Consider the following 269,553-nt stretch of genomic DNA (forward strand, 5'->3'; position numbering starts at 1 on the left):
GCAGAGGGCCCACCTTCGTGGCCTCCCAGGGATGCCCTCTGAGCCCGCCTGATCGAGGCCAGCCAGCCGATGAGCCTGGGCCCCTGGGGAGCAGACACCTGGTAACACAGGCGCCAGATCAGGGCCATGTCTGGCAGACGAAGTCGAGCTCGCAAACCCCGGGCCAGGAGGACGGGCAGGGCACAGAAGACCACGGGCCAGCAGGGCCCTGAGGCCAAGCCACCGCCCCCTGCCCCAAGGGGCCCTCGGGACGAGGCAGGGGTGGCCCCTGAGGGGCACGTGACCGGCAGCAAGCTGGCTCCCCAGGGACACACCAGAGTGGCCAGACCAGAGCGGCCACAGGTAGCCAAGAGGCCGGAGAAGGCCACCGCTCTGGGGTCCGAGCTGGTGCCGGTCCCCGCTGCGGACGTGGAAGGCTGCGGGGCGGGCGGCCTCATGCCGGGCTGGGGCCCCGAGCCGCTGAGGCTCCGCGAGGTCCAGCTGTGCCTGGCCCAGGAGCAGCTGCTGCTGGAGGACCGGCGGCGGCGGGTCCAGCTGCAGATGCAGCTGTGGCCGCAGCAGCTCCGGGAGGAGCAGGCCTGGGTGCAAGTGGAGGGGCTGGAGCTGGCCATGGCCTTGGAGCAACTGCGGAGCGAGGGCCTTGAGGCGCTTCGGACCCAGGACCGGGTAAGGCCTGGAGGGGGTGTGAAGGTGCGGGAGGCTCCGGACAAGCCCCAGGGGCGTGGTGACCCTGCGAGCCACCTACAGGTCCTGCAGGGCTCCAGGAGGCCGCAGCCCGGTGGATGTGTACCGCGGCACACCTGTGGGCCCGCTTTCACGTCTGCGCAGTGAGGCTGGTGCCCACCACACAGGGCATGGCAAAGACCGCTGCACAGGAAGCCCTCTCGGGCTGGCCCGATGCTTGACAGGTAGAGGGAGCCCAAGGAGGGAGCTTGTTTAGGGAAACTGAGGCAGAGGTGTCTCTGCAGAGAACCCAGGCACCCTGGCCAGGTGGGCCGGGGCGGGAGCTACCCAGCACAGTGCTCGGAATGTGTGGGGTGAGGGCTGGGTCCAGGGCCCAGGTGGACAGTCAGCAGGTAGCAGAACTGAGGTCCGTCATCCCCCCTCCCTCCCCGACACAGTTTCCTGGCCCACCGGCCGGGCCTCCTGTCTACTGCAGAGCCTGTTCCTAGGGCTTGAGATGGCGGAAGCCGCACGTGGCGCCTGAGCCTGTCATCCTCGTTCCTGGACAGCTGCCGCCTCAGATGCGGCTGGGGCTATTTTGGGGAGCTAGGGGCTAATCTGGCTTGGTGTGAAGAGCAGTCGCCACCCTCCCTCCAGATCTTGGGATCTGGGAGGCCTCTGGGGTCCAGGCCCACTCCAAGCAGAGGGGCTGCAGCAGAGCAACAGGGTGTGGGGCTCTCTTAGCAAGCACAGACCCCAGTACAGGCCTGGGCGCTGGGAGGACCTGGAGCCGCAGCCTGGAAGGTGCTGGCAGCTTAGCAAAGAACTCAGATGAGTGTCGTGACGGAGAAGAAATGGGACTCAGAGAAGAAGAGTAACAATAGGTAGGAGTGGACATGGGACGAGATGCCCTTCCTGGCCCATAGCAGGACCAGGAGGCCAAGGACAAGCTGTCACGTTTCAGCCTGGAAGTGGCTAAAGAAAGGATGGCCTGAGGGAGCGGCAGCAGACAAGAAAAAGCACAGGATAGCCTAGGTGGAGCAGAGGGTCAGAGTGGACCACATGCTTAGTCTGAGAATTCCCAACATGAACTCAAGCCCTGCCCTGTTTCAGAACCTATATTCAGTCCACACGGGCCTGCTTCCCATCTCCATGTGTCCTAAAGCCACGTTCCTCTGAACACTGTCCCCGGGACCCCAACCCCAGTCCCAGCCCCAGGGGTACAAGACTCAGGGTCAGGGTCTGGAATGGACATCTGAGCTCTGAATTCTCAGTCTACCACACTCAAGCCTGACTCAGAGATCCCCTGAAGGCCATTCTCAGAGAGAAAGGTCTTCCCGGAAGGACTGTCCCTGGGTGGCTGCATAGCGTGTGTCACAAGTCAGAGTGTGAGCAGATCGGGCGTCAGAGGGCTCACACTCACCAGCAGCGGCTCTTGGCTTGGCTCTGTGGAGGGACGTCTGCCACTTCCCTGACGCAGCTTTGGGTCCCCGCTTCTTACTGCTCCTTCTCCTGGGGGTGAGTAGGAAAGGTCAGGGAGGGTGTGGTCAGAGTGGCAGCGGCTGTAGGGCCAGCATCACACACTGGCTTGGACCTGTGTGGACGGACAGCAGGTGCCGAACTGGGGAACACAGGATCACCCCGACAACACAGCTTCCTGCCGGCTTCCTGGCCCACCCGCCTGCCCCTGGTTCTTGGGGTGTGTGTGCCCAGCGGCCTGAGTGGGAATGCCTGGCAAGAACATCTGGCCACAGCTTGTCCCCCTTGCCCTCATTCCCCTGGCCCCTCCACCCTGGCTCACCCATCCTCACCCCAGGGTCGATGTCGGGTACCCATCTCCCTGCTCCAAACTACTGGGCTGCCAGCTGGACCAGCTTCATCCTAAGCACAAGCCTGAGCCAACCCTGCCTTGCTGAAGCCTCCATGCCCCCACTGTCCCCAGCACCGCCGCCAGACACTGACAAACACCCCCCCCCCGCCCCCCGCCCACACCGGGCATGCCCAACCCTCTCTCGTCTTGGCCTCAGCAGGTGGTGTTGTCAGGGCCTGGAAGCAACACCCCTCTCCCTAGTCCACTCAGTTGACCCCAGAATTCATTTCCTCGGGAGGCCAGCCCCAGGCGGTGGGTTCTGAGTAGGGATCTGAAGTGTTTGTGGGGGACGCTGGGGGGACCGAGGCACCTAGGGGCAGCTGAGGGCTTCCGTGTGTCTCTGTGCATGTGTGTGCACACATGCACACGGAAGGAGCATGTGGGGCTCAGAGTGCTTGCAGGGTCCCACGTCTGTGTGGGGGTCGGTAATGCAGGGTCCCCGGTTCGTGAAGGACTCTCAGTGCTCATGTAGTGTCCTGTATGTTGCAGGGTTCTGTGGGGGTCAGTGCATGAGGGAACCCCGTGCATGCAGAGCGTCCTGTGTGTGTGGAAACGGGCATGTGCCCGAGGATGGCAGGCGCAGGACTTGGTGTGCTTGTAGGGTCCTGTATGGATGCAGGGTTCTATGTGCACGGGGGGGTCCTATGTATGTGGGCGCTCAGTGTGCGTGTGGCATCCCTTGTGTGTGCAGGTCACTGTGTGCCTGTGGAGTCCCCTGCCCACAGGTGTGTGCAGAGGACCCCTGCAGTCAGTGTCTGTTACGCATGAGCGTGGGCGTGCCAGTGGGGTCCAATTATGTGGAGGGGGCTCGGTGCCGGGATTGGTCTGGGAGGGGACTGGTGTGGGGTGGTGTCCACACGTGTGGGAAGGAAGGTCCCTTGGGTGCAGTGCTTTTCCTATACGTGTGTGAGGTCGGGGATCTGCGGTCAGGGTCCCTGTGTGCCCGGGGCGGGTCCCAGGTACTTATGGGCATCCGAGTATGGGGGCGTGTCTGCGCGGGCGTCGGGGTGGGGGACGTCCGGGTATGGTGCGGGGCCCCTGTGCTCACAGGTCCCCAGGCCCTGCCCTGCCCGGGGCTCGGCGCCGCCTCCACCGTCTCACCTGCTTCACCTGCCTTCCGCAGCCAGTAGGCGAGGCCAGAAGCACCGCCCCCCGCGTGGGGCTGGCCCGTTTCCTAGCGACTGAGCCGGAACTTCCGAGTCACCCTGACTTCCGGGGCGAGGGTTCAGGGGTCGGGCTCAGGGACCTTAAGCCTTCGGCGAACAGATGGGCGCCTGGGGGCGCGGGGCCCTGGAAGTCGGGGCCTTAGCGGTCTCCGGGGGTAGCGGGCCGGGGTGCCGGGGTGCGCCGCCGGGGGGCACGGCCAGGTCCGGGGCGCGGGCGGGGGTCCGGGGGAGCCGGGGCGCGGGCGGGGGTCCCGGGGGCGGCGGCGGGCGGGCGGCCGGCGGAGGAATGCGGGCGCGCCGCGGGTGGGGCCGCTCCGCCCCCAGGTGCTGCCCGGGCAGGCAGACAGCAGGGACGGCGGGCGGGGCGGGGGCGGGAGCGTGAATCAGGCCGCGCGGCGGGCGGACCGCGGCAGGGAGTGGCTGCCGGACCGACCGGACCGCGAGGCCGCTGGGCGGCGGTCGGCTCCTGCTGCCCTTGTCCCGAGACCCCGCGCACCTGGCCAGGTAGGGCCCCCTCCCCGGGCTCCAGCCGGGCGGGGCGCGCGGGAGGGGGAGGCCGCGGCCGGGCCGGCAGGGTGGGGCGGGGTCGGCGCCACCGGCGCCCCCCCGCGCGGCCTCACCTGGGCGGCCCGCCGGCCCGCACCTGGGTCGGGTCCTCGCAACCCAGAGCGGGGCGGTGGGAGCGCAAGCGCTGCCGCGTGCACGGGGGTCGGGCGGGGTCTGCCCGAGCTGGGGACGAGGGGGCGCCGCGGCCGCGTGTGCCGGTGTGGACGCGGGCGCCCTCGCTCGACGCCGGCCCAGGAGGAGCCGAGCGGGGAAGAGGCGCCGGGCCCGGGTCGAGCCAGCCCCGGCTGGCCCGACTTGCTCCCGCCCTCGCGGCCTAGCTGGAGTCTGGAGAGGCTGCCGGGCCTGGTCTGGACCCTTCCCTGGGGCGCCCCTTCTAGGCCGCCATGGCCTGTGGGTGGCCCGAGTGGCCAGGGCTCAGTCTGGTTCACACCGTAGGGTGCAGGGGAGAGCGGAAGGCCCCGATTCCCTGGCGCCCAAGTCCCTGGACTGGGGTGGGTGGATGGGACACCCGGCCCAGTCAGCCTAACTCCCTGGGGTTCAGTAACCCCCTTTGGCCCTGCAGTGTGCACCGGAAAACTGCCGCTCACCCACTTCCAGACCATGAGCCTCCCCTGCCGGGATCTCACCCCCATCCTCCTCCCCTCAGCCTAATGCCTCTGTCTCCGTGGCGCAGGGTCCGTTCACCTTGTGCGCTCGCCCCAGATCCTTCCCTCCGGATGAAACCCCAGGCCTGCCCTGTGGGAAAGACTTCCGGTGGAGGCCCCTGGTAAGGGAGCCCACTAGAGCCCTGAGGGCCGTGCCTGGAGGCTTTGACGCTGTGTCAGAGGTCAGAGGTCAGCTGCCAAAGCGCGGGATTCCTGCTGAGTCATCGGCCTGGGTGGGATAAGCGCCCCTCCCTCCCTTAGGGCAGGCATTTGGTAGGCAAATGTGAGGGGAGGCACGCTGCTGGCTTCTCCACAGCTGGCTGGGAGTGGCCACTGCCCGGTCCACAGTTCAGGTGTGTGCAGACCCATGAAAGGAAACAGGCAAAGGAATAAAGTCTTCGGGATCATGGGTATAGCTGTGTGGGCCAGGGCAGGGCCACCTGGCGGGCTCACTCACGACGGGCGCCCCTTCCTGACCAGTCCTGTCGGATGAGAAGGTTCCTTGCCCACCCTGGGATCCCCTGTCCCCCCCACTGCATGCAGCCTGGGCAGTTCGTATTGATTCCCTTCCCCAGTGAAGTAGGAGGGGATGACCTCCCTTCTAGCAGGTCTCCCCGGCTTGGGAAGCGGCACCCTCAAAGGCTGTCAGCGGGATAGCGCCTCCCCCGCTAGTCACATACAGTTGGAGATCACACACACACCCTGCTGTCAGATATGGGGGTCCCCCGCAGTGTGGGGGGTGGGTGGGAGGAACTGGGAGTTTGGGATTGACACATATATACTACTGATGCTATGTATAAAATAGAAAACTGATGGGAACATATCTATAGCGCAGGGAGCACTGCCTAACGCACTGTAGTGTCCTAAATGGAGTGGATGTACGTATACGTGTGGCTGGTTCATTTTGCTGTGCAGTAGAAGCTAACACAACATAGTAAAGCAACTATACTCCAATAAAAATTAAATTTTAAAAAAAGACAGTGTGAGACACCCCCCCCCCCGAAAAAGTGTCATCAGGTACAGGGTGAAAACCTAGTACAAACAGGCCCACACCTGATACCTGCGTGTGCGCAGCCGCAGTCTGGTCCTGGTACAGTGAGGCCGTATGTAACCAGATACAGTCAGGGGACGGTGCCCCCTCTAAGGCATGGCAGAGCAGCTTTTCCTCAGTCAGACCAAGTAGCATCTCCGCCAGGTGTGACTGAATGACACACGGGTACGCCCCATCCCCACCTCCATGTCACATTCAGTAGCCTGTCACCTCCCAGGGAAGGCAGGCAGGAGAGGTTCCCCAGGTCATCCTGACCCCCCAACTTTATCAGGCAACAGTTTCCGGCGGGCTATGGACCCCATCCAGTCAGCTTTGTCCAGCGGCACCTGCAGGGCGCGGGGGGGCGGGGGGCACTCTGGGTTGTCTGGCAGAACCGCCTCCCCAGCCAGGACCGACGTTCAGGGAGCCACAGGCTAGGCAGGATCGGCTTCCCGCGGACCCTCCTTCCGGGCCAGGGGGAGGAGCATCCGGGTAGTTCAGGGATCCTGGGGAGATGGGCCCTGGGAGCCAAATAAAGACGCGCACCTGGCCTTCCAGGACCAATGACCGCTTTTACCCAGGCCAGGCCCCCATGCAGGCCCTTTGGAGGCAGGTGGGCTGGAGTGGAGCCAGTGGGGCGTGGCTGATGTGAAGTTGAGGTGAGCGGTGAAGGTGGAAAGGCACCTTTGGAGCCCAGGACGAGCCCAGTGGCCACAGCAAAGGGCTCTGACTTCCTCGGGGTGCGGCAGGGAGCCCGGCAGTGACCAGAAACTTGGAAAGGTTGCTGCTGCCACACAGGGCCGGGCTTGGCAGGGACAGGCCTCTAAGCTCCTGCCAGGATTACAGGCCTCGGGGAGGGCTGGTGCCTGGGGTGTGGCCCAGGGAGGTGTCTGAGATGGGATGGTGGACAGGGGCAGAGAGCAGGGGTCAGGGTTCGGAGGGCTGAGAGGTCAGCAAGTGGATTGTGGGGCTCAGAGTGTGTGACCCTGTAGGGCAGGTGCAGGAGTGGCCAGGGTCTGTGGATGGGGCTTAACGCTGCGTCCCAGGACAAGCTCTGTGTCCTGGGCCAGGTGTGCTATCAGGTCAACCCTGACAGCTGCATTGAAAAAAAAATGTTTTAATACAATTTTTAAAGGTTACACTCCATTTACAGTTACTACAAAATATTGGCTCTATTCCCCCTGTTGTACGAGGCATCCTTGGGCCCATCTTACACCCAATACTTTGTACCTCCCCCTCCCCCACATCTGAGTCTGCTTCTTTTTTATTATATTCACTAGTTTGTTGTATTTCTTTCAGGTTCTACATACAAGTGATATCATACAGTATTTGTTTCTCTCTGACTTGCATTGTACAGTGGAGGTAGCAGGCCTGGGAGGCACAGGGCGCAGCCCAGGTTCCCCCGGCACGGGGGGCAGAGACACACAGGCAGCGGCCCAGCTTGTCCAGCACTCACAGTGCCAGGGGCCACGAAAATGCATTCAGGTCATAAAATCAGAAGAAAAAAGTAAATTTAACAGTAAAGGCTGGATTATATTTTCTTTATTCCAACTATCATAAAATATCATTACTGGTTTCTTGTTTTTAATGGAGGAAGGGGTCCACAGAGGCCATAAAGTGACCTGAGTGGGGTTTGTGTGGAGCCAGAGCCCCTGGCAGGAAGCTGGGGCACCAGATGCTCCCTGGCTCCTGGTAAAAGCAGGGGCGTGGCCAGTACAGCCAGAGCGACGAGAGACAGCTGGGATGCCTGTGTCGGGGCGTTCTTCTGATGTTCCCCCAGCTAGGGGGCATGCTAGGTTCTGGGGGTGCCCTGGAAGACCTCCAGGCACGGGCTGAACTCCACAGCCCACGCAAGGTCACTGACAGCCCCTTCTATGATGCGTATCCACGTGTGTGTGTGGGGGGGGGCCCAGAGCCCCTGCCCCTGTAACGCGTCTCCCTGCTCTTCCCCCAGCTCCCTGGCCCCGACATGGCCCGTCGCTCCCAGAGCTCCTCGCAGGGGGATAACCCCCTGGCACCCGGGTACCTGCCACCCCACTACAAAGAATATTACCGCCTGGCAGTGGACGCACTGGCTGAGGGCGGGCCAGAGGCCTATAGCCGCTTCCTAGCGTCCGAGGGAGCACCTGCCTTCCTGTGCCCTGAGGAGCTGGAGCACGTGAGCCGCCACCTGCGGGCCCCGCAGCACGTTGCCCTCGAGCCCCCCGAAGGCAGCCCTCCCAACATGGACTTCGATGGCTCCTCGGGCACCTACTGGCCTGTGAACTCAGACCAGGCAGTGCCTGAACTCGACCTGGGCTGGCCCCTGACCTTCGGCTTCCAGGGCACTGAGGTTACCACACTGGTGCAGCCGCCGCCACCTGACAGCCCCTGCATCAAGGATGAGGCTCGAAGGATGATCCGCTCTGCCCAGCAGGTGTGCTGTCAGGCTCAGCGGGCAGTGGGGAAGGGCAGCCTGAGCTGGACCTTGAAGCATGAGTAGGAGTGTGAGGGTGAAGGAGAAATAGCATGCCCAGCTTAGGGGGCAAGGGTGGGGCCAGGGCTGGCTGGCCAGGCCTCTCCAGGCTTCACGCTGCAATGAGGGCTCCCTGGCAGACTTGCCGGCTCATCAGGGGTTTGATTATCGCAAGCTGCAGACTGCACAGGTTTGCTTGCCCAGGGTCATGGCCAGTGCCCAGAAACTCAGGGGCTCTGGGGTGGTTGGGGTTCCTCCTTGCCTGGCTTTACTGTTCAGAGAATTCTCTCTAGTTCTGCCCTTGACTTAGCTGATGGCTTCTTACCCCTGTGCCCTCAGCACCCCAAACAGTTGGCAAATAGCAATGGGAGCCTGTTAAACCATGGACCCTAAGGCAGCAGGTTCAGACGCTAAAGACCCCTGCCTCTGCCCACTGCCCCCCCGTCCCCCCCGTGGGAACCCTCTCCCAGGGGCAGAAATGGAGCCTGGGGCTCAGCCCCGATACCTGCCCTGGGATCCTGGGAGCTCAGCCGTCTGTAAGGCAGGGGGGTTTTGGGGGCCTCATCTGCCTTGCCCCCTGCGCCATCAGGGCTCTCTGCCCTGGGCTGAACACGCACCCCTAGCTGAAGGACAGCCCGCCCCTAATAAGCTGCAGGCCCTGTGCCTGCCTCAGGCTCCATCATGGGCCACCTAGCAGACCAGCAGCCCCATATCCCCTCTGACAGCCCCCTTCTTTCTGACCCCCATTCCATGACAGGACCCCACTCTCCCCTGGGATGGGCTAGTGGCCATTGTTGACATCCAGAGACAACCTGCCCTGGGGGCGGAGGCGTGGAGGTATGGCTAGAGAATGGTGGGGACCGCGGAGGGGTCTGTCCTCCGTCCCTGATTCAACCCCGCGCAGGTGGTGGCCGTGGTGATGGACATGTTCACCGACGTGGACCTTCTCAGTGAAGTGCTGGAGGCCGCTGCGCGCCGCGTCCCGGTCTACATCCTCCTAGATGAGATGAACGCACAGCACTTCCTGGACATGGCCGACAAGTGCCACATCAACCTGCACCACGTGGACGTGAGTGACCGGAGGGCGGGGAGGGGATGGCTGGGAGGGAAGGGTAAAATCCCTCTTCAGAGACGTAACGCCTCTCCTGCCCCAGTTCCTACGCGTGCGCACTGTGGCGGGCCCCACCTACTACTGCCGTACTGGGAAGTCCTTCAAGGGCCACGTGAAGGAGAAGTTCCTCCTAGTGGATTGTGCCGTGGTGATGAGTGGGAGCTACAGGTGCGCCCAGCCCCGTTGCCCCCCCCCCCCCACCCAGCCCCAGCACCTCCCCATTAAAGGGCCTCCTCTCCAGAAGTCCTCCTCCTGGAGCCCCTGACACAGCTCCACCCGGTCCTGCCGGGCCTGGGTCATTACTCGGCCCCGCCCCTTCCTTCCCCCTAACCCTGGCCCCGCCCTTTCCCCTGACTGGTCACGCCCCCTCCCTCTGACTGGCCCCACCCTACTCCCAGCTTTATGTGGTCCTTCGAGAAGATCCACCGGAGCCTGGCACACGTGTTCCAGGGCGAGCTGGTCTCCAGCTTCGATGAGGAATTCCGCATCCTCTTCGCACAGTCCGAGCCGCTGGTACCCTCCGCCGGGGCGCTAGCCCGCATGGACGCCTACGCCCTGGCTCCATACGCGGGGGCTGGGCCCCTCATGGGTGGCCACGTGACCGGGGCGTCGACCCCTTTCTCCTTACCCAAACGAGCCCACCTCCTGTTCCCACCGCCTCGGGAAGAAGGCCTGGGCTTCCCCTCATTCCTCGACCCCGACCGCCACTTCCTGTCGGCCCTCCGTCGAGAGGAGTCACCGCGGATGCCAGGGGGCGCCCTGGAGCCGCACGCGGGGCTGTGGCCACTGTCGCGGCATCTGGACGCCGAGGCCGGACCAGGCGGGGAGCTCTTGGGCCCGCGGGGCTTCTTTCAGGCGCGGCACCCAGAGATGGAGGCCTTCAAAAGGCACAGCTACGCGGCTGCCGACGGCGCGGGAGCCGTGGAGAATTTCGCCGCTGCGCGACAGGTGTCGCGGCAGACGTTCCTCAGCCACGGCGATGACTTCCGCTTGCAGACCAGCCACTTCCACCGCGACCAGCTCTACCAGCAGCGCTACCAGTGGGATCCGCAGCTTGCACCGGCGCGCCCACAGGGCCTGTTCGAGAAGCTGCGCGCCGGACGCCCTGGCTTCGCGGACCATGACGACTTCGCGCCGGGCGCCGGGCAGCGCTTTCCGGAGCTCGGCCCGGACGGACACCAGCGGCTGGACTACGTGCCATCCAGTGCCTCACGGGAGGTGCGCCATGGCTCGGACCCTGCCCTCGGGCCCGGGCCCCGCGCTCTGGAACCGGCCGGGGCCCCACGCCCCAACCTGGGCCAGCGCTTCCCTTGCCAAGCGGTGACGAGGCTAGGCCCAGAGACTGTGCCCAAGCCAGAGCCCGAGCGCAGAGGCCGGCCCGAGGGGCGGGCGGGACTGCGGCACTGGCGCCTCGCCTCCTACCTGAGCGGCTGTCACGGTGAGGACGCTGGCGACGAGGGCCTGCCCGCACCCATGGAGGCCGAGGCCTATGAAGACGACGTGTTGGTTTCTGGGGGCCGGGTGGCCGCCGGGGACCTGCTGACCTCGAGCTTCCGTGCGCCCGCGTCTTTCCCGAGCTCCGGCAGCGGTGGTGGCGACGGCCCCGAGCCCGAGGGCCTGGAGGCAGGCCTGGCCAAGCAGGACTCTTTCCGCTTGCGCCCGAACCCGTTGATCCAGCGCAGCTCGCGGCTGCGCTCCTCGCTCATCTTCAGCGCGTCCCAGGCGGAGGGCACGGGCGGAGCCGCTGCGGCCACCACGGAGAAGGGGCAGCTGCCGCCCAAGGATCAGGTGGCGAGCGAGATGCCGGCGTCCGGTGGCGAGGCCGTGCGCTCTGCTGTCTCCACCAAGGTGGCCGAGCTCCTGGAGAAATACAAGGGCCCGACTCGAGACGCCGGCGGCGTGGGGGCAGCAGTCACGGTCGCCAGCCACAGCAAGGCTGTCCTGTCCCAGGCGTGGCGGGAGGAGGTGTCGGCCCCTGGGGGCGGTGGCAGCGAGCGCCGCAGCCTCGAAAGCTGCCTGCTAGACCTGCGCGACTCCTTCGCGCAGCAGCTGCACCAGGAGGCGGAGCGGCAGCCGGGAGCCGCCGCTCTCTCCGCCACGCAGCTGCTGGACACACTGGGCGGGAGCAGCGGCGGCGCTGAGCCGCTGCCCTCCCGCCTCCCCTCCGCCCGGGGCCGCTCCGCCTCCCCGCGAGGGCGGGACAGCCCCCCACCCGAGCGGCCCGGGGCGCACCAGACGCCCCACTCTGAGCCAAAAGGGAACCCCACCTCAGCTTACCCCGAGCGGAAGGGAAGTCCCACGGCAGGGCTTCCCGGCCGCAGAGACAGGCCCACCACGGGATTCACCGAGCAGAAGGGAAGTCCCGCTTCCGCCTGCCCTGAGCGCAGGGGGAGCCCGGGGCCCCCGGGGCCCCCTGTGCCGGAGCGCATGGGCAGCCTCACCCTCCCCTTCTCCGGGGAGTCTCCAAAGACCGGGCCCACGGAGGAGGCGCCTGGTGGTCCCATGGAGATCCTACGCAAGGGCTCTGCGCGGCTGCGGCAGCTGCTAAGCCCCAAGGGTGAGCGGCGCGCAGAGGATGAGGGCAGCTTCCCGGTGCCACAGGAGAACGGGCAACCTGAGAGCCCCCGGCGGCCATCGCCAAGCCGGGCTGACAGCACCGAGGCTGCCACAGGAGATGAGCGGGGCCCGCAGGCGCGCGTGGCCTCGGCCACGGCCAATGCCTTGTACAGCAGCAACCTGCGGGATGATACGAAAGCCATTCTGGAGCAGATCAGCGCCCACTGCCAGAAGCATCGCGGAGTCCCCGCGCCGACCCTGACCCAGAGCAGCCCTGAGCTGGGCCACCCACCAGCTGCCGGCGGCCTGGCCCCTGACATGTCCGAGAAGAACAAATGTTCTGCCATCATCCTCTCAGACAGCCTGGAGACCCAAGGCCGGCTGAACCGCGCGCTGCCAGCCAGCGCGGAGGAGCGCGACCGACTGCTGCGCCGCATGGAGAGCATGCGCAAAGAGAAGCGCGTCTACAGCCGCTTCGAGGTCTTCTGCAAAAAGGAGGAGCCCGGGGGCCCGGGGGCCGGGGAGGGCCCGGCAGAGGACACCAGGGACAGCAAGGTGGGCAAGTTCATGCCCAAGCTCCTGGGTACGTTCAAAAGCAAGAAGTGAGTCTCCTGGCCCACCAGCCCGGGTCGGGGTGCCGGCATCACGGTCAGGCAGAACACCTGGTCCTCAGCCAAAGCCTTCGGAACCTGGCTGAGCACAGCCAGAGCTTGGCTCCACTTGAGGCTCACCTGGTGGTCCTCCCTGCCTCTTGCCCCTTGGTCTCTCCTGCCTAGGGGCTCCAGCCCCTAGCTGCCCCCTGCCCTACTTCCCCAGTTCCCGCTCTTCTCACACCTCAGTCTCTGGACCCTCAGCGCCACCCGCCCTTCTTCTGCATCTGACTCCACCATTTCTTTGGGCTTCAGGTCCCCTTTGGATCACCTCAGGGACCCATCTCTCTGTGCCTCAGTCCCCCATCTTTCAGGGGGCCCTCCTCTGTGCCTCAGTCCCCCGTTCTCTGGGGTCCTTGTGTCTCAGGGTGTCTGTGTCTCAGGGGTCCCCTCTGCTCATAGCCTTCTGGCTGTGCTGCGGCCTCTCCTCTGTGCCTGGCAGCCCCATCCTCTCTCAAGGCCTCCCACCTTCTCAGGACCTGTCCTCCCCACCTGCATCCTAGGTCGCCGGGTTCACTTCCTGCCCTGCCCCTCTCCACCCTCCCGGCACCTTTCCTGGCGGCCCATCCCTTCAGCGTGGGGAGGGGGCCCCTGAGGGGCTGCCCTGTCGAGGACCGTGGTGCTGCTCCCACAGGGCGCTGGCGAGGAGCGAGCGCGCCAGGCTTTGCGGCACAGTAGTCAGGTGGGTGCTACCCTCACAAAGGTCCCTGGCAGACGCGTGTTCACAGGTGCCATCCCCAGCCGCGCCGCAGAAAGGGGCTGGATGTGGAGCTCTTGTTCTGTGAGGGCAGAGGACAAGGCGCAGTGGCACCTGAGCCCCAGCCCACCGCTCCGAGGGGTCTCCGTGCCCCGTGAGGTGGGAGTGGTCCTTGCCCTGCAGGTGCCCAGCAGACCCCAACTCCACCTTGTTCTGCATTCTTTCCACCTTTGTCACCAACCCCCCAAAAATCTGTCCAAGGTTCCCCACTTAGCTTTCTTGTATCTTTTTTTTACCTCCGGACAGTAGATCTGGAATGACACGTTTGGGCACCAAATGCTTAGAAAGCCTCCCACAGTAGGTGCTAGTACTGTTAAATTAGTGTTTGCGCTATTTCTTTTTAAATAGTTTTTTTTTTTTTTTTTTAAGTATAAGGAACCCCAATTGCTCTGGCTGGGAAAGGATTTAAGGAACAAGACTGCTGAATGAGGCAGCAGTTCTGACTGAGCAGCTGGAAAAGGGAGGGGAGGTGGGGTAGGGGGACACCTACTCCCTGGCGGCTCACAGTCCAGTTACCAAAGCCACCACCCAGGAACCACAGCAGAGACTTTGGTTCGAATGGGAAAGGTCACTGGGGAGCCGGACAAGCTGGAGCATTTCTGGGCCTTGACATGCTTGTTGACGAGTTTGGTTTTACCTGGCCTGGTGCACAGCTGTTCTCAGCAGACCTGGCCGGGCCTATCGCTGAGGGAGGCCCTCGCAGGAAGTGGAGGTTCTGCCCAGGGAGAGGCCAGAGGCCTTCAGAGCCTCCCGTCTGCATCCTCCACATCGTGCTCAATAAGACATCTCCTTAAATGTGATTCTGCACATTTTGGTGTTAATAATAAAACAATGCACAAAATATTCCAGCATGTTCCCAAATATGTGTGTGTGTGTGTGTGTGTGTGTGTGTGTGTATGTATATAATTATATGTGTACAATCACCCAGTTATATATTGCCAACTTTAGCCTTATGAACTTCTCAGATTCCCTCTGGACACCACCACCCCTCCCTGTGGAGTGTACTAAAGACCCCTCCCCCTCTATACTGCCATACCTCTACCCGCATCTTCTAACCAACACAGACCCCTTCCACCTCTCAGCCCCTTCCTGTGCAGGCCTCACTTCACTGCCACACTTAGCTGCCTACTGCCCATCCTCGCCGCCACCTGGCCCTCTGTGTAGGCACAGCCCCTGGTTGCCTAGCCCAGCAGACACTTCCCAGCCTCGTCTCGAAGCTCCCGTTGACCTGGGGCTTCCGCTGGCCTGGGTGCCAAGCAGCCACTTGCCCAGTTGTTTGGGCCTCCCTAGCGCTCCAGTCCCAGCAGCACTGCCTCTGCACTCAGGGCTGGACTTCTTGGGCCCCCTGCCCCTTTCTGGGCAGTGGCACTCATCCTACAGTCTCATTTGTCCCCCTTGTTTATCACTTGGGGCTATGCCTCAGGCTCTAGAAATGCAGACAACTGCCCCTTGGGCAGTCCCCATCTCGTGAATAGCTCACCTCCAAGCCACAACTGTGGTGGCCCCATCCTTGGCCTTCCCCCAAGCCCTGTTCTCTCTGCCTTTGAATCTCTCTTGTAGCTGCCAGGTCTGGGTCCACCCTCTGCCCAGCTCTCCTTGCCCAAGCCTCGCCCTTCCTCCTCAGCAGCCCGTGTCTTTTACAGTAGGGCAGAGCTTCCTGCTCCTGGCTTCCCCGCACAGGCTGAAACCCTGAGGCTGTGGGCTCCTCCTGCCAGGCAGCCGAGAAGCGGCCTCCCTGTGTCCTGACCGCTGCCCAGGGTCAGATGCGGTGTGAGGCATGCATGGGACCAGGAGACACCTCAGCGCCCGCTGGGCCCCTCCCACCTCCTTGCCGCGCACCGCCCCCCCCCCACACCCCCCCCCCCCCCCCCCCCCCCGGCCTGGGCTCACACCAGGCCCTTTGCCTGGTGATGACCAGAGGAGGGAGCCTTGAGCCCCGCAAGACATTTCCAGCTGTTCTCCCCCTCCCCCAACCAAGGCCTGGAGACAAACTGGGTGCCAGTCACTGTATTGCTGGGGCACGGGCTGGGCTCGCTGACAACTACAGTCAGGGCCGCTGCCCCATCTTGTCCCTTTTCCCGCTCTGGCTCAAGGCCACAAATGTGGTCACACGGTAGCTTGCACCCAGGCAACAGATGCACTGCACAAGACCCTCTCCTGCCAGGACCACCCTGGGCACAGCCTGCAGCAGCCCCAGCTGGGATCTGACGTGCTCAAGCACCAGGCAGGCCTGCTGGGGACAAAGGTGACCAGACAGGAGCCCAGGGTGACAGCATACGGTGCCCACAAGGCTTCTCAAGGGCTCTGTCCTCGGAAAGGGGTGGGCTGCAGGAAGCCGAGGAGGAGAGTTGGGTAGGCAGGCTGGCACAGACCATACTTTATCGGAGAAGGTGATTGAGGCTGGAGTGCGAGCCTCATCTACTCCCCTGGAGGCCTGGACAAGCTCCAGAACCCAAACGTGGCCAGGAGAGGGCGGGTTGGGGAAAAGGTGGGTGGAGAGCACTGGGGTCTCGGGCGGGGTGGGGGGGAGGGCGGCCTGGAGGAGGGGCAATCCAGGGACTGGGGGAGGGGCACGAGGCTGGGCTCCGGGGATGGCCGGTTGAAGACCCGTAGGGCGGCTCAGGCGCAGGGTCCGGGGAGCAGAGGCAGGCAGCCCAGCGCCGAGTGGCAGACGGTCCCGTAGGCTTGGGAGTAGCCCCCGAGCGCGGCCCGCGCGGCCCCCTGGCCCCCTGCGAGGCCGAGGCGCTGAACATCCTCCGGCCGGGCCGGGCCTCCCGGGGAGGCCGGGTAGGAACCTGCAAGCAGACGAGGATCGTCGTAGGAGGCGTGGAGGGAGCGCCCTGAGGCGAGGGAAGCGGACGGGGGAGGGGGAAGGAAGGTGGAAGGGAGGGGAGGGCGGGAGGGGCGCGGGCTCACCGGTCGCGTGCCGGCCGCGTTGCCACCACGGCCCGGGTTCCGGTCACTCCGGATCAAGGCCTGGACGGCCACCTGGGCGGCGGCCTGCGAGGTCAAGGAGGGCGCCGCCCCCCTCCCGCTGGGCTTCACCTGGGAAGGGGCGTGTCGCAGGATCACTGGCACCGTCGCGAAGGATCTGCGGGAGGGGTCCTCCCGTGCCCCCCTTCCCACGACCTACCCAGCAGGATGCCGAGGGGAGCCCTGCCGTCGCCCAGCGGGGCCCTTTCCCTCTCGCAAGACCTCCTGGGGGCGGAGGCTGGTGCAGGGGGGCCGAGCTCTGCCTGGGAGGGTCCTTGGCTCCGCCGGGGACATCTGTGGGGTCGGAAGATCAAGTCCCGGAGTTACGGGTCCCGCGCTGCTGACGGTTGGTGGTCCCACACAGCAGGGACCCCAGCAGCTCCACGCGGGCGGCCGCCAGACCACACACCGTGCGCGGGGCCGTGACCGGGGTTACTTCGAGGCCGGCGTCCGGGCTTCCGCGCAGGCGAGCCCGAGGGCAGCTTGGCCGCGGCTCTGGGTTTCAGCGGGGCCGCCGGGGGCGGGGGGACGCCGCCCAGGCCCGTCTCCCTCGGGACGCGGCCGTTACCCCTGCGCTCCAGGATCATCTGGGAGAGGCGAGGGGGCGCTCGGAGGTGCGCGGGGTGGGCGTCAGGGGGATGGGGGTCGCTGGGGCAGGGGAGGCTTCGAGGGTGCGTGCACGGGGGATGATGGGGGTCGCGGGCCGGAGCACCTGATAGAGGCGGCTGCGATACTCGGTGGCCGAGACCTGGGCTCCTTCGTGCACCGGGGGCCGCACGTCCGCCTCCAGGGCGCACTCCCGGGCCGGGCAGTGGAAACTGCGGGGGGCCGGCGAGGCGGGTGCTGGGGCGGTGAGACCTGGGCTGCCGGCGGGCGAGCCCCTGCGACCTCTCCGGCCCACGGCAACCCCTGCCCGGCCGCCGGGCCTCCCCTACCTCTGCACGTAGGGGTGCTGCCGGGCCTGGGCCGCGCTGAGCCGCTTGTCGGGGGGGGCAAACACCAGGAGTCGCTTGCGGAGGTCCAGGGCCTCTGCGGGGGTGTCGGGCGGCAGGAGGGCGTCCAGTGTCTGCCCCGGCCTGTGGGCAGCCGGCCTATCCGCCGCTCCAGGGTCCCCCCCCCCCTTCCTGCTCCGTGCTCCCTCCCAAGCACCACCCTCAGGCAGCGGGCAGGTTCGCCAGACCCCTGCTTCCCTTCAGGTCCCCTCCTCTCCAAGGCCCGGTGCAGCTCCTGCCGCCGGCCCAGGGCGAGCTGCGCCCACACTGGGGCCTCCTCGTTTTTAGCCTGACCAACAGTTTCTGGGCTGGGGAGCCTGAAGGTTGCGGGAAGGGCGCTGGGGCCGGTTCCGAAGCCCCCGCACTCACCGGGACCCCAGGCGCTGCACAGCCGAGGCGCCGGAGCCGGAGCCGAGAGCCAGGAGGTCTGGGAGTGGGCGCAGAAGGCAGGGCAGCTCAGGGGGGTCGCCGGCCACCGCTTCTGACCCGTTGAGCCACCTCCTCTCTGCAAGGCCTCGGCTCTCTGGCAGGGCTCAAACCCCGAATACCGGGTCGTGCGCCGCCACTCGTGCATAAGCACACCCACACGTGCGCCAGTCCTTACACACTCCTGCACCCTCCGTAGGCTGCACGCTCACACGTGCACACGCGTCCCCCATACCCTGTGCTCCCACCTCCACAGGGGAGCCCCTTGCCTTCTCCATCAGCGCAGAAACCCGGGGAGAGGACAGGGCTCCTCCAACGCTGTCCTTCGTCCCCCTCCCCCAGGGAGAAGGAAGGACCCCTGCGGCGCGCCCCCCCCCCCAGCCGCCTCCCTCCACCTCTTTGCCAACATCCCTGTCTGGCTTCCAGCACAGTGTGGGTCGCCCCTGTCACCCCTCCGCAGAGCTAGTGCCCTTGTCCTGACCCGGATGGACCCTTCATGAGCACCCTTTGACCCTCGTGGACCCTGTGGCCCTGGTGGACTCTGTCCAGTTGCTCCCCGAAGCCCCCAGCAGCTCCCCTCTGGGCCCACCCTCGGCAGGGCCTGCCCTTTCCGTTCTTCCCAAGGCTTCCGGACGCTCCCCGTCCCTCCACCTTCACGTTCCCACCCCCATCCCCTCCCGGCTGTCCTGCATTCTCAGTCCTGGTCTGGCAGGTGCTGTCCCTCCCACAGCTGTGTGCTCTGACCCTCAGTGTCCCTGGTGCCCGGCGGACCCCCGCACACATGCTCACCCTCCTTGGAGGGTGGTGGGATGGCCTCCAGAATCAGCTCCAGCTGGTGGAGCGTGGAGGCGCCGGGGAACAAGGGCCGCCCCGCTAGCATCTCCCCCAGGATGCAGCCCAGACTCCACATGTCCACCCCGGGGGTGTACCTGGGGCAGGGGGGGGGGGTGGAGCTGTGGGGGGAGCCCCAGAGGCAGAGGTGGGGGTGGGAGGAGGTGCTTCTGGGGGGTCTCGGACACTGGGGGCATAAGAAGGCCCAAGGGCCCTGGCGGGGCAGGAGAGCACAGGGGGACTTGCAGGGGGAGGTGGCGGCGGGGTGGGGGTAGGTCACCGTTACCAGCTCGAGGACAGCAACACCTCCAGAGCCCGGTACCATCGCGTGGCCACGTACTCCATCAGGGCATGGCCCTCGGGCCCCTCAGGGAGGCCGCTGAGGGAGTGGGCGAGGCCAAAGTCACAGAGCTTCACCAAACAGCTGGCGTCCAGGAGAACGTTGGATGGCTGGGGAAAAGAGGTGGGCTGAGGGCTGACATGGGTGGCGGCTTGAGGACCCTGGAGTAGGGGTGCGGGCCGTGGAGCTCAGTGGACAGGGCTTGGGCGGCACCTTCTGGTCCCGGTGGATAACTCGTCCTGAATGAATGAACTTGGTGGCCCGCAGGAGCTGGTAGAAGATGTAGCACTTGTGGGTGTCCTTTAGCAATGTGCCCTTGCAGATGACGGCATTCAGGTCGGTGTCTGGGGGTGTGTGCAGGTCAGTCTGGTGGGCCTGGGTAGAGCGGGCCAGTCTGGCCCACTTTGAGCCCTCATGGGGGCGCCTCAGCCTGCCCAATGCCCACAGACCCCAGGTCCCACTGGCCAACCTCAGAGCCGTGTCCTGGATGCGTGCACTGCCCAGGAGCCCCCGATGGCTTCTCAAGCTTGCCCACTGTCTTTGTTGGCACAGCAATAAAAGTTTGTGGAATTATTTTTATACTTTATTTCATGTTGCCTTTGCTTTACCAAATGAGTAGAAAAAAGAAAATGCAGGGCTTCCCTGGTGGTGCAGTGGTTAAGAATCCACCTGCCAATGCAGGGGACACGGGTTCGAGCCCTGGTCCGGGAGGATCCCACATGCCGCGGAGCAACTAAGCCCGTGCGCCACAACTACTGAGCCAGCGCTCTAGAGCCCACGAGCCACAACTACTGAGCCTGTGTGCCACAACTACTGAAGCCCGCACGCCTAGAGCCCGTGCTCTGCAACAAGAGAAGCCACCGCGATGAGAAGCCTGCGCACCGCAACAAAGGGTAGCCCCCGCTTGCCGCAACTAGAGAAAGCCCGCATGCAGCAGCAAAGACCCGATGCGGCCAGAAGTTAAATAAATGAATAAAAATTTTTTAAATTAAAAAAAGAAAAGAAAATGTAGCTGCAAACAGTGGACAAAGCAGAAGACTCATAGACAGGGTTCAAGATACTTGCCACCAGGCCTTGGGGGCTGACACTCTCCAGCTCCACAGGGACATTGCCCAAGCTGAGTGCACTGGCTACTGCAGGGACCCAAGCAGCAAAGGAACGTACAGAGGGAGCCAGGCCACTGGGATGTGGGTGGCAGGATCCTGGGCCAGGACAAAGGTGGGGCTGGGGTCTGAGGGAGGCCTCACTCACCCATAGACTCAAACAGCAGGTAAATGTCCCTGTCATTCTCTGCCCAGATCACATCCAGGAGGTGGACGATGTTGGGATGGTCCCCAAATTCCTGGGGAGAGAGCGGGGGCTGTGCCCTGGGGGTCAAGGGGCCAGACTTCCCCTTATTTGGAGAGACTACACCTGGAGAAGCAGGCAGACGGCCTTGGTCACTCACCTGGAGCAGCATGATTTCCCGGAACGTCCTCTGGAAGGAGACAGAAACGTGAGTGTGGGTGCAGAGCAAGAAGGAAGCCCGTGTCTGGAGAGGATGTGAAGGGACTGATGCTCGCCACCTGCACACCCGCTGGACCATGAGGTCTCAGGGGGCGGTGCTCTGAGAAATGCCAGAAACCTGCTGTGATTGGGCTTCAAGTTGTGCCTTCCAGACATAAGGCAGCAGGGGGCCCACCCCACAACCCTGCCTCATCCTTTCCCACACCGCTTTCCTACTCACTTACTTGGGCATCCGTCTTATCCTTGAAGGCATCAAAGATTTTCTTGATGGCCACGACCTCGCCAGTCCTCTGACCCACCGCCTTCCACACGATGCCGTAGGCCTGGGGAGGAGGGCGGTCAGCCTGCTGGGCACAGGGCCATCCCCTGCCCGCCAGACCGCCCCCTGCAGGCATGAGCCTCCTCCTTCCTGCTCTGGTTCCGGGGTGAGGGGCGAGGCCCCCGAAGCTGCAGGCCTCCAGAGGAGGCTGATAGGAACAAAGGGGGGTTGGAGGCCAGAGAGCATCTGGGGAGGCCCCAGGAGGATATGAGGTCACAGATGGGAGGGAGCTCCTGGGCAGGATCTGAAGCCTGTCCCTTCTCCGACAGCCTTTCATCCTTTCAGTCACCCTGAGCCCTCTCTCGTATACCCCATCCAGCCTGTCAGCAAATCCTGTTGGTTCCACCTTCAGGATTCATCAGAATCCGAAGACTTTCTACCATCTCTGCTGCCCCCGCCCTGGTCTGAGCCTCTCGCACCTCCAGCCTGTATCACTACACTGACCTCTTAACTACTCTCTCTCACCCACTCCCACTGTTCATCCTCAACAGAGTGGGCAGGGTGAGCCTTGTAAAGTGGTACCAATGGCTGCTACCCTCCCCGTGTCACTCACAGTAAGAGCCAAAGTCCTTGCAGTTCCCCAAAGCCCCACCTGATAAGACTGTCCCCCCAGAACTCCTATCCAGTTACCTCAACTCTGCTGTTTCCCAACAGCCCAGCAGGTCCTTGCCTCAGGGCCTTTGCACGGCTGCTTGCACTGTCTGCAACTTTCTTTTCTCCCCTCCCTCATCACACACTTGCACACACCCAGTGACACACCTTCACGCATACACTCTCACACAGTCCCACATGCTCACACAACCACAATCACAAATGCACATGGGCTCACACAAGGTTCTGGCCTCCACTCTGCCCACTCCATTTACTGGGATAGTAAATGGAGTGGGCAGAGCCCTTCTTGGGCAGAGCCTGGGATCTGCCCTTCCCCCTCAGCGACTGGATGACGTGTGCCCGGTCTCCCTAGAGCATTCTGTGGGCACGGGAGAGGCAGCCCGGGAGCCGGGGGTGGTGGGTGGGGACGGTGGGTGGATGGGGCACCAGGGTCCGAACTGAAGCCTTAGGGGTCCTGGCTGTCACCTGTCTCCCAGAGCCAGGTGACAAGTTCCCTGGGAACAGGCCACACCTCCAGCTCCTGGGGGAGGCAGGACCCAAGCCCAGGAGTCCCTGGCAGAGTGGAAGGCCTCAGTCCTCCGACTGGCCCTGTCCACTCCCTGCAGGTGGCCTGGTCCGGCGGACGCCCGGGCGCCTCCCCGAGCTCACCCCGTTCCCGAGCCGCCGCTTGAGCAGGTATCGCTGAGCAACGTGACGGTCCATCTCGGCGGCGCACATGCCGGCTGGTGGGCGGGCGCCAGGAGGCCTCCAGACACGCGCTGGGCTCGAACTGTCGAAACCAGTTGCCTTGGGAACCGACGGCGAAGCCCTCCCTGCGCCTGCGCCGGGGCGGGGCAGAGCGGGGTCTGCAGCCCAAGCCCCGCCCAATCCGGGGCTGCCGTGGAGCCCCACCCCGCAGTCCCGCCCCCTCGGCACCGCCCCCGGACCCTCGCCGCCTTGGCGACTGCACTTCCGCGTGGCGCAGGCCAGAGCCCAGAAGGTGTCCCTCTCCTCCCTCCGCCCTCCGCCCCCCGCCCCACCTGCGCCCAAGGAGCCTGCTGCAGCCTCCAGAACCTCTCCACCTATCCGTGCAGTGCCCACCGCCCGGGACGCTCTTTCCTCCCTCCGCCTTGCTTCTCCGCTCTCTGCTAAGGGGGTGCCGACGGTTAGGGTGTCATTCGCAGACAGCCCCTCCACTCCTTGGGTATTTGGCGGCAGGGGCCGGGCCATCCCCAGCGGGTGCGGGCGCTTGAACTGGGCAGGTGCTGAGGCACCGCCAGGAAACTGAGGGTCAGTTCCAGGGCGGGGGTCCCGGCAAGCGGCTGGGAGAGCAAAGCTGGAGGGGGTGAGAGTCTATGAGACTGGCTGAGAGGGGGCTGCAGTGCGCAGAGGTCAAGCGCCAGACGGTGACCAGAGCCTTGCAGAAAAAGGAAGCCAGGTAAGGGGGCTGACGGGCGGGGGTAGCCAGGGAAGGAAGTGGGAGCACAGCCCCTTGGACGCTGGAAGAAGAGCATCGAGGGGACAGCTAGGCAAAGGCCCCGAGTGGGAGTGTGCCTGGCGCGTTGGAACCACAAGGAGGCCCCGTGTGGCTGGAGCCCTGGGATGGAGACCAAGGTATCAGCAGAGGGCGGTGGGCAAAGCTGGAGGGGAGGGCCGTGATTGTGAATGAGACCCGGGCTGTGGCAGGGTCTGATCACGCCGGGGCGGGGAGGAAAAAGGGGAGAGGAGGACACAGTGGAGGTGAGAAAGAGCGGTTCTGGCTGCAGTGGAGCCCCTGGATTTGCTGTGGTGGGGGGCTGTGGGTGTGAGAGAAAGAGGAATCGCAGATGACGGCCAAGTTCATGGTGGGGGGGGTTGTCTGCAAGAACAGGGCTGAGATAGGAAGGCAGCTGATAGACCAGGTTTAGAGAGACGAGGAATTGGAACACTTTAAGAGGCTGATAGGACATCCAAGTGAAAAATCATAGAAAGACCTGACTGTGGAGTTGAGGGATGAAGTGACATGCACTGGGGGTGTGGATGCAGGAGGTGCTGGTGATTTAAAGCGGTGGTGAGGCAAGACCGCGGGGCCGAGCCCTGGGCCCTCCAGCACTCAGGGTGAGCTCCCAAACTGTCTGGGGACCAGAAGTTTTAAAATCTTTCAATCTGTTGTGGACCCATAATTTTGTAAAATACAATAAAAATGAATTACTAGAAAAAATTTTAACCATAGATATACATAAAAGTCCAACATTTTTATTAGGTTCAACAGTCATAAAATTACTCTGTCCTATAGCTAGCTATGTTTCTCAACTCTTCCTTGTTATTTCTGAGTTACTTCATTGTAGACCTGTCACAGTTTGTGAGATGACGCTATAGACCGAGGAGGCATCTGGGCGGTGGGATGAAGGCCAGGGACACATGTGCTGTCGAGTGGCCACGTGAGGACATAATGTCTGAAATGGAAAGAGAATGCAGATTAGGACTTGAGATACACTACATCCTAATGGAATGGCTGCCCTTAAGAAGACTGGCCCCACCAAATGTTGGTGAGGGTGTGTAGAGACCGGAACACTCATACTCTGTCGATGGGCGTATAAAATGCTACAGCCACTTTGGGAAACCATTTGGTAGTTTCTTAAAATGTTTAACAGAAATTTACTGTGACCCAGGCATTCTACCCCGAAGTAGCGCAGGCTCAGTAGTTGTGGCGCACGGGCTTAGTTGCTCCTTGGCATATGGGATCTTCCCGGACCAGGGCTCGAACCCGTGTCCCCTGCATTGGCAGGTGGATTCTTGACCGCTGTGCCACCAGGGAAGCCCAATAAGCATTTGTTAAGTTAATGAATATTATGTGCAGAACTAAATTCGCAAGTTCTTTGAAGGAAAAAACTACTTTCTGTATCTTTCAGCATCTCCTATAGCATTCATAGAGTGCCCTATTCTTAGGTCCCAATAAATATTTTTGATAGATATAGGGAAGAAGATGCTTCGTCATATGATTTTATATAGCATGCTGAATGATCTTTCTAGAGGATATAATTTTTTACAAGAATAATTTCCCAGGGATATGTAATAGAGCACTGAGTCAACAACTAGTAGTCAAGAAATGGAGCCTCTAATCCCAATTCTGGAACGGTGTCACTGTGTGACAATGGACAAGTGACATAACTTTGCAACTCGGCAGCATCCTCATCTGTAAACAGGAATACGAAAAAAATCAGAGCTAGAAGGACCTGAAAGTTTTTAGTCACATAGAAATACTAGAACATTGTCCAAAATATACAAGAAAGTTCATGGCAGTATTGCTTGCAATAGTGAAAAACTGGAAACAACCTATGAGTACATCAAGAGGAGACTACATAAATGAGGTCATGAAAAACAAAGGAAGACAGAAATTGTCACAGACCAGAGAACACTAAGGAGATACGATAACTAAAGGCACCGTGGATTGGATTCTGGAACTGAAAAAGGACAGCAGTGGGAAAACTGGTGAAATTTGAATGAAGTCTGGAGTTTAGTTTGTACACAGGCTATACAATGTCCCGAGAGGACTAATGATGAGAAAAATGTCAATCACAGCTTTAAGCCCTTGGTTTGGAAGGAGCCAGTGAGAAAGCGGACTGGAAGGGGATGTATGTACAATTTCATTCACAGGAAATAGGTAAAGGATGATACTTTCCTTGCACTATCCACCCCAACAATAACTTTGTGCTCCTGGTGCTTGAAGAGTCTCCATATCCTGGTGAAGAGAATTCCCATGCTTGGGCAGCTGGCCCCCTTTCCAGCCACCTGGGTGACCTGGACACCCCCAGCTCAGGCTGAAGCGGGGGAGGAAGACGTGCTGGAGCCGACACCCCTGCTCTGCTGCTCCTGCGCTGGCTGCTGGCCAGCCTCCTAGGAACCAGAGGGAGGCGAAAGGCCAGGCCTCCCTGCCACACAGCGTGGCCCCGACGCTGCCTCTGGGGCACCCTTCTGGCTTGCGGACGTTGCCTCCATGTTATCTGCAATGAGCCTCATGGACCACTGTCCTCCTCTAGCTCAAGTGACTTGGCTTGAAATTCAGTAATTCATTTTTCTGATTGATCAAGTCTGCTGTTGATGTTCTCCACTGGGTTTTTAATTCTTCATTTCTATTGTATTCTTCAGCACCACAATTTCTGTTTGGTTCTTTTTTATGATTTCTGTCTCATTGTTGAAATTCTTGTTTTGTTCATGTGTTGTTTTCTTGGTATTGTTATCTATCTTTGTTCTCTTGTAGCTCACGAACAATTTGGCAATCTCTATAAAAAATGTATAATGTATGTATCGTTTGATTCAAAAGGAATTTGTCATACAAAAATCTCACAAGCAGGCAAAAATAGTTTTCAGTAGCATTGTCTTAGTAGGGAAAAGTTGGTGACAAGGTAAGTGTTCATCAGTATCAGACTGGTTAAATTAATCATACTTCAATTATGCTATACAGCTATTATTATATATAGAATACCACATAGCTAGTAATGTGTTTTATAATATTATATCTATATATACTGCCCTGAAAAAGTTACTGAAGATACATTGTTAAGCAAATAAAACATTTACAACAAAAAATAAGTAAATAAAAATAAATAAAATTATGGACAAAGGATTTGAATAGACATATCTCCAAAGAAGATACACAAATGGTCAGCACCACAGGAAAAGATGCTCAACGTCATTAGCAATCGGGGAAATGCAATCAAGACACATGAGGTCACACTCAGTCACTAGGATGACTTTAAAAAAAAAGTCTTGGCAAGGATGGAGAGAAATCAGAACTCTCATACAGTGCTGGTGGGATGTAAAATGGTGCAGCTGCTGTGGAAAACTGGCAATTCCTCGAAAAGTTAAAGATAGAATTACCATATGATCCGGCAATTCCACTTCTGGGCATAGATCCAAAATAACTGAAAACAGATATTCAAACAAATACTTGTACACAAGTGTTCACAACAGCCTATTCACAAAAGCCAAAAGGTGAAAACAACCCAAATGTCCATCAACTGATGAATGGATAAAGAAAATATTATCTATACAGACAATGGAATATAATTCAGCCATAAAAAGGAATGAAGTACTGATATGTGCTACAATGTGGATGAGCCTTGGAAACATGCTAAGTGAAATAAGTCAGATACAAGAAGTCGCATATTATATGAGTCCACTTAAATGAAATATTCAGAATAAGTACCTCCATAGACACAGAAAGCAGGTTGGTGGTTCCCAGGGGTTGGGGGGAGGGGAGATGGGTAGTGACTGCTTAATGGGTACAGGGTTCCTTTTTGGGCTGATGAAAATGTTTTGTAACTACATAGAAGTGATGGTTACACAACATTGTGAAAGTACCAAATGCCACTAATGTGTATACTTCAATATGGTTAATTTTATGTTATGTGATTTCACCTAAAAAAAAAAAAAAGTTACAAGGCTTGGGAGGAAGCAGGAGAATGGAAGCCGTATCCAGGAGAAAAATAAGCTGATAGAACCAGACCCATAAATGACAGAGATGATGGAATTGGCAATGACTTTAAAAACAGCTACTATAAATATGCTCATGGATATAAAGAAAGCATGAATATAGTGAAATAAGAAAGGCAAATTATTTAAAAGAACCAAATGGAATTTCTAGAGCTGAAAAATAAAATGTCTGAAATGAAAAACTCATTGGATGGACACAGCATAAAAAATGATCAGTGAACTCAAATACACAGCAATAAAAACTATCCAAATTGAAACCCACAGGAAAAAAAACACCTCACTGACCTGTGGGACAGTGTCAACAAAAGGGGGGTGCAGAAAGTATGTTTGAGAAAGTAATGGCTGAAATTTTTGCAAATTTAAAGAAAAAATGATATATTCACAGATACAGGAATTTAAATGAAGCCCAAGTAGGAAAAACACAAAGGAACTCATAACTAAATTGCTGAAAAACAGTGATAAAGAAAAAATACTAAAAGTAACCAAAGAAATTTACATGCAGAGGAACAAAAATAAGCATAACTGCAGAGTTTTTATCAGAAAAAAAATTAAAGCCAGAAGAAAAAGCAATGACATCATTAATGTACTCAAAGGGAAAAAAATGTGAATCTAGAGTTCTTGAACCAGTCCCTAAAAATGTAGTGTATAGAAAGCATACAGAACAGATTACAAATGAGAAGCTGGGTACGGTTAAAGTGGAACCCAGTGTTAAAAAATTAGAAGAGTGGCCAAACAGAAGAGGCGATTCTTCAGGCTGGAAATGAACTAAATCTGGTGAGAAACATGGTACCGTGGAAACCACTGGAGCCTTTAGTGGAAAAGCCTCCTGCCAATGGAAATGGCTGATATAATCATCATTAAATGACTCGTGCATTGATGGGAAGAGGATGTAATTAAACGTTCTGTTATATTAAAAATGTTTTCATATTATTGACATCTTGTAATCAAGAAGACTGATACAGAACATAAAAAATAAACATAAAATTAGAAAACTAACACAGGAATTACTAGTGTCAGGAATGAAAGACTACATTCCTACCAAATCCTTCAAACATTGAAAATAAGGGTTTATTGTCAACAACCTCCCACCAATACATTTGATAACTTAGATGAGATGGCAAGTCCATTGAATGAGTGGGAGTATTCCCCAAATATAATCAATAATAAACATGAAGATAAACTGAAAAGCTCTATGCCCACAAGGACGGAGAGAACAGAAGGCCCACCGATGGAAATGGAGGAAGGACTGATAACCACTTGGGCCGAAAGGGATGACAGCTGGACTCACTACGGAGGGTCCGAGGTGAGGAGCGGGGCTGAGAGGCCAGGAAGGTCGGCACACTTGACTCGGAAGGCACAGCTGGGCGTTCCCCCAGCTGCAGGCAGCAGCAACGGCAAGTGGGAGCCTTAGTAAACTCAGTCGACAAGAGCGGGGCCTGGAGAGGGGGGCGCGGAGCAGTCCAACGCAGCGGCTGAGGGCAGCGGGACCTCTGGCCTGTGGAGCAGCAGGGACGAGTGACAGCTAGCAGGCCAGCCCCTCTTCTCCCTGCCTTCCCCCAGGAATCCGCAGCCAAAGGAGGTCTCAACCCTGCCGTTCTGCCACCAAGAACGTGGCCCTAAGCAGAATTATCCCCAAATCAGTGAATTTCAGCAAAAATGGAATTCTGCAGCATGAACTTCATTACATTTACTTAATTATTAAATCAAATTTTCAGTGGACATTTGATTCATCCATTAGTTATTTTAAAATCTGCTATTATGTGTTTTCTCTTGGGGCCGTTATTTCTACCCAGTCCAACTTTCCCTTGTCCAAATATCCTTGCAGATATAAATTTTGTCAAGAGGTTTTTATTGTCTCATCAGTTGTCCGTTGACAGTCAGTTTTATTGCGTGCAGCTGTAACCTTCACCTTAGTTTTGAGTGCATTATTGACTCGGGGTACTTATTATGCATTGAGAAGAAGTGGACTGTGCCTTTAATTTTTAGCTGACCCGTGGGGAGATCATGTGCAGTTTGGGGGGCCTCATCCAGGAGGCCCAGAGTTAGGGGGAGCGGGCGTGTGGCAGGTCAAACCCCCCAGGTTGAACGATTTGGCCTAAACCTCCTGCTTCATCCATCACCAGCCTCCTTATGACCAGGAAGACCAACTCACAGGGATCCCACCTCCCAGACTGCAGAGTGTCACAGTCTGAGTGTGGGCCCTGCCCCTCCCTGTGTGTCACAGTCTGAGTGTGGGCCCTGCCCCTCCCTGTGTGTCACAGTCTGAGTGTGGGCCCTGCCCCTCCCTGTGTGTCACAGTCTGAGTGTGGGTCCTGCCCCTCCCTGTGTGTCACAGTCTGAGTGTGGGCCCCACCCCTCCCTTCCCCTCAGTGTCTAAGTCTGAGTAGATATCAGCTGTGTCCCCATGTGTGTCACAGTGTAGCCCATCGCCCACCCTGTTTCCGGTGCAGCCCCCGACCCTGTGGGGTGGACCTGCTGTGCTCCCCCGCACCTGGGCCGCCGAAGTTGGGCTCTCCTCTCTCCTGCTCCCAGCGTGGGCTATGGGCCCAGGTACCCCAGGTCACTCCGGGCACCTGCCTGCGCCCCTCCCAGGAGAGCACGTTGGGGCTGTAGCTGTGGTTGTCTCTAGATCATGTGCCCAGACTTGGAAACAGGGGGGCCCCCGAGGAGGCGCGCCCCCCCAGCTGGGCGCCTCGTCGTGGCTGTCTCTCAGGGGCATCTCTGAGCCAGCCCGTGGAGGGGGGCGCTGGCATCGCCACCGGGGCCTGCGCAGGGCTCTGGACTCTGGGCGTCCTTCTGTTTGTCATCCTCGTCCTCACGAACAGAGGTAGGTGAGCACCCCTGGGAGGGGGGGGCATGCAGACCAACCTGGACCACACCCCGAGGCCCAGCTGCCCCAGTCTGGCCACTCAGGGAGGACCAGGGAGCCGAACCCACAGGCCCCGAGCTCCAACGAAGCCTCTCCGGAAGCTGCGGCCCCGCTGACCCTGAGCAGGCCAGGGCCCGGGTCACCACGGCAGCATCACCGCAGAGCCCCAGCCGGCCCTCACGTGCTCCGCACATAACACGCACCCCGGGGCTCCCACCGGCTCCCACCTGCCTTGGCTCATGGGACTCGGGTGGTGGTGCCGCCGTGTCCCTCGCTGCACCGCGTGTCTGGAGAGGGCACTTCCTCCAGGGGCAGCCATGGCTGTGGGAACTGACGCACATCGTGGTCTGGATCTGGTCCTTCCACCTGGGGCTGACCGTGAGCCTGGTGTGGGTCTGGCACCGATTCCAAGGTACTTGGCTGTGGAGGGGCCGCCACTTGAGGAAGGGTCCTCTCTGAATGCCCAGCCCAGGGCCAGCTTAGGTTGGGGTGAGGGGAGGGGGTGGGGCAGGTCTGCAGGCAGCACGCAAGCTGGGATATAGGGGAGGGGACAGACTTGGGTCCTGCCCAGGGCACAGAGAACAGCCAGGTCTGGGCTTTCCAGGGCTTGACCTCAGCCAGAGGACGCACTGGATAGACAGGCTTTCCTGGACCTCACTCACATTCCTGCCCATCCTCCCCTTTGCCATGGTGATCGCCATCAGCGCTGCGCTTCTGATCAAGGGACAAGGTACTGGGGTGGGGCTGAGGCAGCCCTACTGCCAGGCCCCCAGGGTACCTTTGTCTAACCTCTGTTCAGCATCTGGCCGCCTCTGTGGGTCTCAGGCTCCCACCAGGGCTGAGCTCCAAGGACAGGGTCTCTGGCATCACCTGAACCCACCCCCACCTCCACAGGTCCACTTGGCCTTGGCAGGTGGAAGGGTCATAGGCACTGGCCATGTGGCCTCAGGCTGCCGTGGAGTGGGATCCAATAAACGCAGCTGGCTCCTCCCTTTGCCCCAGGGCACAGGGCAGGGACAGGAGAGGACTCAGCCAGAGAGGCAGCGGACACGGTGGGAAGAGCCCACCAAGGTCCAAGTCACAGACCCAGTGATTTCAGGAGTCCTTGGGCAACTCACTCTGTGCCTGTTTCTCTGTCTGTGAAATGGGAGCAGAGGCCGCTGAAGTGCTCACCCCCCGGGGTCAGACACACAGCCCAACCCCACTGGGACTCCTGAGAAGGGGCGCAAACCCCGAGTCTCCGGAGCTCAGCAGGGAGGGCTCCGAGGCAGAAGGAACCGCAAGCGAGGGCGGCAAGGTGTGCCCTCCGGCGGCCTGCCCAGGGCTGGGGGCAGGGCTGAGTAGCATCCCAGGAACAAGCCGGCGCGACATTCTGCCGCAGCCTTCAAGGTCCTCGCAGGCCCCTAGCGGAGCCCGCTGCGGGGAAGGGGCCGGGGTGGGAGGAGAAGGGGGACGGGAGGGGGGCAGCCTTGCCAGAAGCTGAGCAGACTGCTGGCCCTCTCCCTGCCGGTGTCTTTCCAGCTCGGTGTCCCTGCCAAGAGATGAGTGACCCTCCAGACGCCTCCCTGCCGGAGTCTGAGGGAAATGTAGCCTTGGCCCCGGGAGGGACAAAGACCCCCACGCCATTCACGAAGGGAGGGGGGAAGGACCCCAAGGGTGGGGAGAAGCATCAAGAGTAACACTTGGCTTTGAATCTGGGCCCTTGGAGGTGAGTTCCGTCTCCCGTGGGCGGCGGTGGGACCTGGTGGACACCAGGCACCGCTTTCCCAACAGAGAAAGCCACCAGACGTCCGGAGTGGCGGGCATCTCAGCCCGCTTGCAGGCCGGGCGCCCCCCTCTTCCCTGGGAGAGGGGCTGCCCTCGGAGACACCCACGCGCCCCGTGGCTGTCGGCGGGGAGCGAGCCCGAGGAAACGGAGGGGACAAGGTCCCGTTCCGCCCCTAATCGCCGCGGGGCAGAGGCAAAGTGCAGCGTCTGCGGCCGGGCTGGGCTGGGAGCGCAGAGGCGGACGCTTGCGGCTGGTGGCGGGGGTGGGGGGGGAGGTGGGGGTGCGGACCGGGCCGGGGGCGAGGGGCCGGGAGGGAGCCGAGCCCGGGTTGGGCGTGGTTTGGAGGTCTTCCGGGCAGGACCGGGGCTGGGGGCGGGGCGGGGGCGCGGCTTCCCTCAGGGCTCCACCTTCGATTCCATCCGGATTGCGTAATCGGGAATTGCAGCGCCGGGAAGAACCCGGTCTCGAGGAATCCGGAGACAGAGGAGAACGAAACGCTCGCCACACCTCTTCTGGGAGGAGGCGTTTATGAGCTTTAACGCGGGGACACATCGCCGGGGAATCGGGAGGCCCGGACGACTTAAAATTTAAAAACCTCTGCCCATCGGTTGCCTTGCTTCGAAACAGAAATTAAAAGACCCAGGTCGACCTAGACACTCCCGCGACAGATGTGTGCGGCGCAGAAGCCCGGGAGGGGCAGGGGCGGCCCACGGTGCGGTGTGGTCTGGGAAGGAACAGGGTCCGAGACTGCGGAGGACCGGCCGGGCCTTGAGAGCAGGCCCCGACCTCTCGCAGTCTGTTTCGCAATCTGTCAGATAGGGACAGTGGCCCCAGGAGGGCCTGAGGGTGGCGAGGTGGAGAGCGTTGGTGGCTGCCCCGGCAGACAGAGAGACCCTGTCTGGAATGCCAGGCCAGGAGAAGGAGCGGTACCAAATGGTCCCAAATGGGACTACGGGATCATGGCTGATTCTTCCCCTGCTTCTACTTGGGCTTTGCCCTATTTTCTGTAAGAAGCCCACGTCATTTAAGGCCAACACTCAGATGCTGTTTTAGGAGTTTATGATTCAGCGTTTCTTTAAAATTGTTTAATGTGAAAACAAATGGAAATTCTGCATTGTCCTGAAGTTTATGTCATTTTATTTTTATTTACAAGATACATTTTTATAAGGAGGAAAATGCCTCAAATGTGTTCCTAATTTTAAGAGGCTCTGCCACATCTTCGGTGCAGGTGTAGCTAGCTAGACCAAGTCCAGCCAGACCTCCTAAGATAGTTTTCAACACAAGCCTTCCCACACATGTGGTTTCCTAAACCGTGCTCCTCACAAAGTTACAAGTCAACAATTCTTGAATCTGTCCATATTGCAGCAAATGTGGACAGACCTGGATAGAAACCCAACTATATGATGACAGGACCGAAATAGGTATAGATTTAAGTTACTTGTCAAAGGCATCAGACAGGATGGGAGGCTGGACCAGCCATACTGGCCGGCTGGGAAGCGAAGCCGATCAAGCCCAGGTCGCTGGGGTGAACTGAACAGGTGCCTCACGGGCAGGCTTAGAAGCCTCAGAGAGGAAATCCCAGAGAGAAACTCGCTGGACTAGGGGATGGCATCCGAATGGGCTTGACCTTCCCAGTCACCCTAACTCCCATGAGGGCTCCAGAAGGAGAAAAAGGAATCACAAAGTGCTTCGAGGAAAACTAGGGTTCCCGGAGCGATGAAAAGCTGTGGGGAAGCGCTCTGTCCTGACAAGATATACGGGGATTTCACACGTGTGTGTGTGTGTGTGTGTGTGTGTGTGTTTGCGCGTGTGGTGGAGGAGGCCAGGAACTTGGCGAAGCCTCTCCCCATATGGGGACACCTGGGGGAAAAGCCCGCCGGTGGAGAGGCTTCAAAGGGCCCAAGTCTGGCACGTGGAGAGTGGGGGCTACTCCGGCTGCTGCTGGGTGTGTTAGATTCGGAAGCCAGCCCAGCATCGTCCTCCGGGGAAAGCCGAAGTGCTGCCCGTCTGGGGTCCGACCTCTGCCGGACGCGCACACAGGCCGTCACACACAGACTTCGAGTGAGGGAGTTGTGGGGAACGGAGGAAGGGGAGTCGGGCCGTTGCGCAAGCAATGGGGCGGGAGTTGCGGAGGGCGACTAAGTTCTGTTTCCAGGGAGACCGTTCGGGCTGACCGCCAACACAGCTAAAGGTGGACAAACCCCGACGCACGGCCAAGGTCTGAAAGGAGCCCCCTAGTAAAGGTTGGCGACGATGCCCTGACCCTTGATTGACCCCAAACTCCTGATTCTGCCTCTCCCAACCTCGTGACCCTGAGACGCGTCGAACCCCGCCAGAATCTTCGGGCTGGTCGACGGAAAGGGCTGAGCTGGAGGAGCGGGCTGGAGGCCTCGACCCATGGTGCCCAAGAGGAAGCGCGGGCCGAGCGCCGGGCGCCGGTCTGGCGCGGCGGGAGAGGGCACTGAGCCGCCGCTGTCGGAGAGCGCTCAGTCCTTGCAGCGAAAATACAAACTGCTCTCGGAGCAGCTGGACGCCTGCGAGGAGCGCGTCGACCAGGCGCTGCAGGAGAACGCCTTCCTGGAGTGCGAGGCGCAGCGCCTGCGCGAGGAGAGCCGGCTCTACGCCAGCTACGTGAGCACGCGCGCGCAGCGCTGCGCCAACGCCATCGTCCGGCTGGAGGAGCAGAACCGCGCGGACCTGACGCAGATCCACCTGCAGCGCGCAGAGCTGGCGTCGCTCTACCGCGGGCGTGAGGAGGGGGTGCGCGCGCAGTTGCTGGAGATGGAGGCGCGCGCGGCGCAGGTGGCGCGACAGGTGCAGGAGCTGCAGCCCTACAAGGCCAGTGCGCGCCCCCGCGGGAGGGCCGGGCGCGGGCAGGGCGAGGTGGGTGCACGCCGCGGCCCGGCGCTAACCCGCGGCCCCGCCGCAGGAGCTGCAGCTGGAGCAGCTGGCCCGGATTCGGGCGCTGGAGCGCGAGCTGCTGCGTATGCGCGTGGAGCACATGCAGCTGCTCCACCGCGAGAAGCGGCGTTTCCTGGAGGACAAAGCAGCCTTCGAGCGCGAGGCGCGCCAGCGCGTGCAGTCCCTGGCGCGGCGCGCGGAGCGGGAGGCGGCGCGCGTGCTCATCGCGCACACACAGGCCATCAGAGGGGACAATGGGCGCCTGCGGCAGGAGCTGCTGCGGCTGCTCCGCCGGGCCCAGGTGCTGCACGAAACGCGGCGCCAGTTGCTGGAGCAGCGTGAGCAGCTGCGGCGCGAGCACGAGGACATGCGGGACCTGGCGCGCGTGCACAGCTGGCTAGGCCGGGGCCCCGAGGGCCCGCCGCTTTGGCAACCGCCGCTGGCCTCCTCGCACCCCGAGTCCTTCGCCTCCACCACGATCCAGTCGCGCGCGACCTCCCGGGTCGCATCAGTCTCGGCCTCCCGGAACCCGTCTCAGGTCTCGTGGCGTGCGGCCTCTTGGGCCCCATCGTTGCTGTCGAAGCTCGCGGTTCCCTGGGTCCCGTCATTGGTCCCATCGCGTGTTGGCTCCAGGGTCCTGTCGCTGGCCCCTTCGAAGGCGGGATCACGGGTCCCATGCCAGGACCCATCGCGCGGGAGCTCCAGGGTCCCGTCCTTGACCCTCTCGCGCCCAGGCTCCCGAGTCCCGTCCCTGACCCCGTCACGCCTGGATTCCTGGGCCCCTTCTCGGTCCTCATTGTGTGCCGCCTCACAGAACACCGCCCTCTCTGGGAAGTCCGTCCCCGGGTCGGGCTCTTCCCGTCTCCCAGTCGAAGGAGACCGTGAATGTGACGCTGCAGGCGAAGGCGCCTTGGGGAGATCCTGAACCTACCTGGAGGAAGGCCAATGAGGCCAGACGGTGCGGGGGAGACGGGGGTGCGCAGGACGCGGATTTGGTGAGTGGATTATCAATAAAGGTGTGACCCCCTCCACCCCTCTCCGCTCTGGCGCCGCCTGCTTCGCTGTCTAGCATTTCCGGCCGGCACAGGGACCACTCATTATGGCTCCCAGTTTCCAAGCTGCAAGGTAGCTTGATCGTCCTGTGCCCCGTGTGTCTGCCAGGGTTGAGCATCCCTCAACCCCACAGCTGACCTCTGGCTCCTCTGGCAGGGGCAGAGGGAGTCGGCCACGTCATCGTTCTGCCCATGAGGGCTGACAGTCTGGTGGCAGAGATGGACATCACGGGCATAGACAGGTAGTATGAGAGCAGGAAGGGAGTCTGGCGGGCCAGGGAGGAGGTGGTCCACTGCGTGTGGCGGCCAGGAAGGCCAGCGTGGTTTGAGCTGCTCAAGAGAGCCATTGGGGGGGGGGGGGCGTGGGCTTTGTTCTGGCGCCATGGGGAGCCACGGGCGTTTTTATGTTTAACCTATTGGCTTTTTGTGTTTTTGTTTGTTTGTTTTTGCCACGCCCTGCGGCTTGTGGGATCCTAGTTCCCCGACCAGGGATTGAACCCGGGCCCTGGCAGTGAAAGGCCTAACCACTGGACCTCCAGGGAGTTCCGGGGGGGAGGGTAATTTTAAATTTTGATTTAGCTGTCAGTCCAAGCACACGGAGGCCGGTTAGTACGCTCTCCCTCACCTGTGGTTTGCATTCATCAACGGCTGCACTGGGGAGGTGGAGCGTGGAGGAGACCAGGGTGGACGCGCCACCGTGGCCCATGGACCTGGGCCCTGTGGAGTGAGGAGTTCAGACCACAGCTTTCAAACAGAGCCCCCCCAGCCCCCACCAACCTTGCCGTGGAAATTTAGTTAAATGTTCTGGTTCTGGGTTGGAAGTGCTGGTGGGCGGCTGGCAGCATCAAACACAAATTCTCTGAGAAGAGTTCACTTGAGGGACTTCCCTGGTGGCGCAGTGGTTAAGAATCCGCCTGCCAATGGAGGGGACACCGGTCAGAGCCCTGGTCCGGGAAGATCCCACATGCCGCGGAGCAACTAAGCCTGTGCGCCACAACTACTGAGCCCGTGTGCCACAACTACTGAAGTCTGCGCGCCTAGAGCCTGTGCTCCGCAACAAGGGAAGCCACCGTAACAAGAAGCCCGTGCACTGCAACGAAGAGTAGCCCCACTCGCCCCAACTAGAGAAAGCCCATGTGCAGCAACGAAGACCTAACGCAGCCAAAAAATAAATAAATAAATCTATTAAAAAAATATGAAATCTTGTTACCAATAGGTTCTTTTTTTTTTTTTTTTTTTTTTTTACTCTATTGCGGTGTGTGGGCTTCTCATTGCAGTGGCTTCTCTTGTTGCGGAGCACAGGCTGTAGGCGCTCAGGCTTCAGTAGTTGTGGCACGTGGGCTCAGTAGTTGTGGCTCGCGGGCTCTAGAGCGCACGCTCAGTAGTTGTGGCGCACAGGCTTAGTTGCTCCGCGGCATGTGGGATCTTCCCAGACCAGGGCTCAAACGCGTGTCCCCTGCATTGACAGGTGGATTCTTAACCACTGCACCACCAGGGAAGGCTTATAACAACATTTTAGTTTTGCCTGGACTTTTGTTAAGCCACAAATTAGACATTGTTACTCTTTGTGAAAATTCATCCACTTGCATACTTACCATTTGGGACATATCTGTATGTACATTATGCTTTGGTAAAAAGTTCACTTTAAGAATCCTGTTGGGCTAGTTGTGGTAGTTCCTTCTTCCTTGCACAGCTTTCCAGCATCTCCCTCTTAACAAGCTGCTCAAACTCAGCCCTGGTCTGCCCGGCAGGCTGCCACCTGACGGTGCCTGTGGGGATGGAGGAGAGCGCCACCCCCTAGGCCCCGAGGAGGTGGAGCGACAGGAACTCCCCATTCATTGCTGGAGGGAATGCAGACTGGTGCAGCCACTCTAAGAGACAGTTTGGTGGTTTCTCACAAAATTAACACACTTGTATAAGATGATCCAGCAATGACACTCCAACCCAAAGGAACTGAGAACTTATGTCCACACAAAAACCTGCACACGGATGTTTATAGCAGCTTTGTTCATAATTGCCAAAACTTGGGAGCAACCCAGATGTCCTTCAGTAGGTGAGTAGATAAATACATGGTGGTCCATCCAGAAAATGAAATATTAATCAGCACTAAAAAGAAATGAGCTATCAGCCATGGAAAGACATGGAGGAACCTTAAATGCAAATCACTAAATGAAAGAAGCCAACCTAAAGAGGTTGCACATTGCATGATTCCGACTCTGTGACATTCTGGGAAAGGCAGAACCACGGCGACAGTTAAAAGATCAGTGGTTGGGCTTCCCTAGTGGCGCAGTGGTTAAGAATCTGCCTGCCAATGCAGGGGACACGGGTTCCAGCCTTGGTCTGGGAAGATCCCACATGCCGTGGAGCAACTAACCCCGTGCGCTGCAACTACTGAGCCTGCGAGCCACAACTACTGAAGCCCACGGGCCTAGAGCCCATGCTCCACAACAAGACAAGCCACTGCAATGAGAAGCCCACACACCGCAACGAGGAGTAGCCCCCACTCGCCACAACTAGAGAAAGCCCGCACGCAGCAACGGAGACCCAATGCAGCCCAAAATAAATTTATTTTTTAAAAAAATTATTAAAAAAAAAAAAGAAAGACGACAGAGACACAGAGGACCACACCTGTGTCAGCGGAGCCGAGGCTGGAGCCCTGTGGCCACGAGCCAAGGGGGCGCCAAGGATGGCCGGTGCCACGGGAAGCTGGAGAGAGGGAGGCTTCAGAGGCAGCAAGGCCCGGCTGGTGCCTTGACCTCACACTCTGGCCTGTAGAGCTGAGACAGTAAGTTGTGTTGTCTTCAGCCACCCAGGTTGTGGCGCGTTGTTACGGCCGTCCCAGGAGACCGATAGAGCCCATGCGTGCACAGACATCAGGGCAGGAGGTGGCCTCCCGTGGGACACGTGTCACGACGCTGTTAGAAGAATAGGGACGCGGAAGGGCCACAAGAGATGGACAAAAGCACCCGTAGAAGGACGTGGAGAGTACGAGTCCATTATTTTGAGGACAAGAAACCAAAACCATGTGCTTATTTTCACAGCACAGGACAGGCGCTTGAGGACACACTCTGCCATCAGCAGACTATCCCTCAGGCCAGGTGAGGGGATCTTTCGCTCTTTGCTGTTTCCCAAACGGATATACTTCATTTAGTGTGAGGCTCATGTTGACCCCTAACTTGGACTAAATCTCACTAAAACAATACGACTTGCTCCCTTTTCTAGACAAAAGTTGCCTGATTCATCGGTCAAGGGAGCCAGGACCTCACCCCTCTCCCCAGGGTGAACGTCCACAGGAACTCCTGGGGAGGGGGTCCAGCGGGTCATGAAGGACAGGGACGAAGCAGCAACGGCCCACCAGCTTGGGTTTTCTGGGCCCAAATGGGAGGTGTGGGGTGCTCTGCTCTGCGGGCCAGGTCCCGCGGCAGCTGCTCAGGGACAGATCGCACGTGGTGGGCGCATCCGGGGAGAAGGTGTGCGGAGAGGGTGGACGCCTCGGGCACCAGGGGCACATCCGTCCCTTTCCACCAGCCATGGGACAGCCCGCTGCTGAGAAGGCTGGTGCTTCCTAAGGACACCTGCCCCTGGGGACGTGGGGACAGGGAGCTGAGGTGCAGACCTTACTGTGCCTTCACGTTACTTCACCACCACGCTTCTCCCCCCAGGGTGCCGCATCCAGCAAAGGGTTCTCAGGGAGCCGCGCACAAGGACACAAGGAGGCAGCTGTGTCCCTGCTGTCTGCCCGCTGCCACTCCCTCGAAGGGTTCGCCGCCAGGGCCTGCCCAGCCGGGCACAGAGGGAACTGCAGGCTGGGACAAACCAGCCAGCAAGGGGAGCCGGATGTGCCACTGTTCAGCAGCCACTAAGCGCAGAGTGACCCACTGGTATCACTCGATAATCATCATCAGATGGAATGTAGTTAATTGCACAGTTCTGTGTCGTTCACACTTAATTCCACACAATGGCATCACGAGGTGAAAGCATCACAAAGGAGTAAAAACCAGAAACAGGTGACCCGGACGCATGGCCAGCTGGCCCGCAGGACAAGGCTCGAGTCTTTGTAGCGCTTATTGCCCAAAGACCCAAGACAGGCCATCCCAACTTGCACTCAGAGGCCATCTGAAGGCCTCCACAACTCCACACGTGGGGTGGGAACAAACCAGGCACTTCCCTGCTCACAGCTCTGAGCTGGAAGAAAAATATAAGCACGGGCACAAAAGTTTGGATTTTATAAATAAGAAAAGCCACTTGGATGTTCCAAAGGGCACATTTCTATTTATTCCAGAGGGCCGTGGGCCCCGCGCCCTTAAGGCCTCACTGGCCATGATGGGGCCACCCTGAAGGAGCAAGGCCCTTCCCCAGCTGCTCTGTGGGCAGGACTGACCCAGAGAAGCTTCTGCTATAAACTGAATTTTATCCCCCCTCCCGAATCCTGTGTTGAAACCCTAACCCCAGTGTGGTGCTGTTTGGAGGTGGGGCCTCTGGGAGGTGATGAGGTGAGATGAGGTTGTCGGGTGGGGCCGTGTCGTGGGATTAGAGCCCTTATAAAAGGAAGAGACACCAGCGCGCTCTCTCCCTTCCCCACGTGAGCGCACAGTGCGAGGGCGCCATCTGCAAGCTGGGAGGTGGGTCCTTGTCAGAACCGGCCACCTGATCTCCGACTTCCAGCCTCCACAACTGTGAGAAATAAACTTCCACCGTTTCAGCCTGCTGGTCTGTGGTGTGTTGCTATGGCAGCCCGAGCAGACTGACACAGCTTCGTACCTTGATAACTTAATGGCTGTTTTCACCCATCTTCAGTATGTATTGATGAACTTAGAATATAAATATCCTGTAAAATAAGAAAAACAATGTGGGAAAGTTCCAAACATACTCATCGCTTAGCTTCAACAACTCATTTTGCCGATACTGTTTTGTCTTTCTTCTTTTTATTCGAATTTTAAAGCAAATCCCATACATGATGCCATTTCACCCATAAATTTGTCAGAATGCATCCTTCTTAAGGACTTTTAAAAACAGAACCGCCCTGTCATTATCACAGCAAACTCCTAATACCACCTAATACCCTGTCCATGTTCAAATTTCCATGATTGTCTCAAAAAAGCCTTTTTACAACTGGCTTGCTCAAATCGGGGTCAGGTGGTCCCTCAGTGCAATGCCTCTGGGGCTCTGCTAGCTCCTCACAGCCCCCCACGTTTTCCTCTCTGGAATTCAGACAAAAATTAAAATCCTTCACCAAGCCTTTGGATAACCTGAAATAGCGTTCCCACGAGCAAGGGGGACTGGTGTTCTGACCAGTGACCAAGTCTCCAAGTGCGAGCCGGTGCCCTAGAGAAGCCCACTCCGCAGGTTTTTACTTCGGGGCTGGGCAATCAAAGGCGCCTGGAGTCTGGAACAAAGAGGTCGCCTCTCCCCCCAAGTCTCCCTGATGTGAACATGGCCAGAGGAACCCCACGCACGCCTCCACTTCCCCTCTCCTGTGGGTCCCCCGATGCCTCGTCAGGAAGCCCAGGTGGCGGACGCCCTTCCCGCAGCGGCTCCGGCGGGTGCTGAGGCCCTCGGGCCCGCAGAGCCTTGCCGCACAGGGTGCACGTGGGCGGGAGGCCTTCCCGCCGCCGTCGCCACGCGGGTGAGGCTTGCGCTCCGAGCAGACCTGGCGATGCGGGCCCAGGCGGCCTCTCAGGCTGAAGGCCTGTCCGCACACCTCGCAGCCGAAGGGCTGCTCGCTTCTGTAGTTCCTCTGGTGTCGCAGAAGGTCCGGGACCCGCCTGAAGGTCCGGCCGCATTGGAAACGCTCGAAGGCCTTGGTTCCCGTGTGACCGTCTGGGGAGCAGCGAGCAGCTGTGACAGCTCAGGACTGTCCCACACGTGTCGTAGATGCCGGCGGCCCCTGCGCCCCACACGCCCTGCACCCGGCTCCCGGCCCAGAGCAAAGCCCTTCGGAAGCCAGCTCCCACCACTCCCCACCCCACCCCTGGCTCGAGGGCTGCCAGAAGCGATTACAGTGTCTCCCCCGGTAAAGGGCCTCCCTTGCCTGGTGGAGGAAACAGGCACTTATACAGGCTGGCGGTGAGACAGGAGAAAAGCCACACAACATGTCTTATCAGCTCACTCCCATCTAATTAGGGATTCACTCCGAGAAAGTGGCCCAGCAGTGAGAAAGCAGCACACAGATGAGCTAAAACTATAAATGGTGGAAAGCTGAAAATGAACTCAAATGCTCACCCCGATGAGGTCACGGCTAGGTCAACGCTGGTGTTAGCCACAGGAGGGAAGGCTGTAACACTGGGCGTTGACCTAAACAGCCGGCTAGTACCTTACATACTCGTGTCTACACAAGAACAAAGACACCAGTCAGGATAGAGACTGTGCTCTCTGTTCCCCTAACCAGGCCCGGCTCCTGGGTTGGGGGAGGGTGCCGGGGACAGAGACCCACGTCCTTCAGAACCACTCACCCTCGGCTTCCCTCCAACCTGGCACCCGCGACCCTCTCTGTCTTGGGGCTCCACACAACCCAGTGTCTGCCCAGCTGGTCTCATTTCCACACGTCTGCGTGATCTCACTTCTGAGGGAATCTGAAATGAAAAACGAAAGACCACCACCACAGTCACCACCTCACGTAAGGGAGGGAGGCGCCCTCATCATCCCTGGGACGAGCACAAGGAATAAGGCACCTGCCCACGGCCACACACGAAGCCCCTCAGAGCAGGGCTCAGGCCCTGTGACCTCATCCCGGGCGTGCGCCTGCCGGGGCGGCCGCGAGGTTGGAGCACCCACACCCTCTCAGGCCCCCCGCCGCGCACACCCACGGCGCCCGCCGGCTCGGCACTCAGCAGAGCAGCGCCCCGTGCAGGGGCGGGGCGCCAGCACGGGTTTCCAGGGTCCGATCACACAGCAGCTCCTGCCCACGGTCCCAATGGGAGAGGAGAACGCCATTGGTGGGTGCTGGGCGCTGAGCTCACCTGGGAGCTGAGGGAGGCCCTGGGGGCCCCTCCGCACTTCCTGAAATGCGGGTCTCTCCCGCCCCGCAACCCGCGGCTCACCCCACTGTTCCAGGCGAGAGACGCGGCCAGGTATGTGGCCACAAAATCCTCCAAGGAGAGAAAAGGTGCCGTTTTCTGTACAGAAGACAAAGCGAGGGTGCAGGCCAGCCCTTGGGGCAACGTCCAGGAAACCACCCCAAAGCAGAGAAGACAGACAGGGAGGAGGGAGCCAGGGCCAAACCGTGACAGGCTCTCCCCACCCTCCTTGCTGGCGGGGCCAGGTCTAACAGCGGACGGGTCTGAGGAAGGAAGAGTGGGCTGCCTCCAGGGCAGCACGAAGAATGCCCTTGGCCAGACTTGGTGCAGGACGGCCCCTCCACAGCCACAGGACAAGAGCTCCAGCTCCCACACCCGCTTAGCCTGAACTCAAGGCCCTGGCGCCGTCGAGGGACTGGACGGGCTCTGCAGGCTGAATTCAGCCGAGCTCCTGAAACGGCCAGCATCACATCCCAGCCCAGCACCCTCTGGCCGGGGTCCGCACACCGCCACTCTCCCCTTGAGAAGTGTATGGCCACCTGCAACACAAACAGCTCCCCGCCAGGAGCAGGACGTCAGACCTGGCTGCTCCTGAGGCTGCAGGACAGTGGGAAATGGAGAGAAGCTGAAACACACGTGTCTGGAAGAAAAGGCGGGGGGCCAGGGGGTCTCAAAGGAGGAAAAACCTCAAAAGGCCTGAAGCTGAGGCTCAAGGGAAGGCTCCTGTCATGGACTGAATGTCTGTGTTCCTCAGATTCATCTGCAGGAGCCCTAACTCCCAGTATGGCTGCAGTTGAAGGTGGGGCCTCTAGGGAAGTATTTAAGGTTAAAATAGGTCATAGAGTGGGGCCCTGATCCGATAGGATTAGTGTCCTCGTAAGAAGAGACACCAGAGCGCTCTTGCACCCTCTTCCTCTCTCTCTCCTTCTACAAGCCAGGAAGTGGGCCCTCACCAGAACCAACCATGCCAGCACCCTGATCTGGGACTTCCAGCCTCCAGACTGTGAGAAATCAACCAATAAATGCGTGTGTGCTGAGTTATGGCAGCTTTAGCAGACTAAGTACCTAGAGAAGCAAGTGTATTTTCATGTTTTCTATAACATCCACTATGGTCTTAATGTAAATGAATCACATTCCCCCCACTCCATAAGACAGACCTGGCAGGCAGGCAGGCAGTCACAGACCTCTGAAGCCACCATAGTGGACCAGTCTCATGGGTGGGCTGGGGGCTGGGGCCCTGGTCAGCCTGCAGGGCACAGGGAGGTGGTGCTCACCTGGGACACATCCGCGGGAACAGCAGAGGCCTCTGGGGAGGCGTGTGGGCCCCTCCGGGGAAAGGCAGGTGCTGAGGGCTGATCTGTGAGACAAAGAAAGTGAGTGAGAGCTGCAGCCCAGAAGCCCCCACCTGACCCCAAGAGCCCTGAACCTTCTCAGTGGACCAAGGGGGATTCAGGAAAAACCAGTGACACAAGCCCATGCACGCTCCATAATGGAAGGGGAATTTGGGGGTCAGGTGGGGGCCAGCATCACTGTAAGGAAACCACTGGGTGCCCTGCGTCCCCCACCCCCAGACACATGGACCCTGACATTCCAGAGAGCAAGCCACAGGCTGTCACCAAATGGTGGCGAGACCATCATTTATGGCTGAAAACCAGCAGCTTAGCCGCAGACAAGTGACTGGACAGTTGGGGGCTAAACCCCACCCTAGGTGCTTCCCCAGGAGACAGGACCAGGATGGCCCATGCCTGCAGCAGTGCACACATGAACGTTCTCGGGCACTTTCCCCTGAATCAAATTCTTCCACCAGAGCTTCATTATTCTTCACCAAGTTTTGGGAATAAGCCGCAAGCTCCCCTAAACTGTGCAGACATGGTCTGCTCAGATCCTACTTCTGCCCCCAGGTTTGTTCACAACCACCCTCCTCAGGATCCCAAAGTCTCCGGCCACAGTGAGTGCCTGTGTCTTTCCTGGGTGAAGTGCGGAGCCCCGAGATGCAGAAGAGGACAGTTCCCAAGACACCCAGAGAAAGGGGCCTGCTGGACAAAGATGCCTAGTTCCCCACATCAGAGATGAAAGAACTAGGTCACACTATAGATCCTACAGATGTGAAAAGTAGCATTACTTCCACTATGACCAACTCTATGCCAACAAGTTCTGCAACTGAGATGAAATTGACAAATTCCCTTATAAACACAACGTTATGAAACTTACAAAAACCAGGAAAAAACCCTGTCACAGAGAAAACACCAGACCCAGCTGATTCACTGGTCAACTCTACCAAATCCTTAAGGAAGCCTATACCAGTCTCAGAAGCCTGTAGGAGAATGACGAAGAGCAAACCTTTTCCAGCCTGTGTCAAGAAGCCAGCAAAGCCTCGACACAAAAACCTGATAAAGACATCATAAGATAAGAAGCTTACAGGCCAGTATCTCTCATAAGCAGACACAGAAATGCTTAACAAAACATTAGGATGCCCAGTACAGCAATTTACTGAAAGAGCTCTGTGTCATGACCAAGTTTATGCCCAGAACACAAGGTTGGTTTGCTCTCCATTCCTGGGAGTGAGGGACTCCAGGGCTGGAAAGATTCAGAGAGCTTCCAGGTTGGTGAACACGTGGAGATTTGAGAAGAGTGCAGTGTTTAGAGAGACCTTGGAAGCTCCGGGCCCTTTCCCCATACTTTTCCTATGCAACTTCCCCCTGCTGTTCCTAAGCCTTATCCTTTTATCATGAACCAGTGATCCAGTAAGTAAAATGTTTCTCTGAGTCTGTGAACTGCTCTAGCAAACCAATCAAACCCAAGGCAGAGGCTGTGGGAACCTGCAGATCTATAGCCAGTCAGTCAGAATCACTGGTGGCAACCTGGACTTGAGATTGGTGTCTGAAGTGTGGGGAGAGGGGCAGTCTTGTGGGACTGAGCCCTTAACCTGTGGGATCTGATATTATCTCCAGGTAGAGACGGTCATAATTCAGTTAGCTGCTTGGTGGTGTGGGAACAAACCACACATCCGACCTAGGAATATATTTAACAAAGGATGTACAAGTCTTCTACTCTCAGAATTAAAAAACAATGCTGAGCAAACTAAGTTGGAAATAAATTGAGCGATATCCCCTGTTTATGGGTATTAAGTTTTCAATTCTCCCTAAACTGATCTAGAAATTCAACACCACTCCAAGCAAAATCACAGCAGTTGTTTTGGGGTTTTGTTTGTTTGTTTGTAGAAACAGACAGGGTGATAATAAAATTTATATGGAAAAGCAAATGACCTCAAATAACCCACCTTGAAGAACAAAGTTGGAAGACTTACACTCCTTGATTCTAAGACTAACTACAGTAAGGCAGTGTAGTACTGGCACAAGCATAGATATATAGATCAATGGAACAGCAGAGATTGCAGAAACAGACCCACACATACAGTTCAGTGTTTCATGACAAGGGCATCAATGTAATTCAAAGGGTAAAAGTTGTTATTTTTTTTCAATTAATGGTGCCAGAACAATAAGGGGAAAAATTAACCTTAACATGCCCTACCTAACACCATACCCAAAACTAATTCAAGGTCGATCTTGGGCCTAAATGTGAACGCTGAAACTATAAAGCTTCTAGAAGAAAAAAATTGAAGAATATTTTCATAATCTTGGGGTAAGCAGAGATTTCATTGGTGGGACCCCAAAAGCACTCACCTTAAAATTTTTAAATTCATAAATTGGACTTTATCAAAATTAAAAGTTTCTGCTTGTCAAAAGACAGTTAAGAAATAAAAAGGCAAGCCACGGACTGGGAGAAAATATTCCCAATATATATATCTGACACAAGACTCATATCCAGAACTAGAACTCTCACAAACCAATAAGAAAAAGAAAAATGAAGCTCAAAATGGGAAGAATATTTGGACTCTTCCACTAATAGATATACATGGTCTACAAACACATGAACAGGTGCACTGGGCACAGGTGTCATGGGCAGCGCTTAGCATGAGAGCCTGAGCTCCTCCACCCACTAATAATGATCACAGCGATAAATAAGAAGAGCTCCCTGCACTGGGCATCCACTATGGACTATAAATGGGCTGGAGTTGGCCAGCTGGAAAGCAGAGAGTAAGGGGGAGAACTGTATGAGATATTGCTACCGAACCAGACTTGGGTCTGTTCGCCTGTGCGCAGTAAAGCCCATCTACTGACACTGGGTTGCGGGGAAGGAAAGTACAGCATTTATTGCAGGCACCAAGCAATGAGAACGGACAGCTCATGCTCAAAAGACCTGAACTCTCTGACGGCTTTCAGGGAAGGGGTCTTAAAAGCAGTGTGAGAGAGGGGGGCTGCAGGGTGTGTGATCAGCTCGTGCATAATTCTTGGATTGGTCGGCATCCAGGTGAAGTTTCAAGCATCATCAACCTTCTGGTTTCAAGCAGTCTAGGGTCTATGTTCTTGCAATCAGCAGTTTTCATCTGGTGGGTTGGCTTCCTGTAAATACAACTTAGGAATGCGTGTCAGGCCTTTATCGCTTTCAGGGAACTGGGAGTTCGGTGATTCTGCTATGTGGCAGATTTATAGTCTAAATTGTTACCAGCGCCCCAGCCCAACAGCTATTCTTTGTTTCTACATCTTCACATTTCCCAATCATTAACTCTTGAGCCAGCCTTTTACTTCAAAAGACAAGGACACAGGGGCTTGTATACCGTTTCAATACGGCCAGAGAAGCGGGCAAGGGCTGGAGTACCCAAGGCATCCTGGGCCATGGCTATACATGAAAGGCAGGGACGGTCTAATACCTCACCTCTGTGATCCGGTACACTTCTGAAAGACCCCCCCACTGCGGTGAGCCAATCAGAAGGCGGCAGGACAAGACCGGGTCGGGGAGACAGGGAGACGACCACCGACCACTGAGGTGGTCGAGGGGAGAGATGAAGGGGGCCGGGACGTACACGTGGAGGGTGGGAACGGAGAGGAGGGAATGACTCAAGGCCACCACGGAGCTAGAACGCCAAACAATTTGCGTGATGGTCTGGGGCAGGAGGACGCGGCTCCCACCTGCGGAGGAGCCCCGAGCGGGATGTTTTTGATACTAAGCCGGCAGCTGGGCACAGTGTCTGGCTCCCACCGGAGCGGTCCAGGCTGGACTCGCAGACGTGGAGGGCGCCCACGACCACGGACGGGGCCGCGCGGGGAGGGCGCAGCCGGAAGAGGAAACGGGCCCGAGGCGGAGGACGCGCTGGGAGGGGCCTGAGGCGGGCGGGCGCGCCCACGCTGACCGGCAGGTGGGCCCCTGCAGGTAAGCCTAACCGGACCTCCGCGAGCACGGGATCGGGAACAGCCGCGGCGGGAGAGCGAGAAGAAAACTCCCCAGCGGAAGTGCTTCTCCTGCCGCCGGAAGCTGCGCTTCCGCCCCTCTAGGAGTTCGTCTCGGTGGCGGAGGGCCCTGGGGCCGCCCGGCCCGACCCCGCCCACACTCCCGGGCCGCAGGAATAATAATAAAAACACAATACGTCAGTCTGTGGAATGCAGCTAAAGCAGTGTTTAGAGGAAAATTACTGGCTTTAAATGTTTACATCAGAAAAGAAGTAAGGTCTAAAACTAATAACCTAAGCTTCCACTTTAATAAACCAGAAAAGGGAAGGGAATCTAGCTCAAAGTAGAAGGAAAGGAATAAAATGGTTCTATTTCAGTGAAATAAGAAACAAACAATAGAGAAAATCAAGGAAAACGAAAGCTGCTTCTTTGAAAGGACTAATAACCTTGGTAAATCTGTAGCTAGACTGATCAGAAAAGCAGAAGGAAGACACAAATCACCAATACCAGGAAGAAAAGAGGAGACATCATTTTAAATATAACTCATTAAGATAGAATGTAAAATACAATGCACAAAAGCAATGAAATGTTTCAACAACCTTATGCCAACTCCTCAGTTATATTAGATGAAATAAGTAATTCCTTGAAAGATACAAGTTACCAAATTGGCACAGGAAGAAATAGAAAAATCTGAGTAGTGCTATATCTATTACAGAAATTGAATTTGTAATTTTCCCACAAAGAACTCCCCAGGGTTTCACTGGTGAAATGTATCAAAGGTCTAAGGAAGAAATAATGTCGTTATACAAACAACTTCAGAAAATAGATGTGGGGAGACTAATTCACAACTCTTTGAGAGCAATGCTACCATGATAGCAAAACAAGACGAGACGTCCTCTCACTTCTAATGAAAATTGTATAAGATGCCCAGCAATAAAGCAAGAAAAAGGAGCAAAGTCTATACAAACTAGAAAGGCAGAAGTAAAATTCTTTGATTATCTACATAGAAAATGCTGAAGAATCTAGGAAAAAGCTACTGGAACCAATAAGTGAATTCATCTAGGTTGCTAGATACAAGGTCAATTAACAAAAATCAAATGTATTTCTACACACTGGCAATGACAATTGGAAAAGACTTTAAAAAAACCAAGACAGAAATCAAAAAGCGTAAAATATAAAAATTTTTGGTAAATTAGACTTAATCAAAAAAATTTTTAATCTGATCTTCAAAAGACATCATTAAGAAAATTAAAAGGTAAGCCAGGAACTTGCTGTCGGCCTTTGGCTGCTTCATCACCGCCGCCTTCAAAGACCGCAGCGAGTCTCGTGCATCACGCTGAAAAACGTAGAAGACGTCACGTTTTTGAAAGATATGAAAAAAATATTTTTTCTTTGACAATGGAAATGGTCTCAAGGGAAACAGGAATGTCACTTTAACCCTATCTTGGAAAGTTGTACCAAATGCTGGCTGGAACTCTACCTCGTTTGACAGGATCAGGACATGTATCTGTCCCATTTCCAGATACATATGAAATAACAAAGTTATTAAATTCTTCTGAATTTGAAACAACATATTTTTACACCTAAGGAATTGTATCTCATTTATCTCTTCCCTTGCAGCATCTTCATCTGTTTTTTGGTTGTTAATTTCTTTCTTTTCTTTTTGGTGTAATAATGAACATCAAAAGGCATATTTGAGGGGAAAGGTTAATGTGCTACTTAAACTTAATTTTACAAGCAAAAACAAAGGCCACCAGAGTGGAGTATTACAAGAATAAGACAACCACATAGTAAGGATTTATAAAATATTTATATTTCAAGTATTCCCCATATTTCCATTATTCTTTATGTAATATGAAGTGAGCACAAAGGGTAGTTAAAACTTTCAGGTGCCTGTGGAGTTATAAGAACTCTATTTATGCTTTGCATTTATGCAAGTTCACATTGGATGTGATTTAGAAGCAGACATTCTCTTTTATCTTTTAGGGTATGTCTGAATACTGGAAAAATTAATACAGTTATTGGTGAGAAGCCTGGTTATAGCCAAAAGTGATGAGATTTTATTCCATTTGTCTTAGGAATGCCCACAATGCTTGTTTTTCTTACAGGTGACTAGCAACTTTCTCCACTAAAGACTAAATACCACATTATATGCTGTAAACCACTCCAAATCATTTTAAAGTCTCTTAAGTCCAAAAAAAAAAAAAAAGTTAAGCCCAAGACTAAAAGGAAGTATTCATAATAAGTATATGTTTTGGGGAATTCCCTGGCGGTCCAGTGGTTAGGACTCAGCGCTTTCACTGCCGAGGGCCCGGGTTCAATCCCTGGTCGGGGAACTAAGATCCCACAGCCATGTGGTGCGACCATAAATAAATAAATAAATACATGTTTGGGAAGGGACTTTGACCTAGAATATAAAAAAGACTCTCATAAGTAAATAAGACAAACCACCCAATTTTAAAATGGGCAAAAGATGTGAACAGACACATCACAAAAAATGATACAGATGCTCAGCAGCATCATCCAGCAGGAAAATATAAATTAGAAGCATAAAGAGACATCGCTATATGCCACTGGAGCGGATTAGGGTTTGGGGCCGTGACAATACCACATGTTGGTAAGGATGTGGACCAATGGAACCCTGCCAGTGCAGGAGTGTAAAAGTCTACAATCACGATGAAGAACTTTTTGGCAATTTCTCATAAAGTTAAAATTCACGTATCTTATAATCCAGCAATTAAATTCCTAGGCATTTACCCAAGTGAAATAAAGAGGCACGTCCAAATAAACACTTTTACGGAAATGCTCATAGCAGTTTTATTCATAACAGCCAAAGCTGGAAACCCAAATTTCCATCAACAGATGAATGAATAAATGATGCTTACCCATACAATGGAACACTACTCACAAAGAAAAAGAGCTATGGAAACACAGACCTACTCAGCTGAGTCTTTAAAACATGCCAAAGTGAAAGAAGTTTGGATTACACAGGATTACATGCCATATGAATCCATTTATATGAAGTCCTGGAACAGGCAAAATGAATCCACACTAACAGAAAGTTGTTACTTGGGCCTGAGGTGGGACTAACTGGGTAAGGACAAAAGGGAACATTTTTGGGTGACAGAAATGTTATTCTTGGTTATGATGATGGTTACACAGGCGTATGGATTTGTCAAAATTCTGTACACTTAAAATAGGTGTTTTACTGTATGGCAACTGGACCTCAACTAAACAAAGTTGGTTAAAATGGTCTGGTAATATCTGCTTCTATACCATTTGAAACATCTCCAGTAATGGTGAGTTTTCCAAAAGATGGAGTACTGTATGCTCTTTTTGAATTATTTACCCCCTCAAGGCTTCTAGGGTTGCTGGAGTTTAAGAACTCAAGATATGCCCTCATGGGCAATCCATTACCACAGCATTTCAAAACTGGTTGTTTTGTTAATGTTCAGATAAAAGAAATTCAGAGGGAACAACTAACAGTTCTGCTGTGTAATGAAACTGGCCTGCTTTTGAACAGCCCTACCCAGAGAGGGATCTGCCAGTCCTCCCGTTTCTCCAGATTCCCTCCCAGATCATCCTCTGCTCTAGCTGACAAATGTCTACTTATCTCTGTAAACCAGTTTGCTGTCACCTCCTCTGTGAAGCCGTCCCAGATGCCCCATGCCAAATTAATCACCTCCTTACCTATGCTCCTGCACAACTGGGAACACACTTCTCTTTCAACACTTAACTCAGCGTACCGTGACCTTCCTGCCTCCCCCATCAGACTCTGGACGACTTCAGGACAGATGGTGTCTCATTCATCTCGGTTTCCCAGTATTTAGCACTCGTCCTTTTAGATAATTACATTTTCAAATCAATGACAAAGTGAGCCAGAGAGCAGGGAAAGGGGAAGAAGTTGGGCTCAATCATGGAATGGCTGAGACAGGAAAAGTCATGTAGCATACCAGGACTGTGTGCCCTTTGAATGAATTCGAAAGATACACAGATGACTGAGGACAAGCCTCCCCCAGAGCAAGTGGACAGTCATGGACAAGCTGTGAAGGCAAAAACACAAGGGGCGCCATCTTACTCTGGCTACTGCCTGCAAGTGCTGAACGCAGTATGACCCGAAGACGCCAGCAGGGCCGAGAAGAGGTATTTCTGACAGACCAGCAGATTAGACAAAACAGCAACGACAAAAAGAGCATCCAAAAACATATTTTAAACAGCAGTATAGAGAGGACAAACCAAGTACTCAAGGACTGGGGTGTGCTTTTTACCGCCTTGCTCTAGACGCCAGGGACACATAAATCAGTCAGATACGCTCACTGTGCTCTAGGAATTAACACTGTAACAAGGAAAGAGAGAGGATCTGAAACACGATTTTGACATATCAGAGTAAGCGCAGTAACAGAGGTGAAGGACCACCGAGGAACGGAAGCAGAGGGGTAGCGGGCTGAGCCGAGAGTCAGCCGGGTGAGGAGAGGGGGCGTTCCAACCAGGACAGAGGCAAGGAGGCAGGAGCGGCCTGGGTAAGTGGAGACGTCCAGCAGTTAGTGCTGCCGCAGTGCCAACGGTGCGGCAGGGAGTTAAGCGGTGGGAGAAGAGGCCCCAGGAAGCAAAAGGCCTTCGGATGCAGGATGGGGAGATTGGAACTTATCCTAAGGACGACAGGAACCAATTTGTGGTTTTAGATAAGAAAGGATGTTTCTCCAACTTGCCTTTCTGATAGATCAAAATATGCTAAGGAATACTCTTTTAAGGTGATACGATTAGATACATAATTCTACTTTAGAAGGGATTTAACTCTGGGGTGAATTGTAATTGTGCAATTAAACAGAAGAACCTTCTCCCGAGGCCGAGCTCCTCCCCCCAAGCTGGTCCAGCTCCAAGTCAGCTGTCCAGTCACGTGGCTCTCCCGCGGGCACGTGCTCCCAGTGGAGGAGGAAGACGGCTTGCCGGCTGGGCAGCCAAGTGGGAGGTGGCAGCCCACTCCAGAGGCAGCCCTGCCGGTGACTCTGGGAAATGCTGACACGTCCAAAGCCGCATGACTTAGGGCTCACACCACTCGCTTCGAGTATCACTCAGTGAGTTGGAGAATAGTTACAAGTCTGTGTGTTCCCCCTGACCTACATACTTCTCACCCAAATGTATGGGGGTCTGACTCAAGGGAAGTCCCTCTTGGTGAACCTCTTGACTACCTTTAAAGTTTGGAGTTGAGGTGAACTCTGTCCCATACTGACTACATTCATAGAGTTTGTCTTCAGCATGAATTTTCTGGTGCTGAAGGAAGTTTGACCTCTGAATAAAGCCTTTCCCACAGTAACTACATACATAGGGCTTCTCTCCAGTGTGAATAACCTGGTGTAGGAGGAGCTTGGAGCTCTGAATGAAGGCTTTCCCACAGTCCTTACACGCAAAGGGCCTGTCCCCAGTGTGGATCTTCTGATGCTCAGTGAGATGGGCTTTCTGGAGAAAAGCTTTCCCACATTCCTTACACTCATACACCCTCTCTCCAGTGTGGATCTTCTGGTGTCGAATAAGGTATGAACTCAGAAAGAACGCTTTCCCGCACTCGTTACATTCATAGAGCTTCTCTCCAGTGTGGATCCTCTGATGCTGAGTGAAGTTCGACGTCTGGCTGAAACGCTTCCCGCACTCGTTGCACACGTAAGGCCTCTCTCCAGTGTGGATCCTCTGGTGCTGGATGAGCTTCGAGCTCCGGATGAAGGCCTTCCCGCACTCGTTGCACTCGTAGGGCCTCTCCCCGGTGTGGATCCTCTGGTGCTCGATGAGGTCCGAGCGGTGGCGGAAGGCCTTCCTGCACTCCTCACACTCGTACTGCCTCACCTCCGTGTGGACCTGGTAATGTCGGATGAGGCTGGAGCTCCGGATGAAGGCCTTGCCGCACTCGTTACACTCGTAGGGCCTCTCCCCTGTGTGGATCCTCTGGTGCCGGATGAGCAGCGAGCTCTGACTGAAGCCTTTCCCGCATTCCTTGCACTCGAAAGGTCGCTCCCGGGTGTGGACGCGCTGGTGGCGGATGAGGTCTGAGCTGTGACAGAACGCCTTCCCACACTGAGCGCACTTGAAGGGCCTTTCTCCCGCGTGCGCTTTCTGATGCGCCACAAGATCCGCGTAGAGAACGAAGTCTTTCCCACACGCGTTACATACGTAGAGTCTGTCTCCGCCGTGAGCGCGCGGATGCTCCCCGAGGTGGGAGCTCTGGCCGAAGCCCTTCCCACACTCGTCACGTCTGTGAGATTTCTCCCCAGACTGAGAAACCTGATGTCTGACCAGGTCCGAATTAAACGGGAAGCTTCCGCAAGCCTCGCGCTGGTGGGCCTCCCCTTCGATCAGCTCTCTCTGAAGCAGGAGGTTTGAGCTCAGGACGGGGCTTCCTCCTGACCTCCTGCCCACCTGCGCTGCCTCTCCTGTTTGGATCTTCCAGTGGGTAACTGTCACCTGCTTGAAACCTCCCTCCTGGGAGGGGCAGCTCCGCACGCTCTGCCCGTCCAGGTTTCCCAACAGCCCCCCTAATCTGGGTTCAGGGCCCCCGCCAGGCGCAGGGGCGGCGAGCTCCATCACTGTGAGGGCCTCGGACACTGTCTTCTGCAGATTTCCATGCTCAGAAATTCAGGCTCCGGAGTCACCTTCTAGTCACCAGTCTGCAATCAAAGAGAGTACGGTTATCTTTCCCCTTCCTTAACAGACGGGAATCTGCTGGAGCGGGCGGGTGGGCGGGCAGCAAAACGCATATCCAAGGAGTGGGAGAGAGGAAAACGTTCCCTCTGCCCTCCCTCCCGGCCCAGCACCGTGCTCGGCTCACCCCGCCGGCCTCGCCGCTGGCGAAGGCCCCTTCGGGCTCCACCGCTAACACCAACTCCAGGGGACAGACTGGCCGATGGCAGATGGGCGGGATGTGGCTTGGACTCCACTCAAAAATCAAGACATATTCCAAAGAAACACAGATGGATTGCTCTTACCACCTCTGCGCTGCCCCTCCTTCCCCAGTTTAGATGGTCGATGGGATTATACCCGTTTGGGGTATGTATCACACTCATTCTCTTGCATATTAACCCTAACTCCCCTGCCCTTCCCCTCCTCTGCCATACTTGTGTGGGAAAACCCCAACTCGAGTAAAATTCAGCTTGCTTCCTGATCGGTGTCTGCACCGCTGCCGACTCAGTTCTCTCTACATTTATAACCACTTGCCTAACGGACCCTGAGGGCTGCCGGCAATTTCTACACTTGGCTAACTCCCCTGTAAGATCACCTCCTGGTTTCTCCTCTCCTCTCAAATGTCCAACACCCTGTCCTTCCTCTCAGGGACGAGGACCTTGCGTCTTCCTTCAGTGAGAAAATAGAAGCAATGAGACGAGAATGCCCACTTTCTCTCACATTTACCAACCTACCTGTGTTTGCGCCCACACCACACCCTCCCTCTTTATGGGGTTAAATGTCCTTGATCGAATCCAAGGTAAAGACGTCCTCCTGTGCACCCCCGGCCCCGCCCTGCAGAAGTCTGGGGTTGGAATGTTCACCACAGCCCTGTTCATAATCACCAAAATATCCATCAACAGAAGAAAGGGTAAACTGAGGAGTCCTCCAACAAGGGAGGAATGCATAGCAGTGAAAAGACCTGCCCCACACAAAAGCACAGGTGAACCTCACAGATGTAACGCTGAGCCAGAGTTCATAGCGTATGATCCTACTTACACAAAGTTCAGAAACAGACAAAACCAACCATGGCGGGAGACTCGAGTCAATGATGGTCTCTAGGGAGATCATGGTTGGCAGGGGGTGCAGGGAGCCCTCGGGGTTCTGGTGACCTGCACGTGGGCCTCGCTCCACAGGTGCGTTTGCTTTGGAAAAGCCTGTGCTTATTTAACCTCCCACGGTCTCTGGGACGCTGTGCCCAGCTCCCTTCTCCAGCTCTGGAATTCTCGCACCCGGAGCTCCGTTGCAGTCACGCCCTCTCCATTGCGAGCCATCCATCACTATGTAACAGTTCACCTCAGACTTCCAGCAGAAAAGGGACCCAGCTCCCATCTCACAGGGCCGTAGGTCGGAAGCCCAGCCTGGTACGACTGGGGCCCCTGAGAAGGGTCACACAAGGTGTCAGCCAGGCTGAGGTCTCCTCTGGAAGCTCTGGAAAAACGTATTTCCACACGCTCAGGTTGTTGGCAGAATGTGGTCCCCTGCGCTTGTGGAACTGTCCCCGATCACCGGCTGGTGGCCCCTCGGGAGCACCGCACCTTCCAGGCAGGAGCAGCTCAGACGCCCTCTCTGATTCTCTTCCGTGACCAGCTGCAGAAACCCTGCTTTCCGTGGGCTCCCCGACTAGCCCTACCTTATGTCAACTGACCGCCAGAGCCCTCCCTGGCAGCCGGGAGGGGTGCACAGTCGGGGTCATCTCAGGACCCTGCCTGCCACACCCCAGCTGGGGCCCAGCCCACGACGGAGCCCAGAGCACCCCCGTCTCCACCTGGGGCAACTCCGAAGGGCCACCCAGCCCCAAAGCTCCACTGCGATGTGCCTGGGCCTGTTTCAGACCCACTGCCCAATCCCTCCTTCCTCACAGGTGCATCCGCGAGCGCGCCCCCCAGCTGCGCCCACTTCCCAGGAGCTCCGTCCAAGACGACCCCGCATGATCGCCTCTCACCCCAAATCTGCACCAGTGGGAAGCAGACCAGTTGCTATGCAGCCCCACAACGCGATGCCCTCCAAAACCCCTTTCCAACGTGGCTGCCAAGGACAAGGATGTGCTCCCGAGGACAGAGCCAGGCGGCGGGGAGCAGCCCGGGGGCAGGAAAGCGGTGTAACCAGGTAACGCGAGCTCTACGGCCGCAGGGCTTCCTCCCAACAGGCTGCTCTTTTTTCTTGGCGAGGCACATGCACACATCTCGATGAACTCCTGGCAAACACCGGCCTAACCACCGCCACTTCCATAGCCCAGAGGCTCCCCCTCCAAGGGGAACCATCTCTATTATTATAGGTGAATTCTGCAGGTTTTCAATTTCAATTAAATGGAATCATACAGGTATGTTTTGTGTCTTTTTATTCAACACGTACCCACTTTTTATGGAGATAGAATTCACACACCATAAAATTCACCATTTTAAAGTGCACAATTCAGTGCTTTTTAGAACACCCCTGAGGTTGTAGAACGTTCCACACTATCTAATTAACTCCCGAGCAGGGTCATGACCCCACCACGTGTCTGCTGACGCTGAGCGCCGCGCTGGGGAGGCCGCCTGTGTGGCACAGACCTCACGGTGTGCGGCCTCCACCGCGTGAACACACCGCCGCGCGCCCTCCTCTCTCCTACCCACCAACACCGAGGGGATGGCAGCTCGGGCTTGGGGACAGAGCTGCCATAACCGGTCCTGTGCTTGTCTTCTGGTCGACAGAGGTCCTCATTTCCGCTGGGTCCTGGGACTCCTTCACTTCAGTGGCCACCAGTTCAGGCCGCGCTCGCAGACTCCACTGGGAACCGCAGCCGCTGTGGACCAGTGACTGCTGTGGGTTTGGGGTTCTTCCCCTTCCTGAGTGGGGGCATCTATGTGGTGGGTGAGGAGACAGCATTTGGGGAGGCCGGGACTTGTCTGAGTTTAGACTGTGACCACGTGAAGAGGCCCTGGTGCCGGGAGAAGGCCACACACAGAGATCTGGGCTCTGGGCGGGAAGCAGTAACTGAGCATGACCTGGTGTGGGACCCAGGGTGGCCCACGGGGTAAACTGTGGCAGAGACACATTGCCCGGCGTCCCTGCTTCCTCTGAGTGATAGAAACCCCTCCAGAAATTTTAGTGGACACACAGCAGCGAATGACTTCATTTCCTGAAGTCCCCTGAAGTGAGGTGTGACCCTGTGACTGATTCCAGCTGTGAGACAGGAACGGAAGGGATGTGCGTGTGCTACCCGCCTCCCACCCTCTCGCCCACCTGCGGTGACGTGCACGAGACAGCACGGCAGGCTCCAGGGTGCTGGAGGGGCAGAGCCGCCCACCTGCCTGTGAGATGGAACACGAGAAACCAAGTTTCCTGTTGGAAACACTATTTTTGAATCTCTGTTACAGCAAAATGAACCCATGCTTAAATACTGCTATTAGACAACCTGACTATTCAGATGCAACGCTCCCTGTGATGACGAAGAAACTGAACCCGCACACCGAGAGCTGACAAGAAGGGTGAGAAGCTGGGCACCAGTCTACGTGAGGCATTCCTCTCCGTGTGAGATGTGCAACACAGCTTCCTGGAGCAGAAGCCCTCTTGGGGTGCCTGTGACACAGCATTTGCGACCACTGCCTGGTGACGTTCGCTGAGAATGTTCTTCTGAGTTAAAGGCCCACTAACTTGGTTTAAAATCTTTTCTGCTTATAAAAATTACTTTTAACTAGTTATTTTTTCAAGGTATAAAGGCAGATGATTATGCTATTTAAGAAAAACTTAAAAAATAACAATAAAATTACCCTTAACCCCACCACTCAGATTACACATGGACATTTTTCCTCTAGTGCTTTTCTGCACCAATGTATTATGAAATCAGGACCACACTCCTCAGTCTCATATCCTGTTTTACTTTACTTTTATATCTTGTTAATTCTTAGCGATTAAAAACATAAGATACACCTTGTAAAAATATTTCAAGTGGTAAACATAAAATATAGACTATGATAACCCCCAGCAATCCAACAGAGAACCAGTTAGCTGTTCAGTTTATACACTTTCATCCAGACCTCTGATTAAACAAAAACAATGATACATTTACTTAGGTACACATGATTTTCAGATATAAACAAGGGCTCACACTATACCCATCCGTCTGCAACACTTTCTGGCGTTCTTCAAGCTCATTCGCACAGAGGCACCCGGTGTTCTGAGCACCAACACCCTCGCGGGCGCCCCGAGGCCCCACGACACATCAGGCGCTGGGGGGAGCAGCCAGCCCTGTGCCTGCGGCGCCAAGAGGAAGGATGCTCCCTGACGCGTTCCGCCCGCTTCTCTTCCCCAGACAGGTGGAAGGAGTCCACCAAGTGAAAGGTTTGAGAGAATAAGTGGCATGCAGCACCCAACCTCTTCGACAGGGTGTCCAGCAGGCAGGACAGTGTCTAACCAGCACTCGCCTGAGGAGTCCAATGTCACTCCAACCTAGGCTTTGACCAGTACTGAGGTGACCTTTCGCTCATGGGCCTCACTGGTGCAGACCTGGGAGGGCAGGAGGGGTGTTACTGATGAGGGCCCCTCAAACCCCAACCAGGCGGTGCTGAACCGGCCTGCATGGTCTCAGGGACACCGCCAAACCCTGTGAGACAGCTATGACCTCTATTATTTACTCTATTTCAGGAGGCTGAGAAAGTCAACCACCCAGGGCTGCTAAGTGGCAGAGCTCAGGTTCAGAGCCAGGCCTGTCTACCTCCACTGCCCATTTCCCGCTGTCGAAGATTTTTTCCCTTCCCAACTATGATGTCACTTTTACAGGATATTTTGCTTAGATCAGCTGGGATTAGTATTACAAAAGTAAGCTTATATTTTAAATCTTGTTATTTTTCTTAATTCAAAAAAAGGTGGGGAAGACTTGGTTTTTTGTTTTGGAGGTGATATTTTCTGATTTTTTTGTTTAAAATGACTGTTCTACCACCTGAAAACAGGCTTGCATATATTTACAAGAATATAGCTTCAAAAATGTATGCCTTTTCATGATTTTCATAACTTTTTTTTAACTTTAGAGGAAGTTTTAAAAATTAAATATACCTTGCTTTGAATAAACATTTATCTTAAATTCAGCAATCTTTCAGTTTCTGCTTAGTTCCTTTTTCTTCTGTGAATTCAAGCAAAATTAAATTGATACTCTTTCATTTAAAGAAACCTGAATGGAACGAACAAAGGAAGTAAAAATACGCCAGACTTCTGGTTCCATAACATCCGAGGCTAATGTGGCCCACTCTTCTGTTATAACATACAGAATTTGCTGGACAAAATATAACATGAAACTGTCTAAATACACAGTTGATGCTGAGAGATGGGGCAAGCCTCAGTGCTGGGAATGAAGTGGAAGCTCAGCCTGGCAGTGCAGCCTGCGAGCAGCCCAGAGGGGCTCAGAGATGGTGAGGCGGCAGTGCCCGCTGCAGGCACTAGAAGCTGTCTGCACTGGTGAAAGGGTGTTACAGCCTTGGGCTCACAAGTTAGCCAAGGTCGCTGTCTGCTGCTTACAGCCTAAAGAAAGGAAGCGGGAAGGTTTGCAAAGCTTCACCCTTGGGAATAATGGGAAAAGGAGAGTAAAAAGACACACGAGGAAGACACGGACTAGAGCTCCAGGAGAAGCTGCACCTCTGCGCTGCCTCGCGGCCGCCACTGTCATCAACCTGAGCTTCTGCCACTGCAGCCGTGTTGGGGGTGGAGTGCCTGGCGGGTGCTCTTCTTCTTTCCTCACAACCATCCACGAGGCTCGGGGAGGTGACTCGCTTAAGGCTGAGCCAGCTGCTAGCTGCTATCTCCTCCTCCCACCCCACCGCACAGCCATTTGGTTTTTGCTCCCAGGACTCTGCCCGATGATGCCAACGGTCTTCTCCTTTCCTGACAAGTTCAGTGTCCTTTCAACAGTCATCTCCCACAAACCGAAGCAGCACTGGACATGCCTGACAGCTCCCTGAACTGGTTCAAGGCCTCGCCCTGTTCTGGGTCGGCTGCTTCCCTGAGCACCCCTTCCATCACCGGCTTGTGAATGCGGTCTGGGCCTTCTCAGCTCAGCCTTGCAAGCCCCATCGTCCCCAGGACCTTTCCGGGAGAGTCAGGAATCCATCACCATCACTCCAGGAAGGGCTGGAGCCACCAAGTTAGGCTTGTGAAAATACAGAGTCCGCCCCCCTCATTTCTCTCTGTATTCTCCGTAAGAGGGATGCTGCAGTTATCACCATTATTAAGATACCGTTACAATGTTACATCTACAAAAAGTCCCACCTCTGTGGACAGGAGCAAGGTATCGCCTGAAGACTCGGTTAGATTGGCATCTCTCAGACCCTAGGTGGGCAAAAGACATTTCTGTCATTCATTGGGGCTGGAGCTCGGGGAAAGGACGCGCTGCACAAGGCTGCAGCGTGATGAGCTCTACAGACAAACCGCCTGAGTTCAAACTGGCCTCCAGCTAACCCTCCTGGGAACCCACAGGCATGCTACTCAGGCCCTGAAGATCCCAGGACCACCATGCAGCCACTGCATGAGGGGGTAAGACGTCCAGGACATCGGCAGAGACGGCCACCGGGTTCAGATACGACTCTAGAATGGAGCCTTCAGGGAAGAGCTGGGACAGCGCAGCCCGTCACCTCTCCCCACCTGGGAGTTCTCCTTCGGGACCAGGGCTGGAGGGGATCCTGTTCATCACCTCTACCCGCGCCAGGGCAGCGGTGCCGCCTCTGCATCTCCTCCAGCACAAAGAGGCTCGAGGCCCCGGCCACTTTCCCAGCATCATTTGGAGAGCTCCCTTGGGCTCCTGGGAGAGGAGGCAGGCTTAGAGCAAAACAGTAGTACTAGCCGTACCTGTGCCCCCCACCCCCCGCCAGGCCACCTCGGAAGGGTTGGTGGGCTTGAGAACTGCGACACAGACGCTGAAGCTGGAGGCTCTACGGCTTGGGTGTGTGACCCCTGGAGCCAGGGAAAGGAACCAAGAGAGTGGAACCGGGTATTTACCCACACGACGTTCCTTAGGGAGAGAAGCTGCGGGCCCCGGGCAGGACTGCAGCCCAGCGGGGGCGGCCGTGACGGCTGCCAGGAGCCGGGCTCACCGTGGCCCAGGCTCCGGGACCCCCGTGCGGGGCCGACCGCGCTCAGCCCGCCCGTCCGCCCGACCGGAGGACCCTGCCGCCCCCACCCGCGGCTCGGAACGCGCCACTCACCCGGCGCCCAGCGGCGAGAGGACGGCGCGCGCCCCGCACGCGGACCGCCGGCCGCCCTCCCCGCTGGCCTGCTGACAAAGCCCGCACGACCGCCCGCACGCCGCGGCCGGAAATCGGCCCGAGGCCCCGCCCGGGAAGCTTCCGGTGCCGCTCTAGGCGCGCAGAGAGCAGCCGGCCTCTCGGTGGTGCGGCCCTCCGGCCGGCCGCGGGCGGCAGGGAGTCGGGCAGCGGGCAGAGCTGGACGGCAGCACCCCCGCCCCCGCAGCCTTGAGCGCCGCCTGCCCGCCAAGTGTGAATGGCTGCCAGGGGTTGTGTCTCTCGGGAGCTGTAAATGCTGGCGTTGAGAACCAGGCGGAGCTCCCGGCGCCCAGCGGTCCCGGGCCCCAGGGCGTGCGACCCCCCCTCCGCCTTCGGGCACGGGCCGAGGGCCGCTCCTCAGAGAGGCGAGGCCTGGTGTGGCGCGGGCCGCCGAGGGCTTCCGCCTCCTTCCCGCGGCGGGCAGCGCTTCCCGAGCCTTCCCGCAGAGGCTCGCTCCAAGCCCACGAGGAATGTCCTCCAACATCTTCCTTCTACGGACCAGGGACTGAAGCTGGAGAAGCCAGATCACTTCCTCGAGGTCACACAGCTAGTGAGTGGCCAGGCCGACCGCCTCGAGGGCCACGCTCCTGCCCTGGCTGTGCGTTTGGTCCTGCGGGAGCAGGAATGCCCGCTGGGGACAGTCGCGGGAAATCCCGCTGATTCCCGCCCCCCCACGTCCGGGTGGAAGAGCATGCATCCAATTTCTAAACCCAAAGCCGAGCAAAACATAATCCAGCTGGACCTGGGGAAGGGCAGTATTCACAAGCACCAGCTCTGTCAGGGGGTGAGATGCAAGGAGCAAGCAAGGGGGTCATTACAATAAGCAGTGCCAAAGAGGGGCCCTGGGCCCTGAGGAAGTGCTCCTGACCGCCACCAGAGCACACACACACACCCCTGTGCACAGCAGGGAAAGCTTCGTGGAGGAGGAGGCCTGAGAGGAGAGAGGGATGTCTCTTAACAAAACATGGACAAGATCTGTATGCTGCAAATTAAAAGATGCTGATGAAAGAGATCAAAGAAGAACTAAATAAATGGAGACACATTATCATGTTCATGGATTGGAAGACTCAACATAGTAAAAATGTTAATTTCCCCCGAATTAATCTAAAGGTTTAATGCAATTCCTATCGAAATTCCAGAAAGAATTTTAGTAGACACAGATAAGCTTATTCTAAAATGTATATGGACAGGACAGGCCCTAGAATAGCTTAAAAATTCTTGAAAAAGAAGAATAAAATGGGAGGACCACCACCTGATATTAAGACCTACAATATTGCTGCTGTAATCAGGACAGTGTGGCATTGGTGGGGGGATAGACACCTAGGGCTATGGATCAGAATAAAGAACCAGGCACAGATCCCAAACAAATATACCCAGCGGACTTTTGACAAAGGTACAAAAGCAATTCAATGGAGACTTCAGTTAATAATAACGTATCAATGTCGGCTCATCAATTGTTAAAAAAAAAAAAAAGCCAAACTTGGATTTTTTTGTTGTTAAATTTTCATCAACATTATTAATAAGCAACAGTCCCTCTCAAATACCTGTGGGTGGCACAAAGTCAAGAGAAATTTCATTTTCTACTCAAGACCAAGATTTGCTCTTTATTTGAGAAACTTACGTTGTTTTGCTTAACTTTTTAGGTTCTTCTAGAATCTAAATTAAATCTACTTTCTTTAAAGCACTTAGCATTCCCATCACATATCCAAGGGCAGTTACAAGGTCATATGTGTTGTGTTTTTCCAAGATGTTTCATCTTTGGGCAGATCCAGAAAATCTTGCATATAATCTTTTGATTGTTCCAGAGAATGTCATCATGATCAGCACAATTGAGGTCAGGTCTCCCAGTGACATGACACATAACACAAAAAAATGCTTCTAGATTTTTGGCCAAAATTCTGACTTCTACACAGCTTTACCTTCTCTAACCATGTGAGTGCCAGTAGCACCTACTTGCCCTTGGTAATTTTTTAAATCAATGCCTAAAATGGTAAGTTTCTTTTTTTCAGTCCTTTCCTTAAGTCAAATGAGTGTTTCATCTAGACCTACCTATATACAAATTCAAGAGAAGTGTGAATTAATATTACAAAATGTTTCTCAGCCACTATTGCAAGTACTGCATTAATTCCTGAGTACTGCTGGAATCATAGATTGGAACGGGAAGAAAAGCAAGAAAGATCTGACCCATTAGTTAATTTATCGTTTTTCGTACCTAAGTGCCTCCACTGCTCAACTTCCCCTGCACAACCCACAGATCTTTGTGGTCTTCAAAAAATTCTCTTAAGAGGGGACTTCCTTGGTGGTCCAGTGGGTAAGACTCCATGCTCCTAACACAGGGGGCCCAGGTTCAGTCCTGCATGCCACAACTGAGAAGTCCACATGCCGCAACTAAAGGTCACGCATGCCGCAGCTAAGACCCGGCACAGCCAAAATAAATAAATAAATAAATATATTTAAAAAAATTCTCTTAAGGGGATGAAAAGGCAAGCTGCAGACTGGGAGAAAATATTTGCAAATCACATATCTGACAAAGTATTTGTATCTGGAATATATGAAGAATTCTCTAAACTTAACAGTAAGAAAACAAATAATTCAATTAGAAAATGGATAAAAGATTTGAACACACACTTCACCAAAATATATATATACAGATGGCAAATAAGCACATTAAAAGATATTCAACATCATTAGCCATAAAGCAAAATGCACGTTAAACCCATAATGAAGTATCTATCAGAATGGCTAAAATTAAATAAAAATAGTGACAACACTAAATGCTGGTAAGGGAGTGGATCACTCCTACGTTGCTGGTGGGAACATAAAAAAGAACTCTGGAAAAGAGTTCAGCAGTTTCTTGTAAAGTTAATCATATACTTGCCACATGACCCAGCAATTGCATTAATTGGGTATTTATCCTACAAAAATAAAAAAGGTATGTTCACTCAAAAGCCTGCACCTGAATGTTCACAGCAGCTTTATTCACAACTGCCAACTGTCCTTCAACAGGTGAATGAACAAACAAACCCAGGTCCATCCACAGCGTGGGAAACAACTCTGCAACCAAAAGCAACAAACTTTTGATGCAACGTGGGCGGATTACAGGGCATTATACTGAGTGGAAAAGCCAGTCTCAAAACGCTGCATACTGTATGGTTCCAGTTATACGACACTCTTGCGTTGACGACATCATAGTGATGGAGACTCAGGGTGGTTCCCAGGAGTTAGAGTTGTGGGGAGGTGTGACTATACAGAAGTACCATAAGGGTGTTTCTTTGTGGTGATGGAGCAGGGCTGTGTCCTGATTGTGGTGGTGGTTACAAGAATCCATACATGTGACAAAATTTCAAAAAACTATACACCCCCTCCCAAAATAAAGAGTGCGTGCAAAACTGATGAAATCGGTTAAGGTCTGTACATGAGTTAATACCATCCTCAATTTCCTGGTTTTGACAATGTAAGATGTTTTTATTGGGAAAAGCTGAATGAAAAGAACATGGGACTTCTCTGTAGTATTTTGCAAATTCTTGTGAGTCTAAAATTATTTCAAAATAAAAAGTTGAAGTTAAAAAAACAAAACATAAGTTATAGTTAATGAGTATAAAGACGTACAACAAAAAATTATATAGGACTTCCCTGGTGGCGCAGTGGTTAAGTATCCACCTGCCAGTTCAGGGGACACGGGTTCAATCCCTGGTCCGGGAAGATCCCACATGCCACGGAGCAACTAAGCCCATGCGCCACAACTACTGAGCCTGTGCGCCACAACCTCTGAAGCCCGCGTGCCTACTAGAGCCCATGCTCTGCAACAAGAGAAGCCACTGCAATGAGAAGCCCACACACCGGAACAAAGAGCAGCCCCCGCTCACCACAACTAGAGAAAGCCTGCACGCAGCAACAAAGACCCACTCAGCCAAAAATAAAATAAAATAAATAAAATTTTAAAAATTATATAAATGAAAAATGTCAATATTTAATTATGACTATTTTTAAAAATACATTTGAAAAAATTGTACAGTGACCACTCACGTACCCAGTATCCCGTTTCTGCTGTTACTGTCTTGCTATATTTCTTTATCATGCATTTATTCATCTGCCTATCTATTCTGTCTACCCATTCATCTTATTTTTTGGTGCATTTCAAAGTAAGTTGCAGACATTAGTACAATTCACTCCTAAATAGTTCAGCACGCAAATCACTAACTAGAGTTCAATATAATTAGAGGAGACATTTTTAGGTAAAATTTATACAGTGAAATGCCCATGTCTTACGTGTACCCTTGCGTGAACTTTGACATACGCAGACCCTTGTGTTACTCAAACCCCGATGTACATAAGGAGCATCGCCATCACCCCAGAAAATTCCCTCAAGGCTCTGCCCAGCCGATGCCCCACGAATCCGAAAGACACAAACACTGCTCTCATTATCTTCACCATAGATTGGTTTTCCCTGCTCTTGAGATTTAAAGCTGAAATGTTGAAATTTAATTTTTTGAAAATTTAATTTTCATTAAATATGTTTATAAAAATAAAACATTTGCAATTCGAGGATTCAGTGTCCATCTAGTTGCCAAGGTAAAAAATCAGTATCAGGCTGAGTGCATGCAATGTCTAAACCTACAAATGTACATGCTTATGAGGAACATGAATTCCTTGATAATGCAAAATGTACAAATATTGTGAATACTACAGGAATTTGTGAGGATCTCTGAAGCCACGAATTGCAGCATGAAGATGTAACAGTCTGCATTCTTAGACCTTTGAGTGCTGGCAGCTTTTAAGCCTCACCTCCCCTCTTCCCTTTGCCCCACATCTGGGCAAGCGGATGGGAACGCCTGGGTGCCCCCTCCAAGTCCCTGCCTGCAAGTGGGAACCCTCAACCTGGCCCACCCCCTAACCATGATCAAACCCCAATCTAGTCTTCTTTGCCTGCTTTCTCAAGCCATTTTCAGAGGGCTGCCCTGCTGTCCCCAGAAAAGCCTCCTTATGTAAGTAGTAAATCTTTTCATACCTTCTTGGTGTGTGTGTGGCATCATAAGTCCACATCACAAATTTTTTGTGGGGTCTATTCTGTCCCTGCAGCGTGATTGCTACAGAAGAGAAGCAAGAGTAGGGATGGTCCTCACTACTACCAACTGCCGCTTCCTTATGCTGGATCAGTTGCGTGCCAAGGATTTAACTAACTCATCTGTATTTCCTCTCACCTAAGCAGCACCTCCGCTGCTCCAATCCTCCTTGTACCTGGAAGCAGTACTTTTCCAACACCAGCTGGTCACAACAATAAACCTTCCTGGTATCTGGACCAATCGCTTTTTTTTTAAAAGACAGAGCTGTGGGACTTCCCTGGTGGCGCAGTGGTTAAGAATCCGCCTACCAATGCAGGGGACACGGGTTCACATGCCGCAGAACGACTAAACCCGTGCGCCACAACTTACTGAGCCTGTGCTCTATAGTCCTCAAGCCACGACTACTGAGCCCGTGAGCCACAATGACTGAAGCCCGCGCACCTAGAGCCCATGCTGGGCAACAAGGAGAAGCCACCGCAATGAGAAGTCCCCGCACCGAAACGAAGAGTAGCCCCTGCTCTCCGCAACTAGAGAAAGCCCGTGTGCAGCAACGAAGACCCAATGCAGCCAAAAATAAATAGATTAATTTATTAAAAAAAAAAAAAGACAGAGCTGTGTCAGCGCCAAGCCCAGATCCTGGGAGACACAGGTGCCCGTGCGTGTGACTATCAGGCCTTCCGAAGTCGCAGCCCAGGGCGGCACCCGCCAGGCGGTGGAGGGGATGCGGACTGTCCTAGGAACAGGAGGGTCCGGAACAGGTTCCTAAGTCTGCCTTAGAGTCTCAAGTTGATTCCCAAGTTCATTCAGATCCACGGAACCAGAACTCCCTCGGCAAAGGCCCGAAACCTGTGCCTTCCGCAAGCGTCCCAGGTGACCCAGCGCAAGTAACCGAAGGAGGCGGGCCCTGGGCGCGCACGCGCGGAGGGGCTGCAGGGGGCGGTGCCTGTGGAGCAAACCGGGAGGAGGAAAGGGGCCTGAAGGAGGCGGGGCCTGAGAACCTGTCCGGGGGCGGGGCGGGGCGGGCCTGCAGAGACAAAGAGGGGGAGGAGCCAGGCGGGGGCCGCCCCGCCCACCGTGCGCGGGCTGGGGCGGCCCGGTTCGGGGTTTGGGCTTCGGCGGTGAGTCCGGCGCCGCGCCGCTCCGACCCCGCTGAACCGCGGAGCCCGGGAGCTGTAGCCTCGCCCCAGGCAGGCCGGGCGGAGTGGTGGGTGGGCTTTTTCCGCTTGCCCGCGCGGCGCCCACCCAGCTCCCCTGCTTTATTATGGATTGACCCGCGCGCCCGGGTCCTCAAGTCAAAGCAGAGCGTCGGCGTCCTCGGGAGGCCCCCGTCCCGGCCAGCCTCGTAGCTGACGCCGCTGAAGGGCCGGGGCTGGGTCCGGACCCCCCGGGCCCGCCGCCCTCCCCTGCCGGCTCTCCTCTCCGCAGCCCTCTGCCCTCGCCTCGGAGGGACCGGGAGCCGGCATGGCGGGCAGCTCCCCGGCCGCCGGGCCCCAGGTGAGCGCGCCTGCCCCCCGGACCTGGGCTCCTTGCCCCCCGGAAGATCTTTCCGCGGAGCCCGCCGCACCCGGGACCCTGAGTCCCAGGTCCTCTCCAGGACGAGGGGACTCACTGGGGCGTCCCTCGCCCCTCCCCTTTTTTCCCCCGGGGCCTCCCTGAGGCTGGGGAAGGGACACTCAGCAAGGAAGACGATAGGGAGCAGGTTGGGGGATGGAGGGTGGAGAGAAATAGGGCCAGCTGGACAGGTGGGGTTGAGGGTTGTCATTAGGGGTCCCCTGGCAGGCAGGGTACCTGGGACGGGGTCCAGGGGTCCCACACGCCTGCTAGTGAGCCATCTGCCTCCCCCACCTTGAATTCCCCCACCCCGTCCTGAGGTGGTGACCCCACGGGCAGCACCAGTGTTGTTTCAGGGCCTGCTGACCTTTGGGGACGTGGCTGTGCACTTCACCCAGGAAGAAGGGGCACGTCTGGACCCGGGGCAGAGGGCCCTGTATAGAGACGTGATGCTGGAGACATACAGGAACCTGGCCTCCCTGGGTGAGGGGTCTCAGCCCCACGCCTTCCCTCCTCCCCACCCCCAGCCCCCACTCAGAGCCCAGGTGGGATCCCAGAGGGGCCAGGCTGGCTGTGACCCCAGGACCAGAGCCAGGAGCTTCTGCTCCCAGGCCCAGGGGGCAGGTGGGCTTTCTGGACCGATCCCCGGGTCAGGGCCTTTCCCAGCACTTTGCTGCTGGGTGACGGGAGTGTCCACTTCTCTCACAGCTGTGGACCTCGGCTGAGCCCACGTCCCTGCCCTGCTCCCTGTGCCCCTCGACCTCCTGGGGAGACCCCCCCGTTTCCAGGCCTGCATCCTGGGTCCAGCTAAACCCCAGTCCCAGGCTACCCCTGGGGCGGGAAGCCAAGGGTGCCGCAGCGCTTCAGTTCACCCGTTTCCTCTCGGGCAGGAGTTCCAGGATCCAAACCAGATCTGATCTCCCAGCTGGAGCAAGGAAAGGAGCCCTGGGGCTCGGACCTGCTGGGGGCCCAGGAAGGAGAGACCGCGGGAGACCCCAGCACAGGTGAATGAGGGATGCCGCGGGCCTCAGGTTGTTCAGTATATACGCTCAGTACACACAGCCAGTGTCGTGAACGGTCAGACAGAAGGACAGTCACATGGTCGTCCCCGTGGGATGAGCTATCAGTCAGAACCCTCAATTGCAAGGAACCGAAAACCCAACCCAACTGGCCAAAGTTGCGGGGAGGCTCTTGGCTCAAGTCCTGAAAGTTGGGGGTGGGGTTGGTTCTCTGCGCTGTGGGTCTCAGGCTCCAAATGATGCCATTGGCACAGGGGTGAAAGCCAGAATATTTAACGTTGGTTGGGTCAGACATCCAGCCTCCAAGAACGGCTGCTGGCCACGTGTGGTAGTGGCCCGCTGGTGACCATCGCACCATCAGGACATGTCTGTCCACCTGCCGTTAAACAGAAACTTCTGTTTTCTATTTCTCACAGCAACGCTTCCGACACCAAATGTAGGGGGTTCCTCACACCAACCTGTCTCCACCTCTCTGCACATCGACTGGGTGTCCTACAATTTAGTTCTGACACTGACCACGCGGAGTTAGCGCAGACCCTGTCCGTGAAGGGCTCAGTCCCACAAGACCGCCCCCACTTCAGGTGCCAATCACAAGGCCAGGCTGGCACCTGTGCTTCTGATCGACCAGCTGTAGATTGGAGGTTCCCACGACCCCATCCTTGGGCTTGATTAATACGCTAGAACAGCTCAGAACTCAAGAAAACACTGTACTTAACAGTTACTGGTGAGTTACCGGTTTATTATAAAGGACACAACTCAGGAACAGCCCAGTGGAAGAGAGGCACAGGGCAAGGTCTGGGGAAGGGGTGCAGAGCTCCCACACCCTCTCTAGGCGTGCTCACTCCCCAGCACCTCCACGTGGTCACCAACCCAGAAGCTCTCCGAACCCCTTTGCGTAGGGTTGTTCTGGAGGCTCCACTGCATGCGTGCGATTGATCAAATCACTGGCCACTGGGGATTGAACTCAGTCACTAGCCCTTCTCCCCTCCTGGGAGGTCGGGGGGTAGGACAGAAAGTGTTTCAGGTTTTGCAGGCCACGCAGCCTCTGTCGCACAGCCAAAGGTTCTAGTAAGCGGAAGCAAAAATGCTGCATGTGGGTCCCGGGACAGATGGCCCTGGTTCCTTGTGCACCTGCCGTTGGTTGAGTGCCTGTGCACCCCAGGCAGGGCCACAGCTGGTTCCTCAGCAGAACCTTGCCGTGTTGCATCAGGCTGCTGCCTCTAGTGGTGCATATATGGGAGGACCAGTGCTTTTGGAGGCCCTGTACCTCCTGTTTTATCTCCTTTGCCACAAAATGGATACCTTGATCTAAAGCTATGAGCTGTGGCTCCGACGTCCAGAAATCCGGGGTGGGCCCTAGAAGCAGGGTGCTGGCAAAGGTGCTTCAGGCAGACCTGTGTCTGGAGTAGGTATCAGTGTTGGTTGGGACCAGCCACTGTCTCCTCCAGGATGGAAGGTCCTGTGTGATTAACTTGCCCACAAGCACTGGTCAGTCTCCTGCAGGTTTCACATTGAGGATTCGGCCTTTGCTGCTGACAGGTCACCCGTTTAGTGGGGACAGCAGCTAGAGGGGCCTCCACAAGAGGGAACTATGTATGTCCCTCCCTGCAGTGGGGTTCTTCTTCCCATGGGCTCACCTGTTCAAGCTCCGGTGACCAAGGACAGAGGCTAGCTGATACCCACAGGACAGGCCGTCCTGTCCGCTGGTCCCTCAGTGCCTTCCCCACAGTGGATCTGTGCACCGTCCATCGCACGCCTCTCCCCAGGTGTGACCTTGCCCTGGGATTCACCTGCATCCTCACCTCGGAGCTGGTGAGCAGGCACCCAGCCCTGAGCTCTGCCCCTGGGAGATTGCCCCACCCCTGGCCAGGTTTGGAGCCCGCCCAGGCAGGTAGTGGGACCTGGACCACCTGGTTGTTGGGGTCCCAGGGAGGCCCCGGGGACAAGCTGAGACAGCTGCTGGTGTCAAAGAGATGAGTGACGTGAGGACCCGGGCCCTCACTCCGATGACTAATTGTGTCTTCTGGACCTGCCAGGCCTGTTTAGATGCATCTGCCTGTAACCTGTCTGCTGGTGGCCTCTCTGACCACATGGTCATTTTCTGTCCCTTGTCCGGTCTCTGCAGAGCCCAGCGGCACATCACACACCACTTTTGAAATGGCAAGTGTGTCCTTGCCTGGAATCTAAGGGCTCTGCGTGGCACAGCTGGCCAGGGACTCCACGCAGGGCCCCGTGGCTCCCGTCCCCGCGCAGCCGGGACCTGAGGCAGAGCCCTGGCTTTTTTCCAGGCCCTGCTCGACACTGGCAGCCTCTGGGTCACTCAGCGACAGGTAGGGGCAGTCTCCCCCGTGTGGCGTGTGCTGCTCTCCCGGAGGGAGGAGGGCGAGGTCACCGGGGCCTCTCGCCGTAGACTCGACGTGGCCCTGGCCCTTTGTAGGTTCTGCCGCGCCCTCTGCCGTGCAGGCGTCGTCCTAGGGTGTCCGGAGCACGTACACTTCAGTGCGCTCACTGCATCCAGTTGGCGTGAGGTCATCAACACAGTGACCGCCGGCCCGCTGTGCATGAACACATTTGCCAAATTGAGAGCCCCTTCCCGAGTGCAAGGGGCTGCTGCTCTGGCCACCACAGGCACCGCGTCTGGCCCAGCAGCTGAAGCCAAGCCTACACTTGGGCAAGCTCCCGGTGGTTCCCAGCAGCAGGCATGAGCCGTCGGGTGGTTCATGGGCCACACGGGTGGACCGAATGGGGCTGTGGTGGAGCCTCCGTCCCTGCATCCCTCCGCTCTGAGGTGGCCATGTGCGCACAGCCCAGCTGCTGGTTGAGGACCTTGGCCGGGGCTGGGGGCAGTTTCTGGGGCTTCCACTTGGCCCTTCCCAACGTAATGGCTCTTACTCCTCAGGTCAGGAGACTATGAGAGGGTTCTCCCCGCTGCTAAGTGCGTCCATCCCGATGAGGCCCTGCAAGTGGGTCCGTGACTTGGTTCCCCACCCCTTTTGTCACCCAGCTTCCATATGCCCAACTCTCACGGCATTTTGGGGCCCTGTTTTCAGTGTCGGCTCAAATCCTGCATCCAGCAGCCTTCCGGGTGTGGGCATCCCTCTTTTCCCAGCGTTCAGCTCTTTGGGGAGGAGAGTATCTATTGTGCTAACTTGCAGGAGGTTTGTCTCAAGGGCACCCAGCCTCCCCTTCGTCAGCGGGCCCCAGGTCTGAGCACTGCCCAGATCTGGGTGAGGGATTGGGCTCTCCAGCATGGCGGCTGATCTTAGCCTTCCCCTCCCCACCTCTTGGCCTTTTCTGGTTCTACAAGTCAAGCAGCAGCCCGGCCAGCTGCTCACTGTCTGGCACACCGTGATCGATTACCCATCGGCGAGTATCCCCCACCCCGGGCCCTGGGGTGCTGCTCCTCCCCTCTCCGGGCCTTAATCTCCACCAAGGCGACGGGCCAGCCTGTGTCTTCAGAGGCCTCGGTGTTTGGCCTTACGGCTAAGCGTGTGCCCCGCGCTCAGCACAGCCACCGCGGGGACCTGAGGCTCCACGACGGCTACGGGGGCCTCTGGCTCTTGGCGTCCCCTGGGGGTGGCTGCCCTGAGCCTGCCATTCTCCTCAGTGCCGTCCAGGACGTTTACAAAGGACAGGCGACCCCATGGGCCTCCCGAAGACCACTGCCCCACACGGCTAGAGGGCAAGAACGACCACGTAACGCTGTGCTCCCCTCCTGCGGCCCTGTCTCCAGCTCCCGCCGCGAAGGCCCTGGCCTCCTGATGCTGCGCCGGCTTTCTCAGCCCAGCCCTGCACTAGAGGCGTGTGGGCCTCCGAGCAGCGGGGCCTGGTCGCAGTGCCCCCCCCCCCCCCAGTACCAGTCACTGTAGTTTGGGTCGCCCTGAGCACAGAGCCTGAGAGTTTGGGGTATAGGTGGTGTATTTGGAAGGCAGCAATTTTGGAAGCAGGCGAGAGGGAGCAGGAAGAGAGACAGGAGAGCGAAGTCAGTATAGAGTCGCCACTGCAAGTGTGTGGAGCTCGATAGCTCCAGGACCGTGACCGCTGAGAGGCTGCAGGAGGCGTCTGGGATTGTCCATCAGAGTGAGGGAGATGGGACACTTGTCCTCTGTTCCCACCCCCGGGGCGGTACCTGTCACGCAGCGTGGGCTGGCAGCACAGAGCTCTGGAGAAGGACTGAGGTGCGCCTGTGCCCCAGAGGGTGCTGGCAGCCAGAGTTCTGCAGAGCTGTCTGCTGCAGCGAGGCCGACATCCGAGCGAGGCAGGGGGCCTGGCGTAGTGTGCTGGCAGCATCAGCTACAAGCTTCCACTAAAAAAAGGTGGGGAGGAAACGGGACATAGGAGGGGAAGGTCCGTGGAGGAGGTGAGCACATGAGCACAGCCAGTGAACCTGGGGTCACCTGTGAGACACCCCACGGAGAGGGCGGGCGCGTGGAGCCTGTGCTCCCAGGCACGGAGGGGGCCCCAGGTGGACCTTCTCAAACAGAGTAACACATAGGCCCTTTCTCTTCGTTTCAGATTCCAGCTGGGGGTCTTTGCGTAAGCAGGTGACTGCGAGGGCGAAAATGACTCAAGCCTCAGAGCCTCCAGAAGCATCTGGAAGCTTCTCAGTGGTTGGGCCTCCAACACTGGTCTGCAGAGAAGCCGCCGGGCGCGAGGGCAGGCTAGGGAGCCTTGAGAACTTCCTTTTCCAGGAGAGACAACCACACAGAACCTACTGGACCATCTCCAAAGCAGAAGGTGCCCAGAAAGGAGGTAAGTGGGGACCCGAACTTTTCCGCAGCCCGCGCCCCAGGACCCGTGAGAGAAACACGAAACGAGCCCACACGTGCGAAACATGCGCCAAGAGCTTCCGGTACCTCTCGCGCCTGGTGAGACACCGGGCCACGCACAGCGGCGAGAAGCCGCACGCGTGCGGGGAGTGCGGCCGCGCGTTCAGCCAGCGCTCGCACCTGGCGCAGCACCACAGCGCGCACGCGGGCCAGAAGCCACACACCTGCGGACAGTGCGGCCGCGCGTTCACGCGGCTCTCCACGCTGCACCGCCACCAGCGCGTCCACAGCGGCGAGAAGCCCTTCGGGTGCCAGTGGTGCGGGAAGCCCTTCAGTTACAGCACCCTCCTCGCCCAGCACCAGCGGATCCACACCCGAGAGAGGCCGTTCCGGTGCGCGAGGTGCGGGAAGAGCTTCATCTGGAAGTCCAGCTTTCGGAACCACCAGAAATCACACCTGTGCAGCGAGGCAGCGTGGACCTCTGTAAGCTAAGCTCTGGAAGCAGCCGCTGGAGGGGAGAGCTTGGGACTCGCTGCTACTCCAAGGAGCGCCTCGGAAGGATGTCCCCGGGCACATGGAGCAAGCAGTGCCAGAGCGAGACCAGCACGAGGGACCGGATTGTTTCTCCACCCGCGATCAACTTGTGCATTTCGGGTCCTTCCCACGACCGGGGGCTGGCCCAGGCCTGCCTGCACTGGCGGGCACCACCCGGTAGCCTGCTGGATTCCGCGTGGCTGTGGTACTTCTTGAACAAATTGATGGTTTGAAAGTCACTATTTTCAAGTGCATCCAGATTTTATTTTTAAAACTTAAAACGTAGGTCTTTGTCTCTATTTGCATCATAGGTGGGTTCTAAATGCCTTTGAAATCCAGATGGGCTACAGAGCTTTTGGATAATCTTTCATCACACAGCAGCCCTGAGCACCTGGCGAAGGGCATGGGTAGGTCACATAACTCTAGTCATCATTTGGTTCTGGCTTGTTGTTTTCGGATGCTGATTTGTTGCAGGAGGATGTGATCCACCTAGGGCAGCTCAGCCCTTGCGCTGTTGGCACTGTAGCTTTCCTCACTCAGCTTCACTTTCCTGTATGCTCACTCTTCGCTTGTGTCAGGCCATATGAAACACTGAGTGTGCATGTCATTTGAACTGTTCTTTTTTTCCAGCCAGTTCTTCCATACAGAATAGGTTTGCATAGTATGAATGTTTTCTATACAATAATAACATTAAAAACTATTAAAACACATGGTGGAAATATGAGACAACAGGTATAGAAGAAGCCACTGGTCATGAAACACAGAGATCCATAGGAAAGTTATTTTGCAAATGCTGCCCAAGCATCAGGGGGCAGGGGGGAGGCTGTGCCTCTGTGTCCTGTGACCACCCACTGAATTCTTGTCATTCCCGGATACATCATACCACCACTTACAGGCTGAGCGTCACCATGTCTAATGAAACTCCAGCCATTTTTCTACAGACATATTCAATAACTTAATTACAGAAGCAATACATGATCATTTGAGGAACTATACAAATATATAGATATAAAATAAAGTAAAATACGGGACTTCCCTGGCGGTCCAGTGGTTAAGACTCCGTGCTTCCACTGTAGAGGAATCTCCAATCCCTGGTTGGGGAACCAAGATCCCACATGCCATGCAGTGTGGCCTAAATTAATTAATTAATTAATTTAATTAAGTAAAATATGACAGGAAGTTTTATTTTGACTCATATTGGTGCTGTAGGAACCCAGTAAACTGACAATGAAAAGGGGGGATTTGGGTGTTGCCCACAGTGTTTCACCCGAACTATGTAGATTCAAAGCTGTAACAGAAGAAAACTTTCCTGAACTAAAGGAATATCTGATTTCAATACTGAAAGACCTGATTGTGCACTAAGAAAAAAATAGAGAACACAAAGTCTAATGAAATTACTGAACCACAAGGATAAAATACTATACAAACATCCAGGAAAAAGAAGTAGATCACCAACAGAGGAAAAAAATCAGTTTGCCCCAGACTTTAATTAACAAAGACTGTAGCTCTTTCCATATTTATTTCCTTAATGTGTTGTAGTCATATTTTATTTAATTAATTAATTTATTTATTTATTTTGGCCGCGTGTGGGGCATGCAGGATCTTAGTTCCTGGTGCCCCCTGTAGTGGAAACTTTGAGTCTTAACCACCGGACCACCAGAGAAGTCCTACAGTCATATTTTAAAGCTTATTTCCTTTCTCTTCCCTTTACCTCTTTCCTACTATTGTGTGATAGCAATAGTTAAATTCAAATTAAGTTCATAAGATGCAAAAAATATGATGGAATCTTGCCAGAAATACAGGAGATGACATGGCTCCGAAACACTAGGTGAAACAGGATGCAGTTAATGAACCAGACACTGGATTATCTTCCTTTGGGGAGAGGGAGGGAGTAGTTTCAGAGCTATGTAATAATTGCATTATGTTGGAATGGTTTGAGAGGAAGTTTTGAAATTGCTTTTTGAGAAAATGTGCTTATGTGGATATCAGGTTTTCAAGGGGTGGATTGTAATGAACATCTCTTGTTTCAGCCCATGCCACATCCATCCCCTCCTCCTTTCTTTTTGTAAGAGCACCTCACCTTTGGTTTGCAACACTTCCTAGGATCTGTTGTAGGAAGTCACAGTGGTGGTCTCAGTCTGGGTGCACCCCCTCCCGTGGCCACTGGTCAACCCGGGAGGAAGCTAAGGCAATCAGACCCTCCCCTCCAGTCCATCACTGAAGGAGAAGGTGTGTATATATCTCATGTCATCTGTGAATAGTGATAGATTTACTTCTTTCCAATTTGGATGCCTTTTCTTTTTCTTGCCCAGTTACTCTGGCTAGAAATTCCAGTATAATGTTGAACAGAAGAGGCAAAAATGGATATTCTTGTCTAATTTCTTACCTTAGGGGGAAAGCTTTCAGTCTTTCATTCATTGAGTATGATGTTAGCTGTGGGTTTTTCATAAATGCCCTTTATTAAGTTCAGGAAGTTCTCTTCTATTCCTAGTTTGTTGAGTGTTCTTATCATGAAAGGGTGTTAGATTTTGTCAAATGCTTTATCTGCATCAGCTGCGATGATCATGTATTTTTTTCTTTGTCCTTTTTTTTTTAAACAATTACAAGGCGTTGTTTTATTTTTTTATTATTATTTATTTTAAAATTTTTTGGCTGCGTTGGGTCTTCGTTGCTGCACGCGGGCTTTGCTCTGGTTGCGGCGAGCGGGGGCTACTCTTCGTTGTGGTGCGTGGGCTTCTCATTGCGGTGGCTTCTCCTGTTGCAGAGCAAGGGCTCTAGGCACACGGGCTTCAGTAGTTGTGGCACGCGGGCTCAGTAGTTGTGGCTCACGGGATTAGTTGCTCCGTGACATGTGGGATCTTCCCGGACCAGGGCTCGAACCCGTGTCCCCTGCATTGGCAGGCGGATTCTTCACCACTGCGCCACCAGGGAAGCCCTCTTTGTCCTTTTAATGTGGTATATTACGTTTATTTTTTAATTTGAATATGGAACCATCCCTTGCATTGCAGAAATAAATCCCACTTAGTCATGGTGTATAATCCTTGTACTATGCTGCTGGATTCAGTTTACAATTGTTTTTATTCCAGCTCTTTACCTCCCTTGGTGAAAACTCCACTCACCGTACTTACAGTGACCTAGTTAGAAACCCAGGCATATAGATATAGATATAGATATAGATATAGATATAGATATAGATATAGATTTATCTCAAGGAATTGATTTACGTGACTGTGGGGCTGGCAGGTCTGAAGTCTGTAGGACAGGCTGGCAGGCTAGTGCTCACAGGCAGCTCATGCTCCAGTCAGTCTTGAGGCAGAATTTCCTCTCCTTCAGTGAAACCTCAGTTTTGCCCTTAAGGCTTTTCAGCTGAATGGATGACACCCTCATTAAGGAGAAAGTCTCGTTTTCTTAAAGTCACCTGATTGAAGATGTTACCATCTACAAAATCTCTTCACTGGCAACACCTAGATTTGTGTTTGATTGAATCACTGGGTGCTACAGCCTGGCCAAGTTGACACCTAACACCAACCATCACACCAGGAGTCATTCCTAACTTCCTCCCCATAACTTGCATAGCCAGTGAAGCATGAGTCCCGTTAATTCTACCACCTCGATGTTGCTTAAGTCAGTAAACTTCTTTTGAGTTCTCGTTACCTGAACTACAGCAGTGGCCCCTAAGTGGTCTCCTGCTTTTAATAATCTCCTGAAACGTGTTTGTCCTTTTAATGTATTTATTAAAGTATATTTTATATACTGCCCCCTCAGTGTCCCGAATATAGTAACAGAGTTGCAGTTGTTTCTCACAAATGTACAGTGTTTGCCCTAGGAAAGCACTGAGGAGTTGCAGCTCCTCCATTTTTCGAATGGTGTTTGGTTCCTGCCGCCTCTCCTCGGTGCACAGATTGCGGGCTTTCGGAGACGCGCCGCCCCTCCTCCTCTCCCACGCCCCCACGCTCCCCAGCAGGGGCCTGCGCCCAGCGCCAGCCTGGGTTAAGGGCGGGTCGGGGTCTGCCCAGGGGAGGCGGAGCCGGAAGGAACTACACTTCCCAGGCTGCTGCGCGGTGCCGGACTCCACTTCCCAGCAACGCCCGGGGCGCCCCTCCAGGACTCCATTTCCCAGAGTTCCGCGGGAGGGCCCGACCTGGTCCCGCTCCCTCCACCTAGCCCCAGCGCGTGGCAGGACTCAGCCGGCGCCTGAAGCCGCTCCCCGGGGAGGTCGGGTAAGGCGCAGGTGAGACAGCGCGAGGCACGAGGGGACCCTGGTGGGGGGCGTGGTGTGGCGAGCCGGGGCCTGGGCCTTGGGTGCCCAGCCAGAGGGACCTGAGGGGTGCCAGGAACTGGGGACGTAGGAGGGGCCTGGAAGCGTGGGAGGGGGCCCAGCTGCAAGACGCGGTGGGTTCGGAGGTGGGGCCAGGAAGGGGACCCGGGGGCGTGGGAAGCGCCTGGGGGACGCGGAGGGGCCCGGCCGTGGTGGAGTCTACCCCAAGGCCTGCTGCCGCGCTGCGCGCGCTCTCGAGAGCAGCGGGATTTCTGGGCAGCGTCCCCTCCGGTCGGGGCTGCCCGTGGGGCCTTGCAGCGGGGTCAGGGCCGTCCTGTAGCGGCCCGAGCAGATTTCCAGCCCCCAGGAAGGGTCCTCAGAGGTGGTGGCGCCCCGAGGCCTGTCCATTTCTTAGCCAGAAGCGCAACCTGCCCAGAAGGAACCAGGCTCTCGAAGGCTAGCTGGGACCAGCTGGCCGCTGGTGGGCACCGGGCTGCATACACAGGCGCCGCCCCTTCCCCCTCTGTAGCATATGGACTTTGGCTGGGAGCAGCCCAAACGACCTGGGCCAGGAGCCCCCAGCCCCAAGGTTGGCTGCCTCCCCTCTTGTCAGCCAGAAGGGAGCCGAATGTTCCTTTTCTTGGCCCAGTGGGGGTCAGGGTTGGGCCTGCAGGGCAGAGCCCGGCTCTCCCAGCTGGGTGGTAGCCCTGGGGCCCCTGTGCAACTCTAGACAGAGGGCTCCCTGGGGAACAGGGCTGAGAGGAGGGGTTGACTCAGGCTAGATGGGTGTGTCTGGTCCCCAGTGGGCAGTCTCCCTGCCCTGTTGACCTTATACTGTGCCAGTTGCCCCAGGCCAGCTCTTGGAAGTCACAGTGGGGCCCAGTGCTAAGGGCAGTGACCCTAGGCTGGGGCATCTCAGGGGAGTGGGGTTCTGTTTCGTGGGAGCGGGATGGCCTCAGCCTCACACCATTTGGCCCTGCAGGTGCAGCCAACATGGATGAGCCCCAGGGGTCCATGCGGATCCTAGTGACTGGGGGCTCTGGGCTGGTGGGCAGAGCCATCCAGAAGGTGGTAGCAGATGGGGCCAGGCTGCCCGGAGAGGACTGGGTGTTTGTTTCTTCCAAGGATGCTGATCTTACGTGAGTGGGCTCATACCTGGAGCAACCCCACCATGCCCTCTCCAGACTGAGAGCTCTGGGCCAGGCCTGTTCCTGGGTCTGGTAGCCTCATGTGTGGGCCGTCCCTGCCAGGTGGCTGGCCTGGCCTGGGTGTGTGCAGTTTTGCTCCTGGGCAAACTTCCTCCCATCTCTTCCTGTAAGCCCACACCCTCATACCAGCCAAGGCCTGACCCGGCACACTTTCCCTTTTGGCAGCCCCTCCCACCTTCGGCCCTGCCTGGCTCCTGCCCCCAGTGCTTTGAGCCAGGGTGCTAGTTCCCTCGGGCCTCCAAGCAGCCCCTGATGGCCCGGCTCCCCCTCAGGGACGCTGCACAGACCCGAGCGCTGTTTGAAAAAGTCCGGCCCACACGTGTCATCCATCTTGCTGCAATGGTGGGGGGCCTGTTCCGGAATATCAAATACAATTTGGACTTCTGGGTAAGTGAGGGGGCCCCAGTGAGCACTGGGCGCCAGGACCCCGGATTCTGGGAACTTCCTGGCCAACTTCCCAAGCTCACGTTCCGGCCCCAGGAAGTCCCTGAGGGGCCCCCAGTGACCCACACTTGATTTGTAGGTAGAGGGGCACACAGGTGGACCTGGGGGCATTTGGCCCAATAGGAAAAGCCTCAGAGCTAACCTGGGGGTTGGAGGAGCTGAGACAAGCCAGTGTTTGCCGTGTGACCCCCGGCTGGTTCCTGCCCCCTGGGCCTTCAGACCCTCCTGGTCCCAGGAGGTCCAGCTGCACTGAGCCAGGCCCACGGTGCACTCAGGGGTGCAGAGGTGTGTGAGCTGGGCTCTGGGTCTGCAGCATGTGCCTTGAGGGGTTGCACGTGTGGGGTAGGGGCAGGAGGAGAGCTGGGCCTCTGAGGGCTGGCCCCATCATCTCTAAAATTGGCCTTGGCCTGGTTTGGCCCTGCATCGGGCCTGGGATGGCAGAAGCTCAAACCACATTTTCCCTGGGGGCCCCTGTCTCAGTGACAGCCTTCCCAGCAGGCTGCCTGGCCACCACCTCTCCCCAGACCACCCAAGTGCCCTGGCCAGCTCAAGTCCCCGGAAGGGGCCGGAGGAGGGGTGTGGCCAGCCAAGGCTTCACTGCTGCTGAGCAGTAGAGCAGGGTGAGCTCCTGGGGGTGCGGGAGTGGAGGGGCCGCTTCGTCCTGCCCCGCCGCGGGGCCAGGTTGGGCCCCCTGGGCTCCTGGCTCGTACTTCACCTGCCTAGCCCTCAGCAGCCCCTGTGGGCAGGCGCGGCCCTGAGCTTAGGGGTGTGGCCCCCTCCTCAGGGCCCTCCCCCAGCCTCCGGGGAGGCAGGCCTGGACCCTCCTACAGCCCTGGGGGTGGGACTAACAGGCTGGGAGGGGGCCGTGGTTTCTGGACAGTGGGTCCTGGGAGCAGGTAGAACAGCTGGCGCAGGTACTGCCTGCAAGGGTGTGTCTGAACTTCTGTCCCTGGAAGGGCAGGTAAGGGCTGGGATCCTGCCTGGGGCCTGAACCTGCCCTGCCCCTGCCCCTCCCTCCTCAGAGGAAAAACATACACATCAACGACAACGTGCTGCACTCGGCCTTCGAGGTGGGGGCGCGAAAGGTGGTCTCCTGCTTGTCTACCTGCATCTTCCCCGACAAGACCAGCTACCCTATAGATGAGACCATGGTGAGGGGCGGGGCCGGGGCGGGGCCTGGCCTGGGGGCAGGGCTGAGAAGCAGCGGCTCCTCTGCTCCCCCAGATTCACAACGGACCCCCGCACAGCAGCAATTTTGGCTACTCTTACGCCAAGAGGATGATCGACGTGCAGAACAGGTCCTCTTCCTGCGCGTGCCAGGCTGAAGCCAGCCAAGAATGGGGAAGGGGGCCCCAGATGCCCTGTGGTGGGTGGGCCCAGGGGGCAGCCCTGGCAGGGCTCCCAGACCTCGGCTCCCCTCCTCGCTAGCCTCGGCCGGTGTGGGGGCTCGCCCGTGATCCGAGGATGAGGGCCAGAGGAGATGCTGTGCCCCCGCAGGGCCTACTTTCAGCAGCACGGCTGCACCTTCACCGCTGTCATCCCCACCAACGTCTTTGGGCCCCATGACAACTTCAGCATCGAGGACGGCCATGTGCTGCCTGGCCTCATCCACAAGGTGCACCTGGCCAAGAGTGAGTGACCGCCACCCATTGCCCAGCTGGTTGCCTGCCTGATGGGGCCCCTGGAGCACAGCGGGGAGGAGGGGCGGTGCTGGCACATCCCCTCTGACACCTGCCCTCCCCAACCCGCAGGTCGCGGCTCAGCCTTGACAGTGTGGGGCACAGGGAGGCCTCGGAGGCAGTTCATCTACTCACTGGTTGGTGCCGCGAGGGGCACAGCTGTTCCCCAGAACGTCTCCTGGAGCTGCCGTGCTGGCTGTGGGGAGGCATGAGGGAGCCTAGGAAGGGCCGGGTGTCCAGGCTGAGCCCCCAGGGGAGCAGTCACTGGTCCTCGCTGGGCCCGTGTAGGTTCCTGTTCCCAGGGAAGTTGCTGGGTACAGCTCTGAGCTCATCAGGAGAAAGGACTTGGGGCGGAGCTGGCCAAGCACTGCCCAGAGGGGGGTAACCCAGGCCCCAGCCAAGCCTGGGCTGCACCCCGCCGAGCAGGAGCACTTGGGAGAGGTGACCTGGGCCCATTTGGCCGTAATTTGTGGCCTTTGACCCTGGCTGTCTGACCTCCAGGACCTGGCCCGGCTCTTTATCTGGGTCCTGCGGGAGTACGATGAGGTGGAGCCCATCATCCTGTCAGGTGGGTGCCCTGCAGCCCCACCCCCATTGCATGGGGCAGGACACCCGTCTGTCCTGAGAGCCGCTGAGCAGGGCAGCGGGAACATCCGTGGGGCTGGGCGGCAGCGGGTCCAGGCAGAGGAGGCCTGACCTGGCCGTTGGCCCCTCGGTCCCCACAGTGGGCGAGGAGGATGAGCTGTCCATCCAGGAGGTGGCCGAGGCCGTGGTGGAGGCCATGGACTTCCATGGGGAGGTCACCGTATCCTTTGGTTCTAGGCAGGACACCGTGGGCCTCCCTGCAGGAGGCTGTGGGTCTGACGCACCCATGGCACTCACCCTGGCAGCCGGGGGTGAGGGGGTCTGCTGCTCTCTCCTGGAGGCTCCCCCTGGGAAGGCTAGACAAGGTTCAAGGGCAGGCTGGTGGGGGGGTGGGCTGCCCCTTCTGCTGTGTCCTTGACCAGGTGCCTAGTTTGATACAACCAAGTCGGACGGGCAGTTTAAGAAGACGGCCAGTAATGGCAAGCTGCGGGCCTACCTGCCCGACTTCCGGTTCACGCCCTTCAAGCAGGGTGAGCCCTCCCACCCCATCCCTCAGGACCGCCCGGCCCCTCCCCGGGCCTCAGCTTCCCTGCTGCCCGTTGGGGGTGGACGCCCTGCAGCTTTGGCCTCCACACCCTCACCGCGGAGGCAGGACACGGGGGTGACTGCCCTACGTCCCTGGGCCTCACCCGCCCGCCTCTGCAGCCGTGCAGGAGACCTGTGCCTGGTTCACTGACAACTACGAGCAGGCCCGGAAGTGAAGTGCGCCGCGGGAGCGGGTGCCGCCTTCTCCCCGGCGCTCAGCCGGCAGAGCCCAGCGGCGGCCACTCAGAACCTGCCGGGGCTGAGGGCGCTGCCCTCGTGGCGGCGGGCCCCTGCTCCACGCCCTCTGCCTGGGCAGGCCTGGCTAACTGTCCGGTGAGGCCCACCGTTCACACCGTCCTCAGGGAAGCCGAGGCCTGGCCAGGCCCGGCACCCTGCTGCCCAACGCCAGCCGCAGAGCGTGTACACTTCTGATCCCTGGGAGCCAATAAAGTGCATTTCCACAGGCCTGGCCCCGGCAGCTCTGTATCAGCCCCCCATCTCCCCCGCCCCCAGCACTGCCTCCTGAGCCTGGCCCGCCCCCAGGAGCTGCTGGGCCACGGTGGCCAACTGTCCCTGCGGTGGAAGGGTAGCAGTGGCCTGAGACACGGAGAGGTGGGTGTGTGGGCAGGTGGCAGGAGAGGCTGGACCGTCACTGGTGGGGACAGAGGGCAGGCGCCTGCGGCAGTCCCCACGGGCTGCGGCCATAGCCGAGCCTCTCCACGCACAGCCAGGTGCAGGCCTGGGTAACCTGCACTCCCCGGGCTTACCCCCACTCATCCCCAGGACTTTGGGGAAAGAGGCTGGGTCTGGATTTGGGCAGGCTGAGCGGGCACGCAGATGGATCTGAGGAGAGCAGTGGCGACTGGCCAGTTCAGACCTGGCCCCTCATCTCCCTAGCCCTCAGGTGGCAGCTTGGGTGCTGGGGCCTGGCCTGCCCTTCTCCCGTGGGCAGCAACAGGTGTCACGCAAGAGTGGGCCTGGCAGGCATGGAGGTGAGCGGCGTCCCATCCGCAGCAGGAACGTCTGGGCCCGTTGACCAACCGGCCCCCGCCTAGCCAGTCAGTGCTGGGTGTGCTTCCCCCAGGACCCTGGCACCTTCCCTGGCTCCGGGGCCCACCGCTTCTCGGGTCCCCTCTCCCCCGGGGTACGCTTTGCTATCTTCACACCAGTGACTCCCAGCTTTCTTCTGGCCCCAGGTGCGCCTGCCACGTTCCTTACTTCCTTTGTTCTTTCAGGCGCCATGGGCTGTCTTCCCTGTGCCAGGCACACAAGTCCCGACCTCTGTCCCTGTGTCCAGCTGATCCCTCACTGCATGTGTTACCACCACCCCCGCCCACGGGCCTCTCCAGGGGCCAGTCCTGCCCCTCTCACGTCAGTGCCTCCCCACCTTTTAGGTCTCTGCTGACGGGGTTCTTCCTCTCTGAGGCCCACCCCACCTGCTTGCTCCTCTGGAAACACCTCCCCTCCCCCACCCCCCAGGGCTTGGAGCTCCAGGACCGGGTCCGCCCTTCACGCTGTATCCGCTGGGTGCCAGCCCCTTGTGAATGTGAAGGGTCTGCCCCTGTGGGCGTTCAGGGAGAGGGGGAGCTGGTGGTCCCTGAGTTGGAGCTTGGATCAGCCAAGTGAGAACGGGGGGAAGGAGGCCCAGGGCAGGGCAGAGAGGCCTGGACATGCCTGGCCGGACACAAATAGTGGTTGTGTGTCCTGACTTGTCCCTTGGGTTATGGGGTGTGTGTGTTTATCGTAGAGGGGCTGTCTCTCCAGCCAGAATGCAGGTCTGCAGGGTAGGGGTTTCTGCATCCCACTGCTGTGTGGCCTTCGTTCCCAGCCCAGAGCAGGGCCCCCACGCTGAAGGGGCAGCGTTGAAGGAATGAAGGGATCTCATTGTTGAAGAGCTTAAAACATGTCAAAGTAGAGTTTAAAGAAAATAAAACATCTTTAAAATTAAGTCTTAAAACTGCAATCTTAGTTCTTCAACCTTATTTTTCCCATGTCAATCAAAAATTACAAGCACAGCCCACACCCACACCCACCCTCCCCCTCTCAGTCTCTAAGGTGGTCCCTGGCCCTGGCCAAGCACTCCGTCTCCCACAGGACCAGCAAGAGGGGCCAGGTCTCTGCTGGGGACCTAGGCCTCACGAAGGTCTCCCCTGCAGCTCCCTGAGAGGCCCTCAGAAACCAGAATCCAGGCTGGCCTGAGGACCTCCTTTAACAGAAAAGCAGACCCCTGCTCCCACATTTCACTGGCTGTGCCAATTTTATGCTGTCACCCGGACCCACTGCGGCTTGGGGAAGAGCTGACCACAAGCTCTGACCAGGCAACCCTGTCCTCCACACCCAAGTCCACTTGCAGGCTCCAAAGGCACTCTGTTCCCACCCAGAGAAACAGGCCTGAGGCACCCACCTCTGGGACAAGACCAGAGGAGCCCCCACCCTTTCTTGCCCTTCGCCTTTAAATGACCAGCTCAAGTTGCGCTTTGGGAAATCTCACACTTCAGGACAGAACCCAATACAGTATTCTGGCCCCCCGCCGCGTCCCGCCGCGTCCCGCCCCGCCCCGCCGCGCCGCGCCCCGCCCCGCGCCGCGCCGCGTCCCGCCCTGCCCCGCGCCGCGTCCCATCCCGCCCCGCGCCGCGTCCCGCCCCTCCTCGCCCTAGATCTCTCCTGCCAATGAGCTGCGAAGGGGCGAGACCAATTGGTAGCGATCGATAGAGCGTGGAGCCCGCGGGAGGGGGCGGAGCGTGAGGTCTCGGCAGCCAATGGACGAGGGCAGGTACAGGGTGGTGTAGCCCATTGGCGGCGCTGAGGGCGCAGGGGAGGGGGGCGGGGCGCGGTGGCGAGATGGCGGCGTCGGTGGCGGCGGAGTCCGGCCCGAGGCGCGTGGGCTTCGTGGGCGCGGGCCGCATGGCGGAGGCCATCGCGCAGGGCCTCATCCAAGCAGGTGGGGCGCGTGGGGTCCCGGGCCGGCGGGCTAGCGGGCGTCCGACACCGGCCTGTGTGGGAGGGACGGGCTTACCTCTCCATAGCTCACCTGCCCCGCGGAGCCCCGGGCAGCACGGGGCCCTCCGCGCAGGGGCCCCAGGGTGGAGCTGGCCGGCGGGTGTGGGCCAGGGTGGCACGCGGACCCTGTCCCTCCGGTCTCTGCTTTCTCTGGGAGCGCGGCTGGAGGGGATGTGGTGGAGAGGCTCAGCGCCGGCCGTCCCCACGTCCGAGTTGAGATGTGCCGTGAGCGCACAGAATAAAATATACGCCGAATTTGGAAGATTTAGCATCCCAACAAAAAATAACGTATCTTAGTAACTTTTAATATTGATTAGGTGTTGGAAGGGTAACATTTTGGCTACAGAGTTAAATAGAATGTACTACAATTCACTCGTTTTTTCCTACTTGTTTAATAAGACTACTAGAAAATGTAAAGTAACGTGTGTGGCTCGAGCGATACTTCTCTTGGACAGCCCTAGCTTAGAGCGCGGGATCTCCTGCCGACTTCCTAACCTCGTACCTCGGTCGAGCTGCCTGACCGCTCTGAGCTTCCGACTCTTCTTTCTGTTTGTTTGCCGGCTGCACCCCTGGTGTCCGGCATTGTGCACATTTGGGGCCACATTCTCCATTCTTCACGTTGTAGGCTGTTTAGCCCCTTGCCTGGCTTCTCCCTACTAGATGTCAGTGACACCCCAGTTGTGACAGCCAAAATGTTTCCAGACACTGTCAATGTCCCCGGGGCGGGGGGCAAAATCATCCTCGGTTGAGCACCACTTACAGCAGGGATGGAGATGCTGTCCTAATCATACTCCACAGTATTTAGAAACCTTTATATGTAGATATGGACTGGTTTTCTGCCTTCAGCCATATGTCAAGGTCTAGGAAGGTCAAAATCATCAGAAAACAGTTTACTGCAAGTCTCAGGTGTTTTACCTGTAAAACCTGGAGTTATCACCTGCCTCCCCGGCTGCACGGAGTCTCACAGTGCTGCCACCGTCTCTTCAGGCCGTGGGGTGCACTTCTGCCTTCCTGTTAGACCTTACAGAAATCTGATCTGTAGAGGATTTCTACCAAACGGGCACTGAGCTTCTGCTTGGATGTCCCCGTACAGATGCACCGCCCCCTCCGGAGGAAGCTCATCCCCCACCCCAGCCTCCCTACCCACCATGCCCCCTCCCCAGCCTTCCCGTTCCCAGAGACAGGGATCCCTGGGATCTGTGTCGTCACGAGACAAGGCAAGCTCCCGGCCCCTGTGTCCAGCAGGGCGTCTGGACTCAGCAGCAGCAGCAGGTGGGCAGCGATGACTGCTGAGTAGAATCAAGTGAAGCTGGTTGCCTGGTCCCAGCCGAGTGGAGCGGCCCCGCCAAGCACCTGGCTTCTTGGAGAGGCTCAGCATGGCCCAGGTGTGGCTGAGCCTCAGAGACGTGCCGTAAGGGGCCCACCAGGCTGGCTTCTCCCCGCGCCACATCCTCACTGATACCCCCTACCCGCCTTTGCCTTTCCTTCCAGGAAAAGTGGAAGCTCAGCACGTGCTGGCCAGCGCGCCGACGGACAGGAACCTCTGCCGATTCCGGGTGAGCCGGGCAGCTCCTCTGAGTGGAGGCTTCCCAGGGCTCAGGTGGCTCTTGGCTCCTTGGGGCCAGGGAAGTGCTGCTTACTTAGCTAAAGTTTTGAGACGGGCTGGGCTGGGGAAGGGGAGGTCAAAGGCCAGAAGGAAAGTCAAGGTTGTGAAGGGCCAGGGTGGGGTAAAGGGGTGTGTGTGCGCGTGTGCGTGTGCATGCTGGACGGGCAGGAATGTCACGGGCACTCACTGGGATCAGAGGGGTCGAGGAGGTGCTGACATCAGGGCCATCTGAGGTTGGATCCTGAGCGAGAACGGGTGGTCTGGGCGCATGATGGGCTTTAGGTTTAGGGCCGTTTGCAATGGGGGGCCCATGGGGTTGCAGGGTGGGCTCTGGCAGGGAGGGCTGTGGTCTGGGAGGATGCCCGCTGACGTGGGCCTGGTCCTGGCAACCCTGCTGCAGGCCCTGGGCTGCCAGACGACCCACTCCAACCGGGAGGTGCTGCAGAGCTGCTCCCTCGTCTTCTTTGCCACCAAGCCCCACATCTTGCCGGCTGTCCTGGTGGAGGTGGCTCCTGTGATCACCGCTGAGCACATCGTGGTGTCCGTGGCTGCCGGGGTCTCCCTGAGCACCCTGGAGGAGGTGGGTGGCCTGTCGGGGTGCAGTAGGGGCTGAGGCTCTGGCCCCAGGGTGGGCTCTGCTGGCCTCCCACCCCTGCCATCCCAGACCGGCTGCAGCCTGGGTCCAGCCCTTCCAGAAACCAGGATGGGTGGGTTGGGGGGCAGACAGCCTCTCAGCCGGCCTGCACAGGCAGCTAGGGGGCTGGGGTTAGGGCTCCTCCCACCTGGGGTTAGGGCGCCACGCCCGGGAAGTAGCGGAGAGCCTGCGCTGGCCCGGCGTGTACCTGCCCGGCAGCCAGATCCCACGGCCGCCCTGATCGCAGCCTCTCTCCCGCCAGCTGCTGCCCCCGATGGCGCGAGTGCTGCGGGTCTCGCCCAACCTGCCCTGCGTGGTCCAGGAGGGTGCCATGGTGATGGCGCGGGGCCGCCATGTCGGGAGCAGCGAGGCCAGGCTCCTGCGGACCCTGCTGGAGGCCTGCGGGCAGTGCGAGGAGGTGCCCGAGGCCCAGGTGGACGTCCACACTGGCCTCAGTGGCAGCGGTGTGGCCTTTGTGAGTGTGGTCTGGTCCCCGCACCCCAACCCCTGTCCTCACAGGCCGGCCCTCCCTCGGCCAAGTGGGGCCTTGTGGAGCCCCCCTGACAGCCCCTGACCCCACGGCTCCCGGGCTGGGTCCCCAGCTCCCCGTGTGCGCCGCCCACCCCATATCCGTGCCTTCCCGGGCCTTTGAGGCCAGCCCCTTGGCAGACCCCTCAGCTCTGGCCTCGGCTCTGGTGGCTGGTGTGCCGGACCTTGTTCCTGAGGGTCCCCAGCCTTTTGCAGGCTGGGTTCTGTGTCCAGGGGAGTGCTGGCTTTGTCCCCGCCCCCCACTGCTACAGGTGTGCGCCTTCTCGGAGGCCTTGGCCGAAGGAGCCATCAAGATGGGCATGCCCAGTGGCCTGGCGCACCGCATTGCCGCCCAGACCCTGCTGGTGAGACCCTGCTGCCCGGTCCTGGGGGAGTGTGTGGAAGGGGAGGGGGCAGCACGCCTCCTGGGAGCTGTGGGAAGGGAGACAGCAGGACTGAGCAGCCTGGGCTGAGATGGGGCGGCGGGGGTGCGGGTGGGGCTGAGCTGAGAGGGGCTGCTGGGCTCCCCCGAGTCACCCCAATGCCACTCTCCCCAGGGAACGGCCAAGATGCTTCTGCAGAAGGGGCAGCACCCGGCTCAGCTGCGGACTGACGTGTGCACGCCGGGCGGCACCACTATCTATGGGCTCCACGCGCTGGAGCAGGGCGGGCTACGGGCAGCGGCCATGAGCTCCGTGGAGGCTGCCACGTGCCGGGCCCGGGAACTCAGCAGGAAGTAGGGCGCAGGCACTGGGTGCAGGCCATGACCACCCCCCCAGCCCCTTCCCGAGGACTCGGGTTCTCTCCAGCCTGCAGGCCAGTGGAGGAGCTGCTTGAGGTCTGGGAGGATGGGTGGAGGACAGGTCCTGGGCAGTGGGGAACACAGCGAGGTGTGGGCCCCTCTCCAGACCCTGAGCTCGTGGCAAGTGGCAGGTGGAGCTGGTTCTGATGACCCTTCCCTGGGTCAAGAGTCCTGGAGGGTCCCATGGCCTGGCCTCTGACTGCAGGATTTGGTTCTTAGCATGTCCGCGAAAGGACCAACAGGCCAGGAAAGCCAGCAACTTGGGGCCCTAAGCAAGGACGAGGGGCCTCCGGGTGTGGGACAGGCTACCTGCAGCCCAGGGCTCACAGGGGCCTCCCCACCCCACACGGGCCGCAGCGCTGGAGCCCCTTCCTTCCACCCGCCAGCGGTGAGGCTTGCGGCAAAGTGATGCCCGTCTGTAAACGGCTTACGCGGCAGGCTGCCCCTCGCTGCCCGCACAGCCCTGAGCCCCCCACCGCTCCAGCCTTCATCGGCGGCTGGCCCTCAGCCAGCAACTGCTCATCTGACCCTGGCCCTTCCACCTGCTAGAAGGCTCAGCCCAAGTCCCTTTCGGCACCTTTTTTTTCACTTTTGAATCGGGAATAAATACGTTGTCCTATAGCATGGAGCAACCAATATTTAATTGGAGGCTGGTAAAACCAAATTCCAAGCGCCTGGAAGCACGTCTCAGCCAAGGCCCAGGATACTGGGCTCAGACTCGGAGCTGTGGGTGCAGGTGGTCTGGGGACAGGGTTTCCTATCACCCGAGAGCTCTGCAAGGGTGGGCTCCCCCTCCCCCCACCCAGCACTCCAGCCTCACCCTCAGCTGTACGTCCATGGGTCCCCGCCATGTATCTTCCAACAGAATCCCTGAGGACCAGGCTGGGCTCGGCTTGGGGAGCAGAAGATGCAACTCTGCCCAGCCCTGCCCTTAGGCGGTCACCTCCTGAATGAGAGGTGCCCGGTGAGCCCAGCTGGTGATGGCCCGTGACAGGAAATGCCAGGTGAAGAGGGCCTGACCCAAGAACGGCAGCTTGGGGCTGGGGGCAGGGTTGCAGCCCATTCGCTGGCCGGCCAAGTCTCTTCACCTTATGCTGCGAGGCTGAAATTACTTTTCTCAGAAGCTGGTGGATGTGAGCTTTTTCCATCTATGTCCCTTTTCCGTACCCTCCCCAGTTTTTCAAATCAGGTGTTCTGGATCCAAGCACTAAACAGAGTTACAAAAATAAGAGTAGAACAGGGATCATGTGACATTGGCACATCCAGACTTTATTATAAAGCGCGCTGGGCCCATCTGGCCGGTGACCTCTGCTGTCAGTGAGGTTGGCTGTGAAAGGGCCCCTCGACAGGGCAAGCACCCACAGCCCACTTCACCACCCTTGCCCCCGGGGCTCCCCTGGTGATCCTGACCCGCTCGCTCTTGGGCCAGCAGGCTGGGGGTCCCAGGAGGCCCGCGCCCCCGCTGGAGGGCACCCCCTTCCTCTTGCCCCGCGCTCCAGTGCTCCATCTTCGGTCCCGCTGTCACCTGGGGGCTCGTTCCCAAGCGTGAGGCCCCTCGGGCAAGTCTGGCCTCATACAGTTTCCCTCTGATGCTGCAGCCTGGTCTTGCCCTCCCAACCCCCCAGGTGGGCTGGTTTCAGCAGAAGCCTCAAGCTCACCTTTCCACCTGCAGTGCTTTCCTGCTGTGCCTACCACCAAGCCCACGGGGCCAGCCCTGACAGTGACTGACCAGGGGCTGCTTTTTGGAATCAGTGACCTTCACCGCCTTGAGGATTTGTCAGAGGGCTGTGAACAGGATGGGGAGAGCATGGTGGCTGTGTCCCTGAGCACCTCCCAGGCCACAGGGGTCCCACACCCTCAGAAGAGACGTGTAATCCTCGAGGGCAAGAAACCCAGTCCCCAGCACGGTGCCCAGCTCTCTGCAGGCGGGGCTGTTGAAGGGATTCGAGCAGCAACTAAGACCCCCTCCCTCGGTGCCATCAACAGCCTTACTCTCCTTAGCACAAACCAGGGAGCTGTTTAGACGCCCCGGGCCCAGCAGGTAACGGCAGTGAGGCCACTTCACCCATTCTCCTGCAGAGACATACTGGCGTCTCCCACAGGAAGCCTCTGCCCTGTGGTTCACACTGAGGTGAGCCCAGGGAGGTGGGTGACCTTGTGCCAGAGCTGCGATGGGGCCCAGGGTCACAAGGATCATTGCTGGGGCTCATTTGGGGCCAGAGCTGCCCTCTTCATGTGCAGGGCCCGGTGGCACCGGTGCCCCCATTCTAGAGAGGACACCTTCGGAGGCCCTTGGGTGAGGTAGTCCCCAGCCCAGCAAAGTGAAGCGGCTCCCAGACCCTTGACGGGCCCCCTAACTCTTCAAGGCCCCAGGCCAGCCTGCGCTGTGCCTTGTTCCCGCGCTGCCCATCCAGGGCCGTGGGGACCAGCCAGAGTCACCTCCTGGGGTGCAGCCTTGGTTCCCCAGAAGGGACGAGGCTGGCGCCACATGAGGAGAGGAGGTGGGAGGTCCTGTCCTGATAGCTGGTTCCCAATACCAACTGCAGTCTCCCTGCCCAGGCTCCTGGGTACAAGAGGATTAAAGGCCGAGACAGGAGACTTGGCAAGAGGGGCAGCGCTGATGATGCTACCAGAGGCCACCCTCGCCTGGTGCCCACCTGGGCTCTGAGGTCTGTCTCTCCACAGGCCACTGTATGCAGGCCGGGCAGGGCAGAGGACCAGCAGGCTGGCCATCGTGACCAGGAGCTCCCGGCCTGGGTCCCTGGGTCACCACCAGCTGGAGAGGCAGGTGGTGTAACATGCAAGACATCCTGAAGCCCCGTGCAGCTGCTTGGTTAGACCCAGGGCCAGCGTAGACCGCCAGAGGCTCCTGCAGGTGTGCAGGCTTGACACAGATGGAAGTGGAGGTGCCAGGTGGGCCCCAGCAGGTGCGGCTGGAGGCTGCTGCCCGGGCCTGGCTAGCCAAGACTCCCTTCTCTTGTTCCCAAATCCTACATACTGTCCCTCAGCTTTCAGATTTGACATACACATACATACGTGGTTTGGGGGGGTTTTTTGTTCTTTTTTTTTTACTGGGGGTGGTTCCAAGGAACAGTTTGTGTCCTTGCTCTGGGGGCGCCCAGCCGTCCTACCGCCGTGCACAGCCCTCCCCTCCTGCAAACACAGCACCTGTCTGTGGCCTCTGCAGTCTCAGACCACCAGGAGGATGCGGCAGGTGAGGATGAGGGCAGAGCGCTGAGGCAGGCAGCACCTCAAATCCAGCCCCACTGCCCCTCACAAGGGCTCTGGGTATCTCTGCAGGGCAGCCCCTGGGAGGCCTGGGTGGGTATCTCTCGGCCTCAGGCCACCAGCAGGGTCCTGAATCTAGAGCTGGACGGTTACAGAGCCCTTGCTTTCTCCTTACAAACTGTGCCATCTAGGAGCCTAATTGATGGGGCCATGGGAAGTGCCAGGAGCCGGGGAGAAGCCTGAGGGCAGGCTGGGCAGGGGAGCCTTGGAGGGGAGCTAAGGCACTGAGGGTTGTCCTGGCATGGCCGTCAGTGCCACAGGGCTGCTCCAGGGAAACGGGATGGCTCTGGGCCCTGGGGCTGGACAAAGTGGGCTGTGGCTGGTGGGGGCACAGGGCGCTGGCCCGGCCACTGGTCACCAGGGCCCAGGTCTAGTGCTCGCCAACCCCACGGAACAAGAGAGCTGTTCAGAATGTTTTCTTAAGGAAAGTTAAATCCGAGTGGAACAGAAACCTACAGCCCTCGCTGCATCCAGAACCTTGGGAGGCCCCGAGTGCCGGGCACCATCCTCCCTTCCCAGCCCACGGAGCCCTCCACCCCGGGTCCCTGAAGAGTATCTGTCAAAAACAGACTTAATGCGCTAAAAACAAAACGAGTGGTGTGCTTCCCATTGAGACGACCGACCGCATGGCTGCGGTGGGAAGGGATGGGAGCGCCGGGCCCTCGTCCGGTACAAGTGCTGGGCGGTGCGGACAGGAACATGGCTGGAGGCCTCAGCCCCCCAGGGGCCAGGGTGGGCGCACAGCCACCTGCTCTCTGAGAAGTGCTGCGGTGTGTGTACCAGGCCTGCACGGGACGGCACCTGGCTAAGACCGCAGACCCCACGTGCGCGCCTGCCCAGGGAGGGGGAGCAGGCGCCCGCGGCCTCTGTTCTCTCCCCACATGAAACGCGGGCGCCAGTGGAGGGGACGGCCCTTCACCAACAGAGCTCCTCTGAGCCAGGCTGGGCTGGGATCCCTGCAACCCCGAGCCGGGGGCGGGTAGGCCACCCCAGGGGAGGGGAGGAGAGACGGGGAGGCTGTGTGTATCCCCTCCAAGTGCCGCAGGAGAAAGGCCACTGGGGGCTGCTCGGGCTGGCCTGGTCACACCCCATCATCAGGGACTGCAGGAGAGGGCCCGATGCCCCCCAGCCTCCGGGCCATGCTGATCAGTGAGCGAAGCTGCACCAGCTTCAGCGGCCCTACCTCCCGGGGGTCCCGGCTCTCCAGCCATCGCAGAGCTGTCTCCAGACCCCGCACGGCCTCCCCAGCGGAGGGCACGGCGGCCTCCTCCTCCTCCTCTCCTCCCGCCGCGACAGAGGGCAGGCTGGCTGGGGGCGGAGGGGCCCCAGGGACCAGCACGGGAGGCCGGCTGGGGCCTGGGTCCTCTCTGCAGCCGTCGGGCAGCCCCCCGTCATCGTCCAGGTGCAGCCACTCGGCCACCTCCTCGGGCGCCAGCCGCTTGTAGGCCAGGGCTGCCAGGTGCGTGAGGTCGCTAAGCACCCTGCTGCGCTCCGCGGCCTCCTCGGCCTGGCCAGCTGGCTGTCCAGCGCACTCCTCCGCCGGCCGGGGCTCAAAGGCAGCCCGCAAGCCCAGCAGCCAGCAGCGCTCGATGCTGCCTGCCTGCACCAGGTCCCAGGAGAGGCCGGCCAGGTAGAGCATGTCCTTGAGCATGAAGCTGCGCATGAAGTCCAGCGGGGACCCCCCGGCGCAGGACACGGCCAGCCGCAGCAGCTCCCGCTTGTACAGCTGCTTGAAGGCGGCCACCACCCCCTGCTCCAGTGGGGCGGGGATGTGCGCCCGGCTGCTGCCCTTGGACAGGAACAGCACCCGCACCGCCCCGTCGGGCGTCTGCAGCTCCTCCGGAGGGCCCAGGGGCTCAGGCCGGCACCTCTTGGGGGTCTCCTCGCTCTCCTCCAAGGTGGGCATCCTGGCCGCAGGGCTGGGGCAGGGCGGGTGGGCGACCAGCAGCACAGCCTTCTGCTGCAGGCAGCTGCGGCGCAGATAGCGCCTGACGCCCGGGACGAACTCCTCGAAGAACCAGCCGCGCAGCAGGGGGCGGCTGAGCCAGGCGTCGGGGCTGTAGCGGTAGGAGGCGGGGAACTTGTCCTGGTTGTGGTGGCGCAGGCTGGGTGGGTCCGGCAACTGCCCGATGACCAGCGGCTTCAGTTTGTGGCTGCCGGTCAGGTTGGCGGCCAGCAGCACCGTCACCCGGTCGCCCCGCCAGCGACGGCCGCAGCCCCCCGCGCCCAGGGGCGCGGCCTGCTCCGGAAGCAGCTTCCAGTAGAGGCCGGTGACGTTGGCGTTGTAGATCTGCTCGTCGCCGTAGCCGCCCTCGGCCGGGGCAGGGGAATTCAGGGCGCGGTCGGGCAGGGGGCCGGCGCGGGTGAGCTGCGCGGGCTCCTGCTTGACCGGCGGGCCGGGCGCGGGGCCGGCGGCCGGGGGCTCGGCCTCGCCGTAGATGCGCTGGCTGGAGATGCCGTGGCGCTTCTGCCAGCGCCAGAACCAGCCGTGGCTGGCCTTGAAGGTGCACTCGGGCCCGTAGATCTGGCGCGCGAAGGCCTCGGCCTGCGCTTGGATGAGCGGCCCCGACAGCGGCACGCCATGCTGGCGCAGCGCCAGGAACCACGAGTAGACGGCGCGGTCGATCTCCTCCTCGTTGGCTAGCCGCATCTTCTTGCGCTGCGTGCCCACCTCGCCGCCCAACTGCTCCAGGAACCAGCGCAGCTTGGGCTCGTCCTTGAGCCAGCCGCGCAGCGTGCCGCCGGGCACGCCGAAGTCGCGGCACACGCTGGCCTGCCGCTCGCCGCCCTTGACGCGCTCGATGGCCTGCAGCTTGTCCTTGATGGAGTAGGCCTTGCGGAAGGCCATCTTCACAGCCACGCGGGGCCGCGGCCCGGGCGCGGGGGGCGGCGGCCGCGCGGCGGGGACCGGGGCGGGCGCGGGGGGCCGCGGCGACTGCGCGGGGCGCCCGGGCGGGGGGCGGCGGCCGCGGCGCGGGGCCGGGCCGGCCGGGAGTCCCGCGGGGTACATGGTTGCTGCTGCGGCTGCGGCGGCAGCGGCAGCGGGGGCGCGGGAACCGGGGCCATACGCCCGCCCGGCCGGCCGCGCTGGGCGGGCGCTGGGGGCGGGACCGGCCGGGCCCTCCCCTTTGTCTCGCCCGCTCGGCGCGCGCAGGCGCGCTGGCCCCGCGCGGCCCCACCCCGCGCCGCACGTCACCCGGCACGTGCCGGCCGGTCTGCCCCGCCCGGGCCCGCCGAGTCCACCGGAGCTGCAGCGGAGGGGGGCGGGAGCCGGCGGCGCTGTGCCCGGTGGGTTGCTCCAGCTCCTCCGGGAAAGGGCGAGCCCCGCGGGGGTCTCCCACTGTCTCCTGTCCTCGCACCCCCGGGGAGCGTCGCGCGGAGGGCCCAGGCGGCGCAGCGGGCCGTGAGCGCGGGCCGCGTCCCCCGCGTCCCGGCGCGTGGTAGAGCCCGCTGCTTCATTTCCCGTGCGCGGCCAACGCGGCCCTCCCTTCTTTTTGCCGTCGCGCGCCGCTGAGCCCTCCTCGTTGGTCGCCGCGTCCTTGGCTGGCGTGTGAGTACCGCGGGTTGCGCCGCCAGGCCCCGGGGCCCGGGGGAGGGACGGCCCGCGCTGCGCCGGCGGGTATTTGGTTGGAGAACCGCCGGCAGGCCGGCTCCGGGGCGCGGGGCCGGGTGCGGGCTCGCGGCCGCGCAGAGGGGCGGAGCCCGCGGGCCACGTGCCGGCCGGACCCCTGCGGCTGCCCAGGCGGCAGGGCGGCTGCGGGAATGTCGGGGCCGCGCTGGCCCCCGCCCCGGTGGGTGACAAGGATGTCTGCCCATCTGTGACCCGGGCCTGTAGTCCCCCCTTTTTTTGTCGACGTTTGTGGAGCGCGTACTTCACGTCGGCTCTGGGCTTGGGGGACAGGCACGGGCCCAGTTTTCGTGGAACCTGGAGAGCTCATGAACTTGGAGAAGAATAACGGTGTGATTGCTGGGTGACTCAAATACAGCGTTCTCTGAGAGGGATGGAGAGTCTGGATTTGGATAAGGTGATCCGGGCAGGAGGCGATGTCGAAGCCAGTCTCTGAAGGGGAGGAGGATGCCTTCCTGAAAAGTGGGCACTTTCAGTGGAACGAAGAAGGGAAAGGCTTGTCCTGGAGCCAAGGGGGTGGAATGGGGCGGGGACCAGCACGACAGGGTTTGCAGAGTGAAGGGCCACCCTGGAGCAAGAGAGCTGTTTGTGTGGCTGAACTTTGGGGTGGTCCCTGCTTGTCACGAGAGCAGATTAACCCTGACAAGTAACTGGTGAGGGAGTAGGCCTGGCCTAGGTCGGGGAAGGACCCGGTCTTGCCTCAGAAGCAGCTCCGACACCCCTAGCTCCTAGGGAGCCCTCAACCGTAAGTGGGTTGAGCCCCACGCCCGTGCCCAGCTCCAGCGTAGGTGTTCCCTGAGAAAGCTTGGCGCACAGACTCCAAGGAACTGGTGCTCTGTGCCACCTCTGCGGGGCGGTCAGGCCTGGGCCCCGTGCCAGTGCCGGGGTGCCCTGCAGCTCTCCATCTCCTCACCTTGGAGCGCGGCTGCTGTGCCTTCCCTTAGAGGAGCCTGGGGGGCAAACATGCCTGACCAGTGTTTTTGTGAATGAAGGTTTCTTGAAGGTGATCCTAAATAGGCGGACACAAAGAATGTCTCCAATGCGTCGTGCTCTGGTATCAGCTTTTCCAGGGCAGGCAGGAAATGCTGGCATGAGCCCTGGCCCTGTGTCCCCTTTTTTTTTTTTTTTTTTTTTAAAGCTCAAACCTTGAGTGGTACATCTATTTTTTTATTTTTTTAAACTTTGGGTTTATTTATTTATATATATATATTTACTTATTTATTTATGGCTGTGTTGGGTCTTTGTTTCTGTGCGAGGGCTTTCTCTAGTTGTGGCAAGCGGGGGCCACCCTTCATCGCGGTGCGCGGGCCTCTCACTATCGCGGCCTCTCTTGTTGCGGAGAACAGGCTCCAGACGCGCGGGCTCGGTAATTGTGGCTCACGAGCCTAGTTGCTCCGCGGCATGTGGGATCTTCCCAGACCAGGGCTCGAACCCGTGTCCCCTGCATTGGCAGGCAGATTCTCAACCACTGCGCCACCAGGGAATCCCTATGTCCCTGTTATAAGATGGCACGTGTGAATTCGAAGTGGGGGCAGTGTGACATTTGTGTGAAGTACAGGCATCAGAATGAGACACGGAGTCCCAGATTCTCACCTCACCGACCCGGAGCCTCAGTTTACCCCACTCCCGTCTCCCAGCTGTGTGAGGTGTCAAGTGTACTCAGAATGGTTGAGGAGGCGCGTGCAGTGCTGGAGCCGCCCTAGGGAAGGGGGCACAGGCACCTGGCGGTCAGGGTAGATAGACCAGGGCACCACAAACTGGGATAGAAATAGAACCAACGGCCGTGATATTGTAGCACAGATGTCATGCCGCTGGCTGGGCCTCAGGTGGGGTGACTTGGGCAGCCGCAGTGTGAGGCCTGAGTCTTGGGGTGCAGCGGCCCCCGTCCCTGCCAGCAGGACAGGTTGGCATTTCTGAGTGGGGCTGGACTGTCCAGGAGTCAGAGGTGGGAAAGCTTCTGAGTAGGAATTTGGGGCTGTGGAGTTCGCCTCTAAAGAAAAGCAGAGGGCATCACTCCCATGCAGTTGCCCCACTACTCGGCTTGTTCTCATCAGCTGAAGCATGTTGAGTGCTCGCCCCATCCTCTTGGACACTGCAACGCATAGAAGCTCTGTTGTGCAGCACTGGTCCAGGCCACGCCAGCCAGGGGCCCCATCTCCCCACCCCTCACACCGATTCCCACTTCCTGTGGAAGGGGGGCAGAGAGCTTTGACCCCTGGGTGGATGACCTGGGAGCCCCTGCGTGTGTGTGACTGCGATGGGGTCATGTGGGCACCTGGTTACCTGAGTCTGTCTGGAGGATGAGAACGAGGTGTGGAGGACGGAGCCGGGGGAGGGGGCAACCCTCACCCCTCCCAGAAACCTTCCCCATTCACCCAGCCTCACGGGGACCTCTTGGCAGACTGGTGGGCACGGCTCTGCCAGGCCATGTCCTCACCTTCAGGACCCTCCACCCAGGAGTATCCTGGTCGGGGACTGCTGCCAGATTCCCTGTACTGGCACTGCAAGAGCTGCCCTCCCAGCTGGGCAGAGGCTGAGAAGGACTCCGCAGCCCCCAAAGTCCCTCAGCACAGCCAGGAATGCTGATTCACAGGGCGCAGGGCTGGGGGAGCTGCAGAGGAAGAGCTGCTCGCTGCCTTCACCCCAGGTCCTGGTGGCTGGGTGGGCCGTGATCCCTCCAGGGCCTCCCACACCCCAGTGCCCCCTCTTACGGGAGCGGTCTTGACATGCTTTACGCACCAGGGCTGGTCCTTAGTGGCAGGCAGCTCGCTCTTGGCCCTGCAGGTGCGGAGTACAGGGTGGGACCGCTTCCGCTGGGTCCTAGCTCTGGTGAGCTCTGCGCCCTGTGCTCCACTGTTACTGGGGAGAGAAGGCGTGGGAGAGGGAGACCCGACTGCTCCTGTAGGACGCCCGGGCCCTAGCCGAGAGCTCTGTGCTTCCCTGGTGGCGTCCTTGCGGGAAAGCGTTCAGACTCAGAGTGGTTCTTCTATTGGGAGAGATGGGCCCCGAGGAGCACGGGAGCGTTCAGGGCCGCGTTCAGGGATGGCGGAACGCAAGGAAATAGGTGGGCCCCTGCCTCTGATGTCGGGTGCTGTGCCGGCTGTCCTGGGGGCCTCGTCCTCCAGCAGCCCTGTGGGTGCTCTTGGCCCCATCCTGGCACTGGCTTTACCAGGCGGCCCTCAGCTGTCTGTGGTCGCCTCCCCAGGTGACAGCGCTCCTGTGCGGTGTCTCTGGGGAGCCCTCCTCCCGCCAGAGCCTTGCCACACGCCCCCTCCGGGAACCTCACCTGCTAAGAAGCCCCTCTGGTGGGTGTCTGCGGAGAGCCTGCGCGGAACCTCCGTGCACGCCTGTCTCCTACCTGCTAGCCTCTCTGTTTACCCCGCAGGACACCTCGTGCACCCTGTCCGGGGGGTGACTTGATGCTGGCGCGCTGGCCGCGGTGTGGGGTAGATAGGGGAGGCCAGGGGCCTAGGTGGCAGGGCTGACTGGGTCCTCAGCTCCTGGTTGCCACCTCTTGTGGATTCAGGGCTGGGCACCCCGTCTGTCCTCTTGTGCACCCTTCGGTGCCGGCCTGCGGGGACAGCGTACCCTGCCCACGTGGCCTCTCGCCCCCATAGTGGCCCTGCTGAGGGAGAGGCCCTGTCCGGCGTGGGCACTGGGGCTGGGTGGCCGCCAAGACCTTCAGCCAGGTCCTTGTCGTCTTACACCTGGTCCAGCGGTCCGGACCCAGTGGCAGTGCAGGGGTGGGGGGAGCCCACCACAGCACGGATCCACGTGGAGAGTGGGGCGCTCGAGGTGCTGGCTCACCTCCCCAGGTTGGCTCAGCTCAGTGAGGAGCTCAGATGGGGCCTCCCGGGGCTGCCTGGCTCCGGCTAACAGGAACCCCAGGATCTGCCCATTTCGAGTGACGAAGGAGCAGCGCCGCCCTGAGCGCGGACTCGGCTGCCCCCTGGGATTTGGGTGGTGGGTCTTTGCTCCAGTGCTCGCCTTTGTTCCCCACCAAACTTGCCTCCACGCCGCCTCACCGAGCAGCTTCTGAGAAGGCCCCCCAGCCTGCTCGGGCCACCCTGTCTGACTGCCTCTAACTTTGCTGCTTTCTCTTCATGCTGTCCTAGGAGATCAAAGCGAAAGTAAGTACTTGCCCGTCCCAGGCTCCTGTGTCCCCTTCACCCGAGCCAGGGGACCCCCAGCCCAGCCCTCACCATGCCCGGCGAGTCCTGACACCTCCGGGGCCAGGCTGCCGGCCTCGGTTTCCTTGTCTGGACCTGTTGGGTGTGTCCTCAGTGCCTTCCTGGGCTGAGCCAGTTCCTGCCCGGGCAATAGGGTGGGCACCCCATGAGCAGGTCAGGACTGGCGTGCACCTTCCACACCTGTGGGCAGGGCAGGGTGCCGCCGCCCTGGCCAGCCCCTGGTCTCAGGCCCTGTCCCTTGCTCACGGGCATCTTGAGAAGGGGCCTCCCCTCCCCCGAACTGTGGCCCTTAGAGCTCTGAGCAGAGCCTGGTCTGATGTCAGGAGCCGAGGACAGCGTTTAGGCCGCCAGGTTCACGCAGGGCTTCCGCACTGGGGGGTCAGCCTGGTGGGCAGGGCTGAAGGGGCCAGACCAGCCCTGACCCGCGCTGCGCTGCTTTCGTGAGGGTCCGCCGGAGAGGTCAGAGGGCAGACAAGCCCAGCCTGGTAGGCCTGCAGCCCTCGGGGACAGTGGGTGATGTCACAATGCCCCACCTCCTGGGCATGGGCTCCCGCCCCCCAGCACTGCCTCTGCAGTCAGCCTGGCCTCGGTAAGTGTTGCTGGCCCGGGGAGGGAGGCTCGAGGGGGCGGTCAGGGACCTCTCCGAGCCTGGGCCTCCGCCCCTGCGTCGGGTGCCGTGAGAGAGCCCGGCGAGCCCCTCAGAGCACAAAGGGGAGTCTCCCTGAAGTCCCAGGTCGGTCAGGACTTGGCCCACACGTCCCGGGGTGATTGGAACTGGGTTTTGGTTTTGGTCGGGGGGCTGTGAGGGAAGGGCTGTAGACCCTGCGGTGAGTGGCAGGAAGGGCTTGCTGTCCCGGGGTGAAAGTCTGCCCCCTCTGGGGGCCTCCTCTCCTGGGGTGAGGGCCCAGCGGGTCTGCCCTCGCTTAGGCTGCACCAGGTGACCTCGCAGCAGCAGCAGACGCTGGGGCTGTCCTGAGGGCAAGCTGCTCAGCCCCGGGCCAGTCGGCCTGGTGCTTCTGCTTCTGGGCGGGTGCAGGGTCCAGAGCAGGGTCTGAGGGGAGGAGTCCCTGTGCTACTTAAGGCCATTCTCTAGAACAGGCCAGCCAGGTGTGAGCTCGGGGACCCCTAGGTGCACCCTAAGAGCAGACTGGCCTCCAGGGCTTTCTGGGCTTGAGCTGCTTCTAGCCGGAGGCTGCGGTGGCCCAGGCCCCTTGGTTCTGCTGAATAGGGGCCGCTGTAGAATTCTGGGCTGCCCAGCAAGGGGGCTAGCCTTTATGGAGCACCGTGCCTGGGAACAGAATGGGGGGCCCTGTGCCAGCGGCAGGGCCGAGGCCATCGCCTCGTGGCTGTCCGCGCACGCCCTGTGGCCCAGCAGCCCTCAGTCTTGCACGGGGGCAGCAGGGGACGAGGGCTACTCTGAGCTCAGGCTTCTGGACAGAGGCTTATCCAGTAGCCACAGTGGCAGGTGTGCGGAGCCCCTTACACCAAAAGGCGCTGGAATGTGGGGAGGATCCCGCGTCCTAGGACAGGACGCGGAGGTTCCCACATGGTCCCTTTAGTTTAGGTGCACCCACGGGTGTGAGTTGATTGTCTCCTGGTCAGGAGGCATCGGCCGCTGACCAGGGAACCTGATTCTTAACTGCCAGAGCCACTGGGTTCCTTCCCTTTTAGACACTCGCTCCTTGGCGTCTCCCCTGATGTGGCCTCGCAGGGGTGGGCACTCCACCCTCTGCTCCCAGGTGCCGCTTGGCTAAGACCCTCCAGCTTCCCTTGGAACATGCACTGCTCAGGATGGCGGTGTGGCCGTGCAGGTGGGGGACTCAGATTAGGCAGAGTGTGCCAGGAGCGGGGCCATCCTCTGAGACCACCAAGTGCATTTCTATAAAACAGAAGCCCCAGTGCCTCAGGGAGGTGGCCAGGCTTAGCAAAAACACAGGACGTCCAGTTAAAGTTTCAGATGAACAGCGACTAACTTTTCAGCGTAAGTGAGTCTCTAATGTTTCACGAGACACACTTATCCTAAAACTCATTTGCTGTTGACGTAAAAGTTGAATTAGCTGAGTGCGTCTTGTGTTTATTTGGCAGCTGTTCTCGGGGTTCACCGAAGAGGTTTCTGTAGCCAAAGAGGTTTGGAAAGTGTTCTCTGGGCCCCCTTGGAGAGCCTGGGTACATGTTGGATGAGAAAAGACAAGTTTTACAGTTAGAATACACACACACAAACACACCACGCGCTTTGTGCTCGTGTGTGTTTACTGCTTCCCCAGCTCCCCGTGCATGCTGCCCCGGGGCACCCCATCCGGGCGGCGAGCAGGGGGGGACGGGGGCGCCGTCTGCCCACGGCCTGCGGTGTTGCAACTGCCCTTTGTGCTTGCTTTTTTAACGCTGCGTGGAAGATGAGGAGCAGGAAGGCCTCCTGTGCCCTGGAGACGGTCTGGGAAGACAAGCAGAAGTATGGGGAAGCCGAGCGGCGCTTCTACGAGCACGAGGCCATGAGAGCCGCCGCCCAGCAGCCCCCGGCCGAGGCACTGGCAGTGAACGGGCCGGGCCGGGAGGAGGAGGCCGAGGAGGCGGACGCCCCCAACGGCAGCGGCAGCGGCAGCGGCAGCAGCGAGCCCGGGAAGAGCCACAACGGGAAGAAGCCGTTGCAGAAGCCGAGGAAGCGCTCCCCGAAGGGCTGGCTCAGCCAGGCGGACCTGGCCCTCGTGGGCCTCTCAGCCGACCACGTCTGGCTGGACAAGCCGCTTTTCGACCAGGCGGAGAGCTCATACCACCAGAGGCTGGCAGATGCGGCCGCCCAGGCGGCCCAGCCCCCCGCCCTGGCCCCTGGGGCCCTCTGCGCCCACGGAAGCCAGGTGGCCTGCCACCACGTGACCTGGGGCGTCTGGGTTAACAAGTCTTCCTTTGACCAGGCTGAGCGGGCGTTCGTGGAGTGGTCTCAGGCCTTGCTGCTGGCCGCGGAGGGGAGTGGCGGGCAGGGGGCTCCCGACACGGGCCAGTGGGCGGCCGCCCCCGACCTGCGCCTCATCCGCCAGCCCAGCCCGCCAGCCAACGGCCAGCCCCCGCTGGGCAGCCTGCAGGCGCTGGTGCGGGAGGTGTGGCTGGAGAAGCCCCGCTACGACGCGGCCGAGAGGGGCTTCTACGAGGCCCTGTTTGACGGCCACCCCCCCGGGAAGGTGCGCCTGCAGGAGCGAGCCGGTCAGGCTGAGGGCGCCCGGCACGGCCGCAGAGACCGGCGGGGCCGCAGCGCCATGGGAAGCCGGCGGCTCGGGCCGCGGCGGGTGGACGGGGAGGCCCCCTCTGCCCTGCCCTACCGGTACTTCCTGCACAAGGACGCTGAGGCCCCCTGGCTCAGCAAGCCGGCCTACGACAGCGCAGAGTGCCGCCACCACGCCGCCGAGGCCCTGCGCATGGCCTGGCGCCTCGAAGCTCCGTCCCTGGTTCACCGACCCAGCGCCCGGTCTGGCCCTTCCATGTCCAGCCTGAGACCCAAGTAGGGAAAACGTGCCGGGCGGGTGCCTGGGCTTCCCCGGGCCGGGCTGGGTGGCCGGCGTGCTCCCCTCCCTGCCCCCACCCAGGCGGGGCTCCAACCAAGACTCCTGGACCGGCTGAGTTGGATGCTGGAGTGGGTCGGGCAGGGATAGCTATCTGCCCCTGGGGCATTGCAGCCTTTGGGGTCACCCCCACCAAGTTGGGGGAGGGAAGGGATCCACGTGGGCCTGAATCTGTCTCGCACAGGGTTTCCCCTTTGGCCAGGCAACTTCCAGAGTCTCCCCCTGACTGTCATGGGACAGGGGAGCGATGAAGGCTCCCGGCCCCCAAGCCCCACTGGGCCGCTTGCCTACCCGTCCCGCTGTCTCCCCCGTCTCCTTGTCCAGAACCACCTGAGGTGAGGTGGGTGTCTCAGGTGCTCTAGCACGTGGCCGGTCCAGCGGCCTGAGTCTGGAAGACACCCACTGGATGAGGCCAACTTGCCTTCAGCCTGTGGACCCAGGGGTCTGGCCCCCAGAGTGGTTTTATGCAGTGCCAGCTGGTCTCTGGAGGCCAGAGCCTGGCCATGGAAGGGATCCCTTAGCCCACTGGGCTGAGGCAGGCAGGCAGAGACGGACTCAGGGCAGACTGGGGGCCCCCCAGTGGGGAGAGACCCTGGGCCGCAGGTGGGGCCAGAGGGGACGTGGAGGGACCTCCCTGGACCCCAGACTCCCGGCTGGAGCCCCTCGGCTCCTCGGTGGGGTTGGATGTGCTGGTTTGACGGGATCCTGGCCTCGGTGCGAGGGGCAGGGTGTGGGGCCCACTGCCGGGGGGGCGTTCCCCATCAGGCAGTACGTGTGCGTGGGGTGGCATGGAACTGAAGCTGTTCAGTGATGCCTCTTCGAGGTGGGGTGGAGGAGAGTCACGGGGCTCAACCTCCCTTGTCCCGGGGGGACACTTGGCGAGGTCCAGTGATGGCCTGGGATCCTCAGCAAAGAGAGTTGGTGAGGTTGGGCCCTTTTCTGTTGCGCTTGGTGAGGGACGGGGCGGTCCTGAGTCAGCAGACTTTGTCGCCTGTGAGAGTTCCGGGCTCTGGGCCCAGGTCCGTGGCAGCTCCCCCGCCTTGCCGAGCGGTGGGAAAGCAGCAGACTGAAGACGTGCCAATACAGCGACTTGCAAAAACGGACAGTGGTGGGATCTGGCTCACAGGCTGGAGTTTGCCAGGCCCTGGTCTAGAGCAGCAGTTCTCAAACTTGCTGGTCTTGTGATGTTAAAGAGCTTTTGTTTTGTCTATTAGTTTTTCCTATATTAGTAATTAAATGCAGAAGCACTTATTTGTTGAAAAATAATAACAAGCTTGTTACACGTTAATGATATTTATGCAAGAAATAACTTTCCTGTAACAAAAAAGTTCAGTGAACTAAGTGGCCTTGTTTTACATTTTTGCAAATCTTGTGTCTGGCTTAATAGGAGGCAGCTGGATTCTTAAACCTGCTTGTGCATTGTCTGTTGGTGTATATTGTGTGATAAATCCAGCCTTGAACAGTTGTGCGATTGGAAAAGGGAGGACCTTGGGGACTCCCAGAGGTTCCTGGCCGTGCTTTGAGAGCCGCTGGTCTTGGGGACTGGCCTGAGGACCACCCGCCTTAGCACTGAAGGAAGCCCGCGTGGGGTGGGGGAGGGGTTCGCAGGCTCGTTGTGGTCCGTGCTGAGAACCTCTGGTGCTCTGCCCTGGGGCCTGGAGCCCTTGTCACCCAAGGACCAGGACGGCCTGCCCTGCACCCTCGGGGGTCCAGGCTGTCGGAAGGGGCACTTGTGCAAGCCAGCCCTGGGGTCTGCGAGGAGGTGCCCCCTCCTCCCGGCCAGGTTGTCTTAGTCTCTCCTCCCCTCTCAACAGAAAAATGGCCACAAACTTTCTAGTGCACGAGAAGATCTGGTTTGACAAGTTCAAATATGATGATGCAGAAAGGAAATTCTACGAGCAGATGAACGGGCCCGTGGCCGGCTCCTCACGCCAGGTAGGGGCAGCTGCGCTTGGGGTCTCGGGGTGTCTGTGCCAGCACAGGGGGACATGGCACGTTGGGCCCAGGTAGCCCTGCTGCAGGTGCTGGGGTTGGCTCTTCAGAGGGCGGCTGGCTGGCTCCCGAGGAGCTGGAGCTACTCTTGTGTCTCATGTGGGCAGGGCGCTCCCAGCATCTCTAGGTGCCCATCAGGACCTGCGACACGTGGCCCGGCTGGCCTTGCAGGCCGCGTGCACCTCAGGCCCTGTCGTCAGGGCCACAGGACTCCATCCTCTTCCGTCCTCAGCCCTGTGAGCTTTTGTTTTGTGCAGGGCTTTCCTGCTCTCTCCACACGAGGCTGGCTTTTTAAATTTTTTTTTTTTTTTTTTTTTTTTTAATGAGTTGTTTTTTCTGCACCATCTGCAGGAGAACGGCGCCAGCGTGATCCTCCGTGACATCGCGAGAGCCAGAGAAAATATCCAGAAGTCCCTGGCCGGAGTGAGTACCGCCCTCACGCCAAACGGCTTGCCTGGCGTTTCCCCCGGTACCGCTGATGATGTTGCCCCTTTGGAGCGAAGTCGGGGTGCGGCGTGCGGGGCTGGGTTCCGGGAGAAGACGTCCTTGCCGAGCTTGCTGGCGCTCACCCGGGACTCCCCACCTTGCCACGGCCGCTCCTGTGGTACCAGGCCTGAGGCCTTTTCCTTCCTGCTCGCTCCCTGCTCCGAGCGTGTGAGGGGCTGGCGCGTGCCGTGCTTCCTCCCTTCCCTCTTAGGCGTGGCCCTCCCCGGAGAGATGGGTTCACAGGGTGTGCTGAGTCCAAGTCATAGAGTCACCACCATCTTGAATTTGAGGCCCAGAGAGGGGCCCTGCAGCGCGGCTCGGGCTCCAGGTCCCACGTGAGATCAGGAGAGGGAAACGGTCACGTCCAGTCTGTCCCCAGCCTGGCGGGGGCGGTGTGTCCCTCGGGGTGGCAGCCCTGCTGCCCCACCTTCCTTCTCAGAGGATTGTCTGGGCTACAGAGTGGTGTCCCAGCCTCGAGGGCCACGTGTCAGCAGAGCTGTGTTCCTTCTGGAGACTCCAGGAGAGAATCCATTTTCTTGCCTTTTCCACCTTTGAGAAAGCTGCCCACATTCCTTGGCCTATGGCTTCTAGCCAGCAGCGTCACGAACTTTGACATCTATTTCTGTCACATTTCTTTCTCCTGCTTCTCTCTTATGTGGACCTTTGTGATGATACTGGGCCCACCTGGATAATCCAGGGTGGCCTCCCCACATCCAGATCCTCCATCTCATCACATCTGCAGAGTCCCTTTTGCCACATGAGGTCATCTTCTTACAGGGTTTGGGGACGTATTTGGGAACTTTCTGCCTGCCACAGCTGGCTCGGATATACTGGTTCCTGGCCATCAGCTGGGCGGCCCTGGGTGGGTGTCCCCCAGGAAGTGGTGCCACCACTGTCTGCCCAGCAGGCCCTGCTTTATACTTGGCCCCCACATGCTGCTGCCCTGCCTTCTGCCCATTAGGCGCAAATCCCACCTGCCACCCTCTGCTTGCCTGAGCAAGTTCAGACCAGGCAGCCACGGGATTTAGGTGGTGCGAGGTCTTTGCACTCAGGCCAGGCATGTTGGGCTCAAGTGCTCAGAAGGCTGCAGCCAGGGGCTCAGCAGCTCTGGGGCTGCGGCCCTGGAGATTCTTAGGCTGTTAGAACTCTTCCCCCACTGGGCCTCAGGGCCCTGGCTGCTGGGGTCAGCTTCGGGGTCCCGGTCTTCAGGGAATGCACCTGGGCAGCTGTTAGGGCTTGGGGACTGGTCTGCATAGGCTGCTGTAATAATGAAGCAGCACAGACCAGGTGACCGAAACAACAGAAATTTATCTTTTGACGATCAGGAGGTTCAAAGTCCAGGATCAGGGTGTGGTGGGGTCGGTTCCTCTTTGGCACGTAGATGGCTGTTTTCTTCCTGTGTTTTCTCTCTGTGTTCAAATTTTTTTACATGAGGACACCGGTCATTGGATTAGGACCCCCCTAATAACGTCATTGTGACTGATTATCACTGTGAAGACCCCATTTTCAAATAATCTCCCACTTTGAGGCCCTGGCAGCAGGGGCTTCCACATGAACTTCAGAGGAACATCATTCAGCTGCCAGCGGACCCGGGAAGGGTGCTACTGGCCCAGGCCCATGCTTGGATTTGGGTAGAGTGGGGCTCAGCAGACACTGGGATTCCAGAGGTTCCTGGGGACTGCGCGTGGTGCCAGGCACAGGGCTGGAGGCCGGGATGGAGGGTTCTGGATTCGGAACCTTGGTGTGGCACTGCCCCCGAGGCCACCAGGTGGCTGCCTGCGGCCTCCCAACAGCCTGGTCTCTCCCCTGCCACTTCCTCTTGGCCTTGCAGCAGGTGGGGCCTCGCCCGCCCAGAGCCTGCATCCTCGGGACCCGTCCACAGTTGGTCCTCACTTGGTGGTGTTGCCGGGGCTGTGTCGGGAGGTCCCTGGGCCCAGGCAGCAGGCACAGGAGGGCAAAGGCTTGAGGCTCCAGCCCGCCTTGAGGCACCGGGACCTGGTTCCTTTGCTTAGCGGGCACAGATCCACCGGGAGAGACGGCCTGGCCTTGGGGAAGCCTGCTGAGAGGGGGTGGGGCCTGAGTGCAGGTTGGCGGGGGCTGGCGGGGCTTCGTGGGGAACAGCTGGTCCTGGATTTCATCCCTGTGCCACGGAAGCCGTTGGACCTTCTTAGTGGGAATGGTCCTGGGAGCTGAGCCGTGGGAAGTAGGCTGGAGAGGAGGTCACGTGCCAGGTGGTGGCGGCTGAGACTCGGCAGGGGTGGTCAGCTGTGGGTGGGCGGGGCTGCCATTTACTAAGCAGAGCAGGAGCTTGGGGGTGGACGCTTGGGTTGATCTGAGGAGGGCGGTGGCGTGAGCAGAGCCCACCCTGGTCCTGGGGGCTGGTCAGTGCTCCTTCCCCAGCCACGCAGCGCCCCTTGGCCAGCTCTGCTGGGAGTTCTGTGTAGTGGGAGCTGGTGGGTCTAGGAGACGGTGTCAGCTTAGCACTGCCCACTGGTCCCAGGGCAGAGAGCCAGGCATACGTCAGCCTGTCCTCTCTGGAGACCTTCACCTTGGAAGTGCCCGGGGGGTGTGCAGACCACGGGAGGAGGCCACCCCTATGGCTTCCCTACGGCTGCTTGGTGGGTGGGCCCCAGGCCCCGGGCCCCAGGTCTTTATCTTGGCTGGACACTGGAGGAGGGCAGCAGCCCTCTGGAAAGGGCCAGGTGCACTGTGCACCATCCTTGGAGTCACTGCATTGGGGTGTAGGGGGTGCTGAATGGCCTGCATGCAGGCCCCTGGGGTGTAACTTGGGCCTGAGCTGTGGCATCCTGTGGGTGAGCTCCCTGGGCAGTGCTGCCTGGGTCAGATGACGGGGGCTCCCGGTCAGGGAGGAGCCAGAGGAGGCTGGTGGCCAGGCCAGGGTCCCTGGGCCACCCAGAGCTTTCAAAGGCAGGCAGGTGTGTGGCCCTGGCTGCTGCGGGGTGGCTGCCCCCTGCTCTGGCATGCTCCTTCCTCCTGCCCCCGGTGGGCTCCTCCACTGCTGTCCCCTCCTGTTTCCAGCTCGAGGCTGTGTTGCTCGGTCTTCCTGAGGCGCTGGGTCTGGCTGCCCCTGGAGCTGTGAGTCCTTTGCTTCCTGCCGCCCACCAGGCAGTGGCAGCCATGGCTCAGCTCTGCGCTGCCTCCACGTTGGGGCCGCCCTGGGCTCCTGCTTCCCGTCCTGTGCTTGGCTGGATGCCACTGTGGCCTCAGGCTCGCAGGGCTTCCTCTCCCCTTGCCTGGGTGGAGCATGGCCGGCGGACCCCGTGGGGCTTGATGGGCTTCTCATCCAGCTTAGGGCTCTGCTTCAGAATGGCTGTGAATGGGGGGGACCCCTAGGAGCAGGCTAGGGTATGAGCCCTTCCTCGCCCCCTGCCTTGCAGAGCTCAGGCCCTGGGGCCTCCAGCGGGCCCGGTGGAGACCCCAGTGAGCTGGTCATCCGGATTGCCAGCCTGGAAGTGGAGAACCAGAGCCTGCGAGGGGGTGAGGCCCTGGGCCTGATGGGCGGGGGGGCCCCACCCCAGCCCCTGCTGCCTGACCAGCATCCCCTTTGCCCCCGCAGTGGTGCAGGATCTGCAGCAGGCTGTCTCCAAGCTGGAGGCCCGGCTGAGTGCGCTAGAGAAGAGCTCGCCCGCCCACCGGGCCACAGCTCCGCAGACCCAGGTGAGGGCCCTTCCCCCGCCAGGGACCCACGCCTGGCACTGAGGAGCAGGAGGCCCTCCCGGCTCCCGGCCCCCACGTGGGCTGGCCCAGGCAGCTGTGGAGGGCTAGAGGCCTGGGGTCCTGACTGCATGGGTCCCAGTCTCCCCTCCCGTGTGGCAGCACGTGTCTCCCATGCGCCAAGTGGAGCCCCCCGCCAGGAAGGTGGCCACCGCCACGGAGGACGACGAGGACGACGACATTGACCTGTTCGGCAGCGACGAGGAGGGGGACAAGGAGGCGGCCCGGCTGCGGGAGGAGAGGCTGCGGCAGTACGCCGAGAGGAAGGCCAAGAAGCCTGCCCCGGTGGCCAAGTCCTCCATCCTCCTGGACGTCAAGCCTGTGAGTGGCTCGCCTCTGACCCTCCCCTCCCGGTGCCCTGTGGTCCTGGAGGGATCAGCGCCGGGCAGGGCAGGAGTAAAGTCAGACTGTGTTCATGGCGGGAGCGGGCTCTGACCCAGCCCTCCTCCCCTCTCCTCCCCAGTGGGATGACGAGACGGACATGGCCCAGCTGGAGGCCTGCGTGCGCTCCGTCCAGCTGGACGGGCTGACCTGGGGGGGCTCCAAGCTGATGCCCGTGGGCTACGGTATCCACAAGCTGCAGATCCAGTGTGTGGTGGAGGACGACAAGGTGGGCACGGACCTGCTGGAAGAGGAGATCACCAAGTTCGAGGAGCACGTGAGTGAGGGGCCCACACAGGGTAGGGGCCTGGGGTGTCCCAAGTGAACCTCTGGCCAGGCACGTGGGCGCTTGGGCCTTTGGGAAACAGGGCTCTGTGTGACCACCAGCCTCCCTCTCCACAGGTGCAGAGCGTTGACATTGCTGCTTTCAACAAGATCTGAGCCCTGGCACTGGCCTGAGCGTGTGAAGCCTTGCAGCCAATAAAGACTGAGATTCCAGCCCTCTGGCTCCTGTGCTGGTTTGGGCCCTGTGGGTGGGCGCGTTCAGTGAGCGCCACTCTGCCAGGCCCCCAGCCTCAGACTCGGCCGGCATCTCATGGTGCTGCCCCTGCACCAGTGGCCACTGCCCTTCTCCCCGTTCTGGGTCTCTTCACAGCCCTCCTGTGGCTGTGTGAGTCCACTCTTCTGCGTGCTCCTCCTGTTCCCCTGACTCTCACCTCTCAGTTGCAAGTGGGACATCCAGGTCTACCTCTAACAGAGTGTACATTGTTTCCGTCACTGTGGGAGGCGTCCCAGTCTTCCACCGTCTCCATTCTGCTTCCTTTCGATGAGCTGTCCCCATGGGTACAAAAGTGCCAGTCTGGAACTATCCAGGGAAGAGGTCCCAGCGGCCGTCCTGGCCCTGCTGTTGCGACTACAGTCACGTGCCCCATCGGGTCTGACCTGTTTAAAACCCTGCCGGGTATCCGACCGTTTCTAGGAAGGAGGCTGGGCTTCTTCCCTTAGCCCTGAGGCCCCTGCTGCCTGCTGGAGACCTGGGCCCTTGACAGATCCCATGACGCACTGCCCTGTGGAATTGTGCCCACTGTGCCGCCTGGGCCCCCACCCCACTCCCCAGTCTGGGCAGGACTTGTGTCACTAGTGGTTCTTCCCCTGGACCCAGCGTGGCTGGTGAGAAAGAGTGGGTTGTGGTTACTCTGGTCAGAGCTGGTGGCCTCCAAGGGCCCTCAGGATTCGTGTGGGGCTTAGCGTGCAGAACCCGAGAGCCTTCGGTGCCAGCTGGTGGCGGATGAGCGGCCCCCTCGTTCTGTCGGCACCACACTGCTACCCGAACAGCGTGGCGTGCGCCTTGCCTAGGTGTGCTGGGCGCGAGCTGCCCTGCCCAGGCCTGGGGTGGCTTCCGGGCGGGCGAGGATGGAGTACGGCTGGACGTGGAGTTCAAATTGCCCTCTTCCACCCTCTCCCCGTGCTGCCCAGACGCGGCCGCGCGGCCGGGGGGCAGGACAGACCATGCTCCAAGGGGCCACGGGGAGCTGGGCTGACCAGCGAGAGCACAAGCCCCCACCTCGAGCCACGGTCCGGCTGCTGAGACCGCTCAGAGAGCGTCCGGAGGCCAGCGGCCCGCCCTGACGGTTCTGGTTGCCAGGAAAGGCGGTGGCTCCACGGTGTCCCAACCCGCTGGCGGGGCGGGCCCTGGCCAGCGCGGCGTCACGCGGGCGGGGCGGCCAGAGTCCAGGGCGCCAGGGCAGCGGCCGGAGTCCGATGGCGGCGGAGCAAGACCCCGAGGGGCGCGCGGCGGCGCGGCCGCTGCTCACCGACCTGTACCAGGCCACCATGGCGCTGGGCTACTGGCGCGCCGGCCGGGCGCAGGAGGCGGCCGAGTTCGAGCTCTTCTTCCGCCGCTGCCCGTTCGGCGGAGCCTTCGCCTTGGCCGCGGGGCTGCGCGACTGCGTGCGTTTCGTGCGCGCCTTCCGCCTGAGGGACGCAGGTAGCCCCGCCCCGGGCAGCCCCCGGGCCCGGCCGCCCCGGCGAGCCCTGGCCCACCACGGCCTCTGTCGCCCCCAGACGTGCAGTTCCTGGCCTCGGTGCTGCCCCCAGACACAGACCCCGCGTTCTTCCAGCATCTTCGTGCCCTCGACTGCTCCGGGGTGACAGTGCGGGCCCTGCCCGAGGGCTCCCTCGCCTTCCCCGGCGTGAGTCCGGGGGGAGCGGGACACGGGGGATGGGCCAGAGCAGGGCCGGGCGGCGCCGAGCTGACAGCCCGCCCCGCAGGTGCCGCTGCTGCAGGTGTCCGGGCCGCTCCTGGTGGTGCAGCTGCTGGAGACGCCGCTCCTCTGCCTGGTCAGCTACGCCAGGTGGGGCCCGGGCCGCCAGGTGGGGCCTGGGCCGGGACACCGACCTCCGCCCGAGGCCGGAAGCCTGGGCTCCCGGAGGAGGAGCGCGGACTTCCGGGCCCGGACCTGTGGGGCGTGGCCCGTGGGGGCGGAGCGCTGGGCCGGGACCCTGGCACGGGCCTCCAGCTCACGCTGTTCGGGTTTTCGGGTTTTCGGGAGAGGCCGCGCTCTGGGCGGCTTCCCGGCCCTCACCGCGGGTCCCCTACCCCCTTGCTCCCGCAGCCTCATCGCCACGAACGCCGCGCGGCTTCGCCTGATCGCAGGGCCGGAGAAGCGGCTGCTGGAGCTGGGGCTTCGGCGGGCTCAGGGCCCCGACGGGGGTCTCACCGCCTCTACCTACAGCTACCTGGGCGGTGAGGGCCAGGAGACGGAGGCCTGGTTTGGGGGAGGAGGAGGCCAGCCCTGAGACTCCCTTCAGTGCCTGAAGTCCCCCAACTTTGCCTGATGCCCTGACCCAGGCTTCGATGGCAGCAGCAACATGCTCGCAGGACAGCTGCGGGGCGTGCCGGTGGCCGGGACCCTGGCGCACTCCTTCATCACTTCCTTTTCAGGCACCGAGGTGCCCCCTGACCCGGTCAGTACCCCTGTCCCCCCAGCTGGACTCCAGAGGGCAGACCCCCAAGCCGAGCCCTTCCCGGGAAGCAGGAGAGGCCAGTCCCTGCTCTGCGCACAGGCAGATACCACGCCTGGCCCACCCTAGCCACCCCGGGCAGGTGGTCTCAGTGCGGCACTGGGAAGCTGGCAGGCAGGTGGCTCAGACTCTCTGCTGGGGTTGAACCAGTCCGCACCCTGCGCTCTGGGTCCTCCATCCTTCACCAACCCTTCTCCATAGATGTTGGCTCCAGCGGCTGGTCAGGGCCCCAGGGTGGACCTGGCCGCCTGCGTGGAGACGTGGCTGGAGCGTGTCTGTGGCCACCTGGGGCTGGGGGTGCAGGAGCCACACCGGGGTGAGCGGGCAGCCTTTGTGGCCTATGCCCTGGCCTTTCCCCGGGCCTTCCAGGGCCTGCTGGACACCTACAGTGTGCGGAGGTGAGGCCCGGGCATCCCCCAGGGTGGGCTCAGCAGAGCAGCAGCAGACCCCCTACCCCCATGTCCCCACCTGCAGGAGTGGTCTCCCCAACTTCCTGGCTGTAGCCCTGGCACTGGAGGAGCTGGGCTACCAGGCAGTGGGAGTGAGGCTGGACAGTGGCGACCTGCTTCAGCAGGCTCAGGAGACCCGCGGCGTCTTCCGAACCGTGGCGGCCCAGTGAGTCCCCCTGGGAGGGGCTTTGCCTTCTGAGAGACCCCCTCCGGTTCAGGAATATTGGGATGGGACAGAGGGAGGGAGGGACCGTGCCACTCCCACCGTGACGCTCTCTGAGGTGCTGCTACCTCAGTAGAGATACTGCAGCCTTGGCAAGGAAGCTGGGGTGGGCTCGCTCAGGGGCCCATAGGCACAAAGGCCAGAGCCAGTGTGGCTGAGGGCAGATTATCAGGTGGCGGGGAGACGGCACGACTGGGTTGGGAGGGGGCCGGGCGAGTCAGGAACGTCTGAGGGGCTGCCCCCGTCACAGGTTCCGGGTGCCCTGGCTGGAGTCCATCCCCATTGCTGTCAGCAACAACATTGATGAGGAGGAGCTGGCCAGGCTGGCCCAGAAGGTAGGCGGGGCAGGGGCAGCCCAGAGGGTGGCTCGGGGGGCCCTGGGCCTGCAGATGCTGGCCGAGCTCAGTGCCCCGCCCCCCCCACCCCCCTCCAGGGCAGTGAGGTGAACGTCATCGGCATCGGTACTAGCGTGGTCACCTGCCCTCGCCAGCCTTCCCTGGGCTGTGTCTACAAGGTGGAGACAGGGTCCGGGGCCCAGTGGGGATGGGCTGGGGATGGACCATGGGTCCGGGGCCCAGTGGGGATGGGCTGGGGATGGACCATGGGTCCGGGGAGAAGGGTCCAGCTAGCTCAGCACCCTGTCCCTGTAGCTGGTGTCCGTGGGTGGCCAGCCGCGGATGAAGCTGACTGAGGACCCCGAGAAGCAGACATTGCCTGGGAGCAAGGCTGCCTTCCGGCTCCTGGGCTCCGATGGTGAGGCCCCTCCCACCCTCCGCAGTTCAGCTCAAGGCCCCAGGCCCTGTGCATGCCTGGCGCCCTCACATGCGCACGCACACAGGGGCTCTGCTGTTAGACGTGCTGCAGTTAGCAGAGGAGCCACCTCCCCAGGCTGGCCAGGAGCTCAGAGTCTGGCCTCGAGGGACCCAGGAGTCCTGTACCGTGAGGCCGGCACACGTGGAGCCGCTGCTGCGACTCTGGGTCCAGCAGGGACAGGTGACTGCCCTTAGCCAGCCCCCCCGTTAGTCTGCACCTTCAACTCAAATCAAGCTGGGACACCTGACCTCGAGCCAGCCCCTTCCTCCCTCTTCCCCCCAGCTGTGTGAGCCCCTCCCATCTCTGGCCGAATCTAGAGCCTTCGCCCAGCGGTCCCTGAGCCGTCTGAGTCCTGCCCACAGGCGGCTTGAGCAGCCTGCACTGTACCAGGTGGGTGTAGGGCCCACATCATCAACCTGCCCTGTACCCTCTCTCCCCCAACGGCCACCCATCGTCCCCCCTTCCTCCCTGCAGGTGGCGCTGTCTGAGAAGCTCCAGGCCCTGGTGGACAGACTGAGTGCCAGAGGTGCCCTCTGAGAATCCCCTGCTGGGAGCTGCCTGAAATTAACATGAGTCACTCACTATCCCCACAGCTTGTCATGTGTCATTTCTTCGCCCAGTCTGCCACTCACTGGACCCCCAGGGCTTCCCAGGGTGGGCTGGAGTCAGGAATCAGCATGAGGGTTCATCCTCCCAGGGAAGACCCTGGCCCGGCCAGGGCAGGTAGGCAGCCCCGTGCTGAGGCCTGAGGTCGGCTAAGGCCGGGGGTGGGCGTCGGTATCTGAGGCTTGGGGAGCTGGACTGTAGGAGCAGATCCGGGGCAGGACAGGGCAGGGCTGTGGGGAAAGGGAGGGCGCTTTGGTGCCCAACTAGGAGCTGGGGGGGTTACTGGAAGACCTCTCCATGCTAGAGGCTCGAGGAGGGGTGGGAATGAAGTGCCAGACGGAGGGGCTCCGGGATTCCCCCCGGGCGGGGCGGGCTCGGTGGGACACCTCAAGCTTCCCCAGCCAAGGAGAGGCCTGGGTGTCCCCTGCCACTGCTGCTGCCAGCTGTGCGGGACCCTGTGCCCCTGGGCTCCACCCATCTGGCTCCCTGTCGGCCCTGGCACCTGTCACGGCATGGACTAGGCCTGGGCCCTGGGGACCCAGCTCCTGCCCCTGCAGTCCTGGGAAAGGAGAGGCGGGCTCGGGTCCTGCCTGCACTAGAGCTGGTGAAGGTGAGGGAGCAGGACTGGCTCAGCTCTGGGCACCTGGCCAGGGTCCTGGGCTGGCCCTGCCTCTGTGTGGCAGGCTCGTCAGGTCTCCACCGGCTTTGGCTCCAGAGGAGCCACTCAGGAGAGAGGTTTGAGGCTCTGCAGGACAGAGGGTGGGGCCGGGGCCTCTCCCGCCTGGGTGGGGGACACAAGCAGGCGAGGGCATGGGGGAATGCTGACTGCCCAGGGTGCGTCCCGGAGCACTTCTGCCTGCCCAGGTATTTGGCCAGACCAGCTCTTCTGGCTCCCCTGACCCAGGCTGGGCAGTGGCCGCTGCGCTGCTGGGTGAGGGTGACAGTGGGGATGTGGGGCAGAGGCCCGGTCAGGCCAGCCCTGGGGAGCAGGAGGCTTGGAGAGAGATACAGACTCCGCTTGCCGCCACACACACACAACAGAACATGCACCAGGCCCCAGGTACCCACAGGTCACCCCTTCTGAGCTGTGCACTTCCTCAGTGCCAGGACCCAGACACTTGCCCCCCACCACCACCGTGATCCATCCAGTGATGTCAGTCACCTGCAAGGGCACCTGGGAGGCACAGGGCAGCTCCTCTTGCTTCCGGCTCCAGCCCAGGGCTGCTCCGAATCATCCGCATGCCCGGGATGTCCGGCTGGGTCAGGATGCAGAGAGGAGAGCCCAGCCCCTGGCCGCAAGCGCAGCCTGGACCTGACGGCTTCTTTAGCGCTGAGTCAGGCGAGGCCTCAGCTCAGGGCTGGGCCCAGACTTCTAAAACCTGCTGGGGCCTCCTCAGAGCTCTCCACACCTGCCCAGGATTCCCTGCCCAGACGGGTCGGAAGTCAGGGTCAGGGACCCTTCCCCACCTCCCCTTGCAGATCCACTGTCTCCCAGGGACCTTGCTTGCCCCTTTCCCAGGGCCTGGTGGGCAGAGCCTAGGCTGGCCACTCACCAACAACGGTCTGGGCGAGAAGACCCTTCAAAAGCCCCTGCAGGCACCACACTTGGGGACACCCCCGTGTGGCTCCCCGACCTCCCTCCCCCACAGAGCATGCACATGCACACGCACGCACACACACCCACACGCCGCCACGCCTGTCCCTGGGCCCGCCTGCCTGGGGCCTGCTTCTAGGTCAGGCCTGGGCACGGCTTCTGGGAGGACCAGTGCCAGGCACTGCAGGCTGGGCCCGGCTGAGCAGCTCAGTGTGTGCGGCGGCCATGGCTGGGGGCGCGTGGGGCTGGGCCCAGGGGGCCCCCGTGGGAGCCCTAACCCTGACGGCTCTGGCTGAAGGGATCCGGGCCAGCCAGGGGCAGCCCCCGGGACCCCCTTCCACCGGCCCTCAGCCCGAACCTGAGCTTGAACGCGGGGTAGAGCCTGGGCAGGCAGCCGCCATTCCCCCAGCTGGCAGTGAGCCCTTCTCCCAACCTCCTGCCCAGGAGCCAGCCCCTGAGGGACCTGGTCGTTGTCTGGTGAGCAGGAGGGATGCCTGGGCGGTAAAGGGGGACAGAGCTGGGAAACAACAGAAAGGCGCGGGGGCTTTGTCGAGAGCTGGGACGGGGTGGGGAGGAAGAGAGTGGGAGAGGCAAGGGGGTCTCATAGGCTCCCCTCGCCCCCCCTCCCAGACTCCCCAGAGTTCTTTGGAAGAGGGGGCCCTCGCAGACCTGGCGTCGTACACGGCTGCCTGTCTGGAAGAGGCTGGCTTTGCGGGAACGCAGGCAACAGCACTCACCCTGTCCTCAGCCCTGGAGGCCCGCAGGGAGCGGCTGGAGGACCAGGTTCGCCCCCGTCCCCTCCCTGCCCTCAGAGTCTCCCGCCTGGTCCCCTCCAGGGTTGGGGGTTGGAGGGAGCAGCCCCCTTCAGGCCGCAGCTGCTTGGTCAGGGTACGGAGGGTAACGTGCAGGGGTCACGGAGACTGGACCACTGACGTCCGCCCCTCCACGCCAGGTGCACGGCCTTGTGCGAGGGCTGCTGGCACAGGTGCCCAGCCTGGCGGAGCGGAGGCCCCAGCGGGTGGCCCTGCGGGTGCTGAGCACACTGGCCCTGGAGCACTCTCGGGACGTGGTGTGCGCGCTGCTGCCGTGCTCACTGCCCCCTGACCGGTAACCCGCCCCGCCCCGCCGCACGCCGCATCCCCCGCAGCCCCGACGCAGCTTCCTTCCCCTTTCCGGCTTGCTGTGGAGACTGGCCCAGGGTGGGGGGGGTCATGGCGGGGCAGGGCCTTCCGCTCCTGCCTCCCGCTCCTGCCTCTCATCCACTGAGGGTCCTCAGTGCTGGGTTCCGGGCTTGGGGCCTGCCTTCTCTCTCCCGGTCTCTGCTGGAGCCCAGCCTGGCGGGGTGTGCTTCTGAGCAAGCCAGGTGGCTGCTGCACCCCAACGCCCCTGGCTCTTTGGTTAGTCTGCCCCAGGAGAAGTTATCTGTGGTTTTATTCTCTACGGTGATTGTTCATAATGCCAGGTTTGCTTCACCATTGCTGGCCGAACAGGGTTCTGAGTGGTCCCTGCCGGGCAGCTGATCTTGCAGACTTGGCTCTGTTGTGGTCTGCACAGATGCCACTTATTTTGTTTCTCTGGGATTGCGGGGTTGATCACCTGCCCCTCCTCCTGCTGGAGTCCTAGTGGCCGCCTCCCCGATCTGGAGACTCCCCTCATCCCAGTGCCAGGCCCTGGCTCACATGCCCCGTGCCCCCAGGGCGGCAGCCGAGCTTTGGCGCAGCCTGAGCCAGAACCAGCGCGTGAATGGGCAGGTGCTGGTGCAGCTGCTGTGGGTGCTAAAGGGCTCAGCCAGATCCCAGCTGGAGGCACTGGCGGTAGGTGGCATTGCCAGGGGACTCCCCGGGCCCTGGCCCAAGGGGACAGGAGAGTCTGGCCTCAGGGGGTTGGGGGCATCAGGCTCTCACCCGAGTCACACCCATCCATAACGTCTCTCAAGCACAGAGGCTTTGTCCTCGCCGGGTCTGCGTGCGCTGTCTGAGCCTGAACGAGCCCCTTGTTCCATAGGCCACTCGCGCCCTTGGGGAGATGCTGGCTGTGTCCGGCTGCGTGGGTGCCACACAGGGCTTCTACCCGCACCTTCTCCTTGTGCTGGTCACACAGCTACATGAGCTGGCCCGGGACCCATGCCCCCCTGACATCCCCAAGGTTTGGGCCCCATCCCACCAAGGGCTACCGTACAGCCATGCCAGGTGAGGGGTGCACACCGGGGGGGAGTGAGGGCTGGGCCAGTGCCCTCCCGGCCCTCACTGCCCATTCGTCTGCTGCCCCCCCCCCCCCAGCTGCACAGTGGAGGCCTTGAAGGCCCTGCTCACCGGGGATGGCTGCCGCACGGTGGTCACGTGCATGGAGCAGGCTGGAGGCTGGAGCAGACTGGCGGAAGCCCACACCCACCTGGAGGGAGTCCTGCTGCTGGCCAGGTGCAGGGCAGGGCTGTGGGATAAGAGGCAGGGGCGTGGGGGCTGTCGGGTAGAGGCTTCTTGAGGGGCGAGGCCGGAAGCGGAGGGAGAGCTCCCATTTCCGCCCCATCACAGTGCCATGGTGGCGCATGCCGACCACCACCTGCGAGGCCTGTTCGCAGACTTGCTGCCCCAGCTGCGCAGCGCGAAAGATGCACAGCGCCTCACGGCTATGGCCTTCTTCACCGGAGTGAGCCCGCTTCCAGGATGGGTGGTGAGGGGTGACCATGGACTTGGGCCCTAAGCGGCCGGGCCGGCACGGGAACGCGAGCGTGCTGACCCTGTGTCCCCCCGCCCAGCTGTTGCAGAGCCGGCCCACCGCACGGCTTCTGCGGGAGGAGGTCATCCTGGAGCGGCTCTGCGCTTGGCAGGGCGACCCCGAGCCCACCGTGCGCTGGCTGGGCCTGCTGGGCCTCGGCCACCTGGCGCTGGACCGCGGGAAGGTGAGGGGCACGACTGGGCGGGGTCTGGGCGGGGTCTGCGAGGGGTCTCCCACGAGTCCCTGTCCCTGCAGGTGCGTCACGTGAGCACGCTGCTGCCCGCGCTCCTGGGCGCGCTAGGCGAGGGTGACGCGCGGCTCGTGGGCGCCGCACTGGGGGCGCTGCGGAGGGTCCTGATGCGGCCGCGGGCGCCGGTGCGGCTCCTGAGCGCGGAGCTGGGACCGCGCCTCCCACCGCTTCTGGACGACGTGAGCCCGGCCCCGCCCCGCCGGCCCCGCCCCGCCCGCCGTCACCACCCCCTCCCCAGGCTCTCCCTGGGTTCCCCAACCAGGCCCCACTCGTGGCCCCCAGATCACGCCCCCAGACGGCAGCCGTCCGGACACCCTCTCCCTGCTGGCTCCGCCCTGACCGCGCCCTCCTATGCAGGCCCGGGACTCGGTCCGCGCCTCGGCGGTCGGGCTCCTCGGGACGCTGGTGCGGCGCGGCCGGGGCGGGCTCCGGGTGGGGCTCCGCGGCCCCCTCAGGAAGCTGGTGCTGCAGAGTCTCGTGCCGCTGCTGTTGCGACTGTACGACCCCAGCCGGGACACCAATGAGGTCAGCCCCCCCAAGACTGTCCCATGGCTGTCTCCATCAGGCTCCACCCACCCCCACGACAGCTGCCTCTCCAAAGATTACAGGTCAGGGACTTCCCCCAGGACCTCAGGTGCAGGTGACATGCGCAACCAGGTTCCTGGTCTTTCCTGGGCCGCCTGCTCCTCCACCCCTCATCCTGGCCACCTCCCCCCTCCCAGGCCATTTCTTGCCACTTTCTGGACTCCTAACCTTGCTCCCTTCCCCTGTTCCAGAGCTCAGAGTGGACCCTGGCCCTCTGTGACCAGGCCCTGCGCTGGGACCTCCTGGAGGAGATGGTCACCGTGGCCCACTGCGACAGCCCTGAGGCCCTAAGCCGCATCTGCCACCGCCTGGTCAGTGGGGGGAGGGCAGGGACAGTGAGGGGGTATGGCCAGCTGCCCACCTGGTCCAACATACACCAGGGCCACTCCCCCCACACTGAGTCTTCCCACCCTTCCAGTCAAGGTGGTGGCAGGTCTAAAGCCTCGGGTCCTGATGCCATGTCCTGGGGGATCCCCAGGGTCCTCAGCCCCTGGGCTCATCTCTGCGGCCTCCTTTCCATGCAGAATTGGCCCTCCGGTCCTGCCATGAGCTCTTCTGTCCCCAGGTTCAGTGGTACCCAAGTCACGTGCCCCGCTTCCTGAGCCAGACCCAGGGCTACCTGCGGAGCCCACAGGACTCCCTGCGCTGGGCAGCTGTTGTGCTCATGGGTAAGGCAGTCCTGGTGTCACACTGTCCCTTGCACCTAGGGCTCTGGGAGCTGGGCCAGCCCCTCCCTGCTGTGGGCATGGGGCCAGCACTCAGGGTTTGCTTTGGTCCAGGCTTCCTGGTCCATCACTCAAGCCCCAGCCACATCAACCAGGACCTGCTAGACAATCTGTTCCAGGGTGAGGACCCGACTCACCGGGGCATGGGGTTCCGGAAAGGTGGTGGGCGCTAGGGCGGAGCGGATGGGAATGGATGGATGGAGGGCTGGGGCCCTGGGGCCCTCCCGCCCCATGAACTGCCCTGTCCCCACAGACCTGGGGCAGCTGCAGGGTGACCCTGAGCCCACTGTGGTGGCAGCGGCACAAGCGTCCACGCAGCAGGTGGTGCTGCTGGCTCAGGTGCAGCACCCTCCCTGCCGTGGGCGCCTCCTGGGCCTCCTGCGCCTTCCCTGCCTGGGCCGGCGCCACGCCCACCCTGCCCGGCCCCCACCAGTCTACAGGCAGCCCGTTCCAGCACCACCGGAGCCCTGCTGGCCCCTGGGGCTGCTCAGGACCAGGCTGAGCCCGACTGGCCCACCCTCCGGGTGGGAGCCAGGGTGCTGAGTCTGGCACCCCACCGCCCTGTGGCCAGTCTTGGCAGGGGCAGATCTGCAGAAGAGGCCCCCCCTTGAGGGGCACCCTGGGCTCGGTGCTGGGCACCAATGCCTGCCCCCCGGAGCCACGCAAGGCCTGTTGCACACAAAGACCCCTCTCCGGGAGCTCACCCCCCAGACAGCCCTGCGACCTAGAGGGGGCACGCACCTTCTGACGGAGCACCATTTCACCCTCAGCCTCTTGCCTCGTATACCCCTGGGTCCATCTGTCCCCCCTCAGCCCCCTGCCTGGATGACACCTGACCTCCCGGGCCGAGGCCTGGTGGGGGACACTGTGAAGCTGGCGCAGCCCTGGGAGCCGGTGCCGTGATAGGCTGCCCTCTGCCTGGGCCCTCCCGGCCACCCCAGCAGCCCATCAGCCCTTGTCACGTGCTCCACTCCTCGCGGCCACGTCCTGGCCTGAGGTTCTGAGGTCCCTGGCCAAGAGCACTGATCTGTCCTCCGGTCCACACCCGCTGCCCCGCAGCCTGGCCCCATTCCTGCCCCTGCCCTCCCACTTACCATGTCAGACCCCACGTGGGCCCTCTCCGGAAGCTGTCCCCTGACCTCCCCACTGGACACCACAGGCCTGAGATGACACCTGCGGGCTCGGGTGTGGGCTGCCAGCATTCGCAGCCCACCAGGCCGAGCTGTCGCGCTGGCACCCCAGCACCCTGCTCAGGCTGAATGGAGGCGTGACTGGACGCGTGGGGAAGAGGCCCCTGGGGACGCCTCCGAGGCCGTGACCCAATCCGTCCAGACCCTGGACGGGCGGCTTCCTCCACCTTGAGGTGTCCTCTTGCCCTTTCAGGGCCCCCAAAGCTGCCTCCTCAGAGGAGGCGGCCTCAACTCACACAGCCTCTTGAAGGCTGGGGTCCTGCCCATCCCTGTGGAAAGCGTTTAAAATAAACACACAGATCCTAGGGGTTCAGCGTCTGTCTGGGGCCTGGGTCCGGGCCAAGGCGGGGTTCTGATGAGCTGGGCCTGGTCCGAGATCGGGCTCGGGCTAAGATTACAAGGAAGACAGCACGTAGCCAGGAGTTTGGGTCAGCTCCGGGATGGGCGGGAGGTCAGGCAGGCTTCACCCTGAGCTGAGAAGCTGTGCTTTGGGCCTGCGCATGCCGCATGCCGAGCCGATGGGGTCGGAGCTCAGCAGGAAGGGGTTGGCGTCTCCTCGTAGGTCATTCCCAGGGCAGGGGAGGCTCAGGCCGAGGGCACTGGTCTGCGTGAAGCCAGGGGCATGGTTTGGGGTACTGGTTCAGCTTCTCCAAAGCAGATGCCAAAACTGGATTAAACTACGAGAAATATATCGGGGTACACGCTGGAGAGGCCAGGAGGCTCTCAGACCCCCGTGAAGGAGAGGAGGAGGGAAGGAAGGGAGGTTGGTGGGAATGTCCTCAGGGGGTTCTTCAGCCTGTCACCCATCAAGGAGGCTCCAGCTCCCAGGTGTGGGGGTCCCTCCTCAGCTTCCACGGCTGCAGGCGGGGTCCACGAGGAGTATCCTCACAGCCGCCTGACTTGGTCTGGGTCTGTGCCTGGGCTCAGCAGGAGCCTGGTGGACCTCAGTGGCAGCCCCCATGGGCAGAAGCAAGCCTGGCCCCCACTGCTTGCAGCCCAGGAGCCAGAAGCTGGGTGGGCATTTGATGCCCATTTCCCCCACCAGGCACACGCTTGTCCCACTGCAGAGCACAGCTGGGCAGGCTAGCGGCAAACCCCACAGTGATGCCCACTGGAAAGGAGAGCCCAGCCTCAGATGAGGGCTCGGGCAGGCAGCACCCCGCCTCTTCTCGCGACGCCTCCGTGATGCCTGGGCTTCTTAGGCCTGGGAGTCCGTACTCCTCCCTGTAGCAGGCCACTTGGAGTGCAGGCTTCTCTTGCATGATGCACCTGCCTGCTCACAGTCTTGCGTGCACCTGCCTTGCCGTGGTCCCCTGCCCCATCGCCGGAAGCCCTGCTAGACTCCCTGCTTGCCAGGTGTTAGGTTCACTTAGAGCCTGTTGCTTTGTCCTGGGAGTGTGACCCTTCTCGGGGATTTCTCTGCTGGGATCCTCAGGGAGGCTCCAGGTGGATCAGTGCTGCCATAGCCCTGCTCCCAGGTGAGCATCGCTGGTCTGTGAGTGTCCAGGCTGACCAGGTCCATCAGATCTGCCTGCAGAGAGCCCATCTCCCACCATGGGGCTAGGATCCGGGTGCGCTCCTTTCCACAGAAGGCCCCCCTGACTTGGTCTTCATGCTCAGATACTCTCAAATGAGCTCTCACTGGAAATCTCAGGGCACTGGTGGTCCTGGAACCTGAGGGCCAATAGTCAGAACCTCCAAAGGGGGCCTGGGAGGGGCTGACCAGGACCTAACTTATCGCCTGGATTTCTAAGGCCTAAGCTGTTCCAGTCCTGTTCCCCTTGGTTTTGCCTTTCAAGTCCCCCTAATGAGGTTCCCAAAGGAGGGGCGTGGGCCCTGGTGAACACAAACAGGCTTGAGAGGCGTCCAGCTTCTCCTCTCCCTGTGTGAGGGGTAGATTTCTAGGGGTTTCTTTTTGTTTTTTTAAACATTTATTTATTTATTTAGGCTGCGCCAGGTCTTAGTTCGGCACACGGGATCTTTGTCACGGCATGTAGGATCTTTTAGCTGAGGCATGAGGGCTCTTGGTTGCAGCATGTGGGCTCTTTAGCTGTGGCATGCATGCAGGATCTGGTTCCCCAACCAGGGATCGAACCCGGGCCCCCTGCATTGGGAGCACAGAGTCTTACCCACTGGACCATCAGGGAGGTCCCTTCTAGCAGTTTCCGTACCGGGATCTGGGATGTTTGGGGAACGCTCTGTGTTTTTTTTTATTATAAATTTATTTATTTATTTATTTATTTTTGGCTGCGTTGGGTCTTCGTTGTGGTGCGCGGGCTTCTCATTGTGGTGGCTTCTCTTTGTTGCGGAGCACGGGCTCTAGGCACGCGGGCTTCAGTAGTTGTGGCACGCGGGCTCAGTAGTTGTGGCTCACGGGCTCTAGAGCTCAGGCTCAGTAGTTGTGGCACACGGGCTTCGTTGCTCTGCGGCACGTGGGATCTTCCCAGACCAGGGCTCGAACCCACGTCGCCTGCATTGGCAGGCGGATTCTTAACCACTGTGCCACCAGGGAAGTCCCGAACCCTCTGTTTTAATATTAATTTTACTGTTGGCCTTGATCCTGAGTATTCTCGGGGGTTAGTGTCCCAGCCACAGCTGGGCCGACCATCCCTTCTCTTTAGCCAGTCCTGAGGCTGCAGGGCAGCGGTGAGCCTGACAGGAGGGGAGCGCGGCTTCCCCCGCCTTCCGCCAAGCGGAGGATGGCAGACTGGCTCCCACGGGGAGAGGCAAATTTCTCCTGGCTGTTCAAGCTCCAAGATGAGAATAACTTCCTGGCTGAATCAGTTACTATCTCTCCTTGCACGTGGGGCCATTCCACCCCCGCCCCCCCCAACCCAGGGAGCTCAGGCTCTCTGGTCCAGGGAGGCTCTGAGCCCTCCGGGGGCCCAGGGACTGCGGCTCAGGGGCCCGGAGGCCTCCTCTCGAGAGACTTACCTTTGAGCGAATTAATTTGGATGAGACACACCCCAAAGGCCAGTTTCTCTGGTTCGGGTCACTTCCCTGGGGCCCCAGTGCAGCCCCAGGAGTGCAGATCTGTCTGCTTGTCAGTACACCTTTTCTCTGTCCTCTCTGCAGCCCCGGAGGGCAAGAACGGGCCCCCGCTACCTGCATCAGTACGTTCTCAAGTTCCCTGAGGCAGACAGAGAACCATCCTGAGGGCTGGAATCGCCCTGTCCCGTTCTTTCCAGGCCAGCCTGCTGGGGGAGGGGGCCAGGAGCCCGGCCACGTGGCTGCTCGCTCCGGAGTGGTCAGGTGCAGCACAGGGAGCGCCCCCTCAGCCCCACGGGAGAGATGCCTGCTCTCAGCCCCCCGGTCCCTCCTCATGCGGAGGCACCATCCCCATCGCTGCCCCGACCCCTGACATAGGGCCCCTCAAAAGCTCAGTGAGCATTTTCCCTTTGTTCATCACATTTATTGGCTTTCCTCAACTCCCAGGCCTTGTGGTGAGCTGCCCACATGGCTGGGTGTGGCTCCAGGCAGCTAGGTGGGCATGAGCTCTGCCCCGACTAGAGAGCTGCCCTGCGGGCGGACTGCAGGCTAGCAGAGCCGGCTCAGCCTGAATAGCAGAGCCAGGCAGGCGTAAAGCGCATACGCACAGCCCTGGGCCTCCGGTTTCCAGCACACCTGGGGGGCGCCCACCTGTGGCTCAAGGCCGCACTCCTCCAGCAGGACCCAGGTGGGTGCCTCTGAGTCCCAGCTGCTCCCCAGGAGCTCGGGCGGCAGGGACACGGCCCTGCGCTCCTGCCATGGGGTGCTCTGCTCCAAAAGGCTCTCCACCTGGCAGAACAGGGTGGGAGGTTGTCAGAGGGGGCCCCCAGGCTTCTGGCACCACCCACACCACCCGATCCCAGATGCACTGGGTCCGCACCTCCGGCACAGCCCCTCCCCTACAAGCTGGGCCCTCTCACCAGTTTGAACGCCCCCGACAGGGCCCCCATCTCCAGCACCTCAGCCAGCAGCACGTGCTGGGTTGCACTCAGCACTGGGGAGAGACCTTGTGTGAGAGGGGGTTCCGGAAGGCCAGCTAGGGAAGCCCACATTCCTGCTCCCTACCTGCCTCACCCCCGGAGCCCCTCACCAGCTAGAGCTTGCAGCAGGTAGAAGACGGGGCCGGCAAGTTCCTCTTCCAGCCTTCTGGAGGAGAACACCAGGCACTGGAGGACAGCACCCACCGGACCATCCCGAGGCTCCAAAAGCCCTCCACGCAGGCCGTGCTCCAGCTGGGGGTAAGGGCATGGGGCGGGCGGGTGAGTGGGGGGGGGCGGGGCGCAGGCACCAGCTCCGCCCACCCCTCCCTCCCCAGCTCGCCCAGCACGCCCCACCCAGCTCGCTCACCGACTCATCCAGGGCTTGCAGGGCAGCCTCGTCCCGCAGCACCTGCCTGAGGGCCCCCAGCAGCTGCCCACAAGGCTCCTTGGACAAGCCCTCCAGGCCCACGGCCCAGGCCCCCACTTCTGCCTGCAGGCCCTGGAAGTCTTCGGTGGTCGCCAACCGGTCCTCCACGGGCCCGTCTGTGGGGACAGGGCTGCCATTGCCCAGGTGCCCACACGGCCCCGGGGAGCCCTGGTTACGGAGGGCAGACCACAGTGGGGCAGAAGGGGAGCCCACCAGGGGGGTGGCCAAGAAGGTACTGACCCGACAGGAACTTTAAGCGGACAGCGAGGAACCTTATGGAGGTGAGGCAGGAGGACCACGGCAGCTGGCCACCTGCAATGTAGGAGGGCCTGTAGCCTGGACGAGGCAGGGCTGGTCAGTGCAGGGGTGGGTCCCCGAACCAGAGAGGGCTGAGGCCTCCCCTCGGCCCTCACAGCCTGTCACCACCGCCCCAGTACTGGCAGCCCAGGACAGGGAGCAAGGTCTAACCAGGCTGGTGTCAGCCTGTCACCGTGTCACCGTGCGTGTGTGTGTGTGTGTGTGTGTGTCTGCGTGCGTGCGTGCGTCCCCTGGCTGTGCTGTGCTGTGCTGGGCAGGACAATGCCTCATCAGCTCGTCCCATTGCCCAGGTCCGCAGGCCTCACCTTGCTGCTGTGGCCTGAAGGTCGTCTGCTTCTTGTCCGGGAAGAAGAGGATGTCTGGCAGCCAGGCGGGAGCAGAGGTGGGCAAGCAGGTTGGCGGAGCGCCTGGCATCTCCCTCCCAAGCTGGGGGCCCCTGCGCAGCACCCCCTTTGTGCCCCAACCTCCCAAATGCCAGAGCAAGGGACCCTCGGCCACCCCAACCCATGAGGTTATGCAACCAGATGCCCCCAGTGACCCCTGGTGGCTCTTCCAGGCCTCTTTGCCTCTCTGCCAAGGAGTCTGGGCCCCAGAAGTCACCCTGATCCTGGCTCACCCCAGTCAGAGCCAATAACCAGCTGGGCCACCCGAAATGCGAGGATGCTGCCCGAGGGGATAGTGACCATCTTCTTCTGGCTCAGGTGGCCCTCGCCTCTGCCCTGAGGGATGGATATGGGCTCAGGACTGGGCTCTGGGTTATGGGGCCAGATGTAACAGGGTGCTGGTGGCAGGGGTCTACCCCACTGCCTGGGGACACTGCCCTCCTGCCTCCCCAGCCCGAGCCCACTGCAGGACCTATGCCGCACACCTGCAGGCACATGGCTCCCGGAAGTGCAAACTGGCCTGAGCCCTCCTGCTTTTGGGTCCGGGTGACTTCCACCTCCTTCTGTGTCTGCAGCACCTCGGTCACGACGAACACGTCATCCCCACGATTCCGCAGCTGTTGCAGGATTTTGTGCTCAGGCTGCCGCAAGCGCCTGTGGTGAGCAGACCAATGGGAAGCTCGCAGGGGTGCAACCTGCCCTCCCCTCCCCCTGCCACGGGACGGGCTTCCCTCCCTTGGACCTCAGCCTTTGTGGCCATGGGGGGTGGGGGCGGTGACACGGCCGAGGAGACCAAGAGCTCTGTGGATGCCCAGGCACGGGGTACCCATCATTCTCTCCCTGGTGCTCCCGACAATGTTTGTGAGTGGCTGGGGTGCAGGAAGAAAAGACAAGTTCCAGCGGGGACAGGCGGACACCTGAAGACCTCTGGAGGGGCCCACCCCTTTGGCCGGTCGCTCACCTGGCTGCTGTCTCCCTCCACTCCCTGCCGCTCCCCGGGTTCAAATCTCATGTCTCCGCTCTGAGCTAATGGTCCTTCTCACCAGGGTCCCTGTGTCGGCTCCACCCCAGCAGCCCAGCCTCCTCGCAGTGGGACTTGGTCTGACCCCTGACCCTAGGGCCCTGCCTGGCCACCCTGGCCCGCAGGACCTCTGCAGCCTCCTTCCCTGCCCACTGGTCCCAGCACGCCCCTGCCTCTGGGACTTCCCTCAGCCTGGCAGAGACCCCCTGTGACTCCTGATGCCCCGAGGTCCTGACCCAGAGGCTGCCCAGTTTCAGCAGGGCCCCGCCACCCCGGGGCTCACCTCTCCCGATGCATGGCTTCCCAGGTGTTGGGGGCCACTCGCAGCATGCACACGTGCATCGAGGTGCTGGAGCTGCCCGACACCGCGGCCCCACCTGACAGCTTCCCCTGTCCTGGGGCCGCCAGCTCCACGCTGCCCTGCAGCTGCCCGTCCACAGCGTCGTGGAAACGGAAGGTGCCGCCATGCTCCACAGCTGCAGCAAGACCAGAGCTGAGGCCCGGCCCACCAGCCGTCGCCTGTCCGCCCGGGCGGAGGGGCCTCTGAAAAGCGCCTGCCCCCGGAAGCAGAGAGCCCAGAGGCCCAGAGCAGGTGGCAGCGGGCCTGCCCACTCCTCCCCCCACCCGACCCGTGGCTCTGACTCAGTGCCAAGCGGGGTACCTGGCTCGGGGGCGTCGGGCTCCAGGATGTCCCTGATGGACAGGTTGACACGTGTGTAGCGGTGTCTCCAGAACCGTGAACTCGAGGACCTCCTGCCCAAAAGGCAGTAGAGCTGGAAGCTGGTGGAGCTCTGCAGGCTGTCCACAGGGGTGAGCTCTCCACTGTGGTCCAGCTCCCGGACCACGCTCTTGACCACCCTCGCAAAGGCCGATGCCATGCTCCTGAGGCGGGCAACTGGGTCAGGCCTTGCACCCGCAGGACTGGAAGAGGGTGGGCGGAAGAGGGGGAAGGTAGGTACTTGGACGTCTCCAGTGATGGGGAGCTCTTTCCCTCCAAAGCAACCCTGCTTGGCTAGTCCTGGGGTGCTCTGACTGGCAGAAAGCGCTTGCTGCTGACTATCACCCAACACGAAAACAAGCAGAAGTGCACCCTGCCATCCACTCATCCGCCTCTCCAAGGGGCCATGAGCACCTCCAGGGTGGGACGTCATTCACAGCCCTCAGTGGGACTCAGGCCATGCACACCATCTGTTCTGTGATCAGAGTGCCCACGTGAAGCCCAAGAAAGCCCTGGGACTCAGCGCTTGGGGCGGGGGTAGGGGGGCAGCCCTGGCCACCCACCAAGGCCTCTTGTCACTTTGTCACTTCAACAAGGCTTAGGGCTGCTCATGAAAAGCAGCCACTGAGGAAGGGCAGGGCAAGGCTGGGACCTTGGAGTGACCCCAGGCCACTGTTCTGTCTGCTGTAGCAGCTGACCCCCTGGCTGAGGTGTTCAGAGGGCAGGGGAGGAAACAGAAGCCATCACTTCCTGGGCAGTTGGTGCAAAGGCCCACAGCCAGGCCCAGCCAAAGTGTCCCCAGCTCCTAGACGTGTCCTCCAGGGCTTTCTCTGCGCCCAAAGCTCCATGAGCCACTAGTCTGTCTTCAGGGGTCAGAAGCCAATGTGGGCCTGACTCAGGACCCAGGACATCTGGGCTCCAGTCACGGGGGCCAGCCCTTAGGAAGCCTCTGAGCTTCAGGGCTGGTCTGAAGTCTGAGAGTGGGCCAAGGAGCACCTAGAGGGCCTACCAGGAGTTAAGCCCAAACTAGCCGGGCTGGGGAGGACACCCCCTTCCCAGAGGCCTGGGGCTTCCCCAAGCCGGCCTGGGATTGCGAGTCCTGGGGGGCTTGGGGAAGCCGCAGAAGGGTGCCCATACCAGGTCTCCACCCAGGGGAGCTGGCCTCCCCCCACCCAGCACTAGGGAGAGCCCCACCCCGGAGCCAGGGCAGGCAGTGGGGTGCGGCGCGCAGGGGCAGGGAGCAGCTCACCGTGACCGTGACTGTTGCGTGCCCGCGCCCACAAAGCTGAAGCCAGGCCGCTCTGCTGGCTGGAATCGGAGGGCTCTGCCCCGGAGCTGCCGAGCGAGCACACAGCCCAAAGGTCCCCAGATCCAAAAGTGAAACCTCAGCCGGCCTGGCGCAGCGACAGTCCGGAAACACCCCATGTGAGCCCGCCCCGCAGCCCGGGGGTGGGTAGGGGAGGGTCAGGGTGCGCCAGCTCGTGCCCCACCCGCTGCTGCCTCGAACTGCTGGGGACCAACTGCTGGGCACTTCTTCAGTCCTTCTCTCTGGAAACTCTGGGCCACGGCAAAGGGTCTGAAGGGACATTTCCTCAAAGAAAATGTATTGCTACAAATGGCCAACAAGCGCACAAAAAGATGCTCACACCATTAGCTGTCAGGGGACTGCAAATCAAACCACAGTAAGATGCAGCTTCACACCCCGTAGATGACTGTATAAATGGGAAGTAACAAGTGTTCGGGAAGATGGGGGGAAACTGGAGCCTCACACACTACTGGGAACGTAAAAGGATGCAGCTGCGGCCGTGCAAAACAGTCTGGCAGTTCCTCAAAAAGTTAAACAGAGAATTACCATTAGATCTCATTCATTCCACTGCTAGGTGTGTATTCAAGAGAAGTGAAAACATATGTTCACGTAAAAACCTGCACATGGATGTTCCCACAACATTATTGTTAACAGCCAAAACGCAGAAGCACCGCAAATGTCGGTCTGTGGAAGCACAGACAGAATGTGGTCAGTGCATACGATGGGAGACACACGATGGTGTGGTGCTCGGTCATACAAGGGAATGAAGTTGTGACTCACGGCACAATGTAGGTGGACCTCAAAACATTATGCCAAGTGAAAGAAGGCAGACATGAAAGACAATATCTCACGTGATTCATGTATGCAAATTGTTTAGAACAGGCAAATCCGTAGGGACAGAAAGCATATTAGTAGTTGCCAGGTGCTGGGGGGAGAGGGATGGGGAGTGACACAGCCTCTTTTGGGGAGATGGAAATGTTCTCAAGTCGATTGTGGTGATGATTGCACAACTCTGAATATGCTAAAAACCCCAGAGTTTTACACTTTTAATGGGTGAATTGTATGGTATGTGAATTATATCTCAATAAAGCTGTTACTTTGAAAACCTGAAGCCAAGTAACAACATCCAGGCCTGTCTCAGGTTCTCAACACCCTTAGTCTCCTGGGCTGCTTGCGGATCATGTCCAGTGCAAGGCAGCCAGGAGCCCCGTGTCCCCTTTTCTCCACCACTCCACCGCCACATCCTGCCTCTGGGCCCTATGACACTCTGGAGCCCGCACCAGGGCCCCTGCCAGTTGGCTGGCCTGAGACTCACCCCGCAGGCTCCGCCGCATGCATTCATTCGAGCCACGAGTGTTTATCAGCACCTGGTGCCATGTGCTCCTGCAGATGAGGGCTCTGGCCGTGAACGGGACAAGGGCCCCTCCAGGTAGAGCCGCTGGCAGCGGCCCCGATGCCAGTGCAGGGAAAGTGACTTCCTGGGGTGTGTGTTTTGGAATGTTGCAGTGACCCGGGGCTGAGTGAAGCGTGGACAGGGCATTGCTGCAGCAACTCCTCGTTCACACGCTCAGTTCTTTGGCAATTACCTAAACAAGAGGCACTGGGCTTGGTGAGTGGTTGTGTCACTAGGCTCCTGAGGGCAGAGTCAGCCTGAGAGGACAGGAAGTGAGTCCACTGGGGAGAAAAAGCAGAAGGAAGGTGGGCGGGGCTGGCCCTGCACCCCCTCCCTCTACCCCGTTTGGAGGGCTGGGGAGCACCCGGACATTTCCAGGGCCAGGAGGTCTGGGGCAACCTCCCATCTTCCTCACAGCCACTCTGTGATATGGGGTGGGGGTGAGGCCTCCCTGGGCAACGTCTGGGCAGACCCTGGGGGTCCAGAGCCAGCTAGGACACCGCGCCCTTGGGGGGAGAACCGTGACCAGGGATGGGAGCCTGGGAGGGGGCTTCTGGCTGTGTGCGGGGAAGGGTCAGCACCTCTGGGAGAGTTCTAAGGAAGAGGAAGCTCACGGCAACCCGATGCCCCCCCCCCCTCCCCGGTGTGGGGCAGGCCCGGCCAGGCACTGCTGGGAACTGGGCAGAGGAGGCCACAGCCTCTGCCCTGGGAGGGCCGAGCCCCTGGGAGGAAGAAAGGTCGTAAGACCCAGGAGATAACCAGGACAGCCCTTTGGAGGCAGCAGTTGGGATACCTCAGAGGACATGGGAGAGTGGGCTTAGGGAGAGGAGGCCTGAGGGCGTCCAGGCAGGGCCTCCAGGAAGGGACAGTGGAGGCCAGGACCGCATGAGACGGGGCTAGGGGGTAGTCGGCCTGAGGAACCCACCCAGCCCCGGCCATCGGGCATCAGGGACGGCCAGGGTCTGGGGAGGGGTAGGGGGAGCTGCGGGCCTCGGGCTCATCTGGGTCCGCGATGTGGGTGGTGCAGCCCGGGGGGCTGGCTCCACCCTGTGCCCGCCTCCCAGTGACACTTTGGGGGTTCCCAGGGTGCCGGAAGTCGGCGCCCAGGATGTCGGCAGCCGCGGCCCGCGGCCCGCGCCGCCGCGCCCCCAGGAGCCCGCGCGGGCAAGAGGCGCCCCGGAGGGCGCCGTGTGCCCGAGAGCCGCTCGGCCGGGAGTGAACGAACGCGGAGCGGGGGCCGAGAGGGTGCCAGACGCACTGAAGTCCCAGGAGTCCTTTCCTTTGAGAGTTGAGTCCCCGCGGGGCCTCCCTCCCGCTCGCCGCCCCCGCCCCCGTTGCTGGCCCGGACCCTCGGCGGCGGCTCGGACCGCCGGTCAGCAGGGCCTGTCCAGCAGGCGCTCAATCAACGCTCGGCGGATCGCTGGGCGACGGCGAGGCCCCAGAGCAGGGCGGTCTCGGATCCAGGGGCGCCCCGGGAGTCAGGAGGGGCGTAGGCCGCAGGAAGGGGCGGCAGAACCTGGGGGGGCAGGCGGGGAAACTGCCCCCCGCAGGTCGGGATCAGCGGAGGCTCACGGTGCGTCCTGGGGGCCGGCGCGGGTGACTAGCGGTTCGCTCTGCCCACGCCCCGCCTCCAGCCGCCCCTCCCCCGCACGGCCCTCCCGTCTTGTTTCCTTTTGGTCCTCTGTCCGGAGGCCTGCGGCATCCTGCCTGGCTCCCGGCACTTTCTGCTGACAGGGGTCGGGGGAGCGGCTCAGAACCCTGCCCCACTCCAACCGGTCCTCTGCAGAGGGAAGCGGCCCTATTGCTCTTGTTTCCGACGCTCCGAGCCTCACTTCACTTTGCCCCAGCTGCAGGAGGCTCTTACTGCTGGGATCCAGGCTTTGCTGGGCTGGGGGTGGTGGTGTCTCGTCCACCTAGGCAGGTTTGCCCAGTACTAGGGCATGTGGGAAATTGTGGTGGTGAGAGTCACACCATCCATCCACCGTAGTCCCTGAGAGCCTCGTGGAAATGCTGCCATCTAGGAAACGGTAGATTAATCAACTTTTCTCCCGAAAGGATCTGGTTCTGAGGCTCATGCTCTGCCGTGAGGGTGGAGGGTCAAGTGGGGGATTGGAGGCTGGGATGAAGGAGGGACCCACAGAGCCCTCAATGGCAGTTCTCGTCTACACTCACTTCCTGCCTCTCTCCCTCTGGGATAAAAGGCGAGGGGGCATCCACGGGGTAGCGGTCCCAGCCGGCCAACCACCTGTTCCCACGTGAGGGCCCGGTGAGTCAGGGTGCCTGACTCCCATCGCACGCAGACCTCCTGGAGGGAAGGAGATGGCAGGAGGGGGACATTCCCCAAGGGAGGTGCAGGCTGGGTTGGTGGAGGGGGGATGCAGACACTTTTGCAGGCCATAGAGCCAGGAGACAGGTAACAAGTTCAGGAAGGATTTGACATTTTGTGCTCGTGCCCTGGTAAAAGTGCATTCGGTACAGCTGCATTGCTTTCCCTTTACTACTCTCCCACGCCCTTCAGAGAGGCTGGTGCCTGGGGTAGTCTTCTGTGCTGGGGCTGGAGAGAAGGGGGGTGTCCAAGGCCAAGGGCAGACGTGGGTGGGGTGGCCAGGGGAACAGCTTGCAGCTCAGGAACGCTGCTTGGGCTAGGGTGGTGAAAAGAGCAGGAAGCTGGGTGTGGGAGAAGGGAGGAGAGCAGAGGGAGGTGAGGGGTGGCGGTGGGAGACAACTCCCCTGTGAGGGGAGAGAGGGAGAAGTCCATGGAAATGACCTTCCAGCAACAGGGATGTCTGTTCCTCAGCACTTGTTTGCTGAATGCCAGTAATGGAGTCCTTTTTATGGCCCCAGACCTGCACCTGGGCAGCCCTACGGGAAGGTCCACTGCGGGGAAGAGAGAAGACTGGCAGAGAAGAGATCACTCGGAGAGTGGGCAGCCAGCAAGAAGAGACCTCTGGAGGAGAGAGATGGCCAGGAAGTAGTTGGCCCAGGATGCGCAGGAGTCTGGGGAGGGTGAGGCTACCGTGATTTGGGATGGGACATTGACCCCCTTTGTGTTGGTCTCCTCATCCTTAAGACGGAAATGACAGGGTTGTTGTGAAGACTCAATGCATTAATATGTGTTAACGCTAGAATGGGGCCTAGGGACTTTCTTGCTGGTCCACTGGTTAAGAATCTGCCTTACCAACGCGGGGGACGCGGGTTCGATCCCTGGTCGGGGAACTAAGATCCCACATGCCGCCACGCAACTAAACCCACGTGCTGCAACTAGAGACAAGCCTGCAACCAAGAGCCTGCACAGCCAAAATAAATAAATAAATAAATAAACAAACACAGACCTGTGCTTTAAAAAAAAAAAAAGGGGGGCCTGGCATGCTGTAATGGGCTATAAACGTGCTCAATATTTTTGTTCCGTGTAAAGAACTCAGCACCTGACTTTAAAATTTTTAATTTTTATTGAAGTATAGTTGATTTACAATATTCTGTTAGTTTTTGGTATACAGAAAAGTGATTCAGTTATACATGTATATGTATTTTCATATTCCTTCCCATTATGGTTTTTTACAGGATATTGAATACAGTTCCCTGTGCTATACAGTAAGACCTTGTTGTTTATCTGTTTTATATATAGTAGTTTGTATCTGCTAATCCCAAACTCCTAATTTATCCCTCTCCATCCCTTTCCCCCCAGCACCTGATATTTTTGTTCATAAGGCCTTCACGTGTTTCATTATCTCTTTTGGGGAGATTCTGAAAAGTGAAATTCCTCAAACGGTATTCAGGGTCTTGGCACGTGTTGCAAATTGCCCTTCAGAAAGGCTGTGCCAACATCCAAAAAGTGAATAGTGAAGTCTCTTCCCTTCACCCCCAAACACTGAAGGCAGACTGTTTAATCTTTGGCAGCTTGATGGACATCAAAGAGTTTTGTTTTTTTTTTAATTTTATTTATTTATTTATTTATTTATTTATTTATGGCTGTGTTGGGTCTTCGTTTCTGTGCGAGGGCTTTCTCTAGTTGCGGCAAGAGGGGGCCACTCTTCATCGCGGTGCGCGGGCCTCTCACTATCGCGGCCTCTCTTGTTGCGGAGCACAGGCTCCAGACGCGAAGGCTCAGTAATTGTGGCTCACGGGCCTAGTTGCTCCGCGGCATGCAGGATCCTCCCAGACCAGGGCTCGAACCCGTGTCCCCTGCATTGGCAGGCAGATTCTCAACCACTGTGCCACCAGGGAAGCCCCCATCAAAGAGTTTTAAGTGTAACTGTCAAGGTCCGTTTTAAGGACTTAATCGTGACAGCACTTACATCCCACTTACAGTTTCACAACTCCAGGAGACAAACCCACAAACCTTGCCTCCTCTCAGCAAGTGGCTGGGCTCTCCCCTCCACCACCCCAGGACTGAAGTCCAGGAGCAGAGAGCTTGTCAGGCACAGAAGACAAGTTCAGTGCTAGACCCATGAATCCGTCAGTTTGTGCTAATAAATCACCCCAAAACCTAGTGACACAAACATCCACTGGTTTGCTCATAATTATGTGAGGTGCCCTAAATTATGACATTTAGGCTCATCTCTGCTCCACGTGGTATCACCTGGGTTCATCGATTTTGTGGCTAGCTGGCAACCACCAGCCTCACGTGTTTGGCAGACGGCTGGCTGCCAAGAGGGTCAGTGGTATTAACTAGGCATGTGCTGTCCATCCTCCATCAGGCCAGCCCTGGCTCACTCATCAGGTGATGGCTGCAGGATTCTCAAGAGAAGCAAGACAGGGCAAGTCCAAAGAAGTGCTTTTCAAGATCCCTGGTGGGAAATTCCCTCATTCTACGAGAACTCCCCTACCCTGCCCTCAGAGTTTTGCCAAGGTCTAAGGGTCTTACACAGTGTTTAGCTGGTGGGGCACGACCTGTGGCTCACCCCGTCTCACAGCCTGAGTGCAGGGGCCATTCTATTGCCTGGTCTTCCTAGCCTGGGGCCACCTCCGCCAAAGAAATCCCAGGGTGCCCACTGCTGTATGTTGAGTGGAGTAACACTGCCTCCCTAAGGTGGGTTCAGGTGCTGACCTAAGAGGCTGTGGGCTGCATCCTCACCTGCAGGAGACACAGTGCACGTGACCCCTTGAATCATTGGTGGCATATGTTTTACCTGTACATATGTTATAAACCCACAATACGTTTTTATTATTTTTGCTGTATCTATTTGTCTTTTAGAGAAAATAAGAAATGAGAATTAAAAAGAAAATTACTAACATATTTCTCGTTTCCTGTCCTCTTTCTTCATGTAGATCTGTCTCCATATTGTATCATTTCCCTTCAGCTCGAAGAACATTTTAACATTTCCTATTTTTCAGGTCTGTGCAGACACATTCTGTCCACTTTCTTTTTATTGTGGTAAATACATACAAGTTGTTATAATCATTTTTAAGTGTCCAATTCAGTGGCATTAAGTACATTCACAATGTTGTGCAACCCTCACCACTGCTTGTTTCCAAAACTTTTTCATCGCTCCAAACATAGACTCTCTACCCAAAAAGCAATAATTCCCCATTCCTCCTCCCCTCGGCCCTTGGTAACCTCTGATCTACTTTCTGTCTCTATAAATTTCCCTATTCTAGCTATGTCATATAAGTGGAATTTTGCCATATTTGTCCTTTTGTGACTGGCTTCCTTCATTCAGCATAATGTTTCTGAGGTTCATTTATGCTGTAGCATGGATCAGTACTTCATTCCTTTTCAAGGCTAAATCCTGTTCCATTGTACGGATATACACTGTTTATCCATTCATCCTCATGGACACTTGGGTTATTTCCACCTTTTGGTTATTGCGAATAATGCTCCATCCAACATTGGCACACATGTTTGAGTCCCTGTTCTCACTTCTTCAGGGTATATACCCGGAAGTGGAAGTGCTGGGTCAACCCGTAATTCTGTTTTTAACTTTCTGAGGAAACACCAGACTGTTTTCCACAGCGGCCATACCATTTTACACGCCCCAGCTCTATAGAGGGATTTACACACCTGGTTTTATACTTGTTTCCACTGATACACCAAAATCTTTCATGTTTTCAGAGGTTTAACACGTCTCTGTAGGGCCTCTTCGATCTTGGACGTTTCTTCTCCTGTCCTGGCCCGCGCAACAATAGAGTCTCTTGGGCCCTCATCCCACCAGGTCGCCCCTGCAGAACCCCCAGAGCCTAATTCTACGCGGAAGGAACTGCGCTGCAGCTGGGGTGGGGTCTGGGGTTCGGCCCCTCGCCCAGTCCCGCAGGGAACGAGAGCTCTTGGCGGAGAACCCGGCCAGAGCTCTACAGGGCGGTGACCACCTGCCGCAGCGCCCCCCTCCACACGGGCGGTGAGTACACTTCCCGGCGCTCCGTAGTGACGTTGCCCCCGCCCCTAGCTCTGCGCATGCGTGACCCCGCCTCTCCAGCCGTTGCCAGGGCGACGGCGCATCTCTCCTGCTCCCGCTCCCCGCGGCCCGGCAGTCGCCCAGGCCTCGCCTCAGTGCGCAGTCTCGGCGCCTCCCCGCGCTCCGCCCAGCCCGCGGGGAAACGGTCGCGCGGCGATGAAGTCGCGGGGGCCTCGTCTGGCGTCGCGGACTCCGGAGATGGAGGAAAAGGAGCAATTACGGCGGCAGATCCGTCTCCTGCAGGGTGGGTCGGGTCGGGCCCGGGTCGCGCGTCCCTTTCTTCCCCTTCACTTCACAGCGGGCCCCTGCCCGCCTCCCCTAAGGGGGTGGCTTTCCGCCCGCGGTCTCGGCGGCTAGGTCCGGTCGGGTGGGGAGGTAGGTGGGGTCGGGCTGCGTCTAGGGGACCCGGAGGGGCGCCCCGACCGGCCTGGGTCACCTCCAGCTCGGGTTTCGACGGAGGGTGCGAGCGTTTCTGGCGCTGCGGCGGGTGGCGGCGGGGCGGTCGCTTAGTAACCGGCGGGCGGGAGGGGGCCCCCCCACCCCCACGCGCGGGCACGTACTCGGCGCCCCTTGGGCGCTCCCTCGCTCCCGGCGCCCGACAGTGGCAAAGCCCGCTCGGGGCCAGGTGTGTGTTTCTTCCCCGGACAGCCCGTTTTGACGCTCCTTCCGTCCGTACAGCCACACTCTCCTTGATATTCCCGGCCTAGACTCCCCAGTCTTCAGTTTCCAAACTTTTCCATTTTTAGATCTAATGTGGTTTGCTGTACTTAAAAAAAAAAAATTCCCCTTGTAAAGTTATTCCCACAAAGAGAAGACTTAAGGACTTGGAAAGTGTGTATAGGGGAGAGTTCAAGTGGGCTGAGCCCACCTTCCAGGCACTTCCTGGCCCTCCATCATATCTGCCCTGAGGTGTCACCAGGTCTGGACCTGGCTCTCTTTGGGCCTGGGGGCGGGACATATGGTGGGGGAGCGTTGTAACTGTGGGGCTTGTTGGCTGAGTTGTAACAGCTTGGGTTGTTCCAGCCGAGGCCTGGGCCCCACCTGCACGGGCACAGCTGTCCAGAGGCTTCCTTGGCAGGGCCCCGTGGCGGTCCACTGCACTGCGATTCCAGACGATTAGGCCTCTCCTCTCCTCAGGGGAGGATGGTGTGACATTCTTGTCAAGTGTGGAGTACCCAGGGGTGTCACTTATCTTACCCTCACTGTCTTGTGTGCCAGGCAGGGAGCTCATTAAGGTGCAGCCCTGCTCTCTTTCTATCTGTGGGCAAGCCAGAGGGCCTCCATGTCTCTTGAGGCATTACAGCATAGGGCCTTGCCGGTCTCTTCATACTGAGTGACACTTCTCCTCAAAGGATTGTGAACCCAGCATAACATTCCTGGCAGATAGGGAATATGCCACAGGGGTGCATTTTAAGGATAAGCAACTAGAAATAGGACTGAAGGAGAACTGACGGGAAAAGACTTACGGAGAAGACTGGCCTAGGGCATTTGGGCTGACTCTCAGTGGTTCTCAGGCACTGGCAGCTGCCCCTCCTGCACTGGGGCCTGGCAGGATCCACTGGGGTCTGCGGGGTGTCTGGTCAGCTGATGCCCCTCCAGGGAATTCTCACTGATTTTACTCACCCTCCGGTTAACGGGGCCTGTGCTCCTGTCTCCTCAGGTCTGATCGATGACTACAAAACCCTCCATGGCAGTGCCTCTGCCCCAGGCACCTCCGCCGCTTCCCAGTGGCAGCCGCCCACTTACAGCAGCGGCAGGGCCTTCAGTGCGCGCTACCCTCGTCTGAGCCGGAGGGGCTTCTCCCCGAACCATGGGCCCGTGTGGCGCAAGAAATACTCCCTTGTGAATCGGCCCTTGGGATCCTCGGACCCACCCGGCGACTGTGCTGCGCAGCCGCCCCCTGGGGCTGGGGGCAGCCAGGGTCCCGACCCCCAGCAGTACATCCCGGAGAGGCAGGTCCAGCTCAGTCCGGATCAGAACATGGTCATCAAGGTCAAACCACCGTCAAAGCCGGGCTCAGCTGGCACTGCAGGGGTCCTGCGGGGCTCCTTGGAAGCATACGGGGATCCCCCCTGGAGCAGCCACAGGCCTCAGGAAGGTGAGGGTGAGCCTGCCGGTGGGCAGCGGCAGCCCTCGAGGCCAGGAAGAGCCAAGGGGAGCTGCAGTGAGGAGGACCCCCTTCTGGTCTGCCGGAAGGAGCCTGGCAAGCCCCGGCTGGTGAAGTCGCTGAGCGCCGTGGGCAGCAGCCCCTCGGAGCCCTGGCGGACGGTCAGTGAGAGCGCAGCTGCGGCCAAGGCCCGCTTCGTGGCCCCCGGCCTGCCCCAGCGGGGCGGCACGGCCCAGGGCCGGAAGGTGGGCTCGCACTCTGCGGCCAGCTGTGGTGCACAGCTCCTTGGGGACGGGAGAGCGAACGCCGGCCATGCAGGTCAGTCAGCTGCCTCCGGCCTGGTGGCCGGCCCAGCTAGACCTGCTGCTGGACCCAGGCAGACCCGGGAGCCCTTGCTGCTGGTGTCCTGTCGAACCAACAAGTTCCGGAAAAACGACTACAAGTGGGTGGCTGCCTCGGCGAAGAGTCCCCGGGCCCCTCGGAGGGCCCTCAGTCCCAGAGCAGTGGCGGAGAATGTGTGCAAGGCCCCCTTTTCTGCAGCGGAACGAACGGAGAAGCCGCAGCTCAGAGCCGACCTGGATGCCAAGCCCAGGAGGTCGGCCACAGCCTCCGTGCCTGGGGCCTCCCCGAGCAAGTACAAGTGGAAGGCCTCCAGCCCCTCGGCCTCCTCGTCCTCCTCCTTCCGTTGGCAGTCGGAGGCCGGCAGCAAGGACCATGCCTCCCAGCTCTCCCCAGTCCCATCTCGGTTCCCCCCAGGGGACAGACCAGCAGTGGGACCCAGCAGCTTGAAGCCCCTCTTCAGTGAGACCCCGCTCTCGGCTTACAAAGTGAAGAGCCGCACCAAGATCATCCGGAGGCGGGGGAGTGCTAGGTGTGTGTCCCCGCCCCGCCCCAGGGTCCCGTCTGGCCCGGCAGACTCTGCCTTGTATGCAGAGCGGGTGGGAGGGCCCACCTGCAGGGGTGTGGGAGGCGGAGGGGAAGCCTCGTCCCGGACAGGGCCTGAGCGGCAGGGGCCTGAGCGCGGGACTTTGCCTGTGGTGGTGTCACCGTAGTCAGTAGGAATGAGGCCAGGGTCACTGCTGTCCCTTACAGTTGAAAGGGCTCAGCCTGGCCGGGGGCTGGCCCGGGGCTCCCAGCCAGGCGGGGCAGGTGGAGGTGGTCGCAGCATCCCACCCTTTCTCCTGTGGGCAAGAGACCAGAGACTGCTGGGGTGGTTCCTGTTCTGGGCCCCCAGGGTTTGTGCCCAGGCCAGGAGCAGGGCAAGCAAACTCAGGGTGCAGTGTCTCTGCGGGAGGGGGTCGTCTTTCCACCGGGGAGGAAGGCTGCCCCTTGACGGCCGGGTGACAGGGTGAGTCACTGCCTCACTGAACCCATGTCACCTTCCCCGCCCTCTGTCCTCTCGGATCTAGAGGGGGCTCGAGGACGGGGTCGTGGCCCAGTGCTCCGTCTGGGGTCAGGGACTTAATTGTGGTGGCTGCCAGTGGCAAGGGCAGAGGGCCTGCCTCTGCCATCGGACGTGGTGACACTCGCTGTCCTCCCAGCAAGTCCCACTCCAGAGGTCCTTCCTGCTGTCTGACCTTGATCTTGGGCCCTGCTCTCCGAAATAGGTGCTGTCTTGGATCCCTCGGGCTCCCTGCCCTCCTCACTTTTTCTGGACAGCGGCCTCTGTTTCAGCCAGTGTGGGGAGGGGGTCACGAGGCTGGGGGCAACTCCTCCTCCGTACAAAGCCTGCCTGCTTTGCTTCTCCCCCAGCTCCAGGCGGGGGCTCATCTGGCCTGGGGAGGTGCAGGAGGTGGTTGTGGAACACTGGGTGGGGGTCGAGGGCTGCTCTCCTGCGCTCTCCGCCTCCCTTGGCTCTGGGATCCTCCAGGGTTGTGGCTGGGAGCCTGGCGGGGAGGAGGAGGGGGGTGGGGTGGGGGGGATGGGCGGGGAGCAGCCTTCTGACGGCTGCTGAGGTTGGTTAGGTGAGAAAGCGAAGTGGGCTGCCTCCAGGGGCTGAGTCCATGTTGCTGGGATCTGGGTGGGCAGGGGTGGGGAGGTGAGCCACTCGCTGGGGGAACCTGTTAGGAGCTGTCTGCTCTTTGTCTCTGCAGCCTTCCTGGGGACAAGAAGAGCAGCCCCCCACCTGCTGCCGCGGCCAAGAGCCAGTTCAGCCTGCGGCGGAGGCAGACCCTCCGGGGGAAGAGCAGCCCCGTGCTGAAGAAGACGCCCAACAAGGGCCTGATGCAGGTCAGCAGGCACCGGCTGTGCTGCCTGCCTCCTAGCCGGGCCCACCTCCCCACCAAGGAAGGTACGACCAGGAGGAGGGGCTCCCTGGGCCTGTGCTGGCTCTGCTCCCTGTTGGGACCCACCTTCGCCGTCCACCTTGCACTGTTGGGCCCTGGCCCGGGAGCGCTCAGCCTGGCGGGCAGTGGGCGGCCTGGGCTAGTGAGTGGAGGAGGAGGAGACCCGGGCACCGTGCCCTGCGCTCTGGGTGGGGAGATGCTGCCAGGCAGGCATGTGGTGGTCTTTGCAGCGCGTCCCTCCGTGTATGTGCAGCTGAGTCCCTCTTGGCAGGAGGAGCGGGAAGGTGGATGAGAGGGTGGCAGCCACGCAGCCCTGAAGGGGGAGGAGACATGGCTTGTGCCGCCCAGGGCCTCTCCCTCCTTTCCTCGCTTCCTGGGCCGCAGGTCTACCCCTCCCCTCCCTGCTGGCTGCTGCCTTTTCTTCGGGAAGCCTGAGCTGGCCTGGGAGGGGTCGGCTTTGCCCGCTTATTGAGTCCCTGGAGTCCAGGAACAGGATGGGGAGCGCCGTGGGCGTGGCCCCCGCAGGAGGCCAGCTCCCCACTGCCACGACGGCGGTGCTCTGGGGAGGCTGCAGAGCCAGGCTTCATCTGGGTGCCTGGTCCTGAGGTGGCCCCTCTGAGCTGCGGGGCGAACGTGCGGCAGCGGCTTCTAGACTGACCCGTGTGAGATCTGGAGGTGACAGGGTCTGGGGCCCGGCAGGCTCGGCGCCGCGCGCTCCGGCCAGGGCCTTGTGCTCTAACAGCTGTGCTACGCTTGGTGCCTGGGGAACCCAGCTGAGGGCGTGGTCCTTGGCCTGGCCAGGAGGCTGTGAAGAAGGCTTCTGGAGGAGCTGGTGCCTGGGCCGTGCTGAGCATCTGCGCGGAGCCGGCCGTGGGAGGGGGGGCCGTGGGGTCCCAGGCAGAGGGTCGAGCGGGGCAGCGAGAGGGCTGTGGGGAAGTGAGGCTGGAGGGTGCCGGCCTCCCACCCATCCTCCTTCGGCCGTATCCCGTGTGCCATGGCAAGTGTGGATGTCATGCCAGGTGACAGAGCTGAGGGAGCCCCGTTAGCGGCCCCTGGTTGCTGCGAGGTGGCTGGACTGGGGGTTGGGCCTTGGCTGCAGGACGGGCTGGGAGTGAAGAGGTTGAAGGTGACCAGCGGTCAGGCTGCCACGGGTTGACTGGAGAGGACGAGTTGAGGGTGCCCCACGCTTCGAGAGACTGGTGGCGGGGGGGCCCCCAGGGAGCTTGAGGGCAGGTGAGGGGTCAGGTGGCCTCTTGGGGCAGCTGGGAGAGAGGCCAGGAGGTGGTGTCTGTGGACATCTGGGCCTTTGTGGGGACTCATGGCCCCTGTTCAGATCCTCTCTGTCACGGTGTTGTCTTAGCCGGCTGAGATGTCAGGTGTGCAGAGAAGTTGCAGACAGATCTGTCCCCACAGATGAGGTGTCACGCGGGATGGCAGCGTGCAGGCCGTGATGGTGCTCAGGGCCGGCTGTGGGAGGTGGGCGGTCCAGGTGCTGGGGGTCCAGGAGACCCAAGGCAGGGGTGGTCCCTCCTGCCCTCTGGTGCCTGCATTCGAGCTGGCCAGCTGCTGAGACGTTCCCATCGTGACTTGCCATTAGCAGGGTGTGTCGGGGCGACGGAGAGGGGGTGGCCAGGTAGGGCCCCTTGTGGAGGTAGTATTTCAGCGAGGCTTGACTGACGGATGTGGTTGGAGGTGGCTTGGGGGAGGAGTGTCCCAGCCGGGGCAGCGTGCTGGGAAGGCCCTAAGGCCCTGTCCTGCCTTCTCGGGCCCTTCCTGACACCAGAGCTCTTGGGGGGTCTGGTGGGCATCTGCTGGGCGTCGGGCCCCCTTGCTGGGCCTGGAAGCAGGTGTGTGTGTGTAGAGCACCTGCTGGGCAGGTGTTGAGTATGGCATGGTTGTGGCAGACAGGGCCCCGGGCCTCTTGGCACCCTTCCTGCCGCCCAGGGGTGCTGAGTCCTGATGCACGTACGTGCACTGGCCTTGACTTTGTCCCTGCCAGGCCTGTGCTGCCCCTGCCCCCAAGGAGCCTGGTCTGGGGGTCGACAGGCCCAAGGCAGGCTGCTGCTGGCCCGTGCCATGGGCAACCCAGGGAAGGAGCGCCACGCGGTCGAGGAGGTCCTCCTGTCTTGTGGGCTGAGGACCCACGGACCGAGGGGCTCTCTGCAGACGGGTGGGCAGCGGTAGCACCGGGAACTCTCCTCGCAGAGCCAAGCTTTCCCACCAGCCGGCCAGGTGGTCCTGGGTGCCCTCTCTCCCGGCTCCAGGTCGGAGAGCTCTGGTGCAGCTTGGGGGCCGGGGTGAGGGCTGCCCCAGGCACGGGAACAGCCTGGCAGCAGCCTTGCTGCAGGAACCACTGGCCAAGGGGCGGCCGGGAAGCTGGAGAGCTGGGTAGGGGCCTGTGGGCAGCGTCCCAGGGCCATGGGCCAGAGATGTTCTGGGATGCTCACCCGGTCGCGGGGTGGACAGAGGGGTGAGGGGCTGGCGGGGGCACAGACGCTGCGCCTGCAGATTCGATAACCAGGCCAGGTGGGAGAGGAGGTGGCTTGTGTCCTCCCTGGAGCTGCACCTGCACTTGTGAATAGCCTGGCCCCTTTGTAGGCCCAGAGCAGAGTTGGGTGCAGGCTGGGGACGGTGGCGGCTGCCGCCTGCTGGCAGGGCAGCCGTGGTACTCGGTGGGAGGGTGAGAAAGGCTGCGGGCACCGCTGGGTCTGGGGCTGTCAGGTGGGGACTGCGGCGCCTGCCAAGAAGGCTGCCACAGTCCCTGCCTTCACGCTCCTCTCCACTAGGAGGCAGATGAATCAGCTCATAGTTATAGGCAGTGTGATAGCCACGCACAGAATGCCCTGCGGGAGAGGTGGAGGCAGAGGAGGGAGAGGGTCCTGTTGGGGGAAGGGCTTGCAGAAGACCTCCCCTCACTCAGCCCCTTGTCCACCCCCCCACGCATCCTCTGTCCCCCACCCCCTACCCCCCTCCCCATCTCCTGCACGTCTGTGCAGGGCAGTGTGCTGTCTCCTGGGGTGTGTGTGTGCTGGGGCCGTGCTGCGTCAGTGGACACAAACCTTCCCTCGGGTGCTTGTAAACAGGCTGAAAAGTTGCTTTCAGGGGGAATTCCTTGTCGGTCAAGTGGTTAGGACTCAGCGCTGGCTTCCACTGCTGGGGGCCCGGCTTCAGTCCCTGGTCGGGGAACTAAGATCCCACAGGCTGCACGGCGCGGCCAAAAAAAAAAAGAAAAGTTGCTTTCAGGTGGCAGAAGCACTCTGAGGAAAAGGAAACAGGCGGCAGTGTTGCAGGGAGCTGCGGGGAGGGTGGGCGGCGGGGGCGTCTCTGAGGAGCGCCATCTGAACCGAGCCCTGCGCGAGCAGAGGGGCGCGTGGACACACCTGTGCAGGCGAAGTCACAGGTAGGCTGAGCTTTGCCGGTTCCAGGAGCAGAGACTGGTCCTGTGTGGCCGGTGTCCTGGAGGGTGGGAGGGGCCGAGGCCAGAGGGCAGGCGGGACCAGGTGATGGGACAGGGTGCTGGGCCACAGCAAGGAAAAGGGGGTTCTGTTGGGAAGCCCCTGAGGGACAGTGGAGGCACCTGGGCCTGCATGGGTGTGCTCAGGGACACACGGCGGCCGCGTCGGGGCCCCAGGAGCGTCCAGCGGTCCCGGAGGGGCAGCAGCCAGGATGAGACTGCGGGTGAGGACTGAACTCCAGGCCGAGGGGTGAGGTCCTCATCCTCGAGACTTGATGGCCGGAAGCTCATGGGAGAGGCTTGCGCTGGCGGAGGCGAGTGTGCTGGGCAGGCATCGTGAGGCCGGGACAGGTGGAGGTCATTTCCCTGGGCCGACAGCTCCCCCAGCCCCCTCCTCTCGGAAGGCCTGCCCGGCTCCCCGCTTCCCAGCTCTGCCTGCCTGCCCTCCCTTGGTGGGCCCGAGCGGGTGTGTGTGTGTGTGTGTGTGTGCGCGCGCGTGCGTGCGCGCGCTCTCCTGTCTCCTGGAAAGTGCAGACCCCACCTAGGGGCCGCTGGCAGGGCCTCCCTGGGAATGGGGGCAGAGGCTGCCTCTGCATCTACTTGCTTTGAGGCTTCTCTGCCCTGTTTCCTACACAGACTTTTAGTGCCAGATGCAGCCCTCCTCTTGGAGCCGTGTCAGACCTGACCCCTTTGGGACTCCCTCGCTGCTGAGGCCAGGAGGGCTGCGGAGTGGGGGAGGGAGAGGTGGGCTTCCCCACCTGGGGTCCCCACTTCATGCCGGCTGTGCAGCCCCGTGGCCAGCAGAGGGCGCACTTGCCCCTCTTATTCCTCATCCACCTTTTTCTGGTAATTGATTGCCTAATTTCCTCTTTATGTGAAAGAAAGCAGATATCAAGTAATTTGCAGCAATAACCTGCTAATGCTGGGCCAGTATCGAAACTCCCCTGTTCATTTCAGGTGGCAGATAAAACACTAATACATAATTATCCTTGCAAATTGGATTGTTTTAAATAACCCAAAGGCTATGGCCAGGAGAAAGCGATCCCATCTCCCTTGAGTTACTACTGCAGTGTAATTGCTGCGTTCAGTCAATTTCCCTGGCATTAGAAATTCCATCACAATCAACATTAAGCTTTATTCATTGTGATGGCTAAGAGCCGGGCCATTTCTCCTCTTTTTCTTAACTGGCAAAATTAATCAGGGAAAAGATTTTAAACATTTGCCCGTGCGAAAGAGGTCAGCTCTGCCACTATATTGCTCAGCAGATAAGGGGGCTAATAAAAAGAAAATTGAATTACTAATGATCACCAGGAACAGAGTATATAAAACCTCTGGCAATCGCCGGTTCAGGAGAAGGGAGAATCAATTTTCTCGGGACAAGGTGTGCTCATTTTTTATTTTGGCTCATATTATCAGCAGTTTAATTTGAGGGCGCGTAAACAGGAGGAAACAGTTAGGGAATAATGAGCCCGAGGTGTACAGTGCCGCCAGATATATGCTGCACACAGTTTATTTGACACAGCAGATAATTGCTTTAATTGAATTCGAAACTGCACGTTCAGCAGGCCTGGGGCCTCGTGCCTTGGGGACCTGGCCTTACGAAGATTCCAGCCTGACTCCTCCTCCCGCTCTGCCCCCCGCCGGCCCTCTCTGGCCGAGCCCTCTGACCCTCCCGCCTAGTTCCCTGGGCCTAGAGTCAGACTTTGGCTGGGGGGTGGGGCAGGTGGTCCCTGGGGGTCCCCACATGACACCCCTACCCCACCCCGTGCTCCCTGGGGGATAACCGCACCTTGGCTGCCAGAGGCCCCACTTGATCCGCCTCAGGGCCGACAGACCCCAGAGAAGGCAGCAGAGAAGAGAACCTTTCGTAAACCTCAAAAATGGTTTCCGATTGGCCACCCGTTCGATTGCGGAAGTTAGTCGTCACAGCCCGCTGTGTGGACGTGCGCTTTCCAGTGCAGACCTGGGGCTTCGGGGCCAGCACCGGGGCTCCTCTCCCCCGGCCACAGTGGGCGCAGCGCCATGACTCAGTCTGCCCTGAGGTGACAGGCTTCGTGTGTGCAGAGAGGGTGCTGCCTGGTCCACACCAACCCAGCACGACGCTTGCGGTGTTGGGGGCTGGCAGCCCACCCAGCACACTCGGCCCTAGGCTAGGGGGCTTCCTGGTAGCAACAGGCCGTGCAATTCCTCTCAGTCACTTGGAGAGGTCTGCCGTCAGGTGCCAAGGAAAAGCCATGGGCGGGTGGGCGGGCAGTGGCGTTCTCGCCTCCCAGGGGTTGCCCAGGACAGTGCATGTGTGGCGACAGCCCACCCACCTCTCCTTCGCCTGCCTCTGCACAGACAAGTGGCCAGCGCGGTGGGTGGGGTGTGGGCCTGGTGGGTCGCTCAGGGCTGTGCCGGCAGGGCTGTGGTTGACAGGAAGGGCCCAGTGTTCACGGTGCCATCAGGTGTGGATCTGAGCGCTGCCGAGGCTTTCACTCAAGCCGGGCCTCACACAGCCGCCTGCCTCTGGCTCAGAGCTTGCCAGCATGTGGCGGGCGCTTCCCACACGTCCCTTAGTCTGCCATGCCAGCCACGCGGTCTGGAGGATCTGCTGTCACCTGTTTATGGATGCAGTGGGCGGCCACTCATCCTGGGTCACCGGCAGAAAAGGTAGGTGTGGTCTTGGACCCTGCCCGGTCTTCACCATGCAGCCCCCCGTCTCTGACCCCTGGCCATGGTGGTCAGTGAGACACTCCTCTGGCTGGGGTCACCCAGCGCTGGGACCACCTTGCCACCCTGGCCTGAGTGTGAGTGTCTGTTGGAAACTGACACCCATTCCCTGTGTCCAAGTTTCTCCAAGGAAGTAGTCAGGGAGTCCCTCCTTGTGTAAGCCCCTCCTTGGACCCCTCCTCTGGCCTCCCCCCCTACCCAGTACCCAGGTTCCTCACCAAGCCCCAGAGCAGGGCCCTGTGGGGGCTGGGTACCCCTCAGATTCACAGTCCCTGGGTGGCCCCTCTGTGGGCTGACCGTGAGGGGACATCCTGGCGCTGCCTCCCCCCACTGCTCGGTCATTCGGGCTTGAAGGGCCCACCTTGGGGCTGTCCCCGTGTCCCCGGGGCGCCTCCTGTGGAGGTCAGAGCAGGCCCTCAGCTGCCTGGGCACCAGAGCCTGTCTGTGGTGCTCAGTTTGTCCAGGGGAGTTTGCAGGGCTCCCCTTGAGCAGCACCGGCCCTGGGACTCGGGGTGTACCTACGGGGAGTCGCCCGCCGCCGGCTTTCTGCTCCCGCAGCGCCTGGGTAGCCAAGGGAGTCTTAAAAGCGGTCCTCACTTAACCTCCTCTGTGGTCCTGTGGTTCCAGGTGCACCGGAAAACCCAGTTCCAGATTCTGCCCCAGTCTGCCCGCCCTGCCCCTCTCACCATGCCCCGCCCCTTGCCACGCCCCGCCCCTCTCACCACACCCTCAGTGTCCCGCCCCATTCAATGCGCTGCCCCGTCTTACCGTGCCCCAAGCCTCTCCCAACAGGCCCCGCCTCCCCTCTGACCAGATGTGCCCACTGGACAGGGGCAGGCGGTGGGCCAGGTACTGGCACGGCAGCATCACACTGCTTGGCGCTGGGCCGCCCTGGGCATGGGCTGTGCTGGCCTCAGGACTGCGGGAGGGTCAGCGGTCAGAGGGAGCAGAGCGAAGCCTTGCCCTGGGTCTCCACGTGCATCAGTAGTGTGTTTTCATCACCAGTGCCCACTGGGAGCACTGTGGGATGATCAGGAGCCAGGGCACGTGGGAGGAAGGAGGCAGGCTTGCTGTGGCCCGGAGGGGTGGACGCAGGGCCGGGGCTAGGTGACTCCTGTGGTGTCCCCGTCCTGTCCAGCGCCCTGGTCCTGGGTCCCGGTCCTGAGGTGTGGGCAAGCCCTGGTTATGAGCCTCCAGGCTGGTGCTGGCATTGCCTTGCTCTGTTCCCACAGCTGTGGAAGGGTCATCTCTTGGGGGTTTCTGGGCGGGTTGAGGGGACGGGGCAGGCTTGGCGGATCCTAGACTGGGAGGCTGCTGGTGTTCTTCTCGCTGCTGGAGTTTCCCGCCCTGGAGCGGTCTGTGACCCACCATCACTCGCTGTTGTGCAGCTGGGTTGTTTAGCTTTACTACGGCAGACGCTGTAAAGGGCGTGAGAGCAGTTCAGTCTGGAGCCCTGCTTTCCTAAGGGAAAATGAAAATGCTGAAGTAGGCCCTGCAAAAGGCAGCCGCAGCGATCCTGAGCCTTGCATAAATTACCAGGCGTGTCGGAGGCCTCCAGTTCTACGTTCGTCATGGCCGTGCTAATTAATTATTCCACACGAGCTGGCGTGGGAGTGCGTGTATGTGCGTGCGCATTGCCTGTGTGGTGCCCGGCAGGCGTGGGGCCTCTAGGGGAGCTGTGACCTCCGCGGAGTCAGGGGCACCTGGTGACTCCGTGAGGCTGAAGCCCTGGGAGCCGCTCCTCACCCGGGAAGGAGGGGTGATGTTCTCACGGTGGCAGAGCTTGCAGCCCTGGGGTCTCGTGGGCCAGGGTCCCCAGGTGTCTGACGAGTGTAGATGGTGTGCTGAGGGTGGCCCGCCCCCGTGTCCTGGCTGACCGAGTTAAGCCCAGCCTCTGTGCCAGCTGGGCCTGGCCTGGCCTGAGGGTCCCTCTCAACCGGGGGCTCTCAGAAGCCCGGCCGTCAGTGGGCGTGGGGTGCAGGGCGGAGTCTTCCTAGGGCTGCTTTGTCTCCCGGCCTCCCCCTCGGCCCTCAGTGCTCTCCCTGTGGCTGCCGCTGGCCCCTCAGGTGGTCTGTCCCACCTGCTCTCCTGGGCTCAGCCCCTTCCTCCCTTGGGGAGTGGGGGCCACCTGGTGACGGGGGTGTGGGAGCTCCTACCTGCTGGAGGTGGGCCATGGCCCTCCAGGTCCTGGATTGTGGCACCTTCTCTCCACGGCTTCAGGATGTTGCTGGGCACCCCATCCAGACCCGGGTCCCACTCCTCCATGCTCCCATGGTCCCAGGCCAGGAGCCCGCCCCGGGCTACGTCACGGAGCACCCCCTCCCCTGCACACCTCGGCCTGGCCCTGTGCCAGTGCGGACAGTGACGCAGTGGCCTCCCTGCGGGACTCAGAGCCGGGCGTCTGGGCTGGAGCCGCTCTTCCTTGTCCCTCTCTTTGAGTGAAGCTGGGGCGCCGAGGTGGGCAGCTGGGCTTGGGCACAGAGAAGCATCTCAGAAAGGAACTCCAAAAACATGTTTCCCCTGTGGAGCTCTCTTTAGCCAGGCTCTCCTTACTGCTTGCGTTTTAAAGGGGGAAGATGCCAGGTGGGGTGGGGGCTTGTGGTCTGCATCTAGCTCAGGTTGCCACCCTCATGCTGTGTGGTCCCCTCGGCTTGGGCAGGCAGGGCAGCAGGGGGAAGGGCTGCAGGGCCGCACTGACCCTGGGGCCGGCCCGGCTGTGTATGTCCTTGACTCTGGGCCGTGAGACAGTGCCCCAAGGGGCAGCACGTGGGGAGGCAGGCAGCCGGGGAGCAGAGGCCGGGGCTGGGGGCTGCTGTCCAGGGTCGGAGCTGCCCACGTGGCCAGTGGGCCTGAGCTTGGACGGAGCGCAACAGGACCAGATGGCTGGACAGTTGACCTTCAGGTTCTCTTTTTTTTTTGAAATATACTTGTAAGCTTGTAAATTCTCCCCTGAGCATAGCCTTAGCTGTCTTCTGCAAGTTAATTATTTTTGTGTTCCTCCGAAACTTTTTCTAATTTTCATTGTAATTTTTTCTTTGATCCAGGGTTATTCAGAAGGGATTGCTTCATTTCCGAACCCCTGGGGCTTCTGAGTTTCTTTGTAATGGCCGCTCCCAGCTTCACTCCCCTGGGCGAGCTGTCTGCGTGATTTCAGTCCTTGAAGTCTGCTCAGACTTGTCTTAAGGACCAGCTTAGGGTCCGTTTTGGTAAAGCTGTTGTGTGCACTTAGGGAGAATGATTCCATTTGGGGAGTTTGGGGCTCTGTAAGGTAAGTTATATTAATTGTGTTGTTCAGATCTTCTGTGTACTTACTGATTTTGCGAGGCAGGGAGGGTGTCTGTTTTTTCCAGTCACAGAGAGAGAGTGTTAAGATCTTCCACTGTTCTCCAGTTGTCACTTTTGCATTAAGCATTTTGAGGTCATTTGACTGAGTGCAAACCACTTAGAATCGTTATATCTCCCCGGTGGACTGAATCTTTTACTGCTACGAAATGTCCTTTTTTATCTCCAGTAAAGCTTCTGGCCTTAAAGTTTACTTTCTCTGAAGCAGGTAGAGCTAGGCCAGTTTCCTTTTAAGTTAGTGTCACAAAATGTGTGTATATACACATGTGTACACACACACACACACACACACACATTCTATGCAAATGTATATATGTGTGACATGTGCAAACATGTTTACTTTCAGCCATTATTATGTTTACATTTTTTTGTATCCAGCAAATAGTTGTTTTTTAAGTGCAATCTGAAATTGTCTTTCTAAAAAAGGGTTTCGTCTGTTCACACTTAATGCAATTACTAGGGTATTTGGGTTTAAATCTACTGTCTTACTGTGTGCTTTTTCTTTGTTGCACCTGTTTTGTTTTTTTCGCTCCTTTTTTTTTTTCTTTTGGATGTACATTTTTTAATTCCATTTTCTCCTCAATTAAGCTTATTATACATTCTTTTATTCTTCTTTGGGTGGTCTCCCCAGAGGTTATATTGTGCGTTCTTGACTCACTGTTATTGGTACTTAGAAATTACTGTCTGATCCCTCCCCAGACAATGTAAGAAGCTTGGAGTACTTAAACCCCATTTTCCTCTCTTCCATCAGCTGTGGAGAACTGCCATGATTTTAATTCTCCATGTATTTTAGACCCTAGAAAACATTGTGTACAGTCAGCATTGACCTAGACTATGTATTTATTCTCCCATTTCTCTTCATCCCTTCCTTGCCTTCTGTTTGAGAAACACCTCTTAACATATCCTGTAATATTGCAGGTGTGCTGGGGACCATTGCTCTCTATAGACGTTTATCTGAAAAGTCTTTGTTCTTGCCTTACTCTCTGGAGAGTGATTTTGCCTGGGAAGCCGTGGGGCTTTCGGTGCTGGGGAGAGACCCTTCCCATCGCTAGCTGGTGTGGGCTTTCGGTGAAGTCAGCTGTCCTTCCCGGGCGGGTAGCATGGCTCTTCCCCCTCTGGCTGTGGGGCTTTCTCTGTCTCTGGTTTTTAGCAGGTGTGCTCTGGTGTGCTTCCTGTACATTTTACCTGTCCTGCTCAGGGTCTGTGGTGTCTCTTGAACCTGTGGCTTGATGGTTTTCATCACTTTTGGAGTCTCAGCCGTTCTGTCTTTAAGCATTGCTTCTGCTCCATTCCCACCTCTCTCCTTCTGGGACTTCAGCTGCATTTGTACTGAACCTTCTCACCATATCGTACATGTTTCCTGTGTTCTTCTCTCTGTCTTCTTTGTCTCCATGCTTAAATCTGGGTAGTTTCTTCTAACCTATTTTCTAGTTTAGTTATTGTTTTTTCAGCTTTGTATAATCTGCTACAAAATGCATCTGTTGAGATCTTAGTTTTAGTGACTTTTAAATTCTAAAATTTCTATTAAAAGATAGTTACTAGGTCTCTGCCAAAATTTGCAATCTTGTCTTTTTTTTATTATTATTAAATTATTTATTTTTGGCTGTGTTGGGTCTTTGTTGCTGCGTGTGGGCTTTCTCTAGTTGTGGCGAGCAGGGGGGCTACTCTTCGTTGTGGTGCATGGGCTTCTCATTGTGGTGGCTTCTCTTGTAGCGGAGCATGGGCTCTAGGTGCGCGGGCTTCAGTAGTTGTGGCACGCAGGCTCAGTAGTTGTGGCTCGCGGGCTCTAGAGCGCAGGCTCAGTAGTTGCGGCACACGGGCTTAGTTGCTCCGCAGCATGTGGGATCTTCCCAGACCAGGGCTCGAACCCTTGTCCCCTGCATTGGCAGGTGGATTCTTAACCACTGTGCCACCAGGGAAGTCCTGCAATCTTGTCTTTAAGTCCTTGAACATATTAATCTTGTTTAAAGTCCGTGTCTGACCACCCAGTTATCTGAATCCCTGTTCATTCCATTGCCTGTTTTTTTCCTTCTTAGTTTTGGGTCAAGTGTGATTTGCTTGTATGTATGGTTATTTTGTATCGAGTGGTGGACGTTGTGTATGGAATTCTGGAGCTAATTCAAGGCCGGATGATGTCATGTTCCCCCAGACAGGGTGCGTGGCCCCTGGGGGAGCAGACCTGCAGAGTCAGGGCAGTGTGGGCAGTGAGAGTGCCCAGGCACTTCCTGCCCAGGGAGGGCCCCTCGCTGGGCGGGCTCACTGCACCGGCAGGCTGGCCCGCAGAACAGGGTCTGTGCGGGAGAAGGGCGAGGGAGGGGCGGTGGGAGCCCGCTCAGCCCAGCCCTGCATCTAGAGGCCCACTTGCTCACCTGTCCCCAGTGTGTGCTTGGTGGGGGAAGAAGGGCGGCCCCCTGCAACCCCCAGCGACCTGTGTGCTGGAGACAGGAGGGCCTCACTGACCCGTGGCCTCTGAGAGGTAGAGGTCTCTGGGTGTGGGGTAGATGGGGCAGCCCGTGGGCCTCCTGCACGGTGGCCTTGCTCCTGTAGGCCTTGCCCCGCCTCCGCTCCAGGCCCTGGGAGGGGCCTCTGGCAGCCCTGCCTGCTTCCCCATGCAGAGCCTGCTGTAGGGGCCGGGCAGGCCTGGGCACAGGCGGTGGAGGCCGGGTGAGGGGCCAGGGGTGCTGCCTGCCCAGGGGTGGGTGAGGAGTTGCAGTGGGGTTGCGTGACAGCTGGGGTGGCGGTGCTTGTGTCAGTAAGGCCTTCGGTGACATCCAGGGAGAGCGTTGGGTTCTGAGGCGGCCACCGGCAGAGGCCCCTGGTGCACAGGCTGCCCGAGGGAGTGGGGCAGCCTGGTCCGGACAAGAGCTGACCGCCTCGGGGCACACCTCTCTGGGCCCGGGCGGGCAGGCCGCCTGAGCTTCGAGAGGCCTCAGCCTGGGAGGGTGGGTGTCTCTCTGCCCCGCAGGGCGTGCAGGCTGGGCCGGTGGGGCTCAGACGTCCCAGCAGCTCCCTCCCTGCTCCTGCAGCTCACGTGGGCTGGAGCTGCTGGCTTTGGGGAAGGAACAGGACCTGGTGACACTTGGCTCCCAGCTCTGTTGTACCTGAGGCTGCGTCTCTCCTCTTGGGGTGGTGGGAAGGGTCGTGGGCAGGAAGGGCTTGCTGCCCCAGATCCGGCAGGCAGCGATGGTGCACTTGCTTGGAGCCCCCTCGGCTGTGTCCCCTTGCTCGCCCCCCGCCACCGTGTCCTCCTGGGAGCGTGTTGACACACAGGGAGCCCAGTCAGGATGGGCACCAAGGATGGGCCTCCCCCAGGCTCTGAGCTGAGACCCTCTGCTTCCCACCCTGCCGGGGCCCCCGCTACTTGCTCTGCCGAGGGAGGCCACGAGGGCGGTGGGCTCAGCTGTCCTGGAAAGGGCGGGGCCGTGTGTCCCTCTGCCGGGGGCTTCTGGACAGGCCGTGTGACCCTGGAAAAGCGCTGGTGTACGTGGGGCCCTCTGCTCTTCGTAGCCCTCCTGCTTTCCTGTCTTCCCTCTCGTATCCATGGGAAGTGAGCAGTGCTTCCCCCAAGACTGAGCCCTTTCCAGGCAGATCCCAGGCTGAGAAGGCACCACAGCCCAGCTGGGCCCTGCTGGCACCACCTAGGCATCACCTGTGTGGCCCGGGGCTCTCAGCAATCACAGGTATCCTTCCAATTTGAAGCTTTGGCCCTAATGCATAGAATTGATGGAATTTGCAAAGAAAATCTATAGCCAAACGCAACGACTGTGAACCTATCAGCTTCTAACCATTAGGCGTGCAGTTATTTGTTGGTTTGCCTGAGTGTCTCCCAGGCCTGGCAAGAGGAGCCCTGGCCCTTCTGGTTGTCTCCGGCCCAGGGGTCCTCGCGGGTCTGCACTGTTCCTGCTCCCACTGCTGGCTGGTCCGGGCAGCACTGGGACAAGGTGTCTGGCTCAGGGAGGTGGCAGGTCCCCTGCCGTGGGGTTGCAAGCGTGGAAGCGAGCCGCTGCCCCCCACCACGCCCTCCTGTGCCCTCCGGGGGCTGAACCCTCAGGTGCTGTGCGTGGAGAGGCCCGGGTGGGTTCCAGGCCCAGTGTTCTCTCCGGGCCGGGCACGGGCCGCTGACTGCCTCTGCCCCGTGCAGGCCTGTCTGCAGTGCCGGGGCCCATCCTGGGATGCTTCGGGGCGTCTGCAGGGTGTGGCGCCGGCCCAGGGGTCTTGTCCCTGGCACGCTCGCCCCCTCCCATCTCGTTAAAGTTTTTGGGTGTGGCAGGGACCTAAGGGACGTGCTGCCGCTTCTGCCTTTCCTGCCCGTCTGCAGATGGGGAGACTCCACCCCCGCTGGCTCCGCCCAGGAGAGCCGTCTGCCGGCCGTTTGTTGTCATTCTTCGGGGTGCTGCGCTTTCTAAAGTAATTCGGAGCTGTTGTGTTTCCTTTTCACGGCGTATCCCAAGCTGTGCCGATCCCTGATGGGCTCTGGCAGCGCCAGCGGCCGCGCTAGTAGGTGGCAGCTGAGAGTGGGCGCAGCGGCACGGCCGCTGGCAGCAGGTGGCGTCCTGTGAGGCAGCGCGTGCTGGGTGCGGGGAGGGGCGCGAGCCTGCTTGGCAGGAGGCGTCTCTAGCGCGAAGGATGGCTCACTGCAGGGGCGCCCTCAGAGCGGCTTGCTCCCACCCCGCACGCCAGGCTGCGGCGGGGCAGCCGCCAGACCCGGCACCGCCACGGGCCGGGGGGAGGCGCGTGGGGCGGCGGGGCGAGGGGACGCACCTCCCTGTGTCTGCAGGAGATGGAAGGCGGGCCTGGCGTTGTGAGAGAAGCTGAACTCCGTGGCCCGGGCCTGCCGCAGGGTCTGGGAAGGCCGAGGAGAGAAGCTTGCTCTGTGCCAGGCCCTGCTCGAGGTGGGAGACCCGGGGTCCGAGCAGGCCCGGCCCACCAACTCCCAGCGTGTCTGGGGTGAGCCCCGCTGGAGCCCACGGTGGTCCAGCAAATCACCAGCGCCATGTGTTCCCGTCACTGCTCGCTCTACACCCGCGTGGGGGTCTGGAATGTTGAACTGGGGGGCGGGCTGGACCCTGGGACCAGCCTGGCTGAGCTCGGGCACCCCGGCTGCCCCTCCAGGCTGTGGTGCCGGTGGGCACCGTGACCTGGGGCCTCGGCACTGGGGGGCGGCCTGCGCCCCGGGCCTTCTCTTGGGAGCCCCTCTGCTTCCCTCTCTTCCTTCTGTTGAGTTTCTCGGGGCTCCCTTCCCCCCCAGATGGCACGTGCATCAGGTGTGGCGCCCTCTGCTTGCTCTGAGTCCACAGACAGAGTGGCCTGCGGGCGCCCACCACTCTGAGTTTGGGAGGCCTCTGCTCTGGGCCTCTGCCTGCCCTGCCCGGGCTAGCCCTGTGCCCCACAGCCCTTCCTCAGACCCTTGCACCTCCTTCCCTCCCCCTCCCCCCTCCCCCCTCCCCCTCCTTCCTCTCACAGAGGGCCGAGGCCCCGTCTTCTGGAGGAGCCCCACAGATGGGTGGGGCTGCTTTGAGCCCCCTTTCTCAGGGGCCCCAGGATGGCCCTTGGTCCTCACCCGTATGGCCCCTGCTGCCCCTAACCTTACATTGGCCCCAGCAGGAACTTTTTGCCGGCTGTGTGCTTGGGAACTGACCCTGAGGCGGGCGCTGCTGCTGGCTCAGGGGCTGCATCCTGTGCAGGGACTGGAGGATCCCAGAGGGGAAGGGAGGGGAGGGGGGAGGGGAGGGGAGGGCAGAGGGGGAGGGCAGGGGAGGGAAGGGGGGGGAGGGGAGGGGAGGGCAGAGGGGGAGGGCAGGGGAGGGGAGGGTTGGGCAGGAGAGGAAGGCAGGGGAGGGCAGAGGGGGACAGGGGAGCGCAGGGCCCACTCTGGAGTCTGCTGGCCCAGCGCAGCTGCAGCCGCAGCCAAGGCCAGGCTCCTCGCTGTGGCCTCCGTGGAGCTGAGGGTGGGGAGGCAGGGACGCGGCCCCGAGCTCCCGTGCTCGCGCGCTGCCCTCCTTCTGCCGCCGCAGCGCCCAGCGCTGGGCAGGCTGGCTGTAGGGCTGAGTGAGGCCGGGGCCCACCCCACACCCAGACTCCCCTCCACGGCCTGCCCGCTGCCCCTGTGCCGCAGCCCTGCCCCTTCGGCCACCAGGAAGGAACGGGTGAGCGGCCGGAGAGCCTGGGCAGCCCGGAGCCTGTGAGGGGATACGTGGTTTTCTCTCCATGGCCGCTGCTTTTTATAGCGGGCTTATTTCCAGGCTCTCTCGGAAGCGTCTCTCTCTGGCCCTGACTCCGAGGAAGCAGGGCAGGGATCCCGAGAGGCTAGGCTGTGGCCAGCAGGAGCGCTGCCCTCACAAGAGCCACAGCTCCGGGCCACGTGGTGGAGCCGGGCTTCCCTGGGGTGGCTGAGGCCCAGTGTCTGTCAGACACCTGCGGGGCTGTGCCGCCCGCCCTGTGTCTGCCGGGGGAAGCCCCCCTCGTGCTCCCGCCCCTGTGGGAGAGGATGGGGGGGTCCCTGGGGGTCAGAAGGGCAGAGGCGGGCTCGTCGGTGCCCGTCCCGTGGCGCCCCGTTAGTGTCACAGCACCTGCCGGGGGGGACGGGGTGTGCTCTGCAGCACCCCCTTCAGGGGCAGGGACCGGTCCCTCTCCGCCTCTCGTGGCTTGGAACGTGGGGTATCTGTCCACCTGGGACTAGCGGGCAATTTCCTGCGCCCCTGAAAGCCCCCAGCAGAAGCTGCCAGGGTGGGATGGGCCTTTACCTCACAGGCTGGGCTTCGTCCCCTCAGCTGGGCTGGCCCGGCTCGTGTGGAGGCCCCGTTGCTGTCGGTGGAGTGTGGACAAGGCCCCTTGATTCTCCCTCGGGGACTTGGGAGCCCCCATTGCTCCCCCGGGCTCTGGCCTTCTAGAGTTTCAGCCCGGTGAGGGAATGGATACCCCTTCCGGCCCTCCTGGCACATCTGGGCCAGGCCCTCAAATGGAGAGACATAGTGATGACGGAGGACTGCCGTTTTGTGAGGGCAGAGACACACGCCAGTAGACCCAGTGCGGGGTAGGTGTTGGCTGGTACCTGGTCCCTCCTGGGCAGTCAGAGGCCTCTGGCCTCTGCATCTGAGCATGTCAGCCCCAGGCACAGCGTAGGTAGAGAGGCCTCGGCGTGAGGTCTTGGCCTGCTCTGGGGCCTCTCCTGCTGGGCTGGCTTCACTTCCTGTCCCCTGGCAGGTGCAGGGAGCTGGGCTGGGCACCGTGCCCGGGGCGGGGGCACTGTGGCCGGCTCCGTGTTTACCTGGATGGGGGTCCCCGCCGGCAGCCAGCAGCTCTGTGCTTCGTCCCACCTGGATCGCAGGGAGCTCGGGGCCACCGGTGCTGGGCCCTGCCAGGCGGGGAGGCCCGCAGCAGGTGGAGAGGGAGCCTTGGCATCGGGTGGGCAGGACCGAGGGGTCCTCTGAGCCCCTGGCACCGGCACGGAGGGGGGCCATCTCGAGAGAAGTTTAGGTGCTTCCGGTGGTGCTGGCCCTCCAGAGCCCCTGAAACCCTGGGCAGGAAGGGCTTGCCCAGTCCATATGCTGGTGCGGACGCTCTTCGTGTTCCGGGCTAACGTATCAAGTGCTGCCTCTGCCTCTTCCAGCGTGCTGTGGAGCGACCTGCCCTTCCCGGGAGGGGCTGAGGGGACTCACCTGCCCTGAGAAGGGGCACTTGCTGTGCTCCCTGCCGCTTCCCCAGAGCCCAGGGGCCAGCATACAGCGGGCTCGCCGAATGTCTGTTGACTGACTGAGCGAGCTCTGTGCAAGGGGCACACTGGTGTTGGTGCTGCCTGGGCGTCCTTTCCTCAGCCCTCTGACCTCTGGGGTGGCTTTTGTCAAGCATGAGGGCCCAGTTCCCTCCCTGGCTTCCTCCATGGTCTGCAGTTGCTTTTAAAACACTTCATTTTCACTGTTTTCTTTCTAAGCTTTTTCATGTCCCGGTCCTGCTCCATGACCCAGGGCCAAGGGGAGGAGGGGAGCAGGGTGGGCCCCCCGGTTGTGAGCTGCGTCTCTGGAGGCTGGAGCTGAGCCTTAGGACCTGCTCCCCGCTGAAGGCAGATTCCTGTCTCTAACATGCATGTGCGTGCCCTCACCTGTGAGGCCCTGGGGGCTCGCGTCGGTACCTCCATGGCCGCCCCACCTGCTCTCCTGGACACTGGCCCCTCTCGTGCCCGCGGGTCCTGGAGCCCTGCTGGGGCTGCTGAGCCAGAGGTGGGTTTGCCTTTTGTCCTGAGTAAGAGGTGGATTTTGCTCATCGGGGTCTGAGTGAAAGCGGACAGGACAGGGTATGTCCTGTCGTAGCTGCTTCTGGCTGAGGTCAGATGGGGCACTGGGGGAGCAGCTGGCCTCACAGTCCGGTGCCTACAGGGTGTGGCCCCAAGCGGGCAGGGGCTGCTTGGTCTGCTGGGGAAGGGGTGAGCACCAGCCGTGCAGCTGGACGAGCCTGCATCACGCGGACGCTGCTCCCAGCACGCTCAGGCCTGGTCCTGTCTCGCGGGGCAGGGGGGGGCGGTCCTGGGAGGGCACGCTGTCTGCCTGGCACGGACCCTGCCTTCCCTGCCTTCGCTTGGGGCTCATGGCCTTGGAGTGCGGCCGCCTCTTGCTCCTGTGGGCCCCGCTCAGCGAGTTTCCCCCTACCTGGATCTCCCAGCCACATGCTGTGCTGTCACCTCCGCCTTCTGGGGCGCGCCTCCCTGGGATGTGCTGGGGCTCCCTTCCCCCTGGGCCCAAGGCCTGCAGGCGGGGTGGGGGCTGGGAGGTGCTCGCTTTCCCCTCTTCCATCCTCTAGAGGGATGGTTAAAAGGGGAGGGAAGACCCACCCCCATAACGTACAGCGACTGTCAGGGAGCAAACTACTCCCATTTCATACAGACGGGTCAGTGTCGTCGCGCGATCGATGGCTCGCGCACAGTAATTATAGGAACGAGCGGCTTGTGTCGCTTGAGTGAGTTTGAGAAGAGTAGGGTCTCAATCTTTCCTCTAATAGGGCCCCGACAGTCTCAGCACCGCGTGTCTCAGGCTGACAGTGTTGTCATTAAACACCAGGTAGTGCGGGACGACAGAGAAGGCGGCCGCAGGGACAGGCAGCTGACAGCGGCGGTTTGTCATCACCCAGCTGCCCACGCTCCTCTTACGGCGGTGCTGACCGCTGCTCCGTGACGTATGGCCCTGTCGGGCTGCCACTGTGACTTAGTAATCAGTAAATGTTGGTTTTTTTTTTAATAAGTTTATTTTATTTTTTATTTTTTGGCTGCTTTGAGTCTTTGTAATCGGTAAATGTGTGTCAGAGGCTGGTCCCCAATTCAGACAGCAGTGCTGCAGGAAGCCCAGCAGGGTGAGGCCCTGGGCCGGGGGTCCCCTCCCCCCACCGTTGCAGACGTGTGCACACCGTGTGTGTGTGTTAGCGAGCACGTACACTCATCCTCCCAGGGCCGCCCGTGTGGATTCTGGCTGGGAACGCAGAGGTGCTGCGACCAGCTGTGTGTCGGAGTCTGGCAGGGCCTCTCCACGGGCCGCCCAACCCATTCCCGAGGGGCCTGCATGAGTGCTGGCCTCCAGTGGCCCCAGGGTGCAGAGCTGGGTTGTCCTGGGTGCCTAGGAGGGGCCTCTGGCTGTCCCGTCACCTCCTCTGTGACTGCCACCGGAGATGAAGGCTGAGCCGCCTGATTGCAGCAGGGCTTTTCCAGTGTTCGAAGTGTCGGGAACCATCAAGCACAGGAAAAGTGGAGTGATTTATTAGACTCATAAAAATTCATACTTTGCGATCCCACTTCAGTCATCCCACGTCTGAAGCTTGTTAGAGCGCGGTCCCTGGCAGCTCCCGCCGTGGCAGGGGCGGGGGCGGGGTGTTTGCTGCCTCCTGCCCGCTGCCATCCCTGCTCATTTGGAGAAATGGACAGGCCTCTGCAAGCACGTGAAGAACCGTTCACAGGGCTGGGGATTTGTCATGTTATTACAGCTGTGTTCTCGTGGGTGGGAGCAGGAGGGCCAAGCCCTGTCACCTGTGTGCTCCCTGCACCTGCAGGGCCTGAGCTGGGACTGGCTGGGGCTGGCTGGGTGCCGGAGCGCTGAGTGCAGTGGGCCCGGGGCTGGCACCAGGTGAGCAGTGCACCCGTGTGAGAATACAGACAGAGGTCTAGGCGTGCAGGGGGAAGTCTGGGGGCACAGGGGGAGGTCTGCAGGTGCAGGGGGAGATCTGGGGTACGGGGAGAGGTCTGGGAGCACAGGTGGAGATCTACAGGCACAGCTGGAGGTCTGGGAGTGCAGGGGAAGGTCTGCAGGTGTGTTTCTAGCTGTCTTTATGGGATGGATGGGTGTGTGTCTTCTAGGCTGATGTCAGTGGGAGTTGAGTCCATCTCTGTCCTTCCCGAGAGACTCCTGAGCAGAGGCCCCTTGGCCCAGTGCCCCCCCCCCCCCCCGGCCCAGCCTGGGCCCCATCCTGCTGGGCATGGTGGACAGGTCATTTTTCTTCTCTAGGCCTTAGTCTTCTGATCTGTTCACCGGGGGGCTGGCATGCCCCATCAGCTCTGCTGTGCGGTGGGCATTGTGGATTCTGTGCGAAGGGGATGAGGCGACAGAGGGTCCTCACTTCTGTTGACAGGGAGGTGCCACCTGAGCTGGCCAGAGCCAGTCCTCCCTGGGTCCTCGCCTGTAAACAGCGGAGGGGCCTGGAGGTCTGGGCAGGAGGAGGGCCCAGCCCCCCGTGGAACCGGCTTCATCTGCTTCTTCGCAGGCAGCGGCAGGGTCCTCCCAGCAGGTGTCTCGCCCGGTTCTGCTCCCGGCCCGGCCCTTCAACGAGACGTGAGGGGTCCGCGTGGGGCCTGCCGTCCCCATCCACCACCCACCTGCTGGACACCTGCTGGGCACCACCACTCTGGCAGTTGCTCCGGCTGCGCGGCCTCCGTAGCGCCTGCCTCGGCCTTCCTCTTGCTGCTTCCTGCTGGTGGTGGAGCCTCTCCTTGTGGCCCCTGGGGTCTGCTCGCCCCTCCTCAGCCCCAGGGCGCTTTTCACCCCCAAATGCTGTTGTGGCCTTGCTGTCTCCAGGACTGTGTCAGTGAGGGGACAGCTCAGACGGGGCTGGCTTTCGGAAATGCCCTGGTAGACGGGCAGTGTCTGGAGAGGGCAGCGCCCCTCGTCGTGTGGTCTGGCAGGGTCTCCCCACCCAGGAGCAGTGCACCCTCATCGGGAGATGCTGCGTCCCGCTGGCGTGGCCTTTGCTCTGGCTCCAGTCGTGGTCAGTGCCATCCCGCCAGGCCCAGGGCTCTGCACACACCTCAGATGTGCAGCAAGCCTGCAGGTGCTGTGGAGGCCTCTCAGAAACGCGTGCCGGCTCTTCTGTGGCCACTTTCCCGAGACGGCGGCTCGGCCACTGTGGGAGAGAGGCTGCCTGACCCCTGCTCGGCCGGGGTCCTGCGCGTCGGGCTCCTGCATACGGCTTCCTGTCCTGTGTGAGGCCCGCCTGCTGCTGCCGAGAGGGCCAGGAGCCTCTGGGCACCCACAGTCGAGCTGCAGGCCCGGCTTTCCTGTCAGATGGGTGGGAAGGTGAAGCCCTGGACGGGCCGTGTGACGTGTTCTGAGCTGGGTACCAGGGCCCTGTCTGGGCTCGGTCCCTCCCACTGGCTCTCTGGGGACCCTTCCCCGGCTCAGGCTCTGTGGGCTCATTGCCTTCCCGCTGTCCAGACCCACCTGCCCCTCTCGGCCCGGCCTGGCCTGGCCTTGTCCCCGTGATGGTGCAGAGTCTGGGAGCAAGGTGTGAGCCTTCCGCCAGCCGCGGGGCAGCGCAGGGCAGGCCCACGCTCCCCCTCCTGCCAGGAGATGCGAGGGCACCGCCTGCCTACGGCTCTCCCCTGCTTCTCACGGTCCTGGGGCCTGTGGCCACGCCACCCCCTCGGCCTGGACCCCACCCCGGCCAGCAGTGTCACTGTGGGGGCCGCCCCTCGTGGGTCCAGCCCGTGGTGCACCCGCTGCACCCCTGAGCGCCTTGCGTTGTGACCCCAGCTCTAAGCAGGCGGTTAGCCTGAGAGGCCTGCTCTCCGGGGGGCCGGGGGTTGGTCCGGGCGAGGGCGCTGGGAAGAGGCCTCGCAGGGGAGCCCCCTTGGGGACCATGGGCGTGCGAGCCCTTTCAGACCACGGAAACCAGGAAGAGCGAGCTCGAGGGTGTGGAAGTTGCTTTGGTTGGCGGCGCCCACGGGCCCCGTCAGGTGGAGGCCCCGTGTGCTGTGCTGGGCCCGGCCGGGGTCGGGGGCCGGGGTTGGCCTGGGGGAGGCGGGCGCAGTGGTGGGTGTGAGGGCACTGACGGCTGACGGTGAGGCGACGGGCCAGCCGGGACCTGAGTTACTGGGACGGGAGGGTGGCTTGCGGGGCGGAAGAGCGGAAGTCAGGGCGGCTCCCGAAGAGGCTGAGCCGCGACGAGGCCTTGCAGGGCTGTCTTCAGCCGCAAAGGCGGGGCTCCTGCAGACGCGGCCAGGCAGCTGTTGATGAAGAGCAGTCGGCGGCACGTGGGGAGTTTGAATGGTAGGACCCGGGCACGGGAAAGGCCGGGCCCGGCAGCCCCGCCAGCCCGGCTCCCGGCGGCCACACTGCGGTGACCTTGCGAGGCCGGGCGCCTGTGCTGGCCCCCACCCGTCCCCTCCGCCCGTGGGGCCTGGGGGCCTGGCCTGGAGCCCCCCTTCGGGAGCGGGGCTTGGACTCCGGGGTGCCTGACAGGCAGGCGGGATTCTTCGTCTGCGCGCTCCACCGGCCCAGCGCCTTGTGTGGCTGGTCTGGTGAGCCCTGCGCTCGGGCAGCGGGCACCGGCCTTTGCTCAGCTGTCTGGGAGGGCTGCAGGTGGCCGTGCTCTCGGGCCGGGCCTTCACCAGCAGCGCCCGAGCTGTCTCCTCACGCCCACTGGTCCTCAGATGCTGGGCGGCGTGGGAGGCCCGGCCGAGAACCGTCTGCCGTCTTGGGCCTCCTCCCCCCGTTGCTCAGTCTGCCTGTTCGGGAGGCCCTGGTGCCCCGCGTGGGTCTGGAGGCTGGTGGATGGCGAGTCGGGGCGGGGGGCCTGCAGGTCCCGGCCCCCCGGGGTCCCAGGTCTGCTTCGCTGCCCCCGCCCCCGCCTTTCCTGATGGAGCCTGACCTGCTTCTGGCGGGACGTCTGGAGCTGGACGGACAGCTGGGCGGCCGTGGGGGCTGCTGGCCACCGGGCTCCTGGGGCTTGTCCCACAGCCACCTCTCTCCTGCCGGCGGCCCCGGGCAGTCTCTGCTCAGAGGAGCTCTGGCTCCGTCTCTTCCTCACTCATTATACAGTGGTGAGATCAGCAGCGCCCCTTCTTCCTAGTTCTCTCCCTTTGAAGTTCCACAAAAACCTGAACTCCCTCTCAACCCCCAGTCGCAGTGAAACAGAGCAAGAGCCGTGACCTCCGTCTGATGGGCTCTGCCGTCTGTGGTGGCTCGTTGAGGCCGGGGCCGGGGTCAGCCGGAGGCCGGGCTGCTGCAGACAGCGCCGCCTGACCGGCCACGCGAGCTGCACAGGCCCCGGGAAGGCTGGCGCTCTCGCCACTTCCGCAGCCCGAGTGCCAGACCGCCTGGGCTCTGCTGCCGTCGTCCAGTCCCCGCCTCTTGGCCGGTGGCCTCCCTCCCCAGCTCGCTCGTGCAGGAGCCGGGCCCTGCTGATAGATGGGCTCACATCCCATTCAAATATGATGCCAGCAGTTTTTTTGTAGTTTGTCTTCCATTGCGGTAGTAAAGTTTTTAATTAGGGAAGCTAATGAGATCGATTAGTCATTAGAAGTGACCTCTGCACGGCAGGGCGGAGAGGGCTGTGTGTGTGTGGGCCTGATAACGCAGCACCCGGGCGTCGTTGGCAATAAAGGCACGAAGGGTTTGATTTGAGTGAAACGTGCCACGGGGAATACATCATGCGGAGAAAAAAATTACAGCCCTGGGAGTCTGTAATGAAGGGAATTAAACCAACATCCTATCTAAATAACATGATTATCTACACAAACCCTCAGCCGGCCAGGAGGAAGGGGAGAGACTGCTGCCTGCCGGGGCAACCCTCCAGCACCACAGGGCGGGGGGAGGCCGGGCACCCTGCCCACGGGGAGCTCGCCCATACCTGCCGCTCTGCCTTTGCACTGGGCTCACGGTTCCGGTCCCTGTGTGCCACGCGTGGTCTGAGGAGCTTTCACTCCTATCAGCCGTAGGATGGGGGGCGATGCCACCCGTCTGTCCGCCCTGCTGAGCTATATGTGCCCTCAGCGTGGGCTCCCTGGACTCTTCTCTTCAGGGCGTTGTCGTGAGTGCTCCCACCCCCAGGGCCAAGTCGCTCATGGGGAAGACCAGGAGGGTCTGCGGGGCCAGGCTGTGAGGGTCACAGCCCCACTCTGGGGGGCGGGGCATGGGCTGGTGTGCCCTCCCCTCTGCCCCTTGGGATCGCGGGGGCTGGGGCCTAACGGGTGCCGAAGTCTGGGAGGTGACACTAAGCCTTTTAAGAGGGGGGCCTACTTTATTACTTTGTATTTTCTTAGAAGTGGTTATCAGGTACTAATACGTAAAATGCAGTAAGTTAGTGAAAAGTTAAATTTCACAGTGGGGCTGCGTTGCAAAGGAATGTTATAAATACTGATGCCCGTTAACGGCAGGAATGAGGGCCAGGCCCAGAGGTGGTATGTCCCAAGAGGAACTTTGCTGAATGCAGAGTCCAGTCCCTTGGGCATTGGGGGCTGGGGGCTTCCTGGAGGAGGTGGCATCTGGTGGAACAGGAAGGGGGATGGGAGAAGCCGATGTTGTGCATCTGGACGAGGGGGGCACGAAGCTGGCCAGGCCTGGGGCTCCCGGTGCTCAGGATGAAAACAGAGTTGGTGAGGAGGGGCCCTGCCCCAGCACAGCCCAGCCCTCCTTCCCACCCTGCACGCCGGTGCCCCCGAGCTGCAGAGCCAGGGCCCTGGGGCTCTAGGGTGTGTGTCGCAGCCCAGACTGGCAGGTGGTGGCTGGTGTGGGAGCCAAAGGGGGCCGAGAGCGGGTGGCCCCCGCGGCAGCGGAGGGGATGGGCAGGTGGGCTGTCCAGGTGCAGGGGCTGTGGGAGCAGGGAGTGGGTTTGGAGGCCATGGGGTCAGCGTGGGGCTTGGCAGTAACTTAGAGGAATTCCCGTGTTCCTGAGCGCTTAGTTGGAACAAGCTATTATTGATTTTCATTGGTCTCTTCTTGCTTGTAAGACCTTGAAAATTCAATTCAACAAACATTTATTTACTGATGCCCCCCGTGTGCTAGGCTCTCCCGTGCATCCCGAACGTGTGGGGGCTGCCGGAGCTGAAGGGTCCGTCGCTTTGGTCGCTCAGCAGGATCAGGCGTCCCGGGTGCTGCCGCTGCTTCTGCCCAGCTGCCCTCTTTCTCCCTCACTGCCCCCTGAGCTGCAGCCCTTGCAAGGAGAGAGAGACGGAGACGGAGATGGAGACTGGGGGGGTGCTGGCCTGGCCTTGCCTGGACCTCTGTGGACCCCTGGTGGGCAGCCGCTGTGGGCCCCTGCCTCCAGTCCCGGGGGCAGAGGCGTCCTCCGCTCTCAGCACTCCCGGGGCCTTGCAACCCCACGTCCACCCCGACCCCAGCTGGGCGCGTGGACCCTGCTCCTCTGGTCTGGGGGCTCGCAGGGGCGCTCTGAGCCTGTGCTGTGTCCTGGCCTTCTCATGTGGGTGCGTGGGAGCCCGGTTAGAGGCTGCAGTGCCCCAGGGATGGGTTTGGGGACACCTGAGGGAGGGGCTCTTCCAGCGTCTGGACAAGGAGACACAGTGCCAGTTCCGATGACCGTGCAGGTGCGGTGGCTCCCGTGGGGCGGGCTTGTCCTGCCTGCTCCCAGGCAGGCCCCGCACCCCACCGCCCATCAGGCTGGGTGAGCCTTGGAGAGAAGGCATCTGGGCCAAGGTGCTGACTGCTGACTGGGGGAGGGCCTGGCTGTGGGCTGGTGGTCTGCTGTGCTTAGGGCTCTGGAAGGTGATTTTTGCCCAGTGTTACTGTCACTGTTCATGGAGCAGTCACCGCTTCTCGTGGAGTTTGCAGGTGCTGGGAGGATGTGTCCTTGGGGCCTAGGGGAGCAGGTTCGGGTCGTGGAGCACCGGTTTGTGCTGTCAGGGAGTGGGGTGGCTGGCCGCTGTCACAGCTGGCCCTGAGCAGCCAGGAGTGTGGGAACCTGTGGGTCTGGCACCACTGTGCCCCTGCCGTGCTCCCTCTCCTGGGCCACCCTGGACCCCGGTGGCCTTCAGCTGAGGGTCAGCTAGTTATTGCCCAGGGGTCATAGGCCTGTCCTTGTGCCGAAGCTCTGGTGGGAGAGCACGTGTGTTTTCCTGGCCTCCTTGTCTCTGCTCCTTCCCATTCACCCTCCCCCCACGCCCCTCACCCCCTGCCTGGCTGTGCTGCCCAGAAGCCGTCTGCTGCTGGGGTGACTGGTAGGGGCCCCCCTTCCAAGCAGAGCCTGGGCTCCGTGCAGGCAGGTTAGGTAGGTGGGGCCACAAGGAGGCGCCTTTGGGAACCTGGGTCCGAGCAGCCTGGCCTGAGGGACTGGGGTGCCGGGTCGGTCACAAGAGGCAGCAGCGCCCGTCCGTGTTCCCGTGCTGCGTTAGCTTTAATTATCTGGGCAGTTAGAGCTGTATATTATGAAAGTCGGGCAATTAGATGCGTTCCTTATAGCTATGGGGAAATTGCTGGCTATCAAGTGGAAGGGAACTGGGGCAAAACAGATCCCTGTTAATTGCATGAAACATTCAGCAAGAAATAAAGCTGTGGTGTACATCACCCTGCAAAATGTTCTGAAAACAGAAGTGATTAAGTACATAAATCTGCGTGGATACCCAGTGAGGGTTCCCAGAGAGGGAGGTGAGCGCTTCACACCCGCAGCCTCCCGGACCCGCCCGTGGGCCCCTCCTCACTGCCCACGGGGAGCACCGGCCTGCCATGCCGGCTGCTGCAGCTGGCCGCACCCACCCCACTTGCTCTCCTGGAGGCCGTGCTGGCCGCCTCCGGCTCCGGCAGCCCTGGGCTGCTGAGCTCTCTGGGAGTGGGCGGGGGGTTGGATCAGGGGGTGATGGGAGGCCCCACCGACCTCCACTGACCACCCGTGTCTGGGTTTCCCTGCAGCCTCCAGCCTGCACGGCCAGCGGAACCCTCCCACCAGCAAAGTGATCAAGACTCGCTACCGCATCGTCAAGAAGACCCAGGCCTCACCTCTCAGCACCGCCCCCGGTCCCCTGGCCCCACCCTCCTGGCGGGCACTGCGGCTCTCCCTGTCCAGGTAGGAGGCCTGTGGCTGGTGGGCTCCAAAGTGCAGGGCGGGGCCCGAGGACCGAGCACGCCCCCGGAAGTGCTTGGTCTACAGTTGTTGGCTGGGGAATGGGCTAATTTTTCTGTCTAGCAATTTCTGCACGAGACGTGTGGCCGGCCTGTGTGTGCTGTGCACTCGTGCAGACACGCACGCTCCCTGTCCGTTAGCAGCAAGCTGCCAGCTTGGGCCGGGGGGTGGGGTGGTGGTCTGGGAGCAGCCGCTGCCGGACCATTGAGGCCACACCACGCCTGGGTGTCCCTCAGGGAGAAACTTCTGGTGAGAGAGGCTGGGCCGTCTCACTGTCGATATATTGATTGTTGCGGGCGGAGGTGAGGCTGTGTCCCTCTCCAGCTGCCCACACCAGGGTCTGGCCTGCACGCTGAGCGCTGTGGCCTCGCTCCAGGCTGCTTCTGCCGGAGGGCATGTGCGGTGCGTTCGGCTCCACCTTCTTTTCTGGGTCCCCTGGGCCCAGAAGCAGGAGGGCTGCCGAGGTTGGGGTGCGGCTCCTTCCTTCAATGAGGCAGGGGGAGGGGTGACAGCCTGGGTGGGTTGGAATCGGGCAGTGGCAGGCCCCCTCCCTCTGTCCTCTGTCCTTCTGGGGAGCGATGTGGGAGCCCCTTGGCCCAGTGTGGGCTTCCAGCTGGCTGCACTGGGCACTCCAGAGCACATGGCCTCGGGCCTTGGGCCAGGGGGCCATTGTGCCCCAAAGGGCTGGGCCATGGGGCAGAGCAGCTATAGTCCTGGGCAGGGGCCATCCTGCCAGCCCCCCACGGACCCCCCGCTCTCTGGACATGGGAGAGGAGGTGCTGGCCTACTGGCCCATGGTAGGTGTGCCAGGAGGTCAGCCTGCCCAGGCGGTCAGCGGTGGCCACTGCCCTCCTCCCTTCCCACCAGGCCGCACGAAACTTGGCCCTGCTGCCGACTTTTCTGGAGGCAGTAGCTGGGAGTATATTTTAAATTAATTTTACTGCACTTTTTGTAGTATTTTTGTTTTAAATAGATTTATAAGCATCTTGGGGGCTATTTCTACAAATTTATGAAGATAATTTTCACTCTCTCGATAAGGTTGAATTTACACCTGCTATTTCCATATTAATTCACAGTGCTAAGTGGGTCTAATTTTCTTCCGTTCTCCTATCTGGTGAGCACGGCCTTTCCTAATGCAATTTCCCCCTCACTAAATCACTGTGATCGGGAGTCATGATCGAGCTAAATTAACTTAAATTAATTTACTTAATAAGAGCCCCAGATCTTCGTGAATGAGGCTCAGATTTATTGATTCTTGCTCCTCTCTCCCCCTCCTGCAGTCGGCCTTCCCGCCCGCATGGGCAGCCCTGGCCCGGCCCCGCCTCTCCCAGGGGGCCTGGCTGGGGGCCGGGGGTGGCCTTCGTCAGGGGGGCACCAGCGGGCCTCTCCTTCCTGGCCTCTGAGTGCCACGGAAGCCCAGGTGTGGGTCCAGCTGGCCCAGTGTTGAGTGTGCCAGGCCCTGATGGGGTCACTGAGCAGAAACAGGTGCCAGGCTTAGGGGCCGAGGGCTCTGGAGGAGGGAGGTGGCTGGGTGCACCCCCGAGGCAGCCGCCGCCTCATACTTTCAGCCGGAGTGTCAAGCGCATCAGGCCGAGGACAGCCCGGTCAGCAGCAGGGCGGGGAGTGTGCCTGCCCCTCAGTTCTGGAGACAGGTGGGGGCTGCCTCATGGGCAGGTGTGTGAGGTCCGCACTTGGGTCAGGTGGATAGGACGGGCCATCGGGACAGGCCCAGCCCAGCTGCCAGCCCCGCCCAGCCACTGCTTGCCTCAAGCTCCCAGCGAAGGTGGTACCGGGCTTTGTGGGGAGGGCGCGCACCTAGATAGCTGTGTGTAGCCCCACCAAGGGCCGTGCCGAGTGCCAGACAGCTCAGGCCCTGCAGCCCTGGCCTGTGCTTGGTGGCTGGGCGCTCTGAGGCAGGTTCCCAGCTGCGCCAGGCCCCAGTGCCCTCCCTGGGTGTGGAGGTGCGGCCACGCCCACCCCAGGATGGCCACATGTGCACTGAGGGCACGTGTGGGCTGTGCTCAGTGAGGCCTCCCTCCGCCCGCCTGCCTCTCTGCAGGCCTGCGTGACCCATCGCCGTGCACCTGGGAGGCTCCTTGAACCCAGAGCCCTGGACCCTGGGGGCCTGGCCTCTGGACGTGGTCTGCAGGGCGGCAGGGCCGAGCGGCTGGGACGCCCTGGGAAGTGTGGGTTGGGCTGCCAGTGGCCCGGGCTTCCTATGCCCAAGGCCACCTGTGCCCTGGCGAGGCTGCCTTCTCAGCAGTTGCCACCCGCCAGCTGTCCAGCCCGCCGTCGGCTGTACACGCCAGGCTCAGCGTGTCGAGGCAGCAGGAAGGGCTTGTCTCCAGGGCCGGAGGCCAGTCTGATGCCCTCCCACCCTCCTCCTTCAGCTCCATCAGAGCTGGGGCTGCCTGTGTGTGGTCAGCAGGTCCCAGAGAGGTTCTGGGGCCAACTGGCTTTGGCCTTGGCCTTGACCTCTGTCCTGTGCAGCTGCAGGTTCCTCAGCTCTCCCTGGCAGAAGTGGGGGTTGGGCTGGTGGCTGGACTGAGGCCAGTGTGGGCTACGGGCTGCTGCAGTGATGAGAAAGCAGGGCGGTCCCACCAGGCAGCGGGGCTGAGCCCAGGAACCAAGGGCTCTTCTTGGGCCTCCCGATCTGTGTCCCCCATGGAGAGAGGGCACCTCCGAGGGGCTGGCAGGCAGGCCCCAGCAGTCCTGGAAATCTCAGTGGGCAGAGTTGGGGGCTGGTGGACACAGGTGGGAGGTGAGGCAGGTGGCCCAGCAGCTGAGTGCCAGTGTTGGCATGAGGTGGCCCTGGACCCCACCCCCCTGCAGACCCTCACTGTGAGTCTCTGCAGAGAGGAAGCTGTGTGTGCGTTGGGGGGGCTGCCAGCCTGGGGGAGCCCAGGGAGCCCCCGGTAGGCGGCACACAGCGTGTGACCCTGGGCTCAGCCGAGACCCGCGCCTAACAGCCATGGCCTTGGCAAGTCCCTGCCCTCCCTGTGCGACAAATGACACGCCCCTTGTAGCGGTGGGGACGCCACGCTCAGTCGTGCACCGCGCGGGGCCTGGCTTTAGAAAGATTTCAGAGGTGGCGGGGCTGCTGCGAGCCCTCTCCCGAGAGGGGTGGGACAGGGCGCTGCCCAGGCTGGAGACAGGCCCCTCCTCCACTCTCAGCACAGCCCTCCCTCGTGTTGGGGCACCTCGCCTTCCACACTCTTGGGGCGGGGCCGGCGGCCTCAGGAGAGGCACGTTGTGACGTTCTCCTCTCCTCCCCACCCTGCTGGCCCTGGGTCAGGGGCGGCGCAGCTCCTCTGCCCGCTCCCTGCTCCGGGGGGGCTCGGGAGGTGGGCATCCCCAGGCCTGGCTCCTGGTGTCTGGGAAGAGGCAGAGGGTTGCAGGGTCCTTGGCCCGTTCCCCTCCCTGGAAGCCCGTGTTCTGCACCGTGACCTGAGCCACGTGGCAGTGTGGCCACCACTGACAGTGCTGTCCTGGGCGCCAGGCTGCACGTCTGCCTCGCAAGGCAGCTTTGCACTTTGTTTCCCGGTTTAGACAGAAACCTACTCTGAGCCCCATGTCAGTTTTGGCCTAATGTGTGGGGAGCTGAGGGGCCACGTGGTAGCCCACGTTCACAGCAGGAGTCCTGGGGTCCCCTTCCCACCACCAGTTGTCTGGTCTGGAGGAGGTTCTGGTGCTTCTGTGCTGAGGACCTGACTCCAGAAACATCTGAGAGGAGAGTCAGCTGGAAGTAGGGCAGCTAGCCCGTCGGTTCTGTCGGCCGCTCAGCCCTCATCCACGTTGGGGCAGACGGAAGGTGGGAAGCCGCCGGGCCGCAGCTCCTGGACCCCGTGGGCACTGCCCCTCCCATCGAGAGCCATGGGCTGGATGAGGTGGCCGCTGCCCTGGCCAGGGGAGCGTGTGGAGGCCGGAGCTCCGGAGGGACACAGGGTGGGGGGTGGCTTCCCCTCCTGGGAAGGACTGTGGCCTGAGTGGGGCGGAATCCTCGGCGCCACGTCTGTACTGCTGCCCCGGCCAGCAGATGCCTGGCTTTGGGGCCGCCTGCGTGCAGGGGGAGTGGCAGCTGGCCCGGGCAGGCCAGGTCCAGGGCCCCAGGAGGCGTGGCTGGGGCTGGAGGACTGCACAGCGCCACGGCCCAGAGCCGGCCCCCGGGGCCTGGGCAGCAGGGGGACCCACGAGCACACCCCGGGGCTGAGGCGCACACTGAGCGAGGATTTAATTTTTTTTGTTCGAAGATTTGTGGATTTGCCTGTGCCCTCGCCGGTTTCCAACAAGTTCATTAATCTGAACTGAAGCTGAAATGTGACCTATATCCCTAAACTGCCTGTCACTTTTTTTCTTTCCAAATTCATTTGACATGGAAGTGCAGAATAAACAGAAGCCCCTGTGCTTAAGCAAATGAGTCTGGCGGCTGCTCCATCCCGACTACAAATGGGGCTGTCACAGGGGCTGCCACTCGCTGGGCTGCCTTATTTTATTTTATTTTTGTGTCTGTGCGGTAAATCTTTAAGTAATCTCCGGGCAGTTTGTCGAGGTTTGGGCTGCGATTTTGAAGGCTCTAAAATGCTTCTCCGAAGTGACGAGTCATTATTGAAGAGGAATCCAGGGCGAGGATGGGCAGTGTCCCTGCGGGGTGGCCTCAGCTCGACGTCCTCCCTTCACACGTACCCTTGCCGGCTCCCTGGTGAGCAGGAGGCCAGCCTTGGCCCTGCCCGGCCTCCTTCTCACCTCCGGTTATCGGGGTGTTGGGCAGCTCGGGCTGCCGTAACGCAACGCCTCACACGGGGCGGCTTACGCCACAGACGTGTGTTCCTCACGGTCTGGAGGCTGCGCGTCTGAGGTCCGGGTGCTGGCCGGGCCCACGTCTCCTCCAGGTTGCAGACGCCACCTGCTCGCCATGTCCTCCCGTGTGGAGGGAGAGCAGAAGCCTCGGGGGTCTTAATGAGGCCACTAACCCCATCACGGGGCCCCACCCCGACGACCTCATCTCACCCTCATCACCGCCCAAAGGCCGCACCTCCAAACAGCATCACACTGGGGTTAGGGCTTCAACATAGGAATTGAAGGGGGGGACACAGCCTTCAGTCAGAGCAGGGAGTGTCCTGCGCATGCCAGCGGAACTGGGGTCCCCACAGCCTCCTGCCCTCCCCCGAAGGGTGTGGCAGTTAGAGGGACCTGGGGAGAACCCTTCTGGGAAAGCAGTGTTCCCTTCCAGTCGCCTCCACCATGGCCACAGCCCGGGGCCCCGCTCTGTCTCTGGCAAGGCCCCAGCCTGGTGGTGTGCAGGGACCCCTCCCAGCTCAGCCCAGGCCGCAACCCTGTGACAGAGCTAGTAGGGTGCCCAGTGCTGGGCAGCGGGGCTCCCCTGCGGATCCCTGCGGGCAGCCGTCCTGTGTGGGCGAGCTCTCTGCCCGCGGCACTCGCCTCCCAGTAGGCAGGGGGTCAGGAAGCAAGCAGAGGATGAAGCAAATACTTGCACGGGGTGGCAAGTGCTGGGAAGCTCTGAGACTCACCCAGGGTGGACGGGCCACCAAGGAGCCCAGAGAAGGCTCCTCTGGGGCTGGGGCCAGTGGGGTCAGTGTGGGCCGCATTGTGAGGGCCTTTCCCGGAGGGCTGGGAAGGAGCCCGGGATGTCTGCTCAGAGGGCAGCAGAGGCTGGCGTGGAAGGTGGGACCTGGGCCCTGCTGCTGGACCCGCAGGGGCCAGGGGGATGTCAGGGTGGGGGCTGCAACCCTTCCTCCCGGCGGCCCCGCTTCCCAGGCTGTGACTGCTGCGTGCAGGCCCTGGGCACACGCCGTGGCCGACCTTGACCTTGACCTGGCTTGCATGGTTCTGGGGGTGCCCGCCTGCCTCTGACGTGGAGCCTGGGGAGCTGCACGCCGCGCCTGGCTCCGTCCAGCCCTGTGCCCCTGGCTGCCCCATGACAGCTCTGCCCGTGGGCGGCTTGTACTGAGAGCCGAGGAGGCCGCTGGGCCGAGCGCCGCTCAGGCTGCCTGCGAAGGGGCTGAGGGGTTGTGGCGAGTGGGTAGCAGAGCTCTGGACTGGTTCTGTTACAGCGGAAAGCGCCCGTTTCAAGCGAGAAGGACGTTCCCCGGGTCTCACCGGGACGCCCCCTGGGCTGAGGGTCCCGGATGCCCGCTTCGGGCCCCGCCTGCTCCGTCGGCAGCGGGCAGTCAGGACTGTCCTGGTTTCGTGTCAGAGGCAGGGTTTCCCCGCCGCCCGCCCCCACCCGGCTTGTGCCCGGGGTTGGGGGCAGTAAGAGTGGAGGGAGAGTGGGACAGGAGGAGGGGTCCCCCAACACGTTCTGCGGGGCCTGCTCTCTGCCCTGACGGGGCTGTCCCCTCCAGGAGAAGGGCCTTCCATCTGGGCTGGAGCTCGGGGGTTGTTCGGGTTGTGGCTTTCAGTTGGGTGGCACCTGAGCATTTTCTTTCCCCGGTCCCTCTGTGTCGCAGCTCAGGCCTGGCGGAGCAGAGCAGGCGGGGTCCCCGGGCGGGGGCTGCAGTGGCTCCTAGCTGCCCCTGGGCTTGCGGAAGAGGAGTCAGTCTACTCACTCCCCAGGTGTCCGTGGAGGGCCTGTCCTGCGTCAGGGCCCGGCCTGCTTGGAAGCTGCGGCCCAGTGGGGGACAGACTGTCCTGGGCCGGAGGGCCTCTCCGCAGCCCTGGGTCTCCCCCAGGCCTGGCTGCGGTGAGTGGGCGTGACCAGGCCCAGGGGCTCTCCCCCGGCAGGGGAAATGACACGCACCGCACGGGGGAGCCGCGAGACGGCCGGGCAGGAGGCAGAGCAGGTTCACGGGCGGAGGTGTGACCAGGCCTGAGGCTTCAGGGGCTAGTCTGGTCAAGTAGCGAGCGGCCCTGGCCCAGGTCCTGCTCGGGGGCGCCTGGCCGCCCAGGGCCCTGCTGACCGCTGACCGCCACTCTCTCTGCCTGGCCCTGCAGATGGTCGCCACTGGGCTGTAGCCCTGCTCTGTGGCTTGTGGCCTGAGCTGGCCGCTTTTATGTCAGCACGTTGGGGGCAGCGCCCTGTTGCTGCTGACCACCCCTCAGCCCCAGGAGGGCTGTGAGCCGGGGCTGTCGTGTGGGAGGGGTGCACGGAGGAGCCAGGGCGGGCCTGGGCCAGTGGGGAGGGCGGGGGTGGGGGCTGTCGCCATGCGCTCCTGGCTCACTCCTGGTCCCTCTCCTAGTCAGTGTCTTGCATTTAATTTTGGGGAGTAACTTTATTTCACATACTTCTGCACTTATAGAAAAGCTGCAAAAGTAGTACACGGAACTGCTGTGTATTCTTCACCTAAATCCACCGGTTATTTGTACCTTGCCCCGTCTGCTGTATTGTTTCCACTCTCTGACCACAGACCACCGTTTGTGAGGGCGTTGCAGCCTCGATGCCCTTGACCGGGGCAGCAGAGGCCTCCTCGTGCGTGGCGGGACTCAGCTTCGCCGTTTGGGCAGGAGCGCTGTGGGTCCCTCTGGGTGTTTGTGGCGTCGAGCCTGTGTGGGCGTCCTGTTCCTCGCTGGGCCTCACCCGCTCCTTCTAGACCCTTAGTGATTTCCAGCCCCTCATTCCTTCCATATCGGTTGGTCGGGGTCCTGTAAGGAACTGCTGTCCCTCATCCCCTGTTGCCTTGTATATTCATTTATTTGTAATGGTATGGACTCCCGATTCTTATTTTTCAGGCTGTAATCTGTTGATGTGATTCATTCGACCCTCCGTTGGCCACGGCGCTGGCCCGCGGAGGCCCCCTCTGGGCTGGCCCTGTCTCCTTTCCACGTGGCACCGTCACTCACCGAGCCTCCCTCACCTGCCCAGTGGAAGCTTCCAGGCTCACCTGGGACTTGCCCTCTTCCAGCCCGGAACCAGCCGCGTCTGCGGACCCCGGCTCCTGACAGCACAGTGGCTCCTGGCCGCTCGCAGCCGCGCTGCCGAGGGGTGACGGGAGCATGTCGCGCGGGTCCGGGCAGCGGGGCGCGTCCTCCTTGCAGGCCTTCCTGGGTCAGATCCGCGCACCTGTGCGCACAGCTGTCTCCGTGCTGCTGCTGCTGCTTCAGGCCGCCTCCCCCTGTGCCCTCGCGACTCCCCTGAGGAGCCCTCTTCTGGCCGCTTTCACTGTGGTCCTTCTGGCTGGTTCCAGACACCGCAGGGGAGGTGCACACTCGGCACGTCCGCCTGCAGCCACCCCCAGCGATTGCTGATTGCCCTGCTCTCGCGGGCGGGCGGCTCCCCGCTCTCACGGGGCTCTTTGTGTAGACGCGGGTCCCCTCCCGGAGCAGCGCCCCCTGTCTGCTCCAGTTCCCATCGCAGCACGTTCTCAAGGTGCCGTGGCATCTCGTCGTGGTTTAATTTGAATTTCCCTGATTGCCAGTCATGTTGAACGCTTAGGCACGGGATTGTTTAAGGCCGTTCTTGTGTTCTTTTGTGTCTTCTTTTGTGCTCACATCTTTTGCCCGTTTTTAATTGCTGGTTTGTCTCCTGTTCTTGAGTTGCGGGAGTGGTCCACTTGTTCAAGGCCCTGTGTCCGCGCCTTTCCTGGCCAAGTCGGCCTCAGCTTGAATGAGCGCCTTGTTTCCTGCCCAGGAGTCTGGTGGTGTGTCCACGGGGGCTCTCGGCCCTCTGGGGGGCTTGTGCCCTGTGGCTGCTGTGCCGCCATCCTCAGCCCCACGTTCAGAGTGTGAGGTCAAGGGCCCTTCCCCCCGGAGGCTCTCACCTGGCTCTGCTCTCTGCCAGCATCGCCTCCCCAGCCCCCGAGGGAGCCCTGCAGGCCTGCGTCTCCTGGGGGACCTGGAGCCCCAGAGGGGAAGCCTGGCCTTTCTCAACCTCTCCGGGCCCACGGGGAGCGCAGGCTGCTGCTCTGTGCTGGACCCCGTCCGTCCTCTGCCCTCACTCACGTGCACCCCTCACCAGCCCCGGGCCTGGGAGTGGTCAGAGAACAGCCTTTCCTGTGCCACGGGAGCCGCCAAGAGCATCCCTCAGGGTGGGTTTGGAAGAAATAGGTAAAGAAATCAAAGCAGGAAGGACTTCCCTGGTGGCGCCGTGCTTAAGAATCCGCCTGCCAATGCAGGGGACACGGGTTCGAGCCCTGGTCCGGGAAGATCCCACATGCTGCGGAGCAACTAAGTCCGTGTGCCACAACTGCTGAGCCCACGTGCCACAACTGCTGAAGCCCGCGTGCCTGGAGCCCGTGCTCCGGAACAAGAGAAGCCACCGCAATGACAAGCCCGTGCACCGCAACGAAGAGTAGCCCCCGCTTGTCACAACTAGAGGAAGCCCACGCGCAGCAACGAAGACCCAACGCAGCAAAAAATAAATAAATTTATTTATTTAAAAAGCAAAAAGAAAAAAGGATTATGAGAAAAGAAATCAGAGCAGGAAGTTTGGCCTGAGGGTGACAGGGAGGTGTGACCCAGCTCTTGGTGCTGAGCTTTGGAGAGATTAGGGTGGGGCCTCTTTAAGGGAATTGGTGGGTGCCAGTAGGGGTCAGGGAGGGACCTGGGGTGACCCTGCCCCCTCCCCTCCTGCCCCCCACCCCCGCCTGCTTCCCCACGTGGTGCTGAAGCAGGTCTCCTCTGGCAGGTTTTTTAGAATTTTATTTTATGAGAACAGGCGGTTACGGCTCCCCAAGTGCTGTAAAAGTTAATGTGATGGCCTCCCTGCGCCTGGGCTCATTTTTATAATTTTTTATTTTATGAAACAGGACAGAGAGCTTAGTGACTTATTACTATTCATTTCGTTTCAATGCAGTAAATATTGATTCAGTTGGGGGTTTTCAATTTAAACCACTCGGCGATTATATAAAATATTACCGGCCTCTGAAATTATGCTTACCGATCCCTTCGGCTGCTCATTAAGGAAGGAGTGCAGTTGTAGGTCCCTTTGCCTTCATCATTCTAATAAATGGGCTGAGGTACGTTTCTTCACGGGAGGTGCCGCGGAAACTGCTGGCGGGGGCCTGACAGCAAGGGTGCAACTCTTAATTTGGAAGTCGGTTCAAAGCGCGTCTTGGTTATTTATTTATCTCTCTGTCTGAGTCTAGCAGGCCTTTCAGCTGTCGGCAGCCCTGAGGCCTGAATGCCTGCCTGCGCTCCCCGGTGGGTTTGGGGAGGGCCTGGGGCTCGGGCGACAATGTGGGGCCTTGACTCCTCACCCCCTTGATGGTTTCGGGGAGGTGAGGGAGGAGACCAGCCTTGCCAGGGCACAGCCGTCCCCTGTCGGCACTGAGGCTGGGACGTTGAGGGCTACCCGCTCTCCCTCCGGAACCTGGTCCAGAAGGGGGGCCTTTCTTGGCCACGTTAGAGCCCAGCCCCTCGCTGGCAGGGCCAGGCCTGGGATGCAGGACCCTGAGGAGAGGGCCCTGGGCGCCAGGGCCCAGCTGGTGCACAGGCCGAGGTGGCCCTGCTGCCCTCCTTCTCTTCTGTGCCCTCTGTCAAGCACCGCCACCGGTGTGGGCTGGCACGTGGAACCCCCCGCCCTCAGGAGCCGAGCACCAGGCCAGCCTGGCCCTCTGGGTCCGGGGTCTGTTCGTTCTCTCAGTCCCCGTCCTGCCCCGTGTGGGCAGCTCTAGGACGGACCCGTGTGATGTCAGGGGACACGGCCAGCGCTGCAGGGAGTCAGCACTAAGGGTCCGGAGCCCTGAGTGAGGGGAGGCTGCGCTCGGCCGGGCCACCCCAGTGCCACGCGGCCCCTGCGCTCCCAGGCAGGGGCGAGGCTGAGCCGTCCTCCTCCTCGGCTCTCTGTGCTGGCACTGCGGGGGCATTGACATGGGGTGCGCGGGTGCCTGGTGTGGGGTGGGGCCGGGTGGGGCTCACGTGCCTCTTCCCCATCCGTCCGAGCCTCCGGCCCGTCCTCCCCAGTGGCCACACAGCCCCCCGTGACAGTTGCCCCCAACGCAGCTCTGTGCCACCACTTCTTCCCTGGCCATGGGGACCGCTGGTGTGGGCCCAGGGTCACAGGCACTATAGCCAGAGTGTTTGTGGTGAGACCACGTGACAGGTGGCACCTGTGTTCCATCTGCAGACGGTGTGGGAGCGGAGGCTGGCGGCCTACACTGGAGCCCCCGTTTGCTCCGTCTCAGGCCAGGGGCTGCCGTTCCGTGGCCATGGTCCCCTCCCTCTCTGGGCCCGTGGTGAGCTGGCCCGGAGCTCGCTGGCCCAGGGTGCATCCCTGGGTCAGTGTCCCTGAGGGCCATGCTGGTAGGCAGGAGCTGCCGCACAGGGCTGGGGCCAAGGCTGGGGTGCAGGGCACAGCGGCCCCCCTGAGAAGGCCAGGGCGCTCTGCCGCAGGTCCCTTCTGGGACGGTCTCTGTCGTCCGGCCAGCCCCAGCCCTGCTGCTCCCTCGTCTGTGTGTGACTTGGGCCCTCTAGCCTTCAGTCCTCTTGCTTCATCCCTTGGCCCTGCTTTCTTGTCGCTGCCTCCGCACATTGGTGTCTTTCTCTCCATGGACGGACGTGCGCGTGCCTCCCTCTGTCCTGCTCCCACTGCCCCGCGCCCTTCCTCTCGCGGTGTGGGGCGCCGCTCCCTGGCGCCTCAGGCGTGCACGGGGTGCCGGGGACAGGGAGGTGAGGAGGGCGGGTGTGCCGAGTGGCCGGGGCCCCGGCGGTGGCAGGCTGTGAGGCGCTCTTACGCTAGAACGCCCGAGCCTGGCACCACCCCGCAGCCCGGCGCCATCCCCCAGCCTCCGTGCCTCGCTGCAGCTGCCCCACGGGGAAGGGCTCTCCCAGGCCACCCTCCATCCCTGCTGCCTGTGGCCGGGCCTGCTTCGCCTGCCATAGTGCACTGCGTCTTGATCATGAGATGTGCAGGGGGCTTCTTCGCCCTACGGGAGCTGGCTTGTGTGGCCAAGGCCTGCCCAGCAGCCTCCAGACCGGCGTGGAAAAGGGTCAGGCAGGCGGGCGCCTCGCCCGGGCCTGGCTCCTTGTGGGCCAACGCTGACGGGACAGCACCCTGCAGGGCCCTGTGCGACGCTGCCACTGCCACGGCCAAAGCACAGGCCACGGTGTGGCCTCCCCGTGCACTTGGTGACAGCACAGCGACTCACAGAGGAAGAGTGGGACAGGCCAGGTTGGGTGTTTCAGGATAAACCTAGAGAGAGCGTCCCTGCCGTTGGCCCCGGGGGGAAGCTTTGTTCCAAAGGCAGCGGGACTGTTGGAAGGAAGCTGGGCAGGTCCCGTGAGGTCCCTCCCCGTGGAGCCCTGTGGGAGATGGCCCTCGGTTGTGCCCAGGCCCTGGCCACACGTTGCACTGTGGGCCCTCGTGCGTCTGTGTCGGTGTCCCGGGGGATGAGCAGGGGAAGCTGAAAAGACTGCCCCCGACAGGAAGAAATAAAACGGCCTTGTCCACCCAGTGGTTCCTGGGTGCCTTACACAATCAAACACCGTTTTAAATACCACTTTTATCCTGGCTTTAGAGGTGGTAGTAAAGCATCGTCCAAATAATCAATACCATATTTAACTCTCTGCGTATGTCCACCCTCCTGCCTGATCTTACCCCACGGCACGATTCCCCTCTCGGGGCCGAGCTGGGGCCTCTGGAGATGGGTGGGGGGGAGGCGTTGTTCTAGGGGTCTGGGTAGCTTAGGATAATGGGCTCCCCACGATGGCTGCGGGGTCCGGGGGGCCCCCCCTGCTGAGGACCGTGCCCAAAGGGCTCCCACAAGCAGGTGCCCGCTCAGGCCCCTGGTGGGCCTCAGGCAGCCTGGCCGCCACCTCCTCCCTGGGCCCCACCCTGTGGCATCAGCCCTGCTCCGCGTCACCCTCAGCTTCTCTGGGCAGGGGGCTCCCAAAGGGCACAGGGGCACCCAAGGAGCTGCTGGGCCCTTGGGGGGCGGGGTGGGCATGTCCTCCCCCTGCCGTGGCTCGGCACGTAACCTCCCCCCGCCAGCATGTCGCCATGCGAGTCCTCAGAGGTGGGCCTTTGGTTCGCCCCTCTTCCACCCCTGGCCATTGAGGGCTCCACACAGGACCGGGGTTGCAGAGCCAGAATGTCGTCCATCCACTGCTGGGGCGTCCCCGTCACATCTTCTCCCACCTGGCACCCTGCTAAGGCTGTCAGAGGGCCTCTTCAGCCGCTTCACGTGCCAGCTGGTGGACAGTGGAGGAATCGTGGGGTGTCTCCTTTCAAACGTTTGTCCCGAGTGGGAGGGGCTGCAGTTGCACAGACCTCTGCCCGGTGACGGCTGCCCTTCCCCGGCCACCCCTGCCGCGGGGCAGTCACCGCGGCCAGGCAGGACCCTGAGCCCAGCTCCAGCTGAGCCGGGCTCTGGGCCCGCACTCCCACCTCCTGGAGCCAGAGCAGCAGGCGGGTGCGCAGCCGGCTTATTTTCCTCGGACTTTCTTCGAAGTCAGCAAGGTTTCTGTGGCTGCCCCACCCACTCCCCAGAGTGAGGGGCCCCGGTTTAATTTGCGGTGAGACGCCTGTTAAGATCGCGTCCGCTTCCCAAGTCAGCACTTAATTGGCAAGGCGCTTGATTTAACAGCGTGGGAGCCTCCACCGGAAAAATGGCTTGAATAAATCACCGTCTGACGCCAGAAAATAGATATAATCTCAGCATTAACTACATTAATAGTAGCAGGAGCCGAATTAAGAAAGCCATAAAGCATAGGCGGGGGAGCATAAATTATGGCCCAGGCTCTGTCCCCTTGGCAAGGCAGATCCTCTGGGGGTGGGGCAGGGCGGAGGGGGTGCGCCAGGCCCCTCCCAGTCCGCCCCACCCTGCCCACTTGCCCGGTAGGGGCCCAGGCGGGTATGCCCAGGTCGGGGCTTGCATGTGGGCGAGGCCAGGCCACCTGCCTGACCCCGCCCTGCTGGGCTCAGGCGTCTGGCCCTGGGAGGGTGGGCTTTGCCGCTCTGCCCTCCGGGGCTCCCCCCACCCCACCCCTAGGACCTCCTTGGGGCCGGGCCCTGGCTGAGCGCTTTCCACCCGGACCATCCTCCACCAGCAGGTGCCAGCAAGGTCTCTGCCGTGTGAGACCCAGCGCCGATGGGACCGCACTGCCGCCACCTCCTCCCTCCCACAGATGGCTCTGCCCAGTGGTGTCTGCAGCCCGGAAGTGTTCCCGAGGCAAGGAAGTGACATTTGGCTTGCCGCGTAGGTGGCTACAGCCTGACCCGGCTGTTGAAGTTGTGCCTCTTTTGTCTACCTCATTGAGGTCGGTTCATCCAGGAGGGGCCGCCCTGGTTCTGGGCTTTAGGGAGAGCCAGGGGGGCACCTCCTGCCATGCTGGTTTGCATCTTCTCGTGTCCTCCTTGGTGTTAGCTGCCACTGCCAGAAGCTTTTTGACAATTTACTGAAGGAGAATGCTATCCAGTTTTTGTTTTTGTTTTTTTCCCCACACCACATGGCTTGTGGGAATCTCAGTTCCCCGACCAGGGATTGAACCCGGGCCACAGCAGCGAAAGCGTGAAATCCTAACCGCTAGACCACCAGGGAACTCTTTTAATTTCAGTTTTATTCATACCCTTTGTCAAGTTCAACATTCTCTATATGTACCATTCATTTGTCTCTGGCCTGTTTCTTACAGGTTTTCAAGACTCTCTAAGTATTCGGGGTGGGGGGCACCCTTTTGGATTTTTAACAGAACTTTTTACTTTTCTGTGTTCTTAAATCTGTCAGTCTGTTAAGACTTAGTATATTGATTTGCTTAGAACAGCCTTCCTCATCCCAAGATTACATGAGTTCAATTATTTTCTTCTAGTGCTATGTTTTCAAGGTTTGCATTTAAAACTGTAACCTACCTGGACTTTATTGGGGACGTGGTGTAAGACTAAAGGTCAAATTTAATTTTGCTTAATGCTTACCTGGTTGTCTCTGGACCACTAGACGTTCAGACTTTTTTTCCACTATTTAAAAATGTCACTTTTGTCATGTACAAATCTTGTTCCTGAACTTGGCCTTCTGGACAAATCTTTCTCTTTGATTTCCCTTTGCAAAACATTTGTGGTGGTTTGTATTTTCAGTGGTCAGTTCTGTGGGTTTTCATCTTGCGTGCCTACCGCACAGGTCAGCGTATGCCCACACCTCCTGCTCCGGAAGCTCCCACATGCTCCCTCCCGTCACATCCCCAGCCAGCCAACCCATAGGTCCCACTCCTCTGGCCTCTAGACTAGCTCTGTCTCAAAACTTTTGAACTTCATACGAGTGGATTCATATAGTAGGTACTGTTTTGTGTGTAACTTCTTTTGCTCACCATTTGTTGTGGACTGAATCATCCAAATTCATAGGCTGAGTCCCTGAAGCCCAGTGTGGCTGTATTTGGAGATGAGGCCTTTACAGAGGTGGTTAAGGTTAAATGTGGTCATTTAGGGTGGGGCCCTAATCTGATAGGTTTGGTGTCTTTATAAGAAGAGGAAGAGACACCGGAGCTGAGCACTCAGACGCCACCTGCAGGCCAGGAAGAAAGGCCTCACCAGGAACCAGCCCTGCTGGTGCTCCAGAACTGCGGCCAATCTAGCCGCCTGTCTGTGGTGCCTTATGGCAGCCTGAGCCAGCTGAGACGGTGCTGGGTGCAGCAGAGGCGCCTTCTTTTTCCTCACCGTGCCGTACTCCTCTCAGGGTGCGCCACACTGGGCTCCTTTTGCTGTCCATGGACGTCTGGGTTATTTCCGGTCTCTGCTGCTCTCTGTCCTGTTGGGCATGTTGCCGAGTGACTGGGAGCCCTCCTCTCTATGGAACTGTGGCCTCAGCGGGTGGATGGATGCTGGGCTGTAGCAGGGAAGGCCGGTCTCCCCCATGGCTGTCCTAGCCTGCACTTGTGCCACAGTGTGAGGGTGCTCCGGTCACGGGGGCTGGGGTGGTATCTCACGTCCCGATGACTCACGGTGCCAGCGTCTTCTCCCACTTCTGCAGTCCTTCGTGAAGCGCCCCGTGGAGTCTTTTGCCCACTTTTTTATTAGTTTGTCTTTTTATTGATTTGCTAGTGTTCTTTATATATTATGGCTACATTTCTCTGTCAGATATCTTCTCACAGTATGGGGCTTGCCTTTCAATGCTGTCTAATTTATCAGTCTCTTATGAGTAGTGCTCTGTGTCGTGTTGAAGAAATAGTTGCCTACCCCAAGGTCACGCTTTCTTCTAGAAGTTTGGCTATTTTAACGTTTATATTCAGCCTACGATCCTTCGTGAGTTAACTTTTACTCGACGTCTGAGGTGGGGGGGTCAAGGTTTCTTTGTCTCCTCGCAGAGACGTTTGCTGAGACGAGCCCCTCCCCCCACCGAAATGCAGAGCCGGAGACTGTGCTCTTGCTGGGCTGTCCGTCCTCACCACCCACCTGTGTGTCTGGCCTCCGTATTCTTCAGGTGAACCGTAGCAACACTGGCTCAGTTTCTCAGCCTTCCCCAGCCAGCCAGCCTCCAAACCCACCCACCTGCACTTAAGCTTCTCATCTGCCCGCTGTGCAGGGCTTGCCTCGTCTCAGTCTTGCAGGAACAGTGTTGCGTGGGTTTTGCCTGTCTCCGGGCACACCTGCTGAGGTGTCGCCTTTAGTGTTTTGTTTTGCCTTTTCTTGTGGCCCCAGCCAGTCCTGCTGGTGTCTTGGAGGCTTTGACGGGCGTGTGTTCACTTTGCAGCTAGCTACCTGCTCGCCCTCTGACTCTCAGGAGCTTTTGCTGTTGAGCTCGTGGGCCTTTCCCTGGAGTTGCGCGGATCCCGCCGTCTGCGCGGCCCCCACCCCCTTCCCCGGGGACCCAGGCTGTGCTCACGTGTGACTCTAGGAGGAGCCGTCCCACTGGGGACTGTGGGGGAGGGGCACCTGCCCCCCCATCTCCTCTCTTCCTGAGTCTCTTTAGGTAGCGGTGACATGCGGGTCCCTGAGGGCTGGGGCTTGTAGCATTTGGGGGTCTGGTCGTGTTCCCACTGTGTCACATGCTCCCGCTTGGGCTGCCCTCCAGTGTCTCTCAGCTTGGCCACGTCCAGGTGCTGGGGCCCCTTCGTGACGTACACGCAAGCGTGAATGTCCTAGGGGGTCACCAGAGGGACACGGGCGGCTGGCGTGAGAGCCAGAGGTGCAGCGGGGGTGCAGGGAAGTGCCTGCCGAGCAGGTGGCAGCCCTGGGCCCTGGGACCAGAGGGGAGCTGGAGAGCCGGGGAGGGGTGTAGGTGGCCAGGGCCCTCTCACCCCGAGCCGTAGGCCACGTGGCGCTCAGCGAGCGAGGGGTTGCGAGCTGCGTCCCGAGCAGGGCCGGCTGCAAGGTGGCGCGTGCCGAGCGCCAGCCGACAGGGCTGCGGGGCAGTGCGAGGGCAGAGGCCCCGAGATGGGCCGCCGGGCAGGTAGGTGATGGGAGGCCTGGCCAAGGAGCGCGAGCCCTCTGCTGCCAGAGGTTAGGTGGCCTGGCTTTTCACTGGGGCCTCGGCCCGTCCCGCCACCAGGGCTCCGCGGGGGCGCTCTCTGGGCTGGTCCCCGCGTCCCTGGTGATGGGGGTCAGAGCCATGGACACCAGGGCACAGAGGAGGGGTTGCTCTGAGGATGGTGTGTGGGCAGCAGGGGCTGACAGGCCGGCCCAGCTTTGAGGAGGGAGCCTGAGGAAGCGCCCTCGGGGCTCGGGGGGGGCAGAGTCTGAGGTCTTGGCTCAGGGTGGGACGTGGAGGGGTGGTGGAGGCTGGGCTGGACCTGAAGCCCGGGCATCGCGGATGGTGCCCGAGGGTGTCCTCGGGTTGCAAGGGCCGGGTACCGGATGAGCCAGACGACTGGCACAGGGCTCCTTCAGGGGTGTCCTCTGGGAGCCAGAGAACCTGGGGCTGGCGCTCTACTGCCTGAGCAGCCTTCCCTCGTCTGTTGCCCACGTGGAGCCCCTCCCCGATGCAGCCCTGCGGGAGAGGGCTGGGATGGGTGGGCTGGACTTCACGGGCACGGTGAGCCGGTGGGGGGCGGTGGGGGGGAGTTGGTGGGCAAGAGAGAGCGACGTGGGAGGGGCCGAGGGAGCAGAGGAAGGGCCCGCCCTTCCTGCTGACTGACCAGCAGTCAGGGGCCAGGGGAGCCCTGGGCGACAGCCCAGCCTGGAGGGCGACCCTTGGGCGCAGAGGACCGGGGTCCCGCCCTGGGCTACACCAGCCATTTGGCTGCCTGATCCTGGGCCCCCCCCAGCCCCTCAGCCCAGCGAGCTGAACTCTGCCCTCTGGAGTGGGGCCATTAAGGCCCAATAATACCTGTTTTTTGCAGCTAACATACAAAACACCAATAGCTTCAGCTGAAATGGATTTTTAAAAGTGTCATTTTATGGAGAGTTTTACTTTCTATCTTGTTGTTTATTAGGCTCTTAAAGGGAAAGCTTGTAATGCATGCATTGATCGAAATACCAATTGAATAGATGTGAGCACATAAAACTACCCAGCCCCGCATCATGCAGCCGTGGCGCTTGTACTGCAGGCAGCACGATTAGTGTTGCCCACCAGATGCCGGCTGGCCAGGGGCGCCCCGAATCATTTCTGTTCGTTACCGGGGAGAGATGGGGCGGGGTCCCTTGGGAAGGAGCAGCGCCCTCAGAGACGACGCCTAGGTGTCCTGCTGGGTCAGGGGGGCCCGTGGGAGCCAGCCCCCTGCCTGCACCCCCCGCCCCCCCAGTTCCACCCTCAAGTGCTCAGCCTGTGCCCTGGGCCGGCCCGCCCTCTCCAGGGCCGTCCTGTCCTTGTCGCGACCCACCAGGGCCCTCAGGCCTCAGCTCCCCCCCCGGACCCGTAGCCCCGCATCCACTGCGAGCAGGTGTGTGTCCTGGGAAGCCGAGCCATCACCTCGCCCCTGCCCCAGGGTGGCCGGGACCACACTCAGGAGGAGCACATCATGTGCCGGGAGGAGGGTCCTAGGAAGCCAGGTGGCCCCAGTCATCCCGAGGCCCGCACCGTCCGTCCGTCCGTCCGTCCATCCGCTGAGTCCCTGGCTCCCGGGAGCCCGCCCTGCCACCCCTCCTGGACCCTAGCCCCCGAGGGCCTCTGTCCCTCGCCCCCAGAACCCAGCACGTTCTGTCAGCACCTGCACGACAGGATGCCCTGCACGACGGCCGGGACCCCGAGTGAGGCCTCGGCTGGGAGGGCACAGCCTGTGGCGGGGGGCCAGGCTGTCCGCGTTGCCCTGGAAAGCCCGCTGAAGCAGTTTGCAGCCGTCACGGTGGCGGCAGCGGCTGAGCCTGACCTACTTGGGATTCGCCGCGCAGCCGCCTCCCCGGGCGCCCCTTCTGCTGACGGCGCACTCCCCGCTTGCCTGGAGCTGCGTGGAAGCCGCTCCATTTCCTGAAAAATGCTTCCCCGCTTGTTTTCTCTGCTCCCGGCCAGCCTGCCCGCCTCCCGGCCCTCCGCCGCCCAGCCCCGGCCTCAGTCCCTCCAGCTGAGCCCAGGGGCCTCTCCTGGTGTAAGTGCCCCGCGTGTCCCGTCTCCCGCCCCCCGAGGTGTCCTGTCTGCGTGTCTCCCCTCACACCTCAGGGCACCCCGGTGTGCGGGACCCGGGTGGCCCCCCAGCCTCCCTCCTGGTGTGCGTTCACCCAGCACCAGTCACTGGAGCCCCCGCTCGCCAGCACGGCCCCCGCCCCGTGGTGCTCGCTCCCAGGTGTGACACGGCCCTATGCGGGGCCTGGGGCCCGTGACAGTGAGCCGTCGGGGTTTGGGGGAGGCTTCCCAAGGACCTGGCGTCTGAGCTTGGTCTCCGGGCAGACCCGTGTGACAGGCAGAGAGACGGCACATGCGCAGGCCCGGCTCGAGGAGGGTCACAGTGCCCTCCAGGAAGCAGTGGCCGGTGAGGGCCCGAGAGACCCGCCTGCAGGGGGGCAGGTGGAGCGCGGGGAGCTTGAGCAGACGTTGCAGCTTTCAAACCAGCTGATGGGACGGGGACCCCACCAGGGAGCCGTGAATGAGGGCAGGACCCCAGACTGCCTCTGGGGCGAGAGGGCAGCTTCCTCGGTGACGGTGACAGAGGTCTGGGCTGCGTCCCCGTCCCGGGGCGGGGCGGGGCGTGCGGAGGAGGGGAGCAGACTGTGGGGACTGGGAAGAAGGTGCCAGCAAAACGCCTCTGTGCCTGGGGGGCCTTCCCGTGGGAACATAGCCGTCGGTTCCGCCAGCAACTTCTCGTCCGGGCGCGGGCTCCCTGGGCCTGGCTCTGTCCCCGGCGGGGTCTCTCCCACCCGCTCTGGGTCCACGTGGCCTGTGCCAGGCTGCCTTAGGACTGGGTGCTGAGAGGCCTGGCCCTCAGCAGTGGATGCGCCGGAGCGGGGCCCCTTCAGCTCCAGTGTGGTCCTGCCATCCCACCTGAGCAGTGACAGCCGAGGAGGAGCCCGGCGGGGCTGTGCTGGCGGCCTGAGGCAGTGTCGGTTTAGAGGCCAGTGGACCTGACGAGGAGGCCCGGGCACCCGGGCGCAGCTCCAGGGTGACGCTCACCCTGCCCAGGGTGTCCTGGAGGCTGGGGCTGCTTCCAGGGTCTCCAGGGCCAGGCCGGCTCCCTGCCCCTCGCCTCCCTGCACCCGACTGTGCCCTCTGTTAGGAGGAGCCACTCTGTGGGCCTTCAGGTGACGTGGCCCGGCAGGCTGCCTGTCCTCGGCCCAAGGTCTTGGGTGCACTGGGGCAGGCGAGGTGCGTGGTGTTCAGGAGCTGGTCTGCCTGTCCACTCCGTGCATGCACACCTGTGCCCCAGGCTGCCAGGCCGCTTAGCCGAGGATGCCCTGGCAGGGCCCATCTCAGCCGTGCAGCCCGAGAAGCAGACCCGCAGCAGGGGCGCCCTGCGCACGGTGTTGGGGGCTACACAGACCTGCTTGGGCAGTGGCCAGGGGGCGTGCAGGGGGCCTGGGTGTCCAGGGCCAGCCTTCGAAACCGCTGGGGGGTGGAGGAGCCCTGGCAGGCTGGGCGCTCGGCCGCTGACGGCAGTGTGACAGCAGTGTGACAGCAGTGTGACGGCAGTGCGCCCGCAGGCCGAGCGGAGGATGCGTCACGCTCATCCTGGCTCCTTGGGGAGAGCTGTCCTGTCTTACCCAGACCCTGACGCCCCGTCTCTCGGGTCCCTTTTCCCTGGGACTTTCTACTCGCTTCCCGGGTACAGCAGGTGAGAGGGGCCTCAGAGGGCAGAGCCCCTTGGAGTTCCTGGATGGCCTTGGGCCTAGAAGTTTCTAGCTGCTCCCCAGACAGCGGGCACGCGGACCGCTTTTCTTTTTAAACCTACTTTTGTGGCGTGTGTGTCTTTCTCCCCATTACTGCCGCTTTTCATTTAGAACATTATCTCCCCCCCACCTGTCCTTCGTGGCCCCCAGGGGGCCGAGGGGAGGCCCAGCCCTCACCCCAGAGTAGTCAAGGTTATGGTGATAAATCCTGGGGCATTGTCACTGCTATTCGGAGTAAATTGGCTGGCCGCTTTCAGGCTGAAGGAAAGATAATTTGCTGTAGTATTTCAAATGGATTAGAAATGGATTTGAAGGGAAAGTTCATGCCTCCCATCACAAAGGCGAGAAGGAGGACTATCGTAAGGCACGGTTCCCTCCCTGGCCTTCATTATCCACGCTTAATACCTTTCCTATTTTCCAGCGTTAATGAAATTTCCTGGCGGCAGGGGCCTGCCGGACGGATGGGAGAAGCTTTAGATCTGAGGCTCCAGTTGTAGAAAAGGAATTACAGGCCCTTGCAGCGAGGGCAGGCGTGTTCTCTGGGTCCTTGGCCCTGCTATTATCTCATTAATTTTATCCCCTCTTCTCAATACAGTTCGTTTCCAAAGGCTGTCCTCTCCATTAGTGTAACAATTTACTGGAGTGCTGTGACACCCACGGCAGTGAAAAGCTACAAGGCGTTTGGGGCGGGGGGGCCCCCCAGCCCACTGTTCCAGCCCCCGCCTGCCCGGCACCTGCCGGGCCACAGGTCCAAAGTCAGCGGGACCAGCGGGAGAGGGAAGGGCAGAGGCGGCTCTGCGAGACCGCAGGCCAGGCCGGTTTCCATGGGCGGGGGGGCCCTCCCCAACCCTCGCCAGCCCTCCCCGAGTTCTTTGGGTGCATCCACCTCCCCCAGGCAGCCCCAGGGCACCATCTGGGAATGCAGCTTCTCCCAGCTTGGCTCCCAGGCTCCTGGGGTGCCCCTGGGAGCTGTGGGTCCAGGGCTGTTGTCGTGCTGCAGCCCTGCGCCCAGGCACGCGGGGTCCTCGGGCCCAGGTGTGAGCACAGACTTTGAGCGCAGAGCCGGGGCCTCGGAGCAGGAGGCCTGCTGCGCCTCCGCTCCTCCCAGAGGCCCGCAGTCGCCCCGTCACTGCACCAGAGCCCAGGGACATGGCTTTTCGGGTCGGAAAGGGGATAGATCGGTCGGTCGTGTTCATCCATAAGAATAATCAACATTGTCGCGAGAAAGAAGCGTCACCTGAGACGGGCGTTTTAGCTGTAAGAGCAAATTGCGGAAGGCAGTGATTAACAGGGCCACTTCTTCTCCTGGGGGCGGGGGGTGGCCAGCAACAGCCCCAGACTGAGGCTTCTCCGTGCACAGAGCTGTGGGGCGCAGGCCCTCGTGGGGGGCCGCCCGAGGGGGCCGGCACACGCTCTGCCCTGAAGCTTCCAGTTCCTTCTGACCCCAGGACCTGCTGGCCTCCACCCCACTGGGCCCTGCCTGGGCGGGCCTCCTCTTCCCTTGGGCTGCCACGTGCTGCTTGAATCCCGCGGCGTCGCCTGCGTGGCTGCCTCTGGGGGCGGTGGTCTGTCCCTGTCCGGCCTCAGCCAGGAGCGCGTGCCCACAGGTGGGGAGCTTTCTTACCCCTCGAAGGGCCTGACTCCCTCCCTCCCCCCGTCTCTCACGTTTGATGGGGGCCAGCTCCGTGGGCGGAGGGAGAGGCAGGTGGGAGAGGGGGTGCCCCTGGTAAGGGGAGGGGCGGCTTAGCGCGTCTTCGTTCCCGGCAAGCGCAGTCCCACGGTCGCGATGCACAGCCTGTGCCGGAGGCTGGGGGCCGGCCCTGAGCGGCCACCCCGTGGTGAGGGCCTGGGTGCCACGAGCCGCCGGCGCTCGGGGGGGCGACCCTGGGTGCACAGGTGGGGGCTGTGGAGTGAGAGGGCCCCGACGCTGCCCCTGGCCCAGGGCTGGCAGATGAAAGGGCTGCTGCTTTGTGGGCGGGGAGACCTCTGAGGACTCGGGACGGTGCGGGGCTGGGCGCCGGGGCTGTCGGGGGCCTCTCGGCCTCGGGCTAAGTGAGCTGTGGCAGCCACTGGCCTGGGCTCTGCTCTCAACCTTGGGGCTCAGGACTCGGGCCAAGCTGTGCATTTCGGGCAGCAGCCACAGCTCCTGCAGAGGGTCCCCGGCTTCCAAGGCTGACAGCGTTGTGCAGTGAGGGGAGGAGACCCCACCCAGGCCTGCCCCTCCTCACACCTCCACCTGGCCTTGGTGCGAGCCCAGGGGACAGGGCAGGTGCCCTGAGGCCACAGCGGGTAGATCTGCGGTCCCAAGGTCCGGGAGAGCCTAGAGGTCTGGCTCCTCCCCCAGAGGATGCCCACGTGCCCCGTGAGAGGGCAGCTGGGGCCTGTCGGCACAGCCAGCGTGGGCCAGGCTGCCGAGGACCCTTGGCAGGAGTCCTTCGCTCCACGTTTGGTGTTTGTGAACTTAAGTTTTAATAAAGGGAAGCTGGGTTGCGTGCTTTCTGGCGGGAAGTCCTCCTCGGCCTCCCGCCTGGCGCTGCCGCTTCGGGCCCCCAGCGCCCGGCTCACTCGGCTGGTTACAACGACCCCCAACTCGCAGATGGAGAGATGGAGGCCAAGGGGTGGGCCAGCTTGCGTGCTAGGGTGCCCGGAGGCCTGCCGCGTCCCGTCTGCGCTTCAGACCCAGGTCTGGGCGCCCCCCCCACTGGCCCTAGGGAGCCAGGAAAGGGTGTACTGCTGCCCAGGTGGAGTTGGGGTTCATATGCTCCCAGGGGAAGGGGCTGCAGGGCGTGGGGGCCTCAACGGGAGCACTTTGGAGAACCCAGAGGGAGGGTGCCATGTGTGCCCCAGGACGGGCCCTGACTTCAGCTGGCTCCTCTGCTGGGCCCCAAGCTGCCGCTGGTGGCACTGCCTGCAGTAGGGCCACCCTCCTCACGCCCCGCCCCTCCTGCTGCTTGGGGGCCATCTTCGGGTAGAGGTGATGCTCACGCGACAGCCGGTGCCCCCTTGCCCAGGTTTGCCAGTGGGGCCCGAATGTACACTGGGCGGTGACAGCGTGATGAGCAGAATCTGAGCTCATAGGGAATTAAGCTCAATTTGCATAAACAGATTCCTGCTGAAATGCACGGGGGGCGGGGGGGGGGGGGCCCAAGGCCAAGTCCTTCTGGAGCCCTGAGGCCCTGGGCAGCGGGAGGGCCTTGGACCCCTCGTGGTGGCTCAGGGAGCAGGTCCACCAGGGCAGCTGCAGGCCCACCATCTGTGGGACCTGGGTCTGGGGCTGTGCGGCCGCTGCCCGCTGTGTGTCTGTCGGGGGACTTCTCCCGACCCGTCTGCCCTTGGGCTGGCCTGGGCGTTCGCTAAATCCCAGGACAGGTGGCTCAGTCCTCTGTCAGCCCTTGACCTCGAGGAGACTTCAGTCTTTCCCCCGACACAGCTTGCCGGCGGGAGCGGGGTCTGTGAGCCTGTCCCCTCCCAGTCTCCGTGCAGGGCCCTCCGTGCAGTGGAAAGAGAGGCGGGGAGGGCGGGCAGTGGAGCTTGCTGACCCCACAGCACGGCCTTCCCAAAGCCGGGGTGGCACCACTGGGGCAGCGTCCAGGAGGTGTTCCCGGGCAGTGGTGACGGCCACAGGCCTTGGAGTAGACCCTCAGGGCCGCCTTAGTGCGAGCACCGAGGGCACAAAGGAGCCCTCTCGAAGCTGTGTCGCAGGGGCGCGCGTGTTGGAGGGGGAGGCTCAGCCCCAGCCTGGTTGGTGGGGTTGAGGGTGCCCCCTCCTGTGCCAGCGGAGGGCGGGGGGCAGAGGTTTCCCGACCGCGGGCCCTGGGGCTGGGCTGACAGGCGTTCCTTGTCCTTGCAGGTCCTTGGTGCTGAACGGCCTGCGTACTGCTGCAGCAGGTGGGAAAGCCCAGCCCGGCTCCCCTCGGTGGCGGAACAAAGGCTACCGCTGCATCGGAGGCGTCCTCTACAAGGTGTCGGCCAACAAGCTCTCCAAGACCTATGGCCGGCCCGGCAGCGACGGGGGCAGCAGGCCCCTCCTGCGCGCAGGTGAGGCTCCTGGCGGGTGAGGGCTGTGCGTGCTCTAGGCTGGCCACCGGTCGGAGGCCCCGGGCCTGGGGCTCTCCCGGAGCCGGCCCGAGCGAGGGCTCCCCAGACAGCGCCCCAGCCCCAGGGCCGTTTCACTCCTGCTCGCAGAGCCTCAGAAATTGCCCCTCACAAGGCTGGCAGCGGCCACGATGGGGAGGCCCCCCAGGGACTGCTCGGGTGCACCTGCCTCTTGCTTGGCTAAGCTGCCTCTGATTTTCTGTGTTTTGCTCCTGGACAAAGGAGATGAGCCAGGTATGGTAAACGCAGGCCTGGGCGAGTGAACACCCGGGGCTGTGGTGCCTAATCGCTTTGGCAACGCCTCCCCGCTGTGCCTGGAGGCCGTCACCACCACATGCGCCCCCAGGCCGCGGAGAAGGAGATGCTTTGGATTTGCTTAGTGTGCACATTAACTAGAAAAGTATTTTGGTTTCAGTCCAATTTTACTCTTTTCCTTTGCTGTCGAAAAGGGAAAAAAACAGGGAGAGGTTGCAGGTGGTACGGGGATTGCACAGGCCCAGCTACCCCCAGCCCCCAGCCCGACCCGCCCAAAGGGGCAGGAGGGAGAAGAGGCCCGGTCCAGGGAGGAGGCGGGGCGTGGGTGACAGCCCGAGGGCCCCTCCCGGAAGCCCTGCCTCTCTTCTCCCAGGGCCTCGGTCTGTTGGCCTGGGGCGCCCGGCTGCTGAATTCCAGGCCAGGTGCCCCGGGCTCCCCAGGACAGGCAGTCTCCGCCCGCCTCGTGCCTGCTTCCCACCTTGCGGGGTTGGGCTGTGTGGCCTCCCAGGGCCTCTGCCCCGACCTCGAGAGCTTGGTGGTGGAGGAGCGGGTGCACAGCCCTGGCCGGGCTCCTCAGGGGCCTCGGTGAGCCTCAGCCCGGGGGGGCCGGGGCCTGGGGTCAGGGGACAGCCCTGCCCCACCCCGATTGCCTCTGACACCAGAGCTCAGCGGGCCTGTAGCACGTGGGCTCGTAGTCTGTGGGGCCCACACGCAGCTGTGGGCATCTCAGAGGGCAGGGACCTCAGACCCCTCCTCTGTCCACGGCCGCTTCCAGCCTGCTGCTTCCCCTGAGCCGGGCGCCTCACGGGGCTGCCGCAGCCAGGCCTGCTGGCGGGCTGGACAGGGCCGTGGGCGCCCGGGCATCCAGACAAGCCCACAGGCACTGCCGGGCCCCACCTTTGAGCCGCTGCCCCGGGGTGCCGTGAGAGCCGGTGGGCGGGGCCGGCGTTAGGGACTGTGGGGCACTTCTCCCCGGGGAGGATGCCACGCTGAGCCCGCTGCCCTCCAAGTGCTGAGCTCCGCAGGGTCCCACCTCCCTGCTCAGACAGAGCGGTGGGGACAGGACGGCTGCAGGGTGGCGCCCTGGCCTTCCCCACCCCTCTTCCCAAAGCCCTCCAGCCTCTGGGCGATTAGGTGAGGTGGGGGGGGGGGTGGAGGCCTCCTCCCTGCCGACCCGCCCCTGCGGGCAGCCCTGGGGCTCAGCCCTCCCACCTCAGGGTCGGGGCTGGGAGGTGGGGTTTGGAGCACAGACCACCGGGCAGCCTCTCCTGGGGGCACGAGGCTGGCCCAACACAGCAGCAGCGGCCTGGACGCCTGGACCCCCATACGGGTGGCCGACTCTTGGCTGTAAGGCAGGTGGATTGCTCCCAGCTGTGGGAATGCCTGTGGACCGGCAGCCCACTTAGGTGAATGATAATTAAGGAAAGAAATTTTCTCCTCCGGAGTCGACAGAGCTTTGACTTCAGCGAGAAAGTGCAGGCCTCCTTGGGAGGGGGCGGGGGCTCCACCCCCTCTCCTCCTGGCTGCCGGCCTCTCTGGGACAGCATCAGCCCCTGGTTGGGGTGCCCGAGCCATCCCAGGCTTCGTTGGGGAGAGCCTTGCCCTGCCCAGCTCCCGAGCCCCAGGGGCAGGGCCTTCTAGCAGGCAAACCCCACTTCCCTGGAACCCCGGGGCCAAGCACTTCCTCCCAGGTCTAAGGTCTGCCCACCCGAAGGGCCCAACCCTGGGACCCCTCCCCACATGCTTCGGCCTGGAACCTGGCGGGGGTCCCCCCAGGCGGTGGCTGTGACGGGGGCTCCACTGGGCCTGGCCTGTGCCTCGGCCCCGAGAGCCAGCAGGTCCCTGCAGTGGACCAGAAGCCCCGCGTCCCCCTGCCAGAACCGCCTCGCTCGGCCTGGGCTGCAGGCCCGGCTCCCAGGCTTCTCCTGAGCCCCAGGCCCCAGACCGAGGCAGAAGTAGGCTGTGGTGGGCAGTCTCCCTGCTGCTGCTGACCTGCCACCACACGCCCTGGGCAGGTAGTGCGGGGGGGGGGGGGGGGCGGTGTCTGAGTCGCTGCCTGGGCGGGGGCCGCCTCGCCGCCTGAGTCTATTTTGGGAAGACCCCTGGGAAGTGCAAGCTCTCCGGAAGGCTCAGTGCCTCCTGCTCCGAGGTCGCCAAGGGTTTTCAGCTGAACTTTTCAGCACCTCCACGCCTCTTTTCAAACAGCTACTTTATGTGCATTTTTTAGCACTGCAAAGTATTTGAAAAGGTGCCTCCTGTTCTTGTAAAAACTCCTACCTGGCGCTGCACTGGCATTTTTTTTAAGAGCAGAAGTGGAAAGAGGAGTAAACCTGCCCGCCCCCTGCCCCGACCAGAGGCCAGGCAGGCCTGCGGGCCGCCCTGACAGGCAGGCACATGGCGACAGCGGCCCCTGGCGGGGGCAGATGGCGCCACAGCGTCGCCGGCAGCCTGGGTGGCTGCCCCGGCAGCCGCGCTCACCGGCAGTGATCAGATTGCACTGTCGCCCTCAGGCTGGCAGGTGGAGGGCCACCGCATGCCATCTGGACTGGCCTCCACTGCCACCCCGAGGATGGGTGTCCCCGGCCTGGAAACCAGACTCTAGTATGGCCTGGAGCCATCCTAAGACCCCCTCCCCGCCAGCCCTCACGCTCTGAGCCCCCTCTCTCCCTTCTGTGTCATCGCGTTCCCTTCCCCCATTCACACAGTAACTCAGCCGCCTGGGCCACCCGTGCAGAGCACTTCCCTCCTGCCGGGGTCTTGCGGCACAGCCCTGGAGCCGCCTTTTTTAACTTGAGGAGACTGAGGGTCAGAGGAGGGCGGACGCTGGCCAGAGGGCAGCTCCAGCAGGGCAGTGAGGGCACTGGCCCAGAACGGGCTCACAGAGCGTCCAGGGAGCGGTCAGGGCTTAGCAGAGGGTGGGATGTGGAGGAGGGCGTCTGAGGGTCCGGCCTGTGGGGCGCAAAGGGGTTTGGGTTTGGACAGGCCGAGTGAAGTGTCAGAACACTGGTGTGACTGGGTGAGGAGCTCCGGAGACCAAGCTGAGCGGGCCCTGGGAAAGGATGCCCTGGGGCGAGCCAGGGAGAGGGCCCTACAGGTGACAGCAGGGCCGCCTGCCCAGGCCTCCCACGTGGCTCCGGCTCCGGTGGGGCGGGGGGCTTGGGGCCAGGCAGCTTGGGGGTGTCCCTTTTTAAACCTGGGATGCTTTGTCATCGCCTCAGGTCCCTAGAATTTCTGAGTGATGTCACTCGTGCCTCCTGCTGCCGGATCCATTTCAGCAGCTGCCTGTGGGAAACCGGATCTGGTCTGGGAAGGGTCATGTGTGTGTTGAGGAACTGTGGCCGTCCTGAGCAGCTCTCACCCTGCCCGGCCCGCCTTGGTCCTGGGGAGTGACCTGGTATCAAAAAGGCAGGCGGGAGCCGTATATTAGCCCAGATGCCCCTTCTGCAGGGTGAGCTCACACCGCAGAAGACAGCGCCACTCGCCTGCCCCGCGTCCCCTGCCCCCAGGGCCCAGCCCCACCCGAACCCCAGCTGCCCTGGCTGAGCGTCCACCTGTTCCCTTCCTGTCGCCACCGACCACTTCGTGAGCAACTCCCCTTCAGGCCACAGTCAGTGACCTCAGAGAGGCCTTGCTTGGTCTGTGCACTTGGGGTTTTGAGGAGTGTCTTACAAGGTGCCTCCGAAACTGTGAGGAGCGGGTACCCGCCAGGGCCTCCAGCCACACGACGCAGGCCGAGGTCGGCACACAGCTTCCTCAGGGCCTGGCAGTGAGGATTTCAGGATTTGTGGCCATACACATCTTTTTTGTTTTTATCTTATGACGCTTTAAATAAGCTATTCTTAGCTACTGCATTACCAGCTGGCATTCCCAGACCCCACTCAGGTCACGCGTCCCTGGGTTCTGCTCCAGACAGAGGAAGGTGGCAGGGAAGCCCCACCACCCACTGTTCCTGGGACCACTTGCCTTGAGACAAGACCACCGGCCAGGGACCTCCCTGGTGGCGCAGTGGTTAAGAACCCGCCTGCCAATGCAGGGGACACGGGTTCGAGCCCTGGTCCGGGAAGATCCCACATGCTGCGGAGCAATTAAGCCCGTGCGCCACAACTGCTGAGCCTGCGCTCTAGAGCCCGCAAGTCACAGCTGCCAAGCCCACGTGCCACAACTACTGAAGCTTGCGCGCCTAGAGCCCGTGCTCCGCAACAAAGAGAAGCCACCACAGTGAGAAGCCCGCGCACCGCAACGAAGAGTAGCCCCCGCTCGCCACAACTAGAGGAAGCCCGTGCATAGCAACGAAGACCCAATGCAGCCAAAAATTAATTAATTAATTAATTAAAAAAAAAAAAAAAAAAAAAAGACCACTGGCCAGCAACCAGGGTGGCCTCAGGGAGCTGTGCCACCAGACCTGGTCCCTGAGCCTTCGTCCCCGTCCGCTTCTGCCTTCTCGCCTCGGCCTCTCCCCTGCACGGGGCTGGGAGGTGGCCTGGCAGGGGTCCAGGAGGGCAAGCGGTTTCCTGGAGGGAAACCAGGAGGGGTTTCCTGAGGGTGGGGCTGAGGGTGGGGCATCCCAGGGGGCCGGTGCCAGGCAGGTGAGCGGGGAGAGGGCAGAGCCCGGGGCGGTGGGCCTGGAGTGACCGGCCTCTCCCCCCCCACAGGCCGCTTGGACCCTGCCAGCAGCTGCAGCCGCTCCCTGGCCAGGTACGTCCCTTGGGGTTGGGGGCGGGGTGCTCACCGTCCTCCCGGGGCTCACGGACGTCTGCCCCCTCCCCAGCCGGGCCGTGCAGCGCAGCCTGGCCATCGTGCGGCAGGCGCGGCAGAGGCGGCGGCGGCGGAAGGAGGAGTACTGCATGTACTACAACCGCTTCGGCAGGTGCAACCGCGGCGAGCACTGCCCCTACATCCACGACCCCGAGAAGGTGGCCGTGTGCACCAGGTGCGCCCACCGCGGCCTCCCTGCAGGTGGGGTGGGGGCTGGCGCGGACTCCCCGCCCCTCAGACCCTCCCTGTTTGCCTAGGTTTGTTCGGGGCACGTGCAAGAAGACGGACGGGACCTGCCCCTTCTCCCACCACGTCTCCAAGGAGAAGGTGAGTTTTCCCCTGTCCCCAGCGCCCGTGGGTGGGGGGGTGGGACCTGGAGGCTCTGCCCCTCCAGCCCGCCACGTGCCCAGTGGCCCCCAGGTGCGCCTGGGCTTGGCGAGGGGCAGCTGCGTGGGGCTGGGCCGTGGCGGAGGGGGGCGCACAGCTGGGCCCCCCACAGTGCGGGGAGCTCTGAGGTCAGGGGTCAGTGCTGGCCGGGGGGCCGCCCGCCGCCCGGAGCGGGGGCTGCAGCGGGTCGGGGGAGGCGGGATCAGGCAGAGGCGTGCTGCTGCTGCAGCTTTTCCCCTTGAGGAACTTGAAAAGAATCAGCATTTTTCTCCCTAGTAGAGCTTCGAAACTCTGCTGTGAGCAATTTGGAAATTCACGTCGAGTTTCGGGTTCATTAGCTCCAGCTCCAAAGCCGGTGCAGGCTCTGAGCTGTCTAACGCGGAAGCCCCGCACCAGCGCCCTGAATTAATGTTATTGTTATTTGTGTGGACGTGCTGAGTGCAAACAAGGTTAATTGAAATGAGAACACAGTTTCCTCTTGATGATGGTGCTGACAGCTAGAGGAGTTCCGTTTGGTGCAAGAGTTGGCTTTATTACCCCTTTTTATTAGCGCTAATTTGGGCCCTGTATCAAAGCGCACATTAAGGGAATTGTCTGCAGCCAAGGCGCTGCCAGCCCCAGGCCGGCCGCTCCTTTCTGCGCTGCAGTTAAAAGACAATTAAAAATAAAGTCTCCTCGCTAAATCACCCTTTGTTTCTCTGCTTTCTCTCCTTCCCTCCTCAGCTGTCGTGGTATTCAGCTCCCCCCACCCCACGCCTCTCCCCAGAAAAGTGGCTTTTCGAAGCCCCTGTGTGTCCTCTGCAGGCAGGCAGGAGTCCAGTGGGGTGTGGTGAGGAGTCCGGCTGGGAGAGGCCAGCAGTGGGGGTGGTGCCCGGGGACCACGTGGGTGGGGCAGGCAGGTCTGACAGCGGAGGGAGGAGGCCCGCCGAGAGGTGTGAGGCCTGTGGAGGGTGTGAGACCTACAGGGTGACAGCTCCTGGCAAGGTTCCATCCCCCCAGGAGGCTGGCCTGCAGGAGGGGCAGGGCTCACCCCAGGGGCCCCAACCCAGGAGTCGTTGCTGCCTGGAAGAGTGGCGGCTTCAGGGGTCAGCATGGGCGACTTCAGAGGCACACACCCTCCCCTCCCGCCGTCCGCTGGCCCTTAGGCCTCAGTCCCCCCACGGGGGAGAAGGGGGGCTGCGCACCCTGTGTCCCCCACCAGGTCTCCCCTGGGCCCACCTGCCGACGGGCCGGGATGCTGGGAGCCTGCCGCCTGCACCAGTGCCCCACAGTGCCCGCCTGCGGTCAGTGCTCGGCAGAGCCCCGCGGCCAGGCTTCACCGGCCAAGTCAGGTCTCCAGTTCACGGACGCTGCCAGCTGTCCACGCATCAGGCAGCTGGAAACTCTGCTGGGTTTCAGGCCCTATGGGCTGACACCCCAGCTAGAGCCCCCCTGCGCCGCCTCCCTCCTACCCCCCAGCCCTGCTCTTCTAGACCAACCTCCTCCTGGCCCATGCCACCCCAGCCCTACACCCTGGAAACCAGACAGGCTCGGGGCAGGTGATGGACTCAGGTGACAGCACATCTGGGCCTGAGCCAGCCTGCTGGGCTGGGTCCCCTGTCTCAGTATCCTCATCTGGACCGTGTGAGGGCAGACGTGCTCTGTCCGGGCGACCTTCTGGGGAGGCTGAGGGTCTGACTTCAGGGTGGGCGGCCCCTCCTGCTGGCCAGCACTGTGTTTATTTCCACAGTCAGTGTGTGGCTCATGCCTGGCGGTGGAGCCCTGGGTGGGGCCCCGGCGTTCCTGCCTGTGAAGTGGGCTGAGGAGGGGGGCTCGGGGGAAGTGGCCTGCCCTCAGCCTCACTGCCTTCCCGCCCCCCCCAGATGCCCGTGTGCTCCTACTTCCTGAAAGGAATCTGCAGCAACAGCAACTGTCCCTACAGCCACGTCTACGTGTCCCGCAGGGCGGAGGTCTGCACCGACTTCCTCAAAGGCTACTGCCCGCTGGGCGCGAAGGTGAGAGGCAGGGCGGCGGGAGGGGCTCGTGGCTGCGTCCTCGCCGGGCACGCTCGCCTGTGGGCTCAGCTCAGCTCCGCTTTGTGGGAGAGCTGCCGGCAGCTGAGAAGCTGAGAAGCGGGTACCCTCCGCGCCACCGCGGCTCCTTCAGGGAGGGCCCGCCCCCGTGGGCCTGCGGGGCAGCGGGGAGGCCGCACGGGCCGTGGGGGCCCCCCGCACAGGCCTCTTCGGTCCCGGTGCCCCGAGAGGGAGCCCCCTCACCAGTCTAGGGGCTGCAGCAAGGCCCGCTGCCACCCCTTCCCCACACGCTTGTGAGTGACCGCCCTGCCTCGGGGACTCGTGGTCTGCCGTGGGGGACCAGGCCTGGGCCCTGCGCAAGGGGAGCGCGTGGCAGTGCGGGGCCGGCTCCCCTCCCGTCCTGCGCCGGCTCTCTCCAGTCGGTCGAGCCCTTCCCCGAATCCTCTTCCTGCTGCCCAAGCCTAAGGGCTGGGCCGGGCTGGGCTCCGCAGACCCAGGGCCCCAAGCGGAGCCGGCGGTGACCCTGAGTGCAGCCCTTTCTGGAGGCGGGGCCCAGCAGGCAGCTCCCGAGCAGCCCAGGTGGGGCTGGGGGCAGGACCCCCGGAGGCTGGGGATGATTATTGTAAGAGATTCCATTTAAATGAAAATATCAAAGCGGTCTTTAAGGTCTGCCTCTATTAGTGGAAGTGCTTAGTGCGTCCCTTTCCTTTCGGCGTGTGGGCGCTGCGAGGCTGCCTCACGATGGATGGCGGCTGGTAATTATAGGTGGGAAAAGCGCTGAGCAGGCCGGATCCGGCGGGAGCAGAGGCAGCAGCCTGGGCCGGCGAGGGTTAATTTTATTCTCTAAATAATATAAAAAGTGCTGAGTCGTCACCTTGCTCCTGAAGTGGAAGTCCTCAGATGGGCCCCAGAGAGTTTATAATATTCCACTGAATCAAGTGGAATTGTTAACCTTGCTTCACAAAGCGCTGGCTTGTTAAAGAGGCGCGTTCCCTTTCCTTGTGGGTAATTTAGGCCCGGAGTAGGTCCTTGCTCCTTCCCCTTTTCGGGGGCCAGGCGCTGCTCCTGGGCCTGAGGCTCAGCGGTCAGCCCCTCGCGTCTCCTCACTTTGTCCCTCCGGACTCTCAGGACACTTGGGGACACGGCGTCCTCCTGTGGGACGCCTGTCACCTCGGGTGGTCCAGTGGCCACACGTCACAGGGTCGCCGCCGCAGAGCTTTCTGCGCGAGCCCCGTCACTCCTGGCGCTGGCGGCGGGGTGGCCTTGGTCCCTTGCTGTCGGGTCGGCGGAGCAGCTGTTAACGTGCGTGCCGTGGGGCACACCTCTGTGAGGCGCGGCGCTAGCAGCCCTGCTGCTCTGTCCGCCGCGTCGGAGCACCGCCACCAGCGCTGCCCTCAGAGGGAGCGCGCCCTTCCCTGCCTGCCCCCCCCCCCCCGCCCCGGGGAGTACGTAGCAGTGCCGACTCCGCGACTCCCGCCGCGACCGCACTGTCGCCGTCCGGTGGCTCGCGTGGTCCCCAGGTGCCTTCTGGCGCTGCAGGACGCGCAGCCCACCCCTGCCCTGGAACGGCCGTCCCTCCCGGCACCCTGGCTCCCCTTCCTCGTGTTCACAGCTTGTGGTCAGGGCGCTCACTGCAGCTGGGGTGTCGCGCGTCTCCAGCCCCTCCTGCCGCAGCGCACATGCAGTCTCATCCGCGGCCACCTCTGTACCGACAGCCCCCGCCCGGCTGCGTCCCGGCCCTGTGCCGCCCTCACACACTCTCCTCGATCTCCTTCTCGCCCTGCGTGTGGCAGGGTCTGGCCTTCCAGGGGCTCTCTGCCTGCTGGAGAGGCCCCTCCGCCCCTGTCCCCTGCTTCCTCCTGCCCTTCGGAGCCTCTTTGTCCCGTCATATCAGTCTTTGGAGTCACAGATAGCGTCTCCTTGTCACCGCCTGATAACTTGCCCCGGGTACCCTTTCTCAGGCTGAAATCCTTCCTGTTTTTTTTATGGGAGCGTCCTTCCATTTTTCTCCATGTGGGTCTGGTTCCAGGATCTGCCCCCACCCAAGGCCACGCGCCCCTCCTGCGCCTTCTCCAGTTTGGCTTTACGAGCTGCGGTGAGGCGGGGTGGAGGCGAGGCTCTGGATGGGGCTCAGACCCCAGTCTGCTCGCGGCCGTGGCCCTGCACAAGTTGTTCACCCTCTGGGCCTCGGTTTCCTTTCTGTAAAATTGGGGTAACGGTAGTACTTAGCATGTAGGAAGGTTGTGAAGATTACGAGGTTAGTGCAGGAGGCTTCCCTGGTGGCACAGTGGTTGAGAGTCTGCCTGCCAATGCAGGGGACAAGGGTTCGAGCCCTGGTCCGGGAAGATCCCACCTGCCGCGGAGCAACTAAGCCCATGAGCCACAACTACTGAGTCTGTGCTCTAGAGCCCGCGAGCCACAACTACTCAGCCCCCGTGCCGCAACTACTGGAGCCCGCACGCCTAGGGCCCGTGCTCCGCAACAAGGGAGGCCACCGCAGCAGGAAGCACGCGCACCGCAACGAGGGGTAGCCCCCGCTCACTGCAACTAGAGAAAGCCCACGCGGAGCAACAAAGACCCAATGCAGCCATAAATAAATAAGTAAGTAAGTAAATACGTACATACATTAGTGCAGTGCTTCACAGCCCTTTGAGGAAGGGGAGTGTCGGGGAGGCTCGGTGTCCCTGTTACCTAGCCTGTGGTGTGAGGTGCGACCTCGCTTCGTTTCTTCCACGTAGTGAGCCTTTCCCCGCAGATGCGTGCTAAGCTGTCCGTTCTTTCCTCTCTGATTTGTGGTGCCACTTTTTAAAGCCAGCTTTATTGAGGTACGGTTTACATATCGCCCCGTTCATCTGTTGCACAGGTGTACGATTCGGTAGGTTTTAGTAAGTTTACGAAGTTGTGCAGCCATCACCAACCCCCCGGTGCTGGAGCATTTGCGTCACCCCAGAACATTTCCTCAACCCTTTCTGTGGTCGGTCCTGTCTCTGCTGCCCCCCGGCCCCACCCCCAGGACACACTAACGTTCCGCCGTCGGCGTGAACCTGTCTTTTGTGGGCAGCGCACACGGGGGAGTCCTACCACGCAGACCTCGGCGTCTGGCTTCTGTCGTGAACGTGTTTTTGAGGGTCGTCGTGCTGTGGTCTTTAGCAGCACACGAGCGGCCCTCCACTGTGTGCAGGGACCACTTGCTGTTTCTCCGCTCGTCGGGGGATGGGCACTTGGGTTGTGGCCAGTGGGGCTGTTTGGAGTGAGCCTGCTGTGAGCGTCTGCGGGGATACCCGCCCGCACGGGTCCAGCTCCCACCGGGAATGAGTGAGGATCTCATTTTGTCACTTCCTTGCCAGCACCTGCCAACGCTGTCACCCGTTTAAGTGCACAGTACAGTGGTTTTTGGTGTATTACATTTTTAATTTCGTAATTGTAGTAAACTAAATATAACATAAAATTTGCCCTTGTTAAGTATACAGGTCAGTGGCATTAATTACATTTACAATACTGTACAACACCACCACTGTCTATTTCCAAAACTTTTCCATCACCCCAAACAGAATCTGTATAAACAGTCGGCAATGACTCCCTGTTCCCCCTCTCTCTCCAACTCCTGGCAACCACAGATCTACATTCCGTCTCCATGAATCTGCCTCTTCTAGATATTTAACATAAGTGGAATCCTACAGTATTTGTCCCTTCACGTCGGGCTTCTCCCGCTGAGCACCACGCGTTCAGGGCTCACCCCTTTTATGGCTGAGCGACGGCCCATCGTGCGTCCAGACCACACTCATCTGTCCCCTCCTCTGGGGATGGACACGGGGGTTGTACCTTTTGCATGCTGTGACCATCAACGTACGAGTGGCTCTTCAAGTTACTCCTGTCGCTTCCTTTGGGTACAGAGGCACCAGGAGTGGAATTGCCGATGATACGATAATCCTGTATTTAGCTCTTTGAGGGACCGCCAGACTTTTCCGTAATGACCGCGCCGTTCGCATCCCCACCAGCAGCGCGCGAGGGTTTCGCTTCCTCCACGTCCTCACCCGTGAATTATCTTCCTCGTTGGTTAACAGCCATCCAGCGTGCGGCATCTGACTGTTTTCAGTTCACAGTGCCTTAGAGATGAATGATGTTGAACATGTTTTCACATGCTTCTTGGTCACTGCTATATCTTCTTTGGAGAAATTTCTCTTCAAGTCCTTTGCCTTTTTTCCTTTTTTTTTTTTGTTTTGACCATGCCCCGCGGCATGTGGGATCTTAGTTCCCCGACCAGGGATCAAGCCCGCGCCCCCTGCATTGGGAGCACGGAGTCTTAACCACTGGACCACCAGGGAAGTCCCAGCACTGCTTGTTGAAAAGACTGTCCTTTCCCCATTGAATGGTCTTGGCACCATTGTTGAAAATTTATTGACCATACTTGAGATGATTTATTTCTGGCTTCTCTTTTCTATTACATTGGTCTGTATGTTTGTGTTTTGATTACTATATCTTTATAATAAGTTTTGAAATCAGGAAATGTGAATCCTTCAAACTTTGTTCTTCTTTGCCAAGGTTGTTTTGGCTATTCGGGGTTCCTTGAGATTCCATGTAAACTTTTGGATGGGTTTTTCTATTTCTGTTTTTTTTTTTTAAAGGCCTTTGGGATTTTAACAGGGATTGAATCAGCTCTGTGTATCACTGCCGGTAATGTTGTCATCTTAACAATATGAGGTCTTCCAGTCCATGAATGCATGATGTGTTTTCGTTTATTTAGACCTTCATTAATTTCTTTCAGCAGTATTTTGTAGTTTTCAGTGTATAAGTCTTTTGCCTCCTTGGTTAAATTTATTCCTGAGTGTTGGGCTTCCCTGGTGGCACAGTGGTTAGGAATCCGCCTGCCAGTGCAGGGGACACGGGTTCGAGCCCTGGTCCAGGAAGATCCCACATGCCGCAGAGCAACTAAGCCCGTGTGCCACAACTACTGAGCCTGCGCTCTAGAGCCCACGTGCCACAACTACTGAGCCCATGTGCCACAACTGCTGAAGCCCGAGCGCCTAGAGCCCATGCTCCGCAACAAAAGAAGCGACTGCGGTGAGAAGCCCGCGCACCGCAGCAAAGAGTAGCCCCCGCTCGCCGCAACTAGAAAAAGCCCGCGCGCAGCAACGAAGACCCAGTGCAGCCATAAATAAATGAATGAATGAATGAATAAATAAATAAATTTTTCCCGAGTGTTTTATACTTTTTGATGTTATTTAAATAGGATTGTTCATTATAAATGTATAGTAATGCAGTTGATTTTTGTGTGTTCATTTTATATCCTAAATTTTGCTGAATTCACTTATTAACTCTAACAATTTTTTTGTGGGTTCTTTACGGTTTTCTACATACAAGATCATGTCATCTGCTAACAGAGATAATTTTCTTCCCTTTTGATTTGGATGCCTTTTAGTCTCTTCTCTATCCCTTCCTCCCTCCCTTCTTTTCTTCCTTCCTTTTTTTTGCCGAATTGCTCTGGCTAGAGCTTCTAGTACTATGTTGAATAAAAGTGAACAACGGGGATATCCTTGTCTTGTTCTTCATCTTATAGAATAGCTTTCAGTCTTTCACTGTTGAGTATGCTGTTAGCTGAGGGCTTGTCGTATGTGGCCTTTATTATGTTGAGGTTATTCTCTTCCGGTCCTAGTTTATTTGGTGTTTTTATTATGAAAAGGTGTTGAGTCCTGTCAAATCTTTTTTGTATCAATTGAGATGATCATGTGGGGTTTTTTCCCTTCATTCCGTTAAGCTGGTCAATAAACATATTGATCACAATGATCAATCACAATTATATTGATTGATTTTTGGATGTTGAACCATCTTTGCATTCTGAGACTAAATCCCACTGGATCACGAGGTATAATCCTTCTAATATGCCACTAGTTCAGTTTTATAGTATTTTGTTGAGGATTTACATCTGTATTCATAAGTAATATTGATCTGTAGTTTCCTTTTCTTGTAGTATCTTTGTCTGGTCTTGGAATCAAGGTAAGGCTAGCCTCATAGATTGTTTTGGCTATTGTAACTTAGGAAGTATTCTGTCCTCTTCAGTTTTTTGGAAGAATCTAAGAAGAATAGGTATCAGTTCTTCTTTACATGTTTAGTAGGGTTCACCTGTTTAAACCATCTGGTCTTGGGCTTTTCCTTGTGGGGAGGCTTTTGATTACTGATTCAGTCTCTGCACTATACAGTTGACCCTTGAACAGCACGGGGTGGGGGGTGGTCAGGGGCACCAACACCCCCCATCCCCGGCACAGTTGAAAATCCACATACAACTTTACAGTTATTCCTCCGTCTACGCGGTTCCCTGCCAGCTGCTCTTGGTGTGTGAGTCATTTCCTATTGAAACCTGGATGTTTTGGTTGTTATGAGAGTCTGGATCTTATTTAAACCTTCTGTTTCAGCAGGTTTCCTCTGAGTCCACTCCAGCAGGTGGGCAGGTGGGCAGGGGGCGTGCAGGTAGAAATCCTGGTTCCCCACTCGGCCTTCACTGACCCCTGAGGAGGGGTCTCCCTGGTGGTCCTGGGTGGATGGCAGTACTCGCTTCCCACTCGGCCTCCTCCAGCACCATCCCAGCAGGGTGGGGAGGGACGCCAGGGTCAAGGCTCCCCACTCAGCCTTTGCTGGCCCGGGTGTGACAGGGCCACCCCTTATCTGCACCCACTGACACTTCCAAGGTGCCAACTTCTTCCGCTCCAGGTCAGGATGACGAGGCAGCAGGAAGTCCCAGGAGCCACCCCTGCGTCGCTCCTTGGGTCCCCAGGTCCCTGGTGGCCTGCCTCCTTTCCACCTTTTATGGTCTTCCTATGGTTGTCAGGGTTTTGGTGGTGCTTAGTGGAGGAGTAGGGACAAATATGTCTCTTTCGTCTTCCAGGAAGTGGAAGTCCCTTCTATTTCTTTATTTTGCCAATTTTGACTTATTTTCCCCCAGAAATTGATCTGTTTTATCGAGGTTTTCAATGTATTGGTGTGCCTTTGTGTGTATAACATTCTCTATTGTATCTTGAGCTCTTAACCTTTTCCATCTGTATTTAGTTGGCATTTTCTCGCCTTTTCTCTGGGCTGTCTCGCCCGAGGTTTGCCCATCGAATTGTCCTTTTCAGACAACAGGTCTCACCCTTGGGGTCAGCTTCTGTTGCTGCAGGGCCCTGGCCTTGCAGTGGCCTCTGATGCCCTCAGAAGGAGCCCAGCGGGCACCTTGACTGGGAGGGGGCGGCTTGTCCTCTGCACGGCCCCGGCACAGAGTGCTCGTCATTTATCCTGGGATAAGCATCTTCTTTGTGATCGTGTAGATTCACCGAAAAGTTGCAGATAGTGCAGAGAAGGGCCCGCGCACCCTTCACCCAGGCTCCTGCACTGCTAGTATCTTTTTTTTTTTTTAAATATCATTTTGGTAAGTGCTGTTTGTTTGTTTATTTATTTATTTATTTATTTATTTATTTATTTATTTAAAATATTTCTTTATTTATTTTTGGCTGCGCCGGGTCTTCGTTGCTGCGCACGGGCTTTCTCTAGTTGCAGCGAGCGAGGGCTACTCTTCGTTGCGGTGCACGGGCTTCCCATTGCAGTGGCTTCTCTTTGTTGCAGAGGACGGGCTCTAGGCACGCGGGGTTCAGTAGTTGTGGCACGCGGGCTCTAGTGTGCAGGCTCAGGAGTTGTGGTGCATGGGCTTAGTTGCTCTACGGCGTGTGGGATCTTCCTGGACCAGGGCTCGAACCCGTGTCCCCTGCATTGGCAGGCGGATTCTTAACCACGGCGTCACCAGGAAAGCCCTAGTATCTTACATAACTGTAACTGTCTGTCAAAACTAAAAAATTAACATTGGTACGTTACTACCAACTTAACTTGAGGCTTTGTTTGGATTTTACCCGGTTTTCCCCTAATTTCTGTTCTCTGTTCTAGGATGTCACGCTGCATTTGGGCGCCAGTTTTGGAATGAATGATGAAGTGATTGAGGCAGGGCCTCCAGGACAGTGGCCAAGAGTAGACGCACTCGAGAGGCCTGCAGAGGGGCCAGTGGTGGGCAGAGGTGGCGAGGGAGGGGGTCTCCAAGCTGGAGAAGGGGGCAGCTTTGGTTTGGGAAGGTGGAAAGGAAGCTAGTGAGTCACTGGGGACGTTGATGGGTCACCCAGTGGAGGTGTTGCTGGCCCCCGAGGGAGGACCTGGCCCCCAGGGGAGGGCGGAAATGAGTGGGCGGGACCCAGGTAGAGTGCGAGGGCCAGCAGCCCCTGGGCCACACCAGCATGTGGGGCTGCTGTGGACAAGCCAGACGGAAGAGTCCGGCATGTTGCTGGCCAAGGAGGAGAGGACCCGCAGCCCCACACCAGCTCCTCCACAGTCACCACCAGGCCTGGCGCAGACGGCCAGTGGAGATGCGCCCTGGACAGAGTGGCCCCCGGGAGCCCTGGTGGCTGAGGGGCGAGCGCAGGTGTGCGGCTCAGCAGTCCTCCCGGCCTCGCCCCTGCAGAAGGGCTTCGGGAGGGCAGGCTGGCGCCTTGGGGACAGTCTGTGCCGCGGGCTCTGCCGCCCCCGAGGGGACCAGGACTTTAGAGCCCTTGGAGAGCGAGGGCCGCAGGCGCGGAGTGTGTGGCGGGTCGCTGTAGTCGGAACCTCCAGGTGACCCCCAGGGGCCGTGCCCACACGTTCCTCCTGACGGCGGCCTCTGTTTTCTTTTTGATTATTTTAAGGATTAAAAGCTACCTTGCATTTTTTAATTTGCCTTTCTGTGTTTTAAATGAAGCAGAACATCTTCCCTAATGTTTAAACCCCTTGTGCCTTCTCTTCTGAAAAATACCTGGGGTTTTGTTGTTTTGTTTTTAAGTGATTGTGGAGACATTTTTCCAGTGTGTCGGTTTTCTCTTACTGACTCATGGGAAATTTATAAAATATAAACGTGAACATAAAAATATATCATTGTGGGACTTCCCTGGTGACGCAGTGTTTAAGAATCCACCTGCCAATGCAGGGGACAGGGGTTCGAGCCCTGGTCCGGGAAGATCCCACATGCCGTGGAGCAGCTAAGCCCGCGAGCCACAACTACTGAGCCCGTGCGCCTAGAGCCTGTGCTCCGCAACAAGAGAGGCCCCCGCAGTGAGAAGCCCGCGCCCCACAGTGAAGAGTAGCCCCCACTCGCCGCAACTAGAGAAAGCCCGCGCGCAGCAACGAAGACACAATGCAGCCAAAAATAAATAAATCAATATTTTTTAAAATTAAAAAAAATATGTATATCAATGTAAAATATTCTGAATATTAATCTTTTGTCATTCACATTAGGGGCAAGTATCTTATTTCAGTTTGTCGTTTATTTTTTCACTTCTTTGTGATGTATCTTTTTCTTTTTAATATTTATTTATTTATGTATTTATTTATCTGGCTGCACTGGGTCTTAGTTACGGCATGTGGGGTCTTTAGTTGCGGCATGTGGGACCTAGTTCCCTGACTAGGGATCGAACCCAGGCCTCCTGCATTGGGACCACCAGGGAAGTCCCATCTTTGTGATGTATCTTGAGGAACAAAAGCTTTTAATTTTAATGGAAATACTATTATTCATCTCTCTTTACAGTTTGCACCTCTTGTGCTTGTATGAGACCTCCTTCCCCACTGCGTCCTGTGGTCGGATCTTTGCCATTTAGGATCAGTCCAGCTGGAAGTGATTTTGTGTCTGTGTAGGGGACCAGTGTTGTTTCGCCCACACACCTTGCACTGAAGAGCCCCTTCACCCCGTGGATCTGTCGTGGGCCCCTCTGTAGTTAGGTTTCCTTGGACAGTTGGCATCTGTCTTTCCAGTGAGTCTTCTGCCCATGATCAAGGCACCATCTCTAGTTATACAGGGTTCTCCTTTGATGTCGTTTAATAAAATTATTTTTCTTTTTTTTTTTTGAATTTTATTTTATTTATTTTTTTATACAGCAGGTTCTTATTAGTTATCTGTTTTATCCATATTAGTGTATATATGTCAATCCCCATCTCCCAATTCATCCCACCGCCACCACCACCACCCCTGCCACTTCCCCACCACCACCACTACCCCCCCCCCGCCTTGGTGTCCATACGTTTGTTCTCTACATATGTATCTCTATTTCTGCCCTGCAAACCGGTTCATCTGTACCATTTTTCTAGGTTCCACATATATGCGTTAATATACGATATTTGTTTTTCTCTTTCTGACTTACTTCACTCTGTATGACAGTCTCTAGATCCATCCACATCTCTACAAATGACCCAATTTCGTTCCTTTTTATGGCTGAGTAATATTCCATTGTGTATATGTACCACATCTTCTTTATCCATTCGTCTGTTGATGGGCATTTAGGCTGCTTCCATGACCTGGCTATTGTAAATAGCGCTGCAGTGAACATTGGGGTGCATGTGTCTTTTTGAATTAGGGTTTTCTCTGGGTATATGCCCAGTAGTGGGATTGCTGGATCATATGGTAATTCTATTTTTAGTTTTTTAAGGAACCTCTGTACTATTCTCCATAGTGGATGTATTAATTTACATTCCCACCAACAGTGCAAGAGGGTTCCCTTTTCTCCACACCCTCTCCAGCATTTGTTGTTTGTAGATTTTCTGATGATGCCCGTTCTGACTGGTGTGAGGTGATACCTCATTGTAGTTTTGATTTGCATTTCTCTAATAATTAGTGATGTTGAGCAGCTTTTCATGTGCTTCTTGGCCATCTGTATGTCTTCTTTGGAGAAATGTCTATTTAGGTCTTCTGCCCATTTTTGGATTGCATTGTTTGTTTTTTTAATATTGAGCTGCATGAGCTGTTTATATATTTTGGAGATTAATCCTTTGTCTGTTGATTCGTTTGCAAATATTTTCTCCCATTCTGAGGGTTGTCTTTTCGTCTTGTTTGTAGTTTCCTTTGCTTTGCAAAAGCTTTTAAGTTTCATTAGGTCCCATTTGTTTATTTTTGTTTTTATTTCCATTACTCTAGGAGGTGGATCAAAAAAGATCTTGCTGTGATTTATGTCAAAGAGTGTTCTTCCTATGTTTTCCTCTAAGAGTTTTATAGTGTCTGGTCTTACATTTAGGTCTCTAATCCATTTTCAGTCTATTTTTGTGTATGGTGTTAGGGAGTGTTCTAATTTCATTCTTTTACATGTAGGTGTCCAGTTTTCCCAGCACCACTTATTGAAGAGACTGTCTTTTCTCCATTGTATATCCTTGCCTCCTTTGTCATAGATTAGTTGACCATAGGTGCATGGGTCTATCTCTGGGCTTTCTATCCTTTTCCATTGATCTATATTTCTGTTTGCCAGTACCATATTGTCTTGATTACTGTAGCTTTGTGTATAGTCTGGAGTCAGGGAGTCTGATTCCTCCAGCTCTGTTTTTTTCCCTCAAGACTGCTTTGGCTATTCGGGGTCTTTTGTGTCTCCATACAGATTTTAAGATTTTTTGTTCTAGTTCTGTAAAAATGCCACTGGTAATTTGATAAGGATGGCATTGAATTTGTAGATTGCTTTAGGTAGTATAGTCATTTTCACAGTATTGATTCTTCTAATCCAAGGACATGGTATACCTCTGCATCTGTTTGTGTCATTTTTGATTTCTTTCATCAGTGTCTTAGAGTTTTCTGAGTACAGGTCTTTTACCTCCATAGGTAGGTTTATTCCTAGGTATTTTATTCTTTTTGATATGTAAGCAAATGGGATTGTTTCCTTAATTTCTCTTTCTGATCTTTCATTGTTAGTGTATAGGAATGCAAGAGATTTCTGTGCATTAATTTTGTATCCTGCAACTTTACCAAATTCATTGATTAGCTCTAGTAGTTTTTCTGGTGGCATCTTTAGGGTTCTCTATGTATAGTATCATGTCATCTGCAGACAGTGACAGTTTTACTTCCTCTTTTCCAATTCGTATTCCTTTTATTTCTTTTTCTTCTCTGATTGCCATGGCTAGGACTTCCAAAACTATGTTGAATAATAGTGGTGAGAGTGGACATCCTTGTCTTGTTCCTGATCTTAGAGGAAATGCTTTCAGTTTTTCACCATTGAGAATGATGTTTGCTCTGGGTTTGTCATATATGGCCTTTATTATGTTGAGGTAGGTTCCCTCTATGCCCAATTTCTGGAGAGTTTTTATCATAAATGGGTGTTGAATTTTGTCAAAAACTTTTCGTTTCATAAAATTCTTGCTTGTCTTATCTTTGTCAGATTTATTCCTGTCACATTTATTATTATTATAAAGAACATGTTTTTAAATGTTATCTTCTCACTGTTCATTGGTGTATGGACATACAGCTTTTAATATTGATTTTGTTTCCAGCAACCTTGTTAAACTATATTAGTAATTGTAGTAAATCATCCGTAGGGTTGATTCTCTTGGGTTTCTCTACATAAACAGTCATATCTTTTGAAGTAACGACCATGTTTTCTTCCTCTGAGTTTAAATGCCTTTTCTTTCTTTTTCTGCCCTGCCTGTAAGCCCAGTGTGATATTGACTCGTCATGGCCGTGGGCTTCCAGCCATGCCCCTTGGCAAGTGAGGCTTTCTGGAAGGTTCTATATTAAGCTAAGGAAGTTCCCTTCTGTCACTAATTTGCTAAACTTTGAATTGATGCTGAATTTTATTTTTTTTTAATTTATTTTTGGCTGCGTTGAGTCTTCATTGCTGCGCACGGGCTTTCTCTAGTCGGCGGCGAGTGGGGGCTACTCTTTGTTGCGGTGTGCGGGCTTCTCATTGCGGTGGCTTCTCTTGTTGCAGAACACGGGCTCTAAGCACGCGGGCTTCAGTAGTTGTAGCATGTGGGCTGAGTAGTTGTGGCTCGCGGGCTCTAGAGCGCAGGCTCAGTAGTTGTGGAGCACGGACTTAGTTGCTCCACGGCATGTGGGGTCTTCCCAGACCAGGGCTCGAACCCATGTCCTCTGCATTGACAGGTGGATTCCTAACCACTGCACCACCAGGGAAGTCCCTAAATGTTCTCTTGTCATCTAGTTCTGGTCAGGGTTTGGTTCTAAGATTATTCTGGTTCAGTAAGCTAAGTTGAGAAGTATTCTCTGCTTTCCTTTTCTGTGGACCAGTTCATGTAAGGTTGAAATGATGCAACTCTTGAATATGTGGTTGAACTACCAGTGAAACCCTGGGCTGGAGCTTTCCTTATTTTTTAACTACTGATTCAAATTCCTTTATGGTCATAGGAATGTTCATTCAGGTTTTATGTCAGTTCTTGTCAATTTTTCTAGAATTTGTAGATTTCGTCTGCTTTCAGATTCATTGGCATAAAGTTTGTTCATTGTATCATCTTGATATCTTTTTTGCTTTCTGCAGCGTCAGCAGTTTAACAGCACTCTTGTCATTCCTAATACTGTTCTTATGTTCCTTTTCTCTTTATTTCCTTCTCTCTGCTTTCTTTGGGTCATTTTGGTGTTTTCCTTCTAACTTTTGAGGTACATCCTCTTTGCTAATAACATAAGCCTGTAAGGCTGAGGACTTCTCTCCAAGTGCTGCTTTAGCTGCATTCCACAAATTTTGATGGGTTGTTTTGGTGTTATCATTTGGTTCTAAGTATTACCTAATTTCCATTGTTTCTTGTTTGACCAATGAATTATTTAGCAGTGACTTTCTTAATTTCCAGCTCTGCGGGGGGTATTGTGTGGTTGGTTGGTTTTACCCCTTCCTCAGTGACCTTGGTCTAAGGGGGATGTCGGACCTTTGAGACCTGAGACTAGCCCTGTGTCCGCCACGTCTCTGCATAGATTTTCCTCCATCATTTCACTTTCTCGATAGCTCTCAGACGATTTGAGAAAGTTCTTTACGCTCTAGCCTAGGTTTCGGTTGTTCTTGGGAGGACAGCTAGTTCAGACCAGCTGTCTCTAGTAGGAAGGTCAGCCAGATGTGAACCCCACGCGGGATTTCACATTTCCTAGTAGCCACCTTAAGAAGGTGAAACAGAAACAGGTGAGATGAGTTTATTTGACCCAGCAGATCACAGACGTCAGCGTGCGACCAGGGAGGAAACCTCTGTGCCGCCTTTTACCTGGCGCCCCCTGTGCGTTGCCCCTGTCGCACCGTCCAGGCTCAGAGCAGCCGTGGGGCTCGTGGTCACCGCGGGACAGGGCAAGTCCAGTGCCCTCTAGCCATCTCTCTGTGTGCAGCCCGGTGCTGGGCCCTCTCCACCCAAAGGTCCTTCCTGTTCCCTCTACCTGCCCGGACCCCCCTTATTCCCCAGGAGACCCCGAGGGGCAGCCCTGCGTGGCCCCAGCGTCTCCATGTGTCCCTTTTATGTGTGCACCAGCAAGGGCGGGGCCACTGGGTTCCGAATCGTGTCACTGGCCAGGCCCAGGGCAGAGGGCCGTGTGGAAGGGAGGGAGAGAGGGAGAGAGGGAGGGAGAGAGGGAGGGAGGGAGGGAGGGAGGGAGGGAGAGCAGGCGTTGGCCTGAGCCTGCCTTCTGCTTGGGGGCAGGGCTGGTCTGCCCAGCACAGGGACGGGCTGCTGTGGCGGTGCAGGGGTGCTCAGGGGCTGTTGCCTGCCTGTCTTCACGCCAGCCCCCAGGCTCCAGTGTGAGGGGCGTCTAGTCCCTTGGGGGCAGCGGGGAGCCAGGTGCAGGGACAAGAATGGGGTCATTGCCCAGATCCTGCTCACAGAATGGGTACACGCCCCGTGGGGTCCTCGGCCGGCTTTGTCCTGGGTGCTGGGAGCAGAGCTAAGATCCGGGAGTCGGAGGGCACGTGCCCGGGGAGAGGTTACGGGGCCCAGGAGGAAGTGCTCTCGAGGCTGTTGCCGTATATTTCCAGTGGCTGTGCTGGTGGGCACCCTCAAGCTGCTCAGGCACCGGGGCTGGTTTTAAACTCCCCTCTGGGTGGGTTTGACAGGGACTCTGCTTGCAGTGGTTCCCATCCGGGTCTGTCTCCAGCATATCGCCTGTCACCGGGCCCAACATGAGGCTTGCTACACCTGGCTCTCTCCTGCTGGGTCGTGCCCCCTAAGCCAGCTGTTGAGGGTGGGGAAGAACAGGACCCCCTCCCCTAGAAAAGCCAGGCAAGACGTGGGCACACAGCCCGGCTGCAGAATTGGGCCCTGCAGCCCCAGTCCTGGGGGCAGGAGGGCCGAGGAAAGGCAGGCCTTGGGCCTGGTGGGCAGAGCTGAGGCTGCCCGTCGCCCCGAGCTGCTCGCAGGCTGCCCCCGAGGGGCGTAATCAGCACCGTGACAGGTGTGGCGGATCAGGCGTGCAGCCGGCCTCCACCCTGGGCCCCCAGGCCTAGCGCCCCCCACCCTGGTCCTCTGCCAGGACGTGTGGGCTGTGATCAGGAGGAGGAGTTAGCGCCCTGAGAATCCCCACCTCAGCCTGGCAGGACCCTCAAGCCAGGCCCCGCCCTCGGTCCAGGCCCAGGGCCGGGCTGGGCGGTGCTGGTACAGCCAGGGCGGTGCCCTCGACCCCTGGGCTGCTCAGAGACATGTTCTTGGTGGGTGGGGTGTGGGCCGCGGGGCCACTCTGGCCTGAGGGCCTCAGTCCCCCAACAGGAAGCCTTTGGCCCAAGCCCCACCAGGCGGAGCAGGCAGGGCCACCCCAGTGGCACAGAGGCCTCCACTGGCTTGCCCAGCCGCGCCCCTTCTCCCCGCAGTGCAAGAAGAAGCACACGCTGCTGTGTCCCGACTTCTCCCGCAGGGGCGTCTGCCCCCGGGGCGCCCAGTGCCAGCTGCTCCACCGCAACCAGAGGCAACTCGGCCGGCGGGCAGCCACAGCCCCGGCCCCGGAGCCCAACACCACGCCCCCCAGGAGCAGGGCTTCCACCAGCCACGGGCCCAGGTGACGGGGACAGTGGGCGCTGCATGTGTAAGCGCGGGGTGGGGGGTGGTCAGGAAGGAGCCCCCCCCGCCGCCACCCAGCTCTGTGGGCTTCAGACCCCAAAAGAAACCTCAGTCCAGAGTCGATCAAGTGACCTCGAGGTGCCCCACCCCCTGGTCCCCAGGCTGGGCGGAGCCAAGGGCATCCCTGGCCCAGACCAAGCTGTGCAGGGCTGCCCAGCCCCCACCCTGGGGAGGAAGGTGGGGGCTTCTCAGCTGCCCCCCACAACTCCCCAGGAGAGGGAGGGTCCCAGGTGATGCTCACAGCTGGGGCCCCTGTTGTGCTCACCCCCCTGTGAGTGTGGGAGCCCGTGTGGACGAGGAAGGCTGCAGAAGGTGAGGACAGGGTCAGCGTGGCGTTGCTGCAGGCCCTGTAGCGCCGCCAGCCTGTCCTTGGGCCGAGGGCCAGCCTTGAACCCGCACGGCCATGCCTGATGGCTGCCTCCGGGACAGGCAGTATACAGGTGGCCGGCCAGCCCCCCCGACGCCCGCCTGCCCCACGGCCGCCCACCCTCACGCCTCTGCTCCCCTTCCTTTCCCGCAGGAAGTCCTTGGCCACCCAGCGCCCCACCAGGCAGACGTCCAGCTCCCCCACCTCCGCGGCAGCCGGCTCGGCCTCCCCGCCGCCTTCCCCACGGCTGTTAGCTGCAGCCTCGGCCTCTTCCTCCTCTGTCTCCTCCCGCCCCTCCACCCCATCCTCCCCCTCCCGCCCCTCTCCCTCCTCCCCCTCCGCCTCCCTGCCGCTGGACCAGGAGGAGCTGTCTCTGCCGGAGGAGGCTGCCTCGGCGGGGACGGGCTCCGGCAGCCTCTGCAAGCTGCCCTCCTTCATCTCCCTGCAGTCCTCGCCAGGCCCAGGAGGCCAGCCCAGGGCCCCGACCCCCAGGAGCAGCCCCACCAAGGACTCAGGTAGGCAGCCCGCCCGCCGGAGCCCAGCCTGCACTCTTGCAGTGCCCGCCTCAGACCCACTGGGTCAGAATCTCTAGGCGGGGCCTGGATGGGTCCGGAGAGCTGGCGTGGGCCGGGCGCTGCTGTGCCCTGTCCCCGGCTTGGCAGGTGTGCACCTGCGGGGGCCCACAGGGGCAGGGCCGGCGAGGTGCGAGCGCAGCAGCGCCGCCTGCACAGACCGCCCCAGCCGAGGGCTGATTTAATTAGAAAGCACCCATTTCTGTTAATTTGTTCTGGAAGATCACTGCACGCTCCTGGAGAGAACAGATGTTCCCTCTCCCCCGATGAACATTTGGGGCTTGGTAAATGGCTCCACTCAGCCTTGTTTAGGAGAGAAAAGAGGATTTTATGGCTGCAAACGACCCTTTCTGTAAACATTTTACAGCTCTCTGCGCGTTTGAGTGACGATAAACCCCACGCAGCTCGGCGGGCTGCAAATTTGCGACCATACGGCTATCATTTTATTGTCATATTTCACGGTCGTAACGTTAATGGAAGACGCTTGCTGCAGCCTTTTCTAACAGCTCGGCTGAGCTCACTCACACGCCTGCTCAAGCCCCCGCGTCACGGGCGCCAAGCTGCGGCCAGGCCCTCCACCTGCCCACCCGGCCTGGCTGGTCACCAGCTCCTTCCATCGGGAGGACAGCTCCTTCCATCGGGAGGACACACTGGGGCATGGGCGGAGGGAGCAGACAGCCCGAGGCAGCCACCTTTGAAAATTCTTTTTTTTCTTTTAAGTAAGATAAGGAACCCTGCAGCCAGCCCCAGAATCAGGGGAAGCAGGCAGGGTGGGTGAGAGGCTGCAGACCCCCACTGGCCTGGGGGACCCCATCGGCCTCCTTCCCTGCTCAGGCCTTGCCGACCTTCCGGGAGCTGGAAGGACAGGCAGAGGGGGGCCGAGGCCCTCGGGCAGAGGCCGGTGGAGCCTGCAGGCGGGGGGCCCTGGCTGGCTGGGCTGACCTCTAGGCACTGGCTTAGCTGAGCCGGTGACTGGGGTCCTCGGCCCTGAAGTGGGGTCCCAGGAGGAGAGGCGGGCTGGCAGGGGGCACGTGGACAGTGCCGTGCCGCTGGGCAGCCGCACGGAGGCGTCTGTGGTCAGCGGGCTGCTGGCCTGGAGTGTTCACAGGAGGGGAGGGGCATTGGCACCCAGTGAGCGTGGGCCACACAGGGCAGGAGCCTGCTCTGCTGTGGGAAGCCTCTCCCGCCCCGCCCCTCCTGCCCCCGGCACGTCAGTCACCCTGCACAGGGGCCTCAGCCCCGCCCCTCGCCCAGCAACTGCTCGCACCCACCCTGGCTTTTCACGTCAGGGGCTCCGTCTGGCAGCCTCAGACTCGTCCAGGTGCGAGCCTGTGCTGTGTCTGCGCGCAGGCCGCCTGCACCTGGTGTTTATAGCTCAGCCTGCAGACTGCTGTGGCTCCCGCCGTGACCCACCCACTCCCCAGGGGCCACCCCACCTGGCAGGCCTCTGCTCCCCCACCTAGGGGAGCTCTCAGCCCCACAGGCCAGGCCTGCAGCCTGCTAGACGCCGGACCCCAGGGAGGGCAGTGGGTGGTGGACGAGAGGACGAGGGTGTCAAAGCCCCTCTCCCCATGGCTAGCGGTCCCTGACCCAGAAGCTTTGGGAGGCGGGGCATTCCTCCTGGCTGAGGGGCTCCTGGTGCCTGACCTTTGCCCCTCTCTGGAACAGGGAAATCGCTGCACATCAAACCCCGTCTGTGAGGGCCCAGGGAGCCGGCCCACGCCTACCTCAGCCCTTCATCCCTGGAGAGGAAGGAGGCTGTGCCCGCCACTGCCCCAGAGGAGGGACCGCTTGCCACAGAGCGCCCCCCGGGGGCTGCAGGGCCGTCGCTCTGCCCGCCTGACTCTCAGCCCTGTGTGATCAGTGCCCAGGCCTCGCCTCCCTCGGGCTGGGCTCCACCCGCCCGCCCACCCCTGGGTCCTCAGCCTTGCCCTGAGGGGTGCCTGGCAGGTTCACCCCCAGGCCCGTCCCTCTGTGGGTGTGGCAGCGGCCATGCGATGCACGCCCCCCCCCGCCTCCCCCACCCCCCGGTCCTTCCGCAGGCCTCCCTGGCGGGCATTTTGTGTTCAGCAATAAAGGTTCTGTCCTGTGTCCGCGTGGCTGTCCTGACTGCCACCCCACCGCCGCCCGGCCTGCTGAGCATGGCTCGGGGGGGCGCACACTGCCCAGGGGCCCCAGAGGCTCCCCAGGGTGCCCTGGAGGCCTGAGATGGAGGGAAGGTGAGGGGCAGGCCACAGACCCCCTCCAGCGGCCCCCACTCATTCTCCACCTGCCCGCCTGGCCCCTCCGTGCCTGCGGGCAGGAACGCGGGCCACTTCCCTGCCGCCCCAAGATGGCTCAGAGGGCTGGGGCAGCCTGTCCCCCACGGCTGGGCCAGTGTGATTTGTGGCTGGGAGAGACCCAGGAGGGGCCTGGCTACACGTTGGATGCCACAGCCTGGGGCCGGAGGACCTGCCCCAAGCTGTCACCAGGCCTGGGACAGGGCAGCCCGGGGGAGGAGGCTGCGTCTCTGGCCCCAGGGCCTGGGGAGCCCCGGCTGAGGGCACGGGGGCCTCGGACAGGGTCTGGCCCCCTGCTGGATGCCACTGCCCAGGCCTAGAGGGGTGCATGGCCGCTCAGGGTGTTTACCCCTCACCCCCAGGGAAGTGAGCTGTGCTCCCCCTGGTGAGCATGTGCCAGCAGCCTCCCTCCTGGGGTGGCCGCCCCATGCCTGCATCTCTGTATCAGTTGGCTACCGCCCCGGGATCTGCATCACAAACCACCCCGTGCGCTGGGGGCCCTCTTGTTCCCGGCCTGCGGCCCCACACTCCTGCCTGGAGTTGGGGCAGCTGCACGGCCGCTTGTCCTCCACGTGCTCCTTCCGGGCCTCCACCCACGCTGCATCCTCGAGGGTCGCATGGGCCAAAGAAGGCCCCTCGGCCCAGCCCCGGCTCGGGAGGGATGGACACTCCACCCCGGGAGGCCAAGGTGAGGATCTGGGGCTCCTGCTCTCCACCAGTCCTTGTCTGTGTGATGGCACGTCCCTGCGGCAGCCCCAGAGGTGACAAGAACCAAGGCCGGTTCGTGGCAAAGGTCCTGCCCAGCGTCAGCATGCGGTGGCGCCGCTAAATCCAGCGGAGCAGGGGTCCCGTCGTCCCATGCTGATCGCTGGGGCCTGACGTGTGCCACTTCGGCAGGATGGTGGATTCTGGAGTCAGACCCAGCTGTGAAGAAAGGGCCCCCAGGGGCTTCTCTGGTGGCGCAGCTGTTGAGAATCCGCCTGCCCGTTCAGGACACACAGGTTCAAGCCCTGGTCCGGGAAGATCCCACATGCCACGGAGCAGCTAAGCCCGTGCGCCACAAGTGCTGAACCCTGCGCACCTAGAGCCCGTGCTCCGCAACGAGAGAAGCCACCGCAATGAGAAGCCTGCGCACCTCAATGAAGAGTAGCCCCCGCTCGCCGCAACTAGAGAAAGCCCGCGCGCAGCAACGAAGACCCAACGCGGCCAAAAAAATTAATTAACTAATTAATTAATTGATTTTTTTTTTAAAGGGCCCCCAGCCCGTCAGGGAACTGAGTGGACCAGCTGTGGGCCAGCTAGCTTCCCCAGCCTGGCCCCGCGGGCAGATGTTGGCAGAGCCCGTATCCTCACCCGGCCACCCCTCGGGTCTCTCGGTGGTGGCCTCGGCCCAGGGCCTTGGAGGAGCCACGTGGATTGGTGCGGCGGGGGCCGAGGATCCTGGGCTAAGTGATGACAGAGGAGACTGCAAGAGCCGGGGATGCAACCTGCCCCGCTGCCTGGCTCCTCCTCCTCCTGGCCAGGACGGGCGACCCTCCCCAGGCTCCCTCTTGATGCCCACCGTCAGCGCCACCACAGCGGGCAAACCTTCGATGATGGGAGGGCGGGGGATAAACCCTCCCTCCCCCGACTGGGCAGATAGGAGACCACCAGGGACACAGCTGTTGGTCCCTCCTGATCTGAGAGGCCGGCTCAGACCCTCACCTCCTCACTACCTCCCTGTACTTCCCTCCACGGTAAAAGAGGGGACACGCACCCAAGACTGCAAAGTGGGCACCAGCTGGACAGGAGGTGAGCAGGTGTGTCCATTGCGGGGGCTCCCGACAGACCAGTGGGCAGCTGGACGCCCACCGCCTGCCTGGGACCGCCACTGCTCTCCAGGGTCCACCCTCCCCAGCCGCTCTCTCTCCTCTGTGTGCATATCTGTACCCTGGCCCCACTGCCCACGGCGCAGCCCACCGCCTGGAAGCAGCCGGTCTGACAGCTGCAGGCCAGCGTGCAAGGCTCAGGAAAGGCTGGGCACCCCGGGAAGAGGAGTTGCCCCACCAGCGGCTGCCCTGGGCCCCTGGGCCCGTGCCCTGGGGACCCTTCAGCCCCTGTGACCCCCTGAGGACCTTGTCAGCCTCAGGCTCAGCCTGGTCAGAGTCTCTGTTCCCAGGCAGGAGGAGGGGGCAGTGGTCACTCTGGGCTCCTCGTGCTAAGGGGCAGGCCAACCGGGCACCCTGGGGTTGAAGGTGCGGGTCGCCGCCCCACTGCCCTGCACCAGCCCCAACTGCGTGAGGGCCGTGGAGCCCAGGCGGGGCCTCCTGGAGCCTTTCTTGCCGTGTCAGGAGCCCACTGCCCTGTTCAGGCCTGTACCCCCTGCTACCCCGTGAACTGCCCTTTGCTCTAGTGAGGCAGGTCATGCAACCTCTCAGTTGATGGCCCCAAGGACAGGGAGCCGTGGCCGGGCAGGTCCTCTAGGTGAGCCCTGAAGTCAGGTGACCAGCAGGTGGCGTGGGCCTGGTCCACCACACGAGGGTCCTCAGAATCTGGGCCCCTAGCCCCAGGGGAGGCGAGGCATCTGAGGTGGGGGGGTGCACTGGGGAGGCCTGTGGGCCTGGGGGCCACCAAGGTGACTCCCATGTGGAGTCTGGAGGAGGTGCTGCCTGGGCAGGGGCCCGGCCTCTCCTGGGGGCTGGGAGGAGTTGGAAGGGGGCATGTGTGGCACTCCAGTGGCCTGAGCCCTTCCCCAGGGAGGCACCGCCCACCCCGCAGAGTATGCAGACCTGGTTCCTCACTTCTGAGTGCTGATGAGCCCCTGGGTGGGGAGAGCACCAGCCGGCGCTCTGAGCGCAGGAAGAGATCCCCGGGGGGAGGGAGTGCTGAGCAGAGGCCTTCAGCTGGGCCCTGGCCGAGGCTGAGCAGCACCTCTGACCCCAGCCTGGAGAGCCTGGGGCCGGCTGTTCAGGACGGGCGTCTTGGGGCTTCACCTTGTGACTTCCATGAGGCAGCTCAGTAGCGGGCGTGCAGAACCTGCAGCGCTGCACTTTGTGATGGAGCGTTTAACCCTTGCAACAGGACTTGCCCAGAGCCCAGGGCGCTGAGCTGGGACTTCGACGCAGCACTGCCCATGGGCGGTCCTGTGGTCCCCAGAGGTGGCACCACAGGCGCCTGATCCCTCCCCACATCAGGCCAAGCCCCCTCAACCTTTCCCTTTCTCACCTGCTGTGGTGGCCCCTCCCCATCGGGTGGGCGGGGCTCCTCCAGAGGCTCTTGTCGCTGGCCTGGCCACCTTGGGGCAGTCATGGGGTGCAGGGAGCCAGGGCGGCCTCCAGCCCCCTGAGCCCGGGGCCTTGGTTCCTCAGACTCCAAGAAATGGTCCTGACAACCTGAGGGAGCTTGGGGGTCTCTTTCCCCGGGGGAACTTCCAGACTAGAGAGAGAGAGAGACACACACACACACACACACATACACGACACACATGCACCCACCCCCGACCTTGAGACCCTAGCCCTGCGGGACTCCTGACTACAGCACTGAGACAGTAAAGATGCTGTTTGGAGTTGCTGGACTTGTGATTTCCTGCACAGCAGTGGGAAACCGGTAAGCTGTGTAATGTACTTATTATTTTATGGTTTATTTCCTGCTCTCTCATCCCCACTCTGGTAGACTGTATTTGCCAACGATGCTGTACCAGTGTAGTGTTTTTCCTCTACATGACCTGTAGGAGACTGTGTCTGTGCCCCCCTGGGATGTGGGCTGAGCACTGCCGCACCTCACAAAAATGCCAGGCACGTCCGCCAGGCTCTCTTGGACACTCCCTCTGGGAACCAGCCGCCATGCTGCGAGGAAGCCCAACCAGTCAGCTGCCGTGTGGAGATGCCAGTCCAGCTACAGCCCCTGTTATCTGCCAGCCATCAGCTGTCCAGTCACTCTAGCCTTCAAGTCCTCCCAGCTGTCGGGGTCAGAGAGAGCCGTCCAGCTGCACCCAGGGCGAACCGTCCACTGCAGAGCCCATGAGCACAGTATTGGCTGCACCACGCTTCCCACACACCAGGGCCACCTCCCTGGTGAAAGGCAGTGGACACTGCCCTCGGGCAGGCAGCCTGGCACACAGAATGTGCTCAGTAAAGACTCGTGGGGTACATTTAATGACGAGCCCCACGGGTGCTCCCTGTGGAGTTCCGTGGGTTCAGGTGCTGATTGTTTGGTGGGTGCGAGAGGCCCCCAGAGGACGTGGTGGCGCTGGATGGGAAGAAAGTGATCCTTTTCTGGGCAACATGGAATTGGCGTGTTCTCGCCCAGCCTCCACCGTCCAAGGAGCTGAGAGGACAGCCACGGCCGGGGCACACAGCACACCTGTATGCTCTCTCGGTGGCCTTCTACCAGCCATTCCTGGCAGACAGGATGGACCCTGGTCCCTCGCGGCCTTGGCTCCCCACACCCTGCTGTGAGCGCCTCCTTGAACTTGCCCCACCCCAGGCCAGCAAGTGGCAAAGAGGAGTTTCTGAAGAGAAAGGAGCCGGCCTGGAGCCCACCGCCTGAGTCAGGAAGGGGCAGCACCTTCCCTGGGCTGGGAGAGCCTGTCTTGCCCACGGTGCAGGGCGCCGGGTGGTCGGGCGAGCCCTCCAAAGCCTGCGTACGGGGACTCTCGGCCCCTTTCCCGCCTGCCCGGCTGTGACTAACAGGAGAGAAGAAAGCTCAGCTGAGACCATGCAGAGTCAGGGAGCAGACTGAGGGCCCCCCAGGGGCTCCTGTTCCCCAGGCTCGGGGACCGCCAGGAGCTGAGGTCAGGCCTGCTGGCCCAAAGACCTTCTAGGAAGCCAGTCCGACCCCGAGGCAAAGTCCAGGACCAGGGAGCTTACCGGCTGCCTAAGCCAGTCAGGGACATGGGTACCCTACTTGGTCCCAGGCTGCCCCGAAGGCCCCCGTGCCTCTCCCCAGTTCTGAATGCAGTCTCTGCAGCAGGCCTTGCGCTGGGTCCCCCCCCCCCCCACAGTGGAGGGAGTGAACGAACGGCCTGTGCGTGTGACTGAGTGAGGGGCTGCCTGGCTCTGGGCTGGGGCGGGGCCCAGCATCTGTGAGCATCACATTTTGGGGCTGGATGTGGCGGGAACTGTCCCTGACTTGGTGTGGCCGAGCAGAGGACTCGAGGAGGTCCAGGGTGGGCTTGGGGTGGGCCTTACTGCGCGTCTCAGGACAAGACGAGGCGACTGGGTGGGACTGGGGGTGCCACAGAGCCCAGGCATGGCTGTAGGTCAGTGCCCCTCGGCCTGAGGCCAGGAGCTGTGAGGAGGGCCCCCGTGTGCACAAGCCTGGCTCCTCCCCAGCAGCCTTCTGCGCTTGGGACCAAACCCGTAGCTGGTCTAGCGGCCTGGCGGGAGCCACAGTGTGAGGGGCCGAGCCCAGGTGGCCAGACACAGCAGCCCAGTGCAGACACGCTCTCCCCCTCAGACAGGCAGACGTGCCACCAGCTCGGCATCGCCCCTCTGAACGCCGCGGGCTTTAAAGGGAGCCCCAAACCTGGCAACGCATCTGGCCTAGAGCCCAAACCCCCGGCCTGGGGCCTGTGTTCTGCCACTTGCTGGGCCATCCCTGTGGGACGGGTCCTTGTTCTCCGCATGGCCCGGCCTCACAGCCCAGCCCCACCCAGAGGGACGTGGGGGAAAGGAGGAAGGGGCAAGAGGTGCCCACTGTGCAGATGGGGCCGGGCCACCCCCATGGCATCTTAAGAAGTGCGGTTTCACTCCCCATTGTATGACACTTTTCTTGTTATAAAATATTAGATATTCATGCCAGGAACAAGGTAAAAGCCCTGGTAGATAAACGCCCCCAGCACATGGCTAGGCTGCCCCTGGTGACGTCTTGCCCACAGTCCCTCCAGACTTTTGCTTCTATGTGCATAGATGGTTGCATTTAAGACTGAGTTTTTAAATTATAAAAGTCACATAATAGTATAGAGAATTGGGGGCCTCTCTGGGTCATGCCCTCCCATCTCAGCCGACCCTGGAGGGCCGTGGCAGGGACCGCCCCCTGCTCTGGGCGCACCCACTGCTCCACAGTTCTTTACCTAGTCACCAAGCCCTGGGCAATAGGCGCGCCTCCGCTCCCTGAGCCCAGCCCTCCCGGTTTCTCCTCGCACTGGAGGCTCCCCACCTCCGCCGCCCCAATCCCCGCCCCCGCCCAGCTCTGCGCCACAACCCCCGCCAAGAGGCCGGACCTGGGCAGGTGGGCAGCTGGAGCCCGGACGCCTAATGCGGTGCGGGCCTGGCGGCCCTCTGGCCCTGAGCGCCCCTCCCACCCCGGGTCCCTCCAACCAACCCCTGAGTCCCAGGCCTCACCCGTCCCGCAGCTCAGGCCCCAATACTAGGGTCCCTGGCGCCCCCACTTCGCTGGCCTGCGCGCGACTCCCTCCCCACCTGCGCCGCACACCCTTGGAGTCGGGCGCGTCCCGCGGTGGATCCCGCCGCACGGAGGTGCCAGCAACTTTGTTGACTAAATTCCTGAACCCGCCTGAACCGCGGAGCTAAAAATAACCGGCTCTCCCGCGCAGCGCCCGGCCAGGCCGCGCAGTGTCACCCGTGTCGGGAGACCGGAATGTCCCGGCGCCACCACGCTAGCGGGGCTGGACGCGGGCTCCCGGCCGGCCGGAAAACAACCTGGGAAGGGGCTGCCGGGTCACGGCCAGCTGGGCTGCAGGGGAAGGAGGCACCGAGGAGCAGCCCCTGCTCCCCGAGACTCTGTGGCCGCCCCGTCGCGGACGCGATGCCGCGGAGGCCTCGGGCCCGGTCCCGCGGCCCCCGCGCGCCCCGCGCCCTCTGCCCGTGCAGTCCCCCGAGGCGGCCACCAGAGGGCCCTGCCCCTCCTCTCCCTGGCGGCGGGTCACCACCCCTTCCCACAGCTGTTCCCCGCAGGAGATTGACAGCTGGGCTCCGGTTGCCATGGGGATATGCAAATGAGAGCGCCGGGTCTGGGGCTCTGATTGGCCCGGAGGCGCGTACCCTTCCCAGAAAGGCGGGCCCAGGCGCCCGGCACTATAAGGGAGAGCGCACAGCTCGGCACTCGGCGGTGGAGGCGGGGCCGGCTGTACGCGGGCGGAGCGAGGGGAACCCGAGCAGCCGGAGGCGGTGGCCGCACCGCCACCCGCCGGGCCACCGCCCGGCCGCCGGCTCGGGAACAGGGCACCGCGGCCGGCCTGCACCCGCCGGGGAGCGACCCAGAGCTGCCCGAGAGGCCCTACCGGCGGCGTCCCCAGTGGCCACCCCTGAGTTGGCTGCGTGAAACTTTTCCCCGCGCGCTTCGGCTCGGAGCCCGCGCCTCTCGCCGCCGCCCCGGCAGGGACCCGCCGCCCGTGGGGAGGGAAGGGGGGGGAGAGGCCCGTGGCTCCCCCCCCCCCGCCTCCTGTTGGGGCTCAGCCGGGCGAGGCGGCGGGCTCCCCCGGGCGATGGCCGCGGAGCTGGCGATGGGCGCCGAGCTGCCCAGCAGCCCGCTGGCCATCGAGTACGTCAATGACTTCGACCTGATGAAGTTCGAGGTGAAGAAGGAGCCACCCGAGGCCGAGCGCTTCTGCCACCGTCTGCCGCCCGGCTCGCTATCCTCGACGCCGCTCAGCACGCCCTGCTCCTCCGTGCCCTCCTCGCCCAGCTTCTGCGCGCCCAGCCCGGGCACCGGCGGCGGCGCGGGGGGCGGCGGCGGCGCGGTGCAGGCCGGGGCTGCCCCGGGGCCGGCAAGCGGGGGCCCCGGCGCCGTCGGGGGCGCCTCGGGGAAGCCGGCGCTGGAGGATCTGTACTGGATGAGCGGCTACCAGCACCACCTGAACCCCGAGGCGCTCAACCTGACGCCCGAGGACGCGGTGGAGGCGCTCATCGGCAGCGGCCACCACACCGGGCACCACGGCGCGCACCACCACCCAGAGGCCGCCGCGGCCTACGAGGCCTTCCGGGGCCAGGGCTTCGCGGGCGGCGGCGGCGCGGACGACATGGGCGCCGGCCACCACCACGGCACGCACCACGCCGCCCACCACCATCACCACCACCACCACCACCACGGCGGCGCGGGCCATGGCGGCGGCGGCACGGGCCACCACGTGCGCCTGGAGGAGCGCTTCTCCGACGACCAGCTGGTGTCCATGTCCGTGCGCGAGCTGAACAGGCAGCTCCGCGGCTTCAGTAAGGAGGAGGTCATCCGGCTGAAGCAGAAGCGGCGCACGCTCAAGAACCGCGGCTACGCTCAGTCGTGCCGCTTCAAGCGGGTGCAGCAGCGGCACATTCTGGAGAGCGAGAAGTGCCAGCTCCAGAGCCAGGTGGAGCAGCTGAAGCTGGAGGTGGGGCGCCTGGCCAAGGAGCGGGACCTGTACAAGGAGAAATACGAGAAGCTGGCCGGCCGGGGCGGCCCCGGGGGCGCGGGCGGAGCCGGCTTCCCTCGGGAGTCCTCGCCGGGAGTCGGGGCCAAGGGCGCTTCCGACTTCTTCCTGTGAGCACCGGACCCCGAGCCCGCGCCGCCGCCGAGAAGAGGCTCGCGCGGGCGGCCCGGGGCCTCGGCTCGTACTCCACGGCCCAGGGCGAGGACGCACGGCCGGGCCGAGGCGCCCGCTGCGCGCGGGCGCCCGCGTTAACGCCGCCGCCTCCGGCCGGGCCGGCCCCGCGAGCCCCGCTGCGACGTCTGCAGGCTCCGGACTGGAGGCCCCTTCCCGCGGCTCGGCCTCCTCGCTCCCGGCCCGCGCACCTTACCGGGTGGCCGTCCTGACGCTGCCACGACTCCTCTGCTCGGAGCACGGCGATTCCCGGGAGAGTTGGGCCGGGTCGAAGTCCTTCCTGGCGTCCGCTTGTACATACGTGAGGTGCGGTTCTGCGCCCAACCTCACCCGGACCGCCGCGAGGCCTCCGCCGCCGCCCCGCGCTCCTTCGCGCTCCTTCGTTTCCTTTCTTTTGGCCTCCTTACCCTGCCCTTTTCTACTCCTTTTTAAAGCGGTCTTATTTTCGAAGTATTTATATTTATTTTGCTCGGTGATTAGAAAAGAAAACCCTAGAGGAAGCTCCCTGCTTCCCGGCCGGGTTTGCCCTCGGACGTCGCGTGTCCCAGCATGTGTCGCTCGCTCGGAGGGGCCTGGCCCCTGCCTGCCCTCCTGCCTGCCTGCCCCCCACCCTGCCGCTGGCGTCCCCTAGAGATTGAAGCCGAGGAGCATTATCTATGCTGTGTTCAGTCCTGCTGCCCTACTGTACTCCACGGGGGGAGGGGGGTGGGAGCTGGCCCGGACTCCCGAGCTGCTATTTCTCTATGCACCAGATCGTATTTATGACTCCCGGGAAAATATATCTTATTTTAACCCTCAAGAGAAGTGAAAGAAAAAAAGTAATGCACAGTATTTCTAGCAGAAAAAAAATTTTTTTAAAGAGGAGGTTTCGCCTGAATCTCCTGGCATGGGGGCGGGTGGAGAAAGTGTTTTTATTTTAATTTAAAATGTGTTTCGTTTTTTGTGGATTCTTGTTTTAAGAGCTGATCACTTTTTGGAGTAGCCGGAAGAGAGGGTGGGGAGGCCGGTGCTCCGGCCCCTGCAAGCCCCCAGCCCCGGACTGCAGCCCGTCCTGCACTCCTTCAGCGCCTGCTTCTGCTGGGCGCAGGAGACTCCAACTCGTTGCAAGTTTCGTTGTGTTGTTGTATTTCGTTGGGTTCTTTTTTCTTTTGCTACGAAACTGAAGAAAGAAAAAAACACACACAAAATAAATCCGTTTAGATCCAAAAGTCACTGGAGCCTGGCTGGTTTTTCTGTGGCTTTCGTTTTTGCCATATTTCTTCCTGAATAGAAAGAAAAGGAGGTCCCTGAACTGGGCCCTGCCTTAGCTCTGGGTGACCCGCCTGGGCCGACCGGGAGAGACTGACCAGAGTTGTTAAAAAAGGCTGCTGTCAGGGCCCGACCCGCAGGCACCTGCCCTGCCACCCCTGGGCTGCCCCACTGGGAGGAGGGCCGCACAGGGTGGCCTCGGCCCCGCTAAGGCAGGACGCAGCCCGGTGCGTGAGGCCATCCTTGGTGGCGACCCCACACACAGCGCCGATGCGTCCTGGTGGCAAACGCTGTCCTCAGCTCTTCTGAGCCTGCGGTCTCCCACCTGCAGGGCCGAGGCCTGAACTGCGAGGGCACCAGGGAGGGCGGCACCTCTGGAAACTTCATGCTAAGAGAGCTGGGGCCACCGTAAGATACTTGACTGTTAACCTCTGTTCACAACGGGATGGGGGATGGAGTCCGGTGAAGTCTGTGGTTTGCACATTTGGAGAAGAGCTTGCCACGGAACTTGCCAAGGCTCCCCACTTTTCTGTCTGGGGACAGCAAGGCTCCTCCTCGGGGCTGGGACAGCTGCAGGTCCCGCGAGGATGTCGCCTGAGTTTGTTTTAGTGTCTCTGTCTGCAAGACAGAGAAAAGCCGAGGGCTGCCCCCTCCCTCTTTGCCTTAGAATGAAACTTACTTAGAACCGAGAGGTTGGGTCTCCGTGAGGGTTTGAGCAAAATCCCCAAACCCAGGGGCTGAGTCCTCCAAGCCCCCAGGGAGGGGAGCGAGCTGCCCTCTCCGCAGGCAAAAAACGCTGGTGCAGAGAGAAGTAGAAGTGTGGGCGTGGGGGAGTGAGTTAAGGGGACCAGTTGGGGAGACGGCAGCGTGGCGAGGGGGAGAGGCGGCACCCGGCGGGTCCCAGCCAACCTCAGGACGGCCCCGCGGCTCAGACTCTTGCCGACGACGAGGGGCCAAGAGTCTGGGTGCGTGCGAGGGCCGGTCTGCTGGTTGGTTTTGATGAGGGCACCTTAGTTTCCACTGCTGCCGCCTGAGGGGCCATTGGAGAGCCATCCTCCTGGCAGAGAAAGCGGATGGCCAGCTGAGGGCCAGGCAGCCTGACGGTCTTCTTCTGCGGGGAGGGGTTGGTGGGCAGGGAGCCGCGCTCATCCCTCTGCCTCCAGCACCCCAGGCCTCTCTGAGCCCAGTACTCGGGGCCTGGACCGGGCAGTGGGGCTGGGGTGGGGCGGGGAGGCTCGGGAAGTACCCCCGCCCCCGCGCCCCAGTGCTTGGGTTCCTCTGCAGGGCGGGCCTGAGCGAGGGGCTGAGTGCTGGGTTTGGTTTCACTTTCCTCTTCTATTTTCTTTTGCTTTTTCCTCCCTGCTTTCCTCTTTCTTTTTCCTTCCTTTCTTCCCCCACCTCTTCTTTCCTCTGGTTTTCCCTCTAGGATAAGATGGAGAAGACAAATGAACATGGAGGACAGGGAAATTATTGGGGGAGGCAGGAGGAGCGCTTATTTTTGTGTTTAGAGACAGATCTTTTCCAAAAAGCTTTCAGAGGATCCACGAACTCCTGCAGGAAAGCAGCCAGCCTGTGGAAAGCATCTCTGAGTCCCTGGAGCACCTCTGAGTCCTCCAGGAGTGCAGAGCTTAGGCTCCCTACCTGCTCCCTCCTCCTAGCGGGGAGCCGTCGGGCAGGTGCTGGGGGCGGAGCTTCTGCCCGCGGGGGAGGTGCTGCTGCAGCCGGGGGCGGGGCGGGGCGGGGCCCGGGGTGGGGGCGGGAGAGGGAGGTGTGTGGTGGAGCGACTCCACCTCACTGGGCCTGGGGCCACGAGAGCAGGGGGACCTCGGGCGTGTGACAGCCCGTGCTCAGGTGTGTCTCTATCTGCCTGTACGAGTGTGATGTGACTTGTGTCCCTGTAGGTGTGCGGAGGGCAGTGGCAGCACCGAGATCCCTGGAGCCACCGGGACTGGTCTGAGAGGGAGCTGGCGGGGCAGCGAGGGCCCCCGCCTGGGGTAGGGGTGACTGCAGCGCCCAAGCTGCAGGACAAGCCTCCACTCGACGCCCAGGTCCCTGGGCTGCTGTGCCAGCCTGGATGTTCACGGGGCCGTGGTGGTACCCTTGCCTTGGTCACTCCTGGCAGGGCCTATCCCAGAGCCTCGCGCCCTGTCGGCTCACACCTCCATCCTCTGCCCTCCGGGAGGGGTCCCCAGAACCAGCATGCAGACAGAAGCTGCACCTAGAGGCCCTGGGGCCGCAAGCACCCGGCCACCCCGACCCTGCCCCCACCTCTGGGGGGATCCATTCTTCAGTCCTTTGTGACTTCATTCAGTTTGAGTCCTAACTCTGTGCCAGGCCCAGTGGGGACCACAGCAGGGACCAAAATGACAGCCCTCACCCGGCGTTCCAAGGGAGAGGGACAATCACCCACCCAGTAAGCAAGTTCCTTAGACGGCAGCAGCGGCAGAGTGCCTAGAGGAAAGGAGGGGGTGGCAGTTCGGGGGGGCGGTCTAGGACATTAGAGCAGATTTGGGGCAGCCTGGAAGGCAGCATGAGGACCTCGTGTTCCCAGAGGGCCCAGGAGTCGCCCTCCGGGGGCCTGGGGGCTGCGTGAGCGGACTGTGACCCGTGGCCCTGGAGAGGACAGGGCAGCATACACACACACTGGACACGTGCACACTCATTACACTCGACATACACAGGTCCACACGTAGATGACAGCGCAGCTGTGGCTCCCACACGTGCACTCAGTGCACTCCACACTCCCCCGCATGGCTGCCCCACTGCGGGCGGTGGGTGGCAGGATGGAGTCCCTCTCCCCCGCCCTCGCCCACCACAGCTGTGCTCACTGCCGCCCGCTGGGATCCCCAGGGCCACCCCTGCACCGACAGCCTCAGCTCCCAGCCCCGGGAGGCTGCCTGAGCTGAGGCCGCAGCACCCCACACCCCATCCAGGCCCTGCTCCGCCCTGCGTTTCAGGCCCTCACCCCACAGAGCACCCAGCTGGGCCTCATCTTGCCCTCCTGCAAGGATCCCTACACCCCAAACACACGCGCGAACACAGCACAGCTGCTGCCCTCGTCCTCCAGCTGGTTAAGGATTCCAGGAAAAACCCTGAGTTGGGATTCGAGGGGACCCAGACGGGCCCTAGGCCCCTTCCCCAGCTGCTGGCCCTAGGGGATGCTCAGGGCTGCTCGGTACTGGGGCCCCCACTTCAGTTCGCAGTCGGCAGCGCCCCCCTCCCCCGCCTCTCTCCATTTCCACACCAGCCCAGCCCTCTGCGGCGGCGGGTGGCTGTCCGCTGGCCCCTCCCCGGCCTCCTATTTATAGCTGCTCCTGGGCGGGGCCAGCCAAGGCCAAGGTGTCCTCTTCCCTGGCCTCCCCCCTCCCCAGGATGGGCGCACACGCAGACACGCACACGCAGATAGACACGGCCACACGCGTGGGCTGAGACATGTGCAAATGCACAGACCCACATACACACGCACACACAGGACTGGACGTGCTCAGGAGCACAGAGATCCAGGAGCCCATGACAGCACACGCAGGACCTGCACAGACATGCACAGGGACCGCGTGGGTTTTCTGTCCCAGGCCCAGGCCCTTCACCCCACGTCCTGGCCCTGTGGCCTCATGAGCTCTGACACTGGCCACACCAGGGAAGTGCCACCCTCAGCTACTCCCCAGGCCCGGACCCTACGGCTGCCCCACCTACCCTTTTGTCCTCTCTCTCTGGCCAGCCTGCGTCCTCCGTGCCACTGGTGAGGTTCCAGGATGGAGGCCTCCTCCCGCAGCCTGGGCTAAGAGCAGCGGCCTCTTCAGGCTCACGCCGCGCCCCCCGTGTGGTAAAGGCCAGGCCCTGCCCCAGCGGGAACCATCACCAGTTGCACTGGACTGGGGGCTTCACGTCCAGACTTCACTCTCTCAGCGGGTACCAGGTCCAGACCCGCGCTGGGCCTGCATGGTGCCGGGCTGGCCTGGCCTAGACGGGCGCAGGGAGCTGTGAAGGATTCCGAGCTGCAGACTGACCTGTGGGGAACTGGTGGGGCCGGGGCTGTGTGACCTGCCCACCAGGCACAGCTGGGAGCCTGGGGCCCAAGGAAGGGTCAAGCCATCCCATGGCACTGGCCCTGGGACTCTCTGGCCCCAGGCCGAGGGACTTGGGACAGGGTGAGCGTTGGGCGTCAGGACAAGAATGGTCTTCACCCAGACCCCAGTGGGCCTGGGTCTTCTCACCTCTAGCCGCTCGGGGAAGCAGACAAGTGGCAGGTTTGAGCTGGCCACAGAGATGACAGGCTGCGATGACAGGGGACACCCAGCACTTGAGGGGACAGTTGGGGGACAGGGAAGGGCCACCAGTCCTGTGGAGGTCCAAAGCTGTCCCCCCGCACAGCCCCTAGCCCTGCCTGTGGCTCTGACCCCACAGGACCAGCTCTGTCACCTCCCTGGGCCACACTGTCAGCAGTTCCTGAGACCACAGAGTCTGGCCACGGGCCAGGGAGGCCCTGCTGGGGTGCAGGGAACTTGGTCTCACCCCTGCTCTCCCAGTTACAAGCCCAGCCGGCCTGGCCACCACAGGGACACCACACCGGATGGAAGGAGGGCCAGCCTGGAGAAAAGTCTGCCTTTCCTCCAGGGGGAGGGGACTCATTCATTCACTCAAAACTATTCATGGAGCACCTACTGTGTGCTAAGGTCTATTCTAGAAGGTGAGGACAGAACTGGGAACAGGACAGACAGCCCACTGCCTGGGGGTCCTATTCTGGTGGGAGGCCGCCCCCCAGCCTGAGGGCCAGACCAGCAGAGGAGGCGGAAAGGCCGTCCTGCGTTTGCTGCTGGTGAGCCGGTGGGGTAGCGCTGGGGCCCGGGAAGTGGGACACTGAGCCCAGGTCACTGTGGGGGAAGTTTTGCTGAAAGGAGAGCAGATCAGCAACAGGGCTGGGAAGAAAGTTAGAGAAGGTGGGCGTGGACCTGGGGGTGAGGGCTCGGGGCTGGGGAAGGCAGAAGGGCGGGAGCTGGAAGGACCGGACCGGCGGGGGCTGCAGTGCTGGGAGGGGTGGGCTGCGGGGAGGGCAGGGCCGCTGCGGGGCACCCCTCGCTCCCACCACACCCTCGCTGGCGCCGAGCTCACGGCACACCTGCCCCTGGGCCGTTCACGAGGCTCCCGCCGCCACCGCCGCAGCCTCGCCCGCGCTCGGCCGCTGCCCCAGCGCAGCAGCGACGAGTAATTTGCCGTTGGCGGGCTCAGCGCCGGCCTAATTCGCGGTGACACCGCTCAGCTGCTGAGGGCTCGAGTTGTCACAGCCGATTAGCCGCGACCCCGGGGGAAAGAAGGCTGGCGGCGGGGGCGGAGGAGGGGACGCGGAGGGGCGGGCGCAGGGGAGGGGCGGGCGCAGGGGAGGGGCGGGCCAAGTGCGCTGGGGGCGGTCCCCCGCTCCTGCTCTGCCTCCTCCTCCTCCTCCTCCTCCTCCTCCTCCCGCTTCCTCACGCCTGCTCGCCCGCCTCCCTCTCCTTCTCCACCTCCTCTTCCTCCTCCACCCCCTCCTTCAGTCAGCTTCCAGGCTGACCTGGCATCCTCGCCTAGGGAGGAGAACCGGGTCGGGAACATTCTCAGGACTCGGGCGCCAAGCTAGAATCCTGCTAAAATGCAGAGGCCCTGAACCTCAGGGCGGCAAGAACCTGCATTTCTAGGGCGCTCGGGGCTGAAGCCACAGGGCAGTGGGTGTGGAGACCAGAAGGTTTTTTTGGGGGCCGGGTTGGACCGCAGGAGGAAACAGGTTTGGGAGGATGGGGGGCCTGCAGGGAGACGCCCCCAAGAGTCAGGGGGTGGCGCTGAAAGAAGCAGACTGTGGGTGTGGGACCTCAACCCAGTGTTGATGGGGAGCAGCGTGCGGAAGGGGTGCTCCAGCTGCCTGCAGCAGCAGCCCTCCTCCTATCCCTCTTGGCCCTGGCACTACCCTGAGCCTTGCCACTTCCTCCACACTGGCCTCCCCGACTCTGGAGCCCTTGCTGGCTGACACCCTAGTTAGGTGTCCTGAGGCCAGCTGGGATCGGCCATGCCAGCCTCAAGGGGAATTGTTCCCCGTCGCTGGGCCACTGCCTTCCCAGATAGCCACGCTCTGCCCCCCACCCCACGACTTGCCTCTGCCCCCTATCCCACCCTCCCCCTCCTGCTCCCTTCCCGGTCCCCACAGGGGCGGGCGCCTTGGCCTGTTGCCTTGTGGCCTCAGCCATGTCCCTTGCGACTCCACCTCGACACCTGCATCACTGCAGTCGGGGGCCAGCCCCCAGGAGGCTGCCCTCCCCTTCTCTCCCACGGGCCCTCCCCTGATGCTCCTCCCTCCCACCCTGTCCTCAGAGAGGGGCCCAGGAATGCCACGGTGCAGTGTCCAGCATGTGCCAGATTCCAGATCGCCCGATGGCCTCCTGGGAATGGTCCTGGATGGCAAGGGCCCATTTTGCAGATGAGGGGCTGGGCTGAGGGGCTGGGCATGGAGAAGCCAGGGACTGTCCTCAAGGTCCCTCAGTGGGGCCCAGCTGGACCCGAGAGGCCAGTCGACAACGATGCAATTGCCAGTTCCTCTGTTAAGGAGAGTTCCGCTGCCCCTTCTCCCGCAGTGTCAGACCCAGGGCAGAGGGGCGGGGTCCCCTCGAGGCTCCCTCAAGCTCTCTGCAGGGCACAGGTGCCCCAGCGAGCAGCTGATGACCTGGCGGGGGGCACAGCCCACTCCTTCCCCGAGACGGAAGGGGTTCTAAACACCACTGGCCATGGCTGGCGTCCACGCAGACCTGACCCCAGCTCCTCCCTCGTGCCTCTGGTCTCTCCTCTTCAACTCCAGGCAGGAGCCGCCGGTGGCTCCCCAGTGCCCTCACCCCCAGCTCCTGAGGGATCTGACTGTAGCCCTGGGGCCTCAGGGCTCTCTGATTCCTGTCCCAGGTGCCTTCTTCCTTCCTCACCTTCCCCGCTAACTCCCACCTGGTCCCAGCATCCCGCTTGCCGACTCCTGGTGATCCCACACTCATCCACCCCAGATACGGGTGGTGAGTGGAGCCCCACCCACCCCATGCGGCCACTGGTTCAGCCCCAAATCCACCCCCACTGCCTGGGGCCACGACACAGCTGAAACCTCCCTATCCTCAGGGGACCCCACCGTTTGGGGTTTGGGAGGGGGCTGGGGCGTGGCCAGAGGGGCACCGGAAGATGGTGGCGGGGGTCCTTGGCCTGCACCCACCACAGGCCCGAGGCTTTCCTCAAGTGCTGCCGTGGGGGTGGGAGCCACGCCTTCCCAGGGTGGGGCACGTGACTTCGTGACTGTGGGTGTGAGTGGCAGAGGATGTCAAAAAGTGGCACTTCCAGGTGTGTGTGTCAGTGGGTGAGACGCCCTGGCTGGGTCCCTGCAGGACACGTACATGGATCAGTACACAGATCGCGTGGAAGCGCAGCCCTGGGACCTGTTACTCCAGGTGGGCAGGTGTGAGCACTGCCGCCACCTCGAACTGCAGAGACAGGGCTGGGCGGGGGGCTCTGCTCTACTGGGAAGAGAGCCGGTGAGCAACTTAAATAAGTAAATGACAGAGTAAGTCAGAGAGCGAGGTGAGGTAGGCACAGGAGACAGCGCAGCTGGGTGGGGCGGAGGAGCAGAGGAAGGTGGGGTGGGGGTGCAGGGGGAGGGCAGGGGGACTGCAGGGGGAGGGGAGAGGGAAAGAGCCCTCCGGACAGAGGCAGCAGCAGGTGCCCAGGTGCAGGGGTGCCTGGCTGGGCCTGAAGGGGAGGTGGGGCCCACAGAGCTGCAGGGGAGGGGCTGGGGGAGGGTGGGGGGAGGGCTGAGAGGAAGCAGGGCAGGTCACAGAAGTCTGGTTGGTGTGGGAACAGGGCAAGGGCCCCCCGCCCCCCCCCCCCCGCCCCCTTCTCATCCTTAGGGACAGATCTTGGGGGATGAGCTGGAGGTCACCCCCAGGTGCAGGCAGGAGGCTGGCCAGGCCGTTGAGTTCTCTCTCCCTCCCCTCTGCTGTAGTTCAGAGGGGCAAGAGTCCTCAGTTTTCCCAGCAGGAGCGTGGGATTATGATAATAGAACTTGCTTCCCTGGTTTGCTTGGGGATGAAATGGGGCAGGGTATAGCCATGGCGGGGCGTGGATGGTGCCCTCACCCTCTTGTTCCCCCTGAGGGTAGGTGCTCACACGGTCCCCTGACCGGCCATCATCTCAGCCCTCCTGTTTCTGGGGGTGCTGTACCAGGGAATGCACTTCCCCAGGCTGCCTGGGGTGAGACCTGGGCCAACGGCTGCCCCGTTCTGGCGTCAGTCTCCTCTGTGGTTGGGGGTGACACAGATGTCCCCCATGGGTGTAGTGAGGTTAACTTTAGCCCCAGAGCCTCCACCCCCACAGTGATCAGAGCCCCTCCCTCCATCCCACCAGCCCTCCAAGAGAGCCAAGGCAGGAGGCTGGTCTGGGTGCCCCCGAAGGGCAGCCCCTCGGGCACTTTTGTGGGTGCTTGGAGACAGCCCCCCAGCACGCACCCCAGGGCTCAGGAAGCGTGGGTGGTGTGGAGGGTTCCGCCTGGGGTTGGCGAGCCAGAAAAGGCCTCAGTGCCCCTTCTCTAGAGTGGAATGAGGGCTGCCCATGCCTTGGAAGTGGGTCATGGCAGTTTGGGGTGGGCAGAGGCCCGGCCTAAAGGCCGGGTCGGGTTGGAGGGACACCTCCGCAGGCTCCCCTGCCCCAATCACCATCCACACCAAGGCTGGAGCCAGGCCTGACTTTACTCCCAGCTCTGCCCCTCACCAGCTGGAAGTAGGGGGAGTGACTTCTGTGGGCTCAGTCACCTCATCGGTAAAAGGACACTGAGCTCCCCCTGCCCACACAGCGTCCTTGTGAGGGACAAATGAGAAAAGGCAAGTCCTCTGTCAGTCTGGGAAGGCTTCCTGGAAGAGGAGGTGCTGTACGGAGGGGAGGGCATGGAGCAAGACATGCCTCTCCAGGTGCACTGGGGCAGGGTTTGCAGAAGGGGTTGCCCCCAGTCCATGGCCACTTTTGTGGAAGTCACCACCTGCAGGAGCTTAGCTCCAGGCTCCTGGTCCTGGTGGGAGGTGGGCAGGGAAGGAAGAAGCATAGGAGGGACACACAGAGGTGCCCAGCCCTCCGCCCCTCAGATTTCCTCCACCTCCAATCTAGGTCTGTCCCTGCACTGCCCTTGTCCAGACCTGGGCACCAGGGGTTATTCTTGGGGGACAGTCCCATTCCCATCTCTCAGCACTTCCTACTGAGTTTGAGGAGCTGAATTAAGCTGAGTTCAGAAAATCTGGTGCATGGACAGGGTACTTAGGGCCCTGTCGAGATTATGATCCAGGAAAGCATGACTTAGCCACAGGCAACAGGCCTACAATCCAGGGTCCAGGTCTAGACCCCAAGACTCCTACCACCACAATCCAGACCACTATTGGGGTAGCAGCTGGAACCTGGGGTCAGAACTGGCCACCTGGAGTGAGAAGACACTTGATAAATATGAGTAGGCTGGATGGATGGACAGACAGACAGAAAACTGGATGGGTGACTAGGAAGATGGAAGGAGGGATGGGCGGGTGAGAAGATGGAAGGATGGTGGCTGGATAGAAGGATCTATGGATGGTTGATGATGGATGGATGAATACAGTGATGAATGGATGGGGGAAAGATGGAGAGATGGATGGATGGAAGATGGATGGATGGATTGATGGATGGATGGATTGATGGATGGATAGATGGATGGATGGGGGATGGATGGATGGGTGGATGGATGGCTGGGTGGGTGGGTGGATGGGTGGATGGGTAGATGGATGGGTGGATGGGTGGACAGATGGCTGGGTGGGTGGGTGGATGGGTGGATAGGCACATGGATGCTGTAGAAAGCTATGGGGCAACTCCAAACTATTATTCTCCCACCAGAACCTTCTCACATCTCTCCCCTTCTCTCCTCTTTTCAGAGCCCTCCTCAAATCTTGCACTTGCATTTTCGAGAAACCTGTATCATCACTGGGCCCCCCAGTGCTCCCCTCTCCTCTCCCATGCTTGCTTCTCTCCGGACTCCTGTCACCTAATATACCTTACTGCTCTATTTACTCTGTCTCCCTTGACCGCAGAATATCAGCTTCAGGAGGGCAGGGTCTGTGTGACTCCACTGTTGGTTTCCTAGAGCTGACACCAGTGCCTGGCACAGAGGAGGTGCTTAATAAATAAGTGTTGAAAGGAGAAAACAAAGGAAAGAGAGGTGGAGAGATGGACTGACCTTGTAAGCGCCCCCCTCCAGCCCCTCGTCCCTTCTCCTTACAGCGACCACCTTGCCCACACACGGCTGCCCGCTAAGCCGTTCTCTGGCTCCTGCTTCCCTCCAGGTAGCCTGGGTTGCTCAAGAAGTGCTGAGACCCTCCCTCTCGATCCCCGCCCTCTTCTGAGCATTGAAGGCGCCCTGAGCCACTGTCCCTCTGCGACCCCCGCCCACCGCCATCTCTCCCCAAGACTGAAGTCCGCGCTTCACCTACTACCACCAGAGTGAGCCCAGGCGGGGGCCTGGCACACAGGCGGGGACACAGGGCAGGGTCAGGCCGCCCCCAATGGCCAGTTCTCTGCTCCGTGTCCGCTGATGGGGTCCTTCATCCTGCAAGTACCTCCTGGGTACAGGTGGCCTCTTGGCCATCAGTCATCACGTCCCTTCCGCTTGCCAAGATGGGGGACACTGAGTGCTCTGCAAACAGAGATGTGCTCTCACCACGCCCCCCCGCCCCCCCCATCCGTGCCCACAGCCAGCTTCCCCAACAGCAGATCTCTGGTCCCCTGTGGCTGGCAGAGGTCACAGGGTGGCCAGTGGCTCTGACCACAGATGTTGGTGCCCCAGGTTCAGAGCAGAACCTCTGGCTTCTCTCCTGCTGGGCGTCCCTTCTCTGGCTTTCTTGGCTCTGCTTTGCTCTTGGTCCCACAGACCACCTCTCTCTCTATTGTTTCTCTGTCGTTTTGGTCGCTTTCTGGGAGACACCAAGAAGTGACACCCCTGCCCTCACCGCCACGTCTAACAGAAGTCTGGGTTCCCAGGACTTGACGGGGCCCTGGTGTTTCCGCACTGAGCCAGGATGCGCAGAGCTCAGACCCTTCCTATTGCAGGGCTTTCCCCAAGGTGTGAGGGCGGGAGGGCCCTAGCAAAGGGCTTGGGGAGGCTAGTGGGGGCGGCCTGAGCCAGCCAGGTCTGGCTGCAGCTGCCTTTGGGAGGGGGCGGGCAGAGCCTCTGGCAGCTGGGCAGGTGTGAGGCCCACCCCAATCCAAGCCTCGGCCCTGGGCCTGCAGGCTCTCTCGTGGCTGCAGGTCAGTGAAGGGGGGTGTCACTGCCTCCCCATCCCTTGTCCCCATTAGGGGGACAATGGGAGAATAAGCACTTTTCTTTCTTCATTTCCCCGCTGTCTGCTAATATCATATTGATGGTAATTTCTCTTTAATGGGCTATTTGCGGTAATTATGATGCACGGAGTGAGTAATTGTATCTGACTCCCAGCGCCCACCATGGCTGCGGGGATGGGCAGTCGGGGCGGGGGGGGGGGGTATACCAGCCTTTGGCCTCTCAGCCGGGCAGCTCTGCCCTCTGCCTGGGACCAACCTCCAGCCCTTGACCCCTTGGTGCAGGGGTCCTCCTTGGCCTCGTTTGTCTGGGGAACGCCAGGCTCTCAGCTCCTCAGAGTTGATGGGGCCTCCCTCCCAGGGCGGGGCAGGGGCCCAGGGCACCCCAACTAGAGCCAGGATGGGGCTGCACGCCTCGAGACAGAGCACCCCCTCTCTCCCTCCCCAGGGCGCTCCGGGCTCCCGTCTGGGTCTCGCTTGGCCTCCTTGATTCCCCACAGGGCCTTGTCGTGGGGGCCTCCTGGCTGTACGGCGTGGCTGGTGGGCCTCTGAATCTGCTGGGACGTGGCCTTCACAGCAGGGATTTCCAGGCCCGCTCGGGCTGCACGGGGGGCGCAGGCACACCGTGGGGGGCCTCGGTCGCTGCAGGGTCGGGCCGGGCAGACCCCTGGGGACCCTGCCCCAGCCCCACACGTTAGGGAGCTGCTGCCAACCCCTCAGACCCACCGCAGAGGCCCTGGACACCCCCAGGGCTCCGGCCTCTGCCCCCACGCGGCCCCAGCACTGCCAGTCCCTCTCCTCCCCATGCTGTGCCTCCAGGTCTCTGTCACCTACCAGGCCCAGCTGGGCAGAAGGCACTGGGGTCCTCAACAGTGTGGCCTTACTGTGTGCCTGGGACAAGCCATCTGGGATAGAGGTCAAAGATCAGGCAGAGCTCTACCCTGGGTTTCCCCACACAAATGGTGAGGTCAGGCCCAGGATCTCAGGAGACAGAGGAACCCCAGAGCCCACTGAGTCTCTGTTGAGGACCTCCAGCCTCCACCAAACATCTTCCCAGGCCCTTGGGGCCCACACCCTGCACTGCCTTTCCTAGATGAGGGTGCCTTCCTTCAGCCTCACCAGGCTGTGTTCAGGACACATGCCACTCAAGCCTGTGAGAAGCATCCCAAGGCAGGGCCCCTCACCTCACCATCACCACCACCACCACCATCACCTCTGTCACCACCACCACCACCATCACCACCACTGCCACCATCACCTCCGCCATCACCACCGCCACCACCACCACCATCACTGCCACCGCCACTGCCACTGCCACCATCACCGCCATCGCCACCACCACCGCCACTGCCACCGCCGTCGCCACCACCACCACCACCACCATCACCGCCACCGCCACTATCACCTCCGCCATCACCACCGCCACCACCACACCACCTCCGCCACCACCACCACCACCATCACCGCCAGCGCCACCACCACCACCACCATCACTGCCACCGCCACCATCACCGCCACCGCCACCACCGCCACCGCCACCATCACCGCCATCGCCACCACCACCGCCACTGCCACCGCCATCGCCACCACCACCACCACCACCACCACTACCACCATCATCACTGTCACCACTGCATTATGCACTATCAGTGCCTACTGTGGACCTCGCTAGGTTCATGATCATCTAGCTGGGAGATAACACACAACCTCTTGTATTTCTGAGAAAAACTCAATGCCAAATTGACTATTTCTGCCCACAGAACAGTAAACCGGGAGGAGTCTCTGGGGCTGGGTCATCTGGGAGGGCCTTGAGCCTTGCCACTCTGGCTGGTGGTCTGGCAGAACACATCATGAGTTGAACAGCATAGCAGACAGATCGGGGGTGAGCACACCAGGTGTCCCGGCTGGCCCAGGGCACACACCTGCTCCAGGCCCCAAGAGAAGATGGCTGGGCAGGGGTGTGGCCTCCACTCTGGGGGCTCCAGGCCACACACCCACCCTGCCTGGGATAACTTCAGGTAACTGCTGTCTTCAGGCAAGGCAGGTATGAGTAGAAACTTGGGGGCCAGAGATGTGGAAAGGGGAGGACTCGCCCCCAGGGAACTGGGCGGGAACCGGGCTAAGGATATGGGAGTGCCCCCTACACACACACACACACACACACACACACACTCGGGGCTCCCGCCTCCCTCCCCTACCCCTCCACTCACCCCGCACCCCACCCTGCTGCACGTGGCCAGGGTCTCCTCATATGTCTTTTCTGGTCAATAAACCTCAGCTCCCGGGGGTCCTGGGGCTGTGGGCTGCCGGTGCTGCCCCACCCCCGCCGGGCACTCTGTCATAATTAAGCACGCACAGCCTAATTAATTGAGTGGTCAGGATGCTAATTAGCAGCTTGATTGAGACTGGAGGAGGGTGAAGGGTAACCTTGGCAGTGGGTGCTCCTCCCCGCTGGGCTGCTCTCCGGCTCTCCCAGCTGGAGTCTCCCAGCCTGGCCCCCACCCTGAGGCCCTCACCCTCAAGACAGCCCCCCACGGCCTCTCTTGTCCCTCTCCAACCACCTTAGACGGAGCAGCCCCTGGCCACTCTTTCCCCCTCAGCACCCCTGCCCAGAGGAGAGAGCAAAGGACTTGAGCTCAGCCAGTGACAGAGAGCCCCCCCTCCCTCTTGAGATGGCTCTCCCAGGGGAGATGTGTCCTAGAGCTTCCAGCCACCAGCACTGACCATGACTCCTGGCCATGAGGGCAGCGTGCCCATACCTCACGGCAGGGCCCTTGCCCCTCTCCAGGCTCCTGGCCCATCTGTGACCACCTGGGCTCCTCTGGACTCTGGCTCTCCCTCCCTTCACCCCAAGCAGCCACAGACCCACAGGGAACCTGGACACAGTGGCCTGACAGGCAGGTGACTGTGGCCAGGCCCCCATGCCTTTGAAGCCCCTTCCCCACAGGGTCATGGGGGTAAGTAGAGAGGTGGTAGAGAGTAGGAAGGCTGATGAAAAAGGGGGAGAGAGGAAAGGCTGGGGGTGGGTGGGGAGCCCAGGGATTGGGGTCCCTCTGAGGGACCTCCTGGCATCCTTGTGCAGCCCACAATGCCTGTGTTCCACCGCAGTGAGGCTTGGGGGATTCCACCCTCCCCCCCCAGGAGGACCACACCCCTCCTCTCCCTGAAGGAGCCAATGGGCAGGTGAGGAGGGTGGGACGGCCAAAGGATGGCCACACTCCCTCTAAGCCTCAGTTTCCTCATCTCTAAAGTGGGTGGTGATGACAGGCCTCCCTCCAGGGATATGGGGCCGGCCCCCCTTGTGGCTCTTTGCTGATCAGCCTGATTCCCTGGCGAGGAGAGAGGAGGCATGGCCACGGGGGCAAGGGGAGCCCCCCCCTGCTAGCGGTCCTGAGTAGGGGCCACGCAGAGTGAACCAGTGGAGGAGAAAGTCGCCTCCAGGCTCCTTGCTGCTCTGGGGCTGCAGATGTCCGGGGTTGCAAACTAGGGTCCAACCTGAGGAGCCTGATGGGGGCGCTTGGAGAGCCGGAGCCGGGCAGCACGGGGTTGGGGGCCGGGGGTGGGGCAGGGCCCGGGGCGCGGTGAGGGCCGGAGCAGGCCGGTGCTTGAAGCTGAGGAGGCCCCACAGTGGAGACTCCCGGGAAGGAGGATCCCAGCAGCTCTTCTTTTGGCTCCACGTAGAGGTCCGGGCACCCGTACCTCTCGACACCCTCCCTCCCCTGCTTCGCCCTCGGCCCCAAGGGCGTCATCCGGGACGAGCAGGGACTCTGCATTCCAGACCGGCGTGCGGACGGGGGACGGCTGGACGTGGGGAGGGGCTGGGGCGCTCTCCGGGCCCTGGCCCCTGGCCTGGCGCGGCTCCACGGCAGACAGATGGCAGCGGGCGGGGTGGGCGGATAGGTGAGGGGGGCGTCAGATGGTGCCGCCCCGGGCGGACCCCCGCCTCCGCCGAGGAAGCGTGCTGGGGCCCTGGGCCCTGCGCATCTGGAGGGGCCGCGTGCCCGCTGCGCCGCGCGGGTGGCAGGAGAGGTGACACTCCGAGCTGCCACCGCCGGTGCCCGGGGCTGTCCCGACGCGCCCCGGCGGGGCGAGGTGGGAACGCGCGGGCGGGCGCAGCTGTCTCCTCGCAGCTGCGCGGCGCCAGGGCGGGCCGCCAGTGCGCGTGCGCGGCCGGGGCTCCCCGGGCGGGGCGGGAGGCCCGGGGACCAGCCCTTGGGGACCAGCCCTTGTGACCCCGCCCGCGCGCCCTTACTGGCCCTCGCATCCCCCCACGGGCTCTCACTGCCTCTGTGCCATGGCACCTGCCCGGGGCTGCCCCTGCGGCCCAGGTGAGCCGTTCACTCCCCACCCAGGCTGGGGGTAAGGAGGGCGTGGGGCCGTATAACGATTTGAGGTAACGTGCAGGAAATCCACAGGTAAGGCAGAAAATAGACGTCCTTAAAGATAAAAGAAGAGAAGATGAAGCAACAAAAAGAAGCTCCCGTGGCCCAATTGAACTGAACCCCAGTCACCCTTGTCTCCTTGTCAGAAAGTGAAAAACACCCCGGTTTTCCTGGGGGCTTTTCCCCACGGAGAGCCCTACGCCAAGGACGGAGCTAAAAGGGCACCCTCAGGGCATGGTTGGTGGGCCCTCTGGGTCCATCTTAGCTTCTTCCAGGCCCGCTACTCCCAGGATGAGGATGAGGAGTATGGGGGCAGTGGGGGGCACACAGCCTCAAAGCACATGACTGCCCGGGACATCCACAGGACAGGGTGGGAGTCCCCGGACAGTGGCCTTGCCCCCGTGTGGTGGCTCTAGGGGGCCAGGGGAGGCAGGTCCCCTGACTCTTGCAGCCAGCTGAGCACTTGACTGTGAGCACCTGTGAGGCCCCCAGTTCGGTGGGGTGCGGGTGCTGGAGGCCGAGGAGGAGGTCGCAGCCCCCGGCAAGCAGCAGGCAGCAGAGCTAGCGGCTGGCGTTCCTGGAGCCCAGGGTCCGCCTCCCGCAGCCTCACCTCCTCACCTCCGGCCTTGTCCCCCGGGGGGCGGGGCGGGGCGGTGGGCTGAAGAGGCTTCCGGGAAGGAGGTGGAGGTCACAGGAGCTGACTCTCTTGTGAATAACTGAGACCGCCCTGGGGTGAAGGCAGGAGGTGCGTGAAGGGCTGCTGTGAGAGGGGCACGCTTCCTGTCCAGTCCTGCGGGGAGGCCAGGCCAGCCTACTGGGTCCCCACGCTGAAGGGGGCCCCCTGCCCTCCCGGCTGCCTTGAGTGCTGTGCTGAGTCCGGTGGAGGCGGCGACGGGGTGGGGGAGGGGCGGCCAGGGGCGGGGCCTGGAATGTGGCAGGGATCCCCAGAGGGGCAGCTTCTCCCGGGCCCTGGAGGAGATGGTGCTGTGGTCTCTGGGGGAGAACAGTCCAGGCAGGGTGGAGGCCGAGGGAGCAGGCATTGGGGGTGCTGCAGCCCAGGGACCACTGTGGGCAGCGGGGTGAGGTCACTGGGGTCAGGCTGCAGAAGGGTCTGGAGGGTCTGAGGACTTCTTCCTGTGCCTGGTCCAGAGCGGGGTGTCCTGCAGCCTGCGATGGGGCACCTCAGACAAGGCTCCTGGAAGGAGTGGCCAGCCAGGAATTACAGGAGTGAGTGTGGGGTCGGACACGGGATGCTTAGCCTGGAGGCAAATGGCTGGTGTGAGGACCTGGGACAGGCTCCGGCCTGTGGCCTTCTTTTAAAAACCACTAGGCCCCCCACCCAAAAAAAAGAAAAAAACGCTAGGCCCAATGCACTTTTATTAAAACGAATAAATTTCATTCCAACCTGCATTTGCTATGTTTCTCAAAGCTATGAAATTAAGGTGTTTTCCTAATCAAATCTATTTGACCAAAGTGGAATGTATTTATCATAAATAACCCGTGTTGGTGGAGGTGAGGTGCTCAAAGGCTGAGAAGGGCCACACATTCCCATCCTCTGGAGGCTTTGGTTCTGTAGGGGTCCCAGACCTCGTGTGGTTGATGGCGGCCCCCTCCACAGTGCCCACCCCGCCCCAGGAGCAGTCCAAGGTGCATACTCCCCGCCCCACCCTGGGGATCCCAAGGCCCGAGGGCAGGCCTGGGAATCTGCATTTTTTACAGATACCCCAGAGATCCTGCCACCTACTCCGCTGGGGACACCTGGCATCAGGCCAAGCATGTAGGAGGCCAGACCCTGGGCTGGGGGTGGGAGGGGGCAAGCTGGGCTGGAAAGGAGAGGCGATCTTGCTGGGGGGGGCATCCATGGATGAGGGGTCGCGGGCAGGGTGGCAGAACAGCCCAGGGGCCAAGGACCCGCCCAGAATTTGCCTTCAGGAGTCTGGGAAGGGCCTCCTAGGGCCCAGGATTACATGGCTGATCACAAGGGCCTTGGAAGGTGGAGGGACAGTGTTTGGGAGGGAGGGCTTCCTGAGGAGGTGGCATTGAAATGACCTCACAGGTGACCTGCAGCCAGGGCAGAGAGGCCAGAGGCTAGCCAGGGAATGGAGAGGACAGGGCCCCGGCCAGGTGACTGTAAGCAGTGCCCCCACCCCCCTCTGCCCTCTCCCTTGCTCACCTCACCTGCCCTGGCCAGCGATGGCTCCCCTTGGTGGGCAGTGGTGGACAGCATCCTCAGGGGACCAGCCCTCCCGGCCCTCCTGCCAGGCTCTGGGCTCTGCGGAGGGAACTGGAGCTGTGGGGTTGGGTTTCAGGCCACTCCACCACGACATGAATAATGCAGCTGGCTGAGATTGGAAGGTGACCTCAGCCTGGGGGGTGGGGACACCCCCAGAGCCTCCAGCCTGTCCTAGCCTCCCCTTTGCCAACCAGGACACCAGGTTCCCAGCCCCTGCCCTGCCTGGGCATCCAGTTGGCTGCCCACCTATGCCCCAGCCTCCCTTGGCCCCCGCTAGGCCGTGAGTGTTGGAGCAGCAGTGCAGCTGAGGCTGCTGGGGGCCGGCAGGGGGCACAGCAGCTTGGGGCGGGGGGCACCCCTCTTCTGTGTGGAAAGGTGGGATCTTCCCCAGTGGGTCCCACAGTGCCCGTCGCTCGTCTCCCAGAACACAGAGGAAGGATGCTGCCCATCGTGGCCTGTGGATGGTGAAACGCGTCCCACTCCTGGACCATGAGCTCTTGCTCTGACGTCTGGTGGACAGAGGCCAAACATCATTATGAAACTTCCCAACCTGAGGACAAAGAGAATATCCTAAAAGACTGGGGGAGGGGGTGGCCCAGGTCACATACAAAGAAGAAAAGCAGAAAGGGGAAGAGTCAGAAGACAGCAGAGCGTCCCCTCACAGCCAACTTGGCAACCAGAACCCTGGGCCGGCTGCCCCTTGAGGGGGTCGTAGACTCAGGACAATTTAAGGTGTGCAAAGTCCCCACAGGTTTGCCTTGCAGTGTCCTTCCTGGGGAAGTGAGCAGACAGCAGCTGTGAGAGAAAGCCAGGGAGGAGGAAGACATGGGTCCCTACAACCGGGGCCCCAGCACAGGAGAGAGGCCCAGGGAAGCAGCCACAGGAGTGGCAAGGTCATCCCAGGACGCGGGCACACTGCAGACGGAAGGTCCAGAAGTACGGCCTGGGAAAGCCCGCGGGAGCTTCACACTGCTGACACCCAGTGCGGGGGCACCCAGGGGGGAGGCGGGGAGGGGAAGCCACGTAGGGCACTGAGCCTCAGGGAGGAGGGGGCGGGGTGGGGAGGGGAAGGGAGACTGGCTCCAGGATCCTGTGGGCTGTAGGACACACAGTGTCAGCTGTGGACAGATCTACACTGCCACGGTAATGACCAACCAGAAACGGTGCTCTCACCACAGCTGGCAATGATGAGGATGTGAACAAATCAGGGTAAGGGGCTGGAGACCCTCGTTTTGAGGAGGAAGGGACTGGGGACGACTAAAGCTGAAAAATCAAGAGAGCCACGTTCACAGATTATTTGGAAACATGGAGAAAACGCCACCGGAAGTGCTGGCGAGGATGTGGAGCAACCGGACCTCCCGTCCGTTGCTGGATGGGATGCGGAATAGTGCAGCCACTTTGGAAGGCAGTTTGGTTATAAAATTAACATACCTTACCATAGCATCCAGGGATCCTGCTCCTTGGTATTTACCCAAAGTAGTTGAAAACTTACGTTTACACAAAACCTGCACGTGGATGTTTATAGCAGCTTTATTCATAATTGCCCAAACTTGGAAGTAGCCAAGATGTCCTTTAGTAGGTGAGTGGATAAGCTGTGGTCCATCCAAGCAATGGAATATTAGTGTTAAAAGGAAATGAACTATCAGGAGGGATAAATTAGGAGGTTGGGATTAACATATACACAGTACTATATATAAAATAGATAACCAACAAGGGCCTACTGTATAGCACAGGGAACTGTACTCAATACTTTGTAATAACATATAAGGGGAAAGAATCTGGAAAAGAATATATATATTGATATATATCTCTGTGTGTGTGTGTATGAAACTGAATCACTTTGCTGTACACCTAAAACTAACATGATATTGTAAATCAACTACACTTCAATTAAATAAAGAGAGAGAGAGAGATTTCTTCAAGACTACCAAAAAAAAAAAAAAAAAAAGAAAGAAAGAGAAAAAAGACAGAAAAGAAAAAAGAAAGAAATGAACTACCAACCATGAAGAGACATGAGGAACCTTAAATGCATATCACTAAGTGAAAGAAGCTAATCTGAAAAGCTTTGGTACTGTGTGATTCTATCTCTATGACTCTACTTTGGAAAAGGCAAAACTAATAGAGACAGTAAAAGGATCAGCATTTGCCAGAGGTGTGTGTGGTGAGGAGGGATGAAGAGGGGGAGCACAGGGCATTTTTAGGGCAGTGAAACTCTTCTGTATGACATTGTAATGGTGGATACACGTCATAGAATGTACAATACCCCACCGAGAGTGAACCCGAAGGAAAGCTATGGACTTTAGTTAATAATAATGATGTATCAATGTTGGCTCATCAATTATAACAAAAGTATCACACTAACGCAATGTGTTGGGAAGGGATCGAGGGTATATATGGCAACTCTGTGCTTCCTGCTCATTTTTCCATAAATATAAAAATGCTCCAAAAAATGCTATTAATTTTTTTTTTTTTTTTTGGCCGCGCAGCTTGTGGGATTTAGTTCCTCATCCACAGGTTGAACCCGGGCCACGGCAGTGAAAGCGCCAAGTCCTAACCACTGGACCACCAAGGAACCCAAAAAAGTCTATTAATTTTATATCTACACCTATCTATCTATCTATCTATCAAAGGAAACAGCAAAAAGATGTGGGCCTGGTATGGCCCTGTCCCCATCGGAAGGGATGGAGGGCTAGGGGGATCTCTGAGGGGCTGGGGTCCTCCTAGCCCAAGGGGACGGACCCATCCTCGCAAGCCCCGTCTCTCCCCACCTCTGGGCCCTGCTCCGCGGACGAGCTGAGCTGACCGATGGGTCATCCCTGTTCCCAGGAGGCCGTAACTCCAGGGTGGCATCTTCATCAGCGCCACGCTGTCCCAGGCCCGTCAACCACCTGCTGCCCACAGATGAGCCCACCCGCCAGCTCCCCTTGGCAGCACAGTGCGGGGGGTGGGGGTGAAAGGGGAGGATCTGGGAGGGGCTCAGTGCGGGGTGTGCCCCAGGAGGACACCTCTGGCAGGAGCAGCTCCCCAGCAAGGCCTCTTCCCCAACCCCAGCCAGCTCCTTGCCCCGGAAGTGTGCAGACCCCACCGCCAGCGCCAGACCCCTCTCACACCCACGTGATCGTCCTTGAAAGACACCAGAACTCACCTTGTCACCCCTCCCGGCCCCTCCAAAGCCTAAGCTGAGCAGCCTCCTGGGGCTCTGCTGGCCCCTGGCCCCCAGCCTGTGGCCCGCTCCTGCTCAGGACCCTGGCGTTGGCAGGTCCCCTGCCCAGAACAGCCCTGTCCGTAGGCCCCGCAGGACTGTGCAGACAGAGGGAGGACAAGAGCCCACCTTGCCCCCTGGGACCTGAATGAGCCTGGGCTGTGGGGAAGCTCGGCCCTCAGGGCCCAAGCGGGCCTCGCCCTCCCCCTCAGCCAGTGGCGGGCCAGCCTGGAGGCGCAGGCCTCCCTGAGGCCTGCACACACCCCAGTCTCTCTGCACAGGACCTCAGCGCTGACCCAGGCGTCTACACCAGCCGTCTACACAGCCGGGCAGCAGGGTGGGTGGCCGGCTCTCAGGCCTTCTGCACCCCTGGCTCCTCTGCCCCGTCCCTGCCCTGGGCCCTCCCCGCAGGCTCTGGCCACTAAGTGCCATGTGTAATTACGCACTGATGCCTCGGGCCTCCGCATCACTGGGCAGGTGCCTAGTGGGCTTGTGGTCCGACGTCCCCCATCCTCTCGAGCTTCTGAACTCCCCCTGCCTGGGTCAGAGCCCTGGCCTCGGGGCAGTGCCACCCCCATCCGTGAGGGAGGGTGCGGCCGACTAAGGGGCCACAGCGATGGTGGGGTCCAGGGGTGAACCCCGCCCCCCCCCCCCGCTCTCCTCCCTGTTCCTGCAGCCTCTCCCGGGAGACCCCCAGCCCCCAGCAGAGGCTGGCAGGCCCAAGGTCAGCTGTCTGTGTATTGACAGCGTCTGTCCACCCAGGGCTGGGCGGGGGAGGGGCGTACACGGCTCAGTGAGGCCCATCTTGTGAGACAATAAATTTGGCCATTGACCCAGCAAGCAGACGTCGATAAATGAATGGTTAATATAAACATTGTCCTTCCCAAATTAATCCAGGCGCAGGGGTGTGGGCACAGGGCAAGTGGGAGGTTGAAATATGAGGAGGAAGCAGGGCAGGGACAGGTCTGGCCAGGCCGGCCCTCAGGGCCCTTTTCCGCGGGGGTGGGGCTGCCTCTGTCCTCAGGGGGGGTCCCAGACAGCAGCCTGTCCTGTGCTTGGAGGGCAGCCAGATTTAGCAAATAAAAACCCAAGAGGCCCCGTTACAGCCAGATTTCAGATCAACAACAACTTAACAATTTGAGTTATAAGTACGCCCCATGCTTGATTTGGGGACTACTTATACTAAAAAGTATTCATTGCCTGTGTAAAATGCGCATGCCCCTGGGGTCCTGTGCTTTACCTGAAGACCTGGGGAGGGAGCACGGGACAGGCAGGAGGGAAGCCTTGTGACCCCAGAGCCTGGCAGGGCCCACACCGCCCCAGGCCCAGTCATCCCCGCCAGCCTCCCAAAGTCATGACCAGCAGGGCACCAAGAAGCCGCGAGCCGGTCCAGGGTGTGGGCGCTCCAGAAACGTGGTCTTGGAGGACTGTTGTCATAATCGTGGTCCAGCCTGGCTGTGACCTGACACCCCTTGGTGACCCTCACCTGCGTGACCGCTGCTTCCCCACCCAGAAGGAGGAGGGAGGCCCCTTGGGGACTGCTTCCCCGTGGAGGGGTGGACATCGGCCACCTTTGCAGTGGGCCTCTCTGCAGTGGGGCCTTGAGTATCTCAGGGCTCAGGCCCCTCTGGCAGCTGGGCGTTCCCAGTCCATGGCTGGGCACCGCCCAGTGGGAGCCCTATAAATAAATAAACCTCGTCGTATAAATAAACCACAGCCTGCCGGACAGTCCTGACCTGGGGGCAGCTGGTGTGCCTGGCCAGGCCTGCACGCAGCCTCTGGAAGAGCGAAGGAGCTGCCAGACGTTTCCGGTGGCTCCCTTCTCCCTGGCCCAGCACCCATGCCGGCAGTGGCTCAGCCCAATGAGACCAGCGGCTGGACCCTCGTGGGGTCTGACTGGCCTCCCATGCACCCTCTAGCCCAGGTGATGGGCAAACAGAGGCCCAGAGACACAGCAGTGTCAGCCTCAGGCCCCCTCCAGAGGGTGGGCCATGAGGGGCGGGGTTGTGACCGGCCTGACCCTGACTCTCCAGGCCCAGGCACCTGCTCTGGCCGCCAGCCGGGGCTGGGCCGTACTACTGCCCCTCCTGGCTTGGGGGCTACCTCCCCTCCACATGCTCCCAAGTCCTCCATGGTGCCCTTCCTGAACGAACAGTCCTATTGAGGGCCCCTGGCCCAGACCAAGGTGGAGGGGGCTGCAGACCCCAGGGTCCATGATTGATGGGGGTTTGGGGGCCGAGGCCCTGCCTCGAGGTGGGCAGACGGGGAAGCAGCTGTCAGCTCCTAATGGGTCCCTTGACAAACAGGATGGAGGATGCTGGGGCAGCTTCCGATCTGTCCCTGCCCCCCAACAGGGCCCCCAAGGGCAGGGCAGTTCCGGCCTGGCAGGCAGGGGTCAGAACTGTGGTCTGAAGACCCACAGGACAGGGCTCTGCCCCCCTCTCCTTGAGTTCTTTGGCGGCCATTTGTGGTGGCCCTGGAGGGGAGGAGGAGAGCGGGTGGGAGATGAGTGCCGGGTGGGCCCCTCCCAGCCTCACGGGGGAATGCTGAGCTCAGCGCTGCGGGCTGACCGAGGGCTTGAGGGACCATTAGAAACCCTCTCTGCCTCTGGCCGCCTGGAGACATCAATTCGCTGCTGGGCTGTCGTTACTGCTGCCGCCTCCCCTCCCCCATGCCTGCTCCATCAAACCCTCCACCCACAGGGTCTCCCTTGGCTTCCCCCACCTCCCCCCCGGTGAGGCCTGCCACTCCCTGGGCAGAATACCTGCCCTCCTTCAAAGCTGCGGGGACACACGCATGATGCGGCAGAGCCTGGTGGATGCGTCCGCTCTCCGGGAGGGGGCCAGGGCCTGGGGGAGGGGTTGGGGGACTTTAAGCGGGGCAGAATCTCAGGTTGGGAAGATGAAAAAGTTCTGGAGCTGGAAGGTGGTGAAAGTTGTACCACAATGTAAATGTGCTTAATGCCACTGAGCTGTGCTTATAAAAATGCTAAGATGGTGAAATTTATGTTAAGTATATTTTGACATGATAAGAAAAAATCTAACTGTCCCGCGTCCCACGCCCTCAACGCCAGCTCCTGGCCGCCCCCCAACCCAGTCCACGGAGTCTGTACTGAGGGGGTCCGTGTGCCTCACGTATTCCTTCTATTCCCATGCTAGCCAGGCCCTCCTTTGAGGACTGTCCTGGGTGGGGTGGCAGTGGCCGAGGGGGGCCAGGGACGAGGGGGGGAGGCTGGTGTTCCAGGCCAGCTTGGGCCTGGGGCTCCCCAAGGACAAGCCCAGGCTCAGGAGGGCACCCCAGGCTGTCCCCGTGAGCAAGGCTGGGGACCAGCGCTGGGACTGAAGGAAGCAGGGCAGGGGGGCAGGGGAGGGTCCTCCAGAGGGAGGGACATTTTCTTGTTGACACTGGTTAGTGCGGTGATGATAAAAAGCAGGGCAACTTTTAGCTGGTCTCTTGGAGTTTTTCAACTCTGCGTTTAACCCACCCCCTTCTGCCTGCACAGGGCAGACTGGCCGCTCCCCTCAGCACAAGACCACCTGGATGCCCGGTCGGGAAAGGGCAGGCCCGACCCCGCAGGGCACTCCTCACCGGACCCCCGTGTTGGCCACAAGCTTGTGTCTACAGTGTAGGTGGGGGGCCCTCAGGCCTGGGGAGGCGGCCTTGGCAGGGGCACTTGAGATTGACCATAAGGGGTGATTCTGTCCCAGGCTGGCCGATCTGGCCATCCCAGGGCTCACGGCTGCTGCCCTGACGAGCGGGAGGTGAGGGCTGCTGACCTGGCAGCGTGGGTGCCGCCTGGCGGGGAGATGGCAGGCTGCCCGCGGAGGCCGGCCACGCGGCTGCCAGCCCAGAGGGGATTTAAAGGGTGGCTCTCTCCGCCATCCATCCACCCCGGCATCTCTTCCGAGGTGTATAAAACTCCCAGTTAGAGAAATGGCCACGTTCGGGATAATTGATTGATTTTTCCTCTTTAGGAATATTCATAAACACCGGTTCCAAGAGCAGGTAAATCCCAGTCCCCTTCCCAAGTCAGCCGCGGGGGGCAGCTGGATGCCCTCACACAACCTCCCTCCAGGGCAGAGAGCGCAGCGGCCCCGCCCTGCTTCCTCTCACCCCCACTGTGCACATCGCCCTCGGCAGGGGATGCAGGGGCAGGCAGAAGGTGGGCTTGCCCTTCGGGGCTCCCAGTCAAACCCTAACAGACTGCTCTGAACAGGCCCAGAGCTGAGTGTCTAGGTCCACCGACTCTGCCCAAATGCTTTGTGACACTGGACAGGTCTCTGAACCTCTCTGGGCACGAAAACAGAAGTCCAAGCCCTGCCCCATGAACCTGAGAGGCCGTGTCACGGTCCAGGGCTTGGAGGGCCAGTGCTGCAGACAGAAGTTCGCTCAGTCACCATGGAGATTGTGGGTTGAAGGACCAGGGGTGGTGGTCCCAGTGGTTGAGGGGCCCTGGGCTGCTGATTCAGGTTGCCCACCTTCCACTGCCTCTGACCAACTGCTCCGCTGCCCCGGCCATGACCCACCGCTCACTGGCCCTCGGCCCGTTGGTGGGCCAGGCTGCCAAGGCTTCTCGAGCCAGGCTTGCCCCCAGCTGGCCAATCTCTTCTTGGAGCCCCTGTTCTTTGGGCAGGAAGCCCTGCCTGGCCGGTCAGGCTGCTCACAGAAGTGCGGGACGACGTGGTGTGAATGCTGCGTGGGGAGCTCGGGCCCACTTTCTTGGGGACAGTGGGTGGTGGACCCTCTGACCAGAAAGGGCCTGGCTGCCTGCTGTCAGGGCCACTAGGCCTCCTCATGCACAGCTCTGTGATGGGGAGCGCAGCCTTCCATGGCCCCCCACTATCTGAGACAGCTTTGCCTCGTAGAAAGTTCTCCAAACTGAGAGTAGTCTGGCCCAGGAATTCCTCCCAGTGCCCTGGTGGGATTCTAAGGTCTTGCCAGTCCCTTCCACCCAGCAGGCAATGCCTCAGAGGTGAGGGGTCAGCTGTCCTGAAAGCCCTGCAGGAGTCCTGGGAGTGAGGCCTCGTGGAGGCCCCCAGGCAGCTTTGGGGGCCCACCCTGCTGGGGCTTGGAGGCCACCAGGGAGACGGGCAGGTGGAGAGGCCCAGGAGCCTCCAGTTGACTGCCCACCTGCCCACCTCGCTCTCAGGCCTGCCCCACTGTGGCTGCAGGGCCCGGCGTCGTCCTGCCGAGGCTCCTGGAGGGCTGAGAGCAGCACAGCACCGGATGATCTGCTATTGACGGGACGGGATGCGGCAGGCCGGCCTGGGTCAGCAGATCCATCCCCCGCTCAGGATGTCGGATTGTGCCTGGCCATTGATCAGACGGATGCTGGCCTGGCTGGGCCCTGGGGGAGGTGGGGGGCTGCCCGTGCAGCGTGGTCAGGGGGTGGGCATAGAGGTGTAGACACACTCCCTTCCTCGTGCCCACCAGCCTCTGCTTGGTTGACCCTCAGGCCGGGGCATCTTGATGCTGCCCTGGCATCGCCCCAGTGGGCAGAGCTGAGGCCTGGCCGGTGGTGGGGAGCTAGAGTTCCTCTGGCCTCAGCGGGCCAGCCCCTGGCCCTGTGCGGGCTCAAGACACCCCTGACACACTGTCCTTGCCTGGCAGGGACAGGCAAAGTGGGAACTCGGCTGTGACCTCTGAACCCTAGCAGGCACACTGCCAGCCTGTACTGAGGGGCCCTCTGACCTGGAGGGCCTGGCTCCCTCCTGCATTGGCTGGTCCTGGGCACCCCAGACCTGCCCAGGTATGAGAGGGTGCAGGCAGAGAAGTGACAGGTGCCCGGACGGAGAGGGAGGGGATGCGTGCATGAGAACCAGAACGAGAGGGGCACCTGGGAGACAGGCCAGGAGTGGGAGGAGCAGAAGGGAGCCGAGGCCCCGAGGAGAGACGGATACAAAGGGGAGGCAGCAGACACGCCCGGACAGAGAAAGGGCTGGGCCGGCACCTGGGCCCCCACCGCCGCTCCTGGGCGCCCCTCAGAGGCGGGACCAGGCTCAGGTCACCTTGGGCCGCCCGCCGCGCTGTCTGAGTGGTTCACGGTTGGCATGCGCCATCCCTGACCGATTATTGGAAGCGGGTTCCCTCGGTGGGGTCTGGGAGCCTCTGAAGCCGGGCGGCCAGGCCACCCGGAGAACCGCAGACAGGGTCTCGGCCCCTGCCCACAACTACCCTCCCGCCCCGGCCGGCACCGCTAATGAATTGGGATTTGATCCGCAACACCACAGCCGGCCACAGTGCGACTGTCTGGCTCCAGCCGGGCGGGTGAGGGGCGGGCGGGCAGCGGAGTCAGGCCCCGGAGCCCACTGAGCCCACCGCCCCGCCTGCTCAGGGTCACCCCGGGGCAGCCGCCCCTCTGGGCCGGGGGTCCCCACAGCCAGGCAGCGGGGAGGCCCCCTGAGTGCGCCGCAAGCCCCGGGGCGGTGAGGTGGGCTCACAGGGTCTGAGGGGTTCCTCCAGCGGCCTCAGCCCCCGGGGCTGCACCCCGCCCCGGGCCGGCCCCCGGCACCACCCTCCGCTGCGCCCAGCACCCACCGTTAGGGCCTTGCCCGGGCCAGCACCGCATCTGCCCCAAACCCACCCCGGCGCCGGCCTGCTCTGTCTCTCCCCAGCCCGGCCTCCTGCCCCACTCCCGTGGGCCCTCCTCTTACCTGCCTGGCCTCCCGTAACCCACCCCCTCCTCAGGGGCAGGGGCCGGGACTGAGCCCCGTCTGGGCAGCGGGGGCCGGCCGGGCGGCACCGCAGGACAGGCTCCGGAGCCGTGCGAGTGAATGAACGGTGAGCAAGTGAGGCGAGCAGAGCCCCGGAAGGACTCAGGAGGGTGGCAGCTTGGAATGACTACACAACAGGGGCTGGGTGGGGTGCGGGCACACGGTGGGTGAGGCCACGTGGCCGTCACTAGAGCAGGTCAGGCAGGGGTCCCGGGGAGAAGGGCCAGGTGAGGGGGCAGCCCTCTAGGCCCTGGGCTTTCCCCGGGGTGCTGCCCGCCTTAGGCCAGGCCCGAGGGAGCCCCTCCAGGGGGGTGGGTGACAAGGTGACAGGAGGGGTTCTGACTGCGCCTCCTGAGAGGGATCAGAGGGAGACGGGCCGCTGACGGATGCAGCTGTCAGAGCAGGAGAGCTTTAAGGCAGGGTTCCAGGAGAGAGGGGAGAAAAAGAGAGAGATTTGCCGATTTAATGGAAAATCAAGCAGTCCAGCCTCCTGGCCCGGTGCAGGCCCCCTGTTGGGCATGGAGGACCTCAGACAGCCCGGTCCCCTCCTCTCAGTGGGGAAGGAGTCCCTTTGGCAGTACCCGGGTCTGGGGTCAGCCAGAACCCTCCTGCTGTCCCGACCCCTGGCCCCTGCGGCCTCCGCGGAGTGACAGAGCCCAGGGCCTCCTGCCCTTCCCACAGCTCCCCACGCCCCCTCACGGGCCTGGCACCTCTCACCACCCAGCTCGGCCCGGTCACCACGGCAGCACCAGCCTGTCTCCACAGCCAGCAGTACCATCGCCAGCCACACTGACCCTCACGGCCACAGACCGCTGAGCAGCCCGGCCGAGACCACGGCCAGCCCTCCGCCCATGCGGCCAGCTGCGTGGACACCGACATCACCAGCACACCCCCCGGGCAGCACCCCCATCCTGTCTACCCCACCTTCACCGTACGGCTACCTCGCTCAGTCTCCGGGGACCCCTGGGTCTGCCGGGGGAGCCCCTGGCCGACTCAGCTGGACACTGGGGTCCAGGGCTGGGGCCTCCGAGGGGCTCTGGGGTGGGAGCCCTGGACCAGCCGAGTCTGGACGCCTGGGGGGCGGGGAGGCAGGTGTCTTCTCAGCAGTAAGCACCGTGGGGTAACGAACGGGGGTGGGGGCCGCAGTATTTAACAGCCGCCGTCGGGTCGTGCGGCTCGGCCTGTAACCGGCGCATTATGAAGGCTAATGGATTTTTGAGGCCAGATTGATTTTTCATTAATTTGGTAAAAATCTTTTTCCTCTCCCCTATAATTCTGTCTTAAAACGCTCCCCCTGACAGCTCGATAAGTCACTCTTGTCTTAATGCACGTCTGGCTCACCCATCAGGGGCCGAGGGGGAGGGGGGCGTGGAGCCTGGGGGGCTGCCAATCAGCCCCAGGTAAATACTGCATTATGCATGGGCCTGGGGAGGCCGCCCTGCAGGGCCCTCTCCCAGGGTGGGCCTCGGCCCTCAGGACCCCCTGCAGGCCACAGGCTGCTGAGGAGAGGGCACAGCCCGCATCGGGACAGAGATAGTGTGTGAGAGACAAGGGGGGAAACGGAGGCAGGAGCCCCCACTCCCAGAAGGGGTGGCCTGCCGAGGCCTTCCTCCTGGTCAAGGTAAGGTGAGACCTCTGACCCCAGAGGGGCTGACCTTGACGGGGACCTGCCCAGGCCTCTGTCCATCCTCCTCCCACCAGCTCAGGGCCCCCCTCCCACCCCGATACCAGGGGGCCTACCCCCAGCCTGGTCTGGGCTGCCTGACCAGCAGGCCCCTGCCCCTCCTGGACTCCATGCCCACCTGCATCCTCCAGAGAGACCTCAGGGCCCCCAGGGCCTGTGGCTCCAGCCACCACCCCTCAGCAGGGCTGGCCTGGCGGGCTGGGGGCAGGGGGGGAGCTGACTACTTCCTCTTCTTCCTCTCCTCCCCTCGGCCGCTCCGCCCCTGCTCTCTGGGGCAGTGCTCCCTACTCCCCTCTGACCTCCCCCTCGAGATTCTCCCGCCAGCCTTCTCTTACGGGGTCTCCAGGCTGTCCCCCACTCCTCCAGCCCCACCGCCCTCTCCCAGGGCTTCAGGTAACCCTCCAGGGCCCTCCCGCAACCCACCCTCTCCCTCCAGCCCCAGACCACGCCCAGCGGCTCCCTGGACACGCTCCTCGTGCCCACTGGCAGCCCAAGTCCAGTGGGTGTACCTTGAGCAGACCCACCCAAACCTGCTCGTCCTCCTGGAATCACAGTCGCACCGCCACAGTGGCCTCACAGAGGTGCTCCTGGAACTGTGAGCCCTGGTCCTCAGTGTCCAGGCCACCAGGGGCCCTCCGGGAGTGGGGTGCAGCCCTGGAGTTATGCCCTTCCCCAGGCAGGGGCCCACCTCGTGGAGTGAGTCCCGGCCCGCAGGCCCACCCCAGGCACCTTGGCCCTGCTTCTCTTTGCCAAGCTGCCTCCTGCCCTCTCTAGGCTCTCCTCATCCCCCCTGTCCCCAGGGACCAACCTGAAACTGGGCAGGGGGGTGAAGGCCCCTTGGGCTCCCAAAGCTCCCTGTGCTTGTTGCTGCCACTGCCCTGAGATGCCTGTCTCAGCCCCATCAATGGTCAGCCCCCCAGGGCCGGCGCCTGGCTTGACCTCGCAGTGCCTAGAGCCCAGCTCAGTGATGCAAGCGGAGCGGGGTGCCGGTGGCCCTCCTGAGCCGATCCTAGGCTAGCTCTGGCCCCTGTCGTCATCACCCCAGCACTGACTGGCCCCAACCTGAGGTCCTCGGTCCAGAAGAAGGGACGGTGAAGGAGAGCCTGGCCAGGGGCTTGTAAAGCTGGCGTGTCGTGGCCGTTGAGGGGATTAAGAGCGAGTTACTGGTGACACTCATGTGGCTGTCGGCCATGGCGGTGATGGTGCTGCTGGTCAAGTGACAGAGATGCAGTTTGGGGGAGATGACGATGTGGATGCCGGGGACAGTGTGGGGGTGACGGTGCTGATGGCCGTGGGGACGGGGTGCGGGTGGAGGTGCTGCTACTGGCCGGCAGTGGCCACGGTGCTGGTGAAGACAGAGGTGGAGCTGTTACTGGTCCGAACGTTGGCTGGAGCAATGGGGCAAGTGGAGCAGGCGATGGTGGCAAAGGGGAGTCTTGGCAGGGGAGGGGAGGGCAGGGGAGCGCAGGGGAGAGGAGAGGCAGCAGGTGGGCGGAGGCCGGCTCCTCTCTGCTCCTCTGAAGGCCCAGGAGCCTCGGAGGGGATCCAGGAAGTGAGGAGGGTCCTTCCTGCCTTTCCGGGGCTGACCCCGCCCTCCGGGCCCGGTGCCTCCTCCTGCACTCCCTGGGGTGCCGTGGGCCAAGCGTGTGGGACCTGGAGCCGGCCTCGGGGTCTGCACGGCCTGGGAGGACTGGCTGTGTGTGTGTGAGCGTGTGGTGGCTGGGCTCGCCCCGACCCCGGCTGAGTCCACAGTCAGCGTCCGGAGAGGAGGGAGTCACGGCGGGCACGTCCCCTCCGGGAGGGACGCAGGACTCCCAGACGTCGCTGCCCCCCCTGCAGCAGGGCTCTGAGCTCTCAGGTAGGGAAACTGAGACCCAGCGATGCGTTCTTCGCAGGCTGGGACGGGGCGCTGGGACAGGGCGCCCCAGGGACAGCCCCTTCCAAGTGGGGCCTTGGGCTTCAGCTGGGCAGTTCTGTCTCATCCTTCCCCGCCCCCTCTGGGGGCCCACCTGCACTCCTTCCCACACATCCTGCCTCGACTCCACTCAGGGGCAGGTGAGGACCATGCCCACCTGGCCCCGGAGCTAGGTGCCGCGGAGAGAGTGCAGGCCCTGGGGAGGGGAGGCTGGGAAGAGGGAGGGGAAGGGAGGAAGGGGGAGGGGAGGAGGGGGAGGGCCATAGTGGGGGTTCTCATGAGCTTAAGCTGCACTGGAGGAAGCAGAGGAGGCTTCCAGACACTGGCACAGCTGGCGGGGGGGGGGGGGGCGGGGGCGGGGCAGGGCTGGGGGCCCAGAGTCAGCAGAGAGCGATGCATCAGGCCAGAGGCACAGGACTTTTCCCAGCCGTCAGAGCAGGGTGCTGGGTGTGCTCTGGTCCGTGAGGACTCCGGCGAGCCGCTGTCCCCTCCACTCCTCCCCTGTCCCTCCTGGGCTGTGAGCCCAGGGACCCTCTGTCCCAGGAGACTGGCCAGGCAGAGATGTTTGGCCTGGATTCCGCCGAGGGGTTCCAGGAGCACCCCTGAAGGGGTGGCTCTGTCGTGGCAGGTGCAGCGAGGGGAGGGGTGCTTCGGGGCTGCCCCGCAGGGGCCTGAGGGCGGCTCTCCTTTCCCTCGCACCAGGAGGCACACGGCCACAGAAGGGGCGGCCCCAGGTTGCCCCGGGGGACCCTCACCCCTGGTGCTGGGAGACGGGGACTCGTGGTGGGGGGAGCGGGTTCAGTGTCCTCTAAACCCGTGCACTGCCCGTTCCCTTGGTGGCCACACCGACCACTGACACTGACCCAGGTCACCTCCACTCCACTTCCTTGGACGGCCCCAGTGGAGCCTTCTAAGTTTGCCTGGGGGCCACTGTATTTGGGTCCATCGCCCCCCACAGGAGCTCCGTGAGGTAGACTCACCTGCACGACAGCTGAACGCACAGACCCGGCCACAGGGAAGAGGGCAGAACTTGCTAGGGTGCCTGGCCCCGGGGGTGGGGGTGCGATGGGGTGCTGGCTGAGCCTGGGCAGCCCCCCAGGCCTCAGACCCCCCTAACACACACAGCCAGGGGCGTGGCCGGGCTGCTCCACACGGGCTCTGAGCGACCCCACGGTCCTGTGCAGAGGCCTCACCAGCCACCGAGAGAACGGCCTCCCACCTCCCCCTGGGGCTGAGCCCCCAGGAGGCAGCACTCAGGACCCGCGACCCGTCTGAGGGGTGGTGAGATGCCTCAAAGGCACACAGCCACCTGCGAGCCAGCCACAGAAGGCTCTGAGCCCCCAGGACTCTGAGGCCGAGGGGGATGAGCAGGGTGGGGGATGTCTGTGGCTGCCTCATCCACTCGGTCAGTCTCTAGCTGGGCAGCCCTGAATGCAGATGTTCAGGTCATTGTGACCAAGTGCCCCAGCCACGTGCTTCAGAATCTGGGGGTGGGGCGGGCTTTCCAGAAGTGGGAGATGCTTCTCATGGACAGCTGGGCTGAGCCCACCCCTCTAATCCAACACCTGAGGCCCTGTTGGATCATGTCCATCCTACGGAAGGACAAACTGAGGCCCAGAAACACGGGGACTTGTGTGAGGTCGGCTTATTGGCTTCCTGCTGCTGTTCTAACAAATTATCCTAAACTCGGAAGCTTAAAACACCAGAAACTTGTTCTCTCCCACTTCTGGAGGCCAAAATCTGAGATCGAAGTGTCGGCAGGGCCGTGCTCACTCGGAGGCTGGAGGGGAGGACCCTTCTTGGTCCCTTCCGCTTCTGGTGTCCCCAGGTGCTCCTAGGCTGCTGCCTCATCGCTCCAGTCTCTGCCCGTGTCTCCACATGGCCTCTCCTCTTCTGTCTTACTGGGAAATGTGTCAGTGGATTCAGGGCCCACCGGGTAATCAGGATGATCTCATCCCAAGATCCGTAGCTTGAATACATCTGCAAAGATCCTTTTTCCACACAAGGGCACGTTCACAGGTTCTGGGGGGCTGTATCTTTGGGGGCCACCATCGAGCCCTTTGCAGTCAGGCAGCAAGTTCAGCTTCTCCAGCAAAAGCTCTGTCTCGGGATGTGGGGAGCACAGTGTGCCTCCGGCTTCTTGGGCTCGGGTCCCTACGGGACACCCCGACGCTGGAGCCCGACCTCCCGGCCTCCACGAGAGCCGGCAGACCTCTAACCCAGCCTTCTCAGCAGGGCCTTGGGAACTCGGCCCCCCCCAGGAGCTCGGGTCCGAGCGGCTGCTTCTCCCACTTACCGCCTCCCACGCACCCCACTTCTGGATCCCCAGGGCCCTGGGACCACCCTGGCTGCCCCCACCCCCGCGGCGGCTGTGCAGCTTTGGTGAGCCGCACCGCCTCTCACACTGGCCCTGGGTCCCCGAGTGCTACCTCCCGTGGGCTCACCCCAGGGGCTGGTGTCCAGTGGGGTGAAGGCTGGGAACCACCACGTGGCCATGGTTAGTGGGGTTCCGGCTGGAGTGTGCCATCGATCCAGGTCCTGTTCTGGAGGCTCCTGGGCCAACCCTGCCTTTTGGGGGATCGGGGCAGATTGAGGCGGAGGTGGACGGGCCTGGGCTGGGTGCGGGTGGGGGTGGGGTGCGGTGGGAGCCCTGGGAGAAGTGAATTGAGGAGGTACGGGGGGAGAGCGAAGCCAGGAGGGGTCCCCCCAGCCGGCGGCCCTGACACCTGTCCTCCGCCTGGCCCTCTCCTGTGATCCCTGCGCCCCACCCCCTCCCTGGCCCTCCCGCCTCCGCCTCGGGGCTCCCTTCTGCACCCACGCCTCTCCTCACATTAATCTGCTGCTGCGCTCACTGCTGACCCAAGCGAAAGGGAGTTTGCCTTTTCCCCTCGCGGCAGTTTTCTGTTGGCAAAGCAAAACGATCACAGCGTGCGCTCACCCCGACCTCCCCGCCCAGGGGGAGACCACTCTGGAAAATGAGACGTCCCTGCGTGGGGCGGGGGCAGGGGCGGGGGCGGCGGGCGGGGGCGGGCCCGGGCGCGCGCTGGGGACCTCCGCGTGCACGCTGCTCAGCGCACGTCCTCCCGGGCCCTCCCTGTGCTGGGCACGGGGACAGGGGCAGTGTCCCGCTGCCGCCTCAGAAGCTCCTCACCCTCCCTCCCCGGGTGGCACACGCATGGGACAATCGCAGCAGGCGGCTGCATCTTCCCAGGTATTTGTGGAGCTTGTGGATGAACTGGCGCGGTCCCTGTCTGTGGCCCACGGCCCATCCGGGGTGCCGCGACAACGGGATGTGGCTGGACCAGAAAGTGGGGGGCTAGAGCTGTGACCTGAGACGTGGCCATGTCTGAGGAAGGCTGAGCACATCCCAGCTCGGAACTGAGGGCGCAGAGAGCACAGGGCAGAATGGGGCTGGGGCGCTGGTACGGGGCAGGCAGCTGGGGAGAGACGGAGCACCTAGACACGTCAGGGCAGAGTGCGTGGGCCAGGCAGGCACGCGCCTCCTCACACCCACCCCCACTTGTGTGTAGATTCCCACGCGCCAGCCTGTCAGGGCAGCCACTGCCACTGGGGAGAGGACTCGGCCCAGGTGGGCTCTCGGGGCATAGCCCCTCTCCCAGCCTGGACAATCCCCCAGCACACACGGAGAAGCCCCTCGGCCGCCTGCTTCACTCCTGGGCTGGGCCAGGCACTGACACGACCCCAGGCTGATGTCGTGTGTGGCGGGACTCACCCTCGGGTGCCAGGCAGGCCACTGCCAGCTTGTTCTGAGTCCTGCCCCCACCGGGGTGCAGTATTGCCCTCAGGGTGGGGGTCAGGCCACAACTGACCGCTGGGGGTCCTGCCAGGCCCAGAGTCGTGTCCATGACCTCATCCCCAAGGCCTCCTGGAGCCAGCCCAGGACTCCGCCTTCGGCCGACTCAGCCGTCCAGGGACACTAGGGAGATGCCAGGGAGACTGGGTGGGCCGGGCCACTCCTGTGTGCTGAGGTGTGCTGGACACAGGGTGGCAGTACTCTCGGCGTCCAGGAACAGCTGATAGGTGCCTCAAGTGGCTGGAAGCGTGTGGGCAGAGCCTCCGCTAGCCTTGTGGGATGCCGGTTGGTCTGTGCCCCACGCTCGGCACCTACTATCCCATCTGGAAAGTGGGTTCACTGCTTCCTGGAGAGCTGGGGCTCCCCTCGATGCCCAGCCCCACCTGGCCCAGGGGAGCAAAGGCCCTGGCTTGCCTGAGGGCCGGGAGGCAGGCCACTTGTGCAGGGCAAGGGAGGGGCTGGGAAGGCCCTGGTGGGGTGTGCACCACCGGCTGTCCGCGTGGGGAGGGTCTGGTCCTTGGCAAGGGGCCCTCCCCACCTGCCTGGGGCGAGAAGCAGGTAGCAGCTCCGTGCCCAGTCCCAGCCCCTCTTGGGTCCAGATCAGCTGCTGGAAGCAGGGAAGTTGCTGAGTCCTGGACAGGACCTGCCAGCCCTGTCGTCCCCGATTAGCGGGTAATGCTTCTTTGATGCACAGTTTTATTAATCAAATTAGTAAGTGCTGAGGTGACCTTGGCCGGTTCTGCTGAGAGGGGCGTTCTCCCAGGAGGGGCAGGGGGGTCGGGGAGGGACGCACCTGGATGCCCTGTCCCCAGGTTCAGGCAGGTGGGGCAACCCTGCCGTCCCACTCCGAAAGCTGCATGCCCTCATCACACCCACTTACCCATTCCCTCACACTCTCACCCCCCCCCACTCACTCCCCTGCCCCAATAATGCTAAAGAAGGTGGGGGATGGCAGGGGCCAGGTCCCACAGGGCTGCTCCTGCCTGGGACCTCACAGAGGGGACAGGCATGATGCCCGGAGACGGGGGTGGCTGGGCCTTGGTCTGCAGGGGGGCTTCCTTGCTCTCCGGGGTCTGCTGCTCCCTTTCCCCAAACCTGCACTGCACTTAAGCGGGCAGCGGCTGCCCCCTGGTGGCCACAGGGACCCCTGCCCCCCAACCCTAACCTGCCGAGGGCTGCAGGCGGCACCCCGTCCCACGTCTCACTCCTCTTTTTGGGGCCAGATCCTGAGCCACACGACCGTGGGACCCAGGAGAGTGTGGCCGCCGTGGTCTCTGGGGGCCGTCCACCAGTATGCGTGGCTGGGGGACACTGAAGGCTCACGGTCTGAGGAGCCCAGTTCAGTGCCAGAGGGGCTGGGGAGGAGTCCAAGGGGGCTACAGTGGGCTGGGGGCACCCCTCAGTGCTGGGCTCAGGTGCAGGGGGATGAAACGGCCCCACAGACACCTGCCCGAGGCTGGAGCAGGGGCCTCGGACGCCCAGGCTCGACTGCAGGGCAAGGACAGGTGGGGCAGAGCCTGGCAGGATGGGGCGGGGCCTAGTGGGGTGAGGGCAGAGACAGGGTGAGGCCGGGCGGAGCTTGGCCAGGGGGGAAGTGAGAGCGGGGGATGGGCCTGGCTGGCAGCTTGGAAAAGGACTGGACAGCAGGTGCAGGGCTGGGATCAGATCTAGGCCCTCGATGCAGAAAGGGTCCGGATGAGGGGACAGGAAGGACGGAAGCAGGGGTGGGTCCCCGTTCTGTGCACGGAGGGACAGTAAAAGGTGTGGCAGTAGTTGGCCTTGGCTGGGACCCCGATCAGATGGGAGGCGGTGCTGTGGGCACTCCAGGCTGCTGTGTGGAGGGAGGGGCAGGGCAGGAAGGTAGCTGAGCCTTCTCCAGCCTGTTGGGTGCCAGGTGGGCCAGTGGGAGGGGTGCCCAGAAGGAATCACTGGAGGCCAAACAGAAGCTTGGCTTGGGGCGGACCCAGTCCTGAGGGAGGGTGTGGACAGGGTATGGCATGCTGGGGGGGCAGGGGGATGGGGAGAGCTCAGCTGAGGGGCCTCAGGGCCCAGCACAGGGGGCAGGGGGCATCTGGGCTGCAGGGACCCGCTGGCAACACATCACCCCAGCCTGCCTGGCTCTCTGGGGACGGCTCCTTCAGGATCCAAGAAGGGCAGCCGGACGCCCCCACCTGGGAAGCTGCCCTCGAGTGGGCACTTGGGGCGCAGGAGGACAGGGCAGCCCAGGGGCAGCCTCCTGGCACTTGGGAGTCGGTGTCCAGAGGCGACTGTGACACTTCCCGTT

The 269,553-nt window shown here is 60.8% G+C and overlaps 15 protein-coding genes across 42 annotated transcripts; 11 read left to right on the top strand and 4 right to left on the bottom strand.

Annotated features, from left to right (window-relative positions):
* The first annotated feature begins 644 nt into the window (after positions 1-644).
* On the top strand, positions 645-14,312 carry FAM83H (family with sequence similarity 83 member H). 6 transcript variants are annotated; one of them, XM_059901206.1, is made up of 5 exons: positions 645-666; positions 7,895-8,356; positions 9,300-9,464; positions 9,550-9,674; positions 9,905-14,312. In XM_059901206.1, exons 2-5 carry the CDS (start codon positions 7,910-7,912, stop codon positions 12,666-12,668), a joined length of 3,501 nt encoding a protein of 1,166 aa, XP_059757189.1. In that variant the 5' UTR covers positions 645-666; positions 7,895-7,909; the 3' UTR covers positions 12,669-14,312. The 6 variants fall into 6 exon arrangements, with proteins under 6 accessions (XP_059757189.1, XP_059757192.1, XP_059757194.1 ...); XM_059901209.1 differs by lacking the exon at positions 645-666 and adding an exon at positions 3,766-3,900; XM_059901211.1 differs by lacking the exon at positions 645-666 and adding an exon at positions 3,766-3,875.
* Positions 14,313-16,010: 1,698 nt separating this feature from the next.
* On the bottom strand, positions 16,011-22,275 carry MAPK15 (mitogen-activated protein kinase 15). The gene is given in 15 exon segments (XM_059902084.1): positions 16,011-16,195; positions 16,198-16,264; positions 16,386-16,514; positions 16,603-16,736; positions 16,852-17,029; positions 17,155-17,260; positions 17,378-17,518; positions 17,804-17,861; positions 18,650-18,789; positions 18,978-19,141; positions 19,245-19,375; positions 20,283-20,373; positions 20,479-20,508; positions 20,762-20,860; positions 22,117-22,275. Coding segments are annotated over 15 exon segments (1,644 nt in total). The 5' UTR covers positions 22,186-22,275; the 3' UTR covers positions 16,011-16,088.
* Positions 22,276-33,956: 11,681 nt separating this feature from the next.
* Positions 33,957-35,494, top strand: CCDC166 (coiled-coil domain containing 166). The gene is made up of 2 exons (XM_059902443.1): positions 33,957-34,397; positions 34,489-35,494. The coding sequence occupies exons 1-2, from the start codon at positions 33,957-33,959 to the stop codon at positions 35,383-35,385; spliced, it is 1,338 nt and encodes a 445-aa protein (XP_059758426.1). The 3' UTR covers positions 35,386-35,494.
* Positions 35,495-38,556: 3,062 nt separating this feature from the next.
* On the bottom strand, positions 38,557-61,794 carry ZNF623 (zinc finger protein 623). Of its 7 annotated transcripts, none has more exons than XR_009498591.1 (5): positions 47,305-47,883; positions 43,803-43,885; positions 42,472-42,627; positions 41,735-42,084; positions 38,557-40,340 (listed from the first exon to the last, which is right to left on the bottom strand). XR_009498591.1 is itself a non-coding variant. In XM_059902442.1 (2 exons), exon 2 carries the CDS (start codon positions 54,387-54,389, stop codon positions 52,908-52,910), a length of 1,482 nt encoding a protein of 493 aa, XP_059758425.1. In that variant the 5' UTR covers positions 54,390-54,472; positions 61,697-61,794; the 3' UTR covers positions 50,609-52,907. The 7 variants fall into 7 exon arrangements, 1 of the variants encoding a protein (XP_059758425.1); XR_009498588.1 differs by lacking the exon at positions 38,557-40,340 and adding an exon at positions 42,904-43,067 and having other exon boundaries at positions 40,379-42,084; XR_009498590.1 differs by lacking the exon at positions 38,557-40,340 and adding an exon at positions 40,388-41,332.
* A 6,119-nt stretch (positions 61,795-67,913) lies between these two features.
* Positions 67,914-75,418, top strand: GLI4 (GLI family zinc finger 4). Of its 4 annotated transcripts, none has more exons than XM_059901175.1 (5): positions 67,914-68,331; positions 68,709-68,871; positions 69,279-69,392; positions 71,696-71,737; positions 73,923-75,418. In XM_059901175.1, exons 1-5 carry the CDS (start codon positions 68,299-68,301, stop codon positions 74,666-74,668), a joined length of 1,098 nt encoding a protein of 365 aa, XP_059757158.1. In that variant the 5' UTR covers positions 67,914-68,298; the 3' UTR covers positions 74,669-75,418. The 4 variants fall into 4 exon arrangements, with proteins under 4 accessions (XP_059757158.1, XP_059757159.1, XP_059757160.1 ...); XM_059901176.1 differs by having other exon boundaries at positions 69,282-69,392; XM_059901177.1 differs by having other exon boundaries at positions 68,745-68,871.
* Positions 75,419-78,821: 3,403 nt separating this feature from the next.
* On the top strand, positions 78,822-83,932 carry GFUS (GDP-L-fucose synthase). Its single transcript, XM_059901181.1, has 11 exons — positions 78,822-78,941; positions 79,951-80,107; positions 80,449-80,563; positions 81,643-81,771; positions 81,845-81,918; positions 82,118-82,251; positions 82,372-82,436; positions 82,801-82,867; positions 83,025-83,104; positions 83,315-83,414; positions 83,590-83,932. The coding sequence occupies exons 2-11, from the start codon at positions 79,962-79,964 to the stop codon at positions 83,643-83,645; spliced, it is 966 nt and encodes a 321-aa protein (XP_059757164.1). The 5' UTR covers positions 78,822-78,941; positions 79,951-79,961; the 3' UTR covers positions 83,646-83,932.
* Positions 83,933-86,294: 2,362 nt separating this feature from the next.
* On the top strand, positions 86,295-90,660 carry PYCR3 (pyrroline-5-carboxylate reductase 3). Its single transcript, XM_059901290.1, has 6 exons — positions 86,295-86,410; positions 87,961-88,025; positions 88,476-88,655; positions 88,972-89,184; positions 89,510-89,602; positions 89,795-90,660. Exons 1-6 carry the CDS (start codon positions 86,311-86,313, stop codon positions 89,975-89,977), a joined length of 834 nt encoding a protein of 277 aa, XP_059757273.1. The 5' UTR covers positions 86,295-86,310; the 3' UTR covers positions 89,978-90,660.
* Positions 90,661-91,287: 627 nt separating this feature from the next.
* TIGD5 (tigger transposable element derived 5) lies at positions 91,288-96,415 on the bottom strand. Its single transcript, XM_059901605.1, has one exon. The coding sequence runs from the start codon at positions 96,335-96,337 to the stop codon at positions 94,409-94,411; it is 1,929 nt and encodes a 642-aa protein (XP_059757588.1). The 5' UTR covers positions 96,338-96,415; the 3' UTR covers positions 91,288-94,408.
* LOC132351663 (uncharacterized) lies at positions 95,594-106,503 on the top strand. Of its 5 annotated transcripts, none has more exons than XM_059901614.1 (3): positions 95,594-95,690; positions 101,071-101,085; positions 103,539-106,503. In XM_059901614.1, exon 3 carries the CDS (start codon positions 103,539-103,541, stop codon positions 104,637-104,639), a length of 1,101 nt encoding a protein of 366 aa, XP_059757597.1. In that variant the 5' UTR covers positions 95,594-95,690; positions 101,071-101,085; the 3' UTR covers positions 104,640-106,503. The 5 variants fall into 5 exon arrangements, with proteins under 5 accessions (XP_059757597.1, XP_059757600.1, XP_059757595.1 ...); XM_059901617.1 differs by lacking the exon at positions 95,594-95,690 and adding an exon at positions 96,524-96,615; XM_059901612.1 differs by lacking the exon at positions 95,594-95,690 and adding an exon at positions 96,885-97,352.
* Positions 96,773-111,788, top strand: LOC132351664 (elongation factor 1-delta). 2 transcript variants are annotated; one of them, XM_059901618.1, is made up of 9 exons: positions 96,773-96,877; positions 106,511-106,631; positions 107,040-107,111; positions 110,214-110,270; positions 110,573-110,672; positions 110,752-110,852; positions 111,012-111,230; positions 111,373-111,567; positions 111,693-111,788. In XM_059901618.1, exons 2-9 carry the CDS (start codon positions 106,515-106,517, stop codon positions 111,729-111,731), a joined length of 900 nt encoding a protein of 299 aa, XP_059757601.1. In that variant the 5' UTR covers positions 96,773-96,877; positions 106,511-106,514; the 3' UTR covers positions 111,732-111,788. The 2 variants fall into 2 exon arrangements, with proteins under 2 accessions (XP_059757601.1, XP_059757602.1); XM_059901619.1 differs by lacking the exon at positions 110,214-110,270.
* Positions 111,789-112,987: 1,199 nt separating this feature from the next.
* On the top strand, positions 112,988-116,389 carry NAPRT (nicotinate phosphoribosyltransferase). Of its 6 annotated transcripts, none has more exons than XM_059901609.1 (13): positions 112,993-113,277; positions 113,355-113,482; positions 113,562-113,644; positions 113,906-114,036; positions 114,142-114,257; positions 114,516-114,712; positions 114,789-114,929; positions 115,237-115,321; positions 115,420-115,500; positions 115,637-115,739; positions 115,825-115,979; positions 116,058-116,189; positions 116,274-116,389. In XM_059901609.1, exons 1-13 carry the CDS (start codon positions 113,052-113,054, stop codon positions 116,334-116,336), a joined length of 1,641 nt encoding a protein of 546 aa, XP_059757592.1. In that variant the 5' UTR covers positions 112,993-113,051; the 3' UTR covers positions 116,337-116,389. The 6 variants fall into 6 exon arrangements, with proteins under 6 accessions (XP_059757591.1, XP_059757589.1, XP_059757592.1 ...); XM_059901610.1 differs by having other exon boundaries at positions 112,996-113,277; positions 116,082-116,189; XM_059901606.1 differs by having other exon boundaries at positions 112,991-113,277; positions 113,562-114,036.
* A 1,835-nt stretch (positions 116,390-118,224) lies between these two features.
* Positions 118,225-123,751, top strand: MROH6 (maestro heat like repeat family member 6). The gene is given in 15 exon segments (XM_059901706.1): positions 118,225-118,465; positions 118,607-118,782; positions 118,952-119,106; positions 119,696-119,813; positions 120,004-120,188; positions 120,279-120,416; positions 120,531-120,645; positions 120,755-120,898; positions 120,970-121,143; positions 121,322-121,489; positions 121,741-121,860; positions 122,115-122,217; positions 122,329-122,394; positions 122,528-122,711; positions 122,713-123,751. Coding segments are annotated over 15 exon segments (2,151 nt in total). The 3' UTR covers positions 122,777-123,751.
* Positions 123,752-125,667: 1,916 nt separating this feature from the next.
* Positions 125,668-131,687, bottom strand: GSDMD (gasdermin D). Of its 2 annotated transcripts, XR_009498363.1 has the most exons (13): positions 131,549-131,632; positions 130,243-130,502; positions 129,865-130,057; positions 129,046-129,214; positions 128,794-128,896; positions 128,483-128,536; positions 128,100-128,171; positions 127,800-127,975; positions 127,543-127,684; positions 127,373-127,446; positions 127,104-127,241; positions 126,399-126,594; positions 125,668-125,934 (listed from the first exon to the last, which is right to left on the bottom strand). XR_009498363.1 is itself a non-coding variant. In XM_059901295.1 (11 exons), exons 2-11 carry the CDS (start codon positions 130,457-130,459, stop codon positions 127,002-127,004), a joined length of 1,440 nt encoding a protein of 479 aa, XP_059757278.1. In that variant the 5' UTR covers positions 130,460-130,502; positions 131,549-131,687; the 3' UTR covers positions 126,855-127,001. The 2 variants fall into 2 exon arrangements, 1 of the variants encoding a protein (XP_059757278.1); XM_059901295.1 differs by lacking the exons at positions 125,668-125,934; positions 126,399-126,594 and having other exon boundaries at positions 126,855-127,241; positions 131,549-131,687.
* A 7,845-nt stretch (positions 131,688-139,532) lies between these two features.
* Positions 139,533-222,041, top strand: ZC3H3 (zinc finger CCCH-type containing 3). Of its 3 annotated transcripts, XM_059902024.1 has the most exons (13): positions 139,533-139,634; positions 141,051-142,368; positions 143,591-143,787; positions 170,402-170,555; positions 195,533-195,720; positions 200,685-200,727; positions 200,801-200,962; positions 201,045-201,114; positions 201,898-202,003; positions 203,037-203,168; positions 218,765-218,949; positions 219,532-219,893; positions 221,619-222,041. In XM_059902024.1, the coding sequence occupies exons 1-13, from the start codon at positions 139,547-139,549 to the stop codon at positions 221,791-221,793; spliced, it is 3,180 nt and encodes a 1,059-aa protein (XP_059758007.1). In that variant the 5' UTR covers positions 139,533-139,546; the 3' UTR covers positions 221,794-222,041. The 3 variants fall into 3 exon arrangements, with proteins under 3 accessions (XP_059758007.1, XP_059758008.1, XP_059758009.1); XM_059902025.1 differs by lacking the exon at positions 201,898-202,003 and having other exon boundaries at positions 221,619-221,752; XM_059902026.1 differs by lacking the exons at positions 218,765-218,949; positions 219,532-219,893; positions 221,619-222,041 and adding an exon at positions 211,095-211,210.
* Positions 222,042-229,287: 7,246 nt separating this feature from the next.
* MAFA (MAF bZIP transcription factor A) lies at positions 229,288-231,956 on the top strand. Its single transcript, XM_059901395.1, has one exon. It carries the CDS (start codon positions 229,656-229,658, stop codon positions 230,685-230,687), a length of 1,032 nt encoding a protein of 343 aa, XP_059757378.1. The 5' UTR covers positions 229,288-229,655; the 3' UTR covers positions 230,688-231,956.
* The last annotated feature ends 37,597 nt before the right edge of the window (positions 231,957-269,553 follow it).

Source organism: Balaenoptera ricei, chromosome 17 (assembly GCF_028023285.1).
Source record: "Balaenoptera ricei isolate mBalRic1 chromosome 17, mBalRic1.hap2, whole genome shotgun sequence".
Taxonomy (NCBI): Eukaryota; Metazoa; Chordata; class Mammalia; order Artiodactyla; family Balaenopteridae; genus Balaenoptera; species Balaenoptera ricei.

Bases quoted from the DNA above. Each gene is read 5' to 3' on its own strand.
- NAPRT (XM_059901606.1), top strand. From the start codon at position 113,052: ATGGCGGCGGAGCAAGACCCCGAGGGGCGCGCGGCGGCGCGGCCGCTG. The intron at 113,483-113,561 runs GTGAGTCCGGGG...CCCGCCCCGCAG, and splicing joins GCTCCCTCGCCTTCCCCGGC to GTGCCGCTGCTGCAGGTGTC. The intron at 115,740-115,824 runs GTGAGGCCCCTC...GCACGCACACAG, and splicing joins CCGGCTCCTGGGCTCCGATG to GGGCTCTGCTGTTAGACGTG.
- GFUS (XM_059901181.1), top strand. From the start codon at position 79,962: ATGGATGAGCCCCAGGGGTCCATGCGGATCCTAGTGACTGGGGGCTCT. The intron at 82,252-82,371 runs GTGAGTGACCGC...CCCAACCCGCAG, and splicing joins CAAGGTGCACCTGGCCAAGA to GTCGCGGCTCAGCCTTGACA. The intron at 83,105-83,314 runs GTATCCTTTGGT...CCAGGTGCCTAG, and splicing joins ACTTCCATGGGGAGGTCACC to TTTGATACAACCAAGTCGGA.
- FAM83H (XM_059901206.1), top strand. From the start codon at position 7,910: ATGGCCCGTCGCTCCCAGAGCTCCTCGCAGGGGGATAACCCCCTGGCA. The intron at 8,357-9,299 runs GTGTGCTGTCAG...AACCCCGCGCAG, and splicing joins TGATCCGCTCTGCCCAGCAG to GTGGTGGCCGTGGTGATGGA. The intron at 9,465-9,549 runs GTGAGTGACCGG...CTCCTGCCCCAG, and splicing joins TCAACCTGCACCACGTGGAC to TTCCTACGCGTGCGCACTGT.
- PYCR3 (XM_059901290.1), top strand. From the start codon at position 86,311: ATGGCGGCGTCGGTGGCGGCGGAGTCCGGCCCGAGGCGCGTGGGCTTC. The intron at 86,411-87,960 runs GTGGGGCGCGTG...CTTTCCTTCCAG, and splicing joins GCAGGGCCTCATCCAAGCAG to GAAAAGTGGAAGCTCAGCAC. The intron at 89,603-89,794 runs GTGAGACCCTGC...CACTCTCCCCAG, and splicing joins TTGCCGCCCAGACCCTGCTG to GGAACGGCCAAGATGCTTCT.
- MAFA (XM_059901395.1), top strand. From the start codon at position 229,656: ATGGCCGCGGAGCTGGCGATGGGCGCCGAGCTGCCCAGCAGCCCGCTG.
- GSDMD (XM_059901295.1), bottom strand. From the start codon at position 130,459: ATGGCATCGGCCTTTGCGAGGGTGGTCAAGAGCGTGGTCCGGGAGCTG. The intron at 127,685-127,799 runs GTGAGCGAGCTG...CCTTACCCCCAG, and splicing joins TGCAAGCCCTGGATGAGTCG to CTGGAGCACGGCCTGCGTGG. The intron at 127,242-127,372 runs GTGAGAGGGCCC...CTGTTCTGCCAG, and splicing joins TGTCGGGGGCGTTCAAACTG to GTGGAGAGCCTTTTGGAGCA.
- GLI4 (XM_059901175.1), top strand. From the start codon at position 68,299: ATGGCGGGCAGCTCCCCGGCCGCCGGGCCCCAG. The intron at 68,332-68,708 runs GTGAGCGCGCCT...CCCCGTCCTGAG, and splicing joins CCCCGGCCGCCGGGCCCCAG to GTGGTGACCCCACGGGCAGC. The intron at 68,872-69,278 runs GTGAGGGGTCTC...CCTCTCGGGCAG, and splicing joins CAGGAACCTGGCCTCCCTGG to GAGTTCCAGGATCCAAACCA.
- TIGD5 (XM_059901605.1), bottom strand. From the start codon at position 96,337: ATGTACCCCGCGGGACTCCCGGCCGGCCCGGCCCCGCGCCGCGGCCGC.
- CCDC166 (XM_059902443.1), top strand. From the start codon at position 33,957: ATGGTGCCCAAGAGGAAGCGCGGGCCGAGCGCCGGGCGCCGGTCTGGC. The intron at 34,398-34,488 runs GCCAGTGCGCGC...GCCCCGCCGCAG, and splicing joins AGGAGCTGCAGCCCTACAAG to GAGCTGCAGCTGGAGCAGCT.
- ZC3H3 (XM_059902024.1), top strand. From the start codon at position 139,547: ATGAAGTCGCGGGGGCCTCGTCTGGCGTCGCGGACTCCGGAGATGGAG. The intron at 200,728-200,800 runs GTACGTCCCTTG...CCCCCTCCCCAG, and splicing joins TGCAGCCGCTCCCTGGCCAG to CCGGGCCGTGCAGCGCAGCC. The intron at 203,169-218,764 runs GTGAGAGGCAGG...TTCTCCCCGCAG, and splicing joins ACTGCCCGCTGGGCGCGAAG to TGCAAGAAGAAGCACACGCT.
- LOC132351663 (XM_059901612.1), top strand. From the start codon at position 97,329: ATGGAGAGTCTGGATTTGGATAAG.
- ZNF623 (XM_059902442.1), bottom strand. From the start codon at position 54,389: ATGGAGCTCGCCGCCCCTGCGCCTGGCGGGGGCCCTGAACCCAGATTA.
- LOC132351664 (XM_059901618.1), top strand. From the start codon at position 106,515: ATGGCCACAAACTTTCTAGTGCACGAGAAGATCTGGTTTGACAAGTTC. The intron at 110,853-111,011 runs GTGAGGGCCCTT...CCCGTGTGGCAG, and splicing joins CCACAGCTCCGCAGACCCAG to CACGTGTCTCCCATGCGCCA. The intron at 111,568-111,692 runs GTGAGTGAGGGG...CCCTCTCCACAG, and splicing joins TCACCAAGTTCGAGGAGCAC to GTGCAGAGCGTTGACATTGC.